This window comes from Rana temporaria, chromosome 5, assembly GCF_905171775.1.
Source record: "Rana temporaria chromosome 5, aRanTem1.1, whole genome shotgun sequence".
In the NCBI taxonomy this organism is placed as follows: domain Eukaryota; kingdom Metazoa; phylum Chordata; class Amphibia; order Anura; family Ranidae; genus Rana; species Rana temporaria.
In genome coordinates, this window is record NC_053493.1 from 417,891,500 (window position 1) to 418,179,857 (window position 288,358).

Genomic DNA, 288,358 nt, shown 5'->3' on the forward strand with positions numbered 1-288,358 from the left:
AGCCGCGGCCTCAATTACCGGCGGGCTTGGGCCCGCCATGATCGCGCCCAATGCCGGCCGATAATTGAGGCCACGGCTTTGCGGCCTTCTGCAGCCCTAAGCTTCCCCAGGCGCCAGGTCACAATTTCTTGTCGCAATTGCGACCTGGCGCCCGATTTTGTCGAGGCCTGATATACAGTATATACAGTTAGGTCCATATACAACTGCAAAGTATTCACAGCAGTTCACTTTTTCCACATTTTGTCATGTTAGAGCCTTATTCCAAAATAGATTTAATTCATTATTTTTCTTAAAATTCTATAAACAATTCCCCATAATGACAACATGAAAGAAGTTTGTTTAAAGTCTTTGCAAATTTATTTAAAAAATAAAAACGATAAAATCACATAAGTTTGCCATGACACATAGCTACCCCTTCGTTATTTCTTCATCAATTAAGCAGGTAAAGGGTCTGGAGTTGATTCTAATGCTGGAGAGTGTCCTTCACTTGTCTGGATGTTGTGAATGGGTTTTTTCTTTACCATAGAGAGGATCCTGCGATCATCCACCACTGATGTCTTCCGTGGACGCCCAGGCCTTTTTATGTTGCTGAGTTCCCCGGTGCATTCTTCTTTCTTCAGAATGTAGCAAACTGTTGATTTGGCCACTCCTAATGTTGCTGCTATCTCCCCGATGAATTTGTTTCGTTTTGAAGCCTTATGCCGGTTAGACCAGTGGTCATCAACCCTGCCCTACAGGGCCCACTAACAGGCCAGGTTTAAGATAACTGAAATACATCACAGGTGATATAATTTGCTGGCCAGTGATTGCAGTATTCTAGACTGCATCTCCCCATGGTAATACATAAAACCTGGCCTGTTAGTGGGCCCTGTAGGGCAGGGTTGATGACCACTGGCTTAGACGATCGGAAATTCCGACAACAAAACCATGGATTTTTTTTCCCGACGGATGCTGGCTCAAACTTGTCTTTCATACACACGGTCGCACAAATGTTGTCAAATGAACGCCAAGAACGCTGTGACATACAACACGTAAGACGGCGCTATAAATGGGAAATTCAATACCAATTGCGCCACCCTTTAGGCTCCTTCTGCTTATCTCGTGTTAGTAGAAGCTTGGCGAGAGACGATTCTTGCTTTTCAGCCTTGTGCCTTTAAGTCCGTTACAGCGTGGCGAATGTGCTATGTCCTAGTTTTACCAGACCGAGCGATTCTGTCTCGTACTTGATTCAGAGCATGCGTGGAATTTTGTGCGTCGGAAATTGTCCACACACGATTGGAATTTAAGAGAATGGATTTTGTTGTTGGAAAATTTGAGAATCAGCTCTCAGATTTTTGTTGTCGGAAATTCCGACAGAAAATGTCCGATGGGGCCTACACACGGTCGGAATTTCCGACCAAAAGCTCCAATCGAACATTTGGGTATTCAAACATGTGAGGTATCGCAGCGATCGGTAGAGCGAGAGCAATAATTCTAGCCCTAGACCTCCTCTGTAACTCAAAACATGCAACCTGTAGAATTTTTTTAAACGTCGCCTATGGAGATTTTAAAGGGTAAAAATTTGTCGCCATTCCACGAGCGGACGCAATTTTGAAGCGTGACATGTTGGGTATCAATTTACTCGGCGTAACATTATCTTTCACAATATAAAAAAAAATTGGGCTAACTTTACTGTTGTCTTATTTTTTATTTAAATAAAGTGTATTTTTTCCCCAAAAAAGTGCGCTTGTAAGAGCGCTGCGCAAATACGGTGTGACAGAAAGTATTGCAACAACCGCCATTTTATTCTCTAGGGTGTTAGAATAAAAAATATATATATAATGTTTGGGGTTCTAATTCGAGGGAAGGAGATGGCAGTGAAAAAAAACACATTCGAACTGAATTTTTTGCTACTTGTAATGTAATGTAACCTGTAATGCCAACAGCCACCACAAGATGGCCACTCCTAAATTCCTTCTGCAGGCCTCAGCTTCCTTCTGTGAAGGCCGCAAAGCCGCGGCCTCAATTACCGGCCGGCCCGTGCCGGCCAGGAATTAAGGCTGCGGCTTTGCGGCCTTCTGCTGGCCTCAGCCTCCTTCTGTGAAGACCGCAAAGCCGCGGCCTCAATTACCAGCGGGCTTGGGCCCACCGTGACCGGCCGGTAATTGAGGCCGTGGCTTTGCGGCCTTCCTGCAGTCCTCAGCTTCCTTCTGTGAAGGCCTCAAAGCCGCAGCCTCAATTACCGGCTGGCCAGCGCCGGCCGGTAATTGAGGTCGTGGCTTTGCGGCCTTCTGCTGGCCTCAGCCTCCTTCTGTGAAGACCGCAAAGCCGCGGCCTCAATTACCGGCGGGCGTGGGCCCACCGTGATCGCGCCCTGCGCCGGCCGGTAATTGAGGCCGCGGGCTTTGCGGCCTTCTGCAGCCCTAAGCTTCCCCAGGCGCCAGGTCACAATTTCTTGTCGCAATTGCGATCTGGCGCCCGGATATTGTCGAGGCCTGATATACAGTATATACAGTTAGGTCCATATACACCTGGAAAGTATTCACAGCGCTTCACTTTTTCCACATTTTGTCATGTTACAGCCTTATTCCAAAATAGATTTAATTTATTATTTTCTTAAAAATTCTACAAACAATTCCCCATAATGACAACGTGAAAGAAGTTTGTTTAAAGTCTTTGCAATTTATTAAAAAAATAAAAACGATAAAATCACATAAGTTTGCCATGACACATAGCTACCCCTTCGTTATTTCTTCATCAATTAAGCAGGTAAAAAGTCTGGAGTTGATTCTAATGCTGGAGAGTGTCCTTCACTGTCTGGATGTTGTGAATGGGTTTTTCTTTACCATAGAGAGGATCCTGCGATCATCCACCACTGATGTCTTCCGTGGACGCCCAGGCCTTTTTATGTTGCTGAGTTCCCCCGTGCATTCTCCTTTCTTCAGAATGTAGCAAACTGTTGATTTGGCCATTCCTAATGTTGCTGCTATCTCCCTGATGGATTTGTTTTGTTTTGAAGCCTTATGGCCGCTTACAGACGATCGGAAAATTCCGACAACAAAACCGGGGATTTTTTTTTCCCGACGGATGTTGGCTCAAACTTGTCTTGCATACACACGGTCGCACAAATGTTGTCAATTGATCGCCAAGACGCTGTGGACATACAACACGTAAGACGGCACTATAATTGGGAAATTCAATACCAATTTCGCCACCCTTTGGGCTCCTTCTGCGAATCTCATGTTAGTAGAAGCTTGGTGAGAGACGATTCGTGCTTTTCAGCCTTGTGCCTTTAAGTCCGTTACAGCGTGGCGAATGTGCTATGTCCTAGTTTTACCAGACCAAGCGCTTCCGTCTCGTACTTGATTCAGAGCACGCGTGAAATTTTGTGCGTCGGAATTGTCCACACACGATCGGAATTTAAGAGAAGGGATTTTGTTGTCGCAAAATTTGAGAACCAGCTCTCAATTTGTTGTCGGAAATTCCGACAGCAAATGTCCGATGGAGCCTACACACGGTCGGAATTTCCGACAACAAGCTCCCATCGGACATTTAATGTCGAAAAAATTCCGACCGTGTGTACGCGGCATTGGTGTGGTATTTGCATTTGGAATCTTTTGCTGTGAACCTACATCATGCGTTCCAAGGAGCTGTCCATGCAAGTGAAACAGGCCATTGTTATGCCGCGTACACACGACAACAAATGTTCGATTGGAGCTTTTGGTCGGAAAATCCGACCGTGTGTAGGCCCCATCGGACATTTTCTGTCAGAATTTCAGACAACAAAAATCTGAGAGCTGATTCTCAAATTTTCCAACAACAAAATCTGTTCTCGGAAAAAAAATCCACGGTTTTGTTGTCGGAATTTCCGATCGTCTGACCATTTTGACGCACAAAATTCCATGCGTGCTCTGAATCAAGTACGAAACGGAAGCGGTAAAATTTGCGTTCGTAATAGAGATAGCACATTCGTCACGCTGTAACGGACTGAAAAGCATGAAGCTGAAAAACGTGAATCGTCTCTCACCAAACTTCTACTAACATAAGATTAGCAGAAGGAGCCCAAAGGGTGGCGCACTTGGTATAGAACTTTCGTTTTTTTTGTGCCGTCGTACGTGCTGTACGTGACCGCGTTCGCAATTTCCGACAACATTTGTGCCACCTTGTGTATGCAAGACAAGTTTGAGCCAACATCCATTGGAAATGTACGGTTTTGTTGTCGGAATGTCCGTGTGTACGCTGCATAAGGCTTCAAAATGAAACAAATCCATCAGAGAGATAGCGGCAACATTAGGAGTGACCAAATCAACAGTTTGCACAGGGGAGTTTAGCAACATAAAAAGGCCTGGGGGTCCACGGAAGACATCAGTGGTGGATGATCGCAGGATCCTCTCTATGGTAAAGAAAAACACATTCACAACATCCAGGCAAGTGAAGGACATTCTCCAGGAGGTGGGCGTATTATTGTCAAATAGCTAGATTCAGGTAGGGGCGCGCATCTTTAAGGCGGCGTGGCGTAGCGTATTTACGCTACGCCGCCTTAAGTCAGAGAGGCAAGTACTGTATTCACAAAGCACTTGCCTCCTAACTTACGGCGGCATAGCGTAAATGGGGCCGGCGTAAGCGCGCATAATTCAAATGAGGATGGGGGGGGTGTGTTTTATGTTAATGTTTGGTGACCCGACGTGATTGACGTTTTTTTTCGAACGGCGCATGCGCCGTCCGTGTACATATCCCAGTGTGCATTGCTCCAAAGTACGCCGCAAGGACAAATTGGTTTACGTCCAGCCCCATTCACGGACGACTTACGCAAACGACGTAACATTTTCAAATTTCGACGCGGGAACGACGGCCATACTTAACATTGGCTAGGCCAGCTATTTGTTGGAATAACTTTACGCCGGAAAAAGTCATACGTAAACGACGTAAAAAAAATGCTGCCGGGCGCACGTACGTTCTTGAATCAGCGTATCTAGTCATTTACATTTTCTACGCCGAACTCAACGGAAGCGCCACCTAGCGGCCAGCGGGAAAATTGCACCCTAAGATACGACGGCGTAGGAGACTTACGCCGCTCGTATCTTAGCATAATTTAGGCGTATCTGGTTTCCAGAATACGCTTAAATTAACGCCGGCGTAGATTCAGAGTTACGACGGCGTATCTGCTGATACGCCGGCGTAAACGTACCTGAATCTGGCTAAAAGTCTACAATAAAGAGAAGGCTTCATAAGAGCAAATACAGAGGGTTCACCACAAGGTGCAAACCATTTATAAGCCTGAAGAAAAGAAAAGCCAGAATAGACTTTCCCAAAGAACACTAAAAAAAGTCAGACCGGTTCTGGAAAAGCATTCATTGGACGGATGAAACTAAGATTAATCTATACCAGAATAACGGGAAGAAAAAAGTGTGGAGAAGGCTTGGAACGGCTCATGATCCAAAGCACACAACGTCATCGTGATCACATGGTGGGGCTTGCAGTGTGATGGCATGGGTATGCATGGCTTCCAGTGGCACTGGGTCATTGGAGGAACTGGGTGACGTCACTTCCGATCGTTGGAGGAACCGGGTGACGTCACTTCCGGCCGTTGGAGAACTGGGTGACGTCACTTCCGGTCGTTGGGGAAACTGTGTGACGTCACTTCCGGTCGTTGGAGGAACCGGGTGACGTCACTTCCGGCCTTTGGAGGAACCGGGTGACGTCACTTCCGGCCATTGGAGGAACCGGGTGACGTCACTTCCGGCCATTGGAGGAACCGGGTGACGTCACTTGCGGTCGCGGCCGAGACTGGAAGTTCCTGATTATATCAATGCTGAATGTTTCAGTTTTAAATGTAAGTTTGCTGTTTTGAATAAATAATTTTGTATGGAATTACTGCACTATGGAGATCGCCTTTATCTTATGTGAGTCTTGAATGGAGGAGAGTGGAGGAGACTAAGGAGGACGTATTTTGCACAGCGGGAGAACACGGTTCTTTATTTTTATCCCCAACCACTGATTATACATTTCCCTGGTCTGGTGCTCTAAGGAAAATAGTGGAGCGGAAATTGCCATTACGGATAACAATTACCAGAAGCGCTACGAGACCCGCCGGGGTCTTTATTTGAGGTGAGAGGCTGGGGAACACTATTGGTGGATTGCGGATGGTGGAAGCAAGTGTGACTACACGTTATAAGAATTGATGTCTTTCCTGCACTTGATTGTTGCACATCTACCATCAACATTTTTATCTTTTGATTGCACAAGCACTTTTTTTTTTTAATCTTAATCCGCACATGCTCAGAAGCAAGTTATGAGACGGGAGCGCTCGTTCTGATAAAACTAGCGTTCATAATGGAGTAAGCACATTCATCATGCTGTAACAGACAGGGCCGTGTTAATAGCATCATGGGCCCCTGGGCAAAGTAATGCTCTGGGGCCCCTACAATGATGACAGTGCAGGTAAACAGACATCAAGTAGGTACAAGGCAGACTGCCTCCCCTGTGTATCTATCACTCTCAGTGCCATCATGGGGCCCCCAATTACAGGGCAGCGTGGGCTCAAGGAGCAGCTGCTTTGGGGAAAGTGCAGGGGCCCCCCATGCAGCTAGGGCCCCTGGGCAGTGCCCAGGTGTGCCCTCTCATTAAGACAGCCCTGGTAACAGACAGAAAAGCGCAAATCGTCTTTTACTAACAGGAAATCAGCTAAAGCAGTCCCAAGGGTGGCGTCATCTGCATGGAACTTCCCCTTTATAGTGCCATTGTACGTCACCGTGCTTTGCTAGAGCATTTTTTTTTTCACGATCGTGTGTAGGTAAGGCCGTTTTAATGATCGGGTTGAAAAAAAGTCGTTTTTTTCTAGACCCTTAAAAACGTCGTTTTTTAGAACTCGAAAAACGGTCGTGTGTACGCGGCATTAGGACTAAGGAATTTACTTGTTTTTATATGAATTTTGGATGGTTATTTCAATGATTCTATAGCTATGGACTTGATTAATTTATTGATTATGTGAATATTGATTTTGTTTACTATATCACTGTATTTGAGTTAGTGCCACTTTTATTATATTTAATTATTTTCTGTTTTTTAGGGACACTCCTTGAATGTTGGCTGTCACTCCTTGAGGTCTGGATATATTTTGGTTTGCAAATTCATTTTTCATTTTACTTTAATGACCCCTGGCCTTTACCCTTCCAGTGGTGACCCCTATCCTCTCTTCTTCCAGCGGTGACCCCTGTCCTCTCTCCTTCCAGCGATGACCCCTGTCTTCCCTCCTTCCAGTGGTGACCCCTCTCTCATTTCAGTGGTGACCCCTGTCCTCTCTCCTTCCAGTGGTGACCCCTGTCCTCTCTCCTTCCAGTGGTGACCCTTGTCTTCTATCCTTTCAGTGGTGACCCCTGTCCTCTCTCATTCCAGCTGTGAACCCTGTCCTTTACCCTTCCAGTGGTGACCCTTGTCCTTTACCCTTCCAGTGGTGACCCCTGTCCTTTACCCTTCCAGTGGTGACCCCTGTCCTCTCTCATTTCAGTGGTGACCCCTGTCCTTTACCCTTCCAGTGGTGACCCCTGTCCTCTCTCATTTCAGTGGTGACCCCTGTCCTCTCTCCTTCCAGTGGTGACCCCTGTCCTCTCTCCTTCCAGTGGTGACCCTTGTCTTCTATCCTTCCAATGGTGACCCCTGTCCTCTCTCCTTCCAGCGATGACCCCTGTCTTCCCTCCTTCCAGTGGTGACCCCTGTCCTCTCTCCTTCCAGCTGTGAACCCTGTCCTTACCCTTCCAGTGGTGACCCTTGTCTTCTATCCTTCCAGTAGTGACCCCTGTCCTCTCTCATTCCAGTGGTGTCCCCTGTCCTTTACCCTTCCAGTGGTGACCCCTGTCCTCTCTCATTTCAGTGGTGACCCCTGTCCTCTCTCCTTCCAGTGGTGACCCTGCCCTCTCTCTTTCCAGTGGTGACCCTTGTCTTCTATCCTTCCAATGGTGACCCCTGTCCTCTCTCCTTCCAGCGATGACCCCTGTCTTCCCTCCTTCCAGTGGTGACCCCTGTCCTCTCTCCTTCCAGCTGTGAACCCTGTCCTTTACCCTTCCAGTGGTGACCCTTGTCTTCTATCCTTCCAGTAGTGACCCCTGTCCTCTCTCATTCCAGTGGTGTCCCCTGTCCTTTACCCTTCCAGTGGTGACCCCTGTCCTCTCTCATTTCAGTGGTGACCCCTGTCCTCTCTCCTTCCAGTGGTGACCCCTGCCCTCTCTCTTTCCAGTGGTGACCCTTGTCTTCTATCCTTCCAATGGTGACCCCTGTCCTCTCTCCTTCCAGCGATGACCCCTGTCTTCCCTCCTTCCAGTGGTGACCCCTGTCCTCTCTCCTTCCAGCTGTGAACCCTGTCCTTTACCCTTCCAGTGGTGACCCTTGTCTTCTATCCTTCCAGTAGTGACCCCTGTCCTCTCTCATTCCAGTGGTGTCCCCTGTCCTTTACCCTTCCAATAGTGACCCCTGTCCTCCCTCCTTCCAGTGGTGACCCCTGTCCTCCCTCCTTCCAGCGGTGACCCCTGTCCTTTACCCTTCCAATGGTGACCCCTGTCGTCCCTCCTTCTAGCGGTGACCCCTGTCCTCTCTCCTTCTAGTGGTGACCCCTGTCCTTCCTACTTCTAGTGGTGACCCTGTCCTCTCTCCTTCCAGCGGTGACCCCTGTCCTTTACCCTTCCAATGGTGACCCCTGTCCTCCCTCCTTCTAGTGGTGACCCCTGTCTTCTATCCTTTCAGTGGTGACCCCTGTCCTCTCTCCTTCCAGCGATGACCCCTGTCCTTTACCCTTCCAATGGTGACCCATGTCCTCTCTCCTTCTAGCGGTGACCCCTGTCTTCTATGCTTTCAGTGGTGATCCCTGTGCTCTCTCCTTCAGCGGTGACCCCTGTCCTCCCTCCTTCCAGTGATGACCTCTGTCCTCTCTCCTTCCAACGGTGAACCCTGTCCTTTACCCTTCCAGTGGTGACCCTTGTCTTCTATCCTTTCAGTGGTGTACATACTGGAGATGCTGGGATTCCTGGAACTCCTGGAAGGCTTGGAATGATTCCTGTACATACTGGAGATCCTGGGATTCCTGGAACTCCTGGAAGACTTAGAATTCCAGTGGTGTCCCCTGTCCTTTACCCTTCCAATAGTGACCCCTGTCCTCCCTCCTTCCAGTGGTGACCCCTGTCCTCCCTCCTTCCAGCGGTGACCCCTGTCCTTTACCCTTCCAATGGTGACCCCTGTCGTCCCTCCTTCTAGCGGTGACCCCTGTCCTCTCTCCTTCTAGTGGTGACCCCTGTCCTTCCTACTTCTAGTGGTGACCCTGTCCTCTCTCCTTCCAGCGGTGACCCCTGTCCTTTACCCTTCCAATGGTGACCCCTGTCCTCCCTCCTTCTAGTGGTGACCCCTGTCTTCTATCCTTTCAGTGGTGACCCCTGTCCTCTCTCCTTCCAGCGATGACCCCTGTCCTTTACCCTTCCAATGGTGAAAGTCGTTTTTTTCTAGACCCTTAAAAACGTCGTTTTTTAGAACTCGAAAAACGGTCGTGTGTACGCGGCATTAGGACTAAGGAATTTACTTGTTTTTATATGAATTTTGGATGGTTATTTCAATGATTCTATAGCTATGGACTTGATTAATTTATTGATTATGTGAATATTGATTTTGTTTACTATATCACTGTATTTGAGTTAGTGCCACTTTTATTATATTTAATTATTATTCTGTTTTTTAGGGACACTCCTTGAATGTTGGCTGTCACTCCTTGAGGTCTGGGATATATTTTGGTTTGCAAATTCATTTTTCATTTTTACTTTAATGACCCCTGGCCTTTACCCTTCCAGTGGTGACCCCTATCCTCTCTTCTTCCAGCGGTGACCCCTGTCCTCTCTCCTTCCAGTGGTGACCCCTGTCCTCTCTCCTTCCAGTGGTGACCCTTGTCTTCTATCCTTTCAGTGGTGACCCCTGTCCTCTCTCCTTCCAGTGGTGACCCCTGTCCTCTCTCCTTCCAGTGGTGACCCTTGTCTTCTATCCTTTCAGTGGTGACCCCTGTCCTCTCTCATTCCAGCTGTGAACCCTGTCCTTTACCCTTCCAGTGGTGACCCTTGTCCTTTACCCTTCCAGTGGTGACCCCTGTCCTTTACCCTTCCAGTGGTGACCCCTGTCCTCTCTCATTTCAGTGGTGACCCCTGTCCTTTACCCTTCCAGTGGTGACCCCTGTCCTCTCTCATTTCAGTGGTGACCCCTGTCCTCTCTCCTTCCAGTGGTGACCCCTGTCCTCTCTCCTTCCAGTGGTGACCCTTGTCTTCTATCCTTCCAATGGTGACCCCTGTCCTCTCTCCTTCCAGCGATGACCCCTGTCTTCCCTCCTTCCAGTGGTGACCCCTGTCCTCTCTCCTTCCAGCTGTGAACCCTGTCCTTTACCCTTCCAGTGGTGACCCTTGTCTTCTATCCTTCCAGTAGTGACCCCTGTCCTCTCTCATTCCAGTGGTGTCCCCTGTCCTTTACCCTTCCAGTGGTGACCCCTGTCCTCTCTCATTTCAGTGGTGACCCCTGTCCTCTCTCCTTCCAGTGGTGACCCCTGCCCTCTCTCTTTCCAGTGGTGACCCTTGTCTTCTATCCTTCCAATGGTGACCCCTGTCCTCTCTCCTTCCAGCGATGACCCCTGTCTTCCCTCCTTCCAGTGGTGACCCCTGTCCTCTCTCCTTCCAGCTGTGAACCCTGTCCTTTACCCTTCCAGTGGTGACCCTTGTCTTCTATCCTTCCAGTAGTGACCCCTGTCCTCTCTCATTCCAGTGGTGTCCCCTGTCCTTTACCCTTCCAATAGTGACCCCTGTCCTCCCTCCTTCCAGTGGTGACCCCTGTCCTCCCTCCTTCCAGCGGTGACCCCTGTCCTTTACCCTTCCAATGGTGACCCCTGTCGTCCCTCCTTCTAGCGGTGACCCCTGTCCTCTCTCCTTCTAGTGGTGACCCCTGTCCTTCCTACTTCTAGTGGTGACCCTGTCCTCTCTCCTTCCAGCGGTGACCCCTGTCCTTTACCCTTCCAATGGTGACCCCTGTCCTCCCTCCTTCTAGTGGTGACCCCTGTCTTCTATCCTTTCAGTGGTGACCCCTGTCCTCTCTCCTTCCAGCGATGACCCCTGTCCTTTACCCTTCCAATGGTGACCCCTGTCCTCCCTCCTTCTAGCGGTGACCCCTGTCTTCTATGCTTTCAGTGGTGATCCCTGTGCTCTCTCCTTCAGCGGTGACCCCTGTCCTCCCTCCTTCCAGTGATGACCTCTGTCCTCTCTCCTTCCAGCGGTGAACCCTGTCCTTTACCCTTCCAGTGGTGACCCTTGTCTTCTATCCTTTCAGTGGTGTACATACTGGAGATGCTGGGATTCCTGGAACTCCTGGAAGGCTTGGAATGATTCCTGTACATACTGGAGATCCTGGGATTCCTGGAACTCCTGGAAGACTTAGAATAATTCCGCTGTGTACTGGAGATCCTAGGATTCCTGGAACCCCTTGAAGACTTGGAATGGTTCCTCTGTATACTGGAGATTCTGGGATTCCTGGAACTCCTTGAAGACTTGGAATGGTTCCTCTGTATACTGGAGATCCTGGGATTCCTGGAACCCCTTGAAGACTTGGAATGATTCCGCTGTGTACTGGAGATCCTGGGATTCCTGGAAGACTTGGAATGGTTCCTGTGAGTACTGGAGATCCTGGGATTCCTGGAACCCCTGGAAGACTTGGAATGATTCCTCTGTATACTGGAGATGCTGGGATTCCTGGAACTCCTGGAAGACTTAGAATGATTCCGCTGTGTACTGGAGATCCTGGGATTCCTGGAACCCCTTGAAGACTTGGAATGATTCCTCTGTATACTGGAGATGCTGGGATTCCTGGAATCCCTAGAAGACTTGGAATGATTCTTCTGTGTACTGGAGATCCTGGGATTCCTGGAACCCCTTGAAGACTTGGAATGATTCCTCTGTATACTGGAGATCCTGGGATTCCTGGAACCCCTGGAAGACTTGGAATGATTCCGCTGTGTACTGGAGATCCTGGGATTCCTGGAACCCCTGGAAGACTTGGAATGGTTCCTGTGAGTACTGGAGATCCTGGGATTCCTGGAACCCCTGGAAGACTTGGAATGATTCCTCTGTATACTGGAGATGCTGGGATTCCTGGAACCCCTGGAAGACTTGGAATGATTCCGCTGTATACTGGAGATCCTGGGATTCCTGGAACTCCTGGAAGACTTGGAATGATTCCTGTACATACTGGAGATCCTGAGATTCCTGGAACTCCTGGAAGACTTGGAATGATTCCTGTACATACTGGAGATGCTGGAATTCCTGGAAGACTTGGAATGGTTCCTGTACATACTGGAGATCCTGGGATTCCTGGAAGACTTGGAATGATTCCTGTACATACTGGAGATGCTGGGATTCCTGGAACTCCTGGAATACTTGGAATGATTCCTCTGTATACTGGAGATCCTGGGATTCCTGGAACTCCTGGAAGACTTGGAATGATTCCTGTACATACTGGAGATGCTGGGATTCCTGGAAGACTTGGAATGATTCCTCTTTATACTGGAGATGCTGGGATTCCTGGAACTCCTGGAAGACTTGGAATGATTCCGCTGTGTACTGGAGATGCTACGAGCCATGGAACCCCTGGAAGACTTGGAATGGTTCCTGTGAGTACTGGAGATCCTGGGATTCCTGGAACCCCTGGAAGACTTGGAATGATTCCTCTGTATACTGGAGATCCTGGGATTCCTGGAACCCCTGGAAGACTTGGAATGATTCCTGTACATACTGGAGATCCTGAGATTCCTGGAACTCCTGGAAGACTTGGAATGATTCCTGTACATACTGGAGATGCTGGGATTCCTGGAACCCCTTGAAGACTTGGAATGATTCCGCTGTGTACTGGAGATCCTACGAGCCATGGAACTCCTGGAAGACCTGGCAGGGATCTTATGAGTACTCTACACCTCCATAGATATAGTACATTAGAGTGAGTAGGTTTTCCCTGATGCAGCCATCGCATATAAGGACTGGTACGCTGCAATATAATCATTTCTCTTGGTTTAGATTCACTTTTAGAAGGAATGCGTTTGCAGCTCTGAAGTGAAGAACCCCCTTGACCTAGAGGGGGTGATTGATGGTCCTACATGGCGCCCCCAAGCATGCAGCTTCCTAAAAAAACCCTAATAAAAGGAACGTCCTCGGGGGTGACTTTGTATGAAGAATGTGTCAGGTCACGGTGTCCGTGTTCCAAGCTTGCTGGTCATCCTTCATACAGACATTTATCATGTGTAATCAGCATGGCGGCCTTGAGGGGCTTCTTCAGATTTATGAGCCGTCCACAAAGACGCTCCATTTCTCCGATTTTCCCGTATATCACCGAAAACGTTACCGGAGAAACTTTACTGAACATTGCTCTGCTGGGTTATATTTTAAGTGCTCAATAGCAGTGGTGGCTGGTGCTCAATTTTCCTGGGGGGGTTAGCCCGTGGCCCCACAGCCAAAACGCCAGCCAGCTAAGCAAAGACCCCTCCCCCCAGGGCTAGCTCGATCGCCAAATCCCCCTCCCCCTGTTGCTTGATCACTGCATTGCTCGCCAGGCCCCCCTCCAGCCCCACACTTACCCCAGCCAGGTTGCGGCTTCGGTGCCTTCCCCCCTGGGTCTCCTCCCAAGTCCCGGCTGTCACTTCTCCTCCCAGCCAATAAGGACTTAGGACTCGCGGCCAATCGAGTCTTAGGACTCTCGCTCTCAGGACCCGCTTCCCGATTGGCCGAAAGGAGAGACAGGAAGACATTAGCAAATATTAATTGACTATTGTCACACAACTGAGTGGGCTTTGGGCACAGTGCTCTGCGCCCCGAGCCCACCCTTTTTTGAAGCCAATTAGAGCCTCAGGTTCTAATCATATGCTTCTTAACCACTTAAGGACCGCCTCCTGCACATATACGTCGGCAGAATGGCACGGCTGGGCACATGTACGTACAGGTACGTCCTGTACTAGTACCCAGCCGTGGGTCGCAGGCGCGCTCCCGCAACCCGGTCCGAAGCTCCGGGACAGCGGGACCCGCGGACCTGATCGCCGCTGGAGTCCCGCGATCGGTCCCTGGAGCTGAAGAACGGGGAGAGCCGTGTGTAAACATGGCTTCCCCGTTCTTCACTGTGATGGGTGGAGTGGGTGCACTGATGGGCTGTGTTGGCTCAGTGATAGGTGGAGTGAGTGCACTGATGGGTTCAGTTAGCTCAGTGATAGGTGGAGTGGGTGCGCTGATGTGTTGAGTTGGCTCAGTGATTGATGGTTGTGATGAGTACACTAATGCCGCATACACACCATCACTTTATGTGATGAAAAAAAACGACACTTTCTGTGAAGTAAAAAATGACGTTTTTGAAACTTCAATTTTCAAAGACGAAGTTGCCTACACACCATCGTTTTCTCACAATGATCTTGCAAAGTGAGGTTACGTTCCACCACGTTTTACCATTGAAGCTCGCTTCATAAGTAGCTTCTGGGCATGCGTGGATGAAAAAACGTCTTAGAAAACGACGTTTTTTGCTACACACGGTCAATTTCTGTGAAGTAAAAAGTGCACTTTTGAAAAACGACACATAAAATTGAAGCATGCTTCAATTTTTTTCTGTCGTTTTTTACAAGACATAAAACGACGTTTTCCCCCACACACAGTCAATTAAAGTGACGTTTTTAAAAACGTCATTTTTTTTCATCACATAAAGTGATGGTGTGTACGCGGCATAATGGGTTGAGTTGGCTCAGTGATGGGTGGAGTTGGCTCAGTGATGGGTTGAGTTGGCTCAGTGATGGGTGGAGTGGGTACACTGATGGGTTGAGTTGGCTCAGTGATGGGTGGAGTGGGTACACTGATGGGTTGAGTTGGCTCAGTGATGGGTGGAGTGGGTACACTGATGGGTTGAGTTGGCTCAGTGATGGGTGGAGTGGGTACACTGATGGGTTGAGTTGGCTCAGTGATGGGTGGAGTGGGTACACTGATGGGTTGAGTTGGCTCAGTGATGGGTGGAGTGGGTACACTGATGGGTTGAGTTGTCTCAGTGATGGGTGGAGTTGGCTCAGTGATGGGTGGAGTGGGTACACTGATGGATTGAGTTGGCTCAGTGATGGGTGGAGTGGGTACACCGATGGGATGAGTTGGCTCAGTGATGGGTGGAGTTGGCTCAGTGATGGGTGGAGTGGGTACACTGATGGGTTGAGTTGGCTCAGTGATGGGTGGAGTGGGTACACTGATGGGTTGAGTTGGCTCAGTGATGGGTGGAGTGGGTACACCGATGGGATGAGTTGGCTCAGTGATGGGTGGAGTTGGCTCAGTGATGGGTGGAGTGGGTACACTGATGGGTTGAGTTGGCTCAGTGATGGGTTAAGTTGGCTCAGTGATGGGTGGAGTGGGTACACTGATGGGTGGAGTTGGCTCAGTGATGGGTGGAGTGGGTACACCGATGGGATGAGTTGGCTCAGTGATGGGTGGAGTTGGCTCAGTGATGGGTGGAGTGGGTACACTGATGGGTTGAGTTGGCTCAGTGATGGGTGGAGTGGGTACACTGATGGGTTGAGTTGGCTCAGTGATGGGTGGAGTGGGTACACCGATGGGATGAGTTGGCTCAGTGATGGGTGGAGTTGGCTCAGTGATGGGTGGAGTGGGTACACTGATGGGTTGAGTTGGCTCAGTGATGGGTTAAGTTGGCTCAGTGATGGGTGGAGTGGGTACACTGATGGGTGGAGTTGGCTCAGTGATGGGTGGAGTGGGTACACCGATGGGATGAGTTGGCTCAGTGATGGGTGGAGTTGGCTCAGTGATGGGTGGAGTGGGTACACTGATGGGTTGAGTTGGCTCAGTGATGGGTTGAGTTGGCTCAGTGATGGGTGGAGTGGGTACACTGATGGGTGGAGTGATGATTACTATGGGGCCAGGATGGGGTTAATGTTCACAATATGTTACCCAGCAGCAGATTGTCAGTTGAGGGGTTACGGAGGAGCGATGGCACCAGGCGAGGAGGTTGCGGTTGGTTGGGGGATCAGTGATGTCAGCGCTTGTCCCCAATCAGAGGACCAAGGAAGGAGGAGGGGGGAGGGGGGGGTGATCAATCCATAGAGGAGATCAGGCAGAAGTGCACAGGAATCGGCCTCCCCGGCCTCTCTATAGCTGTGCGTTCTTCTCCTTCTTCATTCCTGCCGCTAGGTGGCGTTATTATCGCTACATTGTGTGAGCAGAGCGATTCATCCCGCCGTCCCCTACACTGCAAACATATAATAATAATAATAATAATAATAATAATAATAATAAATAAATGTTTCTATTTATTATTCCATTCAAGGGATGAAAACCATGACATTTCCATTTCCTGGGGAAGCTGCTGCTCCCGGCTCCCTTCAGTTCTGGCCAAATATCTCTCCTGAAAAAGGGTCCAAATTCAGATCAGTGGTTCTGCCCCCTCAGTGGACAACGTGCCCAAATGCCCCCCGAGGGCCCGCCATTGCATCGTGATAACGAGTGCGATATTGTTGAGCCGCAGCGCCAATCTAAGTAGCACCCTGGGGGGAGGGGCACTAAGGCGATGCCCTGCCTTATAAAAATCAGGGCTCATTTTTGGGGCGTTTGGCGCCGGGGAAGCCCAATGATTTTTAATTGGATGCCGCAACGTACCTTAAAACGAGCGATGAACGCACCTGTGATGGTAATATGACAGAGAAATGGGAATAGAACCTTCACTGGGGGATGTGTGACGGGCAAGAGACGGGCAAGAGATGGGCAAGAGACGGGCAAGAGATGGCCAAGAGACGGGCAAGAGACAGGGCAAGAGACGGGCAAGAGACGGACAAGAGATGGGTAAGAGACGGACAAGAGACGGGCAAGAGACGGGCAAGAGACGGACAAGAGACGGGCAAGAGACGGGCAAGAGACGGGCAAGAGATGGGCAAGAGACGGACAAGAGACGGGCAAGAGACGGGCAAGAGACGGCAAGAGACGGGCAAGAGACGGACAAGAGACGGGCAAGAGACGGACAAGAGACGGGTAAGAGATGGAGAAGAGGCGGGCAAGAGACGGGCAAGAGACGGGCAAGAGACGGGCAAGAGACAGCAAGAGACGGGCAAGAGACGGACAAGAGACGGGCAAGAGACGGACAAGAGACGGACAAGAGACGGGTAAGAGATGGAGAAGAGGCGGGCAAGAGACGGGCAAGAGACGGGCAAGAGACGGGCAAGAGATGGGCAAGAGACGGACAAGAGACGGGCAAGAGACGGGCAAGAGACGGCAAGAGATGGGCAAGAGACGGACAAGAGACGGCAAGAGACGGGCAAGAGACGGACAAGAGATGGACAAGAGACGGGCAAGAGACGGGTAAGAGATGGAGAAGAGGCGGGCAAGAGACAGGCACTCCATGTGGTCAGTACTGAAGGGAGCCAGAGAGAAGATCGGGAATGTGGAGCGTCTTCCACTTCCAACCAATCCGACGATCCGATCTGACATAGAATAATAATAATAATAAAGACATGGCAGGGGAGAGAATAATAATAAATAACAATATAATAATAATAATAATAATGACAAGAATAATGATGATGATAAAATAATAATACTAATACAATGTGATGATGATGAAGAAAAGAAAACATTGATGAAAATTACGATGATGAAAACGATGATGATGAAGAAATCGAAGATGATGATAAAAACAATAATGATGATGATGAAGAAAAGAAAATATTTATGATGATTATAAACATTATGATGATTTATGAAGATAATGATGAAGGAAACGATGATGATGAAGAATAAAATTGATGATGATTATGAACATGATGATGATGAGGAGGAAAATGATGATGATGAAATAATAATACTTATACGGCATAATAACAATAATAATAATACAAATGATGATCATAATAATGTACCGCCCCCTCTTGGCCCCTCCCCCCAGCCACGATCTCCCTGCATTGCACACAGAAGGACAGAGGTCCAGAGATGACGTCACCGGGTGTACTATGAGGTAGGGAATGATGTCATAGTGATGATGAGATGGGAAGGAGGAATCAGGGATGGTTGTGCTCTCATCAGCTGTAAAGGCCGGCAGTGAAGGGGTTAAAGATGACACACCGGCAGTGAAGGGGTCGGACGGTGGAGAGGACTGAGGAAGGATTGGGGGGGGGGGTCTCCGGCGGTCAGAGATGGGAAGTTGAGCGGATAGAATGTAACAAGTGCGTAGCCCCGCCCCCGGGGGGAGGAGCCGCACGCACAGAGGGATGCGGGGGGTGCGGGGAGAAGAGGAGAGCCGGGGATGGAGGATCGGGGGACGGTCGGGGAGAAGAGGAGATCCGGGGGGGAGATGATCGGTCCGTCCATGGATTATTAACGGTCACAGCATGAAAGATCCGGGACTCTTCACTTCCCTGGTGAGTACCTACCTCTCCTTACTATGTCCACCTATAGACACCTACCTGTCCTCCTCATCAGACCCCCCCCCCCACACATAGACACCTACCTGTCCTCATCATACTGCCCCCCCCACATGGACACCTACCTGTCCTCATCATACTGCCCCCCCATATGGACACCTACCTGTCCTCATCATACTGCCCCCCCCACATGGACACCTACCTGTCCTCATCATACTGCCCCCCCCACATAGACACCTACCTGTCCTCATCATACTGCCCCCCCACACATGGACACCTACCTGTCCTCATCATACTGCCCCCCCCACATGGACACCTACCTGTCCTCATCATACTGCCCCCCCCACATAGACACCTACCTGTCCTCACCATACTGCCCCCCCACACATGGACACCTACCTGTCCTCATCATACTGCCCCCCCCACATAGACACCTACCTGTCCTCATCATACTGCCCCCCCACACATGGACACCTACCTGTCCTCATCATACTGCCCCCCCACATGGACACCTACCTGTCCTCATCATACTCCCCCCCCCCACATGGACACCTACCTGTCCTCATCATACTGCCCCCCCACACATGGACACCTACCTGTCCTCATCATACTGCCCCCCCCACATGGACACCTACCTGTCCTCATCATACTGCCCCCCCACATGGAGACCTACCTGTCCTCATCATACTGCCCCCCCCACATGAACACCTACCTGTCCTCATCATACTGCCCCCCCCCACATGGACACCTACCTGTCCTCATCATACTGCCCCCCCCCACATGGACACCTACCTGTCCTCATCATACTGCCCCCCCCCACATGGACACCTACCTGTCCTCATCATACTGCCCCCCCACATGGACACCTACCTGTCCTCATCATACTGCCCCCCCCCCCACATGGACACCTACCTGTCCTCATCATACTGCCCCCCCACATGGACACCCACCTGTCCTCATCATACTGCCCCCCCCACATGGACACCTACCTGTCCTCATCATACTGCCCCCCCACATGGACACCCACCTGCCCTCATCATACTGCCCCCCCCACATGGACACCTACCTGTCCTCATCATACTGCCCCCCCCCACATGGACACCTACCTGTCCTCATCATACTGCCCCCCCACATGGACACCTACCTGCCCTCATCATACTGCCCCCCCCCACATGCACACCCACCTGTCCTCATCATACTGCCCCCCCACATGCACACCCACCTGTCCTCATCATACTGCCCCCCCCCACATGCACACCCACCTGTCCTCATCATACTGCCCCCCCCCCACATGCACACCCACCTGTCCTCATCATACTGCCCCCCCACATGCACACCCACCTGTCCTCATCATACTGCCCCCCCCCCCACATGCACACCTACCTGTCCTCATCATACTGCCCCCCCACATGGGCACCTACCTGTCCTCATCATACTGTCCACCCATAGAAACCTACCTGTGCTCATCCTATTCTCCCACCCATGGACACCTACCTGTGCTCATCATACTCTCCCCCTATAGACACCTACCTGTGCTCATCACACGCTCCCTCATGGACACCTACCTGTCCTTATCTCTCTCTCCACCCATGGACACCTACCTGTGCTCATCATACTCTTCCCCCATGGACACCTACCTGTCCTCATCATACTGTTCACCGATAGACACCTACCTCCACTCTTCCAAATGTTATGCCCAGGGGTAATACCTACCTGCCCCTTCCCTTCACTGGCATAGATGTCACCAACCTGCACACTTCTATACTAGAGACAGCTGTCACCCTCTTAATGGATACTTACCTGTCTTGTTTCTGGAGGGATACCTACCTGAAAGTAGTAAGTGATACCGACTTACCATCTCAGGTATCATCTACCTGTCCTGCTGCATGGCGGAGGAACATGGAAATCACCATCCCCCGCTACCATAGGCAGGGAGACACCTACCTTCCTCAGTAATGGACATTGACCCAACTGTCTACCTTCCATGACCCCAATTATTGTCGTCTACAGCGCCCCCCACTGGACATCACCTTCTTGTAGAATAGACTGAGGTCACCCCATTGGATACATCTATATATCGCCCCTCCCCCTAGGAGTGGCCCCTATCAGTGTATATCACCCATAGGACCCCCAGTGGCCCCTATCAGTGTATATCACCCATAGACCCCTCAGTGGCCCCTATCAGTGTATATCACCCATAGAACCCTCAGTGGCCCCTATCAGTGTATATCATCCATAGAACCCCCAGTGGCCCCTATCAGTGTATATCACCCATAGAACCCTCAGTGGCCCCTATCAGTGTATATCATCCATAGAACCCCCAGTGGCCCCTATCAGTGTATATCACCCATAGAACCCCCAGTGGCCCCTATCAGTGTATATCATCCATAGAACCCTCAGTGGTCCCTATCAGTGTATATCACCCATAGAACCCTCAGTGGCCCCTCTCAGTGTATATCACCCATAGAACCCTCAGTGGCCCCTCTCAGTGTATATCACCCATAGAACCCTCAGTGGCCCCTATCAGTGTATATCATCCATAGAACCCTCAGTGGCCCCTATCAGTGTATATCACCCATAGAACCCTCAGTGGCCCCTCTCAGTGTATATCACCCATAGAACCCTCAGTGGCCCCTATCAGTGTATATCACCCATAGAACCCTCAGTGGCCCCTATCAGTGTATATCACCCATAGGACCCTCAGTGGCCCCTATCAGTGTATATCGCCCGTAGAACCCTCAGTGGCCCCTATCAGTGTATATCACCCCTAGAACCCTCAGTGGTCCCTATCAGTGTATATCACCCATAGAACCCTCAGTGGTCCCTCTCAGTGTATATCGCCCATAGAACCCTCAGTGGCCCCTATCAGTGTATATCATCCATGGAACCCTCAGTGGCCCCTATCAGTGTATATCACCCATAGAACCCTCGGTGGCCCCTATCAGTGTATATCACCCATAGAACCCTCAGTGGCCCCTATCAGTGTATATCACCCATAAAACCCTCAGTGGCCCCTATCAGTGTATATCATCACCCATAGAACCCTCAGTGGCCCCTATCAGTGTATATCACCCATAGAACCCTCAGTGGCCCCTATCAGTGTATATCACCCATAGAACCCTCAGTGGTCCCTATCAGTGTATATCACCCATAGAACCCTCAGTGGCCCCTATCAGTGTATATCACCCATAGGTCCCTCAGTGGCCCCTATCAGTGTATATCACCCATAGAACCCTCAGTGGCCCCTATCAGTGTATATCACCCATAGAACCTTCAGTGGTCCCTATCAGTGTATATCACCCATAGAACCCTCAGTGGCCCCTATCAGTGTATATCACCCATAGAACCCTCAGTGGTCCCTATCAGTGTATATCATCACCCCCAGAACCCTCAGTGGCCCCTATCAGTGTATATCACCCATAGAACCCTCAGTGGCCCCTATCAGTGTATATCACCCATAGAACCCTCAGTGGCCCCTCTCAGTGTATATCACCCATAGGACCCTCAGTGGCCCCTATCAGTGTATATCACCCATAGGACCCTCAGTGGTCCCTCTCAGTGTATATCACCCATAGAACCCTCAGTGGCCCCTATCAGTGTATATCACCCATAGAACCCTCAGTGGCCCCTATCAGTGTATATCACCCATAGAACCCTCAGTGGCCCCTATCAGTGTATATCACCCATAGAACCCCCAGTGGCCCCTCTCATCCCTATCAGTGTATATCACCCATAGGACCCCCAGTGGCCCCTCTCATCCCTATCAGTGTATATCACCCATAGGACCCTCAGTGGCCCATATCAGTGTATATCACCCATAGGACCCTCAGTGGCCCCTATCAGTGTATAACAGCCATAGAACCCTCAGTGGCCCCTATCAGTGTATATCACCCATAGGACGCTCAGTGGTCCCTATCAGTGTATATCACCCATAGGACCCTCAGTGGCCCCTATCAGTGTATATCAGCCATAGAACCCCCAGTGGTCCCTCTCAGTGTATATCACCCATAGGACCCCCAGTGGCCCCTATCAGTGTATATCATCACCCCCAGAACCCTCAGTGGCCCCTCTCAGTGTATATCACCCATAGAACCCTCAGTGGCCCCTCTCAGTGTATATCACCCATAGAACCCTCAGTGGCCCCTCTCAGTGTATATTGCCCATAGAACCCTCAGTGGCCCCTATCAGTGTATATCACCCATAGGACCCTCAGTGGCCCCTATCAGTGTATATCACCCATAGGACACTCAGTGGCCCCTATCGGTGTATATCACCCATAGAACCTTCAGTGGCCCCTATCAGTGTATATCACCCATAGAACCCTCAGTGGCCCCTATCAGTGTATATCACCCATAGGACCCTCAGTGGCCCCTATCAGTGTATATCATCCATAGAACCCTCAGTGGCCCCTATCAGTGTATATCATCACCCATAGAACCCTCAGTGGCCCCTCTCGGTTCATATCACCCATAGAACCCCCAGTGGCCCCTATCAGTGTATATCACCCATAGAACCCTCAGTGGCCCCTATCAGTGTATATCAGTGTATATCACCCATAGAACCCTCAGTGGCCCCTCTCAGTGTATATCATCCATAGAACCCTCAGTGGCCCCTATCAGTGTATATCATCCATAGAACCCTCCGCTGTCCACCATCATCCATGGAACCCTCCGCTGTCCATCATCATCCATAGAACCCTCCGCTGTCCATCATCATCCATAGAACCCTCCGCTGTCCATCATCATCCATAGAACCCTCCGCTGTCCACCATCATCCATGGAACCCTCTGCTGTCCATCATCATCCATAGAACCCTCCGCTGTCCATCATCATCCATAGAACCCTCCGCTGTCCATCATCATCCATAGAACCCTCCGCTGTCCATCATCTCCATAGAACTCTCCGCTGTCCATCATCATCCATAGAACCCTCCGCTGTCCATCATCATCCATGGAACCCTCTGCTGTCCATCATCATCCATGGAACCCTCCGCTGTCCATCATCATCCATAGAACCCTCCGCGGTCCATCATCATCCATGGAACCCTCCGCTGTCCATCATCATCCATAGAACCCTCCGCTGTCCATCATCATCCATAGAACCCTCCGCTGTCCATCATCATCCATAGAACCCTCCGCTGTCCATCATCATCCATAGAACCCTCCGCTGTCCATCATCATCCATAGAACCCTCCGCTGTCCATCATCATCCATAGAACCCTCCGCTGTCCATCATCATCCATAGAACCCTCCGCTGTCCATCATCATCCATGGAACCCTCTGCTGTCATCATCATCCATGGAACCCTCCGCTGTCCATCATCATCATCCATAGAACCCTCCGCTGTCCTCCATCATCCATGGAACCCTCCGCTGTCCATCATCATCATCCATAGAACCCTCTGCTGTCCATCATCATCCATGGAACCCTCCGCTGTCCATCATCATCATCCATAGAACCCTCTGCTGTCCATCATCATCCATAGAACCCTCCGCTGTCCATCATCATCATCCATGGAACCCTCTGCTGTCCATCATCATCCATAGAACCCTCCGCTGTCCATCATCATCATCCATAGAACCCTCTGCTGTGCATCATCATCCATAGAACCCTCCGCTGTCCATCATCATCCATAGAACCCTCCGCTGTCCATCATCATCATCCATGGAACCCTCCGCTGTCCATCATCATCCATAGAACCCTCCGCTGTCCATCATCATCCATAGAACCCTCCGCTGTCCATCATAATCATCCATAGAACCCTCTGCTGTCATCATCATCCATAGAACCCTCCGCTGTCCATCATCATCCATAGAACCCTCCGCTGTCCATCATCATCATCCATAGAACCCTCCGCTGTCCATCATCATCCATAGAACCCTCTGCTGTCCATCATCATCCATAGAACCCTCCACTGTCCATCATCATCATCCATGGAACCCTCCGCTGTCCATCATCATCATCCATAGAACCCTCCGCTGTCCATCATCATCCATAGAACCCTCCGCTGTCCATCATCATCCATAGAACCCTCCGCTGTCCATCATCATCCATAGAACCCTCCGCTGTCCATCATCATCATCCATAGAACCCTCCGCTGTCCATCATCATCCATAGAACCCTCTGCTGTCCATCATCATCCATAGAACCCTCTGCTGTCCATCATCATCCATAGAACCCTCCACTGTCCATCATCATCATCCATAGAACCCTCCACTGTCCATCATCATCCATAGAACCCTCTGCTGTCCATCATCATCCATAGAACCCTCCGCTGTCCATCATCATCCATAGAACCCTCCGCTGTCCATCATCATCATCCATAGAACCCTCCGCTGTCCATCATCATCCATAGAACCTTCCGCTGTCCATCATCATCCATAGAACCCTCCGCTGTCCATCATCATCATCCATGGAACCCTCTGCTGTCCATCATCATCCATAGAACCCTCCGCTGTCCATCATCATCCATAGAACCCTCCGCTGTCCATCATCATCCATAGAACCCTCCGCTGTCCATCATCATCATCCATAGAACCCTCCGCTGTCCATCATCATCCATGGAACCCTCCGCTGTCCATCATCATCCATAGAACCCTCCGCTGTCCATCATCATCCATAGAACCCTCCGCTGTCCATCATCATCCATAGAACCCTCCGCTGTCCATCATCATCCATAGAACCCTCCGCTGTCCATCATCATCCATAGAACCCTCCGCTGTCCATCATCATCCATAGAACCCTCCGCTGTCCATCATCATCCATAGAACCCTCCGCTGTCCATCATCATCCATAGAACCCTCCGCTGTCCATCATCATCCATGGAACCCTCTGCTGTCATCATCATCCATGGAACCCTCCGCTGTCCATCATCATCATCCATAGAACCCTCCGCTGTCCTCCATCATCCATGGAACCCTCCGCTGTCCATCATCATCATCCATAGAACCCTCTGCTGTCCATCATCATCCATGGAACCCTCCGCTGTCCATCATCATCATCCATAGAACCCTCTGCTGTCCATCATCATCCATAGAACCCTCCGCTGTCCATCATCATCATCCATGGAACCCTCTGCTGTCATCATCATCCATAGAACCCTCCGCTGTCCATCATCATCCATAGAACCCTCCGCTGTCCATCATCATCATCCATAGAACCCTCCGCTGTCCATCATCATCCATAGAACCCTCTGCTGTCCATCATCATCCATAGAACCCTCCACTGTCCATCATCATCATCCATGGAACCCTCCGCTGTCCATCATCATCATCCATAGAACCCTCCGCTGTCCATCATCATCCATAGAACCCTCCGCTGTCCATCATCATCCATAGAACCCTCCGCTGTCCATCATCATCCATAGAACCCTCCGCTGTCCATCATCATCATCCATAGAACCCTCTGCTGTCCATCATCATCCATAGAACCCTCTGCTGTCCATCATCATCCATAGAACCCTCTGCTGTCCATCATCATCCATAGAACCCTCCACTGTCCATCATCATCATCCATAGAACCCTCCACTGTCCATCATCATCCATAGAACCCTCTGCTGTCCATCATCATCCATAGAACCCTCCGCTGTCCATCATCATCCATAGAACCCTCCGCTGTCCATCATCATCATCCATAGAACCCTCCGCTGTCCATCATCATCCATAGAACCTTCCGCTGTCCATCATCATCCATAGAACCCTCCGCTGTCCATCATCATCATCCATGGAACCCTCTGCTGTCCATCATCATCCATAGAACCCTCCGCTGTCCATCATCATCCATAGAACCCTCTGCTGTCCATCATCATCCATAGAACCCTCCGCTGTCCATCATCATCATCCATAGAACCCTCTGCTGTCCATCATCATCCATAGAACCCTCCGCTGTCCCTCATCATCCATAGAACCCTCCGCTGTCCATCATCATCCATAGAACCCTCCACTGTCCATCATCATCATCCATAGAACCCTCCGCTGTCCCTCATCATCCATAGAACCCTCCGCTGTCCATCATCCTGTAGAAGTCATGCAGGTCACACAGTATGATAAATCAATGTCCGCCTTCCGTCTGATATGTGTGTCTGGAGGCCGGCCGAGTGCCGGGAACATCATATAATCCCGTATGATACATCACCGCTCTCTGTATATGAAATATGATGGAGACACACAGTGCTGATAATAAGCTCCATGCTACAGATGGATGGAAGTCTATATGTGATTATATATTGTATTATAGAGGGAACATTATATACAATAAGCCCGGGTACAGTGTATAGATTTCTGTATGTGGTGTATATAAGGACTGTACAGTACTGAGCACATTGCTGATAATAATCCCAGGTACAGGTATATAGATTTCTGTATATGATGTATACATTGTATTATATAAGGAGCATCGGACACATTGTAGATAATAAGCCCCCGGAACAGGTGTATAGATAAATTTTATGGTGTGTGTATGTATATATATATATATATATATATATATATATATATATATATATATATATATATATATATATATATATATATATATATATATATATATATATATATATAGTGCGTGGGTTTAAAAAAATATATATATATAGCGCGTGGGTTTAAAAAAAAAAAATAATAATAATAATATTATATATATATATATATATATATATATATATATATATATATATATATATATATATATATATATATATATATATATATATATATATATATGGGTCGTACTGGGTACATTGTATATAATGAGCTCTTGGATAGAGATATATCGATGATTTATTTTATATGATATATAAGGGCTGTACTGAGCACATTGTAGATGATACGTCCTTGGTACAGGTATATAGATTTCTGTATGTGATGTATATCCTGTATTATATAAGGAGCATCGGATACATTGTAGATAATAAGCCCCCAATATAAGTTTATAGATTTCTGTTTTTCATGTGATGTATGCATTGTATTATATATATGGAGTATCGGACACATTGGCGATAATGAGGCCCCGAAACAGGTGTATAGATATATTTTATGATTGATATATAGATATATATATATCTATAGATAGAGATAAATATATATGGGCCATACTGGGTACATTGTAGATAATGAGCCCTTGGTAGAGATATATCGATGATTTATTTTATATGATATATAATGTATAAAGTGGAAGTGATGAGCGCAAACTGAGAGTGAATATAAAGACAGTCAAAAGACTGATGACATCTATAGATCAACAAAAATTGACAACACATAAACCATAAATAAAGTCCAAAACTTAGAACCAAAAAACGATTAATGTGTCAAACGTATGAATAAAGTCCAGTGTATTTAAATCAAGTGAATCAACTAGTAAAAAGCTTCTGCCCTTGGACATCAATGTGGACAATCTGTATGGAACTTCACAATGATTAAGCTCACAGAGCGCTTACCTCCAATTAGAGGATAATGCGTGTCAACGAAATCCTCGAGATATTGGGATGGTTTCCCAGGGAAATCCCCTCCAGTCAAAGGATGATGCCTGTCCCCGAAATCCTCCTATTGCTGGGTTGAACTCCAGGAGCGTTCTCTGTGTACACTGTTGGTGTAGGTCTCGATGAGGTGGAATCAGCTCACAGGTGGCCACAAGTATTAGCAGGAGCAAAATGAAGATAAAAAAACTCTCATCGTGAAGTAAGTAAGCACTTAAAGAAATTTAATGTAGATAAAATGTGCTTACATCAAAGAAAATGAATAAAACGCCAAAAACAGCGGCACTTCCGGTGGACGGTCAGGGTATCGCGTCACTTCCGGTCACGTCTACCTTACGCGTTGCGTCACATCACGTGACTTCATCAGAGGTTACCAGCTCTTGGTCAGTGTATCACAAAGCCTCGCAGCCAGGCATGTAGCATTCCCTTTGTGATGAAGTCACGTGACGCGACGCGTAAGGTAGACATGACCGGAAGTGACGCGATACCCTGACCGTCCACCGGAAGTGCCGCTGTTTTTGGCGTTTTATTCGTTTTCTTTGATGTAAGCACATTTTATCTACATTAAATTTCTTTAAGTACTTACTTACTTCACGATGAGAGTTTTTTTATCTTCATTTTGCTCCTGCTAATACTTGTGGCCACCTGTGAGCTGATTCCACCTCATCGAGACCTACACCAACAGTGTACACAGAGAACGCTCCTGGAGTTCAACCCAGCAATAGGAGGATTTCGGGGACAGGCATCATCCTTTGACTAGAGGGGATTTCCCTGGGAAACCATCCCAATATCTCGAGGATTTTGTTGACACGCATTATCCTCTAATTGGAGGTAAGCGCTCTGTGAGCTCAATCATTGTGAAGTTCCATACAGATTGTCCACATTGATGTCCAAGGGCAGAAGCTTTTTACTAGTTGATTCACTTGATTTAAATACACTGGACTTTATTCATACGTTTGACACATTAATTGTTTTTTGGTTCTATGTTTTGGACTTTATTTATGGTTTATGTGTTGTCAATTTTTGTTGATCTATAGATGTCATCAGTCTTTTGACTGTCTTTATATTCACTCTCAGTTTGCGCTCATCACTTCCACTTTATACCCTATATTTGTTGTTAGCACATTTTAGATTTGAGCAGCATTTTGAGTTTTTGGTCACTTATCATTTTCACTGTTGGCTAGCGCTTTAGTTACCCACTTTTTTTACTATGATATATAATGTGTATTTATATAAGGGCTGTACTGAGCACAATGTAGATGATACGCCCTTGGTACAGGTATATAGATTTCTGTATGTGATGTATATCCTGTATTATATAAGGAGCATCGGATACATTGTAGATAATAAGCCCCCAATATAAGTTCATAGATTTCTGTTTTTCATGTGATGTATGCATTGTATTATATATGGAGCATCGGACACATTGTCGATAATGAGGCCCCGAAACAGGTGTATAGATATATTTTATGATATATATATATCTATATAGATAGATGGAGATAAATATATATGGGCCATACTGGGTACATTGTAGATAATGAGCCCTTGGTAGAGATATATCGATGATTTATTTTATATGATATATAGGGCCAGATTCACAAAGACTTACGCCAACGTATTTAATGATACGCCGCGTAAGTCCACGCATGCGCCGTCGTATCTATGCGCTTGATTCTGCAAAGGAGATATGCCCGAATTTCGGCTCCATCCGACCGACGTAAGTCTCCTACGCCATTGTATCTTGGGCGCATATTTACGCTGGGCGCTTCCATTGATTTACGGGTCGAATATGTAAATGACCTAGATACGCCGATTCACGAACGTACTTGCGCTCGTCGCAGTAAGCTGCGCCGTTTACGTAAGGCGTACGTCCGGCGTAAAGATAAACCACCAAATAGCTGGTCTAAGTCATGTATAGGTATGAACGTCGGAACTGCCGTCGGATTTTCCGTCGTTTGCGTAAGTCGTACGTGAATGGGGCCTGGGCGTAGGTTACGTTCACGTCTTATGAATTAAGCCGGCGTATCTTAGGGAGTAAATTCAACGTGACTCTGAGCATGCGCCGTTCGTTCGGCGCTTCATTTACATGGGGTCACGATTCATTTTAATACAACACGCCCACTACCTGCCTACTTTGAATTAGGCGGGCTTACGCCGGCACCATTTACGCTACGCCGCCGCCGTAACTTACGGAGTAAGTGCTTTGTGAATAGTGGCCTTGCCTCTCTACGTTACGTTGGCGTAGCGCATATGAGCTGCGCTACGCCCGCTCGAACTTCCCCCATACGTGAATCTGGCCCATAATGTGTATTTATCTTATTTTTTTTTTTTTTTTTTTTAATATAGATTTAAATAGATTTTTTTTGGGGGGTATTTTTATCAAATGTATTTGAATCCTTTTGGTATTCGAAAAATATTCGGATATCTTGCTTTTTTTTTTTTTTTTTTCTCTTAGTCTGGTGTTTTTTTTCCCCCTTGATTATTTAGGCTGTATGGGTTGTCCCAAAGGAGGAATTTGAGTTCTGGAATAATAACAAAATTGTTTAAAAGTATTTGGATAAATGACATACATGAGGGACCTGTGAGTGGAAATTGTGTAAAGTAAAAAAAAAAACTTAATAAAATATGATATTACAAATGTATTTTAATAAAATGTTGTTCTGGGGTAAACAATCTAAAGATATTTTTTCTATTTGAGATACATTATTCATTTTAATTTATTCAGCATGAAGTGGAGCTTAGTTATGTAGCATGAGGCTGTACATTCTGCAATATTTACATTTTTGCTAAACTCATTCAATGAATCCAAGCTGAGATAACAGTCACTGCATTGATGCATTCACACAATTCCACAGTAACCATAAAAAATAACAAAGTTCAGGAATATTCCTTTATCCCATTGTTTTGCAAATCTATGTACACTACAAACTGTATGATTGAATGGGTTCTGATATCGCTGTTTTACTAACCTGATAGCTTATTATTCTAAATGGGAAACCTTCATTTTGTTTGCAAATATTAAAGATTCTAACTACCAGCAAGAAAATGAGTCCTTACATTTAAAGAGCACCTGTCATTTCAAAGATCCATCATGGCAGCACCCGCTAACAGGTCCACTCACCTGCTGCCGCCACGTCCCTCACCTTGTTGTGTCACTGCCGCATTACCAGCCGTCCCATTAAAGTGAATGGGACTGTTGGTGAGTCAACAGTGGGTCAGAGGCCGACAGCGGGTCACAGAGGAGGGGGCCGACAGCGGGTCACAGAGGAGGGGGCCGACAGCGGGTCACAGAGGAGGGGGCCGACAGCGGGTCACAGAGGAAGGGGCCGACAGCGGGTCACAGAGGAGGGGGCCGACAGCGGGTCACAGAGGAGGGGGCCGACAGCGGGTCAGAGAGGAGGGGGCCGACAGCGGGTCAGAGAGGAGGGGGCCGACAGCAGGTCAGAGAGGAGGGGGCCGACAGCGGGTCACAGAGGAGGGGGCCGACAGCGGGTCAGAGAGGAGGGGGCCGACAGCGGGTCAGAGAGGAGGGGGCCGACAGCAGGTCAGAGAGGAGGGGGCCGACAGCGGTTTAGAGGAGGGGTCACAGTCGGTCAGAGCAGGGGCCAACAGCGGGTCAGAGAAGGAGCCAACAGCGGTTTAGAGGAGGGGCCACAGCCGGTCAGAGCAGGGGCCAACAGCAGGTCAGTGGAGGGGGCCGACAGCGGGTCAGAGGAGGGGGCCGACAGCGGGTCAGAGGAGGGGGCCAACAGCAGGTCAGAGAAGGGGCCACAGTGGGTCAGAGGTGGGGGCCAACAGCGGGTTAGAGGAGGAGCCCCTGAGGGACAGAGATGACAGTTGCCCATTAAAAAAATATAATTTATTTAAATCCACCCTGATATAATGTATTGATGTATATAGTGTATTATGTTGGCATTGGGTTATGTTGGCGCCTTGCGGTCCAGTTTCCACAACCTGCTCCTCGTCCGGTGAGCACGGCGTGGCGTCTGTGATGCCATTCGAGGATGTTGGCACCCCGTCTTCTCTGTCTCAGGTTGTTGTCCTGCCAGGTGTAATTATATCCTACCAGACAGCAGCGGGCCGTGCCAGCGTTTTTATTCCTGAATTACCCGCCAACGTTGCCAACGCACATCCCAGAGGGACTGCCAACCCCTCGCCAATTCTCCGCCAGCCCTGCTGGGTATTTATATCTCACTCTGCAATCTGTACCCCCTCCCTGTGCCATGGTTGAGCCTTTCCAAACCTCTTGCCTGTACATGTCCGCTGTCAGTGAGTTCAATACTTGTCTTAGGTTGGCATCCCGTGCGCCTGGTAGCAGGAAAATGCAGCCCACGTTGTAAGTGGCTGCGTGCGTTAGTAACAGATGTGTTTTGGGTGCGCTCGGATGGCGATTTCCGTATTTACACTCGCCTCTATGGAAGGCACGCTTTCCCTCTTAATAGGGTGATTCATCAAATCTACAATCGCCGCCGCCGCCGAGGTTTGCTTGAGCGGAAGGAATCTACACTGATTAACCCTTCGGGAGCAGCCTCGGCTCTGCGGCGCTTCACGCTGCGCTGATTCGGCTTCAGAGATGGGCGCTGCGTTCGCAAAACAACTCAACCGCGTCCGATTTCTGCCGCATCCAAGTCGATGTTACAATCCACACTGAAGAAAGGTGTAGGGCTGGCCTGCCGCCCCCGGGACGCCGATGGGGGTTATTATAGTAACACTCAGGGAAAGCAATTGTATTCTAGTACCTGTGTGGGGGGGTAATACCTCCAATATATTCACCATGCAAATTCCTTCTCCTCCTTCTTTTTTTATACATTTCGGTGTGGGCCAAGCTGTCCAACAAAGGGGACCGGGATTGGGACAGACCATAAAATGGTGCCTGGGGGGACCTGTAAGATCCAGAGAAAAAAAATACATGGTATGGCTCACAGTGCTGGTTTCTATGGGCCGCTGTGTTTAGAATCATACTCATCAATAATCATTATTTTTAGTCCCTAGAATGAATTTCTGTGCATGGTTGGGTAGGTGTGTATGGTTGGGTAGGTGTGTATGGTTGGGTAGGTGTGTATGGTTGGGTAGGTGTGCATGGTTGGGTAGGTGTGTATGTGTGCATGGTTGGGTAGGTGTGCATGGTTGGGTAGGTGTGTATGTGTGCATGGTTGGGTAGGTGTGCATGGTTGGGTAGGTGTGTATGTGTGCATGGTTGGGTAGGTGTGCATGGTTGGGTAGGTGTGCATGGTTGGGTAGGTGTGTATGGTTGGGTAGGTGTGTATGGTTGGGTACTGACGCTCTGCCCCCCTACTGACGCTCTGCCCCCCTACTGACGCTCTGCCCCCCTACTGACGCTCTGCCCCCTATTGATACTCCTTCCCCTACTGACGCTCTGCCCCCCCCTGATGCTCTGCCCCCCTACTGACGCTCTGCCCCCCCCTGACACTCTGCCCCCCTACTGACACGTTGCCCCTAGTGACACAACTGCCATCCACTGACACACTGCTGTCTATAACCACCCTGCCATTTATGATCACACTCCTGCTGTCCTCTGCCATTCTGATTCTGACGCTGTTTGTATTCTAACATAGAGAACCCCCCAACTCCCCCCACCCCGCTCTTCTCTCACCCACTGACACATGGGGGGGGGGGGGGGGGTTTATCAAAACTGGAGAGTGCCGAATCTGCTGCAGCTCTGCATAGAAACCAATCGCCTTCCAGGTTTCATTGCCAAAGCTTAATAGAACAAGATGAAGCTAGGAGCTGATTGGCTCCCGTGCACAGAGAGAGAGAGAGAGAGAGAGAATGAGGAGAGAGAGAGAATGAGGAGAGAGAGAATGAGGAGAGAGAGATATGAGAGAGATATGAGAGAGAGAGATATGAGAGAGATATGAGAGAGAGAGATATGAGAGAGATATGAGAGGGAGAGATATGAGAGAGATATGAGAGAGAGAGATATGAGAGAGATATGAGAGAGAGAGATATGAGAGAGATATGAGAGAGAGAGATATGAGAGAGATATGAGAGGGAGAGATGAGATAGAGAGAGAGAGAGAGAGAGATGAGATAGAGAGAGAGAGAGAGAGAGAGAGAGAGAGAGAGAGAGAGAGAGAGAGAGAGAGAGAGAGAGAGATGAGAGATAGAGATTAGAGATATGAGAGAGAGATATGAGAGAGAGAGATATGAGAGATGAGAGAGAGAGACGTCATCATTTCCTGCACTCGCCACAGTTTAGATCTCAAGAAAAGTCGTTTTACTTTATTGTTTAGTTTAAAATGACACTAAATTGATGTTTCTGGTACAAAGTACGCAAAAGCTTTTTGCAAATTGGGGAAAATAGTTTTTTTTCTTGATTGTTCGCATTTCTATTTTCTTGGTTTGTGACAGAAAAAAAATAAAATGTAACAATCAAAATGAACGAAAAAGAAAGAAAAAGGTAGAAAAAAAATAATAGCTAAAGGAGAAGGGAAGGAAGGAGGTAATTAAGGCTGATTATCATTACTTTTTTGGTTTCCTCCTACGCAGGTCAAAGGTCACACCTTTTGATTTAGATGACATTTGTATAGCACCAATAGCTCTGTAAATGTCAATGGTCCCAAAAATGTGTCACCATCAGGGGGATACAGGCAGTACACCTGTAAGGGGCCCGGATGGCAACCCCCTTCTTTTTTTTTGTAAGGGGCCCGGAGGTCCCCAGGGCCCCGGATGGCAAACCCCCTTATTTATTTATTTTTTATAAAAAAAAATGTATTTTTTTTATATATATATATATATATATATATATATATATTTTTTTTTTTGTTTTTTTTTTATTAAAGGGCCAGAGGTCCCCAGGGCCCTGGATGGCAATCCCCCTTTTTTTTATAAAAATGTTTTAATATATATATTTTTTCCCTTTCTTTTTTTTTCTTTTTATTAAAGGGCCCAGAGGTCCCCAGGGCCCCGGATGGCAACCCCCCCCCACTTTTTTTTATTTTTTTTTGAAGCTGTGTAAGGGGCCTCATAATTCCTGATGGCCGCCCTGGTCAAAAGTGTCTGACCTGTCTGCCGCAATACCACAAAAAAATCGCAGATCATCGGCATTACTAGTAATAAAAATGTTTCCGCATATCAATAAATATACGCTTATTGCGATTTTTTTTATTTTTTTAACCAAAATTCGGTAAAAAAAAATACATATCGTCCTAAACTGAGGAAAACTTTTTTTTTTTTTTTTTTTATTGGGATATTTATTATAGCAAAAAGTCAAAGATATATAGCCTAAAGATATTCCACCAAAAAGATGGCGCAGGTATGGACGTCGGAACCGCGTCAAATTTTAAATTTTTTACGCCGTTTGCGTAAGTCGTCCGTGAATGGGGCTGGCCGTAATTTACGTTCACGTCGAAACCAATAAGTCTTTGCGGCGTAATTTGGAGCATGCGCCGTTCGTTAAAAATGTCAATCACGTCGGGTCACGATCCATTAGCATAAAACACGCCCACCTCTTCACAATTTGAATTAGGCGCGCTTAGGCCGGGACATTTACGCTACGCCGCCACCTTTGTGAATACAGCACTTACCTCTCTAACTTACGGCGGCGTAGCGTATATGAGATACGCTACGCCTGCCTAACGTTAGGCAGGTCTACCTGAATCCAGCTAATTGTGTTTTTTATTTTTTCAAAAATGTTGCTCTTTTTTATTTTTGTTTATAGCGCGAAAAATAAAAACCGCAGAGGGGAAAAAAGGACGTCAATTTTGTTTGGGAGCCACGTCGCACGACCGCGCAATTGTCAGTTAAAGCGACGCAGTGCCGAACTGCAAAAAAATGTCCTGGTCATTGGGCAGCCAAATCCTCCGGGGCTGAAGTGGTTAATAACATTCGATTACAATATGACTTGTGTCGGACTTGTATATGTTATTGTTTTCATAATTTTTTTTTTTTTTTTGGAGTTAGGACTTGGGCCTTCAGGTGTAGAAATGTACGGGGGGATCACGCAGGGAGAAAACCGACAGATCCTGCGCAAAAATAGATTATCCGCATTGCATCTGACATAATACAGATATACACGTGAACGTTCCTCCGGAGGTGAGGTGAACATTCTGAATGACTGAAGGTCGAGGTTGTAAAATATTTTCAGAATCAGACCGCGGACGCAGATTTTTCTTGGTACAGCTCATATAACTCTATGTAATGAGGGGGAGGGGGTACTGACCGCAACACAGCCGTGCGCCTGGACCCATAGCAGTACACATTCCCTATTATGTCCTAGACTGAGGCCTCATGCACACTGGGCATTTTTAACGTGGCTGTTAGTGGCGTCGAGAGGGGGGGGCTAGGTGGGGCTGGAGCCCCGAATGGGTCACCGAAAAGCCCTGGGTCTCAGGCACGCACCGTCTAGTTGTTAGCCCCAAGCACCGCTGCCCAGCGGGGAACGATCTGATCCCGAGCGCTGCCGGGTGCTGCCGAGTGACATAGCAGGTCCCGCCTTCTGGAGCCTGCAGTGCCTACGATGGACGTCCTACTGGTCCAATGCCGGGACGTGTGACATCCATCATAAGTTCTGCAGGCTCCATAAGGCGGGAGTTTACAATGCGGCCGCCGCGCCACATCACTGTGAGGGTCAGGTAAATAAAACGGGGGATCGGGGGGGGGGGGGGGTCATCATATGATGTTTTTTCCACCTTAATGCATAGAACGCATTAAGGTGAATTGTTTTTTTTCCTTTACAACCCCTTTAAGGCAGTGCTAGAAAAAAATGGCGGCCACACAAAATATTGACACTTTGGTCCCAATGTGGACATTTTCACTTAGGGGTGTACTCACTTTTGTTGCCAGCGGTTTAGACATTAATGGCTGTGTGTTGAGTTATTTTGAGGGGACAGCAAATTTACACTGTTATACAAGCTGTACACTCACTACACAACATTGTAGATACAAAGGGCCAGATTCAGAGCGAGTTACGCTGGCATATCAGTAGATACGCCGTAGTAACTCTGAATCTGCGCCGTCGTAAATTTAAGCGTATTCTGGAAACCAGATACGCTTAAATTGGGCTAAGATACGAGCGCCGTAAGTCTCCTACGCCGTCGTATCTTGGTTGCATATTTACGCTGGCCGCTAGGTGGCGCTTCCGTCGATTTCAGCGTAGAATATGCAAATGAGCTGGATACGCTGATTCAGAAACGTACGTGCGCCCGGCGGATTTTTTTACGTCGTTTGCGTAAGGCTTTTTCCGGCGTAACATTGTGCCTGCTTCTATGAGGCGCACTCAATGTTAAGTATGGACGTCGTTCCCGCTTCGATTTTTGAATTTTTTAGTCGTTCGCGAATAGGGCTGGAGGTAATTTACGTTCAAGTCTAAACCAATGACGTCCTTGCGATGTCATTTGGAGCAATGCACACTGGGATATGTACACGGACGGCGCATGCGCCGTTTGTACAAAACGTCAATCACATCAGGTCAACACACATTAACATAAAACACGCCCCCCCTTACACATCTGAATTACGCGGGCTTACGCCGGCCCCATTTACGCTACGCCGCCGCAACTTACGGAGCAAGTGCTTTGTGAATACTGCACTTGCTCCTGTAAATTGCGGCAGCGTAGCGTAAATACGATACGCTGTGCCGCCGTAAGATCAGGCGCAGATACCTGAATCTACACCAAAGTGTAATTTCTTCAGTGTTGTCACATGAAAAGAAAATATTTACTGACATGTGAGGGGTGTACTTACTTTTGTGAAATACTGTACATCCTATACATTGTGGACTCTTTAACTTTCCTACAGACTAAATAATAGACACTGGCCCGGATTCAGAGAGCAATTGCGCCTGCGTAACCATAGTTACGCAGCGCAATTGCTTGCTTGCGCCGGCGTAACGAGTGCTCCTGATTCAGAGAACTCGTTACGCCGACTGCAGCCTAAAATCTGCGTGGCATAAGGCTCTTATGCCACGCTGATTTTAGGCTGCATTCTTGCGATGACCGCTAGGGGGCGCTCCCATTGCGCTCAGTGTATAGTATGCAAATTGCATACTAACACCGATTCACAATGTTGCGCGGGCCCTGCGTACGCAAGTTACGGAGTTTCCGTACGGCGTCTTTAGCGTAAGGCTGCCCCTTCTAATAGTAGGGGCAGCCAATGCTAAAGTATACCCGCCGTTCCCGCGTCGTGAAATTAGAATTTCACGTCGTTTGCGTAAGTGATTCGTGAATGGCGCTGGACGCCATTCACGTTCACTTTGAAGCAAATGAAGTCCTTGCGACGTCATTTGCCGCAATGCACGTCGGGAAAGTTTCCCGACGGCGCATGCGCTTTACGATCGGCGCGGGAACGCGCCTAATTTAAATGATTCCCGCCCCACTGCGGGATCATTTAAATTGCGCGCGCTTACGCTGGGCAATTTTGCCGGCACGCCCTCGCAATTTACAGAGCTACTGCTCCGTGAATCGAGGGCAGCAACGCAAATTTGCGGGGGCGCAGGGCAAAATCGTTGCCCTGTGCCTCCGTAATTTATGCGCAATTCTTACTGAATCTGGGCCATTGACTCGGGTTATTGTCACCAAAGAAATGGAGAAGAATACATTGTGGCCTAAATCTATGAAGAAAGATTATTTGCTAAATTTTATAACCGAAACACAGAAAAAAAAAATCCCCCAAATTTTCGGTCTCTTTTTATTTTTTTTATTTAGCAAAAAATTAAAAAACCCAGTGGTGATTAACCACTTCAGCCCCCGGAAGATTTGGCTGCCCAATGACCGGGCCATTTTTTGTGATTCAGCACTGCGTCGCTTTAACTGACAATTGCGCGGTCGTGCGACGTGGCTCCCAAATTCATTTGGCGTTCTTTTTTCCCCACAAATAGAGCTTTCTTTTGGTGGTATTTGATCACCTCTGCGGTTTTTTATTTTTTGCGCTATAAACAAAAATAGAGCGACAATTTTGAAAAAAAACTGCAATGTTTTTTACTTTTTGTTATAATAAATATCCCCCATTTTTTTTTTTTTTTTTTTTTTAAAAAGCCATTTTCGTCCTCAGTTTAGGCCGATACGTATTCTTCTACATATTTTTGGTAAAAAAATCGCAATAAGCGTTTATTGATTGGTTTGCGCAAAAGTTATAGAGTCTACAAAATAGGGGATAGTTTTATGGCATTTGTATTAATATTTATTTTTTACTAGTTATGGCGGCGAGGTGCAGTGCAGCAAAATGTCCCCATAGCAGCCAGTGTCCCCATAGCAGCCAGTGTCCCCATAGCAGCCAGTGTCCCCATAGCAGCCAGTGTCCCCATAGCAGCCAGTGTCCCCATAGCAGCCAGTGTCCCCATAGCAGCCAGTGTCCCCATAGCAGCAAAATGTCCCCATAGCAGCAAAATGTCCCCATTGCAGCAAAATGTCCCCATTGCAGCAAAATGTCCCCATTGCAGCCAGTGTCCCCATTGCAGCCAGTGTCCCCATAGCAGCTAGTGTCCCCATTGCAGCCTACCTGTGCTGAGTGAGAGGAGGAGAGGAGTCGCCGCCGCCTGGTTGTTCAAAGCCAGCCGCCATATACAGCCCCTCCCCCCTCGTCCGGGAATCTTTGATAGACAGATCACCCGTCCAATCCTAGGAGTGCCCGGACAAGGGGGAGGGGCTGTATATGGCGGCTCGCGGCGGGGAACACGACTATTGAATTGAAAGCTGTTATGTTCCCCGCGCTTTGAACAACCAGGCGGGGCGGCGGCGGCCCCTCTCCTTGCTCCCCCCCCCCCCTTGCTCCCAGGCAGCCCACACTCGCCAGCCCTCAAAATTTACTCGCAAAATGCGAGCAGGCGAGCGTCAATTTTGAGGGCTGCGCATACATAACAGTGGCTCTACGTCTCGCCCCTGGCATTGGCCCTCGGGCAGCTGAATTCTGTTTCCTGGATGTGAGTGGGCGTCGTCGTCTGAAATAAATTCATCAGATTGAAAAAGAAAATTACCATCAAATTGAAGTCCTTCGAAAACAAGCAACCCGTCGAGCAATGTGAGGAAATAAACATTCGCGCAATTCACTGCGTTCCTCCTGAGGTTTCACCGACTCGATTGCCCAGCAGGTGATCAAAAATAACAGATTAATTATTCAATTTTTTTTTCTTTTCTTCTTTTTTTTGATGGAAATAAAGAAGGAAATTGAGCTGCAAGGAGCGCGAAGCTTCGCTACAAGTCTGGACAGCGCGATTTTATGGGCTTATTATAGATCCTGCCTGCACTAAACCCATAAAATAGTCTATAGGGTTAATATAGATCTATAGGGTTGTGTTTAAGAAATATATAAATCAGCGAGATACGCCAATTCACGAACGTACGCGGGCCCGACGCAGTGTTACGACGTTTACGTAGCGGTTTTCCCGGCGTATACTTACCCCTGCTTCTATGAGGCGCAGCCAATGTTAAGTATGGCCGTCGTTCCCGCGTCGATTTATTTATTTTTTTTTACGTCGTTTGCGTACGCCGATTCACAAAACCGCGCGTCGCAAGTTACGCTCACGCCGAAACCACTGACGTCCTAGCGACGTCAGTTCGAGCAATGCACGCCGGGAAAATTTGCGGACGGTTCATGCGCATTTAAATCGGCGCAGGGACACGCCTGATTTAAATAGTACACTCCCCCTAGCCGCGGAATTTGAATTCCGCCGGGGGAATTACGATCCGCCGCCGCAAGTTTGGAGGTAAGTGTTTTGTAAATTACCCACTTGCCTCTCAAACTTGCGGCAGCGGATCTTAAATCACATAGGTCACACGGATCTAAAGATCCGCTGATCAATGTGAATCTGGCCCAAAGTGTCACATAATTGTGAAGTGGAAGGAAAATTATAAATGGTTCTCTTTACAAATAAATATGTGAAAAGTGTGTGGGGGAGGGGCATTTGTATTCAGCCCCCTTTACTCTGATAACTAAAATCTAGGGGATCCAATCGCCTTCAGAAGTCACTTAATTAGTAAATAGAGTCCATCTGTGTGTCATTTAATCTCAGTATAAATACAGCTGTTCTGTGAAGCCCTCAGAGGTTTGTTAGAGAACCTTAGTGAACAAACAGCATCATGAAGGCCGAGGAACACACCAGACAGGTCAGGGATAAAGTTGTGGAGAAGTATAAAGCAGGGTTAGGTTATATAATAAAATCTCCCAAGCTTTGAAGATCTCACGGAGCTTCTGTTCAATCCATCATCGGAAAATGGGAAGAGTATGGCACAACTGCAAACCTACCAAGACGTGGCCGTCCACCTAAACTGACCGGGCCGGGCAAGGAGAGCATTCATCAGAGAAGCAGCCAAGAGGACCATGGTAACCCTGGAGGAGCTGCAGAGATCCACAGCTCAGGGGGGAGAATCTGTCCACAGCACAACTATTAGTGGTCTCTCCACAAATCTGCCCTTTATGGAAGAGTGACAAGAAGAAAGACATTGGAGAAAGAAAGACATAAGAAGTCCTGTTTGCAGTTTGTGAGAAGCCATGTGGGGGAGGGGACACAGCAAACATGTGGAAGAAGGGGCTCTGGTCACATGACACCAAAATTCAACTTTTTGGCTGCTATGTGTGGCGGAAAACTAACACTGCACATCACCCTGAACACACCATCCCCACTGTGAAACATGGTGGTGGCAGCATCTTGTGGTGGGGATGCTTTTCTTCAGCAGGGACAGGGAAGCTGGTCAGAGTTGATGGGAAGATGGATGGAGACAAATACAGGACAATCTTAGAAGAAAACCTGTTAGAGTCTGCAAAAGACTTGAGATCGGGGGGGGGGGGGGGGGGGTTCACCTTCCAGCAGGACAACGACCCTAAAGTACAGCCAGAGCTACAATGGAATGGTTTAGATCAAAGCCTATTCATGTGTTAGAATGGCCCAGTCACAGTCCAGACCTAAATCCCATGGAGAATCTGTGGCAAGACTTGAAAATCGCTGATCACAGACGCTCTCCATCCAATCTGACAGAGCTTGAGATATTTTACAGAGAAGAAGAATGGGCAGAAATGTTCCTCTCTAGATGTGCAAAGCTGGTAGAGACCCCCCCAAAAAGACTTGTAGAGAAAGGGGGTTCTACAAAGTATTGACTCCGGGGGGCGCCATACAAATGCCCCCCCCCCCACACTTATTTATTTGTATCATTTATCATTTTCCTTCCACTTCACAATGATGTGACACTTGACCAATGTAACAAATTGCCATTCCAGGAATTAATCTTTAACCGCTTGCCGACCGCCGCACGAGTATTTACGTTGACAGAATGGCACGGCTGCGCACATGGACGTGTATATATAAGACCCCTTTAATTTGCCACCGCGTGGTTGTGCGCGCGTCGCCTTGCCCACGGGACTTGTGGACTCGATGTCCGCCGGTGTCCCGCGATCGGGTCACGGAGCTGAAGAACAGGGAGATGTCGGTGTGAACACAACATCTCTCCGTTCTTCCTAGTGACATGTCACTGATCGTCTGTTCCCTCTCATCGGAAACAGCGATCAGTGACGTGCCATGGCAAGCCACGCCCCCTAACAGTTAGGATCACTCCCTAGGACACACTTAACCCCTTCAGCACGCAGTAAAGGTTAACCCCTTTACTGCCAGTGTAATTTTTACAGTAATCGGTGCATTTTTATAGCACTGATCGCTGTACAAATGACAGTGGTCCCAAAATGGTGTCAAAAGTGTCCGATGTGTCCGCCGCAATGTTGCAGTCATGATAAAAATCGCAAATCGCCACCATTACTAGTAAAAAAAAAAATATATTAATAAAAATGCCATAAAACTATCCCCTATTTTGTAGACGCTATGGGGCAGATCCTCAAAGAAATTACGCGGCGTATCTCTTGATACGCCGCCTAATTTCAAATTTCCCGCGTCGTATCTTTGTTTTGGTATCCACAAAACAAGATACGACGGCATCTGTCTTCGTACGCCGTCGGATCTTAGATGCAATTTTTCGGTGTCCGCTAGGTGGCGTTCCCGTCGTAATCCGTGTCGAGTATGCAAATTAGCTATTTCCGACGATCCACGAACGTACGAGCGGCCGTCGCATTTTTTTTACGTTGTTTCCGTTCGGCTTTTTCCGGCGTATAGTTAAGGCTGCTATATGGTGGCGTACTCAATGTTAAGTATTGCCGTTGTTCCCGCGTCTAATTTTGAAAATTTTACGTCGTTTGCGTAAGTCGTCCGTGAATGGGGCTGGACGCCATTTACGTTCACGTTGAAAACAATGACGTCCTTGCGACGTCATTTGGAGCAATGCACCCTGGGAGTTTTGAAGGACAGGGCATGCGCAGTTCGTTCGGCGCGGGGACGCGCTTCATTTAAATGAAACGCGCCCCCCTACCCGCCCAATTTGAATTCCGCGCCCTTACGCCGCGAGAGATAAACTACGCCGCCGTAACTTACGGCGCAAATTCGTTGAGGATTCAAACCAAAGCCAAGTAAGTTACAGCGGCGTAGCGTATCTTACATCTGCGCCGGGCGCAGCGTATGTATGTGGATCTGCCCATATAACTTTTGCGCAAACCAATCAATAAACGCTTATTGTGATTTTTTTTTTTTACCAAAAATAGGTAGAAGAATACGTATCGGACTTAACTGAGGAAAAAAAATGTTGGTTTTTTTTTATGTTTTTTTGGGGGGATATTTATTATAGCAAAAAGTAAAAAATATTTTTTAAATTGTCGCTCTATTTTTGTTTATAGCGCAAAAAATAACCGCAGAGGTGATCAAATACCACCAAAAGAAAGATCTATTTGTGGGGAAAAATGGACGCCAAATTTGTTTGGGAGCCACGTCGCACGACCGCGCAATTGTCAGTTAAAGCGACGCAGTGCCGAAAACTGAAAATCGGCCTGGGCAGAAAGGGGGTGAAAATGCCTGGTATTGAAGTGGTTAAGTAAAATGTTATTTACGAAGGACGGTTTGGTGCGCCGGTCATTCCGTCCTGGTTATGTGGTGGGCTGCGCTGACTTCCGAGTCGGAGATCCTATTTGGACCTACCGGTAGGACAAAGTCACATCGTATAATGAAACTCTTCTCCTCCCGGTCACTTCGCCCCCCGCCCCCCCCACGTCTTTCAATGTCACATTACTAAATAAAACGGGGATTGTGGGATGTTGTAAGAGGCAATCACAGCTAAGTGGACATGGTTGGCAGTGGGCCCACTGGTTCGATGCCGCCATTCCCTGGGAGGATCAGGCCCTGACGTAAGAGCTTTGGCCGGCGACCAGAAGACGATAGACTTCTTAACCAGCCCGCAGTTCACTAATTCCGAGGCGATCTTTCCTCGCTTTCGCCAGGCGCCCGTCCAGGAAACATGAACTTTTTACATGTTAACTGCACTTAATTAGCTGAGCCCTCGGAACGGGGCGTCCTTCCTGTACGTTCCTCATTAAGGCTCATGCAAAACACGTCCCAGAAAAATTCAAGATATTCGCCAAGATTTCCCAAGGACACCCAATGCAGATGAATTTACTGCCTGTCAGAAGATCGCGTCCCTGCTGGTTTCCATGTGGGAGGCGGCCCAGGACTTTTCATTTGCTGAGTGCAAAAAAAAAAAAAAAATGGCGTGCTTGGTCACTTAACCACTTCAGCCCCCCGTACCATTATGCAGGTTAAGGACCCTGCCCCTTTTTGCGATTCGGGCACTGTGTCGCTTTAACTGACAATTGCGCGGTCGTGCGACGTGGCTCCCAAACAAAATTGGCGTCCTTTTTTTACCACAAATAGAGCTTTATTTTGGTGGTATTTGATCACCTCTGCGGTTTTTAGTTTTTGCGCTATAAACAGAAATAGAGCGACAATTTTAAAAAAAATTCAATATTTTTTACTTTTTGCTATAATAAATATCCCCAAAAACATATATATAAAAAAAAAATGTTCCCTCAGTTTAGGCCTCAGTTTCTTCTACCTATTTTTGGTAAAAAAAAACGCAATAAGCGTTTTTTGATTGGTTTGCGCAAAAGTTTTAGCGTTTACAAAATAGGGGATAGTTTTATTGCATTTTTATTCATAATTTTTTTATTTTTTTACTACTAATGGCGGCGATCAGCGATTTTTTATTTATTTATTTATTTATTTTTTTCGTGACTGCGACATTATGGCGGACACATCGGACAATTTTGACACATTTTTGGGACCATTGTCATTTTCACAGCAAAAAATGCATTTAAAATGCACTGATTACTGTGAAAATTACAATTGCAGTTTGGGAGTTAACCACAAGGGGGCGCTGAAGGGGTTAAGTGTGACCTCATGTCTGTTTCTAACTGTAGGGGGGTGTGGCTGTAGGTGTGACGTCATCGATTGTGATTCTCTATATCAGGGAACACACGATCGATCACGGCGCCACAGTGAAGAACGGGGAAGCTGTGTTTTACACACAGCTCTCCCCGTTCTTCAGCTCCGGGGACTCCAGCGGCGATCGGGTCCGCGAGTCCCACGACCGTGGTCACAGAGCTTCGGACCGGGTTGCGTGCACGCGCCCGACCCCACGGCTGGGCTTAAAGGGCAACGTACATATACGTTGATGTGCCCAGCCGTGCCATTCTGCCGACGTATATCGACGGTAGGCGGTCCTTAAGTGGTTAAAGAGGTTGTAAAGGTTTGTTTTTTTATTTTCTAAATAGGTTCCTTTAAGCGAGTGCATTGTTGGTTCACTTACCTTTTCCTTCAATGTTTAAAGGAAAATAAAAAACAAACCTTTACAACCTCTTTAACCACTAAGACCCCATTCACATCTAGGCGTTTTTACGCCTGTAGCGCTACGCTTCTGCCGCCAGAGGGCTGGAAATACATGTCCCTCTATGGAGATGGTTCACATCTCCACGCCGAACGCCGGACGCCTGTCGCCTGCGGCGTGAAAAAAGGTCCCGGACCTTTTTTTCAGGCGTCTTCGAGCGTTCGGCTAGGAGATGGCAATCATCTCCATAGAGGGGGTCATCTTGGGGCACATCTAGGCGGACAATACCCGCGTTTTGTCGCCGCAAATCGCGGTACAAAACGCCGCTATTTTTACCGCGATTTGCGGTGACAAAACGCCGCGATTTCGTCCGTCTAGATGTGAATGCAGCCTTAAGGATCAAGCCTGTTTTTCAGACTCAGTGGGCCAGATTCAGATAGGTTACGCGGATCTAAAGATCCGCTGACCTATCTGATTTACGTTACGCCGCCGCAAGTTTTTGAGGCAAGTGCTTTATTCAGAAAGCACTTGCCTCTAAAGTTGTGGCGGCGTATCGTAAATCCCCTGGCAGAATTCAAATTCCGCGGCTAGGGGGCGTGTAAAATCTAAATCAGGCGCGTCCCCGCGCCGAACGAACTGCGCATGCGCCGTCCCTAAAATTTCCCAGCGTGCATTGCTCTAAATGATGTCGCTAGGACGTCGTTGGTTTCGACGTGAACGTAAATTACGTCCATCCGTATTCGCGAACGACTTACGCAAACAACGTAAAAAATTCAAAACTCGGCGCGGGAACGACGGCCATACTTAACAAAGGATACGCCGCATATAACAGGGGTAACTATACGCTGGAAAAAGCCGAACGCAAACGACGTAAAAAAAAAAGCGCCGGGCGGACGTTCGTTTCTGAATCGGCGTAACTCCTCATTTGCATATTCGTCGCGTATATAAATGGAAGCGCCACCTAGCGGCCAGCGTGAGATTGCAGCCTAAGATCCGACGGTGCAAGTCACTTACACCTGTCGGATCTTAGGGAGATCTATGCGGAACCTGATTCTCTGAATCAGGGGCATAGATCCGACCGACGGAACTCAGAGATACGACGGCGTATCGGGAGATACGCCGTCGTATCTCTATCTGAATCTGCCCCAGTGTTTACAAGATAAAAACTATTTTTTTTTGCTCGAAAATTACTTAGAACCCCCAAACATTATACATTTTTTTTCTAACACCCTAGAGAATAAAATGGCGGTCATTTCAATACTTTTTGTCACACCGTATTTGCGCAGCGATCTTACAACCGCACTTTAAAAAAAACAAAAAACTTTTTTGGATTAAAAAATAAGACAACAGTAAAGTTAGACCAATTTTTTGATATAGTGAAAGATAATGTTAGGTCGAGTAAATTGATACACAACACGTCAGGGCTTCAAAATTGCGCCCCGCTCGTGGAATGGCGTTAAACTTACTCTTAAAAATCTCCATAGGCGATGTTTAAAAAATTCTACAGGTTGCATGTTTTGAGTTACAGAGGAGGTCTACGGCTAGAAATATTGCTCTCGCTCTGACGATCGCGACGATACCTCACATGTGTGGTTTGAACACTGTTTTCATATGCAGGCTCTGCTCACGTATGCGTTCGCTTCTGCGCGCAAGCTCGTCAGGACGGGGTTGGGTAAGAAAAATGCTTTCGCCGAGGTCAGCCGAGCTGTCCTCGGGCCTTTCCGTGTGTTTCCGAGGCTCTCCGGTGCCCCCCCTCCCCCCCACCTTTGTCCGCATGTGGTATTGCATGCCATTGAAGTGAATGCGGGTAGAGAAAGGTGGCAGAGCAGGGACCTATAGGGGGTAGAGAAAGGTGGCAGAGCAGGGACCTATAGGGGGGTAGAGAAAGGTGGCAGAGCAGGGACCTATAGGGGGGTAGAGAAAGGTGGCAGAACAGGGACCTATAGGGGGGTAGAGAAAGGTGGCAGAGCAGGGACCTATAGGGGGTAGAGAAAGGTGGCAGAGCAGGGACCTATAGGGGGTAGAGAAAGGTGGCAGAGCAGGGACCTATAGGGGGTAGAGAAAGGTGGCAGAGCAGGGATCTACAGGAAACAAGAGCATGCAAGACCCTCCTAACAGTTGTGTGACTAGAAGTCCAGGAAGCCATATTTTAAAGGTACTTTTGACTTCAACATTTATAAGTTCAACAGAATAAAAAGAACGTAATCATTTGATGAACTCACCGATTCTGGTGAACCTGCGGGGGGCGCCGGAAAGCCTCGGAAACACACGGAAAGGCCTGAGGACAGGATCATTTTTTAACCTGCCCCCGTCCCGACGAGCTCACGCGCAGAAGCGAACGCATACGCGAGCAGCGCCCGCATATGAAAACCGCGTTCAAACCACACATGTGAGGCATCGCCGCGATCGTTAGAGCGAGAGCAATAATTCTAGCCCTGTAATTTAGAACATGCAACCTGTAGAATTTTTTAAACATTGTGAACCCTGGAAGATGCCTGAACAAAGAGGATGCTGTCCTTCTGGAGAGCAAAGCAGATGGAGGCTGCAAGGGTCAGGGGTTAACACCGTTTACGATATTCCATTCCACCAACCCACGACAGCTTATCCGACACTCCACAATCCAGCAGACACAACCCATTCCATTCCCCAGAATAACGAGACACAAGCTCTGTTCTCTGGTTCCAAAACGAATGAACACTTTAATGGTAAACTTAGCTTTCTTATATACAGTTACAAAGCATGCTGCAGTAAGAAAAGGGACAATGACACACTCCACCCACAATATCACACAATGGGTGCTTAACGAGTCCCCCTCAATCCACATCTTAGACAGACTTTCTGGCACCGAATCTATATGAATCAATTACTATAGCTGACATGGCAGACATCATTAGCCAGATTCAAGTAGACTTACGCTGCGCCGACGTAACTTAGGGAGCAAGTGCTTTGTGAATACTGGCCTTGCCTCTCTATTTTACGTTGCCGTAGCTCAAATGAGTTGTGCTACGCCCGCTTAAACATACGCCGATGTATGTGAATCTGGCTACATTTTAGAGTGTGTTGACTCACATATTATCATCAATAGAACTTCCACATAATACAGGGTTAGTTGGCATAGCACCATGAAATATCTTAGGAGCCAGACTTAATTAACACAATAGACAATAGAATACAATCACAGCTTTAATCACTACAGCCATGTAGACTTAATTAGCACCTCAACAGTCTATTAGCTAGATTCAGTAAGAGTTAGGTCGGTGTATCAGTAGATACGCCGACCTAACTCGGAATCTGCGCCGACCTAAGTTTAAGTGTATTCTCAAACATAGATACACTTAAACCTATCTAAGATACGACGGCTTGCGCCGTCCTATCTTAGGGTGCAATATTTAGGCTGGCCGCTAGGTGGCGCTTCCATTGCGGTTGGCGTAGAATATGTAAATCACTAGATACGCCTATTTACGAACGTACGTCCGCCCGTCGCAGTAAAGATACACAGTTTGCGTAAGAGATAGGCCACCTAAAGATAAACATGCCCCCTAGGTGGCGTAGCCAATGTTAAGTATGGCCGTCGTTCCCGCTTTGAAATTTGAAAATTTTACGTCGTTTGCGTAAGTCGTCCGTGAATAGGGATTTACGTCCACGTCAAAATCAATAGGACCGTGCGGCGTACTTGGCCGCAATGCACACTGAAATATGTAGGCAGACAGCGCATGCGCCGTTCCAAAAAAAACGTCAATCACGTCAGGTCAACCCGAATTAGCATAAAACACGCCCCCTCAGCCTATTTTACGCCTGCCACATTCACGCTACGCCACCGTAACTTAGCAGGCAAGTACTTTGTGAATCAGGTACTTGCCTCGCTAACTTACGGCGGCGTAGTGTAAACACGCTACACTACGCCGCCGCAAAGCTAGGGCGGGCTATGTGAATCTAGCCCTATGTGTCCCCACATGAATGAGTCACTTTGCTATTGACCTGTTGGGGTCAGAATTAACCACCTGTAATATTTCAAGATATCCTGCAATACATGAATCATCATTACTGTCCCATCTCATGTAATTCATGATATCCGTTCTCAGTCATCCTATGCCCCTATTGGACATAGGATGACCCTAGACACAAGAGTCATCAGTGAAGCTGGCACAGTAGTACCCCACATCCTTCAAAAGTCTCTGGGTATCACGGGCCATTCCGTTACAGAGGCATTGTCAGGGGGAGTACCGCAATCTCTGTGTGAGCTTCAGAATGAGTGGCAATGCACATATAATGCATGTTTACATACAATGCAGGACCGCACATGCATGCATACATGGGAATTCAGACATGGTTACTGCACATAGGTCTGGATAGACAGAAGTAAACCACAGACTCTTTATAAGTCCATTCTTGGAGTTATATAAGGACAAGAAGATGCCCGGCCTGTTTTTATCCAGACAGCGTCCTTCAGACATCGGAGTGATCACACCTCGTCCATATGCAGAGTTATAAAATGAGTGGCGTTCCCTGGCGTCACTGGCGTGCTACGAACACCTGGCAGAGGTGAAATATTACCATATTATAGAGACTCCACATCTGCTGCTCTGATGAAGCAAAGCACTGCGTATGAGGGGCATCGTTACCTGGAGCCGGCCAGAGGGACCTATTTATAAAGAGGTGAATCTGACTCTCAGGTATTCATAAAGACGTGATTAAACCAAACAGAACAAGGGCTCTTAACCCTTTCGAGACCAGGACCTGGGACATTTGGAGGACTGGAGGATATGAAGTATACTGTGGGGCACTTCAGGGGGCCTGCGGGCACTTTGAAGGCTGGACAGCACTGAGAGGTGTGGGGGCACGGTGGAGGCTGAGGAGCGCTGTGGTCCACTATGGAAGGGTGGGAGATTGGGGGACACTAATGGAGGCACTATGAAGGGCTGAAGGATCTTCAGTAGACTGGGGGACACTGAAGGGGGCCACTGGAACTGTGGGAGATTTGGGGGCTGAGGAGCACTGTAGTCCACTATGGAAGGGTGGGAGATGGGAGGCACCGTGGTAGGTTGGGGGACACTGTTGGAGGTTGGTGGTACTATGAAGGGCTGAAGGATCTTCTGTAGACTGGGGGAAACTGAAGGGGCACTGTGGGAGATTTGGGGCTGGGGGGTCACTGCAGTCCACTATGGATGGTTGGGGGTCACTATGGAAACTGGAGGCATTGTGATGGGATGGGGGTTCTGGAGGGGGTCAGGGGTTTCTGTAGTAAACTTGGTGGTCCTGTAGGGAATGAGATTTCTGAATGGGGCTGGGGAAAACTATAGGGGTTAGAAGGGGGCTTGGATCTCCAGGAGGCTGGGAACTTTGCAGGGGCCCTGAGGGAGACTGGAGAATGCTGCAAGAGCTGGGGGCACTGTGTGTGGTTAAGGAAACTGGAGGGGGCAAACAGGTCTGCAGTAGACTGGGAAACATTGCAAGAGGCTGGGTGGCACTGTGGGAGGTTTGGAGGCACTGTGGGAGCTGAGGGGCACACGGTCCATTATACAAGGGTGGAGCGCACTATGAGATGCACTGTGGGTGGGCAGTTGAGGACAGTGTAGGACACTGTTGGAGGACGGGAAACCTATGAAAGGCTGAAATATCTGCAGTAGCCTGCAGGGCGCTGTGGTAGGTTGGGGGACACTGTTGGAGGTTGGTGGTACTATGAAGGGCTGAAGGATCTTCAGTAGACTGGGGGAAACTGAAGGGGGCCACTGGAACTGTGGGAGATTTGGGGGCTGGTGGGGCACTGCCGTCCACTATGGATGGTTGGGGGTCACTATGGAAACTAGGAGGCATTGTGAAGAGATGGGGGTTCTGGAGGGGGTCAGGGGTTTCTGTCATAAAATTGGTGGTCCTGTAGGGGATGAGATTTCTGAATGGGGCTAGAGAAAACTATGGGGGTCAGGTCTCTGCAGGGGGCTGGGGTGCTTTTTGGAAGACAAGGTGGCCGTTTGGAAAGCTGGGTGGCACTGTGGGAGGTTTGGGGGTACTGTGGGGGCTGAGGGGCACTGAGGTCTACTATGGAAGGTTGGGGGGCACTATGGAAACTAGTAGGCCCTGTGGGAGTTTGTAGGATCTGAAGCTGGCTGGAGGCCTGAAAGGAGGCAGGCCACAGGCTGGCAATGATCCACAGCCCATTGGTTAAGAACCATTGAAATAGAGGAACAAGAAGCTGCAGGGATTTTGTGCATTAAAAATAAGTACATAGGAGTAAGTAGGAATCAGACTGGTAGCGCCTAAACATACGTAGAAAGCAGTGCGTCTTAGGCCAATGCAGTCCCAACAGCTGAAGTCTGACCAGTGTGGCCAGTGGTGGGTCATTGATGTTGATCTTCTTTCTGCTGTTCTCAATATTCACCACCTGTTAGCCCAGTGGTCCATTCATAAGCAGTTCAACCCTATGATCAAAGGTGCGCTCAGATGAAGAGAGCATCGTCCTTGAAATGCGTAAGCTACGCCACGCGGATGGACAGTGTTGGCACTGAATAATGGTAATGTACATGTGCTTTATTGTGTACTTTTGTGAGTAGAGTGAACTTTGGTTTTAGTCAATAGAGAGTTTTATGATAATGCTATAAGCCGGTGCGCCTTCTTCTTGTGCTAACCAAAAGTGGTCCAAGGAATGAAAAAAAGCCAACCAGAGACGGGGTCATGGGCACCCAAAGCTCATTGATAAGGGGTGGGGAGGGAAGGCTCATTGATAGAGGTGAGGGAGGGAAAGCTCATTGATGGAGGTGACGGAGGGAAGGCTCATTGATGGAGGTGAGGGAGGGAAGGCTCATTGATGGAGGTGGGGGGAGGGAAGGCTCATTGATGGAGGTGGAGAGGGAAGGCTCATTGATGGAGGTGGGGAGGGAAGGCTCATTGATGGAGGTGGAGAGGGAAGACTCATTGATGGAGGTGGAAGGCTCATTGATGGAGGTGGAGAGGGAAGGCTCATTGATGGAGGTGGGGAGGGAAGGCTCATTGATGGAGGTGGGGAGGGAAGGCTCATTGATGGAGGTGGGGTGGGAAGGCTCATTGATGGAGGTGGGGTGGGAAGGCTCATTGATGAAGGTGGGGAGGGAAGGCTCATTGATGGAGGTGGGGAGGGAAGGCTCATTGATGGAGGTGGAGAGGGAAGGCTCATTGATGGAGGTGGAGAGGGAAGGCTCATTGATGGAGGTGGGGAGGGAAGGCTCATTGATGGAGGTGGGGAGGGAAGGCTCATTGATGGAGGTGGGGAGGGAAGGCTCATTGGTGGAGGTGGGGAGGGAAGGCTCATTGATGGAGGTGGGGAGGGAAGGCCCAATGATGGAGGTGGGGGAGGGAAGGCTCATTGATGTAGGTGGGAAGGGAAGGCTCTTGATGGAGGTGGGGAGGGAAGGCTCTTGATGGAGGTGGGGAGGGAAGGCATATTGACGGAGGTTGGGACAGAAGGCTCATTGGTGGAGGTGGGGAGGAAAGGCTTCTTGATGGAGGTGGGAGGGAAGAAGACAGGATCAGAAGCAGCTTATGTTTAAAGCTTTCTACCCCTGCAGGGGGTGCAGCTTTCGGCAAAATGGGGATCTGAGGGGGGCGCATGAGTGGAATTGACCCACCTCTCACCAGTGATCGATATTGCACTGTTTGTCTATGCACAAGTCTCTTTGGATTGGAAGCACCTATATGGATCCATGAAGTTGTTTTTTCACTAGCTGACAGGCAGGGAGGGGAGGGGGGAGAGAGGACAGCTGAGGACAGGGGACACAGCGGATGACGGAGGCACGTAAACTGACCACAGTGTCAGGGCTCAGCAGCCATGATACACCGTGGTCAGTTTACAGGGGGAGCCAGCCAGGTATTTCAGGTTATAGAAGGGGCCAAATCACACAGCACTGTGCTGTATAAGATCCATACCCCTCGCTCCCCATACATGTCCTCTATTATCTCACTTCTGAGGGATTCCTGAGGTAGGCAGGAGCCAAAACCTATAACCACAGCGCGGGATCCAAGATTCTGTACAATGGAAGAAGGTGGCCTGGTCTGAGGAATCATTATGTGGATGGCGGGTGCGTGTGGGCCGTTTTACGTTTAAATTCTACTAATGTTTGCGCTTGGCACTGTTTATATCGTTATAAAAAATGTAAGATTTGGTTCACATTGATCAGAGAATGAAATGAATAGAGAAATGTGTTTAGCCCTGACACCGGTCACATCACAACAGCGGCGGCGGCCCATGCTGCATCCTCTACGGGGACATTTGCTTTCATCTGAAGTCACAAAGTAACTTTTCAGGGATCTCAGTGAGACCAACTTTTCCTTTTAATCTGCGCTGTGTATGTGGAACGCTTTGTCAGTGTGATCTGATCGCAATCCAGAGGGCGTTCCGTACACCGGCATACGTTGTGTCCAACCCAAGTCTTTCTAATGACCATCGGGGGGGGGGGGGGGGGGTGTTGTTATCTGATCTCCATAAATCATCATTATTAACTAAATGCTGCGGAGAGGAAAGCCGTCATTACATCTGGGATCCAGAAATTATTTTGACTATATCTATATACAGTATCTCACAAAAGTAAGTACACCCCTCACATTTGTGTGGGTATCTTTTCATGTGACAACACTGAAGAAATGACACTTTGGGCCATATTCTTAAAGATCTGAGGCGGCGGAACGTATGTCCTTTACGTTATGCCGCCGCAAGTTTAAGTGGCAAGTGCCTGATTCCCAAACCACTTACCTGTAAACTTGCGGCGGCGTCGCGTAAAGTCCACCCGCGTAAGCCCTCCTAATTCAAATGATCCTGGTAGGGGGCGTGGATCATTTAAATTGGGCGCGCTCCCGCGCCGATCGTAATGCGCATGCTCCGTCGGGTAAATTACCCGACGTGCATTGCGCTAAATGACGTCTCACGGACGTCATTTGTTTTGACTGTAACGTAAATGGCGTCCAGCGCCATTCACGGACGACTTACGCAAACGACGTTAAATTTTCAAATTTCGACGCGGGATCGACGGCCATACTTAACATTGAGTACGCCACCTAGGGGGCATGTTTATCTTTACGCCGCGTATCGCTTACGGAAACGACGTTAAAACACTACGGCGGGCAAGCGTACGTTAGAGAATCGGCGTGACTAGTCATTTGCATATTCTACGCTGACCGCCACCTAGCGGTCAGCGTAAATATTGCAGCCTAAGATACAGCGGCGCAGGCCGTCGTATCTTAGGCATGTTTAAGTGTATCTCAGTTTGAGAATACACTTAAACATAGGATCGGACTTACGTCGGCGTATCTGCTGATACGCCGGCGTAAATTATTTGAGAATATGGCCCTTTGTATCTACAATGTTGTGTAGTGAGTGTACAGCTTGTATACCAGTGTAAATTTGCTGTCCCCTCAAAATAACTCAACACACAGCCATTAATGTCTAAAATGGCAACAAAAGTGAGGACACCCCTAAGTGAAAATCACCATATTGGGCCCAAAGTGTCAATATTTTGTGTGGCCGCCATTATTTTCCAGCACTGCCTTAACCCTCCTGGGCATGAAGGTCACCAGAGCTTCACAGGTTCCCTCTGGAGTCCTCTTCCCCTCCTCCATGACGACATCACGGAGCTGGTGGATGTTGGAGACCTTGCGCTCCTCCACCTTCCGTTTGAGGATGTCCCACAGATGATCATTAGGGTTTAGGTCTGGAGACATGCTTGGCCAGTCCATCACCTTTACCCTCAGCTTCTTTAGCAAGGCAGTGGTGGTCTTGGAGGTGTTTGGGGTCGTTATCATGTTGGAATACCGCCCTGCGGTCCAGTCTCTGAAGGGAGGGGATCATGCTCTGCTTCAGTATGTCACAGTACATGTCGGCATTCATGGTTCCCTCAATGATCTGTAGCCCCCCCAGTGCCGGCAGCACTCATGCAGCCCCAGACCATGACCCTCCCCCCACCATGCCTGACTGTAGACAAGACACACTTGTCTTTGTCCTCCTCACCTGGTTGCCGCCACACACGCCTGACACCATCTGACACCAAATACCTTTATCTTGGTCTCATCAGACCACAGGACATGGTTCCAGTAATCCACGTCCTTAGTCTGCTTGTCTTCAGCAAACTGTTTGCGGCTCTTTCTTGTGCATCATCTTTAGAAGAGGCTTCCTTCTGGGACGACAGCCATGCAGACCAATTTGATGCAGTGTGCGGCGTATGGTCTGAGCACTGACAGGCTGACCCCCCATCCCTTCAACCTCTGCAGCAATTCTGGCAGCACTCATATGTCTATTTCCCAAAGACAACCTCTGGATATGACACTGAGCACGTGACCTCAACGTCTTTAGTGCACCATGGCGAGGCGGGGGGGGGGGGGGGGACCCGTCCTGTTATACCGCTGGATGGTCTTGGCCACCGTGCTGCAGATCAGTTTCAGGGTCTTGGCAATCTTCTTATAACCTAGGCCATCTTTATGTAGAGCAACAATTTTTTTTTTCAGATCCTCAGAGAGATCTTTGCCATGAGGCGCCATGTTGAACTTCCAGTGACCAGTATGAGAGAGTGAGAGCGATAACACCAAATTTAACACACCTGCTCCCCATTCACACCTGAGACCTTGTAACACTAACGAGTCACATCACCTCAAAAAACACCCCCCATACCAACAGTGGGGTTTATAGGCGGGAACTTCATGGTGTGGGCGGGGCTGTATTTCAGCATACGGGACTGGAAAACTTCATATCATTGAAGGATGAATGGAAAAAATGTACCAAGACATTCCTGATAAAAATCTGCTGCCGTCTACCAGGATGATGAATAAGAAACGAGGGAGGACATTTCAGAAAGACGATGATCCCAAATACAAAGCCAAGGAATCTCTCGATTGTTTCAAAGAATGAAAATAAAGCTTCTAGAATGGCCCAGCCGATCACCTGACTTGAATCCAATAGAAAATCTATGGAAAGAACTAAAGATCAGAGTTCAGTCTTCAAAAAACATGTCTGCCAATATTACATTCAGCAAGAATAATACGGAGGGAGTCTAAGCGGGGTTGTAAAGTCTGAAGGTTTTTTATCTTAATACATTTATGCTTTAACCACTTGCCGACCGCCGATATACATCGGCAGAATGGCACGGGCAGGCAATTGGGCATACCTGTACGTCGGTGGCGGTTCGTCCATAGAGGGCGCTGGAGCGCCGCCCCCTCTGGCTCTTGCCCGCCACTGAGTCTAATAACATACATTCATGCATTGCATGAATGTATGTTATTGTTGCCGCTGGTCTGTTCAGAGATGGCCGGAACTTGAGCGCCGACCACCTGAATAACGGCAGCTGGTTGGCTGTGCGGAAGTGCCTATCAGAGCCAGCGGTACAGCCCTCGGCTCCCGGATGTCTTATCCTCGGGACGTACGGGGGGTGCGTTCCTTGGATAAGACTGACGGCCGTCTCAGCCAATCAGGTTCCCCGATTCTGGTTATCGGTAACCTGATTGGCTGAAGCGTCACCAAGGCGGGAGAAGACATCGAGGGACAGCGAAGGATTAAGGTAAGTGCATTTTACAGGGCACAGCGGCGACAATGGGCACAGAGGCGACAAAGGGCACAGTGGCATCAATGGGCACAGTGGTGACAATGGGCACAGTGGCAACAATTAAAGGGCACAGTGACATGCACAGTGGCAACAATGGGCACAGTGGCAACAATTAAAGGGCACAGTGGCGACAATTGAGGGGCACGCGTTTGATGGCATGGCACAGTGGTGACAATTGATGACACAGTGGCTGTGTTTGATGGCATGGCACAGTGACTGCGTTTGATGGCATGGCACAGTGGTGCGAATTGATGGCATAGTGACTGCATTTGATGGCATGGCACAGTGGTGATAATTGATGGCACAATGGCTGCGTTTGATGGCATGGCACAGTGGCTGCATTTGATGGCATGGCACAGTGGTGACAATTGATGGCACAGTGGCTGCATTTGATGGGCACAGTGAGGCTGCAATTTAATTTTTTTTCGTTTGCGCCCCCAAAAATTTTGAGCACCAGCCGCCACTGCTGTACGTCCCTTTGAACCGCCTGCCCAGTGGGCGCGCGCCTGCCGCGTACCTTGTGAGTGCGCCCGCGGGTCCCGGGAACTCGATTCCCTTGCGGTCGGCAAAGGCAGAACTGGGGGATGCCTTTTGTAAACAAGGCATTCCCCTGTTCTGCCTAGTGACACGTCAGGGATCTACTGTTCCCTGTCATCGGGAACAGTGATTGCTGACGTGTCACTGGTAGCTCCTCCCCCTCACTGTTAGAATCACTCCCTAGGACACACACACCGTAGACCTTCTGCCTTCCCAGCCCATGGCCAGACAAGGTAGAACGTTCAGATCAGGAGGTAATGGGCTCTTTCAGCTTTCCGGGGCCCCAACTGGCCTGTGGGTGCCACGGTTTCTGTTACAGCCAGGACTAACCTTCCAAGCCCCCATCACTCCAGCAGGTTTTCATAGCCACAGCCCCAACCTTGGTCAGGTCCAGGGCCGTCCTAATAGCATCATGGACCCCTGGGCGAAGTAATGCACTGGGGCCCCGACCAGCCTGCCCCAATTTGCATACCTACTCTCAAAAATGTAAGTATACATAGCTGATTGGATTTAACACATACAGTATTTATTGGTACGTTCAATGAAATCTATTTTAAACACTAATAGGTAGATTCACAAAGAGTTAGGCCGGTTTATCTACAGATAAGCCGACCTAACTCAGAATCTGCACCGACCTATGTTTAAGTGTATTCTCTAACAGAGATACACTTAACCACTTAAGCCCCGGACCAAAATGCAGCTAAAGGACCAGGCCAGGTTTTGCGATTCCGGACTGCGTTGCTTTAACAGACAATTGCGCGGTCGTGCAACTTGGCTCCCAAACAAAATTGATGTCCTTTTTTTCCCACAAATAGAGCTTTCTTTTGGTGGTATTTGATCACCTCTGCGGTTTTTATTTTTTGCCCTTTAAATAAAAAAATAGACAGTTTTGAAAAAAATGCAATATTTTTTACTTTTTTTCTATAATAAATATCCCCCAAAAATATATAAAAAAACATTTTTTTCCTCAGTTTAGGCCAATACGTATTCTTCTACCTATTTTTGGTAAAAAAAAATCGCAATAAGCGTTTATCGGTTGGTTTGCGCAAAATTTATAGCGTTTACAAAATAGGGGATAGTTTTATTGCATTTTTATTAATTTTGTTTTTTTTTACTACTAATGGCGGCGATCAGCGATTTTTTTTTCGTGACTGCAACATTATGGCGGACACTTCGGACAATTTTGACACATTTTTGGGACCAGTGCCATTTTCACAGAAAAAAATGCATTTAAATTGCATTCTTTATTGTGAAAATGACAGTTGCAGTTTGGGAGTTAACCACAGGGGGCGCTGTAGGGGTTATGTTTCACCTAATATGTGTTTACAACTGTAGGGGGGTGTGGCTGTAGGTCTGATGTCATCGATCGAGTCTCCCTATAAAATGGATCACACGATCGATGCGCCGCCACAGTGAAGCACGGGGAAGCCGTGTTTACATACGGCTCTCCCCGTTCTTCAGCTCCGGGGAGCGATCGCGAGGGGGTGGCTAGAAACGAATAGCCGCCCCCTCATCCTGGATCGCTCCCATGGAAGAACCGACCGCAGCATGTACCGGGGGGGTCCCGATCGGACCCCCGAACCGCGGGAAAGGCAGGGACGTACATGTACGCCCATCTGCCTGTACGTGCCATTCTGTGGACGTATATGTACATGCGGCGGTCGTTAAGTGGTTAAACATATCTAAGATAGGACGGCGCAATGTTTTGGCTTACCGCTAGGTGGCGCTTACATTGCGGCCGGCCTAGATTATGTAAATGAGGGGATACGCCGATTCACGAGCGTACACCGGGCCTACACCATCGCATTACGTTGTTTCCGTACGCGATAGGCCGCCTAAAGTTATTCCACCTATGAGGTGGAATAACAATGTTAATTATGGCCGCCGTTCCCGGCGCGAGGTTCGAATTCTTTACGTCGTTTGCGCAAGTTGTCCGCGAATCGGGATTTATGTAGTTTACGTACGCATCAAAATCAATAGGCCCGTACGGCCTACTTAGCCGCAATGTGCACTGGGAAATGTAGTCGCCCGGCGCATGCGCAGTGTAAAAAACGTCAAAAAACGTGAGGTCAAGCCTCATTTCCATACTACACGCCCCCCTCCCAGTCATTTGAATTAGGCGCGCTTACGCCCGCTCGTTTTAGGCTACGCCGCCGAAAATTTGAAGGTAAGTGGTTTGAGAATCACTACTAACCTAAATAATTTACGGCGGTGTAGCCTAAAAAGACTAGGCTAGGCCGTCCTAATTTTAGGCAATTGTATGTGAATCTACCCATAAGAAAATATGGGGGGAGGGTGGTCAGGAGGGCACAATACGGGGATCAGAAGGGCACAGTGCAGGTTCTGCTACCCGGGACACGGCCATGCCGGGGCAGCTTAGTAAAAACCGTGACTGTCCCAGAAAATCCAGGACAGTTGGCAAATATGATGTAAAGGAAGATTATCATGGGGCCCCTGTACACTTGGGGCCCCTGGGCAGTGTCCAGGGGTGCCCATGCATTGAGATGGCCCTGGTCAGGTCAGGATGATAGCACAGCGCCCTCACTGGGTCACTGATAAGAACAGATATTACACTTGATCTTGTTACACAGAACGTATTTGTTTTGGTGTCTTTGTATGTGGGGGTTGAACGGGTTCTTACCGACGTGGTGAAAATTTCATGTCATTATCACCTTTAGAAATAGATTTCAGTTGGTCTAAACGGCTTTCTTTTCAGATCTAGTCTTCATTATTCCAGTGCAGATAGACTCTGAACTTATTTTGTGATCTTTTGTCAGTTTATTATTTTTTTTGTACTATTTTGTAACAACAGGTAAAAAAAACTCCAGCGCACCGAGCGGTGACCCAGATTCTCAATCTCATTACCACAATGGAATGCCGGCGCGCTGTTTATCAGCCAGAAAAGGCTTTCATGCGGAGTGTGTTCATCGAGCGAATCCCAGGTGTCCTTGTTCTGGGTGTCCCCCCCCCCCCCCCCCCCATCTCCATTGAGGTCCCTGATTTGGGGTCTGATGTATAATTTTAAAGTATTATTTGCACGTTTTATCTGTCATTTTGTATTTTTGTAGTTTCCTTTTTCTGCTGACGTCGGCACGTGACGCGTTTTTGCTTATTATGGTGAGGCCCTCCGATTTTCTCATCTTGGGCTTCTGTGATCGCACCCTACGTCTGTAAATGCATTAACCACTTCAGCCCCCTTTGCGGAACAGGCCATTTCTTGCGATACAGCACTGCGTTACTTTAACCGCTTCCCGACGGCCGCACAACGATATACGTCGGAAAAATGGCACGAGCAGGCAAATGGGCGTACCTGTACGTCCCTTTGAATTTGTCGCTGTGCGTGTGCGTGCCCCTCTGCATGTCTCGAGTGTGCTCGCGGGTCCCGGGAACTCGATGTTCGTTGACGGCCTTGGATCGTGAGACCGAGAGGCAGAACGGGGGGATGCCTGGGTTAACTACATGCCGACCAGCCGCGGTAGTTCTACGGCGGCAGGTCGGCTCTCCTGCGCGAGAGCACGTAGTATACTGTCGGCTCTCGAAGCGCCCCCCCCCGCTTGCTCCTGACTCCCGCGCGTGCCTGGCGGTCGCGATCACCGCCGGGCATCCGCGATCGCTCGTTACAGAGCGAGGACCGGGAGCTGTGTGTGTAAACACACAGCTCACGGTCCTGTCAGGGAGAGAAATGCCTGATCAATGTATGAACAGCGATCAGTCATTTCCCCTAGTGAGGCCACCCCCCCCTACAGTTAGAACACACCCAGGGAACATACTTAACCCCTTCCCCGGCCCTTAGTGTTAACCCCTTCCCTGCCAGTGGCATTTTTATAGTAATCAATGCATTTTTATAGCACTGATCGCTATAAAAATGCCAAATTTTCCAAAAATGTGTCAAAAGTGTCTGATGAGTCCGCCATAATGTCGCAGTACTGAAAAGAATCGCTGATCGCCGATATTACTAGTACAAAAAAAATATTAATAAAAATGCCATAAAACTATCCCCTATTTTGTAAACGCTATAACTTTTGCGCAAACCAATCAATAAACGCCTATTGCGATATTTTTTTTACGGAAAATATGTAGAAGAATACGTATCGGCCTAAACTGAGGAAAACATTTTTTTTATATGTTTTTGGGGGATATTTATTATAGCAAAAAGTAAAAAATATTATTTTTTTTTCAAAATTTACGCTCTGCTTTTGTTTATAGCGCAAAAAATAAAAACCACAGAGGTGATCTAATACCACCAAAAGAAAGCTCTATTTGTGGGGAAAAAAGGACGCCAAATTTGTTTGGGAGCCACGTCGCACGACCGCAGAATTGTCAGTTAAAGCGACGCAGTGCCCGAATCGCAAAAAGGGGCAAGGTCCTTTAGCTGCCTAAAGGTCCGGGTCTTAAGTGGTTAAAATACCTAATATCTCCTGCCCATTTGTACCATAGAAATAAAGAGGCCAAATATGGCAGCGTCCTCCTTTATAAATAGCCCCCCCCTCTCTGTGTTCTCTACCTCATGGCGTTGTCATACAGGGTTTGTCAGCGGCCTTTAATCTCATGGCGCTGTCCTCTCCGGCCATTCCGTTGTGCCAGGCGCCATCGTCTCTCTCCATGGCCTATTTTCTGAATGATCCTCTCCCGGGGGGGACGTGGAGGATTTTCAGAGACAATAAAGGGTTTTGGTAGCGTCTCCGCCAGGCGAGATTCATTGCAGTAAGGACAGAGAGGAGCGGCGCGCTGTTCTTGGCAGCTGGCTGGCGTTTTACGGGGTCTCTATATCTCCTCGTGGCAGTTCTATCTCGGGGATGCAGGAGCGGCTCGTCACAATGCTGCTCCTTTACAGCGCTTTTATGTGGAGCAATTTTCTGTAAATGCAATTTAATTCCCGCACAAAGCAAGCTGATTAAAGAGGCAGCCCGCCGCCTTCTCTTCTCCGGAGTGTGAACGACCGCTGTCAGGCCATACTTGGATTTATAGCCAAGCAAAAAGTTAATTTATTACAGAAAGTAAAGGCATGAAATGTAATTTTTAGGTAATCCGCTTTTCTTCTTCCTTTTTTTTTTTTGGAAGATGCTAAAAAATTCTCCTCTGTGGTGGACGATGGACGCCGGCTCCAGTGGATCAGTTGGGCTCTATATTATTGCCATATGCTGGAGAGTCCCTGGTCTAAAATTCTATTATTTTGTGTGGCCGCCATTATTTTCCAGCACTGCCCTAACCCTCTTGGGCATGGAGGTCACCACAGATTCACAGGTCACCACTGTAGTCCTCTTCCCCTCCTCCATGACGACATCATGGAGCTGGTGGATGTTGGAGACCTTGCGCTCCTCCACCTTCCGTTTGAGGATGTCCCACAGATGATCAATAGGGTTTAGATCTGGAGACATGCTTGGCCAGTCCATCACCTTTTACTTTCAGCTTCTTTAGCAAGGCAGTGGTGGTCAGTGGTGGTCTTGGAGGTGTGTTTGGGGTCGTAATCATGTTGGAGTCTCTGAAGGGAGGGGATCATGCTCTGCTTCAGTATGTCACAGTACATGTTGGCATTCATGGTCCCATCAATGATCTGTAGCTCCCCCAGTGCCGGCAGCACTCATGCAGCCCCAGACCATGACCCTCCCACCACCATGCCTGACTGTAGACAACACACACTTGTCTTTGTAATGTCTTTGTACTTCTCACCTGGCTGTCGCCACACATGCCTGACACCATCTGACACCAAATACGTTTATCTTGGTCTCATCAGACCACAAGACAAGGTTCCAGTAATCCATGTCCTTATTCTGCTTGTCTTCAGCAAACTGTTTGAGGTCTTTCTTGTGCATCATCTTTAGAAGAGGCTTCCTTCTGGGACGACAGCCATGTAGACCAATTTGATGCAGCGTGTGGCGTATGGTCTGAGTACTGACAGGTGGACCCCCCACCCCTTCAACCTCTACTGAAATGCTGGCAGCACTCATACGTCTATTTCCCAAAGACAACCTCTGGATATGACGCGGAGCACGTGACCTCAACTTCTTTGGTGGACCATGGCAAGGCCTGTTCTGAGGGGAACCCGTCCTGTTATACCGCTGGATGGTTTTGGCCACCATGCTGTAGATCAGTTTCAGGGTCTTGGCCATCTTCTTATAGCCTAGGCCATCTTTATGTAGAGCAATAAGTATTGTTGAAAGGCAACTGAGGAATAAGAGTGGGCACACACAGCATTTAAAATTCAACTGTTTTCTATCCTCAAATACACTTAGTGCCCCCCCCCCCCCTTTAATTCATATATAGGTGCCTGGAATACAGTTGCTGAACCCAACCCCTTGTTTTTTCAGTGCTGCTGTGATTTTGACACCAATCCTGACAGTTTTTATTTCTTTGATGAATGTGGCTTGCCTTGATTCACCATTGACGCTCCTCCGGTCCACCATGTGAAGGGACGACGGGCCTAAAAATAAAGCCATTTCTTGCAGTGAACAGATTGGGCCTAATTTGGATGTCATTTACTTCCAGCTGGGCGACATCTGCACGCAGGAGGGGCCCGGAGATCCGCGGCGTAGTGGCCGGCGATTATTCCGGTGGTCTGTCCATGATTGATGGGTGAATGCGCCGTAACGGCGCTCTCCGCAGAGATCTCACTCACTGTCAGGCGGTGTTAATTCACCGGGAAATCCCTTTAATCCTGCCGGCAGCGGAGATTGTACGGCGAGCGGATGAGGGATTGGAGATAAGGGGGCGAGAGGGTAACTGGGCTAATTATGACGCCTATTAAACTGTCTGACTGCTAGAGCTCTGCAGAGGAGACTCGGTGCAAAGAGGGGTGAAGCTCTGGAAATCTGGTCATGAGATTTCCTTCTGTGCCAATTTAAATCTATGCTTTGCGGGCATGTTGCATTGCGTTGACGCGCTATTCATTTTCAGTAACACTCTAAAGCAGTGATGGGGAACCTTGGCACCCCAGATGTTTTGGAACTACATTTTCTATGATGCTCATGCACTCTGCAGTGTAGGTGAGCATCATGGGAAATGTAGTTCCAACACATCTGGGGTGCCAAGGTTCGCCATCACTGGTCTAATGCATAGGGCAACACATGGAAACACACCATAGTGCACTGCGAAAAAAATGTTTTGGCATGTCTGATTTTTGGGACGTTTTGCTGCATTGGGAGCCCATTATTATTATCATTCATTATTATTCATAAACTGATTTAATGTGGCGCATATTAACATGGAACATGCCATCTCTTTGCAGTAACATACATTAGGTGCCATGATGTGATGCACTGCATTCATTCTGAATGTCAACCCAACACAACCTCCAACAGACATGCATTGTAGCACGGGGCAACATGTAGCAACACATTAACAAATGTTTTATTTATTTTTTACCCCTGCAAGGCAAAAGGCATAATGAGCTAGGGCTGGGGAAAAAAATCTATTTGAATCTTAAATCCATTTGGGAGGTCAAATCGATTAAGATTAGGCGATAGTGACCCCATGGCGCCACCAACGCGTCCGCCCACGGGTCTCTTGACCTGGCCACGAACCGCGACACCTTCCGATTGAGACGGGACGCCAGAAGATCCACGTCTGGAGTGCCCCACTTCAGACACAGACTCTGAAACACATCCTGGTGTAGCGACCATTCTCCTTGGTCTAGCGTTTGGCGACTTAAGTAGTCGGCCTGCCAGTTCTGTACCCCCGGAATGTACACGGCCGACAGAGCCGGAACGTACTTTTCGACCCACCGGAGGATGTGCGCGACTTCCGCCGCTGCAGCCGAGCTCTGTGTGCCCCCTTGACGATTGACTGGATCCTGACCGGGCGGCCCTGCAGACCCAGAGACCACTTGGAGAGGCACAGCCTGATTGCCCGGAGTTCCAGGACATTGATTGGCAGACGGGACTCCTCCCGAGTCCAGCGTCCCTGGGCTGACTGGACACCCCAGACACCCCCCCAGCCGGAGAGACTGGCATCTGTCGTGATCACCGTCCAATGGCACGGCAGAAACTATTTCCCGGCCCGAAGTACCGGAGATGTCAGCCACCACACTAGAGAGGACCTGACCAGGCGACTCTCCCGGACCTGGTAACCCAGAGACGAAGGGAGCTTGTCCCAACGCGATAGAATTTCTCTCTGTAACATTCGAGTGCGGAATTGAGCATACGAAACCGCCTCGAAGGAGGCCACCATCAGACCCAGAACCCGCATGCAAAAGCGAAGCGGCAACCACTTCTGGGTCGCCAACTGCTGCACCATCGATTGCAGTGTCTGTAGTTTCTCCATTGGAAGGAAAACTCTTGCCTCCGAGGAATCCAGGACCAACCCCAGGTATTCCAGACGCTGAGACGGTACCAACACTGACTTCTGGACATTCAGCAGCCAACCGAATTCCCGGAGGGTCTGGCAAGTCATAGACACATCCACCTCTAACTCTGAGCTTGAAGAAGCTCTCAGGAGAAGGTCGTCCAGGTATCCTACAATAGTGATCCCGCGCTGCCTCAGCAGGGGCAGATTGAAAGTGGTCCTCTCCGACCGCAAAGCGCAGAAATCTCTGGTGCTTTGCGCATATGGGGATATGCAGGTACGCGTCCTTGATCTCCAAGGATGCCAGAAAATCCCCCTGATGGAGTGCCGCCACTACAGAGCGAACCGACTCCTTGACAAAACAGGTGAGGGCCTTGAGATCCAGGATTGGACGGACCCCTTCCTTCTTGGGGACTACAAACAGATTGGAGTAAAACCCCTGAAACCATTTCAGTAAAGGAACTGGCACAATCACTCCCCTGACCAGCAGATCCTGAACAGCCCCAGCCAGGGCCTCCCGACATTCCGGAGGAAGCTGAAAGGAAAAAATCTGTTTGGCAGACAAGAGAGAAACTCTTATCTTGTACCCCGAGGAAACTACTTTGCAAACCCACCGGTCGGAAAGAAGAGACCTCCGCCGAGCCGCGAATTTGCTAAGCCAGCCCCCCACCCGAGAGACGGGCGGGGGCAGACCTTCATGCGGAAGCAGGCTTTTCTGCAGGCTTGTTGGGCTTGCGGAACCAGGGTCGCTTCTGCCCTTCAGTGGGCGCCTTAGCGCCCTGGGGACATTTACCTGCCGCTCCGGGCGGCCGAAAAAAACGCTTGGGGGCGGCAAAGGAGGGCCCTTGCCTACGGTGAGGCTCCTTACCCTTACTAGATTGTGGGAGCAGAGTGCTCTTACCTCCCGTGGCATCTTTTATGATGTCATCCAGAGACGCCCCAAAAAGTCGTTCACCCTTAAAGGGTAAGTACACCTAGGCCTTTTTGGAAGACTGGTCCGCCGACCAACACTTCAGCCAGACAAGGCGGCGCAACACCACCGTGTAGGCCGAGGCCCTGGAGAGCAAGTGGATCGTATCCAGGGCTGACTCACAGACAAATTTTAGGCCCTGGACCAACTGGTCGGCCAGCGCCACACAGTCCTCAGAGGCATTATGCGCCTCCAACTCTTGAAGCAACAACTTTGCTTGTTCGGTAAATGTCTGTGACACTAGAGCCCCTGCCAGGACCGGTCTCACTGCCGACCCCACCACTGTGAACTAGGAGCGGGCCACAGCCTCAGCTCTCCTATCTGCTGGGTCTCTAAAAGCGGGAGCCCCTTCCACAGGCAACATGGTCGCCTTGTTCAGTCTGGACACAGGGGGGTCCACTGACGGAGGAAAGGTCCACTTCTTTTTTTAGGAAGTCCTCCTCAAAAGGGTAACGGCCCGCAAAGCATTTTGGAACAGAAAAAAATTTCTGCGGCCGATCCCATTCCTTGTACAAAAATTTGTCCAGATAAGGAACACAAGGAAAGACTTTTGCAGTGCGGGCCGACTCGCAGAACCCAAAAGGGACCGGCATCTCTGATGACTCTGCTGAATCCTCAAGTTTTTGAGTATCCTGCACCGCAGTGATAAGAGCTGATCCTGAAGCAGAGTCATCCTCACTGTCCGTGTGGACTAGGCCTGCATCCTCTGACATCATGGAACCAGGGCCGGACGCAGTAGCAGGGCCCCATTCCGTGTCAGAGACATCCCCAGAGGAAGGCGGGGGAGGGGGGCTTTTTACCCCACCCCCCTCTGGCCACGCGCCGCTTTAATCCTGGCAACAAACGCCTGTTTTAAAAAAACTGTTTTAATCTTGTAAACACCAAGTCTGAAAAACAGGCAAGGTCCTTAAAGCGGGGGTTCACCCTTAGAGGGCACTTTTCCCCCTTAGATTCCTGCTCGTTTTTACTAGGGGAATCGGCTATTTGTTTTAAAATATGAGCATTACTTACCCGTTTACGAGATGCATCCTCTTCGTCGCTTCCGGGTATGGGCTGCGGGAATGGGCATTCCTTCTTGATTGACAGTCTTCCGAGAGGCTTCCGACGGTCGCATCCATCGCGTCACGATTTTCCGAAAGAAGCCGAACGTCGGTGCGCAGGCGCAGTATAGAGCCGCACCGACGTTCGGCTTCTTTCGGCTACGAGTGACGCGATGGATACGACCGTCGGAAGCCTCTCGGAAGACTGTCAATCAAGAAGGAACGCCCGCTCCCGAAGACCCATACCCGGAAGCGACGGAAGAAGATGCATCTCGAAAACGGGTAAGTACGGATCATATTTTAATACAAATAGCCGATTCCCCTAGACAAAACGAGCAGGAATCTAAGGGGGGGAAAAAAAAAAATTATAAATGGGTGAACTCCCGCTTTAAGTAGTTAACTTAATCTTTATTTTTCATCTCATAGGGGACAATGAGACATCGGGGTCTCACTTGACCTCCAGTGAAGCTAACAGAGCGTAGATGGTGCTCCATTAGCTTGTTGACAATTCGTGGGGAAAGTGACGCTAGAAACCGGAAGTGATGTTTTCTAAGAATTCCCGGTACGGATATTTTTGGATAGTACACAGGTACAGCTTGGACCAGTGGCCTAACTACAGGGGTTGGAGGGGTTGCAATTGCGACCCAGCCCTATGTTCCAGGTGGTCTGTGCAGACCCCCCCCCCTGTACACCTGGATAGGAGGGTCAGAAGGGCTGGCGGCATATAGAGGAAGCAATGCCCTCCATTTTCCTCCTACAGCTACTGAAGGCCGGCTTCTCCTCCTCTCCTTTAAAAATGGAGGGGTCAGTTCCTCTTTATACCGCTGACCCTCCTGTCCAGTTTCTTTCTGCTTCCCGTCCCCCCTGTGCTCTCTCCCGGCCCCCCCTGTGCTCTCTCCCGGCCCCCCCTGTGCTCTCGTGGCCCCTCCTCCTGGAGAGCAGGGAAGGTGCCAGTAAATGTAATTTACTGGTCCCTTCTTTTTCTGAATAGATGGTCAGTGATCCATACTGATCACTGACTCTGTCCACTCATAAATAAAGCATAGTAAACTTTTACGTTTACTATGCTTCAGTTTGTGAATGAACAGGAAGCCCCTGTACAGAGCTATTCCTGTCCATTCATTCTTTGCAGCTGAGGCTGCAGAGAATGAGATTGAGGGTTGTGTCCTCAATCTCCTTTCTGTGTCTCAAAAGTGGAACATCCAAGGTCTGTTTAGACCCCTGAGATCACACCAAAGCCCCCCAAGGAGAAAAATAATGTTGTAAAAATAAAATAAGATGGTAAAAAAAAAAAAAAAACCTGACACCAGTGGCGGAACTACCAGGGTTGCAAAGGTCGCACTCATGACTGCTCCCTGACATTCCACCACTGGGCACAAAGGGAAGGACCCCGGCCGGGGGTCAGGGGGGGGGCCCTTCATGGTTTCTTGCAGCGGGACCCTTAAGGTTTTAGTTAAAGCGGTTGTATATCACCAAATAAAAACAAAACAAAAAAAAGGGTGCCCAGACTGTTGCAGACGCCATTTTTTTGTTTTCTGTCATTTTGAAAGTGTAAATGATGGAAATAAAATCTAAGGGCTAGATTCAGCAAAGAATTACGCCGGCGTATCCATAGATACGCCGCGTAAATTCAAAGCTGCGCCGGCGTATCTACTTTCTGTATTCAGAAAGCAAGGTACGGCGACATTGGCCTAAGATACGACTGGCATAAGTCTCTTACGCCGTTGTATCTTAGGGTGCATTCTCACGCTGGCCGCTAGGTGGCGCTCCCGTCATTTTTGGCGGAGAGTATGCAAATTACCTAGATACGCTGATTCACAAACGTACGTGCGCCCGGCGTTCGTTTTTTACGTCGTTTGCGTAAGGCTTTTTCGGCGTAACGTTGTGCCTGCTTCTATGAGGCACACTGAATGTTAAGTATGGACGTCGTTCCCGCTTCGATTTTTGAATTTTTTATGTCGTTTGCGTAAGTCGTTCGCGAATAGGGCTGGACGTAATTTACGTTCAAGTCGAAACCAATGACGTCCTTGCGACGACATTTGGAGCAATGCACACTGGGATATGTACACGGACGGCGCATGCGCCGTTCGTACAAAACGCCAATCACGTCAGGTCAACACACATTAACATAAAACACGCCCCCCCCTTCCACATTTGAATTACGCACGCTTACGCCGGCCCCATGTACGCTACGCCGCCGCAACTTACGGAGCAAGTGCTTTGTGAATACTGCACTTGCTCCTGTAAGTTGCGGCGGCGTAGCGTAAATACGATACGCTGCGCCGCCGTTAGATTGCGCGCCCCTACCTGAATCTAGCCCTAACTTTTTTTGACATATTATAAGAATGTTTAATCTGTAATTTGATGCCTTTTGGAGATTTTTCCATCTTCGTTATGCACATTAATACAATTTTTTACCTGGGGTGCCCAAACTTTTGATCCCCACTGTATGGAGACGGGTGGGGGGCCATCTTCCCCTCACTCGTCTCCATGCCCAGCCACAGAAAGGACCGGATCGCCTCCGCCGACGTCACTGGTCCCCCCTCTCTCTTGGGTACAGTGGGCCAGATTCAGAAAGAAGATACGGCGGCGTATCTCCTGATACGCCGTCGTATCTTCGAATTCGGCCCGTCGTATCTATGCGCCTGATTCAAAAAATCAGGTTACGCATAGATATCCCTAAGGCCTCGTACAGACGAGGGGATCTCCGCTGGAAACGGTCCGCCGGACCGTTTCCAGCGGAGATTCCTCCTCCGGATTTTGATCCGATGGCTTGTACTCACCATCGGATCAAAATCCATGCGGAATACATCCGCGGTGACGTGTCGTGCCGTCGCCGCGACGATGACTTGGCGACGTGCGCGACGCTGGAAGGTAAGTACTTCCACGCATGCGTCGAATCATTACAACGCATGCGAGGGAGGGGAGCGGACGGATTGATCCGGTGAGTCTGTACAGACGACCGGATCAATCCGCTGGACACGATTCAAGCGGATAGATTTCTTAGCATGCTAAGAAATTTCTATCCGCTTGAAATCGATCGGCCGGACGAATCTCCGCGGATAAATATCCGCTAGGCCGCACAGACGACCGAATTTGTACGCTGGAACTGATCCGCGGATCAATCCCAGCGGATAGATCCGGTCGTGTGTACGAGGCCTAAGATCCGACAGGTGTAACTCCGTCAGGTCTTAGGCTGCAATTCTAGGCTGGCCGATAGGTGGCGATTCCATTGCGGTCGGCGTAGAATATGCAAATGACTCGTTACGCTGATTTACGAACGTCCGCTTTGCCCGTCGCTGTAAATTTACGTCGTTTCCGTAGCGATACGCGTCGTAAAGTTAAGGCTGCCCCCCTAGGTGGTCTAGCCAATGTTAAGTATGGCCGTCGTTCCCGCGTCGAAATTTGAAATTTCACGTCGTTTGCGTAAGTCGTCCGTGAATGGCGCTGGACGCCATTTACGTTAACGTCGAAACCAATGACGTCCTTGCGACGTCATTTAGTGCAATGCGCGTCTGGAAATTTTAGGGACGGCGCATGCGCAGTACGTTCGGCGCGGGAACGCGCCTAATTTAAATGGTCCCAGCCCCATTTGAATTAGGTGGGCTTGCGCCGGACGGCTTTACGCTACGCCGCCGCAATTTTACACGCAAGTGCTTTGTGAATCAAGCACTTACGATGAAAACTTGCGGCGGAGTAACGTAAAGGGGATACGTTACGCCAAAGCGCAAGTACGTGAATCTGGTCCAGTGTTTCCCAGAAGATATCGGGGTGGTGACGTAACGAGCCTGGACTCCCACGGGGATCAGAACCCGGAAGTGGTGCAAATACCTGTCTCAGACAGGTATCTGCACCCTCCTCCCCCCTGAAAGGTGCCAAATGTGACACCGGAGGGGGGGGGTAGGGATCCAAAAAGCGGAGGTTTACTTTTTGTGTGAACCTCCGCTTTAAATCTAAGGACTATTCAGTCATAAAAAGCTGCTGAGAACAATAAATACGACCACTTATCTTTTTCCTTTCCTTACCATTACCCGCCAATCTGCTGCTCCTCACGCCGAATGACAGGAACAGAGCCAGCCAGGAAGTGCCCATCTGCCGGGGAAACCGCCTGTTACAACATAAACCCATCTAACCATCACTGTCAGTTAAACAATACTGCTTGCCATTTCGCCTTTATTCATTTCCCTAGAGTGCGCCGATCATCAATCAATACGATGAGAGGTGGAAATGTGAGAGTTCCAGAGTTCCCATATCAAGACTTTTCAATGGGCGCCTCAGGCAGCGGCGGTGCGTCCATAAAGGGCGCAGGAGCGGCGCCGCCACCCCCCCTCCTGGCACCGCTCTAATCCCCATAGAAAGATTCATGAATTGAATGACTCTATCTAAGGTCGCTGCTGATGCCCCCTGTAACGGTATGGCCGTGGGACCCAGAGGCTCTTGAAGGATACGGGGTACTCCTGGTTCAGCTTCACCAATGACTCTTGGGTCTAGGGTCATCCTATGTCCACTAGGGGCATAGGATGACTGAGAAATTATTAGCTAGATTCAGGATGGCGAGCGCATACTTGCGGCGGCGTAGCTTAAGGCATTTAAGCTACGCCGCCGTAAATTAGCGAGGCAAGTACATGATTCACAATGTACTTGCCTGCTAAGTTACGGCGACGTAAGCCTAAAGCGGGCGGGCGTAAGGGCGCCTAATTCAAATTTGTCTGAGGGGGCGTGTTTTATGATAATGAGGCTTGACCCGACGTGATTGACGTTTTTTTTTAACTGCGCAATGCGCCGGGCGCCTACATTTCCCAGTGTGCATTGCGGCTAAGTCCGCCGCACGGCCCTATTGATTTCGACGTGGATGTAAACTACGTAAATCCCTATTCACGGACGACTTGCGCAAACGACGTAAACATTTTCGAATTTCGACGCGGGAGCGGCGGCCATACTTAACATTACTATTCCATCTATTTGATGGAATAACTTTAGGCCTGCTAATGCGTTACGTAAACGGCGTATCTGTACTGCGTCGGGCGTACGTTCGTGAATAGGCGTATCTACTGATTTACATATTCTACACCGACCGCAATGGAAGCGCCACCTAGCGGTCAGCCTAAAAATTACACTTTAGGATACGAGGGTGTAAGACACTTGCGCCGCTCGTATCTGAGCCTAATTTAGAGTTGAAAATGTATTTATTGGTTTCGTATAAACAACACATAAAAATAGAAGAATAATACAAAAGGAAACAATAATCAATGGTACATAAAAGTGACGATCGTGATCAAACATGTAATTTGAGTCAGCCAAATGGCTATCGCCCACAGCTTAACTCCTGATGTCTTATAGGAAGTAATGAACGTCATCGGTCGTCTTTAGGAGCAGAAAACGACTCCCATCAGGCGGGTGTCATTGTTTCCGATCAGATAGCATATGAGAAATTCAAAGTAAAATAAAAAAAGAAGAAAGAGAGGAAACGAACGACCTAAAGGAGGTCATGGGAAGGGAAAAAGAGAAAAGGAAAGAAGAAAGAGCAGAAAAGAGCAGGAAACAGTAGGGGTAGGGCACGAGGGCTGCTGTGGAAACATTTCTGAGCCTAATTTAAGCGTTTCTGGTTACCAGAACACGCTTAAATTGGCGCCGACGCAAATTCTGTCACTCTGAATCTGGCTATATATCTTGAATTACATGAGATAGGACAGTAAGGATAATTCACAATGTATTGCAGGATATCTTGAAATATTACAAGGGGTTAATTCTGAACCCAACAGGTCAATAATATTGTGATTCATTCAATATGGGGGACACAGACTGTTAAAATGTTAATTGATGTTATTCACCTCCAGCTACCTGGCTGTAGTGATAAAGCTTTCTGTGATTGCATTCTATTGTCTATTGTGTTAAGTAAGTCTGGCTCCTAAGATATTTCATGGTGCTATGCTAATTAACACTGTATTGTTCAGCGAATATTTGAGCAAGGGGAACGAGCGGGTAGATTACTGGCCTGGCTGGCGACTGAGAGATCGGGTAGCTCGTGTATAGCCAATATAAGAGATGAGGATGATGTCTTAATTTCAGACCCACTATTGATAAATGCCAGGTTTGAAAGATACTATCAAGACCTCTACGCGTCCAGGGCGTCATACACCCTGGATGAGCTAGACACATTCCTGCTCTCCCTAGACTTTCCCTCCCTGACCTCGGCGGCCAGTCGGACGCTTGAAGCTCCCATTACGCTGCAGGAGGTCCAGGGAGCTATTAAGTCTCTACAGGCAGGTAAAACCCCTGGTCCCGATGGACTCCCCACAGAGTTCTACAAGTCTAACCTGGAGGTGACGGGCCCCTACTTCTACTCCACGCTCACCGCAGCACTGGAGCGCCTCAGCCTTCCGGCCTCCATGATGGAGGCGGTGATCGTTGTCATACCTAAACCTGGGAAGGACCCGGAACTGTGTTCATCCTATCGGCCTATATCTCTGCTCAATGTGGATGCCAAAATCCTGACCAAGATCCTGGCCAATCGGCTGAACACAGTGATCCTCACGCTGGTGCATGGCGACCAGACGGGATTCATGCCGGGGAAGGGCACGGATATAAATATCCGCAGGCTCCACACCAATATTGCAATTTTCCGCGAGCAGAATACTACCGGGGCTGTGGCCTCACTCGACGCAGAGAAGGCCTTTGACTCAGTTGAGTGGGCCTTCCTGTGGCGAGTGTTGACTAAGTTTGGGTTCGGTCCTAAATTCATTGCCTGGATCAAATTGCTGTATGGGTCACCCACGGCCAGGGTGCGCACGGGAGGCAACATCTCAGCCCCATTCCGTTTATGCAGGGGGACGAGGCAGGGCTGCCCACTGTCTCCGGGGCTCTTTGCCTTGGCCATCGAGCCCATGGCTATTATGCTTCGCTCGACGCACGAGGTGAGGGGCCTGGAGGTGGGACCACTGACCGAAAGGGTGTCGCTGTACGCGGATGACACCCTTTTGTACCTTGGTGATGACTCTCAGTCCCTAGTGGCAGCCCTCATAATTGTTGATAGGTTCGGCGGGTTCTCCGGGATTCGTGTTAATTGGGGCAAATCTAGTCTATTCCGCCTGTCCGACCTTGCCCCCCCCACAGCGGACCTGACGCCGCTGAGTAAGGTCTCCAAATTCCGCTATCTTGGAGTGGACATTGACAACAATCTAGGTCAATACTTACACGACAACCTATACCCGGTCCTACAGACTCTAATTGCAAAATGCCAAGCCTGGAAGACACTACCCCTTACTCCGGTGGGGCGGGTGAACCTGTTAAAAATGGTGTTCCTCCCCAAGCTGCTCTACATATTCCGTAACACCCCGGTCCCTATCCCCGCCTCTTTTTTTACTAAATTGGATAGCGTAGTCTCCTCATTCATCTGGGGTGGGGGAGCTCCCAGAATAGCGCAACGCAAGCTTCAGCTACCTCTGTCCTCAGGGGGTCTGGCCCTGCCCTCCTTCAAAAAATACTACTGGGCGGCAGTGCTAGTAACAGTCCGGTGGTGGTTCCAGCAGACTAGGTCCAACCCAGCAGTAAACCTGGAGGCCGCAGTCATGGGCTCCTACTCAGCCCTCACCAACCTGGTCTATAGAGGACCCAGGGCCGCCCCACAGGTTACTCTCCCGATGCGCACCACGATTCAGGTTTGGGATAAGGTCACTGCAGCGGTCGCGAGCCCTGACTCCATCTCGCCTCACGCCCCGTTGTGGGGCAACCCAAGACTCTCACATTTCAGGTCCATCCCGGACCCTAGTGTCTGGGCCAGATATGGAATAGTGAAAATACAACATATTATGCCAGCGGGGGCGCTGCTCCCCTTTCCGGAGCTACGCGCAGCGTTTGAGCTCCCCTCATGGATGCTGTTCAGGTATTTACAATTGAAACATGCGGCGCAGGCACAGTTCTCGAGGACAACTACGGTTGAGCCACATAGGATAGCGAGGTTCCTTATATCCCGTGGAATTGATAGAATAGTGTCCTCCATCTACCTCCGACTTACATGCGACGACTCAAAGGGGGACTCTCCCCTTCACAGAGTCTGGAAGGCGGACATTCCCGACCTCTCGGAAGAGGATTGGGAGTCTACGCTGGTCCAATATATACCGACAACCATATCTGCTAGAGACAGATTCATCCAATTGAAGTTCTTACACAGGGCCTATTACACCCCCCAGCGCCTTGCCAGGATATTCAGTACCCAGTCAGACCGATGCCCTAAATGTCAGAGAGAGACAGGAACGTTCTACCACGTTGTGTGGGACTGCCCGGTCGTGCGGGGATACTGGGAAGGGGTGGTGGAAAAAATTAACGCTGCTACTGGCCTCCGAGTGCCGCTGGACTCCAAGATTCTCCTTCTTGGTATCACAGAGGGCGTGACACAGTCTACTCACGCCGGCTTGCTACTATTCTTTCTCTGCTTCTACGCTAGGAAAACACTGCTACGACAGTGGAAGCTGGCGAGCCCCCCAACGGTGGCTCAATGGCTTGCACTGGTGGACTCCGTTCTGCCTCTATACAAATTGACCTACATGGGCCGCAAGTGCCCCCAAAAATTTGACAAAGTTTGGGGGACATGGGTGGCAGCTAGGGCACTGCCTGTTTGAGAATGCTCCTGTATGCTCCGGGAATTCATAGTGCTTCTCCTTTAATCGTGTGGAGGAGGTGCACTCCCCCCCCCCCCCCCAGGGGGTTGGGACATGACTCACCGTCCTGCAGCCTGACTAGCTGACCCTCACCCTTTCCGGCGATCCAACCTAGACCCATTCAGATCTATCTCTGGTGTGTTGCCCTGTACCTGTTCTGCTGATTGTATGTATGTGCTAATCCGTACAATGTCAAACCATGCTGTACCACAGTTTGCTGATTTACTTTTTGTTTTGTTTCTTTATTTTATTAATAAAACTTTTCTGTTAAAAAAAAAAACACTGTATTGTGTGAACGTCTATTGATGATAATATGTGATGTGACTCAGCACCCTCTACTTATGACTTATGTTTACTAAAGGAATATGTATTAAATAAAAGGTGAAAAGAGCCGTAGTCATGACGTTTGCCATGTCAGCTTTAGTAATTAACTTGTGTAGATTTGGTGCCAAAAAGTCTGTCTAAGATGTGGATTGAGGGGGACTCGTTGGCACCCCTTGTATGATGTTGTGGGTGGAGTGTGTCATTGTCCCTTTGATTACTGCAGCATGCTTTCTAACTGTATAAAAAGAGCCTAAGTTTACCATTATAGGCCCAGATTCTCAAAGGGCTTACGACGGCGCAATGCAATGTGCGCCGTCGTGAGTCCTAATCTGGGCCGTTGTATCTATGCGACTGATTCTTAGAATCAGTTACGCATTGATATCCATTAGATCCAACAGGCGTAAGGCTCTTACGCTGTCGGATCTGAAATGCAATTTTTTTTTTGGCCGCTAGGTGTCGCCTTCGACGTTTTCCCCGTTGAGTATGCAAATTAGCTAAATACGCAAATTCCTGAACGTACGCGCGGTCGACGCAGTGAAGTTACAACGTTTACGTTAGTTTTGCGCGGCGTAAAGTTGCCCCTGCTATATGAGAGGCAACCAATGTTAAGTATGGCCGTCGTTTCCGCGTGGAAATTTAAAAATTTACGTCGTTTGCGTAAGTCGTCCGTACATTCACCATTTACATTCACGTCGAAACCAATGACGTCCTTGCGACGTCATTTGGAGCAATGCACCCTGGGATATTTTTCGGACGGTGCATGCGCAGTACGTTCGGCGTGGGAACGTGCCTAATTTAAATGCTCCACGCTGCCTACCAGGCTAATTTGAATTAGGCGGGCTTGCGCCGGGTGATTTACGATACGCCGCCGCAACTTTACAGGCAAGTTTTGTAAATCAGATACGTTACGCCCGCAGTGTTTTATGCCCATATACGAGAATCTGGGCCAAAGTGTCATGTTTTTGGAACCAGAGAACAGAGCTGTGTGTGTCTCGTTCTTCTGGGGAAAATCCAATGGGTCGTGTCTGCTGGATTGTGGAGTGTCGGAAGCTGTCTTGAGTTGGTGGAATGGAATATCGTAACGGCGTTAACCCCTGACCGTTGCACCCCCTATTCAGGTGTCCGGCCCCTTTTTGGTCACCGGGCATCTAAATTACAAGGGTGGGGGTGTTTTTTTTTGGAAGCACCCGATTAGAGCTATTGGCTCTAATAGGCGTCCAAAAATGTGAGAAGCGGGCGCAACGCTGTGCGTTCTCTCCTCACTCAGCTGCCGATAAGAAAAGTCTGATGTGAGCTTTTGGTTGGAAGTTCCCACTTGTGTGTAGGCTCCATCTGACTTTTCCTGTCGGAATTTCCGTCAACATAAATTCGAGACATGGGTTCTCAAATTTTCCATCTGAAATTCCGATCGTCTGTGGCAATTTCGACACGCAAAATTCCGACGCATTCTCGGAGGCATTGAACTTCGTTTTCTCGGCTCGTCGTAGCGTTGTACGTCACCGCGTTCTTGGCGGTCGAAAGTTCAGAGAACTTCTGCGTGACCCCGTGTATGCAAGCCAAGCTTGAGCGGAATTCCATCCAAGGTTTTTCCGACGGAAAATCCAACCATGTGTACGCGGTATTAGCAAAATTAAGGAATTCGCTTTGCTAACATTGAACCCCCTTTCAGTCAATCGGGTGCACCGGGTCTGTGTCACCTGATTGGCTGAAATGACAAGCGCTGTGAGGCGTCCAATCATAGCAGAGGAGGAGCGGACGGGAGAAGACATAAGGGTCCGGGAAGAAATGGAGGACACCGAACACCGCTCGCCGCCTGCTGCCGTCACCCGCTGCCCACCCGAGACAAGTTAAGTGCCAGGCAGACGGGGCGGGGGGGCACAGTGGCAGGGTTTAATGGGCAAAGTGGCAGCGTTTGGGGCACAGTGGCAGCATTTGGGGCACAGTGGCAACGTTTGATGGGCAAAGTGGCTGCATTTGATGGGCACAGTGTCTGCGTTTGATGGGCACAGTGTCTACATTTGAAGGGCACAGTGCCTGCATTTGATGGGCATAGTAGCGGCGTTTGATGGCACAGTGGCTGGGTTTGATGGCACAGTGGCAGCGTTTGGGGCACAGTGGCAGCATTTGGGGCACAGTGGCAACGTTTAATGGGCAAAGTGGCAGCATTTGGGGTACAGTGGCAACGTTTGATGGGCAAAGTGGTTGTGTTTGATGGGCACAGTGTCTGCGTTTGATGGGCACAGTGTCTGCGTTTGGGCACTGTGGCTGTATTTGATCGGCACAGTGGCTACGTTCGATGGGCACAGTGGCTGCGTTTGTTGGGCACAGTGGCTGCGTTTGATGGGCACAGTGGTGGAAATTTATCGGTACAGTGGCTGCGTTTGATGGGCATAGTGTCAGCAATTGATGGGTACAGTGGCTGCGTTTGATGGGCACTGTGGCTGCGTTTGATGGGCACTGTGGCTGCGTTTGATGGGCACTGTGGCTGCGTTTGATGGGCACTGTGGCTGCGTTTGATGGGCACTGTGGCTGCGTTTGATAGGCACAGTAGCGGCGTTTGATGAGCACAGTGGCTGCGTTTGATGGGCACAGTGGCAGCAATTGATGGGTACAGTGGCTGCATTTGATGGGCACAGTGGCTGCAATCGATGATTTTTTTTTTTTGTCCCCCCCCCCCCCCCAAAAAAAAATGTAAGCACCAGCCGCCACTGGCAGGGGTTCTAATCCCTCTCCACTCCATTCAAGCCATATAGAAAGGTTTCCTCTGGAAGACAAAGTGAGATATTCGGCTCCTTGTGTTGCATCGTTATAACCGGATTGAGTCCCGTACTGAGGCCTCTTTTTCATTTCTTTTTTTATAATGAAGACGTACGTTGGATGTTGCCGCCGCAGACTCCGCACAGGTAAAGTAAATAGTGTTTAGAATTCAGGATAGAAGAGTCAACATCTGCCGCCTTCCCCTCCTCCAATCTGCTGCTGTTGGCCGACATCCACTCGCTGCTTAAAGTAGTAGACCCGTCACAAGAGCCGGCAGCACGTCTCCTAATGATGGGAGGGTGGCCCCTGGGAGACTCCAACCTTGGGGCCACTCAGGGTGTCCATATCCATCATCACATATCTGTCATCCCCACCCCTCATGGCTTGTTTAACCACTTGTCCACCGCGCCTATTCTGGCACTTCTCTCCTTCATGTAAAAATCAAAAAAAAAATGTTGCTAGAAAATTAATCAGAACCCCCCAAACATTATATATATATAGTTTTTTAAGCAGACACCCTAGGGAATAAAATGTCGGTCATTCCAACTTTTTTTCTCGCACGGTATTTGCGCAATAATTTTTCAAACGCATTTTTTTTTGGAGAATTAAAAAATAACAAAACAGTAAAGTTAGCCTAATTTTTTTGTATAATGTGAAAGATGATGTTACGCCGAGTAAATAGATACCTAACACTTCACGCTTTAATATTGCGCACACTCATGGAATGGCGCCAAACTTCGGTACTTAAAGAGGAGTTCCACCTAAAAATGGAACTTTCTCTTAACCCACTCCTCGCCCCCTTACATGCCACATTTGGCATGTAATTTTTTTTGGGGGGGAGTGGGGGCTTCAGGAGAAGGGGACTTCCTGTCCCACTTCCTCCTTCCGCTGAGGGGCTGGAAAGGCGATTAACTTAATCGCCTTTTCACAGCCCCTCCCTGTAGGCAAGCTTTTTACACTTTTTGTAGCTGCTGACTTTTAATAAACGTAAAAAAAAGGTGGAAAACCCCTTTAAAAATCTTCATAGGTGACATTTTGAATTTTTTTACAGGTTACCAGTTTAGAGTTACAGAGGAGGTCTAGTGCTAGAATTGTTGCACACGCCCTAACGCACGCGACGATACCTCACATGTGGGTTTTGAACTGCGTTTACATATGTGGGCGGAACCTGCATGCGTGTTCGCTTCTTCGTGCGAGCAACCGGGGACAGGGGCGTTTAAAAAATAAAAAAAGTTTTAATTTTATTTTTATTTTACTTCACTTTTTAATTTTTACACTTTTTTTTTTACATTTTTTTTTTCACTTTTATTCCTATTACAAGGAATGTAAACATCCCTTGTAATAGGAATCACTGTGACAGGTCCTCTTTATGGAGAGAGGCGGAGTCAATAAGACTCCACATCTCTCTTCCAGGCTTACAAGCATGAGATCGGTGAAAAAAAAATTCACCGATCTCATGCCGACAGCCGCGATTGCGGCTTTGTTTACTTCCGGGTACCCAGGCGTGACGCCATAACGTCGCGCCCGGGCCTCCGACGGTCATAGAGATGACTGGTGACCATCTGGTCACCAGTCATCTCTATGCTTTCCCAGCAAGCGCTGGCCGATTCGTTCTCCGGGCCCCCGATGGCACGGGAGAGCCCGGAGAAGCACCGGATGGCAGCTGCCTATAAGAACGTTCAAGCGGCGAACTGCCGCTTTGATCGTTCTTATCGTGCGCAGAATCGGCGGCTGAAGGCGGTGATATCTGAAGGATGCCTCTCGCTGCCCCCATCATTCAGATATCACCGCACAAAGTCGAGGGCGTCATATGACGTCCTCAGTAGGCAAATGGTTAATAAAAACGAAAATGTTTATGTTTTTTACTCTAATGCCGCGTACACACAACCGTTTTTAATGTCCTAGGAAAAACAACGTTTTTCTCAATGTGATTCTTGTCACGCTTTTCTGTCTGTTACAGCGTGATGAATGTGCTATCTCCGTTACGAACGCTAGTTCTACCAGAACGAGCGCTCCCGTCTCATAACTTGCTTCTGAGCATGCCCATTTTTTCCCCCCGTCGTTAAAGCCCACACACGACCGTTTTTCACGACGTGAAAAACGACGAGAAAAATTAGAGCGCGTTCTACATTTTTAACCACTTGCCGCCCGCCAATGACAAATTGACGTCGGCAAAGTGGTCGTAGAATCCTGACTGGACGTCATATGACGTCCTCAGGATTTTGTGCCGCTGCGCGCCCCCGGGGGCGCGCATCGCGGCGATCGTTGTTGCAGGGTGTCAGTCTGACACCCCGCAACACCGATCTCGGTAAAGTATCTCTCACGGAGACTCTTTACCACGTGATCAGCCGTGTCCAATCACAGCTGATCACGATGTAAACAGGAAAAGCCGGTAATCGGCTTTTCCTCAGTCGTGTCTGTCAGACGTGAGTAGAGGAGAGCCGATCGGCTGGTCCTGTGACAGGGCGGGGGTTTGTGCTGATCGATTATCAGCACAACCCCCCCCTCCCGAGGATGCCCACTGGACTACCAGGGATATCCACTGGACCACCAGGGATGCCCACTAGACCACCAAGGATTAAAAAAAAAGGTGTGCCACCCTAGACCACCAGGGATGAGAAGGACACAAAAAATGGATGCCAATCAGTGCCGCAATGGATGCCAATCAGTGCCCACAATGGACATCACTGATTGGCAGGCATTGTTTGGCACTGATTGGCATCCATTAGTACAACACATACGATAGTGCCCATCCGTGCCACCTATCAGTGCCCATCCATGCCGCTTATCAGTGCCCATCCGTTCCGGCTATCCGTGCCCATCCGTGCCGCCTATCTGTGCCAATCTGTGCCACCTATCCGTGCCCAACTGTGCTGCCTATCCAAGCCCATCAATGCCACCTATCAGTGCCCATCCGTGCTGCCCATCAGTGCCGCATATTAGTGCCCATCAATGCCACCACATCAGTGCCACCTCATCGGTGCCCATCAGTGCCGCCTTTTCAGTGCAGTACCATCAGTGCCCATCAGTGAAGGAGAAAACATACTTATTTACAATGTTTTATAACGAAAACAAAAAAAAAAGATTTTTTTCAAAATTTTCGGTCATTTTTTTAAAAAAATTGCAAAAAATAAATATCCCAGAGGTGATCAAATACCACCAAAAGAAAGCTCTATTTGTGGGAACAAAATGATAAAAATTTAGTTTGGGTACAGTGTAGCACGACCGCGCAATTGTCATTCAAAGTGCGACAGCGCTGAAAGCTAAAAATTGGTCTGGGCGGGAAGGTGCGTAAGTGCCCGGTATGGAAGTGGTTAATGGCCGTTTTCACGTCGAGAAAAATCCTCTGGAGCCCTCACACACACGATCGTTTTTAATGACCATTTAAAAAAATTGAATTTTTCACGTCGCGAAAAAACGGTCGTGTGTAGGCGGCATTAGACTATAAATAGGACAGAAATATCATTTGAAATATATAAATATATACATTGGAACCTCGGGGTAACGAGCATTTTTAATAATGAGCAACTTTTAAAAAATAAATAAATCTGACCCGGTTTGCGAAAACTAGCAGAATACAAGCTAATGGAGCGTGCAGTACATTGTTTGGCCAGAGATGCGGGGGGGGCACCGGTGACACTCAGAACGGTTTGGAGCCTTGGAAGTATTTCCGAGGCTCTCTGGCGCCCCCCTACCCCTGGCCACCTGCGGTATCGCATGCCATAGAAGTCAATGCGGAACAAATTGTCTTTGTTTCCATTGACTTCTATGGGGAAACTCGCTTTGATATGCGAGTGCTTTGGATTACAAGCATTTTCCTGCAGGAGGCAGTCCTTAAGTGGTTAAAACGGGCACATCAAAATATGCTGGCATCCGGGGTAAAGCTGTCCACATAGACCGTCCTTTGATGTACAAGTGCTTTGGATTACAAGCATGTTTATGGAACTAATTTTGTTCTCAATCCAAGGTTTTACTGTATGTACGTATACCAGGGTTCGACAAACCCCGGGCGCCAGGTTGCATTTGCGGCTAGAATTAGCAGCTCTGGCGCCCTCTTGTGGTGGCCGTTGGTATGACAAGACAACCAGCAATGCTAATGGAGCTTCCCCTGCGTGTTTTTTCACTGCCCGCCCACCTCCTTCCCTTTTACTTAGAACCCCCAAACATTATATATTTTTTTTTATTCTAACACCCTAGAGAATAAAATGGCGGTCGTCGCAATATTTTTTGTCACACTGTATTTGCGCAGCGGTCTTACAAGCGCACTTTTTTGGGGAAAAAATACACTTTTTTGAATAAAAAAAAAATAAGACAACAGTAAAGTTAGCCCATTCTTTTTTTATATTGTGAAAGATTATGTTACGCCGAGTAAATTAATACCCAACATGTCACGCTTCAAAGTTGCGCCCGCTCGTGGAATGGCGACAAACTTTTACCCTTTAAAATCTCCATAGGCGACGTATAAAAAAAAATCTACAGGTTGCATGTTTTGAGTTACAGAGGAGGTCTAGGGCTAGAATTATTGCTCTCGCTCTAACGGTCGCGGCGATACCTCACATGTGTGGTTTGAATACCGTTTACATATGCGGGCGCTGCTCACGTATGCGTTTGCTTCTGCGCGCGAGCTCGTCGGGACGCGTTTTTTGGCTCCTAACTTTTTTAGCTGGCTCCTAGATTCCAAGCAAATTTGTCAACCCCTGGCCTAGTCTGGGTAAATGATTAGTTAATTAGCTCATGTTAATTTATGTTCTGGTTACCCCCTCTTTAAACTGTATATAAGGCTGTATTCTTGGTTCTATTAACCACTTAAGACCCGGACCAAAATGCAGGTAAAGGACCAGGCCCCTTTTTGCGAATTCGGCACTGCGTCGCTTTAACTGACAATTGCGCGGTCGTGCGACGTGGCTCCCAAACAAAATTGGCGTCCTTTTTTCCCCACAAATAGAGCTTTCTTTTGGTGGTATTTGATCACCTCTGCGGTTTTTATTTTTTGCGCTATAAACAAAAATAGAGCGAAAATTTTGAAAAAAATTCAATATTTTTTACTTTTTGCTATAATAAATATCCCCAAAAACATATATAAAAAAAATTATTTTTTCCTCAGTTTAGGCCGATACGTATTCTTCTACCTATTTTTAGTAAAAAAAATCGCAATAAGCGTTTATCGGTTGGTTTGCGCAAAATTTATAGCGTTTACAAAATAGGGGATAGTTTTATTGCATTTTTATTATTATTATTTTTTTTTTACTACTAATGAGCTGTACTTAACGTCATTGTTCTACTGGAAGGTGAACCTCCCCCCAGTCTCAAGTCTTTTGCAGGTTTTCTTCTAAGATTGTCCTGTATTATCTTTCCATCAACTCTGACCAGCTTCCCTGTCCCTGCTGAAGAAAAGCATCCCCACCACATGAAGCTGCCACCACCATGTTTCACGGTGGGGATGGTGTGTTCAGGGTGATGTGCAGTGTTAGTTTTCCCCACACATATAGGTAGATTCACAAAGAGTTAGGCCGGCTTATCAGTAGATAAGCCGACCTAACTCTGAATCTACGCCGGCGTTTGTTTAAGTGTATTCTCAAACAGAGATACGCTTAAACAAAGCTAAGATAGGCCAGCTTGCGCCGTTTCTGTTGTCCGCTAGGTGGCGCTTCCATTGCGGTCGGCGTAGATTATGTAAATGAGGGGATACGCCGATTCACGAACGTACGCCAGGCCTACACCGTCACATTACGTCGTTTCCGTAAGGGATAGGCCGCCTAAAGTTATTCCACCTATGAGGTGGAATAACAATGTTAAGTATGGCCGCCCTTCCCGCCGCGAGGTTCGAATTTTTTACGTCGTTTGCGCAAGTCGTCCGCGAATCGGGATTTACGTAGTTTACGTACACGTCGAAATCAATAGGCCCGTACGGCCTACTTAGCCGCAATGCACACTGGGAAATGTAGTCGCCCGGCGCATGCGCAGTGTCGAAAAACGTCAAAAAACGTGAGGTCAAGCCTCATTTCCATACAACACGCCCCCCTCCAAGTCATTTGAATTAGGCGCCCTCACGCCCGCTCATTTTAGGCTACGCCGCCGAAAATTAGCAGGTAAGTAGATTGTGAATCACTACTAGCCTAACTAATTTACGGCGGTGTAGCCTAAAAAGGCTAGGCTAGGTCGTCCTAAAGTTAGGCGCCCCTACGTGAATCTACCTAAGTGTTTTGCTTTTAGGCCAAAAAATTGAAGGTTGATGTCATGTGACCAGAGCCCCTTCTTCCACATGTTTGCTGTGTCCCCTCCCCCACATGTTTGCTGTGTCCCCTCCCCCACATGTTTGCTGTGCCCCCTCCCCCACATGGCTTCTCACAAACTGCAATCAGGACTTCTTATGTCTTTCTTTCTCCAATGTCTTTCTTCTTGGCACTCTTCCATAAAGGGCAGATTTGTGGAGAGACCACTAATAGTTGTCCTGTGGACAGATTCTCCCCCCTGAGCTGTGGATCTCTGCAGCTCCTCCAGAGTTACCATGGGCCTCTTGGCTGCTTCTCAGATGAATGCTCTCCTTGCCCGGCCCGGTCAGTTTAGGGGGACGGCCATGTCTTGGTAGGTTTGCAGTTGCGCCATACTCTTTCCATTTTCCGATGATGGATTGAACAGAAGCTCCGTGAGATCTTCAAAGCTTGGGATTTTTTTTTTTTTATAACCTAACCCTGCTTTATACTTCTCCACAACTTTATCCCTGACCTGTCTGGTGTGTTCCTTGGCCTTCATGATGCTGTTTGTCCACTAAGGTTCTCCAACAAACCTCTGAGGGCTTCACAGAACAGCCGTATTTATACTGAGATTACATGACACACAGGTGGACTCTATTTACTAATTAGGTGGCTTCTGAAGAGGAGAGCATTCATCAGAGAAGCAGCCAAGAGGCCCATGGTAACTCTGGAGGAGCTGCAGAGATCCACAGCTCAGGGGGGAGAATCTGTCCACAGGACAACTATTAGTGGTCTCTCCACGAATCTGCCCTTTATGGAAGAGTGACAAGAAGAAAGACATTGGAGGAAGAAAGACATAAGAAGTCCTGTTTGTAGTTTGTGAGAAGCCATGTGGGGGAGGGGACACAGCAAACATGTGGAAGAAGGGGCTCTGGTCACATGACACCAAAATTTTACATTTTGGCCTAAAAGCAAAACGCTATGGCCCAGATTCTCGTAGAATCGCACAAAACTCGGCGGGCGTAACGTATCTCATTTACGTTACGCCGCCGCAAGTTTTACAGGCAAGTGCTTTATTCACAAAGAACTTACCTGTAAAGTTGCGGCGTCATTGGTTTCGACGTAAATGTAAATGGCGTCCAGCCCCATTCACGGACGACTTACGCAAACAACGTAAATATTTAAATTAAATTTCAAACTTAACATTGGTTGCCCCTCATATAGCAGGGGCAACTTTACGCCGCGCAAACCTTACGTAAACGTCGTAACTTCACTGCGTTGACCGCGCGTACGTTCCGGAAATTTGCGTATCTACCTAATTTGCATACTCAACGGGGAAAACGACGGAGGCGACACCTAGCAGCGGAAAAAAAAAATGCATTTAAGATCCGACAGCGTAAGAGCCTTACGCCTGTCGGATCTAATGGATATCTATGCGTAACTGATTCTAAGAATCAGTCGCATAGATACGACGGCCCAGATCAGGACTTATGACGGCGTACATGGCGTTGCGCCGTCGTAAGCCCTTTGAGAATCTAGGCCTATGTGTGGCGGAAAACTAACTTAGATCTCTTACGCCGTCGGATCTAAACTGCATTTTTTTTGGACCGCTAAGTGGCGCTTCCGTCGAATTCTGCGTCGAGTATGCAAATTAGCTAGATACGCGAATTCTCGAACGTACGCGCGGCCGACGCAGTACAGATACGACGCTTTTGTTAGGCTTTTCCCAGCGTATAGTTCCCCCTGCTATATGAGGCGCAGCCAATGTTAAGTATGGCCGTCGTTCCCGCGTCGAAATTTGAAAAAAGTTACGTCGTTTGCATAAGTCGTCCGTGAATGGGGCTGGACGTCATTTACGTTCACGTCGAAACCAATGACGTCCTTGCGGCGTACTTTGGAGCAATGCACACTGAGAAATTCCACGGACGGTGCATGCGCCATTCCGCAAAAACGTCAATCACGTCGGGTCACAGTAGTTTTACATAAAACACGCCCCCCTGTTCCAAATTTGAATTAGGCGGGCTTACGCCGGCCGATTTACGCTACGCCGCCCCAACTTACGGAGCAAGTGCTTTGAGAATACAGCACTTGCCCGTGTAAGTTGCGGAAGGCATAACGTAAATCGGATACGTTACGCCCGCACAATTTTACGCGGCTCTACGTGAATCTGCCCCTTTGTGTTGGTCTCTCACATAAAATCCCAATAAAATACATTTACGTTTTTGGTTGTAACATGAGAAGATGTGGGAAATTTCCGAGGGGTATGAATACTTTTTCCAGGCCCTGTATATATTGTATTATTATTATTGTTACAGAGATAAGATGCAGATTCTAATCTCTTTTCCTCATATGATTATTGTATTGGGATTGCAGTGCGGGGGATATACTGTACATTCATGTTTATATGGCGGCGCTCTGTATTTCCTTTCACAGGTTGTTCTCTCCTCGGTGTGGAGTTGGCGCCCCGAGTGGGGTCCGGGGGTCACCTCTGCCGTCTGGCCTTGGTGTAGCCGAGGGCCCCCCCGGTACCCAGCGGCTGGCATGCGGTCAATTCTTCTCCGACTTCTGTTTCCGGCTGAAGGTTTTACATTTGCTGGCAAGGACGTGTTCTAATAAAGCTGCCAATTATACGGATCAGTGGTTTTCAGCGCCGGCATCTCCGCGTTTGGCGTGCCGCTGTTAACTCTTCGGGAGAATTCCAGGGGTTGGGGTTAAAGTAACCCCATCTAAATCTGTTGGGGTTAAAGTAGCCCTGTCAGTGTGTGTGTGTGTGTACACTATATTACCAAAAGTATTGGGACGCCTGCCTTCACACGCACATGGGGCCGGAATTCAGAATGGAGATACGACGGCGTATCTCTGAGTCCGGCCAGTCGTATCTATGTGCCTGATTCGTAGAATCAGTTACGCATAGATTTCCCTAAGATCCGACCGGCGTAAGTGTCTTACACCGTCGTATCTTAGGCTGCATATTTACGCTGGCCGCTAGGTGGCGCTTCCGTATAGTTACACAATGAATATGCTAATTAGGTAGATACGCCGATTCAGAAACCAACGTCCGCCCGGCGCATTTTTTTTTTTACGTCGTTTGCATTCGTCTTTTTCCGGCGTAACGTTACCCCTGCTATGTGCGGCGTATCCTATTTTAAGTATAGCCGTCGTTCCCGCGTCGAATTTTGAAAATTTTACGTCGTTTGCCTAAGTCGTTCGCAAATAGGGCTTTGCGTAAGTTACGTTCACTTCGAAACCAATGAGGCTTTGCGGCGTAATTTCGAGCATGCGCACTGGGACTTTTTCACGAACGGCGCATGCGCCGTTCACAAAAAACGTAAAATACGCGGGGTCATGTTAAATTTAAATAAAACACGCCCACAACATCCCCATGTGAATTAGGCGGGCTTACGCCGCCACACATACGTTACGCCGCCGTAACTAAGGGCGCAAGTTCTTTCCGCATACGGAACTTGCGCCCAAATTTACGGCGGCGTAACGTATCTGAGATACGTTACGCCCGCAGAAAGATGCGCTCATCTTTCTGAATCCGGGCCATGAACTTTAATGTCATCCCAGTCTTAGTCTGTAGGGTACAATATTGAGTTGGCTCCGACCTTTGCAGCTATAACACCTTCACCTCTTCTGGGAAGGCCGTCCACAAGGTTTAGGAGTGTGTCTATGGGAATGTTTGACCGTTCTTCCAGAAGAGCATTTGTGAGGTCAGGAGGAGAAGGCCTGACTCACAGTCTCCGCTCTAATTCATCCAAAAGATGTTGAGGTCAGGACTCTGTGCAGGCCAGTCAAGTTCCTCCACCCCAAACCTGCTCATCCATGTCTTTATGGACCTTGATTTGTGTTTCCAGCGACGGAAACAAAATGAAAATTACTCGGAAAACCCATGCATCAAAAATGGGAGGAAGAGATGTTTTCCAACGTGACCTTCCGCTTTCCTCAGAGCTTCGTCCGTAAAGCCCGTGAGTGTTTCCCCTCCCCGCAAGCAAGGTAGCGACCGTAGCGTGCTTAGTGGTGTAGTGTGCTTAGCACTGTGCAGCATTACAGGCCTCCCGAGAGTCCCGACTGTCCAGAGCACTGTGTGCGCCCTTACTGACCTCCTCACCACCGTCCAGAGCACTGTGTGCACGCTTACATGCCTCCTCACCACTGTCCAGAGCACTGTGTGCGCCCTTACTGGCCTCCTCACCACTGTCCAGAGCACTGTGTGCGCGCTTACAGGCCTCCTCACCACAGTCCAGAGCACTGTGTGCGCCCTTACTGACCTCCTCACCACTGTCCAGAGCACTGTGTGCGCCCTTACTGACTTCCTCACCACCGTCCAGAGCACTGTGTGCGCCCTTACTGACTTCCTCACCACTGTCCAGAGCACTGTGTGCGCCCTTACTGACCTCCTCACCACTGTCCATAAACAAAGGAGAGAAGGATATGGGAATCCCACCTATTTATCAAATATGTAGTACTCACCGATATTTTCGGGGGGTGCAATCAAAAATATAATGTACCAAGAGAGAAAAAAAACAAAAAAGAAAAATGACTGCTGCACACCCTTAAGAGTTATTACTACGTTTTATTAAATATCAGAAAATAGAGCATAAAAGGCATTAAAAACACACAGGTAACCAATAATGATGCTTAGCACTGTGCAGCATTACAGGCCTCCCGAGAGTCCCGACTGTCCAGAGCACTGTGTGCGCCCTTACTGACCTCCTCACCACCGTCCAGAGCACTGTGTGCACGCTTACATGCCTCCTCACCACTGTCCAGAGCACTGTGTGCGCCCTTACTGGCCTCCTCACCACTGTCCAGAGCACTGTGTGCGCGCTTACAGGCCTCCTCACCACAGTCCAGAGCACTGTGTGCGCCCTTACTGACTTCCTCACCACCGTCCAGAGCACTGTGTGCGCCCTTACTGACCTCCTCACCACCGTCCAGAGCACTGTGTGCGCCCTTACTGACCTCCTCACCACTGTCCAGAGCACTGTGTGCGCCCTTACTGACCTCCTCACCACCGTCCAGAGCACTGTGTGTGCCCTCACTGACCTCCTCACCACTGTCCAGAGCACTGTGTGTGCCCTTACTGACCTCCTCACCACTGTCCAGAGCACTGTGTGCGCCCTTACTAACCTCCTCACCACCGTCCAGAGCACTGTGTGCTCCCTTACTGACCTCCTCACCACCGTCCAGAGCACTGTGTGCGCGCTTACAGGCCTCCTCAGACAGATGACCAGCCAGAGCACTGTGTGCGCCCTTACTGACTTCCTCACCACCGTCCAGAGCACTGTGTGCTCCCTTACTGACCTCCTCACCACCGTCCAGAGCACTGTGTGCTCCCTTACTGACCTCCTCACCACCGTCCAGAGCACTGTGTGCTCCCTTACTGACCTCCTCACCACTGTCCAGAGCACTGTGTGCTCCCTTACTGACCTCCTCACCACCGTCCAGAGCACTGTGTGCGCCCTTACTGACCTCCTCACCACTGTCCAGAGCACTGTGTGTGCCCTTACTGACCTCCTCACCACTGTCCAGAGCACTGTGTGCTCCCTTACTGACCTCCTCACCACCGTCCAGAGCACTGTGTGCTCCCTTACTGACCTCCTCACCACCGTCCAGAGCACTGTGTGCTCCCTTACTGACCTCCTCACCACCGTCCAGGATGCACTGATGAGGTGGCAGTGGCACTGATAGGATGCACTGATGAGCACTGATAGAATGCACTGATGGGTATTGATGAGGAGGCACTGATGGGCACTGATAAGGAGGCACTGATGATCGCTGATAAGATGCATTGATGAGGAGGCACTGGTGAGGTGGCACTGATGGGCTGCACTGATAAGGAGGCACTGACAGGATGCACTGATGAGCAGGCACTGGTGAGGTGGCACTGATGGGCTGGACTGATGAGGTGGCACTGACAGGATGCACTGATGATGTGGCACTGATAGGAGGCACTGATGGGCACTGTTGAGACAGCACTGATGGGCACTGAGGTGGTACTGGTGGGCAATGATGAGGAGGCACTAACATGCCACACTGATATTCAGCACTGATTGGTGGCACTGATATTCAGCACTGATTGGTGACACTGATATTCAGCACTAGGTTCTTTAACGTGATTGGTGATCTGAGGGACACGCCGTACCACTGATTGCCGCACACAAGAGCAGTCCGTTCTGAAGGACATCATATGACATCCACTCAGAACGGGAAAACCAAAATCTGTTAGCCAATCCCCGCCCGACCATCAATCCCCGCCCGACCATCAATCCCCGCCCCTCCATCAATCCCCGACTATCAATCCCCGTCCGACCATCAATCCCCGCCCCTCCATCAATCCCCGCCCGACCATTAATCCCCGCCCCTCCATCAATCCCCGTCCCTCCATCAATCCCCGTCCCTCCATCAATCCCCGCCCGACCATCAATCCCCGCCCGACCATCAATCCCCGCCCGACCATCAATCCCCGCCCCTCCATCAATCCCCGCCCCTCCATCAATCCCCGTCCCTCCATCAATCCCCGCCCGACCATCAATCCCCGCCCGACCATCAATCCCCGCCCCTCCATCAATCCCCGCCCGACCATCAATCCCCGCCCCTCCATCAATCCCCGCCCCTCCATCAATCCCCGCCCGACCGTCAATCCCCGCCCCTCCATCAATCCCCACCCGACCATCAATCCCCGCCCGACCATCAATCCCCGCCCCTCCATCAATCCCCGCCCGACCATCAATCCCCGCCCCTCCATCAATCCCCGCCCCTCCATCAATCCCCGCCCCTCCATCAATCCCCGCCCGACCATCAATCCCTGCCCGACCATCAATCCCCGCCCCTCCATCAATCCCCGCCCCTTCATCAATCCGCCCCCGACCATCAATCCCCGCCCCTCCATCAATCCGCCCCCGACCATCAATCCCCGCCCGACCATCAATCCCTGCCCAGCCGATTGGTAAATTGATGGTCGAGCAGGAAGAGGTTAACATCGATTTTTGGAAAAGAGAAACTAAAAAAGGGAAAGCAACAAATGTAAAGTTCTCCCAGCTTTTCATTAAAGGTGGAAAAACACTTTAAATCCGTGCCGGCCCAGCTGTTTGTCACGCCGAGGAGCGGAACGCATTCCGACGCCTCGAGGACTTTCTTCTAATGAGCGGCGTCTCCAGATGGCCCTTCACCGATCGCCCTCCACCCCGCCGTCTGATGAATGTTTAATAACCTGAGAGCCGTTCCCATTAATTACCGGAACAAAAAGACGTCCAATGAAAACACAGAGGACCCGTCGACTACGCCCCGAGCGTGCCCCCCCCTTTTTTTTTTTTAGGTTTCTGAAAATGTTTTGCTTTTCTTCATATTAAATCGTACAATAAAGGTGATGAAAATCTAATTATATTAACCATTTCAATACCGGACCAATCCTGACACTTCTTGACCCTCACACATTACACACCCACCGGACTCTTTATTAGGTCCCCCCTTGCTAGTCCCGGGTTGGACCCCCTTTATTAGGTCCCCCTTGCTAGTCCCGGGTTGGACCCCCTTTATTAGGCCCCCGGGACTAGTGACACCAGTGTTGGGGGTTATTATTGAACTCAGTGACACCAGTGTTGGGGGTTATTATTGTGTCCAATTACACCAGTGCTGGGGGTTATTATTGAACTCGGTGACACCAGTGCTGGGGGTTATTGCAATTTTTGGAAATTGAGGTATGAAAATGGTTTCCATTGTGTGGCCCCCATGGATGGTGTCAGGGGCCGTATTTTTAGCCTTTTCACATTCTAGCCTTAGACTCTCCTGTCCACACAGTGACAACGCTGCTGTGAGATTCCCTGGCAGATCCACCACCAGCGTTGTCGCCTTGTTTGCAGGAAGTGGCTGCTGGCGGGATCAACGAGTAATAAAGCCGTTCCGGGGATCAGAGAAACCAAACCTGCCGCCGCGTTATCAGCGCTGACTCCCCGCCATTTTTTTATTGTGCCGTACATTGATTGAGCAGCTTGCCCCTCTTCTTCCTTCATATACAGCGCAAGCCCCGCCCATTGCGTCAGGAGCCTCTGGATTAATGGTGTAACGAGAGTACAGCTTGCATCTGTTTATTTACACATCGCTCGGCCTCCCGTCAGTCGCTTCATTAGGGAAGCCGCGGCGGAGGAGCGGCGAGCTGTAAATCAGCCGGTCGCTGTACCAATAAATTACAAGCGTGAGTGATGCGGTATTGACGCGAGCCGCTGGAGGAGAATTCGATCTTCTTGGCGAGAGACACGCGGTGTCCCATCAGCGCGGCCAATAGAACGGCTTACCTTCCCGGGGCGCGAGTCTGACTCTGTTTACCCGCCGAGCGCCAAGTTAGTTTTTTATCCAGTTTTGGACTCAATGACATCATCACCAGGTCTCTGTGTAATGCGGGCAGATTGTGGTTGGTGGGAGGGGCCAGCATAGGTTCCTGAAATCATCCCAGCCCCCCCCCCCAGCTCAGTCCTGATGCAAGCAGTGGGAGGAGTTATGCAAATAACAGATCGCATTGATGGGCGGGTGTCAGACTGGAGGAGTGGGCGGTCCTGGGCAGACTGCATTTGCATAGGTAACGCCCACATGCGATGCTGAGCCTCAATGATTAAAAATCAATGGGGTAGATTCAGGTAGATTTGCCCATTAACCACTTGCCGATCGCGCACCGCCGTTCTACGTCGGCAAGTTGGCTCTGCTGGGCGAGAGCACGTAGTATAACGTCCTCTCTCTCAGCCGCCACTAGGGGCGCGCGCGCGCCCCCCGCTCGCCCCCGACTCCCGTGCGTGTGCCCGGCGGGCGCGATCGCCGCCGGGCACACGCGATCGCTCGGTACAGAGCGGGGAACGGGAGCTGTGTGTGTAAACACACAGCTCTCGGTCCTGTCAGCGGGGGAAATGCTGATCTTCGGTTCATACACTGTATGAACCGAGGATCAGTGTTTCCCCTAGTGAGGCCACCCCCCCCCCCCCCACAGTAAGAACACACCCAGGGAACATACTTAACCCCTTCCCTGCCCCCTAGTGTTAACCCCTTCACTGCCAGTGGCATTTTTATAGTAATCCAATGCATTTTTATAGCACTGATCGCTATAAAAATGCCAATGGTCCCAAAAATGTGTCAAAAGTGTCCGAAGTGTCCGCCATAATGTCGCAATACCGAAAAAAAAATCGCTGATCTCCGCCATTACTAGTAAAAAAAATATATTAATAAAAATGACATAAAAATACCCCCTATTTTATAAACGCTATAACTTTTGCGCAAACCAATCAATAAACGCTTATTGCGATTTTTTTTTTACGAAAAATAGGTAGAAGAATACGTATCGGCCTAAACTGAGGAAAAAAAATGTTTTTTTATATATTTTTGGGGGATATTTATTATAGCAAAAAGTAAAAAATATTTATTTTTTTCAAAATTGTCGCTCTATTTTTGTTTATAGCGCAAAAAATAAAAAACGCAGAGGTGATCAAATACCACCAAAAGAAAGCTCTATTTGTGGGAAAAAAAGGACGCCAATTTTGTTTGGGAGCCACGTCGCACGACCGCGCAATTGTCTGTTAAACGACGCAGTCCCGAATCGCAAAAAGTACTCTGGTCTTTGGGCAGCAATATGGTCCGGGGGTTAAGTAGTTAATTACACCTGTGCAGCTCAGCTCAATTTCTCTGCGCCGGCGCAATTGGGCGAGATTGCCACCTGATTCAGGACGCCTTTTGTGTGTAAATTTGCGCCTGTCTAAGCCAAAATTGAGGGCGCAAGCCAGCGCAAGTGAAAGTGGGTGTGCCCCTATGCAAATGATGGTCTGTCCACTCAGCGGTGGCTTGCGCACGCATGCGCAGATCGAACGCTCCCGTGTGCGCATGCGTGCAACTGCGCCTGTCCTACTTCCTGGGCTACGCCGGCCCACCTGCTTGCACTGAGCAAATAAATAGGGGCAGATCTGCACAGGTCCTGTGCAAAATTACATCCTGCTTTTTCCACCCCCCCTGAGCAAGGTAATTTTGCCCTTTCTTTGAGATGGCATCTCCTCGTAGAAAAAAAAAAAGAAAAAACAATTTTAATCTCTCTGAGATGGAGATAATGCTGGCGGCACTCACTCGCCATACTGCTGTGCTGTATGGTGCCCAGCGGAAGAATACCACCACAGCCCAAAGGAGGGCAATCTTTGATGCCATCACTTTAGACGTGAATGCCCTGGGCAATGAGGAGAGGACCTGGGACGAGATCCAGAAGAAATTAAACGATATGCGGCGTCGGGTCCGGGACAAAATGGTCTTAATATGCAAGCATGCCAGGGGCACGGGAGGAGGACCAGCCTGCCCTTTACGTTTAAATGCGGAGGAGGAGGTGATTGCTCAAAGTTTTGCGCTGGAGCAGGTGGAGGGACTCCCAGGCTATGATTCCACTGTTGGGGACTTGGGGACAGGTAAGTGTGTTTTATCTCATATTTGCTGTGTATCATGGGAGGGGGTAGAAGCGAACATGTGAGAAGTGTGTTGCTCCAGCAAACATGTGTTTTTTTTGTGTCATCCACAGATGTTGAGGATGAAGCTGGGCCGTCGTCGGCTGCAGGGCGACCCACGCCATCCCCACATCCTCAGGTGGTACAGTCAACCCCCATGGAGATACTGGCCATGTTGGTGGAGGAGGAGACCACCCATAGGCCATCTATGGAGGAGTAAGTGGTGGAGGAGTTGATTGACCTCCAACAGGAGGCCTCTATATACCTCCAGGAGGATCCCACCATCCCTGACCTCCCCACCAACCCACCGACCATAACGTCATCCCCCTCCAGGGCAAGCCCCTCCAGTGTCCCTCCCACCATTGTCGCCCCCTCCAGTGTCCCTCCCACCAGTGTGACCCCCTCCCCTTCTTCTCCCTCAGGACGTGCCCCAGCCTCTCCTCCCAGGAAGGCTCTTTCCAAAACGAGGGGTGTACCCTCCGACCTCCGAGAAGGGCTGCAGGAGGAACAGGCCCGGCAGACCCGCCATATAGGGTCCATGGTGGGTGATTTGAGGCGGGTGGCGGACAGCCTGGCATCCTCCTCCTCCTCAGTGCAGCAGGCCCTCACCCTGCATGCTGACCTGGGGAAAAGAGACACAGTGAGCCTGGAGGAAGTCAGCGCGAACTGTGTAGCCATGGCCACCTGCATGGTTGAGCAGCAGGACGCCACCGCTTTGCTCACAGTGGAGGTGAGCAGGTTGGCAGGGTCGGTGGAGGCCAACACTGATGCTGTGCGGGAGGGGAGACTTACCCGGCTGCACCAGAGGAACACTACCACCCGGCAGCTGTGGATGTTGGCACAAACCAACAATGTTCTCACCCGCCTGGAGGGCAGGCAGGCACCACCTGCCAGGAGTGAGGAAGTAGGGAATGCTGCTCCTCCCCCCCTCCATCCCCACCCCATGCTCCATCCCCACCCCAGGCTCCACCACGCCGACTGAGGAGCCAGAGCCGGGGCACCCTTGGCACCAGGATGTCGAAAAAAATAAAATTATTTTCCTGTGCCTTTTATTATTTTTTTTACATATCCCTTGGTGCTCAGATAAGGAGCTTTTTCTATTTACTTTGCTCAGATTATGAGCTTTTCTAAATTTATTTAATGCTCAGATTATGAGCTTTTATATTTGTATTTTATGCTCAAACTTTGAGTTTTCTTGTTTATTTTGTAGTCCCTACACACGGTGAGGAGTGTATACTACAGTGTGACTGGTGTGTGAATGGGGGGGGGGGGGTGTCACTCCTGCTGGAAAAGGGGTGTCACCCTCTGCCATGTGAAAGGTGTATGAATGGACAGCAACATAATTGGAGCCTTGACGCGGCGTTGCTGCTTCCCATGGGGTATCCTTGGGTCTAATCCAATTTTGGGTGCATGTGGGGTGTGTGTGTTAGGGAACACAGTGGTGTGCACGCGTGCATTCTACTTGTGACATGATTAATGTGTGTGTTTAACATGCAAAGAGACGTTCCACGAGACCACTCCTGACTGCTCTTCCCTCAGTAGATCGGGTAGAGTTTCTTGGGGGGGGAATGTGTGGGTTGGGGGTCAGGTCATCACGTAGCTCAATCTGCAGGCCCTTTCTCACGGCAATGTTGTGAAGAATACAACATGCCCCGATGATCTGGCACACAAAGTTTGGGGAATACAACAGGGTCCCCCCAGACTTATCCAGGCATCGGAAACGTGACTTCAAGAGGCCAAATGTGCGTTCCACCACTGCACAGGTACGTGCGTGTGCTTCATTATATCTTTCCTCTCCTGGGGTTTGGGGGTTCCGGAATGGGGTCATCATATGGGGTCCCAGTGCATATGCCGCGTCACCTGGAAGGGAAAAGACAGGAGGATGTTAGTCATGCATGTGCCCCTCGTGATGTCTGCATCATGGGGTCGGACAGTCATACCTGACACCCATGTCACTCACCAATCAGCCAGCTGTCCCCATACACGTTCTGTTCAAATTCGGTGGGCATGCTGCTCTGACGGAATATAAAGCTGTCATGACAGGACCCGGGGTGTTTGGCACGGACGTGCCATATGAGGCCAAGGGCATCCACTATGACCTGGACATTGATGGAATGCCAATGCTTCCGATTACAGTATATGTGCTCTGTCTCACGGTGCTGCTGTAGTTGCTCTCCAGCTGACCTGTGGACGTCTGTTGCCAAGTTGCCCCTGCTTTTATGAGGAGCAATTTTGCCCTGGCCAAACAGCTTGCGCGCTTGGTGTGCAAACTGGGCCTCACACGCGCAGGTTTTTGAATCAGCGTTAGTTCCTCATTTGCATATTTGGGAAAACAATGAGAGCGCAAGTTGCACCCTGCGCAAAAATGCACATTAAATGCGCCGGGGCAGAGAAACTGCGTCCGTTGAAAAATGCCTAATTTCAGGCTTAGCTTGTTTTCTGGGTCATCCGCAGATTTGCCTGGGCGCAAATCCGTACTTGCGCGGCGCATATCGCGATTGCGCCCGCGCAAGTCGTACCTGAATCCGGGCCAATGTCCGTATCTTGGACAGCAGAGCTCAGAAAAGGGGAAGGAGAAACGGCACAGAGGAGCCGATCAGGTGTGCCGCAATGCAAGGAGCTTGCTTATAGGAGGAGAGAACAGAGTGGAGGGAAGGAGAAGCAGCACAGAACGCACTTTAATGGCATCCCCAGACCTTCTCGTCCAACATCAGTGCCTGACCCCACAAATGTGCTTCTGGAAGAATCAAACATTCCCATAGACACCCTCCCAAACCTTGTGGACGGCCTTCCCGGAAGAGGTGAAGCTGTTATAGCTGCAAAGGGCGGGGCCAACTCAATATTGAACCCTACGGACTAAGACTGGGATGCCATTAACCACTATACTATCGGCCGCCGTCAATTTACGGCGGCACAATAGCTCTATTGTTCTGACAGGACGTCATATGACATCCTCGTCTTTCACAGCCACTAGGGGGGCGCGCGCGCCGCCCGCCGCGTTACTGGGAACACGATGCGTGTGCCCGGCGGCCGCGATGGCCCAGTAACTGAGCAGGACTGCGGATCTCTGTGGGTAAACACATAGATCCACGTCCTGTCAGGGAGAGAGGAGACCGATGCTGTGTCCCTTGTACATAGGGACACAGATCGCTCACCCCCCCCTGTCAGTCCCCTCCCCCCACCCAGTTAGAAACACTATGAAGGGTACACATTTAACCCCTTCCTCGCCCCCCTAGTGTTAACCCCTTCCCTGCCAGTCACATTTATACAGTAATCGGTGCCATACATATGTAGAAGAATACGTATCGGCCTAAACTGAAGGGAATTTTTTTTTTTTTTTTTTAACCACTTAAGCCCCGGACCAATATGCTGGCTAAAGACCCAAGGTGTTTTTTACAGTTCGGGACTGCGTCGCTTTAACAGACAATTGCGCGGTCGTGCGACGTGGCTCCCAAACAAAATTGGCGTCCTTTTTTCCCCACAAATAGAGCTTTCTTTTGGTGGTATTTGATCACATCTGCGGTTTTTAGTTTTTGCGCTATAAACAAAAATAGAGCGACAATTTTGAAAAAAATTCAATATTTTTTACTTTTTGCTATAATAAATATCCCCCAAAAACATATATAATTTTTTTTTCCCTCAGTTTAGGCCGATACGTATTCTTCTACCTATTTTTGGTAAAAAAAATCGCAATAATCGTTTATCGGTTGGTTTGCGCAAAATTTATAGCGTTTACAAAATAGGGCATAGTTTTATTGCATTTTTATTTATTTATTTTTTTTACTACTAATGGCGGCGATCAGCGATTTTTTTCCGTGACTGCGACATTATGGCGGACACTTCGGACAATTTTGACACATTTTTGGGACCATTGTCATTTTCACAGCGAAAAATGCATTTAAATTGCATTGTTTATTGTGAAAATGACAGTTGCAGTTTGGGAGTTAACCACAGGGGGCGCTGTAGGAGTTAGGGTTCACTTTGTGAGTGTTTACAACTGTAGGGGGGTGTGGCTGTAGGTGTGACGTCATCGATCGTGTCTCCCCTATAAAGGGGATGACGCGATCGATACACCGCCACAGTGAAGCACGGGGAAGCCGTGTTTACATACGGCTCTCCCCGTTCTTCAGCCCCCGGGGACCGATCGCCGCACTCGAGCGGCGATCGGGTCCGCGGGACCCGCGGTCCCGGAGCTTCGGACCGGGTCGCGGGAGCGCGCCCGCGACCCACGGCTGGGTACAAGTACAGGACGTATATATACGTGCTTGTGCCCAGCCGTGCCATTCTGCCGACGTATATGTGCAGGAGGCGGTCCGGAAGTGGTTAAATGGGATATTTATTATAGCAAAAAGTAAAAAATATGGGCCCAGATTCACAGAGAGCAAGGCGCACATTACGCCGCCGTAGGGCAAACACTGTGCGCTACGCCAACGCAGCGCAGAGAGGCAAGCACTGCATTCAGCAAGCCAGTGCTCCCAACGGTGCGCCAGCGGGGGCGTGGGTTTTGAAGGCGCACGCCGGCGTAGGTGGAAGTGGGCATGAACCCATGCAAATGATGGGCCGAGCGCCAGACAGGTACATATTACGAACTGCGCATGCGCCGTGACGACAGCACCCCCCCCTGCGCCTGCTCACAACCACGCCGGCACAACTGCCTAAGCTACGCCGGATCACCGCGTACGGCGTGAACATAACCTACGCCCAGCCAGACACACGTCCAATGCACAATACGCCGGCTTGTGTTCCCTGGTGCAGACCTGAGCATGTCTGTTGCCGGGTTGCACCTTCTTTATGGGGAATAACTTTACGCCGGACGTACAACTTACGCGCATCTCGCGTAGCATGCGCCGGGCACACGCACGTTCGTGAATCGCCGTATTTCCCTCATTTGCATATTTGAATGGCTGATCAATGGGAGTAGCACCATGCGCCCAGCCTAAATGTGCGCCCACCCTACGCCGGCGTAGACAAGTTACGTCGGCGGGGTGTAGCCTGTTTTTAGGTGCATATTGGTTTGTGGGTCCGGTGCACAGATACGACGGCGCACATTTGCACTTACGTCGGCGTAACTTGTTATACGTCGGCATAAGGGCTTTGTGAATCTGGGCCATGGTGTTTTTTTTTTCAAACTTGTCGCTCTTTTTTTGTTTATAGCGCAAAAAATAAAAACCGCAGAGGTGATCAAATACCAGCAAAAGAAAGCTCTATTTGTGGGGAAAAAAAGGACGCCAATTTTGTTTGGGAGCCACGTCGCACGACCGCGCAATTGTCAGTTAAAGTGACGCAGTGCCGGAAGCTGAAATTTCGCCTGGGCACGAAGAGGGTATATGTGCCCAGTAAGCAAGTGGTTAAAGTTCATGTGTGTGTAAAGGCGGGCGTCCCAATACTTTTGGTAATAAAGTGTATCTGTTGCCAACACATCAGAACGCCTGTTACATGTTGGAATGGCACCCCCTAAGGTGACACACGTGTACTGCAGCACCACAATGCGTTGCGGTAGACGTTTTGGGACACGCGGGGCTTTGGCAGCCCCTTTAGTTTCAATGAAGACATGTCTTTATGGCGCACGTTGTGTGTGGGTCATTTTATAGTAGGCTTGACAAAGAGGCAAGGACGCCTTGAAACGCGTAGCCACTCCCATTTTCATACCTCAATTTCCAAAAATTTCAGAGTATTGCAATGAAGAAGTTGGAGTGCAATAATAACCCCCAGCACTGGTGTCATTGGACACAGTAATAACCCCCAGCACTGGTGTCACTGAGTACAATAAAAAAACAGCACTGGTGTCAGTGAGTGCAATAATAACCCCCAGCACTGGGCACAATAATAACCCCCAGCACTGGGCACAATAATAACCCCCAGCACTGGGCACAATAATAACCCCCAGCACTGGGCACAATAATAACCCCCAGCACTGGTGTCACTGAGTACAATAAAAAAAACAGCACTGGTGTCAGTGAGTGCAATAATAACCCCCAGCACTGGGCACAATAATAACCCCCAGCACTGGACACAATAATAACCCCCAGCACTGGTGTCAGTGGACACAATAATAACCCCCAGCACTGGTGTCAGTGGACACAATAATAACCTCAAGCATTGGTGTCAGTGGACACAATAATAACCCCCAGCACTGGTGTCACTGAGTACAATAAAAAAAACAGCACTGGTGTCAGTGAGTGCAATAATAACCCCCAGCACTGGGCACAATAATAACCCCCAGCACTGGACACAATAATAACCCCCAGCACTGGTGTCAGTGGACACAATAATAACCCCCAGCACTGGTGTCAGTGGACACAATAATAACCTCAAGCATTGGTGTCAGTGGACTCAATAATAACCCCCAGCATTGGTGTCGGTGAGTGCAATAATAACCCCCAGCACTGGTGTCAATGGACACAATAATAACCCCCAGCATTGGTGTCGGTGAGTGCAATATTAACTAGAGGTCGACCGATATATCGGCCGATATTTGGCCATTTTTGATCTATGGGCATCGGCCGATTATTATCAAAATTAGGGCGATATTTAACATTGACCGCTGTTCCTCCTCCCTTCTCCACATCAGGCGCCGCGCTGAGTGTGTGAAACTGACAGAGAGGAGAGGGAGAGGAGCTGTCAGAAATTGAGATTGATGTCGGGCGAAGCGGGGCTGGCCGGGTGGGCGGGACCCAGCAGCCATCAAACACCAGCCAATGGAATGGTACCCGGGGGAGCTGCTATGTGTATGTGGAAAAAAAAAATGCTCTAGCAAAGCGCGGTGACGTACAACACGTACGACGGCGCTATAAAGGGGACGTTCCATGCGGATGGCGCCACCCTTTGGGCAGCTTTTGCTGTGTCGGACATTTGTGAACACCGGGATTTATGTGATTGTGTCGCCTCAGTCCAGGATGTAGATAGGGGAACAAAGATGGCGGCGTCCTTCTGGAGAGAAAAGTCCTGGAAGTGTCGCACGGAATATATCAGATGACAGGTCCACTTAACAAATCTAAACCGCTCTGGTGCTGGAAACATTTAGTTTGAACTCCGGTGGCGCTTTAATAATCAGGTGATGGCGCTCTCCTCCGCTGCCCTTGGTGTAGCGCCTCGCTCAGCTCCTGACGTGCCGCCGCCATTGCCCACAGGAGCCCCTATGATGGAAGTGCCGACAGATTCATTATCCCGCCGGGCCGCCTGGGCCGCGCTGATTAGAGCCGGAGCTCACAGAAGGACGCGGACGCCGCTCATCTCTAAGGTCACCCGTCATACCTGTCAGAGAGCGGCGGGGAACAGCGGCCGCTCCTAATGAGAGGTGACATTGACTCCCCACAGGGAGAACACCATCCCCCCACCGTCATACATGGAGAACACCATCCCCCCACCGTCATACATGGAGAACACCATCCCCCCACCGTCATACATGGAGAACACCATCCCCCACCGTCATACATGGAGAACACCATCCCCCACCGTCATCCATGGAGAACACCATCCCCCACCGTCATACATGGAGAACACCCTCCCCCACCGTCATACATGGAAAACACCATCCCCCACCGTCATACATGGAGAACACCATCCCCCCACCGTCATACATGGAGAACACCATCCCCCCACCGTCATACATGGAGAACACCATCCCCCACCGTCATACATGGAGAACACCATCCCCCCACCGTCATACATGGAGAACACCATCCCCCCACCGTCATACATGGAGAACACCATCCCCCACCGTCATACATGGAGAACACCATCCCCCCACCGTCCTACATGGAGAACACCATCCCCCACCGTCATACATGGAGAACACCATCCCCCACCGTCATCCATGGAGGACACCATCCCCACCGTCATACATGGAGGACACCATCCCCCACCGTCATCCATGGAGGACACCATCCCCACCGTCATACATGGAGGACACCATCCCCACCGTCATACATGGAAAACACCATCCCCCACCGTCATACATGGAGCACACCATCCCCCACCGTCATACATGGAGAACACCATCCCCCACCGTCATACGTGGAGAACACCATCCCCCACCGTCATACATGGAGCACACCATCCCCCACCGTCATACATGGAGAACACCATCCCCCACCGTCATCCATGGAGGACACCATCCCCACCGTCATACATGGAGAACACCATCCCCCACCGTCATACATGGAGAACACTATCCCCCCCACCGTCATACATGGAGCACACCATCCCCCACCATCATACATGGAGAACACCATCCCCCACCGTCATCCATGGAGAACACCACCCCCCACCGTCATACATGGAAAACACCATCCCCCACCGTCATACATGGAGAACACCATCCCCCCACCGTCATACATGGAGAACACTCCCCCACCGTCATACATGGAGAACACTCCCCCACCGTCATACATGGAGAACACCATCCCCCACCGTCATACATGGAGAATACCATCCCCCACCGTCATACATGGAAAACACCATCCCCCACCGTCATACATGGAAAACACCATCCCCCACCGTCATACATGGAGAACACCATCCCCCACCGTCATACATGGAAAACACCATCCACCACCGTCATACATGGAGAACACCATCCCCCCACCGTCATACATGGAGAACACCATCCCCCCACCGTCATACATGGAGGACACCATCCCCCACCGTCATACATGGAGAACACCATCCCCCCACCGTCATACATGGAGAACACCATCCCCCCACCGTCATACATGGAGGACACCATCCCCCACCGTCATACATGGAGAACACCATCCCCCACCGTCATCCATGGAGAACACCATCCCCCACCGTCATACATGGGAAGCACCATCCCCCACCGTCATACATGGGAAGCACCATCCCCCACCGTCATACATGGAGAACACCATCCCCCCACCGTCATACATGGAGAACACCATCCCCCACCGTCATACATGGAGAACACCATCCCCCACCGTCATACATGGAGAACACCATTCCCCCACCGTCATACATGGGAAGCACCATCCCCCCACCGTCATACATGGAGAACACCATCCCCCCACCGTCATACATGGAGAACACCATCCCCCACCGTCATACATGGAGAACACCATCCCCCACCGTCATACATGGGGGACACCATCTCCCCACCGTCATACATGGAGAACACCATCCCCCACCATCATACATGGAGAACACCATCCCCACCGTCATACATGGAGAACACCATCCCCCACTGTCATACATGGAGAATACCATCCCCCACCGTCATACATGGAGAACACCATCCCCCACCGTCATACATGGGGGACACCATCCCCCCACCGTCATACATGGAGAACACCATTCCCCACCGTCATACATGGAGAACACCATCCCCCCCACCGTCATACATGGGGGACACCATCCCCCACCGTCATACATGGAGAACACCATCCCCACCGTCATACATGGAGAACACCATCCCCCTCCACCGTCATACATGGAGAACACCCTCCCCACCGTCATCCATGGAGAACACCATCCCCCCACCGTCATACATGGAGAACACCATCTCCCACCGTCATACATGGGAAGCACCATCCCCCACCGTCATACATGGAGAACACCATCCCCCACCGTCATACATGGAGAACACCATCCCCCACCGTCATACATGGAGAACACCATCCCCCACCGTCATCCATGGAGAACACCATCCCCCACCGTCACACATGGAGAACACCATCCCCCACCGTCATACATGGAGAACACCATTCCCCACCGTCATACATGGAGAACACCATTCCCCACCGTCATACATGGAGAACACCATCCCCCACCATCATACATGGAGAACACCAACCCCCACCATCATACATGGAGAACACCATCCCCCACCGTCATACATGGAGAACACCATCCCCCACCGTCATACATGGAGGTGGAAACATTATTCTTTGGGGGGGGGGGGTTCTGCTAAGGGGACAAGACAACTTCACTGCATCAAAGGGACGATGGGCGGGGCCATGTACCATCAAATCTTGGGTGAGAACCTCCTTCCCTCATCCAGGGCATTGAAAATGGGTCATGGATGGGTATTCCAGCATGGCAATGACCCAAAATACACGGCCAAGGCATCAAAGTAGGGGCTCAAGAAGAAACACATTAAGGTCCTGGTGTGGCCCAGCCAGTCTCCAGACCTTAATCCCATAGAAAATATGTGGAGGGAGCTGAAGATTTGAGTTGCCAAACGTCGGACTGGAAACCTTAATGACTTGGAGAGGATCTGCAAAGAGGACAAAATCCCTCCTGAGATGTGTGAGAACCTGGAGGCCAACTCCAAGAAACGTCTGACCTCTGTGATCGCCAACAAGGGTTTCTCCACCGAGTACTGAGTCATGTTTTGTGAAGGGGGTCAAATAATTATTTCACTCATTAACCACTTCGCGTCCGCGCTATAGCCGAATGACGGCTACACCGCGGACCTGCTTTGCCAGGAGGCCCCTTGGGTCACTGAGACTCAGGTGATCACAGATCCGAGTAAGGGGCCAATCCTGTCCCCCTACCATGTGATCAGCTGTCGGCCAATGACAGCTTAATTATGTGATGTAAACAAAAGCTCAGTAATCGTTTTTTCTCTTCACGCTGTCAGTGTGAGGAGAAAAAGAAGCCGATCACCAGCTCTTGTGCAAGGGACATCGATCCCGAAGAGGAGGAGGCACATCTGCTTCATCTGTGCCCACCATTACCACCTGCCAATGCCACCTGCCAGTACCCACAGGGCCCAATAGTGCAAACAAGTGACACCAATCATTGCCCATGAGTGACACCTATCAGTGCCCACCAGTGGTGCCACCTAGCAGTACTGCCTATCAGTGTCACCTACCAGTGCCACCCAGTGCCCATCACTGCCACCCATCAACGCCCATCACTGCCACCTATCGGTGCCCATCATTGCCATCTATCAGTGCCCACCAGTGGTGCTACTCAGTGCCTCATCAGTGCTGCCTTTCAGTGTCACCTACCAGTGCCAATCGGTGCCCATCATTGCCACCCAGTGCCCATCACTGCCACCTATCAGTGCCCATCTCTGCCACCTATCGGTGCCCATCATTGCCATCTATCAGTGCCCACCAGTGGTGCTACTCAGTGCCTCATCAATGCTACCTAGCAGTGCTGCCTTTCAGTGTCACCTACCAGTGCCGATCGGTGCCCATCATTGCCACCCAGTGCCCATCACTGCCACCCATCAACATCCTTCACTGCCACCTATCAGTGTCCATCATTGCCATCTATCAGTGCCCACCAGAGGTGCTACTCAGTGCCTCATCACTGCTACCTAGCATTGCTGCCTTTCAGTGTCACCTACCAGTGCCAATCGGTGCCCAACATTGCCACCCAGTGCCCATCACTGCCACCCATCAATGCCCATCACTGCCAACTATCAGTGCCACCTATCAATGCCCTTCAGTGCCACCTCTGTGTCACCTCTCAGTGCCCGCCAGTGCCGCCTATCGGTGCCCACCAGTGCAGCCTCATCAGCGTACATCAATGAAGGACAAAAACTACCTGTTTGCAAAATTTTATAACAAAATATAAAAAAGGTCTTGTAACAAAAAAATAAAAATCCCAGAGGTGATCAAATACCACCAAAAGAAAGCTCTATGTAATTTGGGTACAGCGTCGCACGACCGCGCAATTGTCATTTAAAGAGTGAGAGCGCTGAAAGCTGAAAATTGGTCTGGGCAGGAGGGGGGGGGGGGGTTAAGTGGTTAAAAGGCCTATTCTTGTGTTAGTCTCTGAAGCAGGCTGCCAAATAATCAGCTGATTAACCGGACCTTGTTGACCTCATCTCAGCCCGGGCCAAGTCATTGGGGGAGAGGAGACTGAGGAAATGCTTCCTCTTGCCTGCAGCAGACTGATGACGTCATCTCAGCCCGGACCAAGTCATTGGAGGAGAGGAGACTGAGGAAATGCCTTCCTCTTGCCTACAGCACACTGATGACATCATCTCAGCCTGGGCCAAGTCATTGGAGGAGAGGAGACTGAGGAAATGCCTACCTCTTGCCTACAGCACACTGATGACATCATCTCAGCCTGGGCCAAGTCATTGGAGGAGAGGAGACTCAGGAAATGCCTTCCTCTTGCCTGCAGCAGACTGATGACCTCATCTCAGCCCGGGCCAAGTCATTGGGGGAGAGGAGACTGAGGAAATGCTTCCTCTTGCCTACAGCACACTGATGACATCATCTCAGCCTGGGCCAAGTCATTGGAGGAGAGGAGACTGAGGAAATGCCTACCTCTTGCCTGCAGCAGACTGATGACATCATCTCAGCCCGGGCCAAGTCATTGGGGGAGAGGAGACTGAGGAAATGCTTCCTCTTGCCTGCAGCAGACTGATGACGTCATCTCAGCCCGGACCAAGTCATTGGAGGAGAGGAGACTGAGGAAATGCCTTCCTCTTGCCTGCAGCAGACTGATGACATCATCTCAGCCTAGGCAGTCTATTGGGTATGGAATCTGTTGCCGTCTCACCCTTGCCATCCTGGGTCTAATGACCAAAACTGGAAGGAGCTGTTCAGCCCAATGGAGAGTCATAGCTACAGTACTGAGCAAAGGCCGTGTCATCATGGCTGGCCTTATCTGCAGCTTTGTGAGGGTTTCCACAGGGACCCCGCTGACAGGAGGACACCATTCCCTCAATAAATTCGATCTCTGGTAATTGCATGACGTGTGAAGGAGCCCCACTGGGCCCGCCGCCTCTTTCTCCTGCCTGATTGTCTTTGTACCTGGCAGGGAGCGGCAGAAGTTCTGATTATCCCAGCGTGGATCCTCGCTCCCCGCTAATCCCCGGCTCTCAGCTTTAATACAACACCGCCGGGGATCCGAGGAACCGACTCCGAGACCCAATGATCCCCTGACAGCGACACCGCCGTTCCTGACACAGAGGACTCCGACTGGGAGAATGGCAGATCAGGTGTGAGGACGCGTTACCCCCATGTGTGATACAGAGAGGGGGGAGAGAGAGAGAGTGGGATGGAGAGGAGAGAGGGGGGAGAGAGGGGGATGGAGAGGAGAGAGAGAGACGGGGGAGAGAGCGGGATGGATGGAGAGAGGAGGGAGAGAGCGGGATGGAGAGGAGAGAGAGAGAGGAGAGAGAGAGGAGGGAGAGCGGGATGAAGAGGAGAGAGGGGGGAGAGAGAGGAGAGAGAGAGAGGGGGGAGGGGGGAGAGAGAGAGGGGGAGAGACAGAGGAGGGAGAGAGCAAGATGGGGAGAGAGCGGGATGGAGAGGAGAGAGATGGGGGAGAGAGGAGGGAGATAGCAGGATGGAGAGAGATGGGGCAGAGAGGAGGGAGAGAGCAGGATGGAGAGCAGAGAGAGGGGGAGAGAGTGGGATGGAGAGGAGGGAGAGAGGGGGATGGAGAGGAGAGAGAGAGACGGGGGAGAGAGGAGGGAGAGAGCAGGATGGAGAGGAGAGAGAGAGACGGGGGAGAGAGGAGGGAGAGAGCAGGATGGAGAGGAGAGAGAGAGACGGGGGAGAGAGGAGGGAGAGAGCAGGATGGAGAGGAGAGGGGAGAGAGCAGGATGGAGAGCAGAGAGAGTGGGGTGGAGAGGAGAGAGAGAGGAGGGAGAGAGGGGGGTGGAGAGGAGAGAGAGGGACGGGGGAGAGAGGAGGGAGAGAGCAGGATGGAGAGGAGAGAGTGGGATGGAGAGGAGAGAGAGAGGAGGGAGAGAGGGGGATGGAGAGGAGACGGGGGAGAGAGGAGGGAGAGAGCAGGATGGAGAGCAGAGAGAGGGGGAGAGAGTGGGATGGAGAGGAGAGAGAGAGAGAGGGGGATGGAGAGGAGACGGGGGAGAGAGGAGGGAGAGAGCAGGATGGAGAGCAGAGAGAGGGGGAGAGAGTGGGGAGGAGGGAGAGAGGGGGATGAAGAGGAGAGAGAGAGACGGGGGAGAGAGCAGGATGGAGAGGAGAGAGGGAGAGAGCGGGATGGAGAGGAGAGGGAGAGAGGGGGGAGAGAGAGCGGGATGGAGAGGGGAGAAAAAAAAGAGTGAGAGGAAAGGAGAGAAAAGATGGGACAGAGGAGAAGAGACAGGAAGGAGAGAAAAAAGAGGGGGGGGCAGGAGAGAGAAAAAAAGGAGAAGGTGAGAGGAGCTAGAGAAAGGAGAGAAAAGAGAGGGGGTGAGGAAAGAAAAGATAGGAGGGAGTGGAGAGAAAAGACGGGGAGAGAGAGGGAAAGAGAAAAGAAAAGATGAGGGGAGAGGAGAGAAAGAGGGGGGAGGAGCGAAAAGTGGGGGAAGAGGGGACGGAATGTGGAGAGAAAAAAGAAGAGGGAGTGGTGAGGTGGGGGGGGGGAGAAGAGAGAGGGGGAGAGGAGTGAAAAGAATACAAGAGAGAGACAAGAGGAGAGGGGACAGAGTGAAGAGAGAGAAGGGGGGAGGAGAGAGAATGAAGGGGAGAGACGATAGGGGAAAGGAGAAAGGGAGAAGGGGAGAGGAGAGAGAGAGAAAGAAAGATAAGGGGGGAGAGAGAGAGAGAGAGAGGAGAGAGCAGAGAAAAGGGGAGAGGAGAGAGAGAAAGAAAGATAAGATAATGGAGCTAGAGAGGGGGAGAGATAGCAGAGAGAGGAAGGGGAGAGGAGAGAGCCAAGGGGGCAGAGAGAAGGGGAGAGGAGATAGAGGAGAGAGAAAAAGGGAGAGGAGAGAGATCGAAGAGCAGAGAGAGAAAGGGAGAAGAGTGGAGAGAGAGAAGGGGAGAGGAGATACAGGTGAGGAGAGAGAGAAGGGGGGAGGAGATAGGAGAGAGAAGAGGAGAGAGAGAGGAGGGGAGAGGAGATACTGGAGAGGAGAGTGAGAAGGGGAGAAACGATAGATGAGAGAACATAGGGGAAGAGAGAGAGAGGAGGGGAGAGAAGATGGATGAGAGGGGGTGGCGAGAAAAGAAAGATAGGAAAGAAGAGATAGAGAGGGGGGAAAGGAGCAGGAGGGGAAGAGAGGATAGAGAATGAGAGAGTGGGAAAGGAGAGGAGAGGGGGAGAAGAGAGGATAGAGAATGAGAGGATGGGAAAGGAGTGAGAAGGAGAGGAGAGAGAGGGAAGGACAAATGAGAGAGGAATAAGAGAAGAGCTAGGGGTTCACAGGGTCAGGAGATGTTGCCTAAACTTTTATTGTCTACATAGAGCCAGTCACATCAGTCTCTGTACAGAGGAGCTTACACTCTAATCTCCCCCCCCCCACAGTCACATCAGTCTCTGTACAGAGGAGCTTACACTCTAATCTCCCCCCCCCACAGTCACATCAGTCTCTGTACAGAGGAGCTTACACTCTAATCTCCCCCCCCCCAGTCACATCAGTCTCTGTACAGAGGAGCTTACACTCTAATCTCCCCCCCCCACAGTCACATCAGTCTCTGTACAGAGGAGCTTACACTCTAATCTCCCCTCAGTCACACACTATTATTATACAATTCTATCGCTCTGACATATACCGCAGCGCTGTACAGAGCAGACAGCGACGGTCTCGGTATGAAGTCGCGGAGATGTCGCCGCGCCGGGCTCTGGAATGAAGTTTAATCTCCGTCTTCTCAGGCTGATTATGTTTCTTGATGAAGACAATTATGAGAAATTTTGTTTTTTATCTGATAACGATTTGCGCAGCGAAATCAAACGCCATCTGTAACGCGTTTCTCCGGGAATTACTGGACGCCGGGTTTTATCTCCGTGTTTATGGGGCGGACTGAGGGGAACGAATCCCACACAGGGATCCGGGGCGAGCAATTCAGAGGAGATCTGAGGAAAAAGCCGACACAAATCTCGCCTGATATTTACAGACGGTAATTGTAATTTGATTAGCGGGAGATAATAATCAGCCTTCAAAGTCAGACGGCGCATTCTGCGGCGAGTACGCGTTCAGGGACTGAATGGTGACCTACGGGGGGCCCAACACAGCCTGTCCAGTACTGGAGGGAGGTATAGAAGGGCCCTGACACGGTATATATAGGGCCGGATTCGGGTAACCCTGCGTAATGATGTGCAGGCGTAACGCATTTCCGATACGTTACGCCGCCGTAAATTAGGGCGCAAGTTCCGTATTCATAAAGAACTTGCGCCCTAAGTTACGGCGGCGTAACGTATGTGGGCCGGCGTAAGCCCGCCTAATTCAAATGGGGATGATGTGGGCGTGTTTTATTTAAATTAATGGTGACCCCGCGTATTTTACGTTTTTTACGAACGGTGCAATGGTGAATCCCAGTGCGCATGCTCGAAATTCCGCCGCAAATCGTCATTGCTTTCGACGTGAAAGTAAATTACGTCCAGCCCTATTCGCGAACGACTTACGCAAACAACGTAAAAAATTCAAAATTTGACACGAGAACGACATCCATACTTAACTCATAATAGTAGGAGCAACCTTACGCCGAAAAAGCCTAACGTAAACGACGTAAAAAAATAGCGTCGGGCGTACGTAAATTTGTAAATCGGCGTATCTAGGTCATTTGCATATTCTACGCCGAAAAAGACGGAAGCGCCACCTAGCGGACAGCGTAAATATGCACCCTAAGATACGACGGCGTAGGAGAATTACGTCGGTCGTATCTTAGCCTAATTTAAGCGTATCTGGTTTCCAGAATACGCTTAAATTTACGACGGCGTAGATTCAGAGTTTACGACGGCGTATCTACTGATATACGCCGGCGTAACTCTCTATGAATCTAGCCCATAGAATATAGGTGTCCTGATATAATGTGGAGGTATATAGGTGGCCAGGTGGGGAGATATATAGGTGTCCTGGTGTAGAATGGAGGTCTATGCAGTAGGTGTCCTGGTGTAGGTATATAGGTGTCCTGTTATATTATTGAGGTATATAGGTGTCATATAATGGAGTTATTTAGGTGTCTTGTAAAAGTGTTGAAGCATATAGGGTGCTGTTCTGGTAAAGTAGAGATATTCAAGTGTCCTGGTCTGGATATAACATGGCTAAGTTCCCTGAGAACTCTTGGGTGTAAGCCATCTGGTCCTGGTGATTTATTCACATTAAGTGTCTTCCGTCTTTTTTTTTTTTTTGGTCTCTGCCAGCCTCAAGGGTTCATTCAATTTACTGTTATTACCATTACTGTCTTGTTTATTATCGCCCTCATTTTTCATTCATATAACCTGAAGAGAAGAATGTATTAAATACAGTTGCCTTCTCCTTGTCACTTGTAACCAACCCGATTATCCTTTATGGAGCCACTATGTTCTGACTTCACGTTTGTACTATTACAGTAATATGTTTGAATTTTTTTTTCCTCCACTATGTGTCCCTCATGGTCTATTTTAGCTGCCCGGATGGTACGCTTGCATTTCTTATTGCACTTTTTGTAGTTTTGGAATGCTGATGCTGACCATTCAGCCTTATTATTAATGGAATGTTTTTCTTCTCAATAATATGCTTATTTACCTTGGTCTTTAGCCACCCAGGTGGAGGTATATAGGTGTCCTCGTATAGAGTGGAGGTGTATAGGTGTCCTGTTGTAGTATTGAGGTATATAGGTGCCATGGTATATAATGGAGGTATATACAGTAGCTGTCTTGTTTTTCTTCTCATTAATATGCCTATTTACCTCAGTCTTTAGCTACCCAGGTGGAGGTAAATAGGCGTCCTGTTATATTATTGAGGTATATAGGCGTCCTGTTATAGTATTGAGGTATATAGGCGTCCTGTTATAGTATTGAGGTATATAGGCGTCCTGTTATAGTATTGAGGTATATAGGCGTCCTCTTATAGTATTGAGGTATATAGGCGTCCTGTTATAGTATTGAGGTATATAGGCGTCCTGTTATAGTATTGAGGTATATAGGCGTCCTGTTATAGTATTGAGGTATATAGGTGTCTTGTTATAGTGTTGAAGCATATAGGGTGCCCTGGTCCAGTATGGTGGTATATTGTTGTTCTGGTAAAGTACAGAGATATTCAGGTGTCCTGGTCTGGCTATAACATGGCTAAGTTCTTTGAGAACTCTTGGGTGTAAGCCATCTGGTCCTGGTGATTTATTCACATTAAGGGCCAGATTCTCCAAAAAGCGCCTATCTATAGGCGGGCGTAGCGTATCTCAGATACATTATGCCGCCGTAACTTAGTGAGGCAGGTCCCGTATTCTCAAAGAACTTGCGGCCAAAGTTACGGCGGCGTAGTGTAACTGTGCCGGCGTAAGCCCGTCTAATTCAAAGTAGGCTAGTGTGGGCGTCTTTTATGTTAATGTATCGTGACCCGACGTGATTGACGTTTTTAACAAACGGCGCATGCGCGTGCATGCTTAGTATCTCGTCGAATTTTCAAATTAAATTACGCCCGCTCAATGCTTAGTCGACGTGAACGTAACTTACGTCCAGCCCCATTCACGGACGACTTACGCAAACGACGTAAAACACGACGCCGTTCCGACGTTTCCGACGTCCATACCTAACATGACTTACCCCTGCTTTATGAGGGGTAACTTTACGCCGGCTTATGTCTTACGTAAACGGCGTATCTTGAAACACCGGGCGCACGTACGTTCGTGAATCGGCGTATCTAGCTCATTAGCATATTCGACGCGGAATTCTACGGAAGCGCCACCTAGCGGCCAGCGTAAATATCCACCCTAAGATACGACGGTGTAAGAGACTTACGCCGCTCGTATCTTAGCCGAATTTATGCGTAACTGATTCTAAGAATCAGCCGCATAGATACGACGGCTCTCATTTGGACTTACGACGGCGTACATGGCGCTACGCCGTCGTAAGCCCTTTGAGAATCTGGGCCTAAGTGTCTTCCGTCTTTTTTGAACACTGGTCTCTGTGAACCTCAAGGGTTCATTCAATTTACTGTTATTAGTTACCATTGCGGTCTTGTTTATTATAACCCTCCTTTTCATTCATATAACCTAAAGAGAAGAATGTATTAAATACAGTTTCCTTCTCCTTGTCACTTATAACCAACCTGATTATCCTTTATGGAGCCAGTATGTTCTGACCTCGCCTTCATACTATTAATATGTTTGATTTTTTTTTCCTCCGCTATGTGTCCCTCATGGTCTATGTTAGCTTCCCTGATTGTACTCTTGCATTTCTTATTGCACTTTTTGTAAATTTGGAATGCTGATGGTGACCATTCACCCTTTTTATTAATGGAATGTTTTTCTTCTCAATAATATGCTTATTTACCTTGGTATATAGGGCCAGATTCTCGTAGAATCGGCGTTGGCGTAGCGTAAGCCATTTACACTACGCCACCGCAACTTACTGGAGCAAGTGCCGTATTCCTCAAGCACTTGCTCCGTAATTTGCGGCGGCGTAGTGTAAATGGCCCGGCGTATGGCCGCGTAATTCAGGGGCGGCTTGTATTCAAATTAAGCGTGCCCCCGCGTGGATTGAACTGCGCATGCGCCGGGCTGAAAAATAGCCCAGTGCGCATGCTTCAGCTCACGACAGGAAAACGTCAATGACGCCGACGTGTGCGTCATTGATGTAAAGTCGTATTCAAGAACGACTTAGTAAAACAACGTACCCGACGGGAAAAGACGACACGGACCCGACGCCATACTTAACATGGCATACGGCGGACTGGCGTAAGGTTACCCCTCATATAGCAGGGGTAACCTTACGCTTACGGAAACGACGTACGCGACGAGTACGCAACGCAAATTCGTTCGGGAATCGGCGTATCAGGCTCATTTGTATAGTCAAATGAGACCTGAATGTAAACGCCACCTAGCGGTCAGCGTTGTATTGCATTTAGGATCCGACGGTGTAAGTGACTTACACCAGTCGGATCCTAGCCTAATTCCGGCGTATCTTGTTTTGCGAATACAAAACAATGATACGCCGGCGGGAATTTCGAATTACGCCGGTGTATCTGTAGATACACCGGCGTAACTCTTTTGAGAATCTGGCCCATAGTGTCCTGGTATAGAGTGGAGGTGTATAGGTGTCCTGTTGTAGTATTGAGGTATATAGGTGTATATAATGGAGGTATATACAGTAGCTGTCTTGCTATAGTGTTGAAGAATATAGGGTGCCCTGGTCCAGTATGGAGGTATATTGCTGTTCTGGTAAAGTCGAGATATTCAGGTGTCCTGGTCTGGCTATAACATGGCTAAGTTCTTTGAGAACTCTTGGGTGTAAGCCATCTGGTCCTGGTGATTTATTCACATTAAGTGTCTTCCGTCTTTTTTGAACACTGGTCTCTGTCAGCCTCAAGCTAGCACCTGGAATAAATCTGATGGGTTCAGTGGGACTGCCGCTGGATACAATGTTGCAAGGTTTATTATTCAGTTGCTGGGTCTATGAATGGCGGCGGCTGTTATTGTAGCAGGAACAGAGGCATGCGTCCCCGCACCCCGCCGCGCCTCCCGGATCCTCGCCCTCCTGCAGTCAACTCAGAACCCGCACAGGCCGCCTGTGTCCACTCTTCTGATATTGAAAAGTCAGACGCGGGCCGGGCGGGAAAGCAAAGCATCGCTCCTCAGTCACAAAGTCTGAAAGCTTCAGAACTCGATGTGACCGAATCGCAAGCCCATTACTGAAATGTGTGTGTACGTCTCAGTCCATTATTGAAATGTGTGTGTTCTTCTAAGTCCATTACTGAAAGGTGTGCGGATGTCTGACACAGCGAGCGCAATGAGATGCTCTGCACGGTGCTAATGAACATTTCACCCCGCTCTCTGCGATTGGCGGTTCACCCACCCCTCCCCCGTACTGCAACGGTGCCACTGTTTATGACGTGGAAGGGTGCATGGTACCAGCTCAAACCTGTGGGACTCTGGGACATGGTTTAAATTCCATAAAGGTCATGCGGGATCCGGGACATGGTTGAAGTTCCAGGAAGGTCCTGCGGGATCCGGGACATGGTTGAAGTTTCAGGAAGGTCCTGCTGGGATCTGGTACATGGTTGAAGTTCCAGGAAGGTCCTGCGGGATCCGGGACATGGTTGATGTTCCAGGAAGGTCCTGCGGGATCCAGGACATGGTTGAAGCTCCAGGAAAGTCCTGCGGGATCCGGGACATGGTTGAAGTTCCAGGAAGGTCCTGCGGGATCCGGGACATGGTTGAAGCTCCAGGAAGGTCCTGCGGGATCCGGGACATGGTTGAAGCTCCAGGAAGGTCCTGCGGGATCCGAGACATGGTTGAAGTTCCAGGAAAGTCCTGCGAGATCCGGGACATGGTTTAAATTCCATAAAGGTCATGCGGGATCCGGGACATGGTTGAAGTTTCAGGAAGGTCCTGCGTGATCCGGGATATGGTTGAAGTTCCAGGAAGGTCCTGCGGGATCCGGGACATGGTTGAAGTTCCAGGAAGGTCCTGCGGGATCAGGGACATGGTTGAAGTTCCAGGAAGGTCCTGCGTGATCCGGGACATGGTTGAAGCTCCAGGAAAGTCCTGCGAGATCCGGGACATGGTTGAAGTTCCAGGAAGGTCCTGCGGGATCCGAGACATGGTTGAAGTTCCAGGAAGGTCCTGCGGGATCCGGGACATGGTTGAAGCTCCAGGAAGGTCCTGCGGGATCCAAGACATGGTTGAAGTTCCAGGAAAGTCCTGCGGGATCCGGGACATGGTTGAAGTTCCAGGAAGGTCCTGCGGGATCCGGGACATGGTTGAAGTTCCAGGAAGGTCCTGCCGGATCCGGGACATGGTTGAAGCTCCAGGAAAGTCCTGCGGGATCTGGGACATGGTTGAAGCTCCAGGAAGGTCCTGCGGGATCTGGTACATAGTTGAAGTTCCAGGAAGGTCCTGCGGGATCCGGGACATGGTTGAAGCTCCAGGAAGGTCCTGCGAGATCCGGGACAGGGTTGAAGCTGGAGGAAGGTCCTGCGGGATCCGGGACATGGTTGAAGCTCCAGGAAAGTCTTGCGAGATCCAGGACATGGTTGAAGCTCCAGGAGAGTCCTGCGGAATCCGGGACATGGTTGAAGCTCCAGGAAAGTCCTACGGGATCCGGGACATGGTTGAAGTTCCAGGAAGGTCCTGCGGGATCCGGGACATAGTTTAAGCTCCAGGAAGGTCCTGCGGGATCTGGGACATGGTTGAAGCTCCAAGAAGGTCCTGCGGGATCTGGGACATGGTTGGAGTTCCAGGAAGGTCCTGCGGGATCTGGGACATGGTTGGAGTTCCAGGAAGGTCCTGCAGGATCTGGGACATGGTTGAAGTTCCAGAATGGTCCTTTGGGATCCGGGACATAGTTGAAGTTCCAGGAAGGTCCTGCGGGATCTGGTACATGGTTGAAGTTCCAGAATGGTCCTTTGGGATCCGGGACATAGTTGAAGTTCCAGGAAGGTCCTGCGGGATCCGGGACATGGTTGAAGAAGTTCCAGGAAGGTCCTGCGGGATCCGGGACATGGTTGAAGTTCCAGAATGGTCCTTTGGGATCCGGGACATGGTTGAAGTTCCAAGAAAGGTCCAGCGGGATCCGGAACTGCGGACTGACAACTTATGGGGCCCCCGGGCAATAGGAGATATCAAACCTTTCTTCATCATCATCTTCAAAAAATTCTCCGGTATGCCAATCAGAGAACTGAAAAGATGCGAAGAAGTTGGCGCATGGCAGCGATTGGGTCTTGATTGGGCGAGTGTTTTGTAAATGTGGTTGGAAAGTATCTACTTCCTTGGGTGGTAATCAGTATAACTATGTATCCCTTTCTCAGAAATCCCTCTCCGGGTTCCCTTGCTGTCCGCAGCTCTCCTCCCATCCCCCTCCATGTACTCCGTGGTGCTATACAAAGAACGTTTGCTCAGTTATGGCGTCATTAATCAAGCTCGGCGACTCTGGAAATTGGGATTATCAAACCGTGAGAAAGAGGCGCGGGCACGGTGCCCACAGGCGGAGACGGAGAGACATTTATTAGGCTGCTGCCGTACTGCAAAGCCTCTCTGGTGGGGATGTGGATAATATCTGCGCTCTTCTCCGCAAATACCCCGAATAATGAGCTATCATGGCGGCCAGAAAGTTCTGGCATAAGACATATTGTTATCACCTCCCTTCCCCTCCCCCGCCATCATATGTCAATTTCAGTCATACAGAAAATACACAATTTTCATGCTTTTTTTTACACTCGTTTAACCCTTTTGCTGCCACCGCCGTATCTTTTACGACATGTAAAGACATTCCAGCCGGTATTTATCGTATCTAGGAGTTTGTTCACCTTTCCCGGATTTCATGCCACGTCACGTGTTTCGGGCTCACCTGTCCCTCCTGGGTCCCCAGGACCTCCATGGAGGGAGGTGGAGGAACATTCCCCAGGACCTCCATGGAGGGAGGTGGAGGAACATTCCCCAGGACCTCCATGGAGGGAGGTGAAGGAACATCCCCCAGGACTACCATGGAGGGAGGTGGAGGAACATTCCCCAGGACCTCCATGGAGGGAGGTGGAGGAACATTCCCCAGGACCTCCATGGAGGTGGAGGAACATTCCCCAGGACCTCCATAGAGGGAGGTGAAGGAACATCCCCCAGGACCTCCAAGGAGGGACATTCCCCAGGACCTCCATAGAGGGAGGTGGAGGAACATCCCCCAGGACCTCCAAGGAGGGACATTCCCCAGGACCTCCATGGAGGGGGGTGGAGGAACATTCCCCAGGACCTCCATAGAGGGAGATGGAGGAACATTCCCCAGGACCTCCATAGAGGGAGGTGGAGAAACATTCCCCAGGACCTCCATAGAGGGACATTCCCCAGGACCTCCATAGAGGGAGGTGGAGGAACATTCCCCAGGACCTCCATGGAGGGAGGTGGAGGAACATTCCCCAGGACCTCCATAGAGGGAGGTGAAGGAACATTCCCCAGGACCTCCATAGAGGGAGGTGGAGGAACATTCCCCAGGACCTCCAAGGAGGGACATTCCCCTGGACCTCCATAGAGGGAGGTGAAGGAACATTCCCCTGGACCTCCATGGAGGGAGGTGAAGGAACATTCCCCAAGACCTCCATGGAGGGATGCGAAGGGACATTCCCCAGGACCTCCATGGGGGGAGGTGGAGAAGAGAGAGGTGGAGGAACATCCCCCAGGACCTCCATGGAGGGAGGTGGGGGAATATTCTGCAGGACCTCCAAGGAGGAACATTCCCCAGGACCTCCATGGAGGGAGGTGGGGGAATATTCTGCAGGACCTCCAAGGAGGGACATCCCCCAGGACCTCCATGGAGGGAGGTGGAGGAACATTCCCCAGGACCTCCATAGAGGGAGGTGGAGAAACATTCCCCAGGACTTCCAAGGAGGGAGATGGAGGAACATTCCCCAGGACCTCCAAGGAGGGAGGTGGAGGAACATTCCCCAGGACCTCCATGGAGGGAGGTGAAGGAACATCCCCCAGGACCTCCATGGAGGGAGGTGGAGGAACATTCCCCAGGACCTCCATAGAGGGAGGTGGAGGAACATTCCCCAGGACTACCATGGAGGGAGGTGGAGGAACATTCCCCAGGACCTCCATGGAGGGAGGTGGAGGAACATTCCCCAGGACCTCCATGGAGGGAGGTGAAGGAACATCCCCCAGGACTACCATGGAGGGAGGTGGAGGAACATTCCCCAGGACCTCCATGGAGGGAGGTGGAGGAACATTCCCCAGGACCTCCATGGAGGTGGAGGAACATTCCCCAGGACCTCCATAGAGGGAGGTGAAGGAACATCCCCCAGGACCTCCAAGGAGGGACATTCCCCAGGACCTCCATAGAGGGAGGTGGAGGAACATCCCCCAGGACCTCCAAGGAGGGACATTCCCCAGGACCTCCATGGAGGGGGGTGGAGGAACATTCCCCAGGACCTCCATAGAGGGAGATGGAGGAACATTCCCCAGGACCTCCATAGAGGGAGGTGGAGAAACATTCCCCAGGACCTCCATAGAGGGACATTCCCCAGGACCTCCATAGAGGGAGGTGGAGGAACATTCCCCAGGACCTCCATGGAGGGAGGTGGAGGAACATTCCCCAGGACCTCCATAGAGGGAGGTGAAGGAACATTCCCCAGGACCTCCATAGAGGGAGGTGGAGGAACATTCCCCAGGACCTCCAAGGAGGGACATTCCCCTGGACCTCCATAGAGGGAGGTGAAGGAACATTCCCCTGGACCTCCATGGAGGGAGGTGAAGGAACATTCCCCAAGACCTCCATGGAGGGATGCGAAGGGACATTCCCCAGGACCTCCATGGGGGGAGGTGGAGAAGAGGGAGGTGGAGGAACATCCCCCAGGACCTCCATGGAGGGAGGTGGGGGAATATTCTGCAGGACCTCCAAGGAGGAACATTCCCCAGGACCTCCATGGAGGGAGGTGGGGGAATATTCTGCAGGACCTCCAAGGAGGGACATCCCCCAGGACCTCCATGGAGGGAGGTGGAGGAACATTCCCCAGGACCTCCATAGAGGGAGGTGGAGGAACATTCCCCAGGACTTCCAAGGAGGGAGATGGAGGAACATTCCCCAGGACCTCCAAGGAGGGAGGTGGAGGAACATTCCCCAGGACCTCCATGGAGGGAGGTGAAGGAACATCCCCCAGGACCTCCATGGAGGGAGGTGGAGGAACATTCCCCAGGACCTCCATAGAGGGAGGTGGAGGAACATTCCCCAGGACTTCCAAGGAGGGAGATGGAGGAACATTCCCCAGGACCTCCAAGGAGGGAGGTGGAGGAACATTCCCCAGGACCTCCATGGAGGAAGGTGGAGGAACATTCCCCAGGACCTCCATGGAGGGAGGTGAAGGAACATCCCCCAGGACCTCCATGGAGGGAGGTGGAGGAACATTCCCCAGGACCTCCATAGAGGGAGGTGGAGGAACATTCCCCAGGACCTCCAAGGAGGGAGGTGGAGGAACATTCCCCAGGACCTCCATAGAGGGAGGTGGAGGAACATTCCCCAGGACCTCCATAGAGAGAGGTGGAGGAACATTCCCCAGGACCTCCATGGAGGGAGGTGGAGGAACATTCCCCAGGACCTCCATAGAGAGAGGTGGAGGAACATTCCCCAGGACCTCCATGGAGGGAGGTGGAGGAACATTCCCCAGGACCTCCATAGAGAGAGGTGGAGGAACATTCCCCAGGACCTCCATGGAGGGAGGTGGAGGAACATTCCCCAGGACCTCCATGGAGGGAGGTGGAGGAACATTCCCCAGGACCTCCAAGGAGGGACATTCCCCAGGACCTCCATGGAGGGAGGTGTAGAAACATTCCCCAGGACCTCCATGGAGGGAGGTGGAGGAACATTCCCCAGGACCTCCATGGAGGGAGGTGGAGAAACATTCCCCAGGACCTCAATGGAGGGAGGTGGAGAAACATTCCCCAGGGCCTCCAAGGAGGGACATTCCCCAGGACCTCCATAGAGGGAGGTGGAGGAACATTCCCCAGGACCTCCATGGAGGGAGGTGGAGGAACATTCCCCAGGACCTCCAAGGAGGGACATTCTCCAGGACCTCCATAGAGGGATGTGAAGGAACATTCCCCAGGACCTCCATGGAGGGAGGTGAAGGAACATTCCCCAGGACCTCCAAGGAGGGAGGTGAAGGAACATCCCCCAGGACCTCCATAGAGGGAGGTGGAGGAACATTCCCCAGGACCTCCATAGAGGGAGGTGGAGGAACATTCCCCAGGACCTCCATAGAGGGAGGTGGAGAAACATTCCCCAGGACCTGCAAGGAGGGAGGTGGAGGATCATTCCCCATGAACTCCATGGAGGGAGGTGAAGGAACATCCCCCAGAGCCTCCATGGAGGTAGGTGGAGGAACATTCCCCAGGACCTCGATGGAGGGAGGTGAAGGAACATCCCCCAGGACCTCCATGGAGGGAGGTGGAGGAACATTCCCCAGGACCTCCATGGAGGGAGGTGGAGGAACATTCCCCAGGAACTCCATGGAGGGAGGTGAAGGAACATCCCCCAGAGCCTCCATGGAGGGAGGTGGAGGAACATTCCCCAGGACCTCAATAGAGGGAGGTGGAGGAATATTCCCCAGGACCTCCGTGGAGGAACATTCCCCAGGATCTCCATGGAGGGAGGTGAAGGAACATCCCCCCAAGACCTCCATGGAGGGAGGTGGAGGAACATTCCCCAGGACCTCCAAGGAGGGACATTCCCCAGGACCTCCATAGAGGGAGGTGGAGAAACATCCCCCAGGACCTCCATGGAGGGAGGTGGAGGAATATTCCACAGGACCTCCAAGGAAGGACATTCCCCAGGACCTCCATAGAGGGAGGTGGAGGAACATTCCCCAGGACCTCCATGGAGGGAGGTGAAGGAACATCCCCCAGGACCTCCATGGAGTAGGGTGACCACGTGTCCCGGATTGCCCGGGACAGTCCCGCATTTTTCAGGTCTGTCCCGGGCACATTCATTCTAGGACAATACAGTGTCCCGGAAATTAAAATGACACAGCCACCCCCAGGGCCAATCTGATGCCCCCAAAAAAGGCAGCCACATCACCACTTTACTCACTGACAGCACTTTTCCTGGCCAGAAAATGCCTGGAGGAGCACAATCCCGCCCCCTGCTTGTGATTGGAGAAATCATAAATCCCCCCTCTTGTGTCCAATCACTGTGCTGTGATTCGGTACAGCACAAGCTGATTTTTGGGAAGGGAGGGTGTCCCTGAATGGTAGTTTGGAAATGTGGTCACCCTACCATGGAGGGAGGTGGAGGAACATTCCCCAGGACCTCCAAGGAGGAACATTCCCCAGGACCTCCATAGAGGGAGGTGGAGGAGCATTCCCCAGGACCTCCATGGAGGGAGGTGAAGGAACATTCCTCAGGACCTCCATGGAGGGAGGTGAAGGAACATCCCCCAGGACCTCCATGGAGGGAGGTGGAGAAACATTTCCCAGGACTTCCAAGGAGGGAGGTGGAGGAACATTCCCCAGGACCTCCATTGAGGGGGATGGAGGAACATTCCCCACGACCTCCATGGAGGGAGGTGGAGGAACATTCCCCAGGACCTCCATGGAGGGAGGTGGAGGAACATTCCCCAGGACCTCCATGGAGGGAGGTGAAGAAACATTCCCCAGGACCTCCAAGGAGGGACATTCCCCAGGACTTCCATTGAGGGGGATGGAGGAACATTCCCCAAGAAAAGCATCCCCACCACATGATGCTGCCACCACCATGTTTCACGGTGGGGATGGTGTGTTCAGGGTGATGTGCAGTGTTAGTTTTCCCACCACACATCGCGGTTTGCTTTTAGGCCAAAAAGTTCTTTCGACTTATTGTTCGCTTTGGCATGCCTTTTTTCACTGAAGGTGAGTGCTGCTTGGATGACGTTTTCATGCCAAGTTTAGATTCTCTCAGCTTGACCTGACTGGTTCCTGAATTCTGTATCATTACAGAGGATATCCTGCAGGAATAACCCGATTGTCTTCTAATCCGACATTAATGTGTCTGAGCCGAGGATTGCTCTATATTCATTACTGAGATGGATTTAACATGACAAGACTTTATCCTCCAATTATTCCGGATTTCCATCATCGCTTCTGTAATGGAAGACCGAGATCTGACCCACAAGTGGGGGGGAGGGGTAGGGGGTTTTCGGTCTCTTAAAGCCGAATTCCAGCCTTACGTTTTGTAGCAAGTCCCCTCGTTTGTTGAAACTGATGACTCCCCATTCCTTTCAGACTTCCATCTCCACAGATGGCTTTGAAGGCCTTCATTCCCGGTCTGAACCACTTCAATCGTTATCAATCCCCTCCCCTCCTGATCCAACCCATTATTGCCCTCCCCACCTCACAGCTGTTGGCCCTTTTGACCATCAATCATTTTGTTCCAAAACATTTTATGAAAGAAGGCATCCCTTTATACATACCACCCAGGGCCGGCCTTTGGGGTGTGCGAGCCGTGCAGCTGCACAGGGTGCCATGGGCAACAGGGGCACCGTGTGGCACACACAGCTCACAGAATGTGAGTCACATCAGGGCCGATCCTAGACGGGGTGCAGTTCACCCAGGTGCCACAGAGGTGGGGGCGCTCAAGCGCCAGAGTGCTCAGCTCCCTCCTCCTCCCCCTTGTTGGTGTCCCTCTCGCAGCTCACAGCCGCCGCGCTGTTACCCCAGCCTGCACTATACCACCCCAGCCTGCCCTATACCACCGCAACCTGCCCTATACCACCGCAACCTGCCCTATGCCACCGCAACCTGCCCTATACCACCGCATCCTGCCCTATACCACCGCAACCTGCCCTATACCACCGCAACCTGCCCTATGCCACCGCAACCTGCCCTATACCACCGCAACCTGCCCTATGCGACCGCAACCTGCCCTATACCACCCCAGCCTGCCCTATGCTACTGCAACCTGCCCTATGCTACCACACCCTGCTCTATACCACCCCATCCTGCCGTATGATCACTGGTGTACTCCTTCAGCCCCCAGTGATCACTGGTGTGCTCCTTTAGCCCCCAGTGATCAGCAGTGTACTGCTTCAGCCCCCAGTGATCACCAGTGTACTCCTTCAGCCCCCAGTGATCACTGGTGTACTCCTTCAGCCCCCAGTGATCACTGGTGTACTCCTTCAGCCCCCAGTGATCACTGGTGTACTCCTTCAGCCCCCAGTGATCACTGGTGTACTCCTTCAGCCCCCAGTGATCACCGGTGTGCTCCTTCAGCCCCCAGTGACCACTAATGTACCCCTCCAGCCCCCAGTGATCACCGGTGTACCCCTCCAGCCCCCAGTGATCACCGGTGTACCCCTCCAGCCCCCAGTGATCACCGGTGTACTCCTTGAACCCCCCATGATCACCGGTGTGCTCCTTCAGACCCCAGTGATCACCGGTGTGCTCCTTCAGCCCCCAGTGACCACTAATGTACTCCTTCAGCCCCCAGTGATCACCTGTGTACCCCTCAAGCCCCCAGTGATCACCGGTGTACCCCTCCAGCCCCCAGTGATCACCGGTGTACTCCTTGAACCGCCCATGATCACCGGTGTGCTCCTTCAGCCGCCAGTGATCACCGGTGTACTCCTTCAGCCCCCAGTGATCACCAATGTATCCCTCTGGCCCCCAGTGATCACCAATGTATCCCTCTGGCCCCCAGTGATCACCGGTGTGCTCCTTCAGCCCCCAGTGACCACTAATGTACTCCTTCAGCCCCCAGTGATCACCTGTGTACTCCTTCAGCCCCCAGTGATCACCTGTGTACTCCTTCAGCCCCCAGTGATCACCGGTGTACTCCTTCAGCCCCCAGTGATCACCGGTGTACCCCTTCAGCCCCCAGTGATCACCGGTATACTCCTTCAGCCCTCAGTGATCACTGTGTGCTCCTTCAGCCCCCAGTGATCACCGGTGTGCTCCTTCAGCCCCCAGTGATCACCGGTGTACTCCTTCAGCCCCCAGTGTTCACCGGTGTACTCCTTGAACCCCCCATGATCACCGGTGTGCTCCTTCAGCCCCCAGTGATCACCAATGTATCCCTCTGGCCCCCAGTGATCACCAATGTATCCCTCTGGCCCCAGTGATCACCGGTGTGCTCCTTCAGCCCCCAGTGATCACCAATGTATCCCTCTGGCCCCCAGTGATCAACAATGTATCCCTCTGGCCCCAGTGATCACCGGTGTGCTCCTTCAGCCCCCAGTGATCACCAATGTATCCCTCTGGTCCCTGTAGTATGGCTACATTAAAAAAATACTGGATGCATGAAAATCAAAATTATATTGGAGTTTTCTCTTTGCGCATGCTGTGTTCTGGACATCTCTTATACAAGGTGTCTCCAAGGTACAGAAATCACAGCGAGTTCCTTCATCTCATCTACAGCCGTGTATATATTCTAGGAAGGGGGAAAACGGCAGAGTCTATACATCAATATACTGACCCCCTGTCATCCTCCGCAATATATACATCATCTTCTGAAGATCAGAGCCATGCTGTGCGTTCCTTGGAAAGCCCTCGGGGGCGGATTGCTATATACTCGCCTCTATACATCTGTCGGGAGATGAGGAAAATCAGCAGAAAAATAATTTTACTCAGAAAACATCATATGAGATTCACAAATTGTGTAGAAGATGAGACAGATCGGGGGGGGGGTAAGTAGACGGGAGGACGGGGGTGGTAAGTAGATGCGAGCAGTAGAGGCGATATTCGGTGTGTAGTTCAAAGGTTCCAACAATGAGTTAATGGTGGAATTATTGCTGAGAGGACCTCCAATGCTCCTGTAAATAAAAATACTTCTCTGGGGATGCCATATTCCATGAAACGCGTTGCCTATAATTAGGGTTGCACCAACACCACTTTTTTAAGACCGAGTACAAGTACCGATACTTTTTTTTTTTAAAGTACTCGCCGATACCGATTACTGATACTTTTTTCATGTGACAGTGGCACTAATATGCTGCACTGATGAGGCGTGGACTGTGCGAGTAGTTTTTATTTTTTATTTTATTTTACAATTTTATTTTTTAACATTATTTTTTTTTATTATTTTTTTACAATTCATATATACCCGTATATACTCGAGTATAAGCCAAGTTTTTCAGCACATTTTTTTGCCCCCTCGGCTTATACTCGAGTCACCTTTTTGCGCCTGATCTGGATATGGGGACCTGGTTCCCGGCCGGCCCTAGGTCCCCTGGACCCCAAGCTTGGCACACACGTAGCCCCACTCTTCCTCTACAAGTGTGCAAAGTTTGTTGTCCGGGGGACCTACTGCCGGGGAGCACCGATTTTTCTAAGCCGGGCACCCCTTCCATAGACTCCCATGTTAAACGGTAATTTCTCCGGTATTTGGGGACCCGGTACCGGCCGGTCGTAGGTCCCCTGGACCCGGAACTTGGCACACATGTAGCCCGATTTCTCCTCTACAAGTGTGAAAAGTTTGTTGTCTGGGGGACCTACAGCTGGGGAGCACCGATTTTTCAAAGCCAGGCACCCCTTCCATTGACTCTCATGTTTAATGTCAGTCTAGTCATGGGCACAGTGAGGCATGGGCACAGTGAGGCATGGGCACAGTGAGGCAAAGTGAGGCACAGTGAGGGATGCAGATGGACATCCTAGGCTTATACTCGAGTCAATACGTTTTCCCATTTTCCCATTTTTTTGTGGTAAAATGAGGTGCCTCGGCTTATATCTGGGTCGGCTTATACGCGAGTATAGATAGTATATATATATATATATATATTCTTTCAATGCTTTCTTTTTTTTGGGGGTGGGGGTGAGGAGGGAGTGGACGGCATCGGTGTTTTTTTGTATTATTTTTACAATTTTACTTTGAAATATTTATTTATTACAATGTTTCTTTTTCTTTTTTTAATCAACCCTGTTGGGGGTGGGGGGCTTTGGTGAGGTGTCCCATTCAGAAAATGAAAGCTAGTTCTAGTCTTTCCCATTATGAAAAGCCCAACATCCTATCTATCTCTCTCAATCATATTAATCATATACAGGCATACCCCGCTTTAAGTACACTCACTTTACATACACTCGCGAGTAAGGACATACCCGTAAGTGCCTTACAAGTACTGTACAGACATTTTGCAGCCGCGGTAGAAGGAACTGAAGCTCAGAGAGCATAGCCCACCCTGTTCCAGTGTGCCCCTGACACCCCCACTACAGCCCCTGAGACCTCAACTACAGCTCCTGACACCCCCACTACAGCCCCTGACCCCCCACTACACCCTAGAAGTGAAAAAAGGTGTTGTTTCACTTTAAGTACATTTTCGTTTTACATACATGCTCTGGTCCCATTGTGTACTTAAAAGTGGGGTATGCCTGTATATTATTTATCTCTCTCTTTCTAACACATCTATCTATCTATAGCGCTCACTCCCGAAGGAGCCGTTGGTTGATTTGGGATCGGCCTACTATAAGGTGACCAGATTTTTAAAATAAAATCAGGGGACATATTTTTATTTTTTTACTAATAATGGCGGAAATCAGCGACTCTCTGCCCGTCGCCGCCCGCCTCACAGCCTGTCAAGTCTTATGCCGCGTACACACGATCATTTTTCGGCATTAAAAAAAACACCATCATTTTAAAAAAATGCTCTAGCAAAGCGAGGTGACGTACAACACGTACGACGGCACTATAAAGGGGAAGTACCATGCGGATGGCGCCACCCTTGGGGCTGCTTTAGCTGATTCTGTGTTAGTAAAAGACGATTTGCGCTTTTCTGTCTGTTACAGCGTGATGAATGTGCTATCTCCATTATGAACGGTAGTTTTACCAGAACGAGCGCTCCCGTCTCATAACTTGCTTCTGAGCATGCGCGGGTTTTTAACGTCGTTTTAGTCCACACACGATAATTTTTTACAACCCGAAAAACGACATAAAAAAAAAACGTCGTTAAAAAATGCAGCATGTTCGAAATTTTTTTTTTTCGTTTTTCAGAACCCGAAAATTGATGTGAAGCCCACACACGACCATTTTAAATGACATTTTTAAAAAACAACGTTTTTTTCATGCCGAAAAATGATCGTGTGTACGCGGCATCACTCTCCGGGCCCCGGCTACTACTGGATGGGGAGCGGAGGAAGATCACTCAGCCGGGGAAGGCAAGGAGATAGGCAGGTGGCTGGCCAGGATTTGAGCCAAGACAGAAGAACATGCGAGCGGAGCTGAATGGGCATGCGCCAGAAACTGAAGAAATATTCCCTCCGCTCCGACCAGCACATGATCATCAGAAAGGGGCACAGATAATGAAAAAAATACAACCCCCCTATGCTAGTAGGCACGGCGGAGCGGGGGTGTTTAATTCAAATTTTTTTATTTTAATTCTGCACTGACTGTCTTTGAAATTGCCCCTGCCCCTATTAAATCCAATCTGGGGACAAAACCAGGGACAGACTTGGTGCGGGGACAGTGTCTTCAATCAGGGGACTGTCCCCTGAAACTGGGGATGTCTGGTCACCCTAGCCTACTAAGTTACCCTGGCATTGTCTAGGGGTGTAGTTGTGAGAACAGAGGTAGTGAGCGAAGGTCCAGACAGCCAATAAAGGGTTTTTCAATGCTTTATTTTCCAGGCCAAACACGGCCAACATCAACATAAATTGGAAAGGTCAAGGTTGATGAAGGAGAGAAAAAGAGAACCTTGCAGTATCAGGCCTGGATATTAAATGGAGCAGTCAGTACTGCTCTGCGTAGTACCAATTTGTAACCCGTCGCCACTGCTTGTAGTGCCCCCCGGACAGACCCCTGCCACAAGCCTGGCAGCCGAGGAGTCACTTTAGATTTCTGGGAGGAACGGGCCTCTCTCACAGACCCGGCTCTAGGGCCTTTGCCACAGGCCAATTTCAGTAATGGAATTTGGTGGATAAAGAGAGCGAATCCTCCCAGTAGACTTTCCTATATAGGCCCCCGGATGACGGCAAGCATACCTGTCAGTGGTCCGGTCACCCGATCCCAGCTTGGGATTCTCTCAATAGGCCCAGGAACCCAGCGAAACACTGGGGTCCCCCTGTACCTCCGGATGAGGTTCGATGCAGTTTGCAGCTTTGGCCAGATAGGCCGCGCCGGCGGGGTCCATGGATGCCCGCACCCTGAAGGTGGATGGGGACCCCGCAAAGATTTTAGAACACATGACACCTGTCACAGATATACTCCTCTCCAGCACGCCCCGCGAGGGAAAAAGCTCCTCTGATTGGCTGCTGGAGAAACTTGCTCTGCCAGAACCCCTCTGGCGCCAACTGCCGGCAAGGGGTGGTATTACATCCCTGGACCACAGACTGACCCAGTGGACATTTCTGGAATGACAGAAGTCCCACAATTTAAACAAATCACGAATGGGAGTAAAGTAACTCTCCCATTCCCCATTAACTTTAGCGTAGTGCCCATGCTGAAAGCAAGGGTGCGCTACATACTCCCCCCACTTGAATTGACACTGTCCCCAGTGTCCCAAAGCATTCGAGCCCAAATGCTGACCTGATACCTGCCAAAAAAAATAGAAAAAAAGGAGGAAAAGAAGGAAGGACAGAATTCACACATGGTAATACAATTCTTAAAATGGCCTAAGACATACAACATACACAGCCCTGCTATCTATCTGACCATTCTCCACAGTGTTTGATAGCAGGTGGGTCCAGAAGAAGTCCTGTATAGGAAAGAAAATCAACAAGAAAACATACAAAATGTACAATAAACTCTCTAATATTTACAGCCTCTGAGGTTTGGATTGAGACTGCACGCTCAAGCCTGAACGCAATGTTTCCTCCCCCAAAGAGTTCTAAATTGTAAGTGCTATGAAAGATACTCTGTGCAAGAATGATCAAAGTTCAAAATTCAACAGTATTATCCTACAAAGAACGGTGCAGAACACTGCCCCTAGCGGTCAGTGCGCTGGTACTGCAACAGTCACAGATTTCAAAGATGTGGAAGTAGCAGCAAAAAGAAGTGAACACAAAAATGGAAAAATAGTTATTTTTCCTGGTTGAACGTTCCAAAGCTGCTCAAGAAAAAAAAAAGTTGGCAAGGTCCCCACTCTAACTGACTGAACCCAACCCCTCCCAAGAGTTCTACACAAAAGTTTATGCGGTTCTGGAGGAGCAGGGGGGAAAGGGATAACCGGGAGAGAAAATTCAAACGGAGTGGGGGCATACTAGTCCGTAACCTTCCCCTTAGTTAGTTGAGTGCCCAAACTAGGCAACTTCGCCGGATCACACGAACGGGGCCCACAATGGGAACACTAAGCACCCCAGATGGGACAGCATGTCCCGGGTTGGAGGAGCGGTGAGTCTAACAAGAACAGCACACAATTGACTCACCCACTCCTCACGGTAGACATGGGCCGATTGGCCCGCCAGACGCACTCTGAACAGGGCGCTTCTTCTTCCTCCTTCTTCTTGTGGAGCTCCAACATCCCCCAAAGCCCCGTTGCTCGGGGAATCGCAGCTCAAACAGGTGGTCGGGCAAGTCATCGCCCTCAATGGTGGAGTCGCCCGACCAGAACTCTAGGTCAGATGAATCCTCCGCTCCAGCAGGGAGGTAGGCCAGTGAGGCAGTGGCCGGGTTGGGCCGGATGGCCCTCCGTATCGCCCCCCAGTCAATAGGTCGGAGAGATCTCCCTCCGGTGGGCACACATTGAACAGAGGCCGCGCCAACTGAGACGGCCTCTTGGGCGGTTTCGGCCTGTATGCAGGCCGCGTGGGCCACAAAGTCACTCAATTCTCCCATCTCGCTCAACGGGCTTACCTCCTGGGGGTAAGTGATCCAGGCAGCCGGTAGCGAAGCCTTCATGGATGAACCGACGGTACTCCCATCATCCAGGGCCTCTGGCTCCGCGTTCTCCCTGGTGGGGAGAGCTTCCGGCCATTTTTTTTGTGCAGTGATCAGTCCCGTTCAAAACAAAAGTGGTTCTGCCGATTTTTGGCGTGCTAGTGGGCGTTCCTATCCCTCACTTGGCGTGAAATCACACTGTCCGTCTCACGCAGGGGAGGGTGGCTCCTCCCACTTGAAATGAACTTGTCCGGACACGCTGCAGGTGCGTGCTAGGCCGCACGCACGCCCAAGCCTAGTGATGCGAGGTTAACGTCCTCGTTGCCGGACAGTTCAAAGTACACAACACCGGACACTCTTCGCTCTTTAGTAAATAATCTCACTTTCAGGGTGCCAAAGGTAACGGCCGAATCCCGGACGAGCCCCCACATGTAGCGCTCACCCCCATAGGAGCCGCTGGTTGATTTGGGATCGGCCTACTAAGTTACCCTGGCGTTTTCTAGGGGTGTAGTTGTGAGAACAGAGGTAGTGAACGGAGGTCCAGACAGTGAATAAAGTTTTTTCCAATGCTTTATTTTCCAGGCCAAACACGGCCAACATCAACATAAATTGTGAAGGTCAAGGTTAATGAAGGAGAGAAAAAGAGAACCTTGCAGTATCAGGCCTGGGTATTAAATGGAGCAGTCAGTACTGCTCTGCGTAGTACCAATTTGTAACCCGTCGCCACTCTGCTTGTAGTGGGTGAAGTACCCCCCGGACAGACCCCTGCCACAAGCCTGGCAGCCGAGAAGTCACTTTAGATTTCTGGGAGGAACGGGCCTCTCTCACAGACCCGGCTCTAGGGCCTTTGCCACAGGCCAATTTCAGTAAAGGAATTTGGTGGATAAAGAGAGCGAATCCTCCCAGTAGACTTTCCTATATAGGCCCCCGGATGACGGCAAGCATACCTGTCAGTGGTCCGGTCACCCGATCCCAGCTTGGGATTCTCTCAATAGGCCCAGGAACCCAGCGAAACACTGGGGTCCCCCTGTACCTCCGGATGAGGTTTGATGCAGTCTGCAGCTTTGGCCAGATAGGCCGCGCCGGCGGGGTCCATGGGTGCGCGCACCCTGAAAGTGGATGCCGCATCTGGATCGGGGACCCCGCGAAGATTTTAGAACACATGACACCTGCCACAGATATACTCCTCTCCAGCACGCCCCGCGAGGGAAAAAGCTCCTCTGATTGGCTGCTTTAGAAACTTACTCTGCCAGAACCCCTCTGGCGCCAACTGCCGGCCAGGGGTGGTTTTACATCCCTGGACCACAGACTGACCCAGTGGACATTTCTGGAATGACAGAAGTCCCAAAATTTTAACAAATCACGAATGAGAGCAAAGTAACTCTCCCATTCCCCATTAACTTTAGCGTAGTGCCCATGCTGAAAGCAAGGGGGCGCTACATATCTATCTATCTATCTATCTATCTATCTCTATCGCTTAATCACATATAGTCTTTTTCTCTCACTCTCTCTATCTATCTATCTATCTATCGATCGATCGATCGATATGTAATATAAGTTATCTACCTACAACTTTGTATGTACAAATATATATATCTATATCAGTGGTTGATCGTCCAATAAAGGGCCGCCCCCTCTCTACTGCACTTGTCTATCACCATAGATAGATATTCATGCAGTGCATTCAGGCGTCCGGCCTCTTGTCGAGCGTCAGGCATCTGAATTGTAGCAGCTTTTTATTTTTAGGAAGCGCCTGATTAGAACCGTAGGCTCTAATAGGCGTCCTCATTAGAGCCATATGCTCTAATAGGCTTCCAAATAGGTAAACAGCGGGCGCAATGCTGTGTGTTCCCTGTTTACACAGCGTTGTGTTAGAGCCGGGTTCACACACAGGCGGCACGACTTTGGGGGCAACTCGGCAAGGCGACTTGAGAGGCAACTTGCAAAATGACTTCAGTATTGAAGTCAATGCAAGTCGCCCCGAATCGCCCCCAAAGTCGTACAGGAACCTTTTTCTAAGTCGGAGCGACTTGCGTCGCTCCTATTAGAACGGTTCCATTCACTACTGTGGACCGCGACTTGTCAAGCGGCTGAGTCGCCTGACAGGTCGCCCCAGTGTGAACCGGCTCTTAGGGAAGCGAATTAATCGCTTCCCTAACACTGACCCGCCTCTCAGCCAATCAGGTGCTCGGGTCTGGTTACTTGTCACCTGATTGGCTGAAGCGACAGGCACTGTCAGGCATCCAACCATAGAAGAGGACAGGAAGTGGACGGGAGAAGACATGAGGACTCGGAGCGTGGAGTACAGCGCCGAGACAGGTAAGTGCCGTTGGGGGGTGGAATCTGGCATCAATTGATGGGGCTCACTGGCAGCAAGTGATGGGCACACTAGCGGCAATTGATGGGGCACACTGGCGGCAATTGATGGGCACACTAGCGGCAATTGATGGGGCTCACTCGCAGCAAGTGATGGGCACACTAGCGGCAATTGATGGGGCACACTGGCGGCAATTGATGGGGCACACTGGCAGCAATTGATGGGGCACACTGGCGGCAATTGATGGGCACACATTATCTATCTATCTAATATACCGTTCCATTTGAGCTTCTCATTCTGGAATTGACTTCTAGTTCTAGGCTTTCCTATAAGGAAAATCTATCTATCTATCCATCCATCCATTTATCTCCATCCATCCATCTATTTATCTATCTATCTATCTATCTATCTATCTATCTATCTATCTATCTATCTATCTATCTATCTATCTATCTATCTCTCTATCTCTCTCTCTATCTCTCTATCTATCTATCTATCTATCTCTCTATCTCTCTCTCTATCTCTATCTCTCTATCTATCTATCTATCTATCTCTCTATCTCTCTCTCTATCTCTAGCTCTCTATCTATCTATCTATCTATCTATCTATCTATCTATCTCTCTCTATCACACATACACAGTATATTATCTCTCTGTCACGGTGAGAAGAGGACAGGCTTGTCAGGCGGTGATGAGCGCGGTGTCCGGGGGGAGATTGGTGTCAGCGCCGTGTTGTATTTTCCGCTTCGGTAATCCGGCGCTCTTTATTTCTGGGATGTGAGAGGTATGAAGAATCGGAGGGCAGAGTCTTTACTCACATCCTCGGAATTGTGTACATTTCTGCTTTCTAGATTTTTTTTTTTACTCCTGATAATTGTCATCAGCCAATCAGTAACCTGGTCTATAAAGTGTAACCTGGAAATGTCATTTACAGTAATAGTAATTCTCAATCTTTCTAAATCTCCAGCTTTCATTATAATAATCCCCGCTGATCCCGCAATTCAGGTTCCTGTCCAGACTGCACTGTCACCAACAGCCCTCAGACCCCTTTCACACTGGGGAGCCGTCGCCTTACCGCTAAAGCGCCGCTCGTTTTCCGGCCGCTAGCGCGGCGCTTTTAACCCCAAAGAAAAAAACCTGTTTGCAGCACCCCTCAGCCCCCCACCCCCCAATACTTACCTGAGCCCCCTCTCTATCCAGCAATCAATGTTGCAGGCGTGTCTCGGCTTAACCCGAGACTCTCCGTCCTTATTGGCTGAAACAGCAGCAAAGCGCAATTGGCTCCCGCTGCCGTCAATCAAATTCAGTGAAAGCCAAAGAGGAGAGAGAGAGGGGGGGTGGGGCCGGGTCGCAGCTTCTTTTTTTGAACTGCAGCTCGGCTCGGGTGCCCCCATAGAAAACTGCTTGCTGTGGGGGGCACTCAACTGGAGGGAGGGGCCAGGAGCGGCAACCAGGAGTGTCTCGGATACTTTGTCATAAAGAATTAAAAGAGTAATTTGTATCACCGATCCAATCAAATAAAATTTGAACTGGAAAATTGTCAAAGGAAAGTGTGCGCTAAAGATGAATTGTGGAAGTGCGTCTGTATACATTGTATATAAATATATTTATTATGCTCAAGACTAAAAAATACAGTTTATAATATTTTTAGATTTATTTGTCCAGTAATTAATCTGAAATCATTTTTCTCAAACAGCAAGTGAAGCTCTGGGCTCCTTTCTCATGTATATCCATAGCTGCTCTGCTGAGAAAATGTCCATTGTTTACAGAGCTTAAAAGCACAAGCTGTTGTTTACACTTACAAATGAATCAGTCAAAGCCTTGCCCCCCTCCCTTCTGCCTATCTGGGGTAGTGACTCCTCCTCTCACTGGCTCTCCAGGACAGTGACTCCACCCCTCTCTGCCCCTGCAGGGCAGTGACTCCTCCCATCCCTGCCTCCCCATTGACGTGACATATGCCTTCACTGGCTGTCCAGGGCAGTCACTCCTTCCCTCTCTGCCTGTCCAAGGCAGTGACTCCTCCCATCACTGCCTCTCCAGGGACGTGACTCCTCCCCTCTCTGCCCCTCCAGAACAGTGACTCCTCCCCTCTCTTCCCCTCCAGGGCAGTGACTTCTCCCCTCTCTGCCTCTCCAGGGCAGTGACTCCTCCCCTCTCTGCCTGTCCAAGGCAGTGACTTCTCCAATTCCTGCCTCCCAGGGATGTGACTCCTCCCCTCACTGGCTCTCTAGGACAATGACTCCTCCCCTCTCTGCCCCTCCAGGGCAGTGACTCCTTCCCTCTCTGCCTGTCCAAAACAGTGACTCCTCCCATCCCTGCCTCACCATGGCCATGACTCCTCCCCTCTCTGCCTCTCCAGGGCCATGACTTTTCCACTCACTGGCTATCCAGGGTAGTGACTCCTCCCCTCTCTGCCTCTCCAGGGCAGTGACTCCTCCCCTCGCTGGCTCTCCAGGCAGTGACTCCTCCCCTCTCTGCCTGTCCAAGGCAGTGACTCCTCCCATCACTGCCTCTCCAGGGACGTGACTCCTCCCCTCTCTGCCCCTCCAGAACAGTGACTCCTCCCCTCTCTTCCCCTCCAGGGCAGTGACTTCTCCCCTCTCTGCCTCTCCAGGGCAGTGACTCCTCCCCTCTCTGCCTGTCCAAGGCAGTGACTTCTCCAATTCCTGCCTCCCAGGGATGTGACTCCTCCCCTCACTGGCTCTCTAGGACAATGACTCCTCCCCTCTCTGCCCCTCCAGGGCAGTGACTCCTTCCCTCTCTGCCTGTCCAAAACAGTGACTCCTCCCATCCCTGCCTCACCATGGCCATGACTCCTCCCCTCTCTGCCTCTCCAGGGCCATGACTTTTCCACTCACTGGCTATCCAGGGTAGTGACTCCTCCCCTCTCTGCCTCTCCAGGGCAGTGACTCCTCCCCTCGCTGGCTCTCCAGGGAGTAACTCTTCCCTCTCTGCCTGTCCAAAGCAGTGACTCCTCCCATCCCTGCCTCCCCAGGGCCGTGACTCCTCCCCTCTCTGCCTCTCCAGGGCCATGACTTTTCCACTCACTGGCTATCCAGGGTAGTGACTCCTCCCCTCTCTGCCTCTCCAGGGCAGTGACTCCTCCCCTCGCTGGCTCTTCAGGCAGTGACTCCTCCCCTCTCTGCCTGTCCAAGGCAGTGACTCCTCCCATCCCTGCCTCACCAGGGTAGTGACTCCTCCCCTCTCTGCCTCTCCAGGGCCATGACTTTTCCTCTCACTGGCTATCCAGGGAGTGACTCCTCCCCTCTCTGCCTGTCCAAGGCAGTGACTCCTCCCAGCCCTGCCTCCCCAGGGATGTGACTCCTCCCCTCTCTGCCTGTCCAAAGCAGTGGCCCATCCCTGCCCCTTTCGGGTCATGACTCCTCCCCTCACTGCCTCTCCAGGGATGTGACTCCTCCCCTCACTGGTTCTCCAGGGTAGTGACTCCTCCCTCTCCTCTTATGCTAAGGCAGGACAGAATTCTGTCTATAGAAGCAGAACAAAATGAACACGTTGCATGATACTGTATAAAGGGCTGAGCTATCCTTGAAATACTACGCCACTGGGGCAGATTCAGGTAGCTTTTACGATGGCGTATCTCCAGATACGCCGCCGTAATTTGAAATCTGCGCCGGCGTATCGTTACGCCGATTCTCAAAGGCAGATACGCTAAAAAAATAGGCTTCCTCCGCCGACGTAACTTGAATGCGGCGGCGTATAACTGTGTGCAATATTACGTTGACCACTAGGGGCGCTTCCGTTGTTTTCGGCGTAGAATATGCAAATTACCTAGTTAAGTCGATTCACGAACGTACGTGCGCCCGGCGGTAGTTTTTTACGTCGTTTGCATAAGGCTTTTTCGGCGTAACGTTGCTCCTTCTATTAGGAGGCGCAGCCAATGTTAAGTATGGACGTCGTTCCCGCTTCAAAATTTGAATTTTTTACGTCGTTTGCGTAAGTCGTTCGCGAATAGGGCTGGACGTAATTTACGTTCACGTCGAAACCAATACGTTGTTGCGCCGTACTTGAGAGCAATGTACACTGGGATATGTACACGGACGGCGCATGCACCGTTCGTAAAACACGTCAATCACTTCAGGTCATCGCACATTAGCATCAAACACGCCCCCCCCCTTCCACATTTGAATTATGCGGGCTTGCGCCGGCCCCATTTACGGTACGCCGCCGCAATATACGGAGCAAGTGCTTTGTGAATACTGCACTTGCTCCTGTAAGTTGCGTCGGCGTAGCGTAAATACAATACGCTGCGCCGCCGTAACTGGGCGCGCAGGTACCTGAATCTAGCTGAGTGTTTCTGTACTATATTCTGAGTGTAAGCTCCTCTGGTACAGAGACCGATACGATTGGCTCGGTGTTCTCTGTACAGCGCCGCGGTATATGTCAGCGCTACATCATTTTACGTTTTGTAGAATGTTTTTCTGCGGATTTCTCGGCGGACGTGTTTTGGCCTCGAGGCAGATCGCTGTCTTGTGGTTTTATTCTTCCCATGTGACGATCGCTAACAATATCCTGGCTGACTGCGCACATTTCCCGTTTGAGATGCACGCGGCGTATCGGCGGCAGATTGCGGCGCACACGGGGAAGGCTGCAGCCTCGGGGTGTTGGTATCTCCGCAGACACAAAACAAAACTTGAATAATGGTTATGTGTTTTATGAGGAATGTTGATGAACGGCGCCGATCTTCTCCTGCTTCAGTGCCCATGAAGACAATGCCGGGTGATAAATGGGGGAGACGTGCCCGTAAAGATCGGCTCCGCCCTACACTGGGGGTTTTGGGAGGGGCTTGCTGGCCAGAATCACCATTTTCACCAAGATCTGCAGCCAATGGGAAGCCAATGGTATGCCACTCTCACCTATCAATTATTAATAGGTGTGGGAGGGGCAGAGACACAAACTACTGCAGGAAATCTCGCCATTGTGGGAGGGGCAGAGACACAAATTACTGCAGGAAATCTCGCCATTGTGGGAGGGGCAGAGACACAAACTACTGCAGGAAATCTCACCATTGTGGGAGGGGCAGAGACACAAACTACTGCATGAAATCTCGCCATTGTGGGAGGGGCAGAGACACAAACTACTGCAGGAAATCTCACCATTGTGGGAGGGGCAGAGACACAAACTACTGCGGGAAATCTCTCCATTGTGGGAGGGGCAGAGACACAAACGACTGCAGGCGAAATCTCATCATTGTGGGAGGGGCAGAGACACAAACGACTGCAGGCGAAATCTCATCATTGTGGGAGGGGCAGAGACACAAACTACTGGGGGAAATCTCAACATTGTGGGAGGGGCAGAGACACAAACTACTGCAGGGAAATCTCACCAGTGTGGGAGGGGCAGAGACACAAACTACTGCAGGGAAATCTCACCATTGTGGGAGGGGCAGAGACACAAACGACTGCAGGCGAAATCTCATCATTGTGGGAGGGGCAGAGACACAAACTACTGGGTGAAATTTCACCAGTGTGGGAGGGGCAGAGACACAAACTACTGCAGGGAAATCTCACCATTGTGGGAGGGGCAGAGACACAAACGACTGCAGGCGAAATCTCATCATTGTGGGAGGGGCAGAGACACAAACTACTGGGGGAAATCTCAACATTGTGGGAGGGGCAGAGACACAAACTACTGCAGGGAAATCTCACCATTGTGGGAGGGGAAGAGACACAAACTACTGCATGACTTTAGTACAACAGATGTCCTTACTCCACTTAACTTACCACCTTCCCAAAACCTTAGTATCCCCCCAACCTCTGCCCATTAAATTGAGACCACACCATTGCTTGTTGGGGAAAAATAGGCCGTAGCAGCCTGATTTATTAAACATAATAGATTTTAACACAAACTAAGCAAGAACATCTGCTAACTTGAACTACCTGAAGTTGGTCCCCGCAGGCAAAGCCTCTATCCTTCCGTAAACTATATATATATATATAAACATATATATATATGCCCTTTTTGATGCACTCCGGTCTTCGGATTCCTCTGCAGGCCTCAAGCCGAACAGGCTCAAAGGCGTCTCACGACCGTAGTGCTCCATACTCCATTCCTCCAGCTAACCTCCGTTAACTGGCATCACCCTCATCATCGCCTGTCACCGACAGGTCATTAATTCCACTTTCAAAGTCTATTCCTTACCCGCAGGGACCAACCAACGCCACCAGCACCCAAAGGTAAAACCTTACCCTTGGGTGCCCCTCCACACCCTAATGGCCCTCTGGATCCCATCCTGTAACCCCAACACCCACATGTCGATCCCAACTGGGCTAAGGTGGACCCCGTCTCCTCGCAGATACCTCCAGGTCTCTTCCTCTAATTCCATGTGGCGTACCACCAACCCCCCGTTCCTCACCACAAACTTGGCCACGTCCCTATTGATTTTTCTCCGGGCCCTGTTGATTCCCGCTACAGACCTAGCCATACGCCATGCCGTCCGAGCCACAATGTCGGACCACACAACGATCATATCCGGAAAGGCCATCCGAAGTCTCAAGATATCAAACTTGATATCCCGAGTGATGTCCATCATTGCCCTGACCCCTAGGTCGTTGCCCCCCACGTGCAAGAGTAAGACGTCGGGGGGCCTGTCTAGCCGCGCAAAATGATGCACTTCCGGGACCACCCTGCCCCAGAGCATTCCCGGAATCCCTAACCAGTGCACGCTTGCCTCTTCCCTCGGGAAACCCAACTGCCGACCGCTATGTCTAAGCTCAGCCAGTTTTGCCCCCCAAAAGACATAAGAATGTCCCATTATCCATACTAGTGCCGGGGTCCCACCTGAAAGAAAAAAGACAATTGCACCGGGTAATCCACCGCATAACCCAGAAACACTCAAAACAATAACACACATACCCCAGACTCCCCCCCCACCCCCACTTGACGTGACCGTCCTATACATCCAATAGGTGGGGACGGACATAACTTTGAAACCTCCTCGATTCCCATCTGCCTATACGCTGTATGGCTTCCGTACCCAATCCCCAACGGGCCGCCTCTGAGGCCGCCCCTATCCTAAAGGAGTGGGAAGAAAAACCCTTGCCATCCAACCCCATGGCCAACAAACACTTCCTAAAAACAGCCCCGAACTGATATTTTGACAACGGCAACCCATCCCTATGTACCAGAAACGACCCCGTCGCCTCAGGACGTTCGGCCCCGAAGGCCCGTACCGCCTGAACCGGACATAAAGGAGAACCCGTAATCGGAAATACATGTATGGACTTGCCCCGTCCCCCCTGGTCCGTCTTTGACTTCCGCAGCCAAATAGATACCCTGTCCTGCCCACAAGCCACCTCCTGAGAGCCCAAGCCCCCTTGACATTTGGTAGACGGGCTGACCAGCTCACTGATCCTGAAAGCCCCGAAGAAAGCTAACGTGAAGGCCGCCCTGAACAGCAAAAACTCATATTCAGAAGAACAAATGGCCGGCAATTTTTTCAGCATTCCTTCCAGTAGTGCAAACGACACGGGGCGCCTAGAGTCCCTGGTCGTTCCTGCCTTTCTATAACCTCTCAGCGCCTGCCGCACCCAGAAGTCCTTCGTAAAGTCCTGACAACCCCGCAATTTAAAAAGGAACGCAAGACCTGCCATCTTCTTGTTCAGCGTGGCCACCGACGTGCCGTCCTCCATGTTCCTAGCCACGAAGTACAACACCAGCCATCGTGTCTCCGACCCGAACGGGTCCACAGCCACCATTCTCGCCAAAGCCTCCCATTCCAACCACACCTTGCTGTACGCCCCCCAAGTGGCCTCACTCACCGACCTCCTGAGCCATTTTGATATCACGCCAACGCAACCCTCCACAGCCAATCCGGACAAGGCTCTCCGTGTCGTTCCGCCTCCGGGGCCAACTCTCGGAACCTGTCCCACTGAAATCGAGACAGCGCGTCAGCAATGACATTCTCAACCCCGGGCAGATGAACTGCATGGACAAAAATATTCAACTGTAGGCACCGTAGAACCAGATGCTGCAACACCCGAACCACCGGCGGTGACGAAGCCGATACCCTGTTAATGACCTGAACCACTCCCAGGTTATCCCCATGGAACCTGACCTTCCGATCCCTGAACTCCGAGCCCCACAACTCAACCGCCAGTACCACTGGGAATAATTCCAATAGCACCAAATTCTTAGTGAAACCCGCGTCCACCCAGTCTTGCGGCCAAGGACCCGCACACCACTTGCCTTGGAAGAATGCCCCAAAGCCTGTGGCGCCCGCAGCGTCCGTGTACAGCTCCAAGTCAAAGTTACTGACCGGGCCCGCCATCCACAGTGCCCGGCCGTTGAATGACTCCAAAAAGGAGTGCCACACCCTCAGATCTTCCCTAAGAACCCTGCCTAGCGTGACAAAGTGGTTAGGGGAACTCACGCCCGCGGTCGCCGCCGACAGCCGTCGGCTAAACACCCGCCCCATGGGCAAAATACGGCACGCGAAATTAAGCTTACCGAGCAACGACTGTAGCGCTCTCAGCTTCACTTTCCTGACCCCCAGCATGCCCCTGATTTCCGCTTTCATCGCCTCAAGTTTGTCCTCCGGCAGGCGGCATTCCATCGCCATGGAATCCAATGTTATGCCCAGGAAAGTCATCTCCGTGCTTGGGCCCTCCGTCTTCTCGGGTGACAGGGGGACCCCGAAGCGCTCCGCCATGTGTTCCAGCGTTGCCAGCAGAATCGCCGCGATCCGTGACGCCGCCGGTCCAACGCACAGGAAGTCATCCAGATAGTGGATGATGGAACTCACCCCGGACACGTCCCTAACCACCCATTCCAAGAATGAGCTGAACATCTCGAACAGTGCGCAAGAAATGGAACACCCCATGGGCAAGCACTTGTCCACATAAAACTGCCCCCCCAATGACACCCCAACAGCCGGAAGCTGTCCGGGTGCACTGGCAATAAGCGGAACGCCGCTTCAATGTCCGATTTTGCCATCAAGGACCCCCGCCCATAATGTCGCACCCAATGGACAGCCGCATCGAATGACGTGTAGCTCACCGTGCACGCCTCCTGGTCTATAGCGTCATTAACCGACCCCCCCTTTGGGAAGGAGAGGTGGTGTATCAGCCTAAACTTGTTGTGTTCCTTTTTGGGCACCACCCCCAGCGGAGAAACCACCAGATCCCCCCAGGGTGCCACCGAAAAAGGACCTCCCATGCGCCCCAGAGCTACCTCCTTCCGCAGCTTCTCCGAAACCACTTCTGGATGTAGGAGCGCAGACCGCAAGTTGCGCGGGACCGGGGGTACCACCCCCAGCGCGCACGGTATTTGAAAACCCTCTGAGAACCCCCTTTCCAGTGCCCGAGCCGCCCCCCTGTCCGGATACCTACCGAGAAACGGCCGCATCCTTTCCACCATCACCGGCGTCGTCCCTCTTGTTCGCAAAATCTCCGGAATGTCCCTTACCCTGTTTGAAGCACTTGGACAACGGGTGGGAGCCTCCGCAACCAGAGCACTCGTGTTTGTATCTGCAGGTGCCTCCGAATTTGCAAGTGCCGGAGCTAAACTGCCAACACACCCCTTTTGCCCGACCGGCCGGTTGTCCAAGGGAAGATGGACCCCCGGCCCCCCCTTGAAAGGACTGCCCCAGAACCCTCGCCGCCGTCATCAAACACAGCCAAAGATTCATATCCTTTTGATTCCAGCGCAGGTCCTGCCGAACCGCCATCCGCTGCCGGAATTGTTCATCGTATCGCAGCCAAGCGGATCCTCCGTAGATCCTGTGTGCCTCCCCTATCGCATTCTGATATATGAAGAGCCCTGAGCAGCATTCCGGCTTTTTCTCCCCTATCACACACGCTAGGATGCTGAACGCCTGCAGCCAATTGGTAAATGTCCGTGGAATCAAGCGATACCTGCGCCGTTCCTCCTCCTCCTTCTTGGATTCGTCCGGCTTACCCCTGTCCAGGTTGAACTTCTCTAATGGGAGTAACGCGAAAATCTCCACATACTCACCTTTCCATATCTTCTCCCGGACCTCTGCCTTCAAATGTGTCCCCAGCGACGCCTCATAGCATAAGTACACCTCACATTTTGCCGCGTCAGCGAGGCGGATTATTTCCTGTCGCGCCGCCTCACTTGCCACCGCCCCTTTTTCCCCTGTTGCTGCCGCCGGAGCCGCAGCTGCTCCCGAACCCCCGCTCACCGCGGGGGCGGATGCCACCACCGGCTTAGCCGTCACAACCGCCGGCAGAGTGTTAGGCGTAGCGACCACCTCTCCCCCCACAGGAACCGCAGGGGGGACCCAAGCCGCAACCGGGCCCGCAGTCGCCCCATCTGAGCCCTCAAATCTACCCACCAACTCTTTTATGCCTGCCAAAAAACCTGCAAAACCACCCCCCACAGGGACCCCCCCCCCCCCGCCCAGTGTCACAGTCTGAGAGCCCCCTGCCCGTGCATCCGCCCCCACCGAGCTGACACCCCCCCCCCCGCTGCCCCCAGTAGACATCATACCCCTCCCCACAGTATAATGCAAAGACAAAATTGACTTACCGGGCTGCCTAGGTGATGACCCACCAGCCGATCGTCCCGTCTCCACCGCCGCTGCCACCGTCCTGGATGGTTGGTCGTCCTCCGAATCCGTCAGCTCCCCTTCCGACCGTAGCGTGGATGGATCCTCTTCCTCTGCTGATTGCACCCCAGGGGAAGGATCCCTGGCTGCCGTGGGCCTGGCGTCCGCCTGGTCACTCCTCCGCGCGCCAGACCCGTTCACCGATTTCTGCGCCGCTTTCCGTGGGCCTGGGGGGGTCTCCCCAGCCCTGCTGCCCCCAACTAGGTCGCCGGTAGTCCCCTCCCCCTCCGTCCGCACCGCGGCAAGGCTGTGGGCCGAGGAAATGGAAAGCCCAGCAGCCGGGCCTCTAGTTCTCCCCCGCTGAGGCGCCGCACCCCCCACGGTGGAGCGGGGGGCGGGGCCCGCCGAATCCTGCTCCGTACGCTGCGCGGGCCCAGGTGCTGCTCCAGGGCTGGCCGACCGGCCTGCTGCCGTGCCACGGCCCCGATTGGGATTCCTCCCGTTCCCCCCCCCTTGTGGGCAATGCTGCGCGCTTGGCGGGGGGGCCCGGAGGGGCCCGCGAACGGGGACTCCCCTGTTTTCTTTGGGCCCTGGGGGATGTGTCCGGGGAAAAGCGTTCCGGCGGGCGAGAACGCCGGGCGCGCCCTGTGTCCCTCCCCCCCGCGTCCTCAATAGCTGCCGACCTACCGAATATAGGCCGCAGCTGGTCCCGAAGCCACTCAGGGCCGTGCGCCGACGCCTCAGCCTGCAGCTGTGCTAACATGAGCTCCACCTCAGACATCCTGCACTGAACTTTCCTCCGCGCTGTGTTGCCGGGAGGGCGGGAACCAACCCTTAAATAAACTCCCCTCTCCGCCCCCCGGGTACTGACAGCCAATCATTGTTTTTTCTGTCCCCTGTGACGTCAGTCATGCCAGCCCTCCACCGAGTCCACTGCGTTCCCCTGCTCTGGGCTTTTCTGGAAATCTCACCATTGTGGGAGGGGCAGAGACGCAAACTACTGCAGAAGTATCTTCATTGTGGGAGGGGCAGAGACACAAACTACTGCAGAAGTATCTTCATTGTGGGAGGGGCAGAGACACAAACTACTGCAGAAGTATCTTCATTGTGGGAGGGGCAGAGACACAAACTACTGCAGAAGTATCTTCATTGTGGGAGGGGCAGAGACACAAACGACTGTTTCTCCTCATTAGGTTCTGTGCTTAAAAAAAAACAAAAAAAAACGTTTCCTCTCCTGACACAATCCTGGATTTGATTGCGTTTAAATTGCCGTTCTCCTTCAATCACTGATCCTTGTACGGCTTCATTACCAGAAGGAAGGGGTGGAATTATCTCACTCCACGAAGCAGAATGGACGATGATTATTAATAATAAACATAATGCCTCTCATGGTGCTCTATGGATCCGGTGCTTAGCCAAGTGCTAATAATTCATTTACAGCGCCTTGAAAAAGTATTCATACCCCTTAAAATGTTCCACATTTTCTCATGTTACAACCACAAAACCGTAAATGTATTTTATTGGGATTTTATGTGAGAGACACAACACGAAGTGTCACATCATTGTGAAGTGGAAGGAAAATGATACAAATATGTGAAAAGTGTGGAAAATTTCAAGGGGTATGAATTCTTTTTTCAAGGCAAAAAATTCCACAATTAATACACACACTAAAAAAAATGCCACAATAAATACACACAAAAAAAAATGCCACAGTAAATACACACACAAAAAAAATGCCATAATAAATACACAAAAAATAAAAAAAAATGCCACAATAAATACACACACACAATAAAAAAGCCATAATAAATACACAAAAAATAAAAAAATAAAATGCCACAATAAATACACACAAAAAAATGCCATAATAAATACGCAAAAAAAAATGCCACAATAAATACACACAAAAAAATGCCATAATAAATACACAAAAAATAAAATAAAAAAGTGCCACAATAAATACACACACAAAAAAAATGCTATCATAAATACACAAAAATAAAAAAATGCCACAGTAAATACACACACACCAAAAAAGCCATAATAAATACACAAAAAAATGCCACAATAAATACACACACAAAAATGCCATATTATTATTTATGTGTTTATATACACAAAGCATAAAATAAAAAAATGCCAGAATAAATACACAAAAAATGCCATAATAAATACACAAAAAAAATGCCACAATAAATACACACGAAAAAATGCCATAAAAAATACACAAAACATAAAATAAAAAAAATTCCACAATAAATACACACAAAAAAATGCCATAATAAATACACAAAAAATAAAATAAAAAAAAGCCACAATAAATACACATAAAAAATGCCACAATAAATACACACAAAAAAATGCCATAATAAATACACAAAAAAATAAATAAAAAGATGCCACAATAAATACACACAAAAAATCCACAATAAATACACACACAAAAAAAATGCCATAATAAATACACAAAAATAAAAAAATGCCACAATAAATACACACACACAAAAAAAAGCCATAATAAATACACAAAATAAAAAAAAAATGCCACAATAAATACACACACAAAAATGCCATATTATTATTTATGTTTTTATATACACACAAAACATAAAATAAAAAAATGCCACAATAAATCCACAAAAAAAAAATGCCATAATAAAATACACAAAACATAAAATAAAAAAATGCCACAATAAATGCACACACAAAAAAATGCCATAATAAATCCACAAAAAAAATGCCACAATAAATCCACACAAAAAAATGCCATAATAAATCCACAAAAAAAATAAAATAAAAAAATGCCACAATAAATCCACACAAAAAATCCACACTTAATACACACAAAAATGCCATAATAAATACAAACAAAAAATGCCACAATACATACACATAAGGCCACAATAAATACAAATAATGGCACAATAAATACAAATAATGCCACCATAAATACACACAAAAATGCAGCAATAAATACACACTAAAAATGCCACAATAAAGAATACACACAAAAAGCCACAACAAATACACATAAAAAATTCCACAATAATATGTGAAAAGTGTGGAAAAAGGGGGTATGAATACTTTTACCAAGGCACTGTATTTCACATTAAGCTGTTTGATGCTTCTACATCTACCCGTCCAGCCCGGCGGCGTTCCCGGAAGAACGATAGAGAGGGGATCACGCCATATATATTTTTTTTTTCACAGTTGAAAGCGGAATTATTCTGGATATTTCACAAAAGATCATTCTCAGGTTTTTATAGAATTCGGAGTCCCCGGCGCCGGTTCTTTCTGAGAATCTTTGGCAGGAAGCTTTGATTGGCGGTCTCCGGAGGGGGGCGCCGGGACTGCGTGTCGGGAGGTCAGGCTGGCGTGAGTCACCTCAGATGTCTGCCGCATTTAAAGAGGCGAGAAGGGCACCCGAGGGCCTTTAATATACAGCGATGGAGAGGAAATGGCGAGGTATCTTCTACCCGCCTCGTGCGGCAGAAACACGCCAAGAAATGGATGGAATTGTATATTCATGTCGGCGTGAGGTGAGCGCTTATTAATAGTAAATGTCTGGCCGAAGGGAAAATACATGTTCAGTACACCTCTGCAATACACACACATTCACCTGTGTTTTATTCCTTAGAAATGCCACAATAAATACACACAAAAAAATGCCACAATAAATACACACAAAAAAATGCCACAATAAATACACACAAAAAAATGCCATAATAAATACACAAAAAATAAAATAAAAAATGCCACAATAAATACACACAAAAAAATGCCACAATAAATACACAAAAAAATAAAATAAATGGCACAATAAATACACACAAAAAAATTACATAATCAATACACAAAAAAGGAAAAGAAATGGCACATTAAAACACACACACAAAAAAAACACACTTAATACACACAAAAATGCCACAATAAATACAAACAAAAAATGTCACAATAAATACACTTAATGCCACAATAAATACAAATAATGCCGCCATAAATATACACTTAAAATGCCATAATAAAGAATACACACAAAAAGCCACAATAAATACACAAAAAAATGCCCCAATAATTACCTCAATAAATACACATAAAACATTTCACAATAAATACACATAAAAATGTCACAATAAATACAAACAAAAAATGCCACAATAAATCCACACACAAAATGCCACAATAAACACACACAAAAATTCCACAATAAATACACACAAGAAATTCCACAATAAATACACACACAAAATGCCACAATAGATACATACACAATGCCACAATTAATACACACAAAAATTCCTCAATTAATACAAATAATGTCACAATAAATACACACAAAAAAGTCTGCAATTAGTATTAATTGCAGATTTTTTTGTGTGTATTTATTGTGGCATTTTTGTGTGTATTCCTCGTTAGTCAATGAGGAAACTTGGCTCGCCGAGATCCTCGGGGGCTTCACAAGGAACTCGACGAGCAAAACGATGTGTTTTGCCCGTCGAGTTTCTCGGACGTGTGTACGGGGCCTTAGAGTCTGCAAAAGACTTGAGACCGGGGGGGGAGGTTCACCTTCCAGCAGGACAACGACCCTAAAGTACAGCCAGAGCTACAATGGAAGGGTTTAGATCAAAGCCTATTCATGTGTTAGAATGGCCCAGTCACAGTCCAGACCTAAATCCCATTGAGAATCTGTGGCAAGACGTGAAAATTGCTGATCACAGACGCTCTCCATCCAATCTGACAGAGACTGAGATATTTTACAGAGAAGAAGAATGGGGAGAAATGTCCCTCTCTAGATGGATAAAGCTGGTAGAGACACCCCCCAAAAAGACTTGTAGAGAAAGGGGGTTCTACAAAGTAATGACTCCGGGGGGCGCCATACAAATGCCCCCCCCCCCCCCACTTTTCACAGATTTATTTGTATCATTTTCCTTCCACTTCACAATTATGTGACACTTTGTGTCTCTCACATAAAATCCCAATAAAATACATTTATGTTTTTGGGTGTAACATGAGAAAATGTCAAGGGGTATGAATACTTTTTCCAGGCACTGGCCCAGATTCAAGAAGCAATTGCGCCTGCGTAACCATAGTTACGCAGCGCAATTGCTTACTTGCCCCTTACTTCTCCTGATTCAGAAAGCTCGTTACGCCGACTGCAGCCTAAGATATGCGTGGCATAAGGCTCTTATGCCCGCATATCTTAGGCTGCATTCTTACGATGGCCGCTAGGTGGCGTTCCCGTTGTGCTCAGCGTATAGTATGCAAATTGCATACTAACGCCGATTCACAACGTTACGCGAGCCCTGCGTACGCAGTTTACGTCGTTTGCGTACGTCGGTTTTTTGCGTAAGGCTGCCCCTTCTATAGCAGGGGCAGCCAATGCTAAAGTATACCCGTCGTTCCCGCGTCGCGAAATTTGAAATTTACGTTGATTGCGTGAGTGAATCGTAAATGGCGCTGGACGCCATTCACGTTCACTTTGAAGCAAATGACGTCCTTGCGACGTCATTTACCGCAATGCACGTCGGGAAAGTTTCCCGACGGAGCATGCGCACTACGCTCGGCGCGGGAACCCGCCTAATTCAAATGATTCCCGCTCCCTACGGGATCATTTGAATTGCGCGCTTACGCCGTGCATTTTGCCGGAGCGCCCATGCAATTTACGGAGCTACTGCTCCGTGAATCGAGGGTAGCGCAGAAAATTTGCGGGGGCGCAGGGCAAAAACGGTGCCCTGCGCCTACGTAAAAAATGCGCAAATGTTACTGAATCTACCCCACTGTGTGTAGAGGGGTATGAATACTTTTTCATGGCGCTGTAAAATCAATAATATCGTAGGGTCATATTTTCCGTCTATTTGTTCTCTCTCTCTCTCTCTCTCTCTAATACAATCTTCCATTTATTCGATGCGCCGGGTTTTGTTTTCTCAGTCATCCAATCTCCTATAGGGGGGTGGGGGAGGGGGAGGGATTTGCACCGTAAACCATTTTATTTCATTTTGAACGAAGAATAAATAATCCTCAATAATGATTGGAGAACCCGACTATCCCCAGAGCCCGGGACAGACAGCCGACCTTTCCATCCGAGAGACTGACTGCCGATCACCACCATAGACTGGCTGAGAGTCGTCATATATCAGATCTCCGGGTCACACCACCGGCCCTCCACCAATCGAGTGCTTCAACCTCAGCCGCCTAGGACCCGGTATATAGAGGTGGGGGGAGGGGGATCTGAGTGCTGGTAGAGGTGGGCACAGCCTGCAGTATGCCTGGAATGTAGGGGGTTCATTGGAGGCCAAGAAAAGCCTTGACCCATTACCCACTCCTGACCCCTGCACTGTGTAGATTAGACACTCCCGCCCTCGCATTCTGTGAGCTACTGACCCCCTCTGCGTTCCTAAAACCCTGCGCTCTGTGCATCATGAACTCCTGGACTCTGTGCATTACCTACTCCTGACCCCTGCACACTGCGCGTTATGCATTCCTGACCTTTGCACTCTGACCCCTGCACTTCATATGTTACCCACTCCTGACTCATGTACTCCTTGTTAGATACTCCTGACACCTGCACTCTGTGCATTACCCACTCCTGACCCCACTCCTGACCCCTGCACCCTGTGCATTACCCACTCCTGACCCCTGCACTTGGTATGTTACCCACTCTTGACTCATGTACTCCTTGTTAAATACTCCTGACCCCTGCACTCTGTGTATTACCAGTTTCTGACCCCCTCCACTCTGTGGATTTTCCACTCCTGACCCATTAACTATGTGCATTACCTACTCCTGGCCCCTACACCCTCTGCATTACCAACTCATGACCCCTCCACTCTTTGCATTGCCCACTCCTGACCCCTCCACTCTGTGTATTACCAACTCCTGACTCCTGCACTTCGTTTGTTACCCACTCCTGACTCCTGTACTCTTTGTTAAATACTCCTGACACCTGCACTCTGTGCATTACCCACTCCTGACCCTTTCACTCTATGCACTTCTCAACTCTGTGAATTACCCACTCCTGGCCCCTGCACTCTTTGCATTGCCCACTCCTGACCCCTCTATTCTGTGCATTACCCACTCCTGACCCTTGAACTCTGTATCCCTGACCTCTGCACTCTGCATTACTCTTGCCTCCCCCTTGCACTATGTGCATTACCAGCTCCTGACCCCTGCACTCTGTGAATTACCCACTCCTGACCCCTGCACTCCGTGCATTGCCCACTCCTGGACCCTGCACACTGTGCATTATGCATTCCTGACTCTGTACATTAGCAGCTCCTGACCCCTCCACTCTGTGCATTAGCCACTCCTGACCCCTCCACTCTGTGCATTACCAACTCCTGACCCCCTGCACTTTGTATGTTACCCACTCCCGACTCATGTACTCTTTGTTAAATACTCCTGACCCCTCCACTCTGTGCATTGCCCAATCCTGACCCCTCCACTCTGTGCTCTTCTCAACTCTGTGCATTACCCACTCCTGACCCTTTCACTCTGTACATTATGCACTTCTCAACTCTGTGCATTACTCCTGACCCCTGCACTCATGTGCATTTTGCATTCCTGACCTCTGCACTCTGTACATTACCCACTTCTGACCCCTGCACTCTGTGCATCACCCACTTCTGAACTCTGTGCATTACCCACTCCTGGACTTTGCACTCTGTGCATTATGCATTCCTGACCTCTACACTCAGTTCATGTGTCAGAAGTGGGTAATGCACAGAGTGAGAAGTGCATTATGTACAGAGTGCAGGGGTCAGGAGTGGGTAATGTACAGAGTACAGGGGTCAGAAGAGGGTAATGCACAGAGTGCAGGGGTCAGGATTGTGCATTACCCACTTCTGACCCCTGCACTCTGTACATTATGCACTTCTGACCCCTGCACTCTGTACATTATGCACTTCTGACCCCTGCACTCTGTACATTATGCACTTCTCACTCTGTGCATTACCCACTCCTGACCCCTCCACTCTGTGCATTACCCACTCCTGACCCCGGCACTCTGTGGGGGCGATGCCCTGCCATGTAGGCGGTACAGGACCCCATGATTTCTAATGGCAGCCCCGCCCATACCCCAAGGCTACAGAAATCCCATTGGCGCCTTCACTTTTCAGTCCATGTTTTTTTTCCAATGCACTTTGTTGAAATCTGATTGCTCCTCCCCCTCTGTATTCCCTCCTACATACAAACTATGTATAAAACAATATTGAAAAGAAAATGAAAAGCAATAAATGAATATAAATGACCTTCTCTTGATGGATTCGGTTAGAAGTAATAAATGTACATTGTATGTGATACTAATATGACGCCTCCCAAAACGCGTTTCGATTTTTTTTTACATGTCTCTTTAGTGTTTTTTATTTTTTTTTCCTCTCTCGGCAGCCGCAGTAAAATGGCCTCATCGGATCACTCGTTCGTCATCATCGCCGCCTTCTTCATACCGTCATTCCTGGCCCTCCGCGCCCAGCCCTGCCCCTCAGAGTGCCGCTGTTACAGCATGGCCGTGGAGTGCGGATCCAAGGGGCTGAAGGCCATTCCGGCCAACATCCACCCGTCTACCCAGGTAGGTCCTTTTCACCTGTCCGTAAATTTGGTCGCTGTGTGAAAGAACACATCTCCGACGTCCCTTTAGACGTGCATACTCAAAGTAGCTGACCAGCAGATCGCACAGATAAAGTTTGCAGCACGCAATGGTCAGCATGCATGTCTAAAGGGATGCCAGATTTTTATTTTTTCAAATAAAGCTCAAAAACAGAATTATTGATGGCACAGAAAACTAATAGCTGTGATAGTACAGATCAGGGGAAGAGGGGTTTGATGATGAATGGAGTTGTTTAGACAGGTAATGAATTGGGGCTTCAAAGTAGCTGCTGCAGTTATTTTTCATACCATCATTCCTGGCCCTCCACAATCAGTCCTTCCTCTCAGAGCACCACTGTTGCGGCGTGGCCCGTGGAGTGCGGACCTAAGGGGTTGAAGGTCATTCCGACCAACATCTGCCCAGGTAGGTTCCTTTCACCTGTCCACAAAGTGGTCACTATGTGAAAGAACACATCTCTGACATCCCTTTAGACGTGCATACTCAAGCAGCCGATTAGCAGATTGCACTGGTAAAGTCTGAAGCATGCAGCGAACAACAGTGAGGCGCATGCATGTCTAAAGGGATGCCAGAAATGTATTTTTTCTTTCAAAGTTTAGAAACCGAATTATTGATGGCACAGAAAATGAATAGCTATGATAATCGGGATAGTACAGATCGGGAGAAGAGGGGATTGATGTTGAATGAAGTTGTTTAGACAGGTAATGAATTGGGGCTTCAAAGTAGCTGCTGCAGCTATTTTTCATACCCTCATTCCTGGCCCTCTCAGAGCACTACTGTTACGGCGTGGCCGTGGAGTGCGGATCTAAAGGGGTTGAAGGACATTCCAGGCCAACATCCACACATCTGCCCAGGTAGGTGCTTTTACCTGTCCACTCATGTGTCATTGTGTGAAAGAACACATCTCTGACATCCCTTTAGACGTGCATGCTCAAGCACTGTCATTCTGTTAAAGTCTGTTTTGTAGGTAGATTCAGGTAGAGTTAGGCCGACTTATCAGTAGATAAGTCGACCTAACTCAGAATCTACGCCGACGTATGTTTAAGCGTATGCTCAAACAGAGATACGCTTAAACATATCTAAGATACGACGGCTTGCGCCGTCCTATCTTAGATTGCAATATTTCAGATGGCCGCTAGGTGGCGCTTCCATTGCGGTCGGCGTAGATCATGCAAATTAGGAGAAACGCCGATTCACGAACGTACGCCCGGCCGACGCAGTACTTTTACGCCGTTTACGTAAGAGATAGGGCGCGTAAAGTTAGAGCTAGGCCCTAGTGGAATAGTAATGTCAAGTATGGCCGCCGTTCCCGCCGCGAAATTCAAATTTTTTACGTCATTTGCGTAAGTCGTCCGCGAATCGGGATTTACGTCGTTTACGTCCACGTCAAAATCAATAGGCCCGTGCGGCGTACTTAGCCGCAATGCTCACTGGGAAATGTAGGCGCCCGGCGCATGCGCAGTTACCGAAAAACGTCAAAAACGTAAATGCAAGCCTTATTAGCTTTAAACACGCCCCCCTAACACACATTTGAATTCGGCGCCCTTACGCCCACCCGCTTTAGGCTACGCCGCCGTATATTAGCAGGCAAGTATATTGAGAATCAATACTAGCCTAGCTAATTTACGGCGGCGTAGCCTAAACACGTTAAGCTACGCCGCCGTAACTTTACTCCAATGTACCTGAATCTACCTAAAAGTCTGCAGCATGCAGTGGACAACAGTGAGGAGCATGCATGTCTAAAGGGATGCTGAAGATGTGTTCTTTCAAATAAAGCTCAACAACAGAATAATTTAATGGCACAGAAAACTAATAGCTGTGATACTACAGATCAGGAAAATAAGGGGATTGATGATAATTGGAGTTGTTTAGATAGGTAATGAAGGCTTCAAAGTATTTTTCATACCATCATTCCTGGCCCTCCACACTCAGCCCTTCCTCTCAGAGCACCACTGTTACGGCATGGCCGTGGAGTGCGGATCTAAGGGGTTGAAGGTCATTCTGGGCCAACATCTGCTCATCTGCCCAGGTAGGTTCTTCTACCTGTCCGCTCATGTGTCATCATGTGAAAGAACACATCTCTGACATCCCTTTAGACGTGCATACTCAAGCAGCCAATTAGCAGATTGCACTGTTAAAGCGGAGGTCCGCCTAAAAAAATTAATGTTAAAAGCCAGCAGGTACAAATACTGCAGCGGCTGACTTTTAATCAATAGACACTTACCTGTCCTGGGTGCCCGCGATGTCGGCAGCCAAAGCCGATCAATCGCTCCGCTCTCGGCTGACCCCGCCGCCATCCTCGGTGAGGGAATCGGGAAATGAAGCCTTAAGGCTTCACTTCCCGGTTCCCTGCTGCGCATTCTCGAGTCGCGCTGCGCGTCCTCACCTCTTCCCGATATCTTCTGGGAACTGTGTGTTTCCCAGAAGACAGCGGGGGGAGGGGACAGTCTAGGCGCCGGACATGACGTAGGTCACCGCGATCACTGCGGTGATCTATGTCAGGAAGTGGGAGCAAATACCTGTATTAGACAGGTATCTTCTCCCCCCTCCCCCCTGAAAGGTGCCAAATGTGACACCGGAGGGGGGGGGGAGAGGAATCCAAAAAGTGGAAGTTCCATTTTTGGGTGGAACTCCACTTTAACCACTTAAGGACCCCTTCACACCGATATACGTCGGCAGAATGGTACGGCTGGGCACATCAACGTATAGGTACGTTGTCCTTTAAGCCCAGCCGTGGGGGCCCGGTTCGAAGCTCCGTGACCGCGGGACTCGCGGACCCGATCGCCGCTGGAGTCCCGCGATCGCTCCCCGGAGCTGAAGAACGGGGAGAGCCGTGTGTAAACACGGCTTCCCCGTTCTTCACTGTGGCGGCTGCATCGATCGTGTCATCCCTTTTATAGGGGGACACAATCGATGACGTCAGTCCTACAGCCACACCCCCCTACAGTTGTAAACACACATGAGGTCACACGTAACCCCATCAGCGCCCCCTTGTGGTTAACTCCCAAACTGCAACTGTCATTTTCACAATAAACAATGGTGTAGATTCAGGGAGGGGCGCGCAAAACTGCGGCGGCGTAACGAATGACATTTACGTTACGCCGCCGCAAGTTTTATGGGCAAGTGCTTGATTCACAAAGCACTTGCCTATAAAGTTGCGGCGGCGCAGCGTAAAAGGTGCCGGCGTAAGCGCGCGTAATTCAAACGATCCCGTAGGGGGCGTGGATCATTTAAATTAGGCGCGTTCCCGCGCCGAACGTACTGCGCATGCGCCGTCCCTAAAATACATTTTTTGACGTGCATTGCGGTAATTGACGTCGCAAGGACGTAATTGGTATCGACGTGAACGTAAATGGCGTCCAGCGCCATTCACGGACGACTTACGCAAACTACGTAAAAATTCCAAATCGCAACGCGGGCCATACTTAACATTGGCTGCGCCTCCTAATAGCAGGAGCAGCCTTACGGCGAAAACGACGTACGCAAACGACGTAAAAAAACTACCGCCGGGCGCACGTACGTTCGTGAATCGGCGTAAGTATGTAATTTGCATATTCTACGCTGACATCTATGGGAGCGCCACCTAGCGGCCAGCGTCAGAATGCACCCTAAGATACGACGGCGTAAGAGACTTATGCCAGTCGTATCTTAGGCTACAGTCGGCGTATCGAGCTTTCTGAATACAGAAAGTAGATACGCCGGCGCTACTTAGCAATTACGCTGCGTATCTATGGATACGCCGGCGTAATTGCTTTCTGAATCTACCCCAATGCATTTTAAATGCATTTTTTGCTGTGAAAATGACAATGGTCCCAAAAATGTGTCAAAATTGTCCGATGTGTCCGCCATAATGTCGCAGTCACAAAAAAAATCGCTGATCGCCGCCATTAGTAGTAAAAAAAAAAAAATTATAAAAATGCAATAAAACGATCCCCTATTTTGTAGACGCTATAAATTTTGCGCAAACCAACCGATAAACGCTTATTGCGATTTTTTTTTATCAAAAATAGGTAGAAGAATACGTATCGGCCTAAACTGAGGGAAAAAAATGTTTTTTTTTATATCTTTTTGGGGGATATTTATTATAGCAAAAAGTGAAAAATATTGTTTTTTTTTCAAAATTGTCGCTCTATTTTTGTTTATAGCGCAAAAAATAAAAACCACAGAGGTGATAAATAAACCACCAAAAGAAATCTCTATTTGTGGGAAAAAAAGGACGCCAATTTTTGTTTGGGAGCCACGTCGCACGACCGCGCAATTGTCAGTTAAAGCGACGCAGCGCCGAATCGCAAAAAGGGGCAAGGTCCTGCATTTTGGTCCGGGTCTTAAGTGGTTAAAGTGGAAGTAAACCCATCGATTTAACAGTTTTCAAAAAGCAGTTACATTTCCGGCATGCCGGGATTGCTAACTGTCACATTGGTTGTGCTCTCAACCAAACTGTCAAACCATCCAATGGCTGGTGTCATAACTGATCACATGTGCAGTTTTTTGGTTGGCAGAACAGAGAAGGTGTTGCAGTCTGTACGTAAAATACAGTAAAAAAAAAAAAAAAAAATATGGAACAGCAAAGATGTAAACAGGCCAGTGCCGGCTCTGTGCCTACAGAACATATAGCGGCGGGATTGAGGATTAAGATGGAGGTGCGCACTATACATTATTAATGGGGGAAAGGTAAATATTTCATGCATGAATAATGTGTTGGAAATGAGTCCCCCGAGGCGGACACATCGCCTGTAGGGGAAGATCTCCCGGGATTTCCATCCAGCGGCACCGGAGCCCCAGGTGGTGCCTTCAGAGTCCAACGGCAGCATTACTTTATCAACAGTTATAAGAATTCCCCACATCTTCTCATGTTACAGCCAAGAAACGTAAATGTATTTTATGTGAGAGACACAAAGTGTCACATCAAGGTGGAAGGAAAATGATAAATGATACAAATAAATCTGTGAAAAGTGTGGGGGGAGGGGCATTTGTATGGCGCCCCCCCGGAGTCAATACTTTGTAGAACCCCCTTTCTCTACAAGTCTTTTTGGGGGTGTCTCTACCAGCTTTGCACATCTAGAGAGGAACATTTCTGCCCATTCTTCTTCTTTGTAAAATATCTCAAGCTCTGTCAGATTGGATGGAGAGCGTCTGTGATCAGCAATTTTCAAGTCTTGCCACAGATTCTCGATGGGATTTAGGTCTGGACTGTGACTGGGCCATTCTAACACATGAATAGGCTTTGATCTAAACCATTCCATTGTAGCTCTGGCTGTACTTTAGGGTCGTTGTCCTGCTGGAAGGTGAACCCCCCCCCCCCCCCCAGGTCTCAAGTCTTTTGCAGACTCTAACAGGTTTTCTTCTAAGATTGTCCTGTATTTGTCTCCATCCATCTTCCCATCAACTCTGACCAGCTTCCCTGTCCCTGCTGAGGAAAAGCATCCCCACCACATGATGCTGCCACCACCATGTTTCACAGTGGGGATGGTGTGTTCAGGGTGATGTGCAGTGTTAGTTTTCCCCACACATAGCGGCCAAAAAGTTGAATTTTGGTGTCATGTGACTAGAGCCCCTTCTTCCACATGTTTTCTGTGTCCCCTCCCCCACATGGCTTCTCACAAACTACAAACAGGACTTCTTATGTCTTTCTTCCTCCAATGTCTTTCTTCTTGTCACTCTTCCATAAAGGGCAGATTTGTGGAGAGACCACTAATAGTTGTCCTGTGGACAGATTCTCCCCCCTGAGCTGTGGATCTCTGCAGCTCCTCCAGAGTTACCATGGGGCCTCTTGGCTGCTCCTCTGATGAATGCTCTCCTTGCCCGGCCCGGTCAGTTTAGGTGGACGGCCGTGTCTTTGTAGGTTTGCAGTTGTGCCATACTCTTTCCATTTTCCGATGATGGATTGAACAGAAGCTCCGTGAGATCTTCAAAGCTTGGGAGATTTTTTTTTTTATAACCTAACCCTGCTTTATACTTCTCCACAGCTTTATCCCTGACCTGTCTGGTGTGTTCCTTGGCCTTCATGATGCTGTTTGTTCACTAAGGTTCTCTAACAAACCTCTGAGGGCTTCACAGAACAGCTGTATTTATACTGAGATCAAATGACACACAGGTGGGCTCTATTTACTAATTAGGTGACTTCTGAAGGCAATTGGTTCCCCTAGATTTTAATTATCAGAGTAAAGGGGGCTGAATACAAATGCTCCCCCTCCCCCCACACACACTTTTCACATATTTATTTGTAAAAAAAAAAAAAGAAAATGTAAACCATTTATCATTTTCCTTCCACTTCACAATTATATGACACATTGTGTTGGCCCATCACATAAAATCCCAATAAAATAAGTTTATGTTTTGTGGCTGTAACATGACAAAATGTGGGAAATTTCAAGGGGTATGAATACTTTTTCAAGGCGCTGTAGTAGAGAAGGTCCCATTGATCGGTGCTGATATGGAGATCATGGGGCTTTGTTAGGAAACAAAGCAATGCAACTTTTTTTCACCACCCTGGCACCTATAGGCCTGGACCTATGCTCCACGACCTAACCCGCGGGACCTGCGGACTCAATATCCACCCATGTCCCGCGATCGTGTCACGGAGCGGCAGAACGGGGAAGATGTCAGTGTCATGTCAGTGGTAGCCCCACCCCCACACAGCTAGAATCACTCCCTAGGGCACACTTAACCCCTTCAGTGCCCCCTAGTGGTTAACCCCTTCACTGCCAGTGTCATTTACACAGTAATCGGCGCATTTTTAACCACTTAAGGACCGGACCAATATGCTGCTAAATGACCCAAGGGGTTTTTACAATTCGGCACTGCGTCGCTTTAACAGACAATTGCGCGGTCGTGCGACGTGGCTCCCAAACAAAATTGGCGTCCTTTTTTCCCCACAAATAGAGATTTCTTTTGGTGGTATTTGATCACCTCTGCGGTTTTTATTTTTTGCGCTATAAACAAAAATAGAGCGACAGTTTTGAAAAAAATGCAATATTTTTAACTTTTTGCTATAATAAATATCCCCCAAAAACATATATAATTTTTTTTTCCTCAGTTTAGGCCGATACGTATTCTTCTACCTATTTTTGGTAAAAAAAATTGCAATAAGCGTTTATCGATTGGTTTGCGCAAAATTTGTAGCGTTTACAAAATAGGGGATAGATTTATTATTTATTTATTTTTTACTAATAATGGCGGCGATCAGCGATTTTTTTTTGTGACTGCGACATTATGGCGGACACTTCAGACAATTTTGACACATTTTTGGGACCATTGGGGTAGATTCAGGTAGGGCTGCGCACTCTTACGGAGGCGCAGCGTTCCGTTTTTACGCTACGCCTCCGTAAATTACTTGCGCTACGCTTCATTCACGAAGCAGTAGCTCCGTAATTTGCGGGGGCGTTCCGTAAAAGTGGCCGTCGTAAGCGCGCGTAATTTAAATTATCCCGTAAGTGGGCGTGGATCATTTAAATTAGGCGCGTTCCCGCGCCGAACGTAGTGCGCATGCTCCGTCGGGAAACTTTCCCGACGTGCATTGCGGTAAATGACGTCGCAAGTATGTCATTTGCTTCAATGTGAACGTAAATGGCGTCCAGCGCCATTCACGATTCACTTACGCAAACGACGTAATTTCCAAAAATTGCGACGCGGGAACGACGGGTATACTTAGCATTGGCTGCGCCTGCTAATAGCAGGAGCAGCCTTACGCAGAAACCGACGAACGCAAACGACGTAAAATTCGAATGCAGGGCGCGCGTACGGTTGTGAATCGGCGTGAGTATGCAATTTGCATACTCTACGCTGACCACTACGGGAACGCCACCTAGCGGCCATCGTAAGAATGCAGCCTACGATACGACGGCATAAGAGCCTTGTGCCAGTCATATCTTAGGCTGCAGTCGGCGTATCGAGCTTTCTGAATACAGTAAGTCGATACGCCGGCGCTACTTAGCAATTACGCTGCGTATCTATGGATACGCAGGCGTAATTGCTACCTGAATCTACCCCATTGTAATTTTCACAGCAAAAAATGCATTTAAATTGCATTGTTTATTGTGAAAATGACAGTTGCAGTTTGGGAGTTAACCACAGGGGGGCGCTGTAGGAGTTAGGCTTCACTTAGTGTGTGTTTACAACTGTAGGGGGGTGTGGCTGTAGGTGTGACGTCACCGATCGAGTCTCCCTATAAAAGGGATGACACGATCGATGCAGCCGCCACAGTGAAGCACGGGGAAGCCGTGTTTACATACGGCTCTCCCCGTTCTTCAGCTCCGGGGAGCGATCGCGAGGGGGCAGCTAGAAACGAATAGCCGCGCCCTTGTCCCGGATCGCTCCTGAAGCCACGGGAACCGCCGCATGTACCGGGGGGGGGGGGGTCCCGATCGGACCCACGTCTAGGCAGGCACGTACAGGTACGTTGATGTGCCTGTCCGTGCCATTCTGCCGACGTATATGTACATGCGGCGGTCCGGAAGTGGTTAAAGCACTGATCGCTGTATAAATGACAATGGTCCCAAAATAGTGTCAAAAGTGTCCAATGTCACAGTATCGCAGTCACGGTAAAAATCGCTGATCGCCGCCATTACTAGTAAAAAAAAAAAAATTATAATACAAATTGCATAAAACTATCCCCTATTTTGTAGGCGCTATAATTTTTGCGCAAACCAATCAATAGGCGCTTATTGCGTTTTTTTTTTTTTACCAAAAAATATGTAGAAGAATACGTATCGGCCTAAACTGAGGAAAACATTATGGGGCAGATCCACAAAGATCTGCCCCGGCGCAGCGTGTCTGAGATACGCTACGCCGTTGTAACTTACTTTTTTTGGTTTGAATCCTGAAAGAATTTGCGCCGTAAGTTACATCGGCGTAGTGTATCTCTCGCGGCGTAACGCGCCTAATTCAAATCGGCGATTTGGGGGGCGTGTTTCATTTAAATGAAGCGCGTCCCCGTGCTGAACGAACTGCGCATGCGCCGTCCCTAAATTTCCCACCGTGCATTGCGCTAAATGACGTCGCAAGGACGTCATTGTTTTGACGTGGATGTAAATTACGTCCAGCCCGATTCAGACGACTTACGCAAATGAAATTTTTTTTTTAAATTATACGCGGGAACGACGGCCGTACTTAACATTGAGTACACCACCATATAGCAGCTTTAACTATACACCGAAAAAAGCCGACTAGAGACGACGTAAAAGAATGCGAAGGCCGCTCGTACGTTCATGGATCGTCGTAAATACCTAATTTGCATACTCGACGCCGTCGTATCTTGTTTTGAGGATTCAAAACAAAGATACGATGCGGGAAATTTGAAAGTACGCCGGCGTATCAGTAGATACACCGGCGTACTCGCTTTGTGGATCTGCCCCTTTTTTTTTTATATATATATATTTTTGGGGGGATATTTATTGCAGCAAAAAGTAAAACATTTATTTATTTTTTTTCAAAATTTTGGGCTAGATTTAGCAAGAATTTACGCCGGTGTATCTATAGATACGCCGCGTAAATTCAAAGCTGCGCCGGCGTATCTTCTTTCTGTATTCAGAAAGCAAGATACGCCAAAATTAGGCTAAGATCCGACTGGCGTAAGTCTCTTACGCCGTCGTACCTTAGGGTGCCTATTTACGCTGGCCGCTAGGTGGCGCTTCCGCCGTTTTCGGTGTAGAATATGCAAATGACCGAGATACGCAGATTCACAAACGTACGTGCGCACGGCGGAATTTTTTACGTCGTTTGCGTTAGGCTTTTTCCGGCGTAACGTTGCTCCTGCTATATGAGGAGCAACCAATGTTAAGTATGGACGTCGTTCCCGCATCAAATTTTGAATTTTTTACGTTATTTGCGTAAGTCGTTCACAAATAGGGCTGGACGTAATTTACGTTCACGTCGAAAGCAATGACGATTTGCGGCGGAATTTCGAGCGTGCGCACTGGGATTCTTTCATGAACGGCGCATGCGGCGTTCGTAAAAAAACGTAAAATACGCGGGGTCAACAATAATTTAAATAAAACACGCCCACAACATCCACATTTGAATTAGGCGGGCTTACGCCAGCCCACATACGTTACGCCGCCGTAACTTAGGGCGCATGTTCTTTCTGAATACGGAACTTGCGCCCTAATTTACGGCGGCGTAACGTTACGCCCGCACTAAATTACGCAGGGCTATCTGAATATAGCCCTTTATTTTTTTTCTTTATAGCACAAAAAATAAAAACCGCAGAGGTGATAAAATACCACCAAAAGAAAGCTCTATTTGTGGGGCAAAAAAAAGACGCCAATTTTGTTTGGGAGCCACGTCGCACGACCGCGCAATTGTCAGTTAAAGCGACGCAGCACTAAATTCTCAAAAAAAAAAAAAAAAAAAGGTGATTAATGCTGAAATGGTAAAACAAGTGGCTTTGTAAAGCCACTTTCACACTGAGGGGCGCTTTTCAGGCGCTTTAACGTGGAAAAAAAAGCGCCTGAAAAGCTCACGAAAACCTATTTCCATTAATATTAAAGCGGAGGTTCACCCTAAAAGAATTATATACCATCCCATCCAGCGTACTTGCGTATGCTTTTTTTTTGCGCTGTATTTACCGTTTAATCGTTCAGTTTCTTTTCAGACTCCCGCGGGGAATAGGCGTTCCTATGAAGAGGGGAACATGATTGACATGTGGCTATGGTTCTGAAAATAGCCGAAATAGGACTCGGCTGTATACGGCGCCTGCACAGTCAGCTCCTTGTCTGTGCGCAGGCGCCGTATAGCGCCATGAAGAGCCGAGTCCTAGTCCGGCTATTTTCGGGAACGCATGACGCGCCATAGCCGCACGTCAATCATGTTCCCCTCTTCATAGGAACGCCTATTGCCCCGCGGGAGTCTGAAAAGAAACTGAACGATTAACCGATTAACGACCGCCGCATGTACATATACGTCGGCAAAATGGCACAGACAGGCAGAACGACGTGCCCGCACGTCGCTGCCTTTCCGCGGGTCAGGGGTCTGATCGGGACCCCCCCGGTACATGCGGCAGTTGGTAAGCCTCAGGGAGCGATCCGGGATGAGGGCGCGGCAACTCGTTTCTAGCAAACCCCTCGTGATTGCTCCCCGGAGCTGAAGAACGGGGAGAGTCGTATGTAAACACGGCTTCCCCGTGCTTCACTGTGGCGGCTGCATCGATCGAGTGATCCCTTTTATAGGGAGACTCGATCGATGACGTCAGACCTACAGCCACACCCCCCTACAGTTGTAAACACACACTAGGTGAACCCTAACTCCTCCAGCGCCCCCTGTGGTTAACTCCCAAACTGCAACTGTCATTTTCACAATAAACAATGCAATTTAAATGCTTTTTTTGCTGTGAAAATGACAATGGTCCCAAAAATGTGTTAAAATTGTCCGAAGTGTCCGCCATAATGTCGCAGTCACGAAAAAAATCGCTGATCGCCACCATTAGTAGTAAAAACAAAATATATAATAAAAATGCAATAAAACTATCCCCTATTTTGTAAACGCTATAAGTTTTGCGCAAACCAATCGATAAACACTTATTGCGATTTTTTTTTACCAAAAATATGTAGAAGAATATGTATCGGCCTAAACTGAGGAAAAAATATATATATATGTGTTTGGGGGATATTTATTATAGCAAAAAGTAAAAAATATAGATTTTTTTTCAAAATTGTCGCTCTATTTTTGTTTATAGCGCAAAAAATAAAAACCGCAGAGGTGATCAAATACCACCAAAAGAAAGCTCTATTTGTGGGGGAAAAAGGACGCCAATTTTGTTTGGGAGCCACGTCGCACGACCGCACAATTGTCAGTTAAAGCGACCGCAGTGCCGAATCGCAAAACCTGGCCTGGGCATTTAGCTAAAGGTCCGGGGCTTAAAAAAAGCATACTGTAGCTGACGCAAGTATGCTGGATGGGAGGGTACATAGATGTTTTTTAGGGTGAACCTCCGCTTTAATGAATGCTTTCACACTGGGGCAGTGCACTGGCAGGGCGGTGAAGGAACGCCCCTCGCCATTGAAATGAATGGAAAGCTCTTCAAAAGCGCTCAGCGTTTTACTGGCAGTTTAGATGTGCCTCAGTGTGAAAGGGGCCTTAGGAAACGAATCACGTGGGATTTTTTTCATCATCCTGGCTTCTTAGGCCTATTTTTATGATGCACATAGCACATGAGATCTCAGCATTGCAGCCAACCGAATTCCATGTTTTTTTCTCTTCTCCGCAGACCGTGTTCTTACAGGATAACGCCATATCTCAGATCCAGCAGCAGGATTTGTCTCCTCTCCTGGGACTCCAATACCTCTATATACAGAACAACAGCATCTCCGCCCTGGAGCCCGGCGCCTTCAGGTCCCAGCAGCACTTGGTGGAACTGGCGCTCAATGGGAATCGTATCCATCTCCTCAACAGCAGCATCTTCAAAGGTTTGGAGCACCTGAGGGTCCTCTACCTGGCCGGGAACCAGATCACCCGTCTCGTGTCCTACACCTTCTCTGACCTGCAGGTAAACCCTAATGGGCTTTTATATGGTATAAGTGAAAAAAAAATTGTGAAAATTGAATACTACAAATGTTTCAGCTTTAAGCTCGGCAACCAAGGTGATGTCATCTATTAGTGACTTGATGTGGATTCATTCAGCAGGTCATTTAGTGGTTTTCTTCAGCACTGTTGTCCCATTGGCGAGCAGGTGGCCTTCAAGTGGTTGTCGGTCTAACTATCTTTGTTGATAAAGTAAATGTGTGTTTTGTGTAGGTTCTGTTGTCTCTTTGCCTTATAAACGGGCCCCAAACATAGAGTTTGGTTGGCCATTGTAGCATTTATTACTTTTAGCATTCTCAGTAGACACGTGCAATTCGTTTCATTAAAAAAAAATGTTTTAAAGGAATTTTGTCAAATTTGGAAATATCTAAATAATGAATACCCGTTTAACAAATTTTTCTGAATATTCGTAAATGCTTAAATTCGCACATTCGTAAATTCGAAAATTTGTAAATTTGTACATTCGTAAATTTGTACATTCGTAAATACTTAAATTTGTACATTCGTAAATACTTAAATTTGTACATTCGTAAATACTTAAATTCGTAAATTTGTACATTCGTAAATACTTAAATTTGTACATTCGTAAATACTTAAATTTGTACATTCGTAAATACTTAAAGCGGAGGTTCACCCAAAATTTCAAGTAAACTAGCAGGCAGAGACAATAATTAATCCATTGTTTTTTTTTTTTTAATGCCGATCCTTACCTTAGTCCTGCAGCAGTTTCTCCCCTGTCACTCAATATTCTCCACGGGAGTGGGCGTTTCTAATCACAGGCTGTGATTGACGTGCTTCTGACCGGCGCATACTGCGCGCCACGAGTTACAGAAAGAAGCTGAACGTCGGTGCGGCTCTATACGGCGCATGCGCACCGACGTTCGGATTCTTTCGGCAACTCGTGACGCGCAGTATGCGCCGGTCAGAAGCACGTCAATCACAGCCTGTGATTAGGAACGCCCACTCCCGAGGGAAAGCCGGGGGTGAAAATAGCGCTATACAGGTATGTACGAAAAAAAAAAAAAAAAAAACAACAGCATACTGTTGGTCTCCTAGGTCGGCTCCATGTATTGTTAGAATTTTTTTTTAGGGTGAACCCCCCGCTTTAAATTCGTAAATTTGTACATTCGTAAATACTTAAATTCGTACATTTGTACATTCGCACATTCGTAAATTCGTACATTCGTAAATGCTTACATTCGTAAATTCATAAATTTGTAAAGTGGTAAATTCGTACATTCGTAAATGCTTAAATTCGTAAATTTGTACATTCGTAAATGCTTACATTCATACATTTGTAAAGCCGTAAATTTGTACATTTGCACATTCGTAAATGCTTAAATTCGTACATTCGTAATTTTGTACATTCGTAAATACTTAAATTCGTACATTCGTAAATTCGTACATTCGTAATTTTGTACATTCGTAAATACTTAAATTCGTACATTCGTAAATTTGTACATTCGTAAATACTTAAATTCGTACATTTGTACATTCGCACATTCGTAAATTCATACATTCGTAAATTCGTACATCGTAAATGCTTAAATTCGTAAATTTGTACATTCGTAAATGCTTACATTCATACATTTGTAAAGTCGTAAATTTGTACATTTGCACATTCGTAAATGCTTAAATTCGTACATTCGTAATTTTGTACATTCGTAAATACTTAAATTCGTACATTTGTACATTTGCACATTTACATTACATTACATTCGTAAATTCATAAATTTGTAAAGTGGTAAATTCGTACATTCGTAAATGCTTAAATTCGTACATTCGTAAATGCTTAAATTCGTAAATTCATAAATTTGTAAAGTGGTAAATTCGTACATTCGTAAATGCTTAAATTCGTACATTCGTAAATGCTTACATTCATACATTCGTAAATTTGTAAAGTCGTAAATTTGTACATTTGCACATTCGTAAATGCTTACATTCGCACATTCGTACATTCATAGATGAGTAAAATCGTACATTTGCACATTCGGAAATCTGAAATAATAATTAACTAATAATAACTTCACTATTACTAACTATTCAATTACAGGTATTGGAATTTCCTTTCAAATTTGTCTGTTAGTGAACGTAACAAATGCAAATTTATCCGAAGTTACTAATTATTTTTCGAAATAATGAATGCTGTATCTAAACAAATGGAACGTAATGAATTAATAATAATAAATAATAATAAAAACGTATTATTATTATTATTATTTATTATTAATAATTTGTTCCGTTCCATTTGTTTAGATGCGGCATTCCTTATTTAAGGTAATTCGTAACTTTGGATAAATTCGTATTGGTTACGTTCACTAACAGACAAATTTGAAAGGAAATTCCAATACCTTTAATTTAATAGTTAGTTATTTCAGATTATTCGAATTTCCAAATTTCCGAATGTTACGCCCCTTTCACATTGAGGAGTTTTTCAGGCGGTACAGCGCTAAAAATAGCGCTGCTATCCTGTCTGAAAAACTCCTTCACTGCAGACTCAATGTGAAAGCCCGAGGGCGTTCACACCGAGGCGATGCGCTGGCGGGAGACAAAAAAATCTCCTGTCAGCACCTTCTTTGGAGCGGTGAGAGGAGCGGCATGTATACTGCTCCTTCACCGTTCCTTCCCATTGAAAACAATGCGATCATAACGAATGAACACCCGAAATCAAAGCACCCAGTATGTTATGGTGTATTTAGATCAGTGGCAGTCAACTTACTTAAAGCGGATGTTCCACCCCAAAAATATATTAAAAGCCAGCAGCTACAAATACTGCAGCTGCTGACTTTTAATATTAGGACACTTACCTGTCCTGGAGTTCAGCGCCGTCCGCAGCATAGCACGAGCGATCGCTCGTCACCCTGCTGCTCCCCCCTCCATCCACGCTGAGGGAACCAGGAAGTGAAGCGATGCGGCTTCACTGCCCGGTTCCCTACGGCGCATGCGCGAGTCGCGCCGCGCCCGCTGATTGGCTCTCGCTTTGTGCTGGAAGCCGAGTGTTCCCAGCACACAATGGGGGGGGGGGGGGGGACGGGATGTGACGCAATGCCCGTCTTTTGCCCGAATCCTGGGCCGGAAGTGGGTGCAAATACCTGTCTTTAGACAGGTATCTGCACCCCCCTCCCCCCTGAAAGGTGTCAAATGTGACACCGGAGGGGGGGAGGGTGCCGATCAGCGGGACTTCACTTTAGGGTGGAGAACCGCTTTAATATGAATGGCCTCAAGTGTGGCCCCTGACATCACCAAAGGGTCGCACATAAAATTAAGTGACTATTCACTGTCTGAGACCGCAGACACACAATAGGATATAGACAAGGATTATGGGCATGATGTAAGAGATGATCAGAGACTGAAGACATGATACAATAGATGATCAGAGACATGATACAATAGATCATGGGTGCTCAACCTGTGGCTCTCCAGCTGTTGCAAAACTACAATTCCCATAATGCCTCAGCCTTTGGGAGACATGCTTGTACCTGTCAGCGGCTTGCAATGCCTCATGGGAATTGTAGTTCCGCAACAGCTGGAGAGCCACAGGTTGAGCACCCATGCAATAGATGATCAGAGACTGCAGACATGATACAATAGATGATCAGAGACTGCAGACATGATACAATAAATCATGGGTGCTCAACCTGTGGCTCTCCAGCTGTTGCAGAACTACAATTCCCATGAGGCATTGGAAGCCGCTGACAGTTACAAGCATGACTCTCGAAGGCAGAGGCATGATGGGACTTGTAGTTCCGCAACAGCTGGAGAGCCACAGGTTGAGCACCCATGCAATAGATGATCAGAGACTTCAGACATGATACAATAGATGATTAGAGACTGCAGACATGATACAAGAGATAGTCTAATGCCCTGTACACACGATCGGATATCTGATACACACCATCGGTCAAAAATCCGACCGTGTCCAACGCGGTAACATAAAACACTACGACGTGCTGAGAAAAATAAATTCCAATGCTTCCGAGCATGCGTCGACTTGATTCTGAGCATGTGTGGATTTTTGACCGATGGACTTCCACACAGACGATCATTTTTTTCTATAGTTTTTTTATCCATAGGAACATTTTAAAACATGTTCTATTTTTTTCACTGATGGAAAACAAACCAATGGGACCCACACACAATCGGTTTGTCTGATGAAAACAGTCCATCGGTCTGTTTTCAGCAGACAAACCGATCATGTGTACAGGGCTTAAGATTGCTGACATGATACAGAGGATGGTCAGAGACTGCAGTCTCTGGCCATCTATTGTATCATGTCTGCAGTCTCTGACGATCCTCTGTATCATGTCAGCAGTCTTTGACTATCTCTTGTATCATGTTTGCAGTCTCTGGCCATCTATTGTATAATGTCTACAAACCTGATACAAGAGATGGTCAGAGACTGCAGACATGATACAGAGGATGGTCAGAGACTGCAGAAATGATACAGGAGATGGTCAGAGACTGCAGACATGATAGAAGGAGATGGTCAGAGACTGCAGACATGACACAATAGATGATCAGAGACTCCAGACATGATACACGAGATAGTCTAATGCCCTGTACACACGATCGGATATCTGATGGAATCCAATCCGATGGATTTTTTCGGCGGATATTCGATGAAGCTGACTTTCATCAGTCTTGCCTACACACCATCGGTCAAAAATCCGACCGTGTCCAACGCGGTGACGTACAACACTACGAGCTGAGAAAAATAAAGTTCAATTCTTCCGAGCTTGCGTCGACTTGATTCTGAGCATGTGTGGATTTTTGACCGATGAACTTCCACACAGACGATCGTTTTTTTCTATCGTTTTTTTTATCCATAGGAAAATTTTAAAACATGTTCTATTTTTTTCACTGATGGAAAACAAACCGATGGGACCCACACACCATCGGTTTGTCCGATGAAAACAGTCAGGATAGTCAGAGACTGCAGTCTCTGGCCATCTATTGTATAATGTCTGCAGTCTCTGACCATCCTCTGTATCATGTCAGCAGTCTTTGACTATCTCTTGTATCATGTCTGCAGTCTCTGACCATCTCTTGTATCATGTTTGCAGTCTCTGGCCATCTATTGTATAATGTCTGCAAACATGATACAATAGATGGTCAGACACTGCAGACATGATACAGAAGATGGTCAGAGACTGCAGAAATGATACAGGAGATGGTCAGAGACTGCAGACATGATAGAGGAGCTGGTCAGAGACTGCAGACATGATACAGGAGATGGTCAGAGACTAAATACATGATAGAAGGAGATGGTCAGAGACTGCAGACATGATACAATAGATGGTCAGAGACTGCAAACATGATACAAGAGATGTGTAGCGCTACCCCCGGAGGAGCCGCTGATTAGAATTGGGATCTGCGTATTTAAGTTACCTCTTTACTGTGTCTAGGGGTGATGGTGGCGCTGAGAGCAGTAACCAAATTTCCAGATAGATAGTTGACGTTTTCAAATGCTTTATTTTCCGGTCAACATGACCAACATGTAAACTTGAGGTAGACAGGATAGGCTGGTGAAGGAAGAGCAACTTCACAGAATCAGGCTATGGATAGTAAAGGCAGTCCTGCCCTCTGTAATTGTATTCGTCTCGTCGCCACTCTAGCCGGAGTGGGTGAAGTGCCCCTGGACAGACCTCTCTCACAGGCCTGGCAGCCAGAGTGCCACTTAAAGCTTCTGGGACGGAACAAGTCTCTGCCACAGACTTGGCTCTGATTAAATTAGGAGACCTCTGCCACAGGCCTAGTGCTTGATAAGTTTGAAGAGTAGAGCGAATCCTCCCAGTATGTAGTTTTAGGGTCACCGGTTGACAGTGTGAATGTAACCTGTCAGTGTCCGGTCACCCAGATCCCCGATGGTTCGTTCAAGTCCTGTTGGATCACCTGCCTCCGGGTTCTCCTCAGACCGATCCCCCACCGAACAGCACCCAGCTTGGGATCTTCTCAGTAGAAGCGGGGACCCAGTAAGTCACTGGGGCCCCTTTGTGGCATCAGTCACTCCGGGCCAGGAGGGCCCAGAGTCAGGAACTCCGCGTAGCAGGGGACCCCAGGCCAGGTGGGCCATAGTGGTGGGGTCCGTGGTTATGTGCACACCCTAAAGGGTGCCGCACCCGGAACCAGGAACCCGCGAAGAACCCCGAACAACGGCTTGACAAAACAAAGAATGAGAGCAACATAACTCTCTCGATCTCCCACTACATTTAAATATAGCACCTGTATGAAAGTACACAGGCGCTACAGGTTAGACTGCAGACATGATACAGGAGATTGTTAGAGACTGCAGACATGATAGAGGAGATGGTCAGAGACTGCAGACATGATTTAAGAGATGATCAGCGACTGCAGACGTGATACAATAGATGACCAGAGACTGCAGACATGATACAGGAGATGGTCGGAGACTGCTGACATGATACAGAGGATGGTCAGAGACTGCAGACATTATACAATAGATGGTCAGAGACTGCAGACATGATACAGGAGATGGTCAGAGACTGCAGACATAATACAATAGATGGTCAGAGACTGCAAACATGATACAAGAGATGGTTAGACTGCAGACATGATAGAGGAGATGGTCAGAGACTGCAGACATAATACAGGAGATTGTTAGAGACTGCAGGCATGATAGAGGAGATGGTCAGAGACTGCAGACATGATTTAAGAGTTGATCAGCGACTGCAGACGTGATACAATAGATGACCAGAGACTGCAGACATGATACAGGAGATGGTCGGAGACTGCTGACATGATACAGAGGATGGTCAGAGACTGCAGACATTATACAATAGATCAGGGATATGCAATTAGCGGACCTCCAGCTGTTGCAAAACTACAAGTCCCATCAGGCATAGCAAGACTCTGACAGCCACAAGCATGACACCCAGAGGCAGAGGCATGATGGGACTTGTAGTTTTGCAACAGCTGGAGGTCCACTAATTGCATATCCATGCAATAGATGGTCAGAGACTGCAGACATGATACAGGAGATGGTCGGAGACTGCTGACATGATACAGAGGATGGTCAGAGACTGCAGACATTATACAATAGATGGTCAGAGACTGCAGACATGATACAGGAGATGGTCAGATACTGCAGACATGATACAGGAGATGGTCAGAGACTGCAGACATGATACAGGGGATGGTCAGAGACTGCAGACATTATACAAGAGGTGGTCAGAGACTGCAGAAATGAGACAATAGATGGCCAGACTTCAGACATGATACAATAGATGGTCAGAGACTGCAGACATGATAGAAGGAGATGATCAGAGACTGCAGACAGTGTCTGCGGTCTCAGACAGTAAATAGTCACTTAATTTTATGTGCGATTTTTGGTGATGTCAGGGGCCACACTTGATACCAGAGATATTCAGAGACTGAACATGCTGTAGCAGCAGGACATGCTTCAAGAGGCAGACATAGACTGGGGACACATTACGTGAGATTGCTAGAGACCGCTACTTTAACAGGGCTATAGGGAAACACCGAGTTATGTAAGGAGGGGTCCCGAGGGCCACACACCGAGTGTCAAAGGGCTGAATTAGGCCCCTGGGTTACAGGTTTGGCACCAGGGATTTATTTTAGTTGCTGGAAGAACCGTCTTTGTATATTTTTGGCTCGTGCGATTTCCCATTGTCTGAGTATCCCATTTTGGTGTCTTTTAGAGGCTGCAGGAGCTGCATTTACAGGAAAACAATATTGAGTCTCTCCAGGACCAGGCGTTCTCCGGACTGTCCTCACTTGCGCTACTTGACCTCAGCAAGAACAACCTGCGTTCCATAACCCGCGGCACTCTTCGGCCTCTCATCAGCCTGCAGGTTCTCCGACTGACAGGTGAGGACAGCCACCAGTCATTGACAGCCACCAGTCATTGACAGCCACCAGTCATTGACAGCCACCAGTCATTGACAGTCACCAGTCATTGACAGTCACCAGTCACTGACAGTCACAAGTCACCAGTCACTGACAGCCACCAGTCACTGACAGTCACCAGTCACTGATAGCAACCAGTCACCAGTCACTGACAGTCACCAGCTCTCTGCTCCGGGAGCTCTGAGAACCGAGCGATGAGCAGTGTTTGATCGCTCGGTTTCCAGGCTCCATTTTTCATGCAGCCAACATCAAAAGACCCTAAGTTAGCCAGCAACGATAAACCCCTCCCAGCAACAAATGACCCCACAGCAACAAAAGTTCCACCACCAAAAGCAACACTAGACAGCAACACTAGACCCCTCCCTCAACATTATATGCCTCCCAGCAACAAATGACCCCCCCCCCCCCCAGCAACAAACGTTTCCCTGCCAGAAGCAATAGATCTCCAGCAACAATAAACCCCTCCCTCAACAGTAGATGCCTCCCAGCAACAAATGACCCCCCCCCCCCCCCCCAGCAACAAAGGTTTCCCCACCAGAAGCAATAGATCCCCAGCAACAATAGTTCCCCCAGCAACAATAGACCCCTCCCTTAACAGAAGATGCATGCTAGCAACATTGGGGTAGATTCAGGTACAGCTGCGCGCTCCTTACGGAGGCGCAGTGTACCCTTTTCCCCCTGCGCCTACGCAAATTATTTGCGCTACGCTTCATTCATGAAGCAGTAGTCACGTAATTTGCGTGGGCGCTCTTCAAAAATGCCCTGCGTAAGGGCGCCTAATGTAAATGATCCCGTAGGGGGCGGGAATCATTTAAATTAGGCGCGTTCCCGCGCCGAGCGTAGAGCGCATGCTCCGTCTGGAAACTTTCCTGACGTGCATTGCGGTAAATGACGTCGCAAGGACGTCATTTGCTTCAAAGTGAACGTGAATGGCGTCCAGCGCCATTCACGATTCACTTACGCAAACTACGTAAATTTCGCGACGCGGGAACGACGGGTATACGTAGCATTGGCTGCCCCTGCTAATAGCAGGGGCAGCCTTACGCTAAAACCGCCATACGCAAACGACGTAAACTGCGTACGCAGGGCTCGCGTAACGTTGTGAATCGGCGTTAGTATGCAATTTGCATACTATACGCTGACCACAACGGGAACGCCACCTAGCGGCCAGCGTAAGAATGCAGCCTAAGATATGAGGGCATAAGAGCCTTATGCCACGCATATCTTAGACTGCAGTCGGCGTAACGAGTTCTCTGATTTAGGAGAACTCGTTACGCCGGCGCAAGTAAGCAATTGCGCTGCGTAACTATGGTTACGCAGACACAATTGCTCTCTGAATCCGGGCCAATGGTTTCAACACCAGAAGCAATAGACATCCCCAACAACGATAGATCCCCCAGCAACAATAGAGCCCAACAAATAACAATAGATCTCCCAGAAGCCATCAGCAATACACCAGCTAGCCAGCAATGATGGACCTCTCCTTCAACAGTAGATGCCTCCCAGCAACAAAGGTTTCTCTTCCGTTCATGGACGGACACAGCAGCAATCTTGACAAAGTGGATATTAGCCTTCTATCAGGAGTGGACTAGGCAGAAAACATGTTAATGTGTTAAACAACATCAAACCTGTACAGTACCGATTCCTCTAGGTACAACCCCTTTTCCTGCATGCAGCAGCTCAGTTCGTCAAAAAGCAATACAAACAAAGAAAAGGAGGGGTGGGTGCTGTGTCCGTCCATGAACTCAAAGGATTTTACGGTGAGTACAAAAATCCTATTTTTTCTTCCGTTCATGGATGGACAGAGCAGCAATCTTGACAAAGCGGGACATCCCAAAGCAGTGTCAAAACGAGGGGTGGGAACAGCATTAAACAAAACTTCACCCCAAAACAAAACAGAGCTCCTCAACGGAGGAGTTGCAACCTTAACCAGTTAAGCCCCGGACCAATATGCAGCCTAAAGACCCAAGGTGTTTTTACAGTTCGGGACTGCGTCGCTTTAACAGACAATTGCGCGGTCGTGCGACGTGGCTCCTAAACAAAATTGGCGTCCTTTTTTCCCCACAAAGAGAGCTTTCTTTTGGTGGTATTTGATCACATCTGCGTTTTTTAGTTTTTGCGCTATAAACAAAAATAGAGCGACAATTTTGAAAAAAATGCAATATTTTTTACTTTTTGCTGTAATAAATATCCCCCAAAAACATATATAAAAACATTTTTTTTCCTCAGTTTAGGCCGATACGTATTCTTCTACCTATTTTTAGTAAAAAAAATCGCAATAACCGTTTATCGATTGGTTTGCGCAAAATTTATAGCGTTTACAAAATAGGGGATAGTTTTATTGCATTTTTATTAATTTTTTTTTTTTTACTACTAATGGCGGCGATCAGCAATTTTTTTCGTGACTGCGACATTATGGCGGACACTTCGGACAATTTTGACACATTTTTGGGACCATTGTCATTTTCACAGCAAAAAATGCATTTAAATTGCATTGTTTATTGTGAAAATGACAGTTGCAGTTTGGGAGTTAACCACAGGTGGCGCTGTAGGAGTTAGGGTGCACCTAGTGTGTGTTTACAACTGTAGGGGGGTGTGGCTGTAGGAATGACGTCATCGATTGTGTCTCCCTATAAAGGGGATGACACGATCGATGCGCCGCCATAGTGAAGCACGGGGAAGCCGTGTTTACATACGTCTCTCCCCGTTCTTCAGCTCCGGGGACCGATCGCGACGGAGCGGCTATAAACAAATAGCCGCGCCGTGGTCCCGGATCGCTCCCCGAGCGGACCCGACCTCCGCATGTAGCGGGGGGGGGTCCCGATCGGACCCCCCACCTGCTAATAGGCAAGGACGTACGTGTACGCCCATGTGCCTGTACGTGCCATATTGTGGACGTATATGTACATGCGGGGGTCGGGAACTGGTTAAACAGCCACTCGTAAAACCTTGAGGCTGAAGGAAACATCCAAAGATGCGCTCACATCAACCTCGTAAAATATAGTGAAGGTGTGCACAGACGACCAGGTCGCCACCCTACACACCTGGGAAACAAACGCTTGAAGTCGGAAAGCCCAAGAGGCACCTATTGCCCTGGTTGAATGCGCCGAGACAGGAAGGGAAGGCACCCACCCTGTTAGGGCATAAAATCACGATCTGTCTGATCCACCGGAAAAAAAAACAGCGGCCGAAGAGACCTCCGAAGCAGAGCCGTAGCAGACAGATACACCGGCAGAGCTCGCACCAAGCCCAAGGAAAGCAAGCAACCTCTCGGGAATGCGACGGCCGAGGACACAAGGATGAAAGCACAATGTCCTCATTTGGATAAAAGGCCGAAAATACCTTAGGAAGAAACAAAGGCTGCGGACACCTATGCCCTAGTCGAATGTGCCGTAACAGGAAAGGGAGGCGCCTGAGTAGCAGCTCAGTTTTTTTCTGCCTAGCATAGGAGAAGGACATGGCTCCCTTCGGGTCCATGACTCCTGGGGAATTTATTTCTGCATTTTGTTACTATGATCTACTATCAACTGCCGACTGGGTGACAGGCTGGATCCCAGATCCTTGTAGTCCCCCCAGTTTCGGCCATCAAGCGTGTGCCGACCTTAGCTACGCACTGGGTCATCCACGACATGCCCCGTTGCTCCAGGGGTGGCCGGTGAGCTACATACTCCAGGGCACGCATATGACCAGGCTAAATGTCTGAGTCACAGTGTGGAGGGCAGACAGTCACCTCCGAAGGTGGTCTGTCTGGGATGCTTCCTGCGTAATCCACGCAGGACCGGTAAGTAGCTGTCCCTCTGCCTTTGGCAGGATGACATTGCTGGGCATTCCTGGGGAGGTTGATTAGGGGGTCCCTCACCCTTCCTTCTCCTCTCTCCCTGTCCACTTTTCTCCCCTCTCCATGTGGCTGGGATGCTGTGCACTGACCTGGGGGTCCGCCGGGGGGGGGGCCCCACTTAGCTGTGGGCTGGCTGTGTTTGGGGTCCGCTCTCTGTGAGGTGTGCTGTTGTGGTGTGGGGACCTTTGTTTGGGTGCCCGGGTGTTCGCTGCCATGTTTTTTGCTGTGTGTTTTTTCTCCTCAGCATGGTCGGCGGCCATTTTGGCAGTGACCGGCGCCAATTTCCATTGGGATTAGCAGCGGTCATTTTCTTTGGTGCATGACCTTATGTCTGTCTGCAGTGCGGCCTTAGATACAGCTCCCTGGTGGTCCAGTACCGTCAGTATCTGCGGTGGGGTTACGCCGCATGATTTGACTGAAATGCTGGTCTGCGGATCAGACATCTTAGGAGGTTCTCGCTCTGCCAGGGTTAGAGGCTTTGGAGCCTCGCTGAATAACATTATTAAGTATGTCGTTTGGGGTGAGACACGGTGCTCCTACTAATCCCGAAAAGGTAAGGATCCACACCGTAGGCCAGGGCTCTACCCTTTTTTCCGTTCACAAGCAGGTTTTTCCTTTGCGCCGGGCCCGCGGGTAAGCGTTCCCGGGCCGACAGGGTGCTCGCTAAGAGACTGAAGTATCCCTGTTTCTCGCACGCAAAAACTTGCCTGCGTGACAAATCTGCAGCGGCATGGAGGGTTGTTTGTCCCCGCCCGACTACGGGGTGGGGGGGGTCACCCTCGCGAGTTTGCAGCTCGGTGGGCCTCCCTACTTCCGACCAATGGGTCTGGGAAGTGGTTTCATCAGGGTACAAGATGAATTTTTTGTTCTCTTGTCCACGTATCTGATTTTTTCCCTCCAGCCTTCATCTCCTTCTGGCTCGTGGGGCCGCCTTGGTTGGGGGCAGTGCAGGACCTGCTGATGCACAGGATGATAGTACCTGCCCTGGAGCCGGAAAGATTTAAAAAAATCTACAATCTGTATTGTAATTCCTAAGAAGGGAGGTTTTTCGATCCGGTCCTGGGGCACTTATCTGCTTTGGGTAAAATCCTTTTCTCTGAGTTCATGGACGGACACAGCACCCACCCCTCCTTTTCTTTGTTTGTACTGCTTTTTGACGAACCCAGAGGGATCGCCCAAGGGGCGGTACTGTACAGGTTTGATGTTGATAGAAGGCTAATACACACTTTTAGGTAGATTCAGGTATGGGCGCGCAAATTTAAGATGGCGTAGCCTAGCGTGTTTACACTACGCCGCCTTAAGTAAGAGAGGCAAGTACTGTATTCTCAAAGTACTTGCCTCCTTACTTAGGGCGGCGTAGCGTAAATGCGGCGGGCGTAAGGGCGCCTAATTTAAATGGGTTGGAGGGGGGCGTGTTTAATGACAATGAGACTTGACCTCACGTTTTTGACGTTTTTTGGCTACTGCGCATGCGCCGGGCGCCTACATTTCCCAGTGCGCATTGCGGCTAAGTACGCCGTACGAGCCTATTGATTTTGACGTGTTCGTAAACGACATAAATACCGATTCGCGGACGACTTACGCAAACGACGTAAAAAATTTGAATCTCGCGGCGGGAACGGCGGCCATACTTTAACATTGTTATTCCACCTAATAGGTGGAATAACTTTAGGCCTACTAAGGCCTTACAGAAACGGCGTAAATCGACTGTGGCGGCCTGGCGTACGTTCGTGAATCAGCGTAAAAACTAATTTACATATTCTACGCCGACCGCAATGGAAGCGCCATCTAGCGGCCATCCGAAAAATTGCAATCTAAGATAGGACGGCGCAAGCCGTCATATCTTAGATATGTTTAAGCGTATCTCTGTTTGAGCATACGCTTAAACATACGTCGGCGTAGATTCTGAGTTAGGCCGGCTTATCTACTGATAAGTCGGCCTAACTCTACCTGAATCTACCTATTTGTCAAGATTGCTGCTGTGTCCGTCCATGAACTCAGATAAAAGGATTTTACGGTAAGTACAAAAATCCTATTTTCCCCACTAGAAGCAATAGATCTCCCCAGCAACAATAGCCCCCAACCAATAACAATAGGTCTCCATGCAGCCAACTTCAAAAGACCCTAAATCAGCCAGCAACGATAGACCCCTCAATCAAGAGTAGATGCCACCCAGCAACAAATGACCCCCCAGCAACAAAAGTTTTCACACCAGAAGCAATAGACATCCCCAGCAACAGTAGATCCCCGACAAATAACAATAGATCTCTCTGCAGCAAACATCAATAGCCCATAAGTCAGCCAGAAATTATAGACCCCCCCTCCCTTAACAGTAGATGCCACCCAGCAACAAATGACCCCCCAGCAACAAACGTTCCACCACCAGAAGCAATAGACATCCACAGGAACAGTAGGTGCCCCAGCAACAATAGACAACAAATAACAATCTCCCAGCAGCCAACATCAATAGACCTTAAGTCAGCCAGCAACAATAGATCCCTCCCTCAACAGTAGATGCCTCCCAGCAACAAAAAGTTTCCCTATCAGAGCAGTAGACATCCCCAGCAACAATAGACCCTCCCAGCAGCCAGGATCAATTGACCCTCCAGCACACCAAACACCCCTTGTCATTACATACATTCAATGCTGGAGGCAGGGCTGTCTTAATGAAGGGGCACACCTGGGCACTGCCCAGGGGCCCCAGCTGCATGGGGGGCCCCCTGCACTTTCCCCAAAGCAGCTGGTCCTTGAGTCCATGCTGCCCCGAAAATTGGGGGCCCCCCATGATGCCACTGAGAGGGATAGATACACAGGGGAGGCAGTCTACCTCCTACCTACTTGATGTCTGTTTATCTTCAGTGGCCCAGATTCACGTAGAACCGGGCAAATCGGCGGCGGCGTAACGTATGACATTTACGTTACGCCGCCGCAAGTTTTACGGGCAAGTGCTTGATTCACAATGCACTTGCCTGTAAAGTTGCGGCGGCGTAGCGTAAATCCCCCGGCGCAAGCCCGCCTAATTCAAATGAGCCGGGTAGGGGGCGTGGATCATTTAAATTTGGCGCGTTCCCGCGCCGAACGTACTGCGCATGCGCCGACCTAAAATTTCCCGACGTGCATTGCGCTAAATGACGTCGCAAGGACGTCATTGGTTTCGACGTGAACATAAATGGCGTCCAGCCCCATTCACGGACGACTTACGCAAATGACGTTAATTTTTTTAATTTCGACGCGGGAACGACGGCCATACTTAACATTGGCTGCGCCTCCTAATAGCAGGAGCAGCCTTACGCCGAAAAAGCCTTATCGCAAACGACGTAATAAACACCGGGCGCACATACGTTTGTGAATCGGCGTATCTAGGAAATTAGCATATTCTACGCCGACAACAACGGAAGCGCCCCTAGCGGCCAAAGTTATATTGCACACAATTCTACGCCGCCGCAATCAAGTTACGTCGGTGGAGGAAGCCTATTTTTCAGCGTAACTGCCTTTGTAAATCGGCGTAACGCTGCGCGGGCGCAGAATTCAAATTACGGCGGCGTATCTGGAGATACGCCGCCGCAAAAGGTACCTGAATCTACCCCACTGTCGTTGTAGGGGCCCCAGAGCATTTCTTTGCCATGGGGCCCCATGATGCTATTAAGACGGCCCAGGCTGGAGGTGCCGCGTTCCCGCTGAACAATATCCCCGATTTGCACCTTGTAATCTAGAAATCCACCAATGAGCACGGAGCTCCTGCGATGGGGGGAAATGTGTACATTCTAAATTGTAGCTATAAAAGTAATTTTTGCCATTTTTAAATTTTTCTTTTCTTGATGAAAAAAAACCCCTGACGTTTACAAATGTCACTCTCCGCGCGGCCGTTCTGCTCGGCGACGGTTCTTTAAATGTCAAGGTAGAAACGGCAGATCTCCGCTTCCTAAAGTGCCTCCGTCAAAGGCTGTAATAGCGGAGGAGGGAGGAGGGGGGAGGGGAGCCCGGTACCAATTTAGCTCTGAACTTTTTCTGATTGATGTAGGCGGTGCATTAGGCAGTTCAGGTAAATTGGGCCTTTAAGATGGATTTTCCATTAAGTTGGGATTGTAATATAATTTCCTTATCTAAGCAAAAAGGTTACACTGTGTTATTTATAGGAGCTGCACGTTGTGAAGGTAAAGCTTATACACTTGTGCTCATAAGTTTGCATACCCTGGCAGAACTTATAATTTCTTGGCCATTTTTCAGAGAATATGAAGGAGAACACAAAAGCCCGGATCCACAAAGAAGTTACGTCGGCGTATCTATTGATACGCCGCGTAACTTCTAGGATGCTCTGGCGTATCTTTGTTTTGTATCCACAAAACAAGATACGCCAGAATGGGGGCTAGATCGTTGATTTCCACGTAGAGTATGCAAATTAGCTAGATACGCCGATTCTCAGAACGTACGTCTGCCCGGCGCATTTTTTACGTCGTTTACATAAGGCTTTATTCGGCGTAACGTTACCCCTGGGTCGTTGAGGCGTACGCAATGTTAAGTATGGGCGTCGAGCCAGCATCAAATTTTCCGTCGTTTGCGTAAAACGTTCGCGGATAGGGCTTTGCGTAAATTACGTTTACGTCGTCTAGGCATTGAGCGGGCGTAATTTAATTTGAAAATTCAACGTGATACTGAGCATGCGCCCTGTACGAAAAAAGCTAAATTTACGTGGAGTCATGCTTAGTTTACATAAAACACGCCCCCCTGTTCCTCATTTGATTTAGGCGCGCTTACGCCGGCAGATTTACGCTACGCCGCCGTAACTTTAGAGGCAAGTGCTTTGTGAATACAGCACTTGCCTCTCAAAGTTGCGGCGGCGTAGCGTTACTACGATACGCTATGCCCATTTAAAGTTACGCCTATCTACGTGGATCTGGCCCAAAAACGTTTCCTTCACTCATGGTTAGTGTTCAATTTCCGAATGAATGGAAGCAAGCAAACATTCATTGATGGGCACTGGTGAGGCTACATTGATGGGCCCTGGTGAGGCTGCATTTGATGGGTGCTGGTGAGGCTGCATTTGATGGGCACTGGTGAGGCTGCATTTGATGGGTGCTGGTGAGGCTCAATTTCATGGGCGCTGGTATGGCTGAATTTTATGGGTGCTTCATTAAAAAGGTGGGGTATGGGCAGGACAAAAGGGGTGGGGCCAAGGAGGGTGCAGCAAAATTAGGTTTCGCTTGGGTGTCAAAAACCCTTGCACCAGCCCTGGACACATGTGGCCTACGACATCACCAAGGGGCCACATGTACGTATTCCTTCAAGGACTGCAGTGGTCCTTGAATGAACAAGCCTAGTCACAAAATGAGATGGCAATAGCTGACAAAAAGCTATGACGCCTAAACCTTATTTTAAACACAGAGCACTCACAATAATGATCATAAAATTGAAGAACCCTTTAAGGTTTTAAGACTTGACCATGCTCGTTTTCTTACAGCCATTTTTGTTTTTGTTTCCCTAGACAACCCATGGAGATGCGACTGCGCCTTGCACTGGCTCCGGGCCTGGATGAAGGAAGAAGGGAAGCGTCTCCTGACCTCCTTCGATAGGAAGCTTATCTGCTCTGAGCCTCCGAGACTGTCCCACCAGAGTCTATTGGACATCTCTGGAAACAGCCTTATTTGTATCCCCCCCGTGGTGAGCGTAGACCCCATGGAGACCAGCGCCCGTCTCGGGGATGAACTGCGGGTCTCCTGTCGAGCTTCAGGCTATCCCCAGCCGCTGATTACATGGAGGAAGGTGGCCCACGCCCGCACAGGTCCTACGAGGGTCAACGCCAAGTCCACCGGCAGCAGGACCTTTGAGCTGACCGAGCGCAGCGTTGGGGAACAATTGGACTCGGACACTGGGAGCGGTATGCTGTTTTTGACCAACATTACCATGTCTCATGCCGGAAAGTATGAGTGCGTGGCTTCCAATGCAGGCGGCACAGCTAAAGTGTTATTCCACCTGACTGTCAATCTGTCCAACCAGCAGTCTCGATCGTACACTTCAGTGGACATCAGCCAAGAGCCGCTTTATGACATGGAGAGCATGGAGTTCAACTCTCTCAGCATGGGGACTCAGACAGCCATTGCCATTGGGATATCGCTCTTGGCTCTGACAGCCCTGCTCCTCATCGTGATGATCTACAGAAAGCACCACAAGCGAAAAAAAGCCAAAAAGGAGGAGAACATCTTGTACGTCAATGACTACTCCGACGGGCCAACCACCTTTGCCCAACTGGAAGAGTACAGGGATGAGCGCGGGCATGAGATGTTTGTGATAGACAGGAATAAGGCCCATTTCCCAACCTATAAGGACGTAGATGGGATGAGTAGCTTCACCGGCCTTCCGGATGTGGCCGAGCAGCTGGCGGAACAAGGGACGCAGACGCTGGAGGACGAAGCAGAGCGTCCAATGAATGACCTTTTCATAAACCAGGGCTTTCTGTTCCAGCAGCAAATTGCTTACGAAATACATTGTTAAAGGGCAAAATTAAAAAAAAAGAACGAGAGGTTATGGCCGTTGTGTGTTGAGGACGAGGGGGGCTGGGGGGGACACAAAAAAAAACCCTCCACAAAGCAAATTTTAATACTGTCTACATTTTCTAAGGTCGTTGGTTTTAAAGCAGTTGTTTCATATTTTCATTTTTCTGCCCTCCGGTGATTTTTAATCCCTCGTTGTGAAGTGTCCTTGCAGCCTTGACATCTATAAGTGGCAGCTGGTAGACAAGAGGCTCTACAGATAGACGTAGGAGATCTGACAGGCAGAAGTCCGACATTCAGATACATGTCAAGCAAATCTTCCTCCCGCTGGCCCAGCTGTCACTGGAAGAAGCTTTCAGATTGCTGTCTGACACGAAGAGACACCAGACGACGGGGGCTGGATGGAGGTTGAACGAAAGTTCCGCACTGCGTTCAATGACAGGAATTTTCTAATGTCACATAGCTACTTCAGCCGCGATGTGAGCGGCAACAACCGCTGAGTGATGGAAGATATACATTGCTTCTAAGACGTCGCGAAATAACACTTTCCATCCCTGCTGTCTTCAAAACGGGTTTCTCTTGTTTGTTTTTTTTTTGTGTTTTTTTTTTTGTGTTTTTTTTTTTATCAGTCAGACTCTTCTGTGGTGTACTTAGAAAGCAGAGCCTTCAACCCGGGAAAATACTAAGTAGATATCGGCAATCAGAGTTGTTGAAAACAGGATTCCTAGTAAATCGGGAAGTTTCATAGCTAATGGATACTTGAAAATGGGAAGCCAATTCACTCTACTGGGCAAACCAATATAACAGAAAATTGTATGAAATACTTATGCCCCGTACACACAGTCGGGATTTCCGACAGGAAAAAGTCAGTCGGGAATCCCGATGGGGAAAAAAGAATACCAGCTCTCTATTGCCCCGTACACACGATCGTTTTTCCTGTCGGAAAAAGTCAGATGAGAGCTTTTGGTCGGGAATCCCGACGGTGTGTATGCTCCACCAGACTTTTTCCAACAGGAAAACGGCCAAAAAAAAACAGCCGGCAAAAGATAGAGAGCTGGTTCTCTTTTTTCCTGTCGGAATTCCCGACTGACTTTTTCCTGTCGGAAATCCCGACCGTGTGTACGGGGCATATCTTTTGCTGCCCGTTTTTGGGTGTTTTCCTGTTGGAAAAAGTCCGGTGGAGCATACACACATGGTCGGGCTTCCCATCCAAAAGCTCTCATCTGACTTTTTCCGACAGGAAAACCTATTGTGTGTTCGGGGCATGACAGTAATTTTCCTTTCCTGCCACCAAATTTCCATTCCATTGCAGAATACATGTGGTAGTATGCTGCCATGTTGGCAACAGGAAAACAGAAAATTGTATCAGATACTTACAGTAAATTTCCAATTCTAGCACCAGTCTATGGCAGCATACAAGTGGTAGTATGCTGCCATGTTGGCGACAGGAAAACGGAAAATTGTATCAAATTCTTACCGTAATTTTATAATTCTAGCACCAATCTATGGCAGCATACAAGTGGTAATATGCTGCCATGTTGGCGACAGGAAAATTGTATCAAATACTTACCGTAATTTTATAATTCTAGAACCAATCTACGGCAGCATTTTTTTTCCCTTTCCTAGCGGCAGTCCTTGACAGCATACATGTGGTAGTATGTTGCCATGTTGGTAACGGGAAAACAGAAAATTGTATCAAAAACTTACCATAATTTTACAATTCTGGCACCAATCTATGGCAGCATACATGTGGTAGAATATGTGTATGGGGGGAACCAATGCGCAAAACCAGCCTAACTGTAAATAATTTGTTTAAAATATCAACTAAAATCTAAAAGCAGCAGCCACTACTAAAATAGTGCTCACGCACCAAAGAACATATGTAAAAGGGGGGGTAAATAGAGGCGCTTGCCAAAAATTGACTAAAATAACTAAAATGCCAAACAACGCACAGCAACGTATGGATAGTATGATAAAATCCAAATAATGTTTCACTCCTTGTTTCCAATACCTTCAAAAGCATCTACATTGAGATGAATGAGGTGGAGATAGTGAAAATTAATAATCCAAAGAAAATAGACTAAAAATAATAATTGATAGTCAACACATTAATATCAATCCAATAGTGTCATAAAACAGTGATAACTTAACAGTGATAGATCCGTATGAAGGACCAGAAAGAACACAGTGTAAATTCTGAGTGATAAAAAAATGAACATCAATGTTTGTGAATAAATAATCTTCAGAATAAAAAAATATAAGATATGTATAAAGATATTATAAATATAAGTAAAAAATGTTGAATAAAAAATTCAAGTTAATTAAAGTGTTTCAAGTCAACCTCCAAAAATAGTGGAAAGTTCCAAAAGAAGGGTGCAGAAAAGACTTGTAATAAGGTGCAAATCCAAATTCTTCCAAAAAAAGTGTAGATAATAAATTAAATAAGTGCTGCCATCCACCGCACGAAATTCCAGTGTAGTTTGTGCAGACTCGTGAAAAATAATTCCAGCCTCTCACCTCAAAACAGGTTAAACCAGCCTGTTAGATGTATTGAAGGAGTCCAGCAGTGTAAACTCTATGGGTCACTCCAAGAACGTCCACCAAGGGAGAGACTCCAGACCACTCACATGAAAGTAGATGTAAACTCCATAGTGTAATAAGTTCAACACATTTTATTAGTGGTTAAAACAAGGTATTACACTCACATTTAGCAGGAGATATCAACAGCATGCAGCAAATGTTTGTATGTAAAGCAATAGATCTCCGCTCTCGGCCGCGAGCGGAGATGACGTCACCGTCGGCACTTTCCTTCACCTGACGCGTTGCGTAGCAGATCAACGCTACTTAGTCATAGGTATCATGACTAAGTAGCGTTGATCTGCTACGCAACGCGTCAGGTGAAGGAAAGTGCCGACGGTGACGTCATCTCCGCTCGCGGCCGAGAGCGGAGATCTATTGCTTTACATACAAACATTTGCTGCATGCTGTTGATATCTCCTGCTAAATGTGAGTGTAATACCTTGTTTTAACCACTAATAAAATGTGTTGAACTTATTACACTATGGAGTTTACATCTACTTTCATGTGAGTGGTCTGGAGTCTCTCCCTTGGTGGACGTTCTTGGAGTGACCCATAGAGTTTACACTGCTGGACTCCTTCAATACATCTAACAGGCTGGTTTAACCTGTTTTGAGGTGAGAGGCTGGAATTATTTTTCACGAGTCTGCACAAACTACACTGGAATTTCGTGCGGTGGATGGCAGCACTTATTTAATTTATTATCTACACTTTTTTTGGAAGAATTTGGATTTGCACCTTATTACAAGTCTTTTCTGCACCCTTCTTTTGGAACTTTCCACTATTTTTGGAGGTTGACTTGAAACACTTTAATTAACTTGAATTTTTTATTCAACATTTTTTACTTATATTTATAATATCTTTATACATATCTTATATTTTTTTATTCTGAAGATTATTTATTCACAAACATTGATGTTCATTTTTTTATCACTCAGAATTTACACTGTGTTCTTTCTGGTCCTTCATACGGATCTATCACTGTTAAGTTATCACTGTTTTATGACACTATTGGATTGATATTAATGTGTTGACTATCAATTATTATTTTTAGTCTATTTTCTTTGGATTATTAATTTTCACTATCTCCACCTCATTCATCTCAATGTAGATGCTTTTGAAGGTATTGGAAACAAGGAGTGAAACATTATTTGGATTTTATCATACTATCCATACGTTGCTGTGCGTTGTTTGGCATTTTAGTTATTTTAGTCAATTTTTGGCAAGCGCCTCTATTTACCCCCCCCTTTTACATACATGTGGTAGTATGCTGCCATGTTGCGACAGGAAAACGGAAAATTGTATCAAATACTTACCGTAATTTTATTATTCTAGCACCAATCTACGGCAGCATTTTTTTTCCTTTTCCTAGCGGCAGTCCTTGACAGCATACATGTGGGAGTATGTTGCCATGTTGGCAACAGGAAAACAGAAAACTGTATCAAATACTTACCATAATTTTACAATTCTGGCACCAATCTATGGCAGCATACAAGTGGTAGTATGCTGCCATGTTGGCGACAGGAAAACGGAAAATTGTATCAAATACTTACCGTAATTTTATAATTCTAGCACCGATCTATGGCAACCTTTTTTTTTCCCTTTCCTAGCGCCAGTCCTTGATAGCATACATGTGGTAGTATGCTGCCATGTTGGGAACAGGAAAACAGAAAATTGTATCAAATACTTACCATCATTTTTCAATTCTGGCACCAATCTATGGCAGCATACAAGTGGTAGTATGCTGCCATGTTGGGAACAGGAAAATAGAAAATTGTATCAAATACCTTTTTCTTTTTCTTTTCTTTTTTTTCTTTCCTAGTGCCAGTCCATGACGGCATAAATGTGGTAGTATGTTGCCATGTTGGCAACAGGAAAACAGAAAATTGTATCAAATACTTACAGTAATTTTATAATTCCAGCACCAATCTATGGCAGCATCCATGTGGAAGTATGCTGCCATGATGGCGACAGGAAAATTGAAAATTGTATCACATACTTCCCATAGTATGCTGTCATGGATTGGCGCCAGGAAAGGGAAATTATGGTAAGTATGTGATACAATGTTCTGTTTTCCTGTCGCCAATATGGCAGAATACTACCACATGGATGGTGCCATAGATTGGTGCCAGAATAAGAAAATGATGGTAAGTATTTAATACAATTTTCTGTTTTCCTTTTGCAAACATGGCAGCATCCTACCACATGGATGGTGCCATAGATTGGTGCCAGAATAGGAAAATTACGGTAAGTATTTGATGCTTTTTTTATGTTTTCTTGTTGCTAGCATGGCAACATGCTACCACATGTATGCTGTCAACGACTGGCACTAGGAAAGGAAAATTACGATAAGTATATAATACAATTTTTTGTTTTCCTGTCGCCAACATGGCAGCATACTACCACATGCATGCTGACATAGAATGGTGCCAGAATAGGACAATTACGGTAAGTATTTGATACAATTTTCTATTTTCCTGTTGCTAACATGGTAGCATACATACTACCACATGTATGCTGCCATGTTGGCACCTGGAAAATGGTATAGACGTCATTTTGGATCCTTGTGAATTCATTACCATTGCCTAATTCACACCGTGACCCACCTTTGCTCCAGAAGGTCAGTGAATGAATGGGTCAATAGGTAAATGTGTAGCAAATAATAATGTCTAATGTCTATTTGGACTAATTCCATTTGGATCTTTTTGCAAATTGGGATGATTCATAGCGAATGAATGCTTGCCAAAGGAAGCCAATTCACTCTACTGGGCAAACCAATATACCGGAAAATGATATCAAATAGTTATCATAATTGTCCTATCCTGGTGCCAATCCATGGCAGCATCCATGTGGTAGAATGCTGCCATGTTGACGACAGGAAATGGAAAATTGTATCAAATACCGTAATTATGTTATTCTGGCGCCAATCTATGACAGTAGCCATGCGGTAGTATGCTGCCATGTTGGCAACAGAAAAACGCTAAAATTGGATCACATACTTACCGTAATTTTTATTTTTTTGGTGCCAATCCATGGCAGCATACTACAACATGGATGCTGCCATGTGGGCTCCAGGAAAATGGTATAGAGGTCCTTTTGGGTCCTTGTGAATTCACTACCATTGCCTATTACACGCCGTGACCTGCCTTTGCTACAGAAGACCAGAAAATGAATGGGTCAATAGGTAAATGTGTAGCAAATAATAATGTCTAATGTCTAATTGGACTCATTCCATTTGGATCTTTTTGCAACTTGGGATGATTCATAGCGAATGAATGCTTGCCAAAGAAAGCCAATTCACTCTACTGGGCAAACCAATATACCGGAAAATTATATCAAATACTTACCATAATTTTTCTATTTCTGTACCAATCCATGGCAGCATTCATGTGGTAGGATGCTGCCATGTTGGCGACAGAAAACCTAAAATTGTATAAAATACCGTAATTGTCCTATTCTGGCGCCAATCCATGACAGCATCCATGGGGTAGTGTGCTGCCATGTTGGCAACAGGAAAATGATAAAATTGTATCAAATACTTACCATCATTTTTCATTCCTTGCTGCCATGTTTGCAACAGGAAAACAGAAAATGTTATCAAATACTTACCATAATTTTCCTATTCTGGCACCAATACATGGCAGCATGCTGCCATGTTGACAAAAGGAAAATTGTATCAAATACCATATTTGTCCTATCATGGCGCCAATCCCTAGCAGCATACTGCCACATGTATACCGCCATGTTGGCACCAGGAAAATGGTATAGAGGTAATTTTTGGGTCCTTGTGAATTCACTGCTATTGCCTAGTGAACACCATGACCCACCTTTTCTCCAGAAGGTCAGCGAATGATTGGGTCAATAAGCAAATGTTTGGCAAATAATAATGTCAGACAACACTTTATGGTTGCATTGCATCATCATACTGTAATGATCGGGATTTCCAAAAGTCAGTCGGAAATTCCGACGGGAAAAGTGAGAACCAGTAGCTAGATTCAGGTAGCCGGGCGCATCTTTGAGGCGGCGTAGCGTATCGCATTTACGCTACGCCGCCGTAAGTCAGAGAGACAAGTGCTGTATTCACAAAGCACTTGCCTCCTAAGTTACGGCGGCGTAGCGTAAATGGGGCCGGCGTAAGCGCGCCTAATTCAAATGAGGATGAGGGGGCGTGTTTTATGTAAATGATTGGTGACCCGACGTGATTGAGGTTTTTTACGAACGACGCATGCGCCGTCCGTGTACATATCCCAGTATGTATTGCTCCAAAGTACGCCGCAAGGACGTATTGGTTTCGATGTGAGCGTAAATTACGTTCAGCACCATTCACGAACGACTTACGCAAACGACGTAAAAATTTCAAAACAGGAACGACGGCCATACTTAACATTGACTAGGCCAGCTATTTGTTCGACTAACTTTATGCCGGAAAAAGCCGTACGTAAACAACGTAAAAAAATGCGCCGGGCGCACGTACGTTTCTGAAACGGCGTATCTAGTCATTTGCATATTCTACACCGAACTCAACTGAAGCGCCACCTAGCGGCCAGCTTAAATATTGCACCCTAAGATACGACGGCGTAGGAGACTTATGCCGCTCGTATCTTAGCCTAATTTAAGCGTATCTGGTTTCCAGAATACGCTTAAATTTAGGACGGCGTAGATTCAGAGTTACGTCGGCGTATCTACTGATACGCCGGCATAAAGCTATCTGAATCCAGCTTCAGTTCTAAATCTATTTCTGGCGGAATTCCCGACGGAAAAAGTCATTTTTTCTGTCGGGAATTCGGACGGGGCTTAAATGTCCTTCTTCGGACCAATTCATTTTGGAAGTAGAGACGTGACCCAGAGGTCTATTGGCACATTTATTTCCTGGTCCGGGGATGGTGAAGGTGATTTGCGCAGTGCTGGGAGGGGGACTCGTACTCCGTAGTAGAGCGCAGCATACAAAAGTTGGACCATTAGAAACCAAGGGGCAGATCCTCAAAGAAATTATGCGGCGTATCTCTTGATACGCCGCGTAATTTCAAATTTTGCGTGTCGTATCTTTGTTTTGGTATCCCCAAAACAAGATACGACGGCATCTGTGTTAGATCCGACAGGCGTATGCCTTAGTACGCCGTCGGATCTTAGATGCAATTTTCCCGCGTCCGCTAGGTGGCGTTCACGTCGTAATCCGCGTTGAGTATGCAAATTAGCTATTTCCGACGATCCACGAACGTACGAGCGGCCGTCGCATTTTTTTACGTCGTTTCCGTTCAGTTTTTTCCGGCGTATAATTAAAGCTGCTATCTGGTGGCGTACTCAATGTTAAGTATGGCCGTCGTTCCCGCGTCTAATTTTGAAAAATTTTACGTCGTTTGCGTAAGTCGTCCGTGGATGGGGCTGGACGCCATTTACGTTCACGTTGAAAACAACGACGTCCTTGCGACGTCATTTAGCGCAATGCACGGCGGGAAATTTTAGGGACGGCGCAGGCGCAGTTCGTTCGGCGCGGGGACGCGCTTCATTTAAATGAAACACGCCCCCCTCCCCGCCCAATTTGAAATCCGCCGCGAGAGATACACTACGCCGCCGTAACTTACGGCGCAAATTCGTTCAGGATTCGAACCAAAGCCAGGTAAGTTACAGCGGCGTAGCGTATCTCACATATGCGCCGGGCGCAGCGGAGGTACGTGGATCTACCCCCAAAGGTCTCCACTGGTCTAAAGAAACCCTTCCCTGGTTTGGTTCCAGCTGAAGATCCACGGGGAATAGTCCATCGTACAAAGCACATCGGGGGTTGGGTTTCGCTGGATCATTGCCAGAGCCAATCCTTTACTCATTCCTGGCACCACCAACGTATGCCCCGAGGCAGAGCTGGCGGCACAGCAAGACTCTAAAAGTATCCGTTGGGATTAAGGTTCCCAAGCTTGAAATATAATCACATTTTGGTGGAGAATGCGGGCACAGACACACATTTAATGATATTTCACCTGTCCAGCTATCTCCAAAAAAAGTAAAAGAAAGAGAAAAATAAAAAGACCTCTTCTTGTCATTTGCACTGCCAAGTCCGTTCTATTATGGATCTCATCCTTTACATTTTTTACAGGACAATTATTTATTTTTTATTTTGAGGGGTCCTGAGGCTAGAAAGAGGAGAGGGAACGTTGCCATGGGTGACATCATTCTTGTGTTTATTTCACCTTTTCTTGTCAATTTATATGCATGATATATACGGTTTCCACCCCAAGACAGTCACATCAGTCTCTGCGCCAGAGGAGCTTACACTCTAATGTTCTCCCACAGTCAGACACTATGGGGTAGATTCACAAAGACTTACGACGGGCGTATCAGTAGATACGCCGTCGTAAGTCCGAATCCCCGCCGTCGCAACTTTAAGCGTATGCTCAAACTGAGATACGCTTAAATGTTGCTAAGATACGAACGGCGTAAGTCTCCTACGCCGTCGTATCTTAACTGCCTATTTACGCTGGCCGCTAGGGGCGTGTACGCTGATTTACGCCTAGAATATGTAAATCGGCTAGATACGCCTATTCACGAACGTACGCCCCGGCCGTCGCAGTAAAGATACGCCGTTTACGTAAGGGGTTTTCAGGTCGTAAAGATAAACCACCAAAAACATGGCGTAGTCAATGTTAAGTATGGACGTCAGAACCGCGTCAAATTTTTCAAATTTTACGTCGTTTGCGTAACTCGTCCGTGAATGGGGCTGGTCGTAATTTACGTTCACGTCGAAAGCATGACGATTTGCCAACGTCATTTGGAGCATGCGCACTTGACGTTTTTAACGAACGGCGCATTCGCCGTCCGTGGACATACGTCCACGGACGGCGAATGCGCCGTTCGTTAAAAACGTCAAATTAGTGGGGTCACTAGTATTTTACATAGTACACGCCCCCAACCAGCCTATTTTGAATTAGGCGGGCTTACGCCGGCCCAGTTACACTGCGCCGCCGTAAGTTTCGGCGCAAGTTCTATGTGAATACAGGACCTGCTGCTCAAACTTACGGCGGCGTAGTGTATCTGAGATACGCTACGCCGGTCAAAATCTATGTGAATCTACCCCTATTACCCGATCGCTCCTCCGCTGGCCTGATCGATGCGTGAGCCGCCCACCCGAGCTCCGAGTGGGGAGTCATCTCAGTGATGTGGCGCAGCGCCGCGGTATTGCAATTCCTGCCTTCTGGAGCTTCGGGCGCCTATGATGGACGTCACTCATCCCGCGGTCCCGGCATTGGATCAGTGGGGGACGTCCTTCATAGGCGTTTGGCTCCAGAAGGCGGGACCAGCCTGCTATCGCACTCGGCAGGACTCGGCCACAATCGGCGCGGCGGGACACTCGGCAGGACTCGGTCTCGGCGCGGCGGCACTCGGGATCAGAGCGGTCCCGGTGCTCGCTGTTTGGGGCTAACAACGGCTAGCTAAATGCCCGGGACTCGGGGGTCCAGCCCCCTAAGCCCGGGCCTAGCGACGCCCCTGCTGTACAGAGATCACTGAGACAGTCACATCAGTTTCTGTACCAGAGGAGCTTACACTCTAATGTCCCCTCCCCCACAGTCACACACTATTAGCTGGATTCACGTAGGGCGGCGTATGTTTCAGCCGGCGTAGCGTATCGTATTTACGCTACGCCGCCGTAAGTTAGAGAGGCAAGTGCTGTATTCACAAAGCACTTGCCTCCTAAGTTACGGCGGCGTAGCGTAAATGTGCCGGCCTAAGCGCACCTAATTCAAATGAGGAACAGGGGGGCGTGTTTTATGTTAATGAATCGTGACCCGACGTGATTGACGTTTTTAACGAACGGCGCATGCGCCGTCCATGGACATATCCCAGTGTGCATTGCTCCAAAGTACGCCGCAAGGACTTATTGGTTTCGACGTGAACGTAAATTACGTTCAGCCCCATTCACGGAAGACTTACGCAAACAACGTAAAATTTGCAAAATCCGACGCGGGAACGACGTCCATACTTAACATTGGCTAGGCCAGCTATTTGTTGGACTAACTTTACGCCTGAAAACACCGTACGTAAATGGCATATCTTTACTGCGACGGGCAAGCGTAGCTTTCGTGAATAGGCGTATCTCGCCGATTTACGTATTCTAGGCGTAAATCAGCGTTCACGCCCCTAGCGGCTGGCGGAACTAGACAGCTAAGATACGACGGCGCAGGCCGTCGTATCTTAGCTACATTTAAGTGTATCTCAATTTGAGAATACACTTAAATGTACGACGGCGCAGATTCAGAGTTGCGACGGCGTAACTCTTTCTGAATCTAGCTATATTATTATTATACATGTATATAGCTCTGACATTTACCGCAGTGCTGTACAGAGAACACTGAGCCAGTCACATCAGTCTCTGTGGTAGGACATTAGAGTGTAAGCTCCTCTGGTACAGAGACTGATGTGATTGGCTCAGTGATCTCTGTACAGCGCTGCGGTATATGTCAGAGCTATAGAAATGTATAATAGTGTCTGACTGTGGGGGGACATTAGAGTGTAAGCTCCTCTGGTACAGTCACACACTATTATTACTATACATTTATATAGCTCTGACATATACCGCAGTGCTGTACAGAGAACACTGAGCCAATCACATCAGTCTCTGTACCAGAGGAGCTTACACTCTAATGTCCTCCACAGTCACACACATAGGGGCAGATTCTCGTAGATCGCCGCATCTCTGCGGCGGCGTAACGTATCTCATTTACGTTACGCCGCCGCAAGTTTTACGGGCAAGTGCTTGATTCACAAAGCACTTGCCTGTAAAGTTGCGGCGGCGTAGCGTAAATCCCCCGGCGCAAGCCCGCCTAATTCAAATGATCCGGGTAGGGGGCGTGGATCATTTAAATTAGGCGCCTTCCTGCGCCGAACGTACTGCGCATGCGCCGTCCCTAAAATTTCCCGACGTGCATTGCGCTAAATGACATCGCAAGGACGTCATTGGTTTCGACGCGAACGTAAATGGCGTTCAGCCCCATTCACGGACGACTTACGCAAACGACGTCAATTTTTAAATTTTGACGCGGGAACGACGGCCATACTTAACATCGGTTGCCCCTCATATTAGCAGGGGCAACTTTACGCGTCGCAAATCTAACGCAAACGTCGTAACTTCACTGCGTCGACCGCGCGTACCTTCGGGAATTCGCGTATTTTGCTAATTTGCATACTCGACGGGGAAAACGACGGAGGCGACACCTAGCGGCGGAAAAAAAAATTGCATTTAAGATCCGACAGCGTAAGAGCCTTACGCCTGTCGGATCTAATGGTTATCTATGCGTAACTGATTCTAAGAATCAGTCGCATAGATGCGACGGCCCAGATTAGGACTTACGACGGCGCACATTGCGTTGCGCCGTCGTAAGCCCTTTGAGAATCTGGGCCTGTTATTATTATACATTTCTAAAGCTCTGACATATACCGTAGCGCTGTACAGAGAAGCTCTGACGTATCCCCACCGCCATGTACAATGTGATCTCTGAAGATGAAGAGATTGATCGGTGAAATGTCGATCAGAAGTGTGTAGGATGTAGAAGGGACGACTTCTGTCGGCTGCTGTGAAATTCAGCTATCAGGTCTTTTTTTTTTTTTTCATTCTGTAATAATGTCCCCCCTCCCCCGTAGAGCTGCACTTAGGAGTTGTCAGGATCCTAAATTGCTGGCGGATAGACGGAGATGATCTTTGTGGGAGATATTTTGTTACTGACGCTTTTATTTCAAGTGTTTTATTTGGGAATAAAAGGTTTGCAATTACTTTTCTACAGAATAAAAATGTTCCCGTGTCTCTTTCTTTCTCTTCAAGAAGATGCATCTGCTGCACATGATCTGTACACACAGTGCCTGGAAAAAGTATTCATACCCCCTCTACACACAGTGCCTGGAAAAAGTGTTCATACCCCTCTACACACAGTGCCTGGAAAAAGTATTCATACCCCCTCTACACACAGTGCCTGGAAAAAGTGTTCATACCCCTCTACACACAGTGCCTGGAAAAAGTATTCATACCCCCTTTGGAATTATCCACATGTCATGTTACAACCAAAAACGTAAATGTATTTTATTGGGATTTTATGTGAGAGACACAACATAAAGTGTCACATCATTGTGAAGTGGAAGGAAAATGATACAAATAAATATGTGAAAAGTGTGGGGGGGAGGGGCATTTGTATGGCGCCCCCCGGAGTCAATACTTTGTAGAACCCCCTTTCTCTACAAGTCTTTTGGGGGGGGGGGTCTCTACCAGATTTGCACATCTAGAGAGGACATTTCTGCCCATTCTTCTTCTTTGTAAAATATCTCAAGTTCTGTCAGATTGGATGGAGAGCGTCTGTGATCAGCAATTTTCAAGTCTTGCCACAGATTCTCGATGGGGTTTAGGTCTGGACTGTGACTGGGCCATTCTAACACATGAATAGGCTTTGATGTAAACCATTCCATTGTAGCTCTGGCTGTACTTTAGGGTCGTTGTCCTGCTGGAAGGTGAACCTCCCCCCCCGGTCTCAAGTCTTTTGCAGACTCTGAGGCCCCGTACACACGTCCGAGAAACTCGACGAGCAAAACACATCGTTTTGCTCGTCGAGTTCCTTGTGAAGCCGCCGAGGATCTCGGCGAGCCAAGTTTCCTCATTGACTAACGAGGAAATAGAGAACATGTTCTCTATTTGGCTCGACGAGTCCCTCGTCGGTTTCCTCGGCCAAAAGTGTACACACGACCGGGTTTCTCGGCAGAATACGGCTCCGATCGAGTTTCTGGCTGAATTCTGCCGAGAAACTCGGTCGTGTGTACGGGGCCTCAGCCGTAAGTCCGTCGGAAGTCCGACAGACAGAAAGAGAACAGATTCTCTATCTAAAAGTCAGATGTAGGCTACACACTGACGAACTTTCGAAGAGAAAAAGCCCATCTGGGTTTTTTTTCTCGGAAAGTCCGGCCGTGTGTACAAGGCCTAAATGTGAGTTTGCCAACTGGGAAGCAAAGTGTGATGCCCTGTACACACGACCGGGTTTCTCGGCAGAATACGGCTCCGATCGAGTTTCTGGCTGAATTCTGCCGAGAAACTCGGTCGTGTGTACGGGGCCTTACAGGTTTTCTTCTAAGATTGTCCTGTATTTGTCTCCATCCATCTTCCCATCAACTCCAACCAGCTTCCCTCTCCCTGCTGAAGAAAAGCATCCCCACCACATGAAGCTGCCACCACCATGTTTCACGGTGGGGATGGTGTGTTCAGGGTGATGTGCTGTGTTAGTTTTCCACCACACATAGCGTTTTGCTTTTAGGCCAAAAAGTTGAATTTTGGTGTCATGTGACCAGAGCACCTTCTTCCACATGTTTGCTGTGTCCCCTCCCCCACATGGCTTCTCACAAACTGCAAACAGGACTTCTTATGTCTTTCTTTCACCAATGTCTTTCTTCTTGTCACTCTTCCATAAAGGGCAGATTTGTGGAGAGACCACTAATAGTTGTCCTGTGGAAAGATTCTCCCCCCTGAGCTGTGGATCTCTGCAGCTCCTCCAGAGTTAACATGGGGCCTCTTGGCTGCTTCTCTGATGAATGCTCTCCTTGCCCGGCCCGGTCAGTTTAGGTGGACGGCCGTGTCTTGGTAGGTTTGCGGTTGTGCCATACTCTTTCCATTTTCCGATGATGGATTGAACAGAAGCTCCGTGAGATCTTCAAAGCTTGGGAGATTTTTTTATAACCTAACCCTGCTTTATACTTCTCCACAACTTTATCCCTGACCTGTCTGGTGTGTTCCTTGGCCTTCATGATGCTGTTTGTTCTCTAAGGTTCTCTAACAAACCTCTGAGGGCTTCACAGAACAGCTGTATTTATACTGAGATTAAATGACACACAGGTGGACTCTATTTACTAATAAGGTGACTTCTGAAGGCAATTGGTTCCTCTAGATTTCAGTTATCAGAGTAAAGGGGGCTGAATACAAATGTCCCCCCCCCACACACTTTTCACATATTTATTTGTAAAAAAACTTGAAAACAATTTATCGTTTTCCTTCCACTTCACAATTATGTGACACTTTTTGTTGGTCTATCACATAAAATGGGGGTGTCCCCATCAAAATGTCCCCTTCAGAGTCCCCCTTTACAGCAGATGCCCCCTATACATCAGATGTCCCCATCAGAGACCCCTTTGAGAGAAAGTAATTTTAGTCCAGGCGAGGAGCCGGTATTTTCACCCCCTTCCTGCCCAGACCAATTTTCAGCGCTGTCACACTTTGAATGACAATGGGGCAGTCATGCTACACTGTACCCAAACTAGGGGGCGATCAAGGGGTTAACTGTGTTACCTAGGGAGTGATTCTAACTGTGGGGGGAGGGGACTGATTGATGGAATAACGAATTCCACATCTAAACGAATTGAACGTAACCAATTAATAATAATAAATAACAAAAATAATAATAATTATAATAAAAACGTTTTATTATTATTATTATTAATTCGATGCAGCACTCGTTATTTCAGATAATTCGTAACTTCGGATAACTTCGTATTCGTTACGTTCACTAACAGCCAAATTTGATAATTAATTTAATAGTTAGAAATTTACAAAATTCAAAAGAATAACTAACTAATAATAACTAACTGTTAAATTATAGGTATTGGAATTTCCTTTCAAATTTGTCTGTTAGTGAACGTAACGAATACAAAGTTATCCGAAGTTACGAACTATCCAAAATAACGAATGCCGCATCTAAAGGAATGGAACGGAACAAATTAACAATAAATAATAATATTAATCATAAAAAGTTTTTATTATTATTATTTATTATTAATTTTTTACGCTCCATTCGCTTAGATACGGCATTCGTTATTTCCGATAATTTGTAACTTCGGATAACTTCGTATTCGTTAGGTTGACTAACAGACAAATTTTAAAGGAAATTCCAATACCTATAATTTAATAGTTAGTAATAGTTATTATTAGTTATAATAATATAATCGTTATTATTAGTTAGTTATTATTTCAAATTTTCAAATCTATTCGTTTATGAATTTTTGAATCTATGAATTTTCGAATCTATGAATTTATTATTTCACATTTTTGAATCTATTAGTTTATGAATTTTCAAATTTTTGAATCTATGAATTTTCAAATTTATGAATTTTCGAATCTATGAATTTTTGAATCTGGGGGCCAGATTCACAGAAGAAGTACGCCGGAGTATCTGCTGATACTCCGGCGTACTTTCAAATTTGCCGCGTCGTATCTTAATTTGTAATTCACAAACAAGATACGACGGCACCTGGGGGGAGTGACCGGAAGATGGAGTAGAGACAGACACTCTCCACACGCCGCACCACGCTCCTCCACCCGACCACGAGTGAAGGAATCTCCTCTATTTTCCCCCGCTGAGACCACCGAGATCACCGGATAGGAGTTACATACAGCGGGCACGGCACGGCAGAGACCCTATTCCGACCGGTGCAAAAAGTCCGGACTCTGTGGCTACTACAGCGCGGCAGATTTAAGTAGGCGCTTGGATTATAAAGCAACCGGACTACGGTGGAAAGGACCCGGGTTATGAGGAGAGGTAAAGCGGCCACTAACCCACCTGGAGAGGAGCTGCGCAGGGCGCCATCGTAGGGTGAACGGCTGCTTAAACCAACGGGTGCACCAGAGCTCAGCAGGCAGACCCATCCATCCCAGCCGGTGATCCAGCGATATTTCCCCTTAACGCGGTCAGCATCAAGCAAACTCCGCGAGACCGGGTCACATGGTAGTGTGACGTTGGGGGAGATACCAGCTGCCACTTTCTCTGTATCCCCAAATCTGTCGACGTGTGTGGAGACACACACGCTGCTTATAGGAGGCGGGGAGGTTGGAGAGAGCGGAGGACAGAAAGCTCTGATGGAGCAGAAGGAAAAACAGAGGGTAAAAGATCTGCCTCATACACAGCCCTTACAGCTTTTACAGGGAGATCATGAGACGGAACTGAGTGTCTTAAAAGCCATGCTGCTGGCTCTCCCTACAAAGGCAGATATGGAGGCGTTGGTTAAACGTATGGAGGAATCCCATCGTAAAGATCTGGAGGTCGTACGGGAAGAAGTTCAACAGATTACAGATAAGTTGGAAAAAGATGAACTGCTGTTGACTAATTTGGATGCACGGGTTACTGTAATAGAGCAGACATATAAGACAAAAATATCCCAGGTTGACTATATTCAGCTTAGGCTGGAAGAAATTGAGGACCGTGGTAGACGCAGGAATTTAAGGTTTAGAGGGGTCCCCGAAACGGTGGAGAAAGAGAACCTACAGAGAACGATAATAGAGATATGTAACCAGTTAGTGGGCTCACCGCCCCCCTCAGGATTTGAGTTCGAGAGGTTACATAGAGCACTGGGCCCCCGCTCAACGAACTTGGATAGACCGAGAGACATAATTGGGTGCTTCCACAGATATGCTCATAAAGAGTTGGTCAGTAGAGCAGCATGGGATGCCGGGGAGGTCAGGTTTGAAGGGACACAAATAAAAATCCTCCCAGATCTATCAAGGGCTACGTTACAAAGAAGGGCCATGTTGCGTCCGCTGCTGGATAAAATAAAGAGTGTGGGAGGAAGCTACAGATGGGGGTACCCAATTTCTGTTACAGTCAAACGGGGGACTGAGTCTTACCATGTGCAGCAATATGAGGACTTGCCTGGTGTGTTTAAGTTTATGGGAATAGAGCCAATTGAAGTCCCAGATTGGCTACAGCAGCTCTCAAAATTAAGAAAATAAAGCCGGGAAAAAGTAAGGAAGTAAGGAAGATCCTGGAGTGTGATCAAGGGGTGATTAAGGGGTCCCTGTCTCCCTACCCGGCTCCCCCCTCCCCTTGAAATTGTTTCTGGAAAGGAGTGGTTTTCCTTTTTCCCCCACTACTGGCCAGGTCCCTTCACCTGAAATCACCTGAAATCACTAATAGCACTACTGCACAAATGACACTAAATCACAAAAAGATACAAACATAGAAGAGAGAAGAAGAGACAAATGTCTGGAAAAATTGAAACACGCATCACAAATTTGAAAGGAATTTTTTCCTTTTTTTTTTTTTGCTGTGTTTTGTTTTTATTTTTTTCTCCCCCCTTTTTTTTTATAGGGGAGGAGGGGTGGGAGGGGGGGGGGAGAGTGGAGAGGCGAGGGGGGGGGAGGGAAAGTGGAGGGAGGAGGGGGGGTATGGAATTTTGATATAATTGTTTTTTTCTCACAAGAGGTCCCAGTCCTATAGGACTTAAGGACTTACAAGACTCACAGGACTCACAGGAATTATGGGGTATTATCTGCTGGATCTGAGAAATAATGTGCAGAATTATGATTAATAGAGATATAAGAAATGAGTAGAGGTATAGAGGTAGGCAGAAAGTGGCAGATATGTATACACTTTTTGTTTTTGTTTTTTTTTCTTTGCACAATATGGGATGTGGGAGAGGGTGGGGTGGAGATGGCCGGGGGGGGGGGGGGGGGGCCCTACCTTGAGCCTATGGGGCTATTCAAGGTTAAGAAAGGGGGGGTAAGATAAACAACATACTTCTTCTTCTCCTTTGCTTCCCCCTTTTTATTTAATTTTTTTCCCCTTTTTTGTAAGAGAGAGCAGAGTTATAAAGGCGGTGGTCCCGCCGTATGGGTCTTTCTTTTTCTTTTTTGCTCTCTCTCCTATAGAAAAGGGGTAAGCGCTTACCAGTTCAAAAGGGGTATTAGATATGTAGGAATATTAAATACTTAATAACTTGGGGAAATTAAATATAAAGAATAGAATTAAGAATGAGAACTGGATAGCGGGAGAGAAGGGGAAGGGGGAGGGAAGGGTAGGAAGGTGGAAGGGCTGAGAGATAAGAATGGGGCGGGAGGGGAAAGAGGGAGAGACTGAAGAAGGAAAATTAAGGAGGGTCGGGGGAGGAGTGGAGGGGAACTGGGTGGAGCTACTCGATCGCCCAGTCAATCCCCCCAGAATAGGTATACACCCACGGTGAGTACTGGAGAGAGATCCAGTCTTGGGTGGTTTTTTTTCCTTAGGGCCATAGAGGGAGGGGTGGAAATAAGGGAGGGGGAGAGGTGGAAATAAGGGGGGGGCTGTTGGGGGTGTTTTTTTTTTTTTTTTTTTCTTTTTTTTTTTTTCTTCTTCCCTTTTTTTCTCCCGAGATGGGGACAATAAAAGTAACCTCTTTGAATGCGAGAGGATTGAACATCCCTGAAAGACGGAAAATGATACTAAAGGACTTAAAGAATTGGGGCTCGGATGTAGCTTTCATCCAGGAAACCCATTTCAGGGGGGGAGCCTGCCACTCCTCCAGAACAGATTTTTCCCCTTTGTGTACCATTCGATGAACCAAGAGGCAAAAACCAAGGGAGTATCAATCTTGATTTCAAATCGAGTGAATTGGTCTCTACAAGATAAACGTCTGGACCCGAATGGCAGGTTCCTATTCCTGAAGGGGAGTATAGGAGGGGTTAAGGTGACTTTGGCTTCGCTGTACGCACCAAATATTAAACAAGACAGATTCGTGAAAGAAGTTCTCACAGAATTGACTGAATTTACAGAGGGTAAATTAATTTTGGGAGGTGATCTTAATATTACGTTAGATCCCAGAATGGATGCATCTACAGGGACCTCGTCGATACCAGGGAGGGTCAGAAGGGGGATAATAAAGAAACTACACGAGGTACAATTAGTGGATGTGTGGAGGATTCTACATGGAGATGAAAAAGACTACACTTTTTTCTCTAATCCACACCATGTATATACCCGTGTGGATATGTTTCTTGTTCCTCATTACCTGATTACCTCTGTAACGGAGACAACAATAGGGAACATAACGTGGTCAGATCATGCCCCGATTAGTTTATGTCTCTCCCTTTCTAACGAGGTATTTGCCCAGGATAGAACCTGGCGTTTAAATGAGAGTCTGCTGCAAAATTCAGAAGTCAGGGACGATGTCGCTAAGGAGATTGCAGCATACTTTCAGGTCAATGATATACCAGGGAGTAATACAGGTATGGTATGGGAGGCCCATAAGACAGTCATTCGGGGTATCCTGATAAAACATGGATCCTATCTGAAAAAAAAAGGGAAAAACAGATTAGGGACAAATTAGAGGAAATTCAAAAATTAGAACTCCAACATAAAAAAAAACAACTACCCGAGGTGGGGAGAAAGCTGGGACAATTAAGGAAGCAGATTTCAGAGATGATGCGGTTTAAAGCTAAGGCGACTATACAGAGAGGAAGGAAGGCTAATTATGAGCTGGGAGATAAATGTAGCAAATTACTCGCAGGGAAACTCAAAGAAAAGAACAGGTCGGTATATGTCCCATTGATTAAAGGGAAAGAAGGACAGCTTCTAAAAAAACCTAGAGAGATTGCCCAAGTATTTGGGGAATATTATGCGGCGTTATATAATTTACCAATAGAAGGCGATAAACAGGTAGAGATAGAGGAATACCTCTCTGGGGCAGGAATGCCTAGATTACCATCTTTAGTCCGAAAGAAGTTAGAGAGTCCAATAACTGTTGAAGAGGTTGGGGAAGTTCTAAAGAAGGTGAAGATAGGGAAATCTCCAGGTCCAGATGGATTTTCGGTAAGCTATTATAAGGAATTCTTAGGGATATTAAACGGACAGATGGCAAAGTTTTTTAACGCATTGGGAAGCTCGGCGGTATTCCCCCCGGAGGCACTTTTGGCCCACATTACTGTTATTCCTAAAGAGGGGAAGGATCCGGCTGAATGTGGCAGTTATAGACCTATCTCATTGCTAAATGCAGACCTTAAACTTTTCTCCAAAATAATAGCGTCCCGGCTTCAACCATGTATATCAGAATTAGTAGATATGGACCAGGTGGGATTTATCCCAGGAAGAGAAGCTAAAGATAACTCGATTAAAATACTTAACTTGGTGCACTATGTTGGAGAAAAAAAAATTCCCTGTGTGTTTTTAAATACCGACGCAGAAAAAGCGTTTGACAGGGTGAGCTGGCGTTTTTTGGAGGAAGTATTGAGACAGGTGGGGGTAGGTGAACAGATGATCAGATGGATAATGAGTATGTATACAGGCCCCCGAGCCTCAGTAAGGGTTAACGGAGTAATATCATCCCCGTTCAAAATTACAAACGGAACAAGACAGGGATGCCCGTTATCACCCTTGTTGTTTGCCCTTACACTAGAACCCCTATTGAACAGAATCAGATTAAACGGGGATATTCAGGGAATACAGATGGGAGATCAGACTCATAAAATTGCAGCATATGCGGACGACCTGCTCTTTTCAGTGACTAACCCTCATGTATCACTCCCTAACCTTGTAAGAGAAATTGAGAAATATGGTAGGTTATCTAACCTGAAAGTAAATAACACAAAATCGGAAGCAATGAACGTGGCAATCCCTGAACATATGGGGGATATAATAAAACAGAATTTCAAGTTCAAATGGGGGAGGGTACTAAAATATTTAGGCACATACATACCATCAGACATTAAAAATACTTATGCATTGAACTTTCCCCCATTGTACCTTGAAATAAGAAGATTGCTAGAAAAATGGAGACACGGAATGCACTCCTGGTTTGGGAGAGGAAGTATAATCAAAATGTGTATTTTGCCAAAGGTATTGTATTTGTTCCAGGCACTGCCTATCTCCATACCAATAACCTATCTTCGACAGGTGAATTCTTTGTTCATGAAATTCATATGGGCAGGGAAAAAAGCCAGAATTAAAAGAGAACTGTTGAGAATGCCTAAAAGTGCTGGAGGGATGGCAGTCCCGGATATAATAAAATACTACAGAGCATCGCATTTAACTAGGTTGGTAGACTGGTGTAGACATGGGGAGTTTAAATGCTGGGTAAACATAGAGCAGTATGTGAGCCAGATTCCTCTGGCTAGAGCACCTTGGTGTTACGCGGTTCTCCCTAGATACCTTAAGAGACACCCTATAATAGGTCCCACATTGCAAATTTCAGCGAAAATCTGTGGAGATAAGAAATATACACCTAGTAAATCGCCACTACTACCTATAATAGGTAACCCTAATTTCATTCCAGGAATGGAAAAAAATACAAAAGAAAAGTTTAAAGGAAAGAACCTCTGTCAGGTCTCAGATTTCTTGAGGTCAAATGTTTGGCCATCAATCGGGGAACTGACAGAGGAAGGAGGTAAATTTGAACTTGCACTGTGGCAGGCACTTCAGGTAAGTCATTTCCTAAGATCTTTGGGCCCGGTAACAGAATTTTGTAGGCAATTGACAACACTAGAGAGATGCTGTGATGAGGTGGAACCTCTACCGAGAGTATTATCTAAAATGTATGGGTTTCTGAACATGCCAGCTGAGGATTTTGTGATGCCAGGCATTCGGAAATGGGAAAAAGACCTGGGGAGAATTTTCACCCCAACACAGCATAAACAAATAATATACCTGGCAGTCAACTCGTCGGTATGTTCAAAAACGCAAGAAGCTAATTACAAGCTCCTTGTACAATGGTATTACACCCCAGAAAGATTATACCAATTTGATAAAGAAGTAGATGAAAGGTGTTGGAGGTGTGGTAGAGAACAAGGAACTTTGTTACATATTTTTTGGTATTGCCAAAAAATAAGACATTATTGGGAGGAGGTGAGAAGAATCTCGCAAAAATTTTCGGAAGCATTGCTTCCGGACGATCCTGCTCTTTTCCTGTTACACAGCTCAGAAGTACCGGTGCAGAAGTATAGGAAGTCGGTAGTGTGCCACATGATCAATGCGGCACGGGCAGGAGTTACATTGAGGTGGAGGGACGTTTGCCCGCCATCTATTGCAGGCTGGCTTAAAAGGATTGAGGAGGTAGGTGCAATGGAAGATTTGGTGCGTACAGCGCAGAATAGGAGGATACAGTATGAAGAAATATGGTCCGGATGGAATGTATTTATGAGATCAGAAGAAGGAAAGGGGTTAATAGAGGGAAACTAAGACTCTTAGAGAGAAAGATTTAAGGTATTGGTAGATGACTAGGAATTTAGAAGTGTATGTCCAATATCTCGGGAGAGGAGAAGGGGAGAGGAGGGGGGGGCGGGAGGGGTGGGGGGAATTTATTGTTTTTTTTTTTTTTTTTTTTGGCGAGGGGGGGGGGGGAGGGGTAGGGAGGGAGTATCAGATGAAAGGGCAATAGGAGTAAGGATGGCTTAGGGGAAATATAGTGACGGATTAAAATGTTAAAATGTGTGGAATACGTATCTATAGTTGTAACATTTTCTGTTATCTGTGGAAAAATAAAATAAAAGATGAGAAAAAAAAAAAAGATACGACGGCATTTGGCTAAGATCCGACAGGCTTACGGCTTCGTACGCCTTCGGATCTTAGGATGCAATACTTCGGCTGCCGCTGGAGTTCGCGTCGTTTTCCAGCGTCGGGCATGCAAATTAGCTTTTACGGCGATCCACGAAGGTACGCGCGTTCATTACGTCGTCGCTAGTCGTTTTTTCCCGTCGCAAAGTTAAGCCTGCTTTTTCAGGGCTTAAATTTAGACGAGCCATGTTAAAGTATGGCCGTCGTTCCCGCGTCGAATTTCAATTTTTTTTTTTGCGTAAGACGTCCGGGAAGACAAAATTACTTTACGCACGTCGCCATTCAAAACATTACGTCGAGCGACGTCATTTCGTGCAAAGCACGGCGGGAAATTTCAAAACGGAGCATGCGCAGTACGTTCGGCGCGGGAACGCGCCTAATTTAAATGGTGCCCGCCCCATTTGAATTAGGCGGGCTTGCGCCGAGCGGATTGACGTTACACCGCCGCAAGTTTACAGGTAAGTGCTTTGTGAATCAGGCACTTACGCTGTAAACTTGCGGCGGTGTAACGTAAATGGTATACGTTACGCCGCAGCGCAGGTACCTGAATCTGGCCCAATGAATTTTCGAATCTATGAATATTCTAATCTGAATTTTCGAATCTATGAGTTTACGAATTTTCTAATTTATGAATGTTCGAATCTATAAAGTTTCGAATCTATGAATTTATTATTTCAAATTTTCGAATCTATTAGTTTAAGAATTTTCAAATTTTCGAATCTATGAATTTTCGAATCTATGAAAACTCTTTTTTTTTTTTTTTTTTTTTTTTTTTATTCTCTTTATTAAATTGTTTTTCCTCATGTATAAAAACAGATTACTTTCACAATAATCCTTTTACAAAACATTTCTCATTCCCCGCATGTCATAACCTTGTGTGTTTCCCCCATTGATTTATTTAGCCTACCTCCCACCCTTACTCTCCAGTTTAATAAGCATCATATGAATAATCTAATCTATGAATTTTCGAATCTATGAATTTACAAATTTTTTAATCTATGAATTTATGAATTTTCGAATTTATGAATGTTTGAATCTGTGAATTTTTGAATCTATGAATTTGCGAATCTATGAATTTATGGATTTGCGAATCTATGAATTTTCAAATTTATGAATCTATGAATTTTAAAATTTACGAATCTATGAATTTTTTAATTTATGAATCTATGAATTTTTTAATTTATGAATCTATGAATTTTTTAATTTAGAAATATTCGGAAAAATTTATAAAAACGGGTTTTCGTTAATTCGGATATTTCGGAAATGAATGGATTTGTCAAAATTCCTTAAAAAACGAATTTAGTAGCGAAATTAATTGCACATGTCTATTGATCGGTCCCCCCTACAGACTGGATACAATTCCCAGAAGAAGGGAACGTACGGCTTTAAGTGAGCCAATAAAAGTATCACCTGAACCCCAGACCTCCTGCAGACATGGTGGGCACCTCACTGTGTGACTTTATTCTCCTCTCTATTATCACATCTTCTGACCGGAGCGGAGCCGACCGCACACAGAATCCGCACATTCCACCCCCCGGCGGCGCTCTCTGTACACACTAAAACTAGCATGCCCCTGGTGATTGTACTGCATTCACACAGCTCAGGAAGATCGCCAGTCGAGCGCTTGGAGAAGAGAACGGCATTGTGGGTAAGAGATGCGGAATACTGCAGCGTAACACAATACTGAAGGACAGCATTAGCAGTTCCATATCCAGGACTTAAAGCTGAATCCCAGACAAACAGGAGAAATGCATACACTATATTGTCAAAAGTATTGGGACGCCTGCCTTTAAACGCACATGAACTTAGAAGCTGGATGGACTATATCACTATATGATATATGACTTTATCAGTTTATGTGCAGACAAGAAGGAGAAAAATAGGAGGAGAGAGCAGAGTGACAAAGAAATAACCTTATCACTCTCCTGCTTCTCCTTTCGCTGTCCAGTCGGGGGGTAGGGTTGCCACCTCATCCCTTTAAAACTGAACACATTCCCTCCCCGGTAGCCCCCCCCCGATATAGAAGATTCCCCCCCCTCTTTACCCCCCCCTTTTTTCTTTTTTTTTTTTTTTTTTCCTCTGTCCGGGAGCAGTTCCCGGCCTTCTTCTTACCCTTACCTGTCACTTTTTTCCCCTCACGCTGTCACCCTCTATCTTCTCTACTTTCTCTCTCTCTATCTCTTGATTTAAAATGAGAAAACGCAGGGTCGACTGAGCCCAATGGGTCCTGATGCAGTCCTAACTAAGTTTCATGGGGGACGCTTCAGATGCACAGGTGCACGCCCACTGAGGTGCAGCGGGTTAGACCCCTGAGGGGCCTCAGATGTGGTCGGGCGTACAGGGCAATATTGAATATGTTTTAATGGGTTTTGCACTGTACACTGCCACCAGTCTTTTCTACTTTCCATGTATGTATAATTCAAATGTCATTGGGTCCATGTGGGCCGGTTGTTTCCCTGCTTTATATAAATAAAATAAAAAACTGAACACATTAACTTAGTTATTAGGGATGGAGAACCTTCGTTATGGGGGCTGGAGAACCTCAGCTATGGGGGATGAAAACCTCCGTTATGGGAGCTGGAGTACATCAGTTATGGGGGATGGAAACCTTAGTTATGGGGAGATGGAAACCTCAGTTATGGGGGGATGGAAGCCTCAGTTATGGGGGGATGGAAACCTCAGGTATGGGGACTGGAGGACCTCTGTTTTGGGGGCTTGTGAACCTCAGTTATTAGGGATGAAAACCTCAGTTATTAGGGACAGAGAACCTCTTCCTTTATGGGGGCTGGAGAACCTTAGTCGAGGGGGATGGCGGACCTTAGTTATTAGGGACAGAGAACCTTAGTTATGGGGGATAGAATCCTCAGTTATGGGTGATGGAGAATCTTAGTTGAGGGGGATGGAGGACCTCAGTAATTGGGGTTGGAGGACCTTGGTTATGGGAGATAGACAAACTCAGTTATGGGGGGATGGAAACCTCAGTTATTGAGGATAGAGGACCTCAGTTTTGGGAGCTTGAGAACCCCAGTTATTAGGGATGAAAACCTCAGTTATTAGGGATGAAAGCCTCAGTAATTAGGGACAGAGAACCTCTTTTATGGGGGCTGGAGAACCTCAGTTATTAGGGACAGAGAACCTCAGTTCTTATAGGGGATATAATCCTCCTTTATGGGGGCTGGAGAACCTTAGTCAAGGGGGGTGGAGGACCTCAGTTATTAGGGACATAGAACCTCAGTTATGGGGATGGAGATCCTTAGTTATTAGGGACAGAGAACCTCAGCTATGGGGGATAGAATGCTCAGTTATGGACAATGGAGAACCTTAGTTATTGGGGCTGGAGGACCTCAGTTATTGGGGTTGGAGGACCTTGGTTATGGGAGATGGAAAAACTCAGTTATGGGGGTGGAAAACTCAGTTATTAAGGATAGAGGACCTCAGTTTTGGGGGGACGGAGGACCTCAGTTATTAGGGACAGAGAACCTCAGTTATGGGGGATAGAATCCTCCTTTATGGGGGATTGAGAACCTTACTCGAGGGGAATTGAGGACCCCAGTTATTAGGGACAGAGAACCTCAGTTATGGGGGATAGAATCCTCCTTTATGGGGGATTGAGAACCTTAGTTGAGGGGGATGGAGTACCTCAGTGATTAGGGACAGAGAACCTCAGTTATTAGGGACAGAGAACCTCAGTTATGGGGGATAGAATCCTCCTTTATGGGGGATTGAGAACCTTACTTGAGGGGAATGGAGGACCTCAGTTATTAGGGACAGAGAACCTCAGTTATGGGGGATAGAATCCTCCTTTATGGGGGATTAAGAACCTTAGTAGAGGGGGATGGAGGACCTTAGTTTTTAGGGATAGAGAACCTCAGTTATGGGGGATAGAATCCTTCTTTATGGGGGCTGGAAAACCTTAGTTGAGGGGGGTGGATGACCTCAGTTATTAGGGACAGAGAACCACAGTTATGGGGGATAAAATCCTTAGTTATGGGTGATTGAGAACCTTAGTTGAGGGGGATGGAGGACCTGTTATGAGGCTGGAGAACCTAGGTTATTGAGGTTGGAGGACCTTGGTTATGGGAGATAGAGGATAGAGAACCTCAGGTATGGGGACTGGAGGATCTCAGTTTTGGGGGGATGAGAACCTCAGTTATTAGGGATTAAAACCTCAGTTATTAGGGACAGAGAACCTCAGTTACGGGGGATAGAATCCTCCTTTATGGGGGCTGGAGAACCTTAGTTGAGGGGGATAGAGGACCTCAGTTATGAGGTTGGAGAACCTGAGTTAAAGGGAATGAAAGACCTCAGTTATGGGGCCTTGAGAACTTCAGTTATGGGGAATAGAGGACCTCAGTTATGAGGGCTGGAGAACCTCAGCTATGGGGGATGGAAACCTCAGTTCTGGCAGATGGAAACCTTGGTTATTGGGGCTGGAGGACCTCAATTATTGGGGTTAGAGGCCTCGGCTATGGGAGATGGACAAACTCAGTCATGAGGGATGGAGGACATCAGTTATGAGAAATGACTACAAACATTAAAAATATTCTCCCTGTAGAAGAGAAGCCATAATCACAATATACAAATCTACTAATGATGACTGTAGTGTTTAATATAAGTTCTCTGAAGAAGACACACGGCCACACAATGAAGTTGAAAGAGAAATGGTTCAATCGTAAAGTGTATAAGTGGGTCTTTACTGTGAAAGATAGAACTCATTCCACAGTTAGGATAGATTTGGACGTGCGTCTAAAACTCTCTTTCCTCTGAAGCCGATCGGCGTTCAGATCACGCTTCAGAGGCTACTGACCGGCCGTGCGGAAGAGATGTGACTCCTCCTCACCGCCTGTTTTAACCTCATTTTTGCCGACAAACTCTCCAAAAAAAATGCTTGTATTGCATGTGGTTGTGAGAAGTTTTTTGGCGCTTCCCCATTTGCTAGCCTGTGTAGCGCTCGGCGGGTTTGCCGCCCACTGATCACTATATGCCAGGTAAACTTTGACGTGGGTGTAAAGCATCACAACTGCATCATATGAACACCTCTGTCCATTGCAGGCTAAGGGAGGGCAGTTTGTGGGCAACAAAAATGTGGCTCCAGCACAGAAGAGGGTGACATAACTAAGGCCACAACAGGACTAAGGGTGGTAGGATGAAGAGCTCTCTGAGGGGGAGGACTGTGACACCTGAAGTGTCAGGCCCCGTACACACGACAGAGTTTCTCGGCAGAATTCAGCGAGAAACTCGGTCAGAGCCGGATTCTGACGAGAAACTCTGTCGTGTGTACACTTTCGGCCCGATGGAGCCGCCGAGGAACTCGTCGAGAAAATAGAGAACATGTTCTCTATTTTCCCGTTGTTCTATGGGAGAACTCGGCCCGCCGAGCTCCTCGGCGGCTTCAGGGCTGAACTCGCCGAGGAACTCGATGTGTTTGGCACGTCGAGTTCCTTGGCCGTGTGTACGGGGCCTCACAGTCCTTCCCTTCCCTTCCCTTTTTTAGTGGCCCGGGGGTTGGGTTCCTGCATGTTCTTCAGCAGCATGCGGTCTCCTCGTAATACTAGACGTGTGGACTTGGATGAGTGAATGTTCCACTTCAGGTAAGCTAATCAAAAGCAGAGAGGATCCGTGGGGCAACACCATTCCCATGGCAGGGGCACCAAAGCATGCCCGCCTTCACATTCTCTTCTTGCAGAGGTTTTCATATAGCAGATCTATAATACAAAGAAGAAAAATGTGGTTACATCATAAGAGTTTATAGCCTAGTCCAAAGGTGGATGTAGATGTGCATTTCTGAAAAGACTCAATGGGGCTGATTTACTAAAAACAATGCGCTGCGCCGGTTCATGGCTTAATTGGCATGCCGGATGAATCCTTAACCACTTAAGACCCGGACCAAAATGCAGGTAAAAGACCAGGCCCCTTTTTGCGATTCGGCACTGCGTCGCTTTAACTGACAATTGCACGGTCGTGCGACGTGGCTCCCAAACAAAATTGGTATCCTTTTTTCCCACAAATAGAGCTTTCTTTTGGTGGTATTTGATCACCTCTGCTGTTCTTATTTTTTGCGCTATAAACAAAAATAGAGCGTCAATTTTGAAAAGAATGCAATATTTTTTACTTTTTATTATACAGTAATAAATATCCCCCAAAATTATATATATATATATATAAAAAAAAAATCCTCAGTTTAGGCCGATACGTATTCTTTTACCTATTTTTGTTAAAAAAAAAACGCAAAAAGCGCTTATCGGTTGGTTTGCGCAAAATTTATAGCGTTTACAAAATAGGGGATAGTTTTATTGCATTTTTATAATTTTTTTTTTTACTACTAATGGCGGCGATCAGCAATTTTTTTTGTGACTGACATTATGGTGGACACTTCGGACAATTTTGACAAATTTTTGGGACCATTGTCATTTTCACAGCAAAAAATGCATTTAAATTGCATTGTTTATTGTGAAAATGACAGTTGCAGTTTGGGAGTTAACCACAGGGGGCGCTGATGGGGTTATGTGTTCCCTGAAGTGTGTTTACAACTGTAGGGGGGTGTGGCTGTAGGTGTGACATCATCGATTGTGTCTCCCTATAAAAGGGATGACACGATCGATGCTGCCGCCACAGTGAAGAACGGGGAAGCCGTGTTTACACACGGCTCTCCCCGTACTTCAGCTCCGGGGACCGATCGCGGGACTCCAGCGGTGATCGGGTCCGCGAGTCCCGCAGTCCCGGGACCGCGGGACTTTTATTACCGAGGACACAGCGTTATCCGGTGACCCCGCCCCCTCTGACGGCACGGGGAAAGCCATAAGAAAGTACCCGTGTGGTACATGTGTGTCAGAGGGGGGCGGGGTCACCGAATGACGCTGCGTCCTCGGTTATAAAAGTACTGTCAGAAGAACGGGAGAGTCACACGGCGGGAACTTCAATTGGAAGTGGTTCATCCGGGGAAGAAGAAGCCATGCAAGATGCGGACGAGAAGACCGAAGGAAGGAGAAGAAGATGGAGGAAGAAGCCGGTGCAAGATGCGGACGAGAAGACCCAAGAAAAAAGCAGAGGAAGAAGAAGATGGAGGAAGAAACCTGAATAAAAGCAGAAAAGAAGTAGATGGAAGAAGCGCGGAAAGAAGACATTAATAAAGGAATTGTCAAAAACCGGCTATTGTCTTTTTTTACATTTTTTACACTTTTTTTTGGTGAAATGGTAGAGGTACAATGTACCCCATTACCATTTCACACAGGAGGGGGGTCGGAATATGGGGGTTCCCTTTGTTAGACCCCCACAACCACCGGCCAGGGTTGTGGGGATGAGGCCCTTGTCCCCATCAACATGGGGACAAGGTGCTTTGGGGGGAACCCCAAAGCATCCTCCCCATGTTGAGGGCATGTGGCCTGGTACGGCTCAGGAGGGGGCTCGCTTGTCCCCACCCCAATTCCTCTCTGGCCAGGCGGCGTGCTCGGATAAGGGCTTGGTATGGATCTTGGGTGGAACCCCCATGCTGTTTTTTCGGCGTAGGTTTTCCCCCTTACGACCCATACCAAACCTAAGGGCCTGATATGATCCTGGAGGGGAACCCACGCCATTTTCTTTTAAATTTGGAGCGGATTTCCCCTTCATGGTCAGCGTAAGCTGAAAACGATTAAAACGGCATTCACGTGCGCCGCTTCAAGCCACGCAAAGGCAGCTACGCCGCTTGATATTTACCAATATTTTGCCGGTGTAGTGAAGCGGCGTGCGTAAGTGTCCAAATTTTCCGCTCGAGCATGCGCAGTACACAAATAAACCTCCCGCAGGTTTAAATGTACTTGCCGGCACAGCGGCTCGTTTTCACAAAAATCACTTTCACTTTCAATTCGGCCCGTAAATGTTAAACAAACACATGTCACTACACTTCCCCACATCACCCCACACCCCCCCCCCCTAATAAACTCACTGCCAAACACTTTCTTTTTACATTTCTAAATGCCATGCGCCAGGTCCATAGAGGCGCACCATGCGCCCCCTCCTGGGCGCACTCGGCATTGTAGCAAATAAGGAATTGTGCTGCTTTAGCAGCACATTCCTTTAGTAAATTCCAAAACGGCTGTTGCTCCAGCCTTTGCTCCATGAATCATGGAGCAAAGGCTTGGTAAATCAGCCCCAATATCTTCATAAATCCTTACGCCTGTGCAGTGGATTGCATGTTCTCCTTCTGACGTCTTTCACCCTTTGAACACCATGAGTAAAAATCAATCAAACTCAAAAACATAAACAATCCCCATTCCAAAGACAGTTGCCTTTCACTCTCTGCACTTCAGATGTAAAAATCAATCGCACTCACGGAGATTAAAGACCCCCCTCCACAGGCTGCTGCCTCTCATCCTGTGAACTCCCAGTGTAAAAATCAATCACACTTACAGAGATTAACAAGCTCCCTTCCACAAGCTAGTGCCTCTCATTGTATGAACTCCTGGTGTAAAAATCAATCACACTTACAGAAACTAATTACCTCCCTTGCACAAACTGTTGCTCTCACTCTCTGATCTCCCGGTGTAAAATTCAATTACACTTGAATAAATGTATAATCCCCCTTTCCATGGACTGCTGCCTCTCACTCTCTGAACTCCCAGTGTAAAAAATCAATCACACTTGAATAAATGTATAATCCCCCTTTCACAGAATGATGCCTTTCACTCTCTGTACTCATGGTGTAAAAATAAATCACACTTAAAAAAAAATAGTCCCCCTTCCATAGACTACTGTATTTTACTCTCTGAACTCCCAGTGTGAAAATCAATCACACTTATAGAAACAAATTGTCTCTCTTTCACAGACTGCTGTCTCTCACTCTCTGAACTCCCGGTGTAAAAATCAATCACACATACAGAAACTATTTGCCTCCCTTGCACAAACTGTTGCTTCTCACTCTCTGAACTCCCAGTTTAAGAATCAATCCCACTTAAAAAATAATAGTCCCCCTTCCGCAGATTGCTGCCTCTTACTCTTCTGAACTCCTAGTGTGAAAATCAATCACACTTATAGAAACAAATTGTCCCTCTTCCACAGACTGCTGCCTCTCACTCTCTGTACTCCTGGTGTAAAAGTCAATCACACTTACAGGAACTCTTTGCCTCCCTTTCACAGACTGTTGCTTCTCACTCTCTGAACTCCATGTGTAAAAATCAATCACACTTATAGAAACAAATTGTCCCTCTTCCACAGACTGCTGCCTCTCACTCTCTGTACTCCTGGTGTAAAAATCAATCACACTTATAGAAACAAATTGTCCCCCTTTCACAGACTGTTGCTTCTCACTCTCTGAACTCCCAGTGTAAAAGTCAATCACACTTAAAAAAAATAATAGTCCCCCTTCCACAGATTGCTGCTCCTTACTTTCTGAACTCCCAGTGTGAAAATCAATCACACTTATAGAAACACATTGTCCCTCTTTCACAGACTGCTGCCTCTCACTCTCTGTACTCCTGGTGTAAAAATCAATCACACGTATAGAAATTGGGATTTTATGTGATGACCAGCACAAAGTGACACATGATTGTGAAGTGAAAGGAAAATGATAAATGGTTTTCACATTTTTTACAAATAAATATGTGAAATGTGTGTGTGGGGGGGGTACATTTGTATTCACCCCCCTTTACTCTGATAACTAAAATCTACTGGATCCAATTGCCTTCAACAGTCACCTAATTAGTAAATAGAGTCCACCTGTGTGCCATTTAATCTCAGTATAAATACAGTTGTTCTGTGAAGCCTTCAGAGGTTTGTTAGAGAACCTTAGTGAACAAACAGCATCATGAAGGCCAGGGAACACACCAGACAGGTCAGGGATAAAGTTGTGGAGAAGTATAAAGCAGGGTCAGGTTATATAATAAAATCTCCCAAGCTTTGAAGATCTCACGGAGCTTCTGTTCAATCCATCATCGGAAAATGGAAAGAGTATGGCGCAACCGCAAACCTACCAAGACATGGCCGTCCACCTAAACTGACCGGGCCGGGCAAGGAGAGCATTCATCAGAGAAGCAGCCAAGAGGCCCCATGGTAACTCTGGAGGAGCTGCATAGATCCACAGCTCAGGGGGGAGAATCTGTCCACAGGACAACTATTAGTGGTCTCTCCACAAATCTGCCCTTTATGGAAGAGTGACAAGAAGAAAGACATTGGAGAAAGAAAGACATAGGAAGTCCTGTTTGCAGTTTGTGAGAAGCCATGTGGTGGAGGGGACACAGCAAACATGTGGAAGAAGGTGCTCTGGTCACATGACACCAAAATTAGAACTTTTTGGCCTAAAAGCAAAACGCTGTGTGGGGAAAACTAACACTGCAGATCATCCTGAACACACCATCCCCACCGTGAAACATGGTGGTGGCAGCATCATGTGGTGGGGATGCTTTTCTTCAGCAGGGACAGGGAACCTGGTCAGAGTTGATGGGAAGATGGATGGAGACAAATACAGGACAGGATCTGATTGAAGTTACGTATTGCAGAAAAAAGCTGCGTTTTTTAATCCTTCAAAACTTTATTGACAAAATGTAAAGTGGAGTTCTGCCCTACGGAGGACTCACCCTGCATTGCTGGTAGAGAATATTACACCATTTGCATCAATTTTCATGGCAAAGCAAAGAGTTAATCTCGATCTCACTCCCCCTCCCCCTCCCCCCTTGTGTGTTCTGGAATCCAATTCTCTATCTCCCAACATTAAACCATCTTGTTTTACAGAAGGGGCCTGCAGCACTTAGCTGATACGCAGATTTGATGAAGTCCCTTTAATGTCTGGTTTTATGGAGATATTTTTCGGCAGAAAAAAAGCGGACCCCGGCTAATTTCCCCGTGATTTGAGCGTCGCAGCAGACAGATGGCCGCCTCGTCTACAAATGAAGCCTTTTGATCCCTAATCACGATAAAACTCAGCTAATGTAACTGCCGATCAGACGCCATTTAGCTTAAAAGAGGATTGCGGGCAGCGCATCAAACGCACATTAAAATCTGCTTTGCTAAAAAGCCGCCGTTGACTTATCCGGCCTCGGGAATGGCAGGAAAAAATAAATCCTCTCTGATTTTTTTTTTTTTTTTTTAAAGCGCGCAAGCATTAAGATGCAATTAGGCCACACTGCACCAAGCCAAGTGGGGGGAGGGGTGGCTCTGAGATAATTAATCTTAGCTTTCTAATTAAGGGCATCTAAATGATTCGAAAATTGCAGAACGATAATCGATAAGGTGACGGCTCAGTGCTGTTGTTGATTGCAATAAGCCGAAGCTGTTCTGTCTGAGGCTAATACTTCACGCGGATGGTAATTTTCTGGGTTTAATCGAGAAGGAACACACATTTTCTTTCAACATTAATCATAAATAGAGCTGGAGTCTCGTTAAAATGTATCTAAAGCTTTCCCTTTTTTTTTGCATTGAGTGCTTTTGAAGATTGTTTAGGTGGTTGAGGAGCACCGTGCTTCAATGGGATGCCTTAGAGACTCCAGCCGGTTGAAGTATCCAACAGTATCTTGAGTAGGCCTTTGTTTGCCCAACTTGTGGAAGGTCCTCAGGATAGGTTCCACCAAGCATGTGTGGAACCTATCCTGAGGACCTTCCACAAGTTGGGCAACCAATAGCCTACTCAAGGTCTAGCACAGGGTTTCTCAACTAGGGTTATATAGAACGATAATCGATAAGGTGACGGCTCAGTGCTGTTGTTGATTGCAGAAAGCCAAAGCTGCTCTGTCTGAGGCTAATACTTTACACGGATGGTAATTTTCTGGGTTTAATCGAGAAGAAACAGTTTTTTTCAACATTGATTATAAACCCGAAGTCTCGTTAAAATGTATCTAAAGTAAAAAGCTTGGCTTTTCCCGTTTTTTGCATTACGTGCTTGTGAAGATTATTTAGGTGGGTGAGGTGCACCGTGCTTCAATGGAAGCCGAAGCTGTTCTGTCTGAGGCTAATACTTCACGCGGATGGTAATTTTCTGGGTTTAATCGAGAAGGAACACACATTTTCTTTCAACATTAATCATAAAATAGAGCTGAAGTCTCGTTAAAATGTATCTAAAGCCAAAAGATTGGCTTTCCCTTTTTTTTTGCATTGAGTGCTTGTGAAGATTGTTTAGGTGGGTGAGGAGCACCGTGCTTCAATGGGATGTCTTAGAGACTCCAGCTGGTTGAAGTATCTAACAGTATCTTGAGTAGGCCTTTGTTTGCCCAACTTGTGGAAGGTCCTCAGGATAGGTTCCACCAATGATGTGTGGAACCTATCCTGAGGACCTTCCACAAGTTGGGCCATCAAAGGCCTACTTAAGGTCTAGCACAGGGTTTCTCAACCAGGATTATATCAAATGATAATCGATAAGGTGACGGCTCAGTGCTGTTGTTGATTGCAGAAAGCCGAAGCTGCTCTGTCTCAGGCTAATACTTTACGTGGATGGTAATTTTCTGAGTTTAATCGAGAAGGAACACACATTTTCTTTCAACATTATTCATAAAGCTAAAGTCTCCTTAAAATGTATTTAAGGTCAAAAGGTTGACTTTTCCATTTTTTTTGCATTGCGTGCTTGTGAAGTTTGGTTAGGTGGGTGAGGAGCACCGTGCTTCAATGGGATGTCTTAGAGACTCCAGCCGGTTGAAGTATCTAACAGTATCTTGAGTAGGCCTTTGTTTGCCCAACTCGTGGAAGGTCCTCAGGATAGGTTCCACCAAGCATGTGTGGAACCTATTATGAGAACCTTCTACGAGTTGGGCAACTAATGGCCTACTCAAGGTCTAGCGCAGGGTTTCTCGGCCAGGGTTATATAGAATGATAGAACGATAATCGATAAGGTGACGGCTCAGTGCTGTTGTTGATTGCAGAAAGCCAAAGCTGCTCTGTCTGAGGCTAATACTTTAAGCGGATGGTAATTTTCTGGGTTTAATCGAGAAGAAACAGTTTTCTTTCAACATTAATTATAAACCCGAAGTCTCGTTAAAATGTATCTAAAGCCAAAAGCTAGGCTTTCTCGTTTTTTTGCATTACGTGCTTGTGAAGATTATTTAGGTATGTGAGGAGCACCGTGCTTCAATGGGATGTCTTAGAGACTCCAGCCGGTTGAAATATCTAACAGTATCTTGAGTAGGCCTTTGTTTGCCCAACTCGTGGAAGGTCCTCAGGATAGGTTCCACCAAGGATGTGTGGAACCTATCCTGAGGACCTTCCACAAGTTGGGCCACCAAAGGCCTACTTAAGGTCTAGCACAGGGTTTCTCAACCAGGATTATATCAAATGATAATCAATAAGGTGCCGGCTCAGTGCTGTTGTTGATTGCAGAAAGCCGAAGCTGTTCTGTCTGAGGCTAATACTTTACGTGGATGGTCATTTTCTGGGTTTAATCGAGAAGGAACACACATTTTCTTTCAACATTATTCATAAAGCTGAAGTCTCCTTAAAATGTATTTAAGGTCAAAAGGTTGGCTTTTCCAGTTTTTTTGCATTGAGTGCTTGTGAAGTTTGGTTAGGTGGATGAGGAGCACCGTGCTTCAATGGAATGTCTTAGAGACTCAAGCCGGTTGAAGTATCTAACAGTATTTTGAGTAGGCCTTTGTTTGCCCAACTCATGGAAGGTCCTCAGGATAGGTTCCACCAAGCATGTGTGGAACCTATCCTGAGGACCTTCCATGAGTTGGGCAAACAAAGGCCTACTCAAGGTCCAGCGTAGGGTTTCTCGACCAGGGTTATATAGAACGATAGAACGATTATCGATAAGGCGACGGCTCAGTGCTGTTGTTGATTGGAGAAAGCCAAACCTGCTCTGTCTGAGGATAATACTTTACGCAGATGGTCATTTTCTAGGGTGTAATCGAGAAGGAACACATTAATCATAAAGCCCGAAGTCTTGTATCTAAGGCCAAAAGATTGGCTTTTCCTGTTTTTTGCATTGAGTGCTTGTGAAGATTGTTTAGGTGGATGAGGAGCACCGTGCTTCAATGGAATGTCTTAGAGACTCCAGCCGGTTGAAGTATCTAACAGTATCTTCACATGCTTAGAGGAACCTATCCTGAGGACCTTCCACAAGTTGGGCCACCAAAGGCCTTCTCAAGGTCTAGCACAGGGTTTCTCAACCAGGATTATATCAAACGATAATCGATAAGGTGCCGGCTCAGTGCTGTTGTTGATTTCAGAAAGCCGAAGCTGTTCTGTCTGAGGCTAATACTTTACGCGGATGGTAATTTTCTGGGTTTAATCGAAAAGGAACACACATTTTCTTTCAACATTAATAATAAAGCCGAAGTCTCGTTAAAATGTATTTATGATATACACTGATTTGGGTTATTTTCACCAACGAAATGGAGCAGAATAAATTTTGGCGTAAATTTATGAAGAAAGATTATTTATTTGCAAAATGTTATAACAGAAACAAAAAAAAATGTGGTTTTTTTTTTCAAAATGTTCAGTCTTTTTCATTTATTTAGCAAAAAAACAAACAAACACCAGTGGTGATTAAATACCACCAAAAGAAAGCTCTATTTGTGTGAACAAAATTATAAAAACCAATTTGGGTACAGTCAGGGCTGGTGCAAGGATTTTTGACACCCTAGGTGAAACCTAATTTTGCCGCCCCCCCTTGGCTCCCCCCCTTGACTCCACCTCATTTTCCCTGCCAATGTAAACCCCACCTTTTTAATAAAGCGCCCATCAAATGCAGCCTCACCAGCACCCATCAAATGCAGCCTCACCAGCGCCCATCAAATGCAGCCTCACCAGCGCCCATCAATGCAGCCTCGGCAGCGCCCATCAAATGCAGCCTACCAGTGCCCATCAATGAATGTTTGCATGCTTCCATTTATTCGGGAGTCGGGACACCGACACAGTCCTTCTAAAACTATGTGCGAACGGAGCGGCAACTTCCTGCTTGCTGCAGAGAGAAGAGATTAGGAACCCCAGTGGCTGGGCGCCCTAGGCAGCAGGGCGCCCTAGGTGGCTGCTTAGTTTGCCCTGGGTACAGTGTACCATGACCGCGCAATTGTCTTTCAAAGTGTGACAGCGCTGAAAGCTGAAATTTTAACTTGGGCGGGAAGGGGGTGAAAGTGCCGGTATTGAGGGGGTTAAAGCTGGACTCTCAAACTTTTTTTAAATGAATTTGGATAGAGCGAAAAAAGGTTAGAAAGGAACGTTATTGGGTTTGGAATGGTCAACAAGATAGGAGGTGGGTGGAAATCTTCCAGCCTAGGACACAGGTAGCAATATAAATGTCTTCATCCCTTCCGATATAAAACCTTAAAAGAAAAAGGGGTTTCCTAAATGAAAAAGGATTTAAAAGATTATTACCAAATGATCCCAAATGGCTCCACCCCCCGGAGCTAGGCAAGGGACTCCTTGCCCTAAATCTATGATATCATATGACTCTCGTCTAGTAATCATAACACGAGGCTTTTCAATCTCCATCTCATCCGTCCAGTTAATGTTATTGCCTCGTCGTCTAGAAGAGCGGCGAGAGTCCATTGAGAAGAAGCGCGTGGAGAAACAGCCTCACTGAAATGTACGAAGCTGATGTACATGGTGATAGAAGATGATTTGTGAGCGGCCATAACAGTTTTACAATGCAGCTCTCTAAATATATTCCTTAATCTTACAGCATTCGCTCGTTTGGCATCTCAACAAGGTGACAGCTGTGGCCAAAATGTCTGCACTGTGCCGCCGTACCGTGTGTGTGTGAAAGATTGATCGCTGTTCGTTTTTTGTAAGAAAGCAAAATCCGCGATCTAAAAATAATACTTGGAACAAAACTTTGTGGAGTCTTCATTGTTTTTGTCATCCGAAGATCTTCATATGACTTTGAAGGGTCTGTGGACCCCAAGATTCAACTGTCTAGCTCCTAAGATCTGCAATGACTTGTTCTTGGCTGTCGTGGGTAGCAGCCAACAACCCCTTACTCAATGTTCTTGGAGGACAGGCACTTGACTCAGGCGCCTCGTACACACGACCGGGTTTCTCGGCAAAAACCAGCAAGAAAACTGTTTCTTGCCGGGATTCCCGTTCGTGTGTACGAGGCATTCAGGTTTCTCGTCTGGAAATCTGGCCAGAATCACGACGAGAAAAAAAAGAGAACCTGCTCTCTTTTTTCTCGTCGAGATTCTCGTTTGCCTGTTTCCAGACGAGAAACCCGAGAGTGTGTATACTTACCTGTCGCCATGGAAACCCGCGCATGCTCGAAATGACTTTGACGCATGCGTGGTAGCTTCCACGGCATAGGTAGGGTGAAGCAAGATGGCGGAGACAGCATCGAATGTGACGAGCGCATGCACGAGCACCGCAGTTCTCTTAAAAGGAAAGAACGCGGTGACGTCATTGCGTATGTCGTCATACGCGATGACGTCACGCATTCTTTCCTTTCAAGAGAACCGCAGTTCTTTTGAAATGAAAGTCAGTACACTCAGGCGGCAAGAGTTTCTTGCCAAGAATCTCGTCAGGGAAAACAACGTTTTTTTTTCTGACGAGATTCTTGTCGTGTGTATGAGGCCTCAGACCCTGCAATAGGACCCTACTCTCTCTACCTTCCCAATTACACTCACTACCAGGATATCACTCCCTCCAACATGACCCTCCATAAGGTAGAGAATACTCCTACTGTAGCCTAACGTTCTCTTTTCTTTTCTGATTACATTTATCGTGAGGATATCACATCCTCAAATATGACCCCCCATAACGTAGAGAATTCTCCTCGTCTGACGTTCTCTCTTCTTCTCTGATTACATTCACCATGAGGATATCATGTCCTCCAACATGACCCTTCATAACGTACAAAATACATTGCTCCTAACCCTTTCTAATTACAATTACCACCCAGATATTACCCCCTCTAACATGACCCTCCAGAAGGGAGAAATTGCTCTGTTCCTGACCTTCTGATAACACTCCCCATGGGGATATCCAGGGCAGCTATCATAAATGTTGGTGCCCCTTACACAGCTTTAGGTCTGGGCCCCCTTGTGCCTGACCACCAAAATTTCCCAGGGCCTGCCCACTGGCAGACCCATTGAATCCGCCCACTGGCCATCTCTTAGAGTCCTTCAGTGCACCCACTTTTATTTTAACACTCTTACATCCTAATATATCTTCCATCCTATCTATTCCATACTATGACCTCCTCCTCCAGTCCCATCTCCTCTATACCACGTCCTCCTCCTCACATCCTATCTCTTTCCTCCCAGGTCCTCTTTCTTCTCTAGTCCCATTTCCTCCTCCAGTCCCATCTCATTCATCCCATGTCCTCATCCTCCTCTAGTCCCATCTCCTTCTCCTCCAGTCCCATCTCCTCAATACTATGTCCTCCTTCTTCAGTCCTATCTCCTTCATCCCATGTCCTCCTCTAGTCCAATCTCCTCCTCCAGTCCCATCTCCTTCATCCCATGTCCTCATCCTCCTCTAATCCCATCTCCTTCTCCTCCATACTATGTCCTCCATCTTCAGTCCTATCTCCTTCATCCCATGTCCTCCTCCTCCTCTAGTTCCATCTCCTCCTCCAGTCCCATCTCCTCTATACCACGCCCTCCTCACATCCTATCTCTTTCATCCCAGGTGCTCCTTCTTCTTCTCTAGTCCCATTTCCTCCTCCAGTCTCATCTCATTCACCCCATGTCCTCATCCTCCTCTAGTTCCATCCCTTCCTCCTCCAGTCCCATCTCTTCAATACTATGTCCTCCTTCTTCAGTCCTACGTCCTTCATCCCATGCCCTCCTCCGCCTCTAGTCCTATCTCCTCCTCCAGTCCCATCTTCTTCATACCACATCCTTCTCCTCACGTCCTATCTCTTTCATCCCAGGTCCTCCTCCTCCTCCAGTCCCATCTCCTCCATCTTCAATCCCATCTCCTTCATATCATGTCCTCCTCTTCCTCTAGTCCCATCTCCTGCTTCTCCAATCCCATCTCCTCCATTCCACGTCCTCCTCCTTCTATCTGATCTCCTATATCCCATGTCCTCCTTCTCCAATCCATCATCTCCATCCAACGTTCTCCTCCTCTTCTATTCCCATCTCCTCCATCCCATGTCCTCCTCTAATTCCATCTTATCCTCCTCCAGTCCCATCTCCTCCTCTTCCAATCTATCTTTTGCATCCTGTGTTTCTCCTCCTCCAATCCCATATACTTCATCTCACCTCCTCCTCTTCCTCAAATTCCATCTCCTCCATCCCATGTCCTCCTCCTCCTTCAATCCATCTCCTCCATTCCATGTCCTCCTCCTCCTTCAATCCATCTCCTCCATCCCATGTCCTCCTCCTCCTTCAATCCATCTCCTCCATCCCATGTCCTCCTTCTCTTTCAATCCATCTCCTCCATCCCATGTCCTCCTCCTCCAACCCATCACCTCTATCCCACGTTCTCCTCCTCCAGTCCCATCTCCTCCATTCCATGTCTTCCTCCTCCTTCAATCCATCTCCTCCATCCCACATCCTCCTCCAGTCCCATCTCCTTCATCCCATGTTCTTCTCCTTCTTCATCCCATGTCCTCCTCTAGTCCCATCTCCCCGATCCCATGTCCTCCTCTTCCAATCTCATCTTCCTCATCCCATGTCTACCTCATGCTCATTCACAACGGTGTTTTTTTGTTTTGTTTTTATGTGGCTGGAGCAGTGTGCAGGTAGCCTATGTTATGCTATGGGGACACAGCAACTGTGTGAACAGCCACAGGTCATAATTTGACAGGTGTGTGGATGCAGGTGTATGGCCCTGTGACAGACCCTGATACTCAAGAAGAGAACATCCATCGTATAAGCTTCCCTTGCCCAGTAACCCAACGATCCGAATGGACACAGGGTTACTTACACATAAGAGGGGCCTGGGGAGCTGAAAGGGAGTTTCCTGACCTCTCTAAGGTAAGCTGGGTTCTGTGGGGTAGAAGAGGTCAGAGGCTGTTGAGGGGATGACAGGAGGACAGAGGCTGCAGAGGGGACGACAGGAGGTCAGAGGCTGCGGAGGGGACGACAGGAGGTTAGAGGCTACAGAGGGGATGATAGAAGAGGTCAGAGGCTGTGGAGGGGATGATAGGAGGACAGAGTTTGCGGAGGGGATGACAGGAGAGGTCAGAGGCTGCGGAGGGGACAACTGGAGAGGTCAGAGGCTGCGGAGGGGACGTAGGAAGAGGTGCACACCACCAGGCAAGACCTGACTGAATGCTACTGCTTTTTTTTTTAAATGGCGCTGCTCTGCGCCACGTGTCACTGCGCATACGCCCACCTTTCTGAAAATTGCCGAGTGTGTACCGGATTTCCCGAGCACAGCTAGCTTCGGAACAGCACTGGCGCCTGCGCAGTTGCATGTCGGCACTGCCCTCGCAGCGGCCCCAGAGGCAGCCGGCCCACCGAGAAATTTCACGGTATCCCAGTAGGACAGTGTGCCCCACTTGGGTCGCTATGGCGGTAGTTCTACCCCTGCTCCTGACCTTCTCTATACGGTAGTAAATATTCTGCTCCTGACCTTCTCTCTGCCTTTCTGATTATGTTCAATACTTAGATATCACACCCTTCAAGCATGGAATGGCCTCCTTATGCCAAGCAGCCCGGCCTCATCTGAGCTCTCGGAGGGCCTCTGTGTAGTTTAATGTACATTTAGCCCTGGGAAAGTCTCACTCAAGATGGGAAGTTCTTTCTTGTATTCTGTATGTTTTTCTGATGTTCATTTATTTCCTCTACATATCTCTCTGCTGCCTCGAAGGCTTTCCAGACACCTTCCGAAATTGGAACGCAGGAGTTGCAGACAAGTGTAACAACAGCGCCACCACCTGGTACAGAATGGATTTAAACACAAAAAACTACAAAAAAATGATTCCTGCTGTTGAGATTCTGGAATTCAGTCCTCATTCTGTGCCAGGTGATGGCGCTGTTGCCGTGCTTTTTCTGAAGCTCCTGCGGGCAGCTTGGGGCTTAAATGTTTCAACTTGCAATACAATGGGTGTCATAGATAAAGTCTTAATGGTGCCTGGAGATACACTTTAATACCAAAAGTATTGGGACGCCTGCCTTTACACGCACATGAATATTAATGGCATCCCAGTCTTTGCCCTGCGCCCCCGCAAATTTGCTCTGCTGCCCTTGATTCACGGAGCAGAAGCTCCGTGAATTGCGCGGGCGCGCAGAGCACGCAATTTAAATGATCCCGTAGGGTGCGGGAATCATTTAAATTAGGCGCGTTCCCACGCCGATCGTAGCGCGCATGCTCCGTCGGGAAACTTTCCCGACGTGCATTGCGGCAAATGACGTCGCAAGGACGTCATTTGCTTCAAAGTGAACGTGAATGGCGTCCAGCGCCATTCACGATTCACTTACGCAAAGTACGTAAAATTTGAATTTTGCGACGCGGGAACGAAGGGTATACATAACATGGGCTGCCCCTGCTAATAGCAGGGGAAAACCGCCGTACGTAAACTACATAAATTGCGTACGCAGGGCTCGCGCAACGTTGTGAATCGGTGTTAGTATGCAATTTGCATACTATACACTGAGCACAACGTGAACGCCACCTAGCGTCCACCGCAAGAATGCAGCCTAAGATATGCAGGCATAAGAGCCTTATGCCGCGCAGATCTTAGGCTGCAGTCGGCGTAACGAGGTTCCTGAATCAGGAGCACTCGTTACGCCGGGGCAAGTAAGCAATTGCGCTGTGTAACTTATGGTTACACAGGCGCAATTGCTTCTTGAATCTGGCCCCTAGTCTGTAGGGTTCAATATTGAGTTGGCCCCGCCCTTTGCAGCTATAACAGCTTCACCTCTTCTGGGGAAGGCCGCCCACAAGGTTTAGGAGTGTAGCCTCGTACACACGCTCGGTTTTCTCGGCAAGAAAACTGCTGGCAGAGCTTTCTTGCCGAGTAAACCGAGCGTGTGTACGAGGCTTTCAGGTTTCTCGTCAAGAAAACTGCCTAAAATCGAGAAAAATAGAGAACCTGCTCTCTATTTTCTCGTTGTGATTCTCGGCAGTGTTTTCCTGCCGAGAAACCAGAGAGTGTGTATACTTACCTGTCGCTGTGGAAACCCTTGCATGCTCGAAATGACTTTGACCCATGCGCGGTAGTTTCTTAGGCATAGGTAGGGTGCAGCAAGATGAAGGCAACGGCATCGAATGTGACGTCACCGCGTTTTTGCCTTTCAAAAGAATTGCGGTTCTTTTGAAAGGAGTGTCTGTACACCAGGGATGGACTGGCCATAGGGACTACAGGGAGTTTCCCGGTGGGCCGATGGCTCAGTGGGCCGTTTTTTAAAACAGAGATGCTGCTTGAAGGACTTTTTTTAACGCCCTGGCAGTGCCCTCAGGCTTTCACACCGGGACTGCAGCGGAAGCGTTTTTCAGTCGTTTTACAGGCGCCCAAAAGCGCCCAAAAAATGCCTCAGTGTAAAAAGAGGTCCTACACTCACCCCCTCTCTTTTACACTCACTCTCTTTTTCTTACACTCACCCCCCTCTCTCACCCACCCCCCTCTCTCTCTCTCTCTCTCTCTCATTCCCCTCTCTCTCACCCTCTCATGATATACAATAATGGATGTAGGGGCCTTTTGGTGGGCGTGATTTTTCAGGGGGGTGGGGGCAGCATTTTATTGAATTAAAGTGGGCCGGTCTGTATGAAGTCCAGGGCCAAATTTTTGTCCCAGTCCAGCCCTGCTGTACACTCGGGCGGCAAGAGATTCTTGCCAAGAATCTTGTCAGGAAAAACCATTTTTTTTTCCTGACTCGATTCTGATCCGTGTGTACAGGGCTTCAGTCTATGGGAATGTTTGACCATTCCTCCAGAAGAGCATTTGTGAGGTCAGGCACTGATGTTGGACGAGAAGTCCTGGCTGGGCCCTATTCAAGGTCGTTTTTCAACTAACAGCGGGAAGTAACACCACCCGACAGCTAATAGTGCCCCTTGTGGTATCGGAGGATGGGAAAGTAGCTGAAAAGCCCATCATCGGTTATAATGTCATTGAAGAACTCTTCATGGAGACAGCTGCCAAATTCCTCAGAAAATAAAGATCCTACGGTTGGATTCCTTTGCCGGGCCGGAAGCTGCAGCCTCTCCATCTCATGAAGACCACTCAACTTACCCTTTGAAATCCGGGCCAAAAGTGGTCAGGAGCAAGGCTCAGACTTATTTTCCATTCAATCTTCTGCCGGTGGACTGCCAGCTACACATCTAATCTTTCCTCTTCGAAGTAGAAAAGTGCACGGCGGCCCTGGTGTGCTCAGACTGGAGCAAGCTGATGCACACGCCACAGCTTTGGAGGGTGGCGGACTTCATGAGGCTCTAGGCCGTCCTTTTCAGCATGAATAAGGTGCTTATGTCATTGAAGGAGTTCCAATAGTGTAAGGAGAGGATCCACCAGCACCTAATATCCCATGGCGCCAGCCTGCATGTCCTTCGAGCCAGTTTCGATTTAGGAGATCCGAGGGATAAGTGGGCAGACTTTCTCCTCCAGTTCCTAGACAGCGTTTACTGCGGGGAGCTCCAGGAACTGGACTGGGCATGTTTTGAGACGCTCAATTTCTACCCTCCAGTTGGCATAGCTCAGGCCAAGACCGACTTGTTCAACGGCTTTCAGACTCTTTTGGAACGGCTCATCCGCAGCTCGCCGAAGCTAAGCCACATGAAACTACCTTTCGATTGGTCCGAACACTCGGTGTCTCTTCTTAGAAACTTTCAACATCTCAACACGCTGGAACTCAACTACTTCTGGGTCTTCAAGATCAAGCCAGAAACCATGCAGGAACTCATAAGATTGCTCTTGAAAACTGAAGACTTTGGTCTTACAAGTTCTGGTCCCGGAGAAGGAATTGGAAGTCTCTTACCCCATAGAATCCAAGTCCTTGGAGGTTTTAGACGTTTCTCAGAGCCGTGGGCTGGTGTTTAACCACTTGGATTTACCATCTTTGAAAGAACTGAGGATTAAGAAAAGGATGAATGGGACTGTCATGGACCTTGGAATGCGGAAGTGTTCCTCCTTGAAATCTGTTACACAGTGGGGGGTCTTCGGCCCTGTCTTAAAGCGGAGGTTCACCCTAAAACTTTTTTTGTTTTATGTACCATCCCATCCAGCATACTTGCTTCAGCCATAGTATGTTTTTTTTTTTGCCGCTGTATTTACCGTTTAATCGCTCAGTTTCGTTTCAGACTCCGGCGGGGAAATAGGCGTTCCTATGAAGAGGGGAACATGATTGACGTCCGGCTATGGCGCGTCACGCGTTCTGAAAATAGCCGAAATAGGACTCGGATATATACATCGCCTGCGCATTCAGCTCCTAGTCTGTGCGCAAGCGCCGTATAGCGCCGTGAAGAGCCGAGTCCTACTCCGGCTATTTTCAGAACGCGTGACGCGCCATAGCCGGACGTCAATCATGTTCCCCTCCTCATAGGAACGCCTACTCCCCGCTGGAGTCTGAAACGAAACTGAGCGATTAAACGGTAAATACAGCGGCGGAAAAAAAAAGTATGCTGGATGGGATGTTTTTTAGGGTGAACTTCTGCTTTAAGGCGCCAGACGGCTCCATTGTTCTGTGTCTGGCTATTGTGTACATTGATTGCCCCCTGGGGCTTCTGTCTCATTACACATCACAGTCCTTCTAATCAAGCTATCGGACCAATCTCTGCTGACTCATTTTCAAGTCCTCATTTGCATGGCTAAGGAGGACCTGAAGGAGGACTACATGTACTTTACAATTGAAAGCGGTTGTTGGGGGCGGGATGTTCCAATATCTGTATAATAGTGTGTTGTGTACTTCCAATAAAGGTCTTCCTGTTTGAACTTACATACAGCCTGCCTGGTGTTTGTTCTAATGGATTCAGAACGGCACATAGCTGTAGTTCGGATCCCGAAACCTTGGATGACCGAACATCAGACGTTGCGATCTGTAAGCTCACTCACTAGTAGCAGAGGAGTGTCGGGAGAGCGGAAGTCTCGTTACAGGGACCATCTTCAGTTGCAGGACCAGAGTGGCCGTTCAGAGTCACTGTGCTTGTTTGTAAGACCTTCTCAAGGCCGGTACTCCTCAGCTTCAGGTTTTCAACTCTAATGCCCCATACACACGGTCGGAAATTCCGACAAGAAAAGTCCAATGTGAGCTTTTGGTCGGAAATTCCGACCGTGTGTATGGCTCCATCGGACTTTTGCTGTCAGTATTTCTGCCAACAAAAGATTGAGAGCTGGTTCTCAAATTTTCAGACGGAAAATATTCCAATCGGAAATTCTGATCGTCTGTAGCAATTTCCGACTCGCAAAATTCCAACGCATGCTCGAAAACAATTTGACGCATGCTCGGAAGCATTGTACTTCATTTTCTTGGCTCGTCGTAGTGTTGTACGTCACCGCGTTCTTGACGGTTGAAAGTTCAGAGAACTTTTGTGTGACCGTGTGTATGCAAGACAAGCTTGAGCGGAATTCTGTCTGAAAAAACATGCAAGGTTTTTCCGACGGGAAATCCGGTTGTGTGTATAGGGCATCACACTTTGCTTCCCAGCTGGCAAACTCACATTTAGGCCTTGTACACACGGCCGGACTTTCCGAGAAAAAAAGCTCAGACGGGCTTTTTCTCTCCGAAAGTTCTACCGTGTGTAGCCTCCATCTGGCTTTTAGATAGAGAATCTGTTCTCTTTCTGTCCGTCGGACTTCCGACGGACTTACGGCAGACTTTTGCACGGTCAAATGTCAGGCGGTCCGTGTGTACTCCGCATTACTCAGAACTCAGTGAGGTCCTGCTACTGTATCCACCACCATAATACTATTATCAGGGTATTGAAATCATGGCCGGAAGCTTCTTGTATATAGCAGAATACTTTACTGTCATGGAGAACTATCAGAACTTGTCTTTGTCATGGAACAGCATTAGGAACATGACACAGGAACAAGGAGCAGACAAACATCCTGTTATTATATTACCACAGAGAATACACATAACACTGCAGTGCCACCTGCTGGATAGAAAGGTATAATGCATACAGTACATAGCATCAGTTTATACATTAAAGCGGATCTCCACCCAAAATTAAACATGATCGCATAAATAATAGTTCTCCTAAAGAATTTTTAATTAAAATAGTATTTACTGTACCATTAAACTGCATAGGCTTCCGGTCTGCCTCCCTCGGGTTTTTTGTCGGGTTTCTCTTAGTTTCCTGTCCTGCGTAGTGTCTTCTGGGAGCTTGTGTCATATTCTGGGAGCTGGATATCGTATTCTCCCCTGTTAGACAAAATATCGCGCGATTTCGAGGAAGTGACGCGCGATTGTGATGCGCAACACAGACGCCAAAGTGCCTGTTGCTCGTGCGCATGCGCGAGATCTAGTGGTGGATGCTGGGACATCAGCATTCACCGCAACAGGGAAGTGTCGGGCTGTGGGCTTATGCCCACAGTTAAAATGGTGCAGAAACCGGAAGGAGGAATATAACTTTTTATTTCAGACTGTATAGGAGCGGGCGGGGAAGATAGGACACGTGAGTTGCGCAAGTTAGGGTAATTTAACTTTTAAATAGCCATTCACAAAAAAACGTTTTTGGCATGGGAGATCCGCTTTAAAGTGGAGGTCCACACAAAAATTGAACCTCCGCTTTTTGGAACCCTCCCCCCTCTGGTGTCACATTTGGCACCTTTCAGGGGCAGGGGGGTGCAGATACCTGTATAATACAGGTATTTGCACTCAATTCCAGGCATAGACCTCTGTGGGGTTTACGCCACTTCTCACGCCAATGGTTGTGTGTGGGCTTTAACGACGTAAAAAATCTGCGCATCCTCAGAAGCAAGTTATGAGACGGGAGCGCTCGTTCTGGTAAAACTAGCGTTCGTAAGGGAGTTAGCACATTCATCACGCTGTAACAGACAGAAAAGCGCAAATCGTCTTTTACTAACACGAAATCAGCTAAAGCAGCCCCAAGGGTGGCGCCATCCGAACGGAACTTCCCCTTTATAGTGCCGTCATACGTGTTGTACGTCACCGCGCTTTGCTAGAGCATTTTCTTTTCACGATCGTGTGTAGGCAAGGCCGTTTTAACGATCGGGTTGAAAAAAACGTGTTTTTTTTCTAAACGTCATTTTTTAGAACCCGAAAAACGGTCGTGTGTACGCGGCATAAGTGTTGTTGGAAGCAGGACTGTTTCCCTTTGATACGCCTGAATCTGCTATTTCTCCTTCTACTTCTACTCTTCTATCACCACAAAGTTTTATTGTTTTTACCCGGCTGGGTAATAAAGAGCACAGAAAAAGACACCTGTCATGGACATTCCGTTACTGCTACATCCACTATACACCCCTAGACCAGCAGCTCCGCCTCCTTCGGGGGTAGTGCTACACGTGTATAGAAGACACCTATAAACAGAAGCAATCAATCAGATTCCAATCTCTCCACTATGGGCAAGACCAAAGATCTGTCCAAGGATGTCGGGGAGAAGATTGTAGAGCTACACAAGGCTGGAATGGGCTACAAGACCATCGCCAAGCAGCTTGGTGAGAGGGAGACAACAGTTGGTGGGATTATTCGCAAATGGAAGTGTAGCGCTACCCCCGAAGGAGCCGCTGATTGATTTGGGATCGACTCTCTATTGGCTCAGCTTACCCCTGTTCAACTAGCTCGAACCCTCCCTTGACACATCAGAAGTCTGGTTAATGAGATATTGTGACCTCTGCTGGGCTGGGGTCACAATAGCAGGCACACAATACACAGTGACAGTATAGCAATAAAATTACCTGCGGTTATGGACGGTCTCTGCAGACGAGGAAAAATACACACCACACAGTGAATATATTTAAATATAGGAGAGGTAAGTTTACTGTATAGAAACTTAAGAAAGGTAAACATAAGTTTGAAATAGGAACACCACTGGCAATTAATGACTTAATCTGACTTGCAAGGGCCCTTGCAAGGATCAGCAATTTATGCAAGCAAAAGAGATTTTAACATGAGAATGGTACCATTTATCTAAGCTAATGATAGGCAGTCTACGCTCGCGAGCGCCCTCTAGCGGGCAGTCCTACAGAACAGTTAATACACGCGTTGCGGCCGGTTGGTGCACGTTAAAATTGTAATCCACGGGTGGCAGTCAGTGAAAGAAACTATGCAACAAAACGGCTGGGATAGCTGAAAGTTGGTGGATTGACCGCTCGTCAGCGTCAACCACTTCTGTGTAACACTGGAACAGTTAACTGGGCCTCTAAGCTCCGGCTATGGGCCGAACACGTGTCAGTGGCCTGTGAAAAGGCACTAGGTGTCTGTACTAAACAGAGGGTCTGAAGTTGAGCATGTGCTCTCTCACCCGACAGGCCGATCCGCCTGAGTTCTCCTCAGAAAAGAGGCGCGCTTGTAAACACTGCTCCACGGCACAAAGGATCCTGGGGGGGTGCTCCACTGTTTCAGTCGTCAGCTGGGCTGCCTCCTCAATCCCCAGGAACACGGGCCGGATGCTGGAGTCTTGCTTCCGTCTGTTTGGCTGGTCTCACGGTGGATAGGGCCAGGCTTCTGGCCTAACATCACGGCTTCACTCTGTCAGCAGCTCGGCAGAGGAGAGAAGTGCAGGTCCCGAGAGAGCGAGATCAGCCACTCCCTTTCCTTAAATAATATCCCCCATAAGTCTGTGCGGAGGCGTCACATGTTCCAATAACACGGGGCATTGTGGGAAATGTAGTCTGTTTCTCCTCAGAGTCAATGGAGTCCATATCTCCTGCTACTTGCAGTCCCACAATACATACATTCCTTAAAGGTATCTTACATATTTACAAATGTGGATAAAGTTCCAGCGGGGATGATCTGTCGTAAGGCTCTGACAGGATGACCCCGCTACAGAAGAAACACAAAATAACTGTCACTCTCCTCGGTCTGGGGCTCCATACAAGATCTCACCTCGTGGAGGTCCAATGATCATGAGAACGGTGAGGAATCACCCAGAACTACACGGGAGGATCTTGTCACTGATCTCAGCTGGGACCATCGTCACCAAGAAAACAATCGGTAACACACTACACCATGAGGGACTGAAATCCTGCAGCCCCCGCAAGGTCCCTCTGCTCAGGAAATCACATGTACAGCCCGTCTGAAGTTTGCTAATGAACATCTGAATGATTCAGAGGGGAACTGGGGGAAAGTGTTGTGGTCGGATGAGACCAAATTCGAGATCTTTGGTATCAACTCAACTCGCCGTGTTTGGAGGAGGAGGAATGCTACCAATAACCCCAAGAACACCATCCCCGATGTAGCACCCTGATGTTTAGGCAGGGATGCTATCAAATTTAGTTGCCAGGCGGTAGTTGCCCCGGCCGATTGTTAGAAGATCAAGTGATTTCGCCCTAACTCTGGAATTGCTGCACTTCTCTCTTCTGTCACTAGATGTCCGGGTATCTGGTGACATTAGATAAGACAAGGGCAAGCAAGAACAGATTAGGAGTATATTGGGTGTCTCACCCAATGGGCAGGGATTTTCTTGGATCCCTTGGCCTGCTGGGAGAGCCTATTTATTTGGTTGGAGTAAAGTGATCAGGGTTCTGTGCCACCTGGACCACTGGGTGGTAGGGTGACCACATTTCCAAACTACCATTCAGGGACTGCCCCCTTCCCAAAAATCAGCTTGTGCTGTAATGAATCACAGCACAGTAATTGGACGCAAGAGGCGGGATTTATGATTTCTCCAATCACAAGCAGGGGGCGGGGATTGTGCACCTCCAGGACTGTACTGTCAGTGAGTAAAGCAGTGATGCGGCTGCCTTTTTTGGGGGCATCAGATTGGCCTGGGGGGGTGGCTCTGTCAGTTTCGTTCCAGGACACTGTATTGTCCTGGAATGAAGGTGCCCGGGACAGACCTGCAAAATGCGGGACTGTCCCGGGCAATCCAGGACACGTGGTCACCCCACTGGGTGGACATGTATTGTGCTGCCCCGGGATGCTAGGTCGGAAGCCTGTCCCAGGGACATCTGGCTGCTAGGCTGTCTTAGGGGTCTATCCAGAAGCAGGAGAGCAGCGCAGGGTTGGGATTGCGGCTTGCAGTCCAACCAGAAGTAACGGTTCTGCCAGCCGGAGAACCTGTCCTGGTCCTGTCCTGGTTTGAGGTATAGGGGAGCCACTGACACATTTCGGGGTTCTTACCCCTTTCCACAGAGCTCGGGCAAGACCCCCGAAACGTGTCAGAGGTCCAATCATTTGTTTCCAGGACATACCTTCATTGTGTTCCAGCTGGAGCAGAGCTGTTTGGTTTGTTATCTTTTGTTCACATGTGAGTATTCATTTGTCTTTGTGGATTCAATAAAAGGTATTTAACCACTTCCCGACGGCCGTACGACTATATACGGCCGCCGGGTGGCTCTACTTCTCTGGGAGGCCGTGTTTTTACGGCCGCCCCTTTTCGCGTTCCCCGCGCGCGCTCCCGAGCGCGCAGCGGGGAACTGCTGTGCTGGCCGTGTCCCTTGGACACAGCCAGTCACAGATCGCCGTGAACGGCCAATCGGAGCGGCCGTTTCCTAGGCGATCTGTGCGGCCAATGAGAGATGATCTCATATGTTTACATATGAGATCATCTCTCATTCCCGGCTCTCGCAGACAGCGGTGCTGTCAGGGGAGAGAGGAGACGGATCTGTGTCTCTTGTACATAGGGACATAGATCGGTCACCCCCCCAGTCACCCCCCCTCCCCCACAGTTAGAACACTAATATTAGGGTACACATTTAACCCCTTCCTCACCCCCTAGTGTTAACCCCTTCCCTGCCAGTCACATTTATACAGTAATTAGTGCATATTTATAGCACTGATTGCAGTATAAATGTGAATGGCGCCAAAAATGTGTCAAAAGTGTCCGATGTGTCCGCCATAACGTCGCAGTCCCAATAAAAATCGCAGATCGCCGCCATTTCTAGTAAAAAAAAATTTTTATACAGTAATTAGTGCATATTTATAGCACTGATTGCAGTATAAATGTGAATGGCGCCAAAAATGTGTCAAAGGTGTCCGATGTGTCCGCCATAACGTTGCAGTCCCAATAAAAATCGCAGATCGCCGCCATTTCTAGTAAAAAAAAAATTTATACAGTAATTAGTGCATATTTATAGCACTGATTGCAGTATAAATGTGAATGGCGCCAAAAACGTGTCAAAAGTGTCCGATGTGTCCGCCATAACGTCGCAGTCCCAATAAAAATCGCAGATCGCCGCCATTTCTAGTAAAAAAAAAATAATAATAATAATAATTCTGTCCCTTATTTTGTAGGCGCTATAACTTTTGCGCAAACCAGTCGCTTATTGCGATTTTTTTTTTTTTTTTTTACTAAAAATATGTAGAATACGTATCGGCCTAGACTGAGGATAAAAAAAAACGTAAAAAAAAAAAATTGGGCTATTTATTATAGTAACAAGTAAAAATATTTTTTTTTTTTTCAAAATTGTCGCTCTATTTTTGTTTATAGCGCAAAAAATAAAAACCGCAGAGGTGATCAAATACCACCAAAAGAAAGCTCTATTTGTGGGAAAAAAAGGAAGTTAATTTTGTTTTCGAGCCACGTCGCTCGACCGCGCAATTGTCAGTTAAAGCGACGCAGTGCCGAATCGCAAAAAGTCCTCTGGTCAGGAAGGGGTTTAAGTGCCCAGTAAGGAAGTGGTTAAGGTAATGCACCAGGTGGTCGCCCCCTCCTGTGTGTTTTGTAGAGTTTTCAGATGAGTTCCCGGCTAGAGGACGGCTCCACCCTCGAGGGGCATTTCAAAAAGAAGTTTGATGGAAGATTTCCACTGGGTCTAGCGCTACTGTATAAGTGTTTTTGGACTTGTGGGGAGCTGAGGACAGTAATGGGGCGCTGTGAGGGGGGAGCTGTGGACCAGTGGCAGTGCGTCTATAGAGGGCGCTGGAGCGCCGCCCCCTCTGGCTCCGCACCTCCACTGAAATAACATAGATTCATGCATTGCATGAATCTATGTTATTGTTGCCGGCCGCTGCCGCCGACTATTCAGATGGCCAGACATTGAGCGCCGGCCACCTGAATAACGGCAGCTGGTTGGCTGTGCGGAAGTGTACTTTCCGAGTACAGCCCTCCGGGTCTCGAAAGCTTATCTAAGGGACGTACGGGGGTGCGTTCCTTAGATAAGACTGACAGGCGTCTCAGCCAATCAGGTTCGCCGGTTCTGGTTACCGGTAACCTGATTGGCTGAAGCATCATCGAGGGCGGGAAAAGACATCGAGGGACGTGGAAGGAGGATGGCTTACCCGCAGAAAGGTAAGTGCCGGGCGCGGGGGGGGGGAAGGGGCATTTTACTGGGCACAGAGGCATCAATGGGCATTATACTGGGCACAGTGGCATCAATGGGCACAGTGGTGACAAAGGGCACAGTGGCGACAAAGGGCACAGTGGCTGCGTTTGATGGCATGGCACAGTGGTGACAATTGATGGCACAGTGGCTGCGTTTGATGGCATGGCACAGAGACTGCGTTTGATGGCATGGCACAGTGGTGACAATTGATGGCACAGTGGCTGCGTTTGATGGCATGGCACAGTGGTGACAATTGATGGCACAGTGGCTGCGTTTGATGGCATGGCACAGTGGTGACAATTGATGGCACAGAGACTGCGTTTGATGGCATGGCACAGTGGTGACAATTGATGGCACAGTGGCTGCGTTTGATGGCATGGCACAGTGACTGCGTTTGATGGCATGGCACAGTGGTGACAATTGATGGGCACAGTGGCTGCATTTGACGGGCACAGTGAGGCTGCAATTGTTTTTTTTTTTTCGTTTGCACCCCCCCAAACATGTTATGCATCAGCCACCACTGCCGTGGACAGTAATGGGGCACTGGGGGGTCGGGGGGCAGAGGACAGTAATTGGGTGCTGGGGAGGTCCTGTGGACAGTAATAGGGCACTGTGAGGGGGGGGGGGGGGTGTTGAGGACTGTAATGGGGCACTGTGAGGGGGGAGCTAAGGACATTAATGGGGCACTGTGAGGGGGGAGATGAGGACAGCGATAAGGTGCTGTGAGGGGGGAGCTGAGGACAGTAATGGGGCACTGGGGGGGCAGGGGGACCGAGGACAGTAGTGGGATGCTGTGAGGGGGGAGCTGAGGACAGTATTGTGGAACTGGGAGGGGGGTGGGGTGGGGGATGAGGACACTAATGGGGTGCTGTGAGGGGGAAGCTGAGGACAGTAATGGGGCACTGGGGGAGCGGGGGGCTGAGGACACTAATGGGGCACTGTGAGGGGAGATCTGAGGACCGTAATGGGGCACTGTGAGGGGGGCTGAGGACAGTAATTGGGCACTGTGAGGGGGGGGATCTGAGGACCATAACGGGGCACTGTGAGGGGGGGCTGAGGACAGTAATGGGGCACTGTGAGGGGGGATAAGGACTGTAATGGGTCGCTGTGAGGGGGGCTGAGGACAGTAATGGGGCACTGGGGGGCTGAGGACAGTAATAGGACAGGAAATGGGTCACTGAGGACAATAATGGGGGGAGAGCCTCACTGATGCGGTAGCCTGCTCAGTGCCCTACTGGGGATGGGTGACACAGTGTTTTACTGCCCCGGGTGACACTAATGGGGTGCTGTAAGGGGAAAGCTGAGGACAGTAATGGGGCACTGGGTGAGCAGGGGGCTGGGGAAAGTAATGGGGCACTGTGAGGGGGAGCTGAGGACAGTAATGGGGCACTGGGGGGTCGGGGCGCTGAGGACAGTAATGGGGCACTGTGAGGGGGAGCTGATGACAGTAATGGGGCACTGGGGGGTCGGGGGGCTGAGGACAGTAATTGAGTGCTGGGGAGGACCTGATCACAGTAATGGGGGGGCACTGTGAGGGGGGGGAGCTGAGGACTGTAATGGGGCGCTGTGAGGGGGAGATGAGGACAGCTATGGGGTGCTGTGTGGAGGAAGCTGAGGACAGTAATGGGGCACTGTGAGGGGAGAGCTGAGGACCATAATGGGTCGCTGTGAGGGGGGGGTTGAGCCTAGGACTGTAATGGATCGCTGTGAGGGGGGTTGAGGACAGTAATGGGGCACTGTGAGGGGGGCTGAGGACAGTAATGGGGCACTGTGAGGGGGGAGCTGAGGACTGTAATGAGTCGCTGTGAGGGGGGGTTGAGGACTGTAATGGGGCACTGTGAGGGGGGAGCTGAGGACTGTAATGAGTCGCTGTGAGGGGGGGTTGAGGACTGTAATGGGTCGCTGTGAGGGGGGGTTGAGGACAGTAATGGGGCACTGTGAGGGGGGAGCTGAGGACCATAATGGGTCGCTGTGAGGGGGGGTTGAGGACTGTAATGGGTCACTGTGAGGGGGGCTGAGGACAGTAATGGGGCACTGTGAGGGGGGAGCTGAGGACCATAATGGGTCGCTGTGAGGGGGGGTTGAGGACTGTAATGGGGCACTGTGAGGGGGGCTGAGGACAGTAATGGGGCACTGTGAGGGGGGAGCTGAGGACCATAATGGGTCGCTGTGAGGGGGGGTTGAGGACTGTAATGGGGCACTGTGAGGGGGGCTGAGGACAGTAATGGGGCACTGTGAGGGGGGAGCTGAGCACTGTAATGAGTCGCTGTGAGGGGGGGTTGAGGACTGTAATGGGGCACTGTGAGGGGGGAGCTGAGCACTGTAATGAGTCGCTGTGAGGGGGGGTTGAGGACTGTAATGAGTCCCTTTGAGGGGGGCTGAGGACAGTAATGTGGCGCTGTGGACTGTAATGGGGCGCTGTGAGGGGGGGGGCTGAGGACAGTAATGGGGCACTGTGAGGGGGGAGCTGAGGACTGTAATGAGTCGCTGTGAGGGGGGGTTGAGGACTGTAATGGGGCACTGTGAGGGGGGGTTGAGGACTGTAATGGGGCAGAAATTGGGTCACTGAGGACAATATTGGGGGGGAGAGCCTCGTTGATGTGGTAGGCTGCTCAGCGCCCTACTTGAAGTGGGGTGACACCGTGTTTTACTGCCCCGGGTGACACCAACCCTGGTGATAAAGGGATGATTCTCACGGCTCTGACGACTGTCTTGAAATGAAGAATAATCTTCTATTTTTGGGATATGGGATGGAATGAGACGTGAGAAGATCTTCTGATCTGGGAAGAAGGATATTGTTTCTGTCAGATACCTCCGGCGGGAGATGAAGCGAGGATTGTATACAGACGGAAGGGGGTGGAGGTCACTATGGGTCAGATGAAAAATGTGGTTTCTATTGTTCTAAGGTGATAGAGACTCCTGAGGGGTCCTGGGAGGGATTGGAAGCCGGGAAGCAGAAATCTCAGACCGCTGTTCTGTCAATATCTCCGACCCATCATAAACTCCAACCACGTCATTTCCTGGTTTATTTAAAAACCTCAGTAATCTGCGAATTTGACAAATGGGTGGTTGGACACAACACCGACAACCAAATACAGTCCGGAACAGAAAGACTGAGCTGTTTTGACAGCACAGCGGCTAACAAGGACAAAGTTGTCGTCGCCTCGGAGGCGGCCATTTTGTTGGCTAGTAAGAGGGCCAGATTCACATAGGTTAGCGGATCTTTAGATCCGCGTAACCTATATGATTTAAGATCCGCCCCCGCAAGTTTTTGAGACAAGTGGGTAATTCACAAAGCACTTACCTCAAAACTTGCGGCGGCGTATCGTAAATCCCCCTGCGGAATTCGAATTCCGCGGCTAGGGGGAGTGTACTATTCAAATCAGGCGCGTTCCCGCGCCGATCGAACATCGCATGCGCTGTCTGGAAATTTTCCCAGCGTGCATTGCGCTAAATGACGTCGCAAGGACGTCATTGGTTTCATCGGGAACGTAAATGGCATCCAGCCCCATTCACGGACGAGTTACGCAAACGACGTAAAATTTTGAAATCGCTACGCGGGAACGACGGCCATACTTAACATTGGCTGCGCCTCATAGACCCAGGGGTAACTATCCGCCGGAAAAAGCCAAACGCAAACGACGTAATAAAAAAGCGCCGGGCGGTCGTTCGTTTCTGAATTGGCGTATCTCCTCATTTGCATATTCGTCGCGTAAATAAACCGAAATGCCCCACCTAGCGGCCGGCCTGGAATTGCAGCCTAAGATCCGACGGTGTAACACAGTTACACCAGTCGGATCTTAGGCATATCTATGCGTAACTGATTCTATGAATCAGTCGCATAGATACGACCGCCGTAAATCTGAGATACGACGGTGTATCAGGAGATACACCGTCGTATCTCTTTGTGAATCTGGCCCACAATCTCCGCTCATAATATCCTGCACCGGACTCTATTCGGTTGCCAGTGTTGTGTCCAACCACCAATTCTTCAAAAAACAAAAACTCCAATTACTGCTGGTTTTAAATAAACCAGAAGTTAAGGCGGTTGGCGTTTCTGACGGGTTGGAGAACTTGACTCGAGGCTGTTCCGTCAGATTGGGCGACCCGTCAGATTGTGAAACGGAAGTGACACTGAGAGGAGGTGAGAACGAGGCTTGGAACACGGAAGTCTGGGGCTCCAACATGCTGGGACTGGACGGAAGGAAGTGCCTGCAGGCAACACTGGCATTCTAATGCAGCCAGTCTAACAGAACTGGTAAGAGATCTGGAGACATGTATACGATGTTGTGTGTGTGTGTATTGTGTGATATGGAGCCAGTGACTACGGAGGAAAAGATTTCTGGGCGTGAAATAGAAAAATGGAACCTGAAATTATGAGAAATCTAATAAGAAGACGCTGAAATGGTTGTGGAAGGTGCTGCATCCTTTTCCAGAGTTTTCTGATGTTCAATAGAATTGATTCACTAAGAAGGAGTTATTATAATACACCGCGTAGCGCTGTCAGGAGACTGAGGCCCAGATTCACAAAGCACTTACGCCGACGTATAACACGTTACGCCGACGTAAGTGCAAATGTGCGCCGGCGTATGTGTGCCGCAGACCCACAAACCAACATGCGCCTAAAAACAGGCTACACCCCGCCGACGTCGGCGTAGGGTGGGCGCACATGGTGCCGCTCCCATTGATTAGCCATTCAAACATGCAAATGAGGGAAATACGGCGATTCACGAACGTGCGTGTGCCCCGCGCATGCTACGCGAGATGCGCGTAAGTTGTACGTCCGGCGTAAAGTTATTCCCCATAAATGAGGTGCAACCCGGCAACAGACATGCACAGGTCTGCGCCAGGGAACACAAGCCGGCGTATTGTGCCTTGGACGTGTGTCTGGCTGGGCGTACGTTATGTTCACGGCGTACGCGGTGATCCTGCGTAGCTTAGGCAGTTGTGCCGGCGTGGTTGTGAGCAGGCGCAGGGGGGTGCTGTGCATGCGTCCACGTCACGGCGCATGCGCAGTTCGTGATACGTACCTGTCTGGCGCTCGGCTCATCATTTGCATGGGGTCACGCCCACTTCAACCCACGCCGGCGTGCGCCTTCGAAACCCACGCCACGCTGGCGCAACGTTGGGAGCACTGGCTTGCTGAATGCAATGCTTGCCTCTCCGCGCTGCGTTGGCGTGGCGTACGGTGTTTGCTCTACGGTGGCGTAATGTGCGCCTTGCGCTCTTAGGGGCAGATTCACGTAGATGGGCATACATTTGGGCGGGCGTAACGTATCTGATTTACGTTACGCCGCCGCAAGTTTTTCAGGCAAGTGCTTTATTCACAAAGCACTTGCGTGTAAAGTTGCGGCGGCGTAACGTAAATCACCCGGCGGAATTCAAATTCGGCGAGTAGGGGGCGTGTATCATTTACAACAAACGAACGAACTGCGCATGCGCCGTCCCTAAAATATCCCAGCGTGCATTGCTCTAAATGACGTCGCAAGGACGTCATTGGTTTTGACGTGGACGTAAATTACGTCCAGCCCCATTCACGGACGACTTACGCAAACAACGTAATTTTTTTAATTTTCGACGCGGGAACGACGGCCATACTTAACATTGACTGCGCCTCATAGACCCAGGGGCAACTTTACGCCGGGAAAAGCCTAACGTAAACGTCGTAACTTTACTGCGTCGGCCGCGCGTACGTTCGGGAATTCGCGTATCTAGCTAATTTGCATACTCGACGGGGAAATTGACTGAAGCGCCACCTAGCGGGCAAAAAAAAAAAAATTGCAGTTAAGATCCGACGGCGTAAGAGGCTTACGCCTGTCGGATCTAATGGATATCTATGCGTAACTGATTCTAAGAATCAGGCGCATAGATACAACGGGACAACGCTGAGATACGACGGCGTATCTCCGTTGTGAATCTGGGCCATATACAGCTAATGCTCATGCTTGTGCGCTAATGCTGGTTTTCGAACATCTAATGCTCATTCCCGTGCAGCTAATGCATGTGCACATGTACCAACACACAAGCTAATCTCCGGTGTGCGCCAACACCTAGGCGCATTTATTTGCACGCACGCACACGCATGCACGTGCATTGGCACCAAGCTGCCTATTTAAAGCGGTAGTAAACCGCTGGAAAAAAACCCTGCAAGACAATAACACAATGTGCTAGCATGCGTTGCATACTAGCACATTATGAAATGCTTACCTTAGAACGAGGCCCCCACAGCGCACCCGGTCATCGCTGAGGGAGCTGACATGTCCCCTCGGCGTTCCTTCCAGGTTCGCTGGCTCTTGCGCTGTGAATGGCCGGAGCCGCGATGACATCATGCACAGGAGCATGGGCGTCCGCAGGTAGGGCCAAGGGGTGTCAAGTGCCCCCCCCCCCGGAATCAGGGATTGGATTGGCACAGTGGCGTCACTATGGGGATGCAGGCAGCCATCGGGGTGACACCATCAAGGTGCTGTCAAGCCCCCCCCTATCAGTGTAGCGTGACTGCGGGCTCTTTTCCTTGCTCAGTCCAGCAAAGAACTCTGTGGCGCTGTGTCAGGGGTGTGGTCTGTCAGAGGTCTCCCCCGCTCACCCCCCCTCCTCCTCTCAAGGAGAAGACACGGGGGCTCTCGCCAGGTCCCCGCCCAGCTTCCTGCCCGCTACATTCCTTCCCCCATTGGCCATAACTGAGGGCCAATCAAAGAAGACTAGAAGAGGAGTGCATCATGGGACATGTAGTAAGGGGACGGCCCTGGAAAAAAAGCCGAGGGAGCTACAGGACAAGGGAAGAGGCGTGTGCCGGGTGGAAGCCAGAGAGAGCTACGCTGCTCAGCGCCACCAGAGCGAGCCACGCTACCCAGCGCGCGCGCGAGAGAGAGAGCGCGCGCGCCACGCTACCCAGCGCGCGAGAGAGAGAGCGCGCGCGCCACGCTACCCATAGAGGGGGAGACGCACGCATTGCCAGAGAGCGCGCGCGCCACGAACGAGAGAGAGAGCTGGACCGACCGCGACCCAGCGCCGAGAGAGAGAGAGAGCGCGCGCGCGGCCGACCGACCGCGACCCAGTGCCACGAGAGAGAGCCCCACGCGACCCAGCACCACCCGAGAGCGCGCGCCACACGACCCAGCGCCGAGAGATAGAGACCGACCCACCGCCACCCGAGAGAGAGCACTACGCGACCCAGCGCCACCCGAGAGAGAGCGCGCGCCCGCCACCCAGCGCCACGAGAGAGAGCGCGCGCGCCACACGACCCAGCGCCACGAGAGAGAGTGTGCGCGCGCCACCCGAGAGAGCGCACGAGCCACCCAATGCCATGAGAGAGAGAGACACGCGCGCCCCGACCCAGCGCCACCCGAGAGAGACACGCTACCCAGCGCCAGAGAGAGCCACGCTACCCTTTCTATATTCTGCTGTGATGTTATTGTCCTACTTATTTTTGGGTAGTCAGTGAACACTGAGCCTCAGCTATTTATACCAACCTCCTATATCATTTCTAAATGAATTAAACAGAATTGGTCCCAGGACAGAGCCTTGGGGTACCCCTTTTTCTATTCTGGGCACACGTTATTTATCACCACCCTTTGGATAGGCTCCTATAGCCAGTTTTCCATCCAAGGACAAACCCTATGGGCTAAGTCTACAGACCTCAGTTTGTAGATTTAAGCATTTGTGGGGGACTGTATCGAATGCTTTTGCAAAATCCAAATACACCACATCCACCAGCCTTCCTTTATCTAGATGGCACCTCACTTCCTCATAGAATGTTAACAGATTGGTTTGGCAAGAACGACCCTTCGTAAACCCGTGCTGATTACTACTAATGATACTGGGCCAGATTCATCAAGAGATACGACGGTCGGATCTATGCGACTGATTCATAAGAATCAGTTCCGCATAGATCTCCCTTAGATCCGACTGGTGTAAGTGACTTAGGCTGCAATCTCCCGCCGGCCGCTAGGTGTCGCCTCGGTCTTTTACGCGTCGGATATGCAAATGAGGAGAACCGCCGATTCAGAAACAAACGCACGCCCGTCGCTTTTTTTTAACGTCGTTTGCGTTCGCCTTTTTCCGGCGGATAGTTACCCCTGCTATATGAGGGGTAGCTAATGTTAAGTATGGCCGTCGATCCCGCGCCGAGTTTTAAATTTTTACGTCGTTTGCGTAAGTCGGTCTGGAATACGGATGGCCGCAATTTACGTTGCCGCCGAAAACAATGACGTCCTAGCGAAAATTCGCCGGCGGCGCATGCGCAGTTAAATCGGCGCGGGAACGCGCCTGATTTAAATTGTACACTCCCCCTAGCCGCAGAATTTGAATTCCGCCAGGGGAGTTACGATCCGCCGGTGCAAGTTTCGAGGTAAGTGCTTTGTGAATACTGCACTAGCCTCGCAAAATTGCACCGGCGGATCGTAAATCACATAGATTACGCGGATCTAAAGATCCGCTAATCTATGTGAATCTAGCCCACTGTTTTCATCAGCAAATTCTTGGATGTGCATCTTTACTTGTTCATGCTGATGAACAACATGTTTAATAAACACAACTGTTAAAAAAATAAAAATATTGGATATGGTCCCTTATCATCCCCTCAAATAGTTTACATACTATCGATGTTAGACTGACTGGCCTGCATTTTCTAGGAATATATCTCTGCCCTTTTTTTTTAATTTTGGTACCACATGGGCTTTTCGCCAATCGGCTGGTACCATTCCAGTCAGTACGCTGCCCATAAAGATTAGGAATAGCGGTCTGGCTATAACCTGACTGAGTTCTTTGAGGTCTCTCGGGTGTAAGCCATCTGGTCCCGGTGATTTCTTTGCATTAAGCTTTTTTGGACACGGACTTATGTTAGCCACAAGAGTACATCCGTGATGTGTTACTAACAAGACAGTCATGGTTGTTATACTCTTTTCCTGTGTAAAAACTAAGGAGAAGTAAACATTTAGGGCCAGATCCACAGAGCGAGTACGCCGGCGTATCTACTGATACTCCGGCGTATTTTCAAATTTGCCGCGTCGTATCTTTAGTTTGAATCCTCAAACCAAGATACGACGGCTGTAGGCTTCGATCCGACAGGCGTACGGCTTCGTACGCCTTCGGATCGTAGGTGTAATACTTCGGTGCCCGCTGGGTGGAGTTTGCGTCGTTTTCCGCGTCGGGTATGCTGATTAGCTGTTTACGCCGATCCACGAAGATACGCGCGTTCGTCGCATTCTCTTACGTCGTCGCTAGTCGGCTTTTCCCGGCGTAAAGTTACAGCTGCTATTTCGTGGCGTATAGATAGACTGCCCATGTTAAAGTATGGCCGTCGTTCCCGCGTGAAATTAATTTTTTTATTATTTTTTTGCGCAAGTCGTCCGTGATTAGGAAAGGACGTAACGCACGTCGCCGTTCAAATGATTACGTCGGTGCGTCATTTCGCGCAAAGCACGGCGGGAAATTTCAAAACGGAGCATGCGCAGTACGTTCGGCTCGGGAACGCGCCTAATTTAAATGATACACGCCCCATTTGAATTAGGCGGGCTTGCGCCGGACGGATTTACGCTACGCCGCCGCAAGTTTACAGGCAAGTGCTTTGTGAATTAAGCACTTGCGCTTAAAACTTGCGGCCGTGTAACGTAAATGACATACGTTACGCCGCCGCAATTTTATGTGAATCTGGGCCTTAGTACAGTTGCCTTCTCCTTGTCTTCTGTAATCAGCTTCCCTTCATCAACCATTATTGGGCCCTGACCTTACTGTTAATATAGTTAAAAAATTTCTTGTTTTTTTTATTAACTCTCCTCTGTTATGTGTATATCATAGGCCCAGATTCACGTAGAGCGTCGTATCTTTGAGCGGGCATAGCGCATCTCCTATGTGCTACGCCGACGTAACAGAGAGGCAAGAACAGTATTCACAAAGCACTTGCTCCCTAAGTTACGGCGACGTAGCGTAAATGGGCCGGCGTAAGCCTGCCTAATTCAAAGTAGGCAGGTAGTGGGCGTGATGTATTACAACGAACGAACAGCGCATGCGTGCGCATGCTCAGAATCACATCACATCGCATATACTCCCTAAGATACGACGGCTCAATGCCTTCGATGTGAACGTAACCTACGCCCAGCCCCATTCACGTACGACTGTTCCGACGTCCATACCCTAACATGACTTGCCCCTGCTTTATGTGGGTTAACGTTACGCCGGACGTACGCCTTACTTAAACGGCGTAGACTACTGCGACGGGCGTAAGTACGTTCGTGAATCGGCGTATCTAGGTCATTTACATATTTGACGCGTAAATCAGTGGAAGCGCCCCTTGCGGCCAGCGTAAATATGCGCCCAAGATACGACGGCGTAGGAGACTTACGTTGGTCGTATGAAGCCCAAACTCAGGCGTATCTTGTTTGCTGAATAAGGCGCATAGATAGGACGGCGCATCCGTGGACTTACGCGGCGTATCAGAAGATACGTCGGCGTAAGTCCTTTCTGAATCCCGGCCATAGTCTTTTTTTTTTTTTAGCCACCCTGATTGCGTTCTTACACTTCTTGTTGCATTCCTTGTAGTGTTGACATGCTGACATTGACCCCTTTGCTTTATACTTCTTAAAGGCCATTTTTCTTTCTTTAACATGACTTTTAAAGCGGGGTTCCGGGCATAATTGTTTTTTGCAAGCTAAAATGAATCACATTAAATAGTCCCTAAACATATTGATAGCTCCCCAATCTTTCCAGAAATCATTGCAAACACTTGCCTTATATCCTCCAGCTCATGTTGTGGCCGTATCCATCATATGTGTGGGCATGTGAAGCCCAGTTCCTTTTTCTTCCTGGTTTTCAGGGAGAGGTGCATGCTGGGCAATTGTCTCATCATTGGTGTTAGTGGGAGGAATAGTGTCCCATCATTGGTGTCAGTGGGAGGAATAGTGTCCCATCATTGGTGTCAGTGGGAGGAATAGTGTCCCATCGTTGGTATCTGTGGGAGGAATAGTGTCCCATCATTGGTATCAGCGGGAGGAGTAGTATCCCATCATTGGTGTCAGTAGGAAGACTAGTACACAATCATTGGTAGTGAGTGAAATAGAAGTCCATCGGTGGTAAAAGTTGAAGGAATAGTGCCTCATAATTGGTGTCAGTAGGAAGAATAGTGCCCCATGATTGGTAGTGAGTGGAATAGAAGCCCATCATTGGTGTCCCGAAGGAAGAATAGTGCCCCATAGTTGGTATCAGGAGAGGCATAGTGTCTTGTATCAGTGGGAGGAACAGTGCCCCACCCAAGGCAAGCACAGGGCCGTGTCTGGCCCCGGGCCACCGTTTGGAGACCCCAGTGGTAGATGTTTGAATATTGGGGTCATATGAAGATCTTTAAATAAAAAAAAGTAATGAAGAACACTAAGCTATTATTTTTCAGCTTTCTTACAAAAAACTAACAGCGATCAATCTTTCACACACACGGTACGGCGGCACAGTGCAGACATTTTGGCCACAGCTGTCACCTTGTTGAGATGCCAAACGAGCGAATGCTGTAAGATTAAGGAATATATTTAGAGAGCTGCATTGTAAAACTGTTATGGCCGCTCACAAATCATCTTCTATCACCATGTACATCAGCTTCGTACATTTTAGTGAGGCCGTTTCTCCAGACGCTTCTTCTCAATGGACTCTCGCCGCTCTTCCAGACGACGCGGCACACACGATCAGTCCATCCGATGAGAACGGTCTGAAGGACCGTTGTCATCGGTTAACTGATGAAGCTGGCTGATGGTCCGTCGCGTCCACACACCATCGGTTAAAAAAACGATCGTGTCAAAACGCGGACACGTAAACCACGTACGACGGCACTATAAAGGGGAAGGCCAAAGCCTTTGGCGCCACCCTTGGCGCTGCTTTTGCTGATTCCGTGTTACCGCGTGTTAGTGAAAGTTTGGTTAGAGCCGATTCGCGCTTTTCAGTCTCCGTGCTTTGCAGTTCGTATTTTCGGGTTCAGTTTGTTCTTGTGGGTTCGTATTTGGCATTCAGTGTTTGCAGTCAGGTGGTTTCTGTTTTGCAGTGCCTTTCTGTCCGCTCGTATCTGTTTTTTCAAGTGCGTTCTTTACAGGTCTTTCTGTCTTTGTGGTGCTTTCTGTTTCAAGTGCGTTCTGACCAGCCGACCGGTTTGAAGCAATATTGGAGACGCGTTTTCATGCTCGAGTTTGTGCTGCGTATGGGCTGCAGTTCATAATCTTTCTAGGTCTGTGGCCGTGAACAGGGAGAGTGTGAGATTGTGAAGCAGATCCCATTGTTCACTGCTTGTGTATAATTGCTATTCTGAGTTTTGACCACAAGAGGCCGCTGTTTCTACACACTGGGCCGGATTCAGAAAGAGATATGACGGCGTATCTCCTGATACGCTGGCGTATCTCTGAGTTCCGCCGGTCGTATCTATGCGACTGATTCAGAGAATCAGTTACGTATAGATATCTCTAAGATCCGACAGGTGTAAGTGTCTTACACCGTCGGATCTTAGGCTGCAATTCCAGGCCGGCCGCTAGGTGGCGCTTCCGTATTTTTACGCGAGGAATATGCAAATGAGGATTTACGCCGATTCAGAAAGGAATGACCGCCCGGCGCTTTTTTTTTTTTTACGTCGTTTGCGTTCGGCTTTTTCCGGAGTATAGTTACCCCTGCTATATGAGGGGTAGCTAATTGAGTTTTGAAATTTTACGTTGTTTGTGTAAGTCGTTCGCGAATACTGCTGGACGTAATTTACGTTCACGTCGAAAGCAATGACGTCCTTGCGACGTCATTTAGAGCAATGCACACTGGGATATTTTACGGACGGCGCATGCGCCGTTCAAATAAAACGTAAAAAACGCGGGGTCAATATACATTTACATAAAACACGCCCCCTACATCCCCATTTGAATTACGCGGCCTTACGCTGCAACACATAGGTTACGCCACCGTAACTAAGGGCGGAAGTTCTTTCTGAATAAAGAACTCGTGCCCAAAGTTAGAGCGGCGTAACGTATCGGAGATACGTTACGCGGGCCGGACAGATACGCTCAGGTATCTAAATCCGGCCCACTGTTTACAGACTGCAAGCTTTTGCTGATAGGGAGCAGGAGAATCAGGAAGCAAATGGAGGAAACCTTTTTGTTTTGTGGGACTGTGTGAAAGTTGAATCTGTTCGCATCCAGGGGGTCCGTTCGTCCTAGAGCTTCAGGAACGGCAGCTGAGTAATCGCCGTTCAGTGCAGAGCCTGTCCTGAGGAAGAAGGGATCGTTTTTCCAGAAAGGCTGATAGGAGCTGAGAGATGGAGAACTACCTCACCTGCAGTACCTCATGGTTGCTGAAAGGACTTTTCGCTAGTCGGTTGGAAGACATCATCGGCAGATCAGGACCCGGGTCGGTAATATCGTGCACGCACCGCCTAGTGATGTTTGGCGCCTAAAGATTGGGCCTGTAGTTAGTCAGTCAGGGCCATCACAGGGTATCAGGCCAAAAGTGTTGCTACCATTAGTACAAGGACTCTGCTACCTAAAGGGACATTGCCTAAGGAGAGCAATTTTCCAAGTTACAAACCTGTTGAGTGTCTTCATTAAGGAAGTAAAACTTACACACGTGTTCTCATACCGGTTATGTAAAAAGAGGTGGTAAATATTGCATAGAAGTGATAAGTTTGTAAGCTGCTGTGCTGTACCGCTGATGACCCCGAAACTAAGCATATACACAATCGTTCGCGTTTTGATAAGGGTAATAACGGGTACGGTGGGACAGTCCTAGTTGTGCCCGCCAATAGGCAAATTACGGCAAAGTGCCTCGGTATCCACCCAGGGGCATCTTGCTGCCCAGCACAGGGGTTCTCAGCTACGGCTGGGTGTATGTAACCTTATTCTGTGTTCATGTTGGGGTTTTGGTTTAATATCTTGTTACAGTAAAAGAAAAGAACTGTTTCACAAAAGTTGGTGTCAAAGTTGCTTTCCTCGTTCGTGACTTCGCTGTATCCTGAAGAGCCCACCCCGGTACACGGTTTACACGAGGAGGAGTTCATGGGCCAAGAATTGGTTGCGCCAGCGTGACCAATTCTCTCATATGCCTCTGCTTAGGGAAATCCAGGAGAATAATCCTGAGGACTTCAGGAACGTTCTCCGTATGACGGACCCCGTATTCCACCGTCTATTGGATCTTCTGTCCCCCTTTATAACGAGGCAGGACACTGTGATGCGTTAAGCCATCACGGCTGAGCAGAGGCTTATTGCCACGTTGCGGTACCTGGCGACTAGGGGGAGCCTGCAGGACGTCAAGTTCTTGACAGGCATTTCCCCCCAGGCGCTTGGGATCATCATACCGGAGACGTGTTCTGCCATCATACAAGTGATGCAGGAGGAGTATATTAAAGCGGAGTTCCGGCCACAATTTTAAATATAAAAACTTTTTAAATATAAATACCCCTGTAATACACAAGCTTAATGTATTCTACTACAGTTAGTCTGTAAATTAAGGTCCATTTTGTTAGGTTGTTACAGCATTTAGACACTTTATAAAACAGAAATTGACTGGGGCCATCTTAAGTGTGGGCATCATGAAGCCAGACTGTATGACTTCCTGGATTTCAGCCTCGCACATGCTCAGTGCTGTACAAGCAATGTAATGGTTTCAGATCAGGTTTCAATAGCAACGGGAGTGTCAGAGGAAGTGACAGGGGTGGGTGACGGGGAGGATGGAGATGACAGGGGTGGGTGACGGGGAGGATGGAGATGACAGATGGAGATGACAGGGGTGGGTGATGGGGAGGATGGAGATGACAGCGGTGGGTGACGGGGAGGATGGAGATGACAGGGGTGGGTGACGGGGAGGATGGAGATGACAGATGGAGATGACAGGGGTGGGTGACGGGGAGGATGGAGATGACAGATGGAGATGACAGGGAGGATGGAGATGACAGGGGTGTGTGACGGGGAGGATGGAGGTGACGGGGAGGATGGAGATGACAGGGAGGATGGAGATGACAGGGAGGATGGAGATGACAGGGGTGGGTGACGGGGAGAATGGAGATGACAGGGGTGGGTGACGGGGAGGGTGGGTGACGGGGAGGATGGAGATGACAGGGGTGGGTGACGGGGAGGATGGAGATGACAGGGGTGGGTGACGGGGAGGATGGAGATGACAGATGGAGATGACAGGGGTGGGTGACGGGGAGGATGGAGATGACAGGGGTGGGTGACGGGGAGGATGGAGATGACAGATGGAGATGACAGGGGTGGGTGACGGGCAGGATGGAGATGACAGATGGAGGTGACGGGGAGGATGGAGATGACAGGGGTGGGTGACGGGGAGGATGGAGATGACAGGGGTGGGTGACGGGGAGGATGGAGATGACAGGGGTGGGTGACGGGGAGGATGGAGATGACAGGGGTGGGTGACGGGGAGGATGGAGATGACAGGGGTGGGTGACGGGGAGGATGGAGATGACAGGGGTGGGTGACGGGGAGGATGGAGATGACAGGGGTGGGTGACGGGGAGGATGGAGATGACAGGGGTGGGTGACGGGGAGGATGGAGATGACAGGGGTGGGTGACGGGGAGGATGGAGATGACAGGGGTGGGTGACGGGGAGGATGGAGATGACAGATGGAGATGACAGGGGTGGGTGACGGGGAGGATGGAGATGACAGATGGAGATGACAGGGGTGGGTGATGGGGAGGATGGAGATGACAGGGGTGGGTGACGGGGAGGATGGAGATGACAGGGGTGGGTGACGGGGAGGATGGAGATGACAGGGGTGGGTGACGGGGAGGATGGAGATGACAGGGGTGGGTGACGGGGAGGATGGAGATGACAGGGGTGGGTGACGGGGAGGATGGAGATGACAGGGGTGGGTGACGGGGAGGATGGAGATGACAGATGGAGATGACAGGGGTGGGTGACGGGGAGGATGGAGATGACAGATGGAGATGACAGGGGTGGGTGACAGGGAGGATGGAGATGACAGGGGGGATGGAGGTGACAGGGGTGGGTGACGGGGAGGATGGAGATGACAGGGGAGGATGGAGATGACAGGGGTGGGTGACGGGGAGGATGGAGATGACGGGGTGGGTGACAGGGAGGATGGAGATGACGGGGGTGGGTGACGGGGAGGATGGAGATGACAGGGGTGGGTGACGGGGAGGATGGAGATGACAGATGGAGATGACAGGGGTGGGTGACAGGGAGGATGGAGATGACAGATGGAGATGACAGGGGGGATGGAGGTGACAGGGGTGGGTGACGGGGAGGATGGAGATGACAGATGGAGATGACAGGGGAGGATGGAGATGACAGGGGTGGGTGACGGGGAGGATGGAGATGACAGGGGTGGGTGACGGGGAGGATGGAGATGACAGGGGTGGGTGACGGGGAGGATGGAGATGACAGGGGTGGGTGACGGGGAGGATGGAGATGACAGGGGTGGGTGACGGGGAGGATGGAGATGACGGGTGGGTGACGGGGAGGATGGAGATGACAGGGGTGGGTGACGGGGAGGATGGAGATGACAGATGGAGATGACAGGGGTGGGTGACAGGGAGGATGGAGATGACAGGGGGATGGAGGTGACGGGTGGGTGACGGGGAGGATGGAGATGACAGATGGAGATGACAGGGGAGGATGGAGATGACAGGGGTGGGTGACGGGGAGGATGGAGATGACAGGGGTGGGTGACGGGGAGGATGGAGATGACAGGGGTGGGTGACGGGGAGGATGGAGATGACAGGGGTGGGTGACGGGGAGGATGGAGATGACAGGGGTGGGTGACGGGGAGGATGGAGATGACAGGGGTGGGTGACGGGGAGGATGGAGATGACAGGGGTGGGTGACGGGGAGGATGGAGATGACAGGGGTGGGTGACGGGGAGGATGGAGATGACAGGGGTGGGTGACGGGGAGGATGGAGATGACAGGGGTGGGTGACGGGGAGGATGGAGATGACAGGGGTGGGTGACGGGGAGGATGGAGATGACAGGGGGGGGTGACGGGGAGGATGGAGATGACAGGGGTGGGTGACGGGGAGGATGGAGATGACGGGTGGGTGACGGGGAGGATGGAGATGACAGATGGAGATGACAGGGGTGGGTGACGGAGGATGGAGATGACAGGGGTGGGTGACGGAGGATGGAGATGACAGGGGTGGGTGACGGGGAGGATGGAGATGACAGGGGTGGGTGACGGGGAGGATGGAGATGACAGGGGTGGGTGACGGGGAGGATGGAGATGACAGGGGTGGGTGACGGGGAGGATGGAGATGACAGGGGTGGGTGACGGGGAGGATGGAGATGACAGGGGGGGATGGAGGTGACAGGGGTGGGGCTGTATATTGGCGTATCTCTAGCAGGCAGCACACACATGGTTCGATCTCTGCTAACACTGATGCCAGGCTGGACACACCCCCGGCTGCTGTCATCTTCATCCCAGCCAGCCGGCATTGAGGAGCCCACACTGCCGCACGGTCGCCCCCCCCCCCCCCTCCTGATACCCCGCCCACATTCGTCCAGCGGCCAGATTATTGCTGGGATGCTGAGAGTGACAGGGGGTGGGGCCGTATGTTTCAAAGACAACCGCAATGCTTCCCTTGGCGGTGGGCGGGGCTGTTAAACATCTCTCCGCCTCTGCCCGCCCTCCAGCCCGCTCGCTCGAGCTGAAACAGCGGCGATCCTTCAGCCCTGCCTCCTGGGATTGATCACAAACATGTCCCAGGAGGTATAGCAGCGCTGCGCCGCGGCGGGTGAAAGAAACTCACGGCGATAACAAAGTGAGTTTTTAAAATAAAAATAAAACACATGCCAAATATGTTTAAGGGGGCAGTATGCTATACAAAGCTTTAAAGTTAAAAAAGAGGGTGGAACTCCGCTTTAAGGTAAGTTTCCTCCTTTTAACATCACAATCTATGTCTTTAATGTATGCTAATGTCTTGTATTTCTTGCATTATTTCCCCTAATTACCATGATTGTAATATGCTGTGAATGTCCCCTTTGTCCCCATGCATGTTGTAAGCTTTGAATGGTCCTTTTTTGGCCTACATGCATCTTTCCCTTCACTAACCTGTCCAGCATGCTATCCTAGGCCCAAACACACATAGCCAAGTCTGTTTCCAACCTGATTTTTGTCTGCTCCATTGTAGTTCTGCCCCCCCCCCCCCCCTTAAAATGTGTTCCAATGTATTCTCATTCAATTTAGGCAGAGTGCTACAGGTTTTTTCTTTTCTGGGCCTAAACTCAGCTCAACTGGTGGTCTTGCACTGCCACGGGATGAAGACAATTTGGATGGACTCCCGTTTGTTTTTGTCGCGGATGAAGCTTTCGGGCTTGGACCTCGCCTCATGCGGCCGTTTCCCCAGAGAGCCCTAACCCCGGAGAGGAGGGTTTTCAATTTTCGGCTGGCCAGAGCCCGGAGGGTAGTCGAGAATGCCTTTGTGATAATGGCCAGCCGGTTCCGCCTGTTCCAGACAGCCATACACATGGTGGAATATAAACTGAACACTATTATTTTTGCCTGTTGCATGTTTGCCTGAGGCAGGACTACCTTCAGATACCTTTTGTTGGCCTGGACACTGGTCGAACTGGCTTGGCCCCCCAATCTGCTTGTGATGCATGCGACAAATATGGTTGAGTACTTCGTGGGTAGGGGGGCCATTGCTAATGCCAGACCATATTTCTTTCTAATTCGGCCCAAAAAAGAAAGAAATAAATAATAAATAATTTGACCATTGGAATTATACAGTTGTTTGTCATTCTTGCTTGGGTTTCTTTTATCTGTCTCCCTGGTTATCCAACTAGTGCACTTCTAGTGCCAAATGTATTTCTCTGTTTTAGTAAATAACCACAATTGTCACAGTAATCACTCACTTTTTTAAATGGTATTGAGCATAGAAAGAAGAAGCCACACAAATGTTTTTTTTTTGGTTGGTGTTTTATACTGTGCACAACATGTGCGTTTTTGTATTTTTCAGGTATCCCATATTTATTTTTTTCTGTTTTTTAAATTTTTCAGGTAAAAAAAATCATCTTTTTTTTGTACGAAAACCAGGCTTTTTTCCAACAAGCAAATATCTACAAACAATGGAACTTACAAAGTTCAACCTTATTAGAAACACATGTGATGGGGTGATGTCACCCCGGAACAAGCCAAAATTTGAAGATGCACACATTTTGAGCGGCAAAATGGGGATTTCTAACCTGATCTCATACCAAATGTCAACATGTGCTATCTGCCATCATGGGTGATCAATGGATGTGTTTTAGGGGTGCAAACCCTTCCTCTCACCTACTTGAGTAGCGAGGAAGGGGTTGCACCCACAAAGCACAGACAATCGATATCCTGGCAGATAGCACATGTTGACACACGGGCCCGGATTCACAAAGCACTTGCGCCGACGTATCTCCAGATAAGCCGCGTAAGTGTAAATATGCGCCGTCGTATCTGTGCGCCGGACTCAAAAACTAAGATACGCCTAAAAACAGGCTTCATCCCACCGACATAACTTGCCTACGCCGGCGTAGAGTGGGCGCATATTTACGCTGGACGCATGTGGCGCTCCCATTGATTTTCTATTCAAATATGCAAATGAGGGACATACGGCGATTCACGAACGTACGTGCGCCCGACGCAGTGCGCATAAAGTCATACGTCCGGCGTAAAGTTATGCCCCATAAAGGAGGTGTAACTCAGCAGCATCCATGCAAAGGGCTGCACCAGGGAACACAAGCCGGCGTGTTTTACGTAGTTTACGTTGGACGTGTGTCTGGCTGGGCTTTGGTTACGTTCACGCCGTAGGCAGGGATCCGACGTATCTTAGGCAGTTGTTTCCAACGTGATTCTGAGCATGCGCACGGGGATGCGTCCACGGGACGGCGCATGCTCCATTCGTTATAAGTATCTGTCTGACACTCAGCCCATCATTTGCATGGCTCACGCCCACTTCCACCTACGCTGGCTTACGCCTGAGAAACCCAGCGCAGTTTTGGGAGCAATAGCTTTGAATTCCATGCTTGCCTCTCTGCGCTGCGTCGGCGTATCGTATATTATTTGCGCTACGGCGGCGTAATGTGCGCCCGCTCTCTGTGAATCCGGGCCACTGTGTGCATCTTCAAATTTTGGCTTGTGGATTATCCAATGCAAATTGGTGTGCAAAACAACCTCGAAAATTGTTTGGGGGGGGGGTTTAATCTACTATACAGCCCATCATGTCAAGGATGTTCTTATATTTTTGCTCAATGACATTCATCCTATTCCTCATAATGTCCATTTCAGAACTGCATTCCATTATTTCTTGTATCACGATTTGGGCGCTAGCACTGGAGAAAGGAAGGTGTCCTAGCAGATGCTGTGATACCACCATGTTCATCCCCTAAAAAAATATGTAGCGCCGGGTTACTCCCAAGTACCAGTGCTATTAAAATTTAGAATATAATCAGAGTGTAAATGACTCTGATTTCAATTTACAATTGTTTAATTAGGGTCTCTGTTCCAGCTTGGCTGTGCTGTGGGCTCATTCTGTTGCGCTGGGGTGTTTTTCCTACCCCGGTGCGGTAGGTGGCCGCAGTGGAGTTGAGGTTTGGGTGTTCTCTTCCAGCAGCCAATCAGGAGGCTTGGGCCTTGCTGGGCATGCTGGGAGAGGGTACTTATTGGACAGACGCCATTTGATCAGGGTCTTTTTTCCGGTGTGGCACCTACCTTCAGGGTGGCCACGTCACAGCGCTCCGGCGTTATGGCCTATCTGGCCAGAGCGGGCGTGCTATGCTATGTTCCTGTTTTCGGGCCTAAGTTGGCCTGGAGCTTTCAAGCAGGAAGGGAACTCAGTAGTCGACTGGGTTCCCACTTTTGAAGATCCCAAGCAAGTGTAGCTGTTTGGTGGGGAGTCCATCTGAGGCGCGCCGATGAGAGGCTGGCGATCCAATAGGATTCTGATGAACCACCGGGGATCGAGGTGACCGGACACTGAAGGATTGACTCCTCTTTCAGTCGGCACCTGGGTGACGTTAAAAAGGAGGATCCAGGCGTAACTTTACCTAGGAGGGTTACCTCCGTATCTGCAATTCAAGAGGGCCTGTGGCAGAGGTTCCTCTTTGACATTCAATTTAAGAAGGTCTGTGGCAGAGACTTGGTTCTAAAGAGATTCGAGCTGTGTTCCGGCTGCTAGGTCAGTGGGAGAGGCCTATCCGGGCACGCTAAACCCACTCAAGCAGGAGTGGGGTAAGAGTACTACACATAGGAACAGGACTGTTCCAGATACTACGCCTGAATCTGCTGTTCTCCTTTTCATCTCTATCCCTTTCATCACCTGTTAACTGTTTTTACCCGGCTGAGTAATAAAAATCACATAAAAATACATTTTTTACGTGGACATTCCTTTATTGCTGCTGTGTGCATCGTTCATCCCTAGACATTCGGAGAGAGCCATGAGGTAAATCTGCCATCCCAAATTCAACCAGCGGCTCCTTCGGGGGTGAGCGCTACAAATACAAAAGTGTTTATTAGAAATGTGCAGGCCTACCTACATCTCTTTATCCCTGTGAAGCTGTGGCGACAGACACTGACCTGTTGTGCTGATAATCTCCACCTCCCCATCTTCCACATCTCCTTCTTCCACCTCTCTTTCTTCCACCTCTCTCTCTCTTCCACCTCTCTCTCTCTTCCACCTCTCTCTCTTCCACCTCTCTTTCTTCCACCTTTCTCTCTCTTCCACCTCTCTCTCTCTCTTCCACCTCTTTCTCTCTCTCTCTTCCACCTCTTTCTCTCTCTCTCTTCCACCTCTTTCTCTCTCTCTCTTCCACCTCTTTCTCTCTCTCTCTTCCACCTCTTTCTCTCTCTCTCTCTTCCACCTCTCTCTCTCTCTCTCTTCCACCTCTCTCTCTCTCCCACCTCTCTCTCTCTCTTCCACCTCTCTCTCTCTCTCTTCCACCTCTCTCTCTCTCTCTCTCTTCCACCTCTCTTTCGTCCACCTCTTTCGTCCACACCTCCTTCTTCCACATCCACCTCCTCCACATGCTGAGGTTGGTGGGGTTTTTCTGGTCTGTGCCTCCTTGTCTCAGAATGGTGTCCTCCTCTTCTTTCCCCTAATAAAATGAAACAAAAGGTATACTCAGCACACAGATATTGGAGGGCAGAAATAAAAAAAATTGCTTGGAAGTGGGGTACAATTGTCTGTTTGGGATCATTCCTAAAAACATCACTTTTTCTGAGTTACCCCAAGCTGGAATACTGACACTTTTTGGCAAAGTGACACACATGGAGGCACCCCAAAAGTATCATTTGTGGGAGACCCTAATAAAAAGGTTAGTTATGGGGGACACACAGGTGCTCAGATGTGTAAACAGCTGCTTATTATCACTGTGTGAATGAATCCAGTTTGCCTGTCACATTCTAGTAAGGTTGAACAAACACATCCTCTTGACAACAATGTTTATAAACGTTGTTTTGCGCCAAATTGGCATGACCACGTGTGCTTTTCCAGGATCTGCGGAAAACATCGGATTTTGGAGGAACGATGTTTACTACGAACGGAAAATACTACACTTTGCCAACTTATAACCTGAAAGTAGCCATGTTCAAAAGTACAACCAGGCTAAACAAGCACATGGAGAAAAACATGCAAAAAAATAATAAAGATAATTGCAACAAACACGTGAAAAATACCTACTTTTGTCAATAATCTTCTTGATCTTCCTATATTGCTCTGGCTCCCACAATTTCAAGTCAGACCACCTTTTGTGGAGCTGCTCCTTGGACCTCCTGACCCCAAAATTCTCAAAGTCTCCTCGCCACTTTGTCCATTATTTGGGCCTTCCTCCGATTAGGGGTGTGGTATGGGCCATGATCGCCATCATAATCTTTCCTCCGCAGTATGTCCACCATCTCTTCAAGTGACATATTTGTTGCTTTGTAGCGTCTGGGCCTGGATCGTGACGTTCCCGCCGCCGGGCTTTCCTCGTCGGGACGGGGTATACCACGCACCTGTGACACCGCCATATTGTCGTTTCACGCTGATTAGGGGCATGGAATAGAGGAAAAGGTCCGTCATTGGAGGGCGGCGTTTCACGCATGCGCGGGGTATATAAGGAGAACGACGTGACTACGTTGGTTGCGCAGAAGTGACGACCGTCAAACGAAGGTAAAACTGAAAATGGGGCCAGCAGAGGCCTATATAGACTTGAGTCATGGGATGGGGGGTTTATATGTTGATTGGACCCTTGAGCAATTTAATCTTTGAGCTCCCCATGCAATTTTGCTCTCCATCTGCTCGGAGACTACTCCAATATATATTTGTGAGACTGCAAAACATCTTTATTTTACTGTGTATCAGATCAGGCAATGATTGTGATTGTTGGACAGAGGTAATTAAGCAGTGTATCATCTCATCAATGCTGAGGGGCATGATATCTACACATGAATGGTGCCTTGATGAATGCTCTCATTACTTTTGCATATTTTAATGCCACTTATTTATTTAAATGTAAACACAGGGTCTGCAGTTAATTCATCGTTACACAACAATGGGGCAGAGCTGGGCAGCATTTTAGTGGCAGCAGGAGACACTGTGTTTAAAGGTCAAAAGATTGTGCTAAGATTCTGTCAATGTAAAAGCTTACCCTAGTGTTTATATGTTTTTGGTTTTCTCTTTTAGAAATATATTGAAGATGGAAAAACTGAACGACCCAGACAACCTGATGCTCTTCATAGATAAATATAGGGAGCTCGAGTGCCTATGGAACCGCAGAAGCCCAAGTTATCACAATCACAAAGTCCGAAGGACAAAAATTGCCCAATTGACCACTTATATGCAGACTTGGATACCAGAGGTCACTTCCACCATGATCCGCAGCAAAATCAACAACATCAGGAACGCTTACAATAAGCGTTTTCAAAAAATCCGTGCTTCTCGAATATTAGGAGCAGCAGCAGGTGAAGGAAAGGAGTCCAAGCTGTGGTACTATAAACACCTCAGTTTTTTGAAGGATCAGATCGAGGCCCGGGAATCACTATCCAGTCTTCCTTCCATCCTTCCTTCCAGCGTTCCCTCCACTGTTCCCCCCACCCCTGCAGAGTGTGCCGAGGAGCTGGCTGACATTGAGGAGCCAGATCTGCACATCTTCAGTCAGGTATAGTAGTTTACAACATATTTCTTGGCCGCAAATTATTGTTGGTTTAACGAGATGAACCAAAATGAAAGCTTGGAAATGCAAACAAAAGTCGTGGGCAGAAATAATTGTGTCAGGGATGCCAACTGCAGGGGTCAGAATGAGAGTCTGTTCAATTTTCCTGAAAAATAAAAACAGTCAAGAGTTTGAAAATATGTGTGATTGATGAAGCCAAAAATAAAACCATGTCCCTTTTTTCTACACAGGAAGAGATCAGTCAAGAGGAGGAGGAGGAGGCTCCGGAATGTGTCAGCCAGGAGGAGGCTGGGCCGAGTGGCAGTCAGCAGGTGCCCAGGCCCAGTGGCAGCAGCACTGTATCACAGGTGCCTCCCCTCCAGATGCGCCCACCAAAAAAAACGAGGCGCATGACCCAGCTGGAGGAGGAGAACCTACGCGTAATTAGGGAGGCAGCAGCAATAATGAGGACCCCCCTTAACCCTGTTGAGAGCTTTGCCTCCTTCATTGCACATGACCTGCAAGAATTGCAGCAGCCACAACGGGGCCTGGCACAAGATCTGATAGTATCTGTGATACAGAGGGCAAGAAGGGGCCTGCTAAATGAGACCACACAACTCACTGACCCGGCCCAGTCTCCTCCTCCTGCTGCCACATTTTCACCACCTGCAAGGCGCCGTGGAAGAATCGCTGCAGGGAAAAATGGAGGGAAGGCTGCAAGGAAGACCTGAAAGTGATTCCCTGGCTTCCAGATGATCTGACATAAAACTGAGGTTGTTGTAGTACCACAGCTTGGGGTCATGTATGACATCTGCTGCTGCTTCTGATTTCTGGGATTTGGGGAGCACATTGTGGCCCAAATTAGAGGGACTCCTGATGTTGTTGATTTTGGTGTTGATCATGGTGGAATGTGCCTTTGGTGTCCAAAGTCAGCATATATTTGGCTGATTGGGCAATTGTTGCCCTTCATGTTGTTGTTTTTTTTATCCAGAATAAATGGAGATTTAATTTAAGTTAAATACTTGTCTATTGTGTTTTTCTGGTGAATAGCCATCAAACATTTCCGAAATACAATGTGTAATTAACCACTTGAGATCCGCGCTATAGACGAAATACGTCCGCAGCGCGGCTCTCAAGTGGCCGTTTAAAAACGGCCTTTATGTGCATTACCCGCGCGCGCCACTGGGTGGCGCGCGGCGGGTAAAAACTGTCCCGACGCATCGCCGAAGACACGATGCGTGTACCTGGCGGCCGCGATGTCCGCCGGGTACACGCGATCGTCGGTGACACGGTAGGTGACAGCAGGAACGTGGAGCTCTGTGTGTAAACACAGAGCTCCACGTGCTGTCAGAGGAGAGGAGACCGATCTGTGTCTCTTGTACATAGAGACACAGCATCGGTCCCCTCCCCCAGTCACCCCCCTCCCCCCACACAGTTATAACACACCCAGGCTACACAGTTAACCCCTTCCTCACCCCCTAGTGTTAACCCCTTCACTGCCAGTCACATTTATACAGTAATTAGTGCATTTTTATAGCACTGATCGCCGTATAAATGTGAATGGCGCCAAATTTGTGTCAAAAGTGTCCGATACGTCCGCCGCAATATCCCAGTCCCAATAAAAATCGCAGATCGCCGCCATTACTAGTAAAAAAAAAAATAATAAAAAAAATCATAATTCTGTTCCCCATTTTGTAGGCGCTATAACTTTTGCGCAAACCAGTCGCTTATTGTGATTTTTTTTTTTTTTTTACAAAAATACGTCGAAAAATACGTATCGGCCTTAACTGAGAAAAAAAATAGTTTTTTAAAAAAAAATTGGGATATTTATTATAGCAACAAGTAAAAAAAATATATATTTTTTTTAAATTGTTGCTCTTTTTTTGTTTATAGTGCAAAAAATAAAAACCGCAGAGGTGATCAAATACCACCAAAAGAAAGCTCTATTTGTGGGGAAAAAAGGACGCCAATTTTGTTTGGGAGCCACGTCGCAAGACCGCGCAATTGTCAGTTAAAGCGACGCAGTGCCGGACGCTGAGATTTCGCCTGGGAACGAAGGGGGTTTATGTGCCCAGTAAGCAAGTGGTTAACAAAGGACACAACCTCCTTGAGGGGGGGAGGGGTGAAAAAAATACATTGTTGTGATAACTTGAGAGAAAAAAAATTAAATTTCTCCAAAAAAAAAAATTAAATTTCTCAAAATAAATAAATATGTGGAGTACAAAAAATTACTTTGGAGATCTGGCTTTCTAAAAAAAAAAAAAAACATAAATAAAAATGAGATCACAAGCAAAAAATAGAAGTCAGTATGGGAGAACTCTCAACTCCGCGTAACCCATCTGATTTAAGATCCGCCGCGGCAAGTTTTTGAGGCAAGTGGGCAATTCACAAAGCACTTACCTCAAAACCTGCGACGGCGTATCGTAAATCCCCCGGCGGAATTCAAATTCCGCGGCTAGGGGGAGTGTACTATTCAAATCGGGCGCGTTCCCGCGCCGATCAAATAGCGCATGCGCCGTCCGCAAATTTTACCCAGCGTGCATTGCGCTAAATGATGTCGCAAGGACGTCATTGGTTTCGACGTGAACGTAAATGGCGTCCAGCCCCATTCACGGACGAGTTACGCCAACAATGTAACATTTTTAAATCGCGACGCGGGAACGACGGCCATACTTAACATTGGCTTCGCCTCATAGACCCAGGGGTAACTATCCTCCGGAAAAAGCCGAACGCAAACGACGTAAAAAAAAAAGCCCCGGGCGGTCGTTCGTTTCTGAATCGGCGTATCTCCTCATTTGCATATTCGTCGCGTAAATAAACCGAAACGCCACCTAGCGGCCGGCCTGGAATTGCAGCCTAAGATCCGACGGTGTAACACAGTTACACCTGTCGGATCTTGGGCATATCTATGCGTAACTGATTCTATGAATCAGGCGCATAGATATGACAGACGAAACTCAGAGATACGACGGTGTATCAGGAGATACACCGTCGTATCTCTATGTGAATCTGGCCCAACGTGTTTATTCTAGCAATAGAACGAAGAAAAAAATGTGCTGCAATAAACGAGGCTTTAATTTTAAAAATGTAGAATGTGCCATCTCCAAAACGAACGCTAGTTTTACAAGAACGAGCGCTCCCGTCCCCTAATTTAGTCTGAGCATGCCTGGATTTTTAACCGATGGTTCGTGCGTACTAACGATCGGTTTTGACCTATTGGTTAGGAATCCATCGGTTAAAATTCAAAACAAGTTGGCTTTTTTTTAACCAACGGTTAAATAACCTATGGGGCCCACACACGATCGGTTTTGACCGATGAAAACGGTCCATCAGACCGATGAAAACGGTCCATCAGACCGTTGTCCTCTGTTTAACCTATCGTGTGTACGAGGCCTAACTGGACGGATGAGATGGAAATTGAAAAGCCTCATGTTTTGATTACTAGACGAGAGTCATATGATAATATAGATTTAAGGAAAGTAGTCCCTTGCATAGCGCCGGGGGGGAGGAGCCATCTTTCTGCTGGTGTGGAAAACATGAGGAATGAGCTCTGTGCAAACATAGATTGAAAGCTTCATTCATTAATTCTGATTATTTTGCTAGGAAACCTCTACATGTGATTTTATTTAATGGGAAAACCAATTTTTTTTTTTTTTTTGTTATTGTAGCACTACCCCCGGAGGAGCTGCTGGTTTATTTTGGTTCTACGCTCTGTGATTAACCCCTTAAAAGTGTCTCAAACCCCTCCTGTAACGGAACCCCAAATGGGACAGGGGTTAAAGCCGTTTAGGATATTCCATTCCCGCACACAAGGCAGCTATCGACACGCCACAATCCGGCGAACACGACCCATACGAAATCCCCCATTAACAAGACATAAACAACCTCTGTTTGAGGTTCAACAGGAATAGCCAATCTTTATTGAGAAAGCAGGCTCTTATATACACAAAAAGAATACTGCAGTAACCAAATTAACAATGACCCAACTCCACCCACAACATCACACAATGGTTCCTAATAGGGTTGTCCTGATACCACTTTTTTAGGACCGAGTACAAGTACCGATACTTTTTATCAAGTACTCGCCGATACCGATACTTTTTTTAATCTCATGTGACAGTGGCACATGTGTCAGTATTTTTTTTTTTTTTTACAATGCTTTATTTTTTTTAAGGGGGTGGGGGGGAATGTACAGTGTCAGTGTGTTTTTTTTTATTTAATTTTTTATTTTTTACAATTCATTTTTTTATTATTTATTGCAATTCCTTTCTTTTATCAGCCCTGTTGGGGGGGGGGGGGGGATCTTTGGTGAGATATCGGGGGTCTTAACAGACCTCTGACATCTCCCCTCTGAGACAGGGAAAGGGACTAGGGACACAAATTCCCCAGTCCCTTTCTCTACAGCCTCAGCTGCGCTGAAAATGAAAGGAGAGAAGCCAGCAGCTTCTCTTCATTCATAAACTGAAACATTGTAATCAAAGGAGGTTTCAGTTATGTGAATGTACAGAGTCAGCGATTACTGACTCTGTACCGCCGCTCTCCATCCTGACAGATCAAGGGGGGACACGGCGGCAGCAAGGAGGGGGGCATGACGGCGGCAGCAAGGAGGGGGGCATGACGGCGGCAGCAAGGAGGGGGGACACGGCGGCAGGACGGAGGGGGGACACGGCGGCAGGACGGAGGGGGACATGACGGCAGCATGGGGGGACACGGCAGCAGGACGGAGGGGGGCATGACGGCGGCAGCAAGGAGGGGGGGACACGGCGGCAGCAAGGAGGGGGACACAGCAGTTTAACCGATCGTGTGTACGCGGCCTAAGTAATAATTTAATGTAAAATTAATTACAGGGCCAATAAGTAGTGAATGTGCATGCATTATTTTTGGAGAATAATGCCATGTACAGACGGTCGGACATTCCGACAACAAAACCGTTGATTTTTTTTCCGACGGAATGTTGGCTCAAACTACACACGGTCACACAAATGTTGTCGGAAATTCCAAACGTCAAGAACGCGGTGACATAAAACACGTACGACGAGCCGAGAAAAATGAAGTTCAATAGGCAGTGCAGCTCTTCGGCTTGATTCCGAGCATGCCTGTTTTTTTGTGAGTTGGAATTGCATACACACGATCGGAATTTACGACAAGAACTTTTATTGTCGGAAAAATAGAGAGCCTGCTCTCAAACATTTGTTGTCGGAAATACCTACAGCAAATGTACGATAGAGCCTACACACGGTTGGAATATCCGACCATAAGCTCACATCTAACATTTGTTGTCGGAAATTCCGATCGTGTGTACGCGGCATAAGGATATATTTTAGGATCTAGGAAGACAAATTTCTAGCCACAATGCATTTTGTATCTCAATTTGTACTTTATCTTGAGTCCTCTGTTTATAAAATGTGAAATTAAGCTCACAAATCACTACAATGTACAACAGAATAAGTGCCGGTTCACACTACAGCGACATGAAAGTCGGCATGACTTTGCGAGGCAACTTCAAGGCAACTTCAAGTCGCCTCCAGGACATGCAACTTTGCCAGTGGCCAATCAAACAATAATCAGCTCTGTGGGAGGGAGGGGTTTGTCTAAGAAAAATATTTTCTCTTAGGCCGCGTACACACGGTCGGTCAAAACCGATGAAAACAGACTGAAGGACCTTTTCATCGGTCCAAACCGATCGTGTGTGGGCCCCATCGGTCAGTTATCCTTCGGTCCAAAAATGTAGAACTTGCTTTAAAATTGAACCGATGGACGCCTAACCGATCGGTCAAAACCGATGGTTAGTATGCAAAAGCATCGGTTAAAGGACCACATGTGCTCGGAGTCGAGTCGACACATGCTTGGAAGCATTGAGCTTCGTTTTTTCAGCACGTCGTTGTGTTTTACGTCACTGCGTTCTGAACTGAACGCTTCTTTAACCTATGGTGTGTAGGCACATCAGACCATCAGTCAGCTTCATCGGTGAACCGATGAAATGGTCCTTCAGTCCGTTCTCATCGGATGGACTGATCGTGTGTACAGGGCTTTACTGTAAAGTTGCTTCAGTTAAGACACTCATCCGACTTTGGAGGCGACTTCCATTGAAACCAATGGGTACAAGTTGCCTAGAAGTCGCCTTGAAGTAGTACAGAAAACTTTTCTGAAGTCGGAGCGACTGCAGTAGTGTACATTAAGATGGCTCTCATTCACTTCAACTGAATTTCTCATGTCGCGTGACTTGGGGCGACACAAGTCGGATCCCAAGTCGCGGTAGTGTGAACCGGCATTAAGTCTAATGTATTGATGGAACCCTTCAATTTATACACATTTTATTTATCCATGTACTTCCTACAGATAAAAGCTTCAAGACCAGCTCAGCCCCGTCTTGTGCCGGGAAATCTGAGACACCCCCTGGATTATCTGTGACTTTCACTTTCGTTTCTCTCTTCTGCTGGCAACGATGGCGTCTGCCGATCTGAGACAGGAGTTGGACTGTTCCATCTGTCTGAACATTTATACAGATCCTGTAAACCTGAGATGTGGACACAACTTCTGCCGGGTCTGTATTGATTGTGTGTTGGATACACAGGAGAGATCTGGAGGTTATTCCTGCCCTGAGTGCAGAGAAGAGTTCCGGGATCGGCCTGTACTGCACAGGAACATAACACTACGTAACATAGTGGAGGCTTTCCGATCTACTCAACCAGATCAGGAGACTGGAATCTTCTGTACTTACTGTATTCACTCTCTTGTACCTGCTGTTAAATCTTGTCTGATGTGTGAAGCTTCTTTATGTAATGATCACCTGAGAGTCCACAGCAAGTCACCAGAACATGTCCTAACTGATCCCACCACTTCCATGGAGAACAGAAAATGCTCCATCCATAAGAAGATCCTGGAGTATTACTGCACTGAGGACTCTGCCTGTATCTGTGTGTCCTGCAGGCTGGACGGAGAACACCGGGGACACAAGGTGGAGACTCTGGATGAGGCCTCTGAGAAGAAGATACAGAAACTGAGAAATGTTCTGCAAAAGCTGATCACAAATAAAGAGGAAACTGAGAGAAGAGTCCAGAGTCTGCAGGAACGCAAGAGAAAGGTGGTAGAAAAGGCAGCTGGCATCACAGAGGAGGTCTTGGCCCTGTTTGGAGACTTTAGAAGGCAGCTGGAAGACCTGGAGAGCAAAGTTCTGAGTGAGATCTACAGGCAGGAAGAGCGGCTCTCCCTCTCATTGTGTGATCTGATCCATCAGCTGGAAATAAAGGAGGAGGATCTGTCCAGGAAGATGGAGGACATTGAGGAGCTGTGTAACATGACTGACCCACTGACTGTCCTGCAGGAATCAGACACAGGGGACTTGTGTGATACTGAGGAGGGAGATAATGAGGACAGAGAGAGACATGATAGACTCCTCCATGATGGAGGGGATCTGGATGTGGCTAAGATCTCACACACATTACACACAGGGTTATCTGATATGATAAAAGGGGTACATGTATCTTTTAATATACAAGAAGACATATTACTGGATGTGAACACAGCTCATAATAATCTACAGATATCAGATGACATGAAAACTGCATCCAGGTCAGATATAAAGCAGAATCGTCCGGAAACACCGGAGAGATTTCAGGATTATTTTCAGGTGTTAAGCAGTCAGAGGTTCTCCTCGGGACAACGCTGCTGGGAAGTGGATGTCAGACAATCAAAGCGCTGGGCAGTTGGGATGTGCTATCCCAGTATAGAGAGGAGAGGAGAACCGTCAGTTATGGAATTTAATAACAAGACCTGGAGTTTCCGCAGCATAAATGATCAATGTTCAGCAATGCATAACAGAAAAGAGACCCGATTAACTGGTAAAATCTCCAGTAACAGAGTCAGGATCTATGTGGATTATGAGGCCGGGCAGATCTCCTTTTATGATCTGTGTGACCCGATCAGACACCTCCACACCTTCACCGCCACCTTCACTGAGCCCCTCCATGCTGCATTAGCTGTAGGGGAAGGTTGTATAACAATATATGGGGAGAATTAGGAGATGTAGGAAACACTCCTATTGCAGGACATGTGATCAGAGTCTATGGGCCGGATTCAGATACATTGGTGTATCTTTCCGGGCGGCGTAACGTATCTCAGATACGCTACGCCGACGTAAATTAGGGCGCAAGTTCCGTATTCAGAAAGAACTTGCGCCCTTAGTTACGGCGGCGTAAAGTATGTGTGTCAGCGTAAGCCCGCCTAATTCAAATGTGGATGATGTGGGCGTGTTTTATTTAAATTCACTGTGACCCCACGTATTTGACGTATTTTACGAACAACGCATGCGCCGTTCGTGAAAAAATCCCAGTGCGCATGCTCGAAATTACGCCGCAAGTCGTCATTGCTTTAGACGTGAATGTAACTTACGTACAGCCCTATTCGCAAACGACGTAAAAATGTTAAAACTCGACGCGGGAACGACGTCCATACTTAACATTGGCTACGCCTCATATAGCAGGGGTAACTTTACGCCGAAAAAAGCCTAACGTAAACGACCGAAAAAAATGGGCCAGACACTTACGCCAGTCGGATCTTAGGGAAATCTATGCGTAACTGATTCTATGAATCAGTCGCATAGTTACGACCCGCACACTCAGATACGACGGCGTATCCGCAGATACGCCGTCGTATCTCCTTTCTGAATCCGGGCCTATGACTTTAGAAATCTAGCTGAATGTTAAAGTGGTTGTTAACCCACAGGGTTAAATTTACGTTATCCTCTCGGTTGATTCATGTAGTGTCCCCCTGTGACTATGCTTTATAAAAAAAAAATGCAGCTATATACCTGTTTACAGAGTGCAGATCGGCGCTCACGTGACCAACTGACCTCTCTCCTCTCTCAGCCTGACAGCTGCAGTGGGCGGGGCCAAGGATCCCCGCCTACTGCAGCTCTCATGTGAGAGAGGAGAGTCCTGCCGGGTCATGTGAGCGCTGATCGGTGCTCTGAAATGGGTATATAGCTGCACATTTTTTAGAAAGCACAGTCATAGGGGGACATTACATGATTCAACCGAGAGGATAATGTAAATTCAACCCTAATTTGAGCAGCGGGAGGGGGCGGGCACGGACACAAAGCTGACAGGCAGGGAAGGGAGGGGGAGAGGATGGAGGAGCGACAGGAGACATAGCGGATGATGGAGGCGCGCAAACCGACCATGGTTTCAGGGCTCAGCAGCCATGATATACCGTGGTCCGTTTACAAAGGGGAGGGCAGAAACTGGCAGGATCCGCCAGGTATTTCAGGTGATAGAAGGGGCCAAATGACAGAGCACAAGCACTGCGCTGTATAACATGATTTAAAGGAACAGGATCTTTATTTCCTTCTTTTTTTAGGTTAACAAACATTTTAACCTACTGTAGCACTACCACCGTAGGAGCTGCTGGTTATTTTTGGGTGGCACGTTACCTCTATATTCTCGCTGTCCAGGGTGAAGGGAGAGTCTGAAGAATTTCAATGTCCACACAATACACTTATTTTTCTGGGATTTATTTTGCAGAACTTTAGAAAAGAAGGGTGGAAGGGTTCAGATGCATAATCACAAATAGGGAAACACTGCTGCTTCAAGCAAACAGTTCTCGTCACCACTCTAGCCAGAGTGGGTATTGCTCACCTGGATAGGTCCCTCTCACTGGCCTAGCAGCAGCTGGGATGGCACACAAAGTAAAGTCCAGTCTCTGCCACAGACCTTCCTTTATGAGGAGACACTTTGGTCCGGAGTCCTCTGCCACAGGATTCAGCACCCGGATTTCTCCAGCTTAGCTTTGGCAGAACTTTTGGGCCGACAGGCGACACTGTCAAGCCTCTCGTTGCACGGTGCATCCTTCAACAAAGTTTCCAGGCCTTCTTCCAAGGTACTAGCCTCTTGCATGGCCCTCTCCAGGATAGGTCCTCCCCTGGCTTCCTTCATCAAGTGGCTTTCTCCCGCAAGACGACAGCACAGGATCACCCTTGCAAGACAGGTCCCAGCCATGCTACTGGGCCCACAAACAAAGTCACAGCCCCGGGCCAACCTGGTCCCGGAACCAGGATTCAGGACATGCACCTCAGGCTAGGCAGGCCACGAGGTGCGTCAGACGATGACCTAATGGAGTCTGTCCCTTAAGTACCCCTTCCCGGCATGCACAGCGAGCAACCACTCCCACTGATTCGCTGCCGAGTGGGAAACACCCAATACACCTTGACCTTACTGCTGCCAACCTTGGCCTGGGGTGGTAATGACACCCCAAGGCAAACAACGGTGGATACTCCCAGCACAGTCACCGCTGGAACAGAGGCTAAATTGCCCCCAATCACTCTTGTCTGAGCCAAATAACAGCTCAGACCCCCCTAAGTTTAAAGCAGCACCTGTTCAAAAGGAGCAGGGCGCTACACTACTACTATGATACAGTAAGTGGAGCTACCATATTTCCTCCATTGGTCTTGGTGTCTGGTTATATAGCCAATCAGCCATGTATTTCAATAAAATGGGGGGATCCGCGCTTAGGATAAGGAGATGTTAAGCTGCTGCCTCCCTAACACGTCTCAGAGAGACCTGGAAGTAATAGATAATTAGATTAAGGGGTGGTGGCGCTGCTTGTGCTTATTGTCACGTGTCCACAAGATGTCCTATGTGTAATAAAATATTTTGTTTGTAGGGGAGCTTCAATTACCAGGAGAGACCAATGGAAATGGGTCTCCTAGACCTGTACGTCGTTATGTCCAAACGTCCAGGTGCTACCCCCTATTATTGCTTATAATCAACACTGGTGACCCAATGATCTGTTGGTTCTTCCAGTGAAATTGATGTATATGTTTCCAAGGAGTGTAAGGGCAGCCAGTATATTAAATTTCTGTTCTGATGGTATCCTGTGTACTTTATCTAATTCAGATAGATATATCCAATTATATTCAAATATAACTCAGGTGGTTCCAAGGTGTACCCTCTTAGTGATAATGTGTGCAATAGGTGCACAAATCCAGAATTCCGTGAGATCCAAAAAAATATATGTAGAGAAAACAAATAATAAAAAAATAAAAAGTGGTTATAAAGTGTCCTCCAGGGCACTATGAATTGAGTGATAATTCAGGGTTTGACACCCTAAATTAGTTGTGAGATAGAGTGTTATACAAACTTTATATAAATTGGTGGTGCCTTTTCCAGGACACTGTGCAGGCAGAGCAAAAAAAAAAAAAAACTTTTTTGCTGTAGGCCCAAGTGTGGATCAACTCTGGCATCAGGCGAGTTGAAAAAGAGTGTGAAAAGAAAAAATAAATAAAAAGAAAACAATACAGTGGGATTAAACCACCAACAAAAGTTGCCAGGTTTCTAAACCAAAAATTAAGTGCAAGCGACAATAGGTTAAATGTGACTATGTACCGTCCCTAGATAGGGTACACAGGAATTAATCTTGATTATCCCTGAATTATCACTCAATTCATTGTGCCCTGGAGGACACTTTATAACCACTTTTTATTATTTGTTTTCTCTACATATATTTTTTTGGATCTCACGGAATTCTGGATTTGTGCACCTATTGCACACATTATCACTAAGAGGGTACACCTTGGAACCACCTGAGTTATATTTGAATATAATTGGATATATCTATCTGAATTAGATAAAGTACACAGGATACCATCAGAACAGAAATTTAATATACTGGCTGCCCTTACACTCCTTGGAAACATATACATCAATTTCACTGGAAGAACCAACAGATCATTGGGTCACCAGTGTTGATTATAAGCAATAATAGGGGGTAGCACCTGGACGTTTGGACAAACGACGTACAGGTCTAGGAGACCCATTTCCATTGGTCTCTCCTGGTAATTGAAGCTCCCCTACAAACAAAATATTTTATTACACATAGGACATCTTGTGGACACGTGACAATAAGCACAAGCAGCGCCACCACCCCTTAATCTAATTAGCCATGTATTTCAGTTATCCAGTAATGGATTGGTTCAAATGAGACAATTTTTTTTGAAATAGAACAGTTGTCAATAAATTTGTATAATCTGATTCTAAACTAAATAAAATTACAAATGAGGGCTACATAGTGGATTTTGTTATTTTTCAATATAAATGTGACTTCCTGCAGAAGAATAGTGCCAAATGTACCTTGGAAGGCTCCTTTAACCTATAATGACAAAGTCCAATAACTTTACAGCAAACTTGTATAAACTTTCTACTTGCAGTGTGGTATTAAAGGTGAAGTAATCCCTGATGGGTTTTACTTCCTATTTTGTTCCCTGCAAAGTTAAAGCATAATGGGCTAGTTTGCATCACATACTAACCCACTATGTGGCACTTACCTGCAAACAAAGCCTGTGCTGGCCCCGCTGGAGGCCGTATCCATCTTTGCCTCTCTTCCTTCTGGGGTCGTGGACTCTGGCTCTGTGACTGGCCAGAGTCGCGTGACGTCATGTGCGTGGGAGCCGCCAGTCGTGGCACTCGCTAGTGAAGAAACGGCTCGGAGGGCCGTTTCTTCACAGCACATGCGCCAATGACATCATCAGCGCAGTACAGAGTAAATATCTCCTAAACAGCCCACGTTTAGGAGATATTTACTGTACCTATAGGTAAACCTTATTATAGGCTTATCTATAGGTACAAATTGTAGATGGAGGATAACAACCACTTTAATAATGGCATGCTCAATGAGCTTCTTCTTTCAAACTGAATTCTTGCGGTAGAATATGAAATAGGTAAGATTCATTCTGGTCTTCAATGCATAAGAGGCTTGTATGATACACAATATGAATGGAAACTGTACACACAATATGTGGATTGGAAACTGTAGAGGTGTATAAAAAATGCATACCAAAAAGCAATACACTCTTTGTTTCAAATAAAAAATAAATGTCTGGACTCTGTGCTGTTTATTATCAGAGTAGTCTGTGTAGATTACTAAATCATGTATTGCAAGCAGTGGCAGAACTTTCAGGGTCGCAAAGGTCACACTTGTGACCGGGCCCTGGAGTTCCGCCACTGTGTGGGGCACCAAGAGCCTGGACTGCAGCTCCCCAGCAGCTGCAAGGCTCCTAGCTGCAAGTGTCTCTCTCTCACAGCCCAGAGCTAGTGCTGACAGTTCCCCCTTCTACTGGACAGACAGGAGAAGAGAGAGAGAGTAGACATGTGCATTCGTTTTCGTCCGAATGCATTTTCGTCCGAATTTTAGGTATTTTCGTTATCGTTTTAACAAACGATAACGAAAGTACAGAAAACTAAAAAAAGGAAGATCCGACATAAACAAATGCTTTATTTTCGTTTTTGTTGCGGTCGAATGTGCCTAACCTTAACTCTATTAGTCCAATATTATTCTACATAAAGAGAAAAGAAAACATTCGACATAGAGAGAAAAGATTTCGACATTATAGAGACATGAAGAAGAGTCGACATAGAGAGAAAAGATTCGACATAGAGAGAAATGAAGATTCGACATAGAGAGAAATGAAGATTCGACATAGAGAGACATGAAGAGTCAATTTTTTTTTTAAAGATTCTGTCGAATATTCTTTATTTTATTTTTTTCTTCTTAGAACATTCGACAGACACCATAAGCCTTCAATGACAGATTCGACCTTAATTGTGCCTAACCTTAACTCTATTAGTCCAATATTATTCTACATAAAGAGAAAAGATTCGACATTATAGAGACATGAAGATTCGACATAGAGAGAAAAGATTCGACATAGAGAGACATGAAGAGTCAATTTTTTTTTCTTCTTCTTCTTTTTCTTTTTCTTCTTCTTCTTAGAACATTCTACAAACACCATAAGCCTTCAATGACAGATTCGACCTTAATTTGGATTTTTGGACGAATGCATTTTTTACGAAAAACGAAATAAATAAAAACGAATTTCGGGAGTAAACAAATAAATTTATTTTTCGGACGAAAACGAAACAAAATATTTCAGTGTGCACATGTCTAAGAGAGAGATGATCAGCTTTTCCTCTTCCTGTCCTCTCCTCCTGTGTCTCGGCCCCACCCACACTCACCGGCAGTGCTATGCCTCAGAGAAAGGGAAGTGTGGGTGGGAAAAATGAAGCCCAGCAATGAGAACAGGAAAGGTGCCGACATATGCTCACCATCCATCCACTGTAAAATTTCCCCCCTTCCTCCCTCCCTTCTCTCTCCTGCCTCCCAGTGAGCTCTAACGTAAAAGGGATTTCAGATGTAAGGGGAGCTTTGTGGACTTTACATTCCAGAGTCCACAGAGATCCCTTCGGACTCTGATATAAAGGGCGCTCTGTGGACTCTGATGTAAGGGGGGCTTTGCTGACTCTGTGTAAAGGGCACTCTGATGTAAGGGGACTCTGATGTAAGGGGGGCTCTGCTGACTCTGATGTAAAGGGTACTCTGCGGACTCTGGTGTAAAGGGCACTCTGTGGACTCTGGTGTAAAGGGCGCTCTACGGACTCTGTAAGAAAGAAAAAAGGTTGCGCTAATATTAAACAATGTAGTGAAAATTAGTGAAAAGAATGATCATAAACCATAACATAAATTAATATACTAAAATGGTGTGTACATAGTAAATATAAATATAAGTCCAAAAAAAATGGTGAATAAAATGCGATCAGATGTGAAGATATCGTTGAGAAGTAGATCCACCGCCAACCAAGATGATAAGGCAAAGCTGCTCCTTGAGGAGTACACCAGAAGAAAAATTATAAATGGACACCCTTACCAGACTAGTTGGACCTCCTGTATTAGCAAGGTCATAGCAAGGTCATATGGGCCTGCAGAAATAACCCTCTGTGTGGTCTTAATAGGTCACAGATGTATGTGCCTATCGGCTTCCTTGCTTCCGTCCTCTGTGTCCTTTAGAAAAGATCTCTCCCTCTAATGGAGTAAAAACTCGCTCTCGGACTCAGCATGTCAAGGGAAAACGAAAGAAGACTCGAGATAGTGTATTAACCTTAACCACTTCCTCGGTTTAATGTAAAAAATTTATAAAAAAAATCACAAGTTCAATACAGAACAAATTTAAAAAAGCAAGCAGTAAAAAGTAACATTAGCCCGTGCCTCCGGGGGCACGTTAAACGCGGTGACGTCAGTTCATGGCTCCGCCCTGACATGTTTCGTCATAAATGACGTTATGAAAGTGCTCTATGGACTATGATGTATAGGGCACTCTGCAGACTATAAAAACCCTAGTTCTTTTTTTAACTAGTTTAGGACACTGGATGTGTTACACACACACACACACACACACCCAACAAAAACATCATCTGATTAATCAAAGCTGGGACACACAATTGTTGGCGGACAATTTTAAAGCACGCTATCCCACATTTGTCCACGGAAAATCCGACAACAATTGTCCAATGGAGCGTACAAACGGTCGGATTTTCAGACAACAGCCAGGTCATCACACAATTCCCATCGGATAATCCAATCGCGTGTACAAAGCTAAACTCCTAAAAAGGACCGATCATTGAAGTTGACTGCAGCTCCCCAAAATAATCTGATTCCTAAAGAGTGACTTGTGTGTCAACATTTCAATGCCAACACAGCAAAAATATATCCGCAACATAGTTGCTATTTCAAAATGTGCTTTGCTACATTGGTATCTTTTTTTTTTTTATACTACAACTACAGACGAGACCCGTATACAGTATTTGGTTGTTATAATTCATTTATTTTTTATTCTTCACAGACATTCATACAAATGTGTCACTTTACAGATAAGTACAACTTTACAGACTTTGTTCCAAGTCCCTATACTGGTCACAATACAGCAAAACCTTGGATTGAGAGTAACTTGGTCTAAGAGTGTTTTTGCAAGACAAGCTCATTTATTTTTTTAAATGTTTTCTTGATAAACAAGCAATGTCTTGATATACAAGTAGCGTCATGTCACAACTAAGGCCCAGATTCACAGAGAGGTGGGTGCACATTACGCCGCCGTAACGCAAACGCCGTACGCCACGCCGACGCAGCGCAGAGAGGCAAGCATGGAATTCAGGAATATAAACAAAGAAAAGCCGCGCTTCTTTCTTTTTTTTGTTTGCTTTTAATACGGTGGAGCTGAGAATATCATACTCAGAGGACGGAGGGCTTCCAGGTGCAAACTTCAAGGAGTAAAGGCCTAGGCTGGGTTTTAGCCATCCGCCCTAACTGCTTGCCTTCTGGTAAGCGGCTTTCCTTTTCTTTTCCGGGGGATGGTCACTTTGTATATTGCATCACTGGGTTGTGGACTGTAGGAGCCATCATTGTCAGGATTGATCCGAACCTTTTCATGATTATACAAGCATCATTCCATCTATTACGGACTTATTACACTATTACAGACTGTGTACACTAATAGACTGTTTTTGTGGCGCGGCTTTTCTTTGTTTATATTTCTTTGTGATTCACACGCCAGCTGCTGCCTAGGGTCAGGGGTGGGGGGACACTAGCGCGGTTTTTGTTTTGTATGGAATTCAGGAAGGCAGTGCTCCCAATGTTGCACCAGCGTGGCATGGGTTTCAAAGGCACAGGCCGACGTAGGTGGAAGTGGGCGTGACCCATGCAAATGAGGCGTGACCTCATGCAAATGATGGGCCGAGCGCCAGACAAGTACGCTTAACGAACTGCACATGCGCTGTGACGTGGACACATCCCCCTGCGCATGCTCACAACCACATCGGAAAACAACTGCCTATGATACGCCGGATCACTACGTATGCCATGAACGTAACCTACGCCCAGCCAGACACACGTCCAACGTAAAATACGCCGGCTTGTGTTCCCTGGTGCAGACCTTTGCATGTCTGCTGCTGGGTTGCACCTCCTTTATAGGGCTTAACTTTACACCGGACGTACAACTTACGCTCACATCGCGTAGCCTGCGTCGGGCGCATGCAGGTTCGCGAATCGCCGTATTTCCCTAATTTGCATGTTTGAATGGCTAATCAATGGGAGCGGCACCATGCTCCCAGCCTAAATGTACGCCCACAGTACGCCGGTGTAAGCAAGATACGCTGGCGGGGTGTAGCCTGGTTTTAGGCGCATCTCTGTTTGTGGGTTTTGCGTACAGATACGACGGCGCACATTTGCACTTACGTCGGCGTAACTTGTTATACGTCGGCGTAAGTGCTTTGTGAATATGGGCCATAGTATACAAGAGAACAGAGGTGCCTCTAACTGTAGCAATATGGTTACATTTAATGAAGGTACAACATTTAGCAACTCACATAGGGCCTGATTCCCAAAAGAGATACGCAGGCGGAACTGCTGTTCAGTCTGTGCCTAACTTTGGAAACGATCCTCAAAAGGCTTTTTCCAAAGTTAGGCAGAAAATCTGACAGGTGTAAGACACTTACACGGTCAGATCTTAGGATGCAGTACCGCATCCGCCGCTGGGGGCATTTCTCATTGAAATGCAGCTTTGAGTATGCAAATGAGGACTTAAGCAGATCCACAACGCTTTTCAGCACTGTGATTTCTGCGTAAGTTCCGATTTGCTTGCGCAAAACTAGGGCTGGTTTTACAATGTGGAAAATTAGTCACACATTGTAAAGGCCCATTCAAGCGACGGCATTTGGTATGCATTCCTGAGGGAGAACTCCACGGCAATTTGTAAATTCAAAACCGGCATGGGTCCCCCCCCCCAGGAGCATACCAGGCCCTTAGGTCTGGTATGGGTTGTAAGGAGACCCCCCCTCCGCCGAAAATTCGACGTAGGGGGTCCCCCTACAATCCATACCAGACCCGTATCCAAAGCACGCTACCCGGCCGGTCAGGAAAGGGAGTGGGGACGAGCGAGCGCCCCCCCTCCTGAGCCGTGCCAGGCCACATGCCCTCAACATGGGGGGGTTGGGTGCTCTGGGGCAGGGGGGCGCACTGCGGGCCCCCCCACCCCAGAGCACCCTGTCCCCATGTTGATGAGGACAGGACCTCTTCCCGACAACCCTTGCCGTTGGTTGTCGGGGTCTGCGGGCGGGGCTTATCGGAATCTGGGAGTCCCCTTTAATAAGGGGGCCCCCAGATATCGGCCCCCCACCCTAAGTGAATGGATATGGGGTACATCGTACCCCTACCCATTCACCTGTAGGCAAAAAGTAAAAGTTATTAAACACACAACACAAGGCTTTTTAAAATAATTTATTATTCTGCTCCGGATGCCCCCCCTGTCTTCTTTATTAGCTCTATTAGCAGGGGGGGCTTCTTCTTCCACTCTCCGGGGGTCTTCTCCGCTCTCCTGGGGGGGGGGGGTACTTCTTCCGCTCTCCGGGGGGGGGCTTCTCCGGACTCCGGGGGGCTTCTTCCATCTTCTCCCCTCTTCCGCTGTTGACTTGGCGAACCCCGGTGACCTCATGCAAATGATGGGCCGAGCGCCAGACAAGTACGCTTAACGAACTGCACATGCGCTGTGACGTGGACACATCCCCCTGCGCATGCTCACAACCACATCGGAAAACAACTGCCTATGATACGCCGGATCACTACGTATGCCATGAACGTAACCTACGCCCAGCCAGACACACGTCCAACGTAAAATACGCCGGCTTGTGTTCCCTGGTGCAGACCTTTGCATGTCTGCTGCTGGGTTGCACCTCCTTTATAGGGCTTAACTTTACACCGGACGTACAACTTACGCTCACATCGCGTAGCCTGCGTCGGGCGCATGCAGGTTCGCGAATCGCCGTATTTCCCTAATTTGCATGTTTGAATGGCTAATCAATGGGAGCGGCACCATGCTCCCAGCCTAAATGTACGCCCACAGTACGCCGGTGTAAGCAAGATACGCTGGCGGGGTGTAGCCTGGTTTTAGGCGCATCTCTGTTTGTGGGTTTTGCGTACAGATACGACGGCGCACATTTGCACTTACGTCGGCGTAACTTGTTATACGTCGGCGTAAGTGCTTTGTGAATATGGGCCATAGTATACAAGAGAACAGAGGTGCCTCTAACTGTAGCAATATGGTTACATTTAATGAAGGTACAACATTTAGCAACTCACATAGGGCCTGATTCCCAAAAGAGATACGCAGGCGGAACTGCTGTTCAGTCTGTGCCTAACTTTGGAAACGATCCTCAAAAGGCTTTTTCCAAAGTTAGGCAGAAAATCTGACAGGTGTAAGACACTTACACGGTCAGATCTTAGGATGCAGTACCGCATCCACCGCTGGGGGCATTTCTCATTGAAATGCAGCTTTGAGTATGCAAATGTGGACTTAAGCAGATCCACAACGCTTTTCAGCACTGTGATTTCTGCGTAAGTTCCGATTTGCTTGCGCAAAACTAGGGCTGGTTTTACAATGTGGAAAATTAGTCACACATTGTAAAGGCCCATTCAAGCGACGGCATTTGGTATGCATTCCTGAGGGAGAACTCCACGGCAATTTGTAAATTCAAAACCGGCATGGGTCCCCCCCCCCAGGAGCATACCAGGCCCTTAGGTCTGGTATGGGTTGTAAGGAGACCCCCCCTCCGCCGAAAATTCGACGTAGGGGGTCCCCCTACAATCCATACCAGACCCGTATCCAAAGCACGCTACCCGGCCGGTCAGGAAAGGGAGTGGGGACGAGCGAGCGCCCCCCCTCCTGAGCCGTGCCAGGCCACATGCCCTCAACATGGGGGGGTTGGGTGCTCTGGGGCAGGGGGGCGCACTGCGGGCCCCCCCACCCCAGAGCACCCTGTCCCCATGTTGATGAGGACAGGACCTCTTCCCGACAACCCTTGCCGTTGGTTGTCGGGGTCTGCGGGCGGGGCTTATCGGAATCTGGGAGTCCCCTTTAATAAGGGGGCCCCCAGATATCGGCCCCCCACCCTAAGTGAATGGATATGGGGTACATCGTACCCCTACCCATTCACCTGTAGGCAAAAAGTAAAAGTTATTAAACACACAACACAAGGCTTTTTAAAATAATTTATTATTCTGCTCCGGATGCCCCCCCTGTCTTCTTTATTAGCTCTATTAGCAGGGGGGGCTTCTTCTTCCACTCTCCAGGGGTCTTCTCCGCTCTCCTGGGGGGGGGGGTTCTTCTTCCGCTCTCCGGGGGGGGGCTTCTCCGGACTCCGGGGGGCTTCTTCCATCTTCTCCCCTCTTCCGCTGTTGACTTGGCGAACCCCGGTTCTTCTGCAGATGTCCGGTGCCTTCTCCTTCAGCGCTGGCTGCCTGCTATCTTTGTGTGTTAGCTCAATTTCTAACAGGCAGCCGGCGCGGTCTTCTGTGACGTCAGGGTCTTCTCTTCTGTTCTTCTCCCCTCTTCCGATGTTGCCTCGTCGCATCTTGTCGCTGTAATGATGGAAGCGCGCCTTGCATCCCATTTATATAGGCATCACCGTCCCATCATGCTCCGGCAGGTACCCACGTGGTGGGTGCCTACCCACGTGCACCCACCACGTGGGTACCTACCGGAGCATGATGGGACGGTGATGCCTATATAAATGGGATGCAAGGCGCGCTTCCATCATTACAGCGACAAGATGCGACGAGGCAACATCGGAAGAGGGGAGAAGAACAGAAGAGAAGACCCTGACATCACAGAAGACCGCGCCGGCTGCCTGTTAGAAATTGAGCTAACACACACAGATAGCAGGCAGCCAGCGCTGAAGAAGAAGGCACCGGACATCTGCAGAAGAACCGGGGTTCGCCGAGTCAACAGCGGAAGAGGGTAGAAGATGGAAGAAGACCCCCGGAGATCGGAAGAAGAAACCCCCCCCCGGAGAGTGGAAGAAGACCCCCGGAGAGTGGAAGAAGACCCCCGGAGAGTGGAAGAAGAAGCCCCCCCTGGTAATTGAGCTAATAACGAAGACAGGGGGGCCTCCGGAGCAGAATAATAAATTATTTTAAAAACCCTTGTGTTGTGTGTTTACTAACTTTTACTTTTTGCCTCCAGGTGAATGGGTACGATGTACCCCATATCCATTCACTTAGGGTGGGGGGCCGGTATCTGGGGACCCCCTTATTAAAGGGGACTCCCAGATTCCGATAAGCCTCCCGCCCGCATACCCCGACAACCAACGGCAAGGGTTGTCGGGAAGAGGTCCTGTCCTCATCAACATGGGGACAGGGTGCTCTGGGGTGGGGGGCCCGCAGTGTGCCCCCCTGCCCCAGAGCAACCAACCCCCCCATGTTGAGGGCATGCGGCCTGGCACGGCTCAGGAGGGGGGGGCGCTCGCTCGTCCCCACTCCCTTCCTGACCGGCCGGGTAGCGTGCTTTGGATACGGGTCTGGTATGGATTGTAGGGGGACCCCCTACGTCGATTTTTTGACGGAGGGGGGTCTCCTTACAACCCATAACAGACCTAAGGGCCTGGTATGCTCCTGGGGGGGGAACCCATGCCGGTTTTTTCTTTGAAAATTGGCATGGAGTTCTCCCTCTCAGGAATGCATGCTGAGCGACGATGTCATTTTTTTTTTAAATTATTTGTTTTCCCGGCGCGTCTTTTTTTTCACCCGTCGCAACTTTAGTGTCCCGTCGCAATCCACAAAGCCGCCCGGCGTCAATTACGTTCGCGCGCTGCACGTCGGGAAAATGACGTCACACGCATGCGCAGTACGGCCGGCGCGGGAGCGCGCCTCATTTAAATTGTAAACGCCCCCCGGAGAGGAGGACCGCCTTACGACGGCGGCACTTAAGTTACACGGCTTGAAATTTTTACGTAAGTGCTTTGTGGATCAGGCACTTAGGTAGAAACTTTAAGTCAGTGTAACTTAACTGCTGAAAGTTAAGTTACGCCGCCTGGCTGAGGATTTGGCCCTTTGTTCCAACAAGTCCCTATACTGGTCACAATACAGCAAAACCTTGGATTGAGAGTAACTTGGTCTAAGAGTGTTTTTGCAAGACAAGCTCATTTATTTTTATAAATGTTTTCTTGATAAACGAGCAATGTCTTGATATACAAGTAGCGTCATGTCACAACTAAGTATACAAGAGAACAGAAGTGCCTCTAAGTGTAGCAATACGGTTACATTTAATGAAGGTACAACATTTAGCAACTCACATAATTGATGATTAAAGGGACACTTAAGGTAAATGTTTTTTCACCTTAGTGCTTCCTATGCATTAAGGTGAAAAAACATCCGACAATACAGCCCCCCCCCCCCTTTACTTACCTGAGCCCGTTCACCTGCTGCGCTCGCCCCCGACATCCTCTTCGCCACTCAGCCTGGTCGTTGATTGGCTAGAGTGGATGGATTGAAAGCAGCACAGCCATTGGCTCACGCTGCTGTCAATCACATCCAATGGCACGGCGCACCGGGGGGCGGGCATGAGTGATAGTGAGTGGCTATAGCCGCCGGCTGTATCACCATGCGAGAGAGCTCCCATGAAGGTGGAAAGTTCTTGCGGGGAGGACCAGAGACAGCCGACGAGGAACCCCAGAAGACGTGGATCGGGGCCACTCTGTACAAAACGAGCTACACAGTGGAGGTAAGTATAACATGTTTGATATTTAAAAAAAAAAATTCTCTTTACAACCCCTTTAAAATAGGCGCATATAAGTAAGCAGACATCCGGGGTAAAGCTGCCCACATAGACCGTCCTCTAGACATGTGTACTGCCAAAAAAATTTTTTTTTTCGTTTTGTTTTATTCAGGGTTTTTTTCGGAAATTTTGAAATTCGGAAATTCTAAAAATTCGTAAATTCAACTTTCCAAATTTCCCATTTTCAAATTTTAGATTTTCAAATTTTAGATGTTCAAATTCTGCAATTTGGAATTTTTGAATCTCGACAGAAAATCGCGAATCGTCTTTTACTAACACGGAATCAGCTAAAAGGTGGCGTCATCCGCATGGAACTTCCCCTTTATAGTGCCGTCGTACGTGTTGTACGTCACCGCGCTTTCCTAGGCCAACGTCGTTTTAATGATGAAGTTGGAAAAACTTTGTTTTTATTACATGACGAAAAACTTCGTTTTTTTAATGCCGAAAAATGATCGTGTGTACGCGGCATTAGGCCCCTTTCACACGGAAGGATAGAATGGTGCTTTTAGCTGCAGATTTTACCGCAGCTAGAAGCACACAATGCTTTCCTATGACATCATTCACACACTACGGTTACCATCGTTTTTTTTACCCGTGGTTTTGTGCGGATAGAAAAAATAGAACTGGATGCGTCCAGCTGCGAAATCCCGCAGCTATCGGCACATAACCGCAGGTAATCGCAGTGCACTGTGTCAGTTGCGTTTGGTATGAATCTTGAGGGGGAACTCCACGCCAAATTTCAAATAAAAACCAGCATGGGTTCCCCTCCAAGAGCATACCAGGCCCTTGGGTCTGCTATGGATTTTAAGGGGAACCCTCGTATGCCAAAAAAACGGCGCGGGGGTCCCCCCAAAATCCATACTAGACCCGTATCCGAGCAGCAGCCTGGTCGGTCAGGAAAGGGGGTGGGGACGAGCGAGCGCCTCCCCCCTTCTTAACCGCGCCAGGCCGCATGCCCTCAACATGGGGTGTAGGTGCTTTGGGGCAGGGGGACGCTCTGTGGCCCCCCACCCCAAAGCACCTGTCCCCATGTTGATGAGGACAGGGTCTCTTCCCGACAACCCTGGCCGTTGGTTGTTGGGGTCTGCAGGAGGGGAGCTTATTGGAATCCGGGAGCCTCCTTTAATAAGGGGGCCCCCAGATGCCGGCCCCCCACCCTAGGTGAATGAGTACCCCTACCCATTCACCTGGTGGGAAAAAAAAGTAAAAAAAAAACACACTACACAGGGTTTTTAAAGTAATTTATTAGTCAGCTCCAGGGGCCCCCCTCTCTTCTTTAGCTCTTTTACGAGGGGGGGCCCTGCTTCTTTGATGTCTTCTGCCAGGGGTCCCAGTCTTCACCTCCATCTGGTTCTCTTCCGCAGGGGGGGCGCTTTCTTCTTTAGCTCTTTTACAGCGGCCCCCTCCCGGGCTTCTTCAACGTCTTCTGCCGGGGGGCAGTTTCAGCCACTGGACAGTATTTCTCTCTCTACACACATCATATCACTTCTTTGGGGGCAACTTACCACCTGGTAGCTGCGGGGGGTTTTGTACCGGTGTCCACGGCCATTACACATGTTCAAGTAACTGCCACCCAGTGCCAATCCTGGCCTCCCTGGGGCCCGAAGCAAAAAGCGGGGGGGGGGCTGAAGAAAATTACATGTCACATTAAAGTTGAGAAGCAGGGGGGGGGGGGCACTGCCGACAGTGACACATTAAAGATTAAAGTTGAGAAGCGGGGGGAGGGGGTGTTCTGCTGTCGGTAATGACATCTTACATTAAAGTGAGAAGCAGGGGGTGCAAACTTCTTACCTCTTCTCCCATGCAGCCAGCGAGTTGAGAAGCGGGGTGAGGGGCCGAAAATGACTTCTCACCAGGCGGGGGCCTCTAGTAATTTTGGGGGCCCTCGGCAGCTTTGAGGGGCCCTAAGCGGCTTGCATAATGAGCCTATAGGGCGGATCGGCCCTGCTGACACATGATTGCCTTATTCTTACAAGTAAGTAGTTTATGGGTATGTAAGATTTAATTTGATGCCTTGACGGTACTTGTATATACTTTATGTCATAAGCATGTGATCGTATCTACACATATGACTCATAAATCAGGATTAGAAGGCACATATGCAAATGTAAATACCCCTCTTTTATGTATGATCAAGGGCTGTTTTACATTTCAGCTGTGGGGTGATGTTTGGCAAATTTTTTCTTGTGCGCCCCCCAGTGCCAGCCCTGGGAGCATCCCTTTGTGTGAATTATGTTTCCAGGCAAGGTGAACACTCTTTATGGATGCATTATGTACCTTTTGTACCACCACCCCTCCCTTTAGAATGTAAGCTCTATGAGCAAGGCCCTTCTGTACCTTCTGTATTGAACTGTACTGTAATTGTGTTGTCCCCCCCCAATACATTGTAAAGCGATGCGTAAACTGTTGGTGCTATATAAATCCTGTTTAACCCTTTCACGCCGAGCATACGCATATATGCCTCCTCGGCTTTCGGGGGTTATACCGGGAAGATGCCTGCAGCTGCAGGCATCATCCCGGTACCGTTGTTTAGATGGGCGATTGGCTATCCAGACATGACAACCGTTGCGGCTAAAAGCCGCTCGGTTGTTATGCCGGAGGGGCGGGAGGGGACATCCCCCCCTCCCGCCGCCTCTCGCCGCTTTGACCGGGCCTCCCATCCCACCGGGAGACCCAATCCTCCATCCGGCGCCTTCAGTGTCCAGGCGGAGACTGAAACTAAGCCGTAAACGGCTTTGATTCAGTCTCCGCAATGGAAACACGGAAGCAACGTCACGACGTCACCTCCGGGTTTCTTGGCTGCCAATGGCGCCGGATTTAAAAAAGTACACAGTATTCAGAATCGCCGTTTTCGGCGATCTGAATACTTTGAAGTGCAAAGGAGGGATCGGGGGTCTTTTAGACTACACTATGTATCTATGAACAGGATTAGCCATGTCAGACCGAGTCCACTGCTTATCCCCAACAGGGGAACAGACAGACAACCAGTGCTTTAAGTGGGCCGGAACGCGGCGGTACTCAGTACCGCCACTTCCAAAAATGGCCCTGGAGAGTACCAGCACCTCTCCGTGCGCCCAGTACGTGGGTTTCCGGTACCGGAACGCACTGGCGTATCGCACCGGGCGCAACATTGGGGGCGGGGGGCACAAAGCGCAAGAGTATGTGCATCCCAAGCCTCACTCCTCCCCCTGACGTGTATGTGGTGCGCTGTGTTTTTGGAAAGTGAGAAGGAAGCGGGGAATGTAGTAGATGTCGAGTCTGAGGATAGAG

General features: G+C 48.5%; 3 protein-coding genes across 4 annotated transcripts; all 3 read left to right on the forward strand.

The window, feature by feature from the left end:
* The first annotated feature begins 18,320 nt into the window (after positions 1–18,320).
* LRRC24 (leucine rich repeat containing 24) lies at positions 18,321–184,617 on the forward strand. The gene is made up of 5 exons (XM_040355199.1): positions 18,321–18,409; positions 153,587–153,767; positions 166,006–166,284; positions 173,999–174,167; positions 183,527–184,617. Exons 2-5 carry the CDS (start codon positions 153,597–153,599, stop codon positions 184,531–184,533), a joined length of 1,626 nt encoding a protein of 541 aa, XP_040211133.1. The 5' UTR covers positions 18,321–18,409; positions 153,587–153,596; the 3' UTR covers positions 184,534–184,617.
* Positions 184,618–204,289: 19,672 nt separating this feature from the next.
* Positions 204,290–230,320, forward strand: LOC120941374. Its single transcript, XM_040354715.1, has 2 exons — positions 204,290–204,676; positions 229,689–230,320. Exons 1-2 carry the CDS (start codon positions 204,290–204,292, stop codon positions 230,232–230,234), a joined length of 933 nt encoding a protein of 310 aa, XP_040210649.1. The 3' UTR covers positions 230,235–230,320.
* A 12,380-nt stretch (positions 230,321–242,700) lies between these two features.
* On the forward strand, positions 242,701–270,797 carry LOC120941663 (E3 ubiquitin/ISG15 ligase TRIM25-like). 2 transcript variants are annotated; one of them, XR_005749573.1, is made up of 2 exons: positions 242,701–242,844; positions 262,194–262,634. XR_005749573.1 is itself a non-coding variant. In XM_040355200.1 (2 exons), exon 2 carries the CDS (start codon positions 269,108–269,110, stop codon positions 270,680–270,682), a length of 1,575 nt encoding a protein of 524 aa, XP_040211134.1. In that variant the 5' UTR covers positions 242,727–242,844; positions 269,002–269,107; the 3' UTR covers positions 270,683–270,797. The 2 variants fall into 2 exon arrangements, 1 of the variants encoding a protein (XP_040211134.1); XM_040355200.1 differs by lacking the exon at positions 262,194–262,634 and adding an exon at positions 269,002–270,797 and having other exon boundaries at positions 242,727–242,844.
* The last annotated feature ends 17,561 nt before the right edge of the window (positions 270,798–288,358 follow it).

What these genes read in the sequence shown, in the direction of transcription:
- LRRC24 (XM_040355199.1), top strand. Translation starts at nt 153,597, where the DNA reads ATGGCCTCATCGGATCACTCGTTCGTCATCATCGCCGCCTTCTTCATA. An exon ending in ACACCTTCTCTGACCTGCAG is followed by an intron (nt 166,285 to 173,998) that starts GTAAACCCTAAT and finishes GGTGTCTTTTAG; the next exon opens with AGGCTGCAGGAGCTGCATTT. An exon ending in GCAGGTTCTCCGACTGACAG is followed by an intron (nt 174,168 to 183,526) that starts GTGAGGACAGCC and finishes TTGTTTCCCTAG; the next exon opens with ACAACCCATGGAGATGCGAC.
- LOC120941374 (XM_040354715.1), top strand. Translation starts at nt 204,290, where the DNA reads ATGCGGTTTAAAGCTAAGGCGACTATACAGAGAGGAAGGAAGGCTAAT. An exon ending in CAGGTCCAGATGGATTTTCG is followed by an intron (nt 204,677 to 229,688) that starts GTAAGCTATTAT and finishes GAGTTCCAATAG; the next exon opens with TGTAAGGAGAGGATCCACCA.
- LOC120941663 (XM_040355200.1), top strand. Translation starts at nt 269,108, where the DNA reads ATGGCGTCTGCCGATCTGAGACAGGAGTTGGACTGTTCCATCTGTCTG.